Genomic DNA, 253,430 nt, shown 5'->3' on the forward strand with positions numbered 1-253,430 from the left:
TCCCATAACTCTATAGCTAGGAACCCAAAACTCAAAATGTGAGCCCATGGAAAACATTTCAAGTTTAAACCATAACGGATAGTGAGTGAGTCTTCAGATTTCTATTAAGCAGAGTGGTTAGGGAAAGATTCTCTAAGGATGTGGCATTTATGTGTAAAGGCCCCAAGGGATGATGTATCACATGGACTGAAGAACCCAAAAGAAGGCACGAGTGCCTGAAACACTGGGAAATGTAGAGAGAAGAGACTTAGAGAAGGACAGAGGCTGGAGACATGAGCAACAACAAGGCAACCTAAAAAGTAGATTTGAAAATAACACGAAGTTTAGATGATCCTTATCACTATCTCTTTATGTCTCTGTCTCTGTCTCTCTGTCTCTCTGTGTCTCTCTGTCTCTCTGTCTCTCTCTGTCTCTCTCTGTCTCTCTCTCTCTCTCTCTCTCTCTCTCTCTGTGTGTGAGAGAGAGAGAGAGAGAGAGAAAGAGAGAGAGAGAGAGAGCAAAATGTGTCAACATTGGCAGAACAGTTAGACTCCTTTGCAAGAAATAACAATTTTCATGACGTTTTAAATTTCGCCATATTCACACTTAACACAAAATTCACATTTTAAACTAGGAAAACCTAAAACACAAACAGATATTTGCAAACTACACAAGAACTTTAAGCCTCATCACCAGTACCTCTGGGCAGAGCACAGGGAATCCTATGAACCCCCCACAGCATGGCCTGCTAAGAAGCCCGTGAGAGAGGTTCGACGAGCTTGAGAAGAAGCCCGGTGGTGCATGAAACAATCCCAGCTAGGGCGGGCGACGAGGGGTATTGGGTTTGGCTGCTGCTGAGGCTGGAGGCACTTTTGCTACTTTCTCATCATTGGGTCTGGATGACGCCCCGCTATTTCACATCACTGCTGTTACGGAACTTCACCTGCACAGGTCTCTTTTCCAATATGTTCAGCAGCCGTCCTTAGACAGCGTTGTATTTGAGGACTACGTGGGTTATCTCCATGACTGTGATTTTAATTGTCTGGTGTGGCATTGATCGGTTCCTCCATTATTCAACCAAGGCTATGCATTTGTTTGTGAGACTCACTATGTAGCCAACCCAACTTATGATTCGTGATCTCCGTGCCTCAGCCTTCTGAGTGCTGGGGGTAGCCAGCATGCACCACTATGTCTGACTAAGGCTGTCTTAAGCGGTCGCTCATATTGTTCTTATGTCTCTAACCCATCACACCCAGCTGCTGAAGAGTATTTTGTGATAAAGACAAGTCACATTGGACTGGGGGGATAGCTCAGTCAGAGACATGCTCGCTGTGCATAAGAGTGGATGCTTTGCATCCATGTGAAGAAGTCAGGCGTGCTCAAGCCTACACAAAGGACCGAGGGAAGCTGGGAGCAGAAGAGGTGCTCTTCCCCAGGGAAGAGCACATCAATGTGTTGTCCAGTGCCAGGCAGTTAGCCATGGAAACATACATGCAAGTAACACTGTATGGACTCAACAGGTTACATTTAGGAGCATATGCATGCGATAATAAGTGGGGGAGAAGGGAGCCGTGCACTTGAATGAAAGTGGGAAAGAATATCTAAGAGGGTTTGGAGGGGAGAGGGAAGGGAGAGATGTGATTAAACTATAATCTCGAAAATTAAGGGAAAAAATAATTCAAATTTAATGGCTTATAAAATGAAAAACAAACAAACAAACAAACAAACAAACCGAGGCCCGTGTGATCCCAGCGCTTGCTAGACTGTCGAGCTCAATCAACAACAATCTGCAGGATCGTTGAGAGGCCCTGACTGGAAAAATATGGAGAGACAGAGCAAGACACCCTGGCCTCCATACACATGTGTGTGTGCATGACTCAAATAAAATTCAACTACCCTTCATATTTCAGGTACCAGTTCTCACAAGGATGCAAACTGTCTCTTCACAGAGCTGGTCTGTAGGCCCGTGATGAGCTGCTGCTTGAGCCCGTTGCTCTTTGGACAGGCTGGTTTGTTCTCCTAAATGCATGCACCGGTCCACAGGCCTGTCGGGCTTCCATAGATGACTGACTCAAAACGCACGGAGCCTAAGAGACATATGGCGACATATTCAACGTCAAACAGAAGTCTGAAAATCGAGAATCCAGGTCTTCCCATTCCGTTCGAAGTTTTTCTCCACTGGGGGAAAATCATTTTCCGAGGAAGCTGACATTTAAGCAAATGGGTGTGTGCAAAGCACAGATGCAAAGTGAAACTGAATTACTCTTTTAAGGGCCATTCGGTAATTATTTATTGAATGAAAACCACAGGGGACGATAGTTTTTTTTTTCCCCCTCCGTGTTGTCAAGTTTTAATCCCCCTTTTAACGTCATAACACCTATACCAGACAAGTAGCACGGAGACTCGGCTACTTCCACTCCTGAAGAAATTTAATCTACCTTCTTTCTATAAACACATTGACACAGGTGGCAGATTTCCCAAAACTTTTCTATAGTTCTGTTTTCTTGCAGCTGTATATCATGCCTCCCAAGTCCCTCAAAATTGACATTTATCGAGTTCCTCTTTTCCGTTTCCAAAAGACTGAAAACTCACACTGCAAGTTGCACCCACCAGAGTCATCCCGGAAGACACATGTATGGTTGGTGGCCAGCGTGTAGCACGGTGGGTTTGTTGGGAGTACAGTGCTTTATTAACCATACACAGAGCCATAAACTGGATCCGTGTCAGCTAGAGTAGGTCATCCCTCTAGGTTTGCAATAATTACTTCCCTAGGCATGTGGCTCACAGATGAAACACATGCTATGATTTGATTTTTCAACTACAAAAAAAAAAAATTGGAGCAGAAATTCATCACCGACATGTTAAGAATTTGATGACTATAAATACTCTCTCCACAGAGCACATTAATGTGGTGTGCACATTTGGGAAAAGGACAAGCACACCAGGGGATCCGAATAAGAGTTTGACAGCAGAAATCAACCGGGGCCTACCTTTTGGTTTGACTAACATCAAACAGCTGTCCCACATGTGCAAAAATATATTCGACACTATTAAATTGTAAATGATTTAAGATACTGCGAGTGCTAGCCTTTGATCCTCCTCTCAACTGTCTAACTCAGCAATGTTCAATGGAAATTCAATATATTTCACGTATGAAATTTTTACCTTCTCTGATAGCACATTAAGAGGTAAAAATGTAACAGGTGGAATTAATTTCAATGATACATTTCATTTAACCGAACATATTAAAAATACTGTCATTTCAATATGTGCCACTAGCCGTATTTCAAGAACCCATGTGACCACAGTTTACCATACTGTGCAGTGCAACCTGGCATTTCAGAACCGTCTTCCCCACCCTACCCCCTCAGCCTCCCAGCACCCTCTTCTGTGGCTTCTGACATGAGCCTGGGTTCTTCTATCATAAATGTCTAGCTCGCCTAGGCAGGCAACAATCTAAGTTGCTTTCTCATCTGCTATTTTTTTAGATGTGTGTGTGTGTGTGTGTGTGTGTGTGTGTGTGTGTACATGAGTGAAGTTGTCCAGAGGCCAGAAGGCCACACTGCATCACCTAGAACTGAAGTTACAGGAGGTTGTGAGCCACCAGACATGGGCGTTAGGAGCCATACCTAGGACCCCTGCCAAACAATGCTCGCTCTTAACCACTGAGCATCTCTCCAGCTTCTCACTTGCGTTTTCTTTTTCTTTTCCTTTTTTAAAAATCTTGTTATCTCTGCAGCCCCAGATCAATATCTGACAGCAATCTGCTCACTTCTGAGAGACACACTTTTTCATCCCTCCCTGTTTATCTTTGTGTCCCTTCCCCTTAGCACACTATCTGGTTCACTGACCTCCTTCGTGTGTGAGGTGGTTTGGAGAGGACCTGGACAGGGGAGCGACTGCTAGAGAAGCTGTGCCGGTGAAATCATGGATGCTGTACCAGCTGCCTCTGTGAGTCTTCAGCTTTTGGACAAGCTCTTACCATTCACGGTTTTGACCATTTCAAGTTGGCTTTGTGTGTCCAAAGGACAAAGGGGTTGGCTGACCGGGACACAGAGCCTCCCACGTGGGACCTAACAATGTCTGAGAAGCCCAACTCAGCAGGCAGACGGAAGCACCCAACAGGAGGTGCTGGCTGGAGGCCAAGGCAGGGATACCAGCTAGGAGTTAGACTAAAGAGAGAACTGGCAACGGTGTGGGAGCAGAGCAGCCTGGGCAGACGTATCTGCAGTGGGAGGTGGCACCTCCTAGCTTAGAGGAAACTACTCGCCGGGCCAGTTCCACGGTGTGGGTCTGGGAGTTGTTACCAGAAGCTCAGCCTGGAGCCTGTTCCTCCAGCTCCTGTGCTTCCATGAGCTATTAAATGAACTCCCTCAGTCCCTGAGAACGCATTATGGGGGAGTTAGTATAGATTTTACTGTGGAGACCAAGAACCCAGCCCCATTTTGGGGGTTACACCAGTCAGTTTTCTCTAGTACTACCAAGTGCATTATACCTCTGCTATCGGATTTATTTCCTTTAAATAAAATTTGTTGAACCTCTGGCCATGAAGGAGTAAGATTTGCACACATATTATCTTCTTCAGTTTTGATTATGCAACTTCTTTCTGGTACCAAAGTCCCCCAAATTCTGAGTGGCTGACGTTCCTTGACAATTCCTGTAAATAGTTATAATCATAAAAGCCACACGGAGACTTCGTGGTACAGGTAGTTTGATTATCCTCCCACGGATTGTTTTATAGCCGTGCTGTAAAAAAAAAGAAGAGAATGGGGAGAAGAGAGGACTCACCCACTAAGCCCACACCCACCCCATACCCAGCCGTCTGCCTGCGTCCTGGTATGAGCCTGTGTGGGATGAGAAAATGAGACTACTCCCCTTTCTCTTCCTACCTGACCCAAGCTGGTAGGCTTTTCCAATACAAGCTGGTCTTTATGCTGTGCTGAAGATGTTGAGGAATTCATTCTGTTCCCAATTTTGCCATGAACAACGACCATAACGACCTCTTTGCAATATACAGATCTTTTCCTCATAAAAACAGAGAAACCACAACAGAACAGTAACCATTCTGAGCAAAGTCAAAAGGCCAATGACAAAATATTTGCCAATTCATATCACAAATGGCTGATGTCCTGATATAAAAAGATCCTGCAAATCAATAAGGTAATAATGACCAAAATGATCCCATAGAGAAATAGGCCAATGGAGAAACGGTTTATGGAAAGGAAACAGAAGGAAAATACTAAGACAAGCAACTCTTTAACATATGCAAAGGAAAAAATGTGGTTTTTCAAATACTATGCTGACATTCCATTTTTTAACATCTTAGAATGCTACAGACCAAAATGTAGGCCAAACCATGGTGCTGGCAAGAGCTGGGGAGATGGGTATGCTTACTGGTGAAAGTATAACTTGGAACTTGTAAAAGACAAGTTACAATTACACAGACTCTCAACTGGCATCCCAGCACCGGGAATTCAGTCTACAGATACACTTACACATACATGAATTGAACTGTGGACAACTGCAGTACGTATGCGAGAGCAAAATAAGTACTCACATGTCATCTGAACGGACGGAGAAGAGGAAGCCATATCTTGACCAAATGGCTAAGCTGCCTTCATCCTGAGCCTCCCTGTGTATGAAGGAAGGCTGTCTTCTGAAGGGGTGATCCTTATTAGAATAAGAAAGAAGTTCAGACAGAGTGTTGGAGATTACATAAAGCATGCATAGCTCAGAGTCAACACACACACACACACACACACACACACACACACACACACACACACACCCCAAATATAATTTTAGAAAATTAAAGGTTTTGTACAGTTCAACTATCTGAGCTCTCTTGGGCTCCTTTGCAAGTTAAAGAGAGGCAGGAGTAATAGAGAAAGGGAAGACCCTCCTAGACCCGCTCTCTGCCTTGCTACTGGGCCATGGGTATTGGAAGAGCTGTCATTGATGAGCAGTGTAGACCTTCTTCTCTGCAGAGAAGGAAAGACTGAACCAGCACACATAAGCACACGTAGGAACCCCTGTAGGGGTGGGGGGTGGGGTTCGGGAAGAGGTGGGGCTCACTACTCCGAGGCCTTCCCCACAAGTATTCCAGCCAACCATTGTCTAGGCAGCACGTCCCCAGGACACACTATTCAGGATGCCATTCTGTGCGAATGGCGCCTCTTGAAGAGAGTATAATTCAGACGCTGTCCACTGGAAACGAGAGTGTGTCAGCCCTGCAGGAAAAGGTGTCCTCATTCAAAGCTGAGAGAGAACTGAAAAGAAAACTGCAAGGATCCTTGCAAAAAGGACTCGAGTCGATGGGGCAGGAGTGAGTAGCAGACAGCACACAGAAGGGTCTTACTACAAAATGGGTGAAAATCATGACCACGATTGATCTCTGGGAGCTCTGGTCACTAAAGAAAACCCATCCCTATCTAAATGCTCTCAAAGCAGAGATGAAAAGTTTCACGGAGAAAAGACTGTCAAGGCAACAGAAGGCACGCAGTGAACTGGCATTCCCCGCCCCACCCCCTTTGGGGAAGAGTGGTGTACAAGAAAGCCTTAAATTTATACTGTGGTGGTTTCTTGAAGTAACCACACCCATGTAACCAGCCCTCAGACACAGATATGGGACAGTATCCACACCCAAGAAAGTTCCTCCATGCTCCCACATAGTCAGGTTATCTTTTGGTAGATGTACGAATTCATTTCTGCTGGAAATGTATGGAGGAGTAGTTTTATTTGTTTGGGTTAGCATGCAACGTAATGGGTTTCATCACAGCACCTTCATGCATACATCTTTATAATTTGTTCTTGGTTGTCCCCTTCCCCCACTGCCTTCTCCTCTAGCTGGTTCTCTTCCTTCCCAACTTCTGCTTTTTAAAGAATTTATTTCATTACTATTTCCCTCCTCCACTAAGATCTCTTCCTCCCTTCTCAAGATTCCCTGTCTAATTTAATGATCTGTGTATACCTATGTAAATAGACACACACATAATTTTAAATCTAAATTCTGCATATGAGAAAATATGTGATACCATGTTTGGGTCTGGTTTATTTCACCTAACGTAAGAGATTTGAAGTTGCATCTGGTATGGGCTGGTTTTGTGTGTCAACTTGACACAAGCTGGAGTTATGGAGAAAGGAGCCTCCCTTGAGAAAATGCCTCCATGAGATCCAGCTGTAAGGTATTTTCTCAATTAGTGATCAAAGGGACAGGGACCAACCTATTGTGGGTGGTGCCATCCCTGGGTTGGTGGTCCTGGGTTCTACAAGAGAGCAAACTGAGCAAGCCAAGGGGAGCAAGCCAGTAAGCAGCATTCCTCCATGGCCTCTGCATCAGCTCCTGCTTCCTGCCCTGTGTGGAGTTCCTGTCCTGACTTCCTTTGGTGATGAACAGCAATGTGGAAATGTAAGCTGAATAAACCCTTTCCCCCTCAACTTGCTTCTTGCTATGATGTTTTATGCAGGAATAGAAAACCTGACTAAGACACATCCATTTTTTTATAAATGCCATGACTTCATTTTTTGTGGCTTAGTAAAATTCCACTGTACGTGTGTACCATTATTTCTTTATCCATTCATCTGTTGCTGTACAGCTCAGCTGCTCCAATTCCTGGCTGTCATAAGTAGTGCAGTTAGACACAAGGATGCGCAGATATCTCTGTGGTGCGCTCGGTTAGAGCCCTTTAGGTGTCTATCCAAGTGCTAGTAGCTAGTCGCACAGTCGTTCTATTTTCTGTTTTTAAAAGAATTTCTATAAGGGCTTCCATAGTGACTACACAAGTTAATATTCCCACCTGTGGTAATTAAGGGCTCATCTTCCTCCACATCCTCCCTGGCATTTGTTGGCATTTTGTTTTATTGGAGAACAGCCATTCTGACGGGGATCAAATAGAATCTCCAAGTAGTTTTCATTTGCATTTCCCTGCTGGTTAAGGTTGTTGAACACTTTTTAAAGTATCTCTCTGTCTCTGTCTCTGTCTCTGTCTCTGTCTCTCTCTCTCTCTCTCTCTCTCACACACACACACACACACACACACACACACACACATTCTTTTACTGTCTATTTAGTTCATAAGCCCATGCACCAAGTGAGTTGATTTGTTTTTGTGCTGTTTAATTTTTACAGTTCTTTATATACCTCAAACCTTAGATGTGTAGTTGGCAAATATATATATACATATATATATATGTAATTTGTTTGTTTATATATATATATTTGTTTCATGAGCTATCTCTTCACTTTGGGATCTGCTTACTTTGCTATGCAGAAGTGTTTTGATTTCTTTGATTTTTATTTTTTGTGGTATGAGTACTCTTATAGTGCATGTTTTTATAGTGTATTGTGTGGTGTATATGCACATAACTGTGCAGGTGGACAAGTTCATCCCTGTACATGTGAAGGATGAAGAAGGTGTCTACTGTTTATTTACTTATTTATTTATTCATTTGTATTTGGTTTTTCCAGACAGTGATCCTCTGTGTAGCCCTGGCTGTCCTGGAACTCACTCTGTAGAGCAGGCTGGTCTCAAACTCACAGAGATCTGCCTGCTTCTGCTTCTAGATTGCTAAGATTAAAGGCATGCACCACCACACCCACAAGTGTTCTACTCTTAAGACTGGTCTACTCTTAAACATCTCTCACTAGGGTGGCAACCCACTAACCTCCCCACCCCCAAAGCCTTTTGTCTTCACCTCCTTGGTAGCTCTGGCAATACAGGCACACACATAGCCTCACACAGGTTTGACCAGTGCTGAGGATTCAAACTCAGGTCCTCAAGCCTGTACAGAGAGCACTTTAAAAAAAATAGATTTATTTTTATTTTATATGTGTGGATGCGTTGCCTGAACATATGTCTGTTTACCACATGTTTGAAGAGGGTGTCAGATCACCAGGAAATGGAGTTACAGATGATTATGGGTCACCATACGGGTGACGGGAATCAACCCAGATCCTGTGGAAGAACAGCTGTTGATCTTAACCACTCTCCAATAGATATTAGCCATCTCTCCAATTAAAAAGTGGGAACTTTTTAATTCCATGTAATCCCATTTGTTAACTCTTGGAATTATTTCCTGCATTGTCAGTGTACTGTTCAGAAAACCCTTGCATATACTTAGATCTTGGAGTGTTTTCTTTGTATTTTCCTACAGCGTTTTCAGACTGTTGGTGTATGTGATCTAGTTTCATAGCTCATTCTCCAACGTGTGGAAATCCAGTTGTCCTAGCACCATTTGTCAGAGAGACTGTTTCTTCTCTGGTGCCTGTTTGACAATAAGGTATAACTTGTTTCTGAGTGCTCTGCTCTACTCAGTCTACACAGCTGCTTTAGGACAGTGCCATGCTGTTTTGTTACTGTAGCTCTGCAGTGTGGTTTGAGACCAGGTGTTCCTCCAGCAACATTCTTTCTTCCCGATTGCTTGGTCTGTTGGGCCTTGGTGCTTCCATATGAATTCTAGGGTTGTTTTTGCTACTTCTGTGAAGAATGCCATTGAGATTTTAGGATCAGCTCTTTAGGTCATATAGTATGTGTCTTTAGCTTTGACACCATTGAGATGTTTTCAAGCATAACAGGACAGAGTTTCACATACCTGTAATCTGACCTCTGGGGAGTCTGAGGCCAGATAGGCATGGGTTTTGAGGCTATCCTGGGCTCCATGTTGAAATCTTGGAGGAGGGGGTAGGGTTGTAGAGTCTAGACTAGAAATTACTCCTCACAGTTTGTGCCTGCTTGGTATTCCTAATCCTTCTAATTTTCCCTGTTCTGAGGGGCTCAGCTCACTGTGGCCTTGCTGTAATTTATGCTTGCAGTTCCCCAATATTTAGACATCATCCAGGGTTGCCCTCACTCAGCCTTTGTGTGTGAATCATGTTACTGTTTATTTGTGTGTGTGTGTGTGTGTGTGTGTGTGATGTGCAAAGCTTACAGTATTTTAATTGGATTGTCTATCTTTTCCTTTCTGAAATGGTCTTTCTATATTCTGAAGAGAAACCCTTTCCCATACATATATATGAATATTCCATAACTTCTGCAGCCTGTTTAAGAAACTACTGCTACCTCCCATTGTAAAAATTCTCTCATTGTAAAAAACATGCTATCCATTTAACCTTCGCATTTAGTTCTGTAATGTCGGATTAGCATCAGTGTATAGAGTAGTGCAGGAAGCCATGGTTATTTTTCTCCTAGATGTCCAGCCTGTTAGCTCAGCCCCATTGCTATCTGGACCGCCTTGGTACCTTTGTAAACAAGGCAGCTTACACCTGCAGGTCTGCATCCTGAGTCCGGAGTGGGAAGCCACCCGAGACCAGTCGAATACCTGCCCCTTATGTGTCCTCTTCTCCTGTCCTTCCGGCTGCAGACTTCTGTCCTGGCTCCTGACAGAACTCCTCCTGCAGAGAAACTGCCTGAAAGGAGCTGTCCTGCTTTACTGTCTGTTGCTGTGATAAAACACTGGCCCAAAAGCAACTTGTGAGAGGGATAGGTTTATTTTAGCTTATACTTCCGGGTAAGAGCCCATCACTAGGGAAGTCAGGTCAGGAGTTCAAGTCAGGAATCTGAAACAGAAACCATCAAGGAAGGAGGGGTGGATCTCTGGTTGTCTCACTAACTCATGCCCAACTAGTTTTTTGTCACACACCCCAGACAGCTGCCTAAGGATGGTACTGTGCACGGTGGGCTGGCTGGTTCCTCTGATGTCCGTGTAGCAATCAAGAAGATGGTCCAGGGGCATGCCGAAGGCCAGTCTGATGGCGGCGGCTGTTCAGTTGATGCTCCCTCTTTTCAGGTGATTCCAGGTTGTGTTGAGAATAAAAATTAAACTGCATAGAGGATGAGAGTTAGGGAAAATCAGGCAAAGAGAGAAAAAGAGGGAGGGGAGGAGGGAGGTGGCAGGGGGGAATTGATAGGGATTACTACTCCTACCTTCCCTAGACCACAGACCCTTACCTGCATAGACCCTGACCTGCATAGACCCTGACCTGCATAGACCCTGACCTACATAGACCCTTACCTGCATAGATCCTGACCTACATAGACCCTGACCTACATAGACCCTGACCTGCAGAGACCCTGACCTGCAGAGACCCTGACCTGCAGAGACCCTGACCTGCAGAGACCCTGACCTGCAGAGACCCTGACCTGTAGCAGGCTTCAGCTGCAGGCAAGTGGCTGCCTTAAACATCAGTGTTAGGCTGCGCTGGTGATGTCCAACCAAGATAAGGATTTTTATTCCTCAAAGTGGCCAGAAATGTGATGGAGGTGCTTGAATTCTCATCCAGAGGGGCCAGCAAAGGCTCCTTCCATTGACAAGCTTTAAAGGGATAACTGGAGATAAAAATAAAGTTGTCTCCATGATTGCAAACAAGACCTGCTTGCTCAAGGAGCCAGCTCCACAAGAGAATCCTTTGAGAGTAAAGGAAAAGATTTAAATCTTAGCACACGAACTTTCCACTCTAACCACCGTTCGTGCTTAGGAAGCACTGGCCATATGCGTTAAGGAAGGAGGTTGGTGATGTGTGTAGAGATCAAAGGGGAATAAGAAGGCTGCAGGCATGCGTGGTTTCTGTCAATTACCCATCTCTCAGAAGCTATGTATGACCACAGAGTGCCTGTGTTTAATGTCAAGAATAAACAAATGAAAATCAAAGCCAATGGTCACTGCTCACCTGGCTCACGCTCATAACAGGCAACTTAATTATTGCCTTGCATCCATTATTCCATCCACCATGCCACATGTAAGAGCAGGGTCGCTGCTTTCTCCACGCCCCCCATCAGTGACGATGTCTCTTAAATAGTCCGTAACTACTGAACTAAGCCAAGTGCAGTTTTCAGGGTCTCATCCTCAGTTCCCGAGCTCTTTCCCTTCTTTCAGGAGCTGGGGATGGAATAACACAGCTTAATGTCTTCAGATGTCTGCACATAAGCATCTTACGTTCTTAAATCTGGACCCTTCTCTTTCGTAACCCTGAGTTATAAATGTCTTTGTTAAACATCAGGTTTTCAGGCTAGAGATCGCACACCAAAACGGTGAACCTATGTTTTGCTTTAGAGTAACATTGTGACCTTGGGACGATGGAGCAGGAAGCACGGAGGGGTGACTTTTCATCTTTCCCCCTGACTAGGACAAATTCAGATGTTCTCATTTGAAACTTACTTGTTACATTGTATATAAAACATTAACTTTAAGCTAGGTATAGCAACTCATGCCTTTAATCCCAGCACTTGGGAGGCAGAGGCTGACAGATGTATGTCTGTGAAATTGAGGCCAGCCTGGTCTGCAGAGGGAGTTCCAGAACAGTCAGAGCTAGAGTGAGACTCTGCCTTGAAAAACAAAACCAAGCAATATGCTCTAACTATCTCTTACAGCATCGAATCATTGCTGGCTTAGTATTCAGTAGTAATACTGAATACTAATTCAGTACTAGTACCAGGCTGACCTCAAACTCACAGAGAGCTGCCTGCCTCTACCTCCTGAGTGCAGGGATTAAAGGTGTGTGGCACCATGCCTAGCTAAGGGGTACAGTTCTTACACGATATTTCTACGCACATTAAGTTTCCCAACATTTTCTAATTCTCATCACAGACAAGGGCAGATTTTCTAAACTATTAAATGTCCCTCTCAATAAATGAGAAAACTGGAGTCTTGTGTTGGCTCCACAGGAAAAGGCCCCTACCGGATAGACTGAGTGACCCCAGACGCCAGGAGAGGGTGAAAGTAGAAAATCAGCTCCTCCCCTCTTCTCTAACCTCCACAGGAGCACCACGGCGTAGCCGCCCACACATGTCATGCACAATCATAATCAATACAGTTTTTCAAAAGAGGAAACAAATCAATGATAGAAACGAATTGCCCCAAAGTATGACTAGCAGCAGAGATATAAATGGGTCATCTCCAAATGAAAACACGTTCAGTTTCATCCTGAGTACAACGGGCTGGGTGCAATGGCACATGCTCGTAACTCCCACGCTCCCGAATACTGATGAGAGGAGCAAGTGCAAGGCCAGTCTGAGCTACAGTAGCAAGGCCCTGCCTCACACAAAAACACAGAGAACTGGTGTTTTAAATGAGAATGCATTATTAGTTTACCTATAGATCGGAGCGATCTGAAAGCTGGATGACGTTGCATTTGGCAAGGCTGCGGGAAGAAGTCTCATACACTGCTGGTGCAAGTGTGGACTGGTGTAACCCTTGAGGGGATAATTAGAAAAACACTCATTAAAATGACAGTCGTGGCTGGAGGTGCAGCTCAGTGGTGAAATGCTTGCCTAGCATGGGCGAAGCCCTGAGTTCGAGTTCCAGCAATTACAGCAGGGTGTACTGGTTTTTAAATGCACGCCAAAGAATTATATTTTATGTAAATTATACCTTGATTTTTAAAACAAAAAAGTCAGTGCTGGTGTCCTTGAGATAAATGTCATATGCACTATAAAGAGAATAAGTTCGATCTACTAATATTACGCTATGTGACGAATGTTGATATACTAAATTGAAAACTGGGGGGGGGGAAGGGGGTAAAGATCTGGATATAGTGACTCATATCTGGAATCCCAGTATTTGGGAAGCTAAGGCACAAGGATCGTAAGTTCAAAGACAGCCTGAGCCACCTAGCAAGTTCCAGGCCAGCTTGGTTTTATAGTGAGATCCTGTCACAAAACTACTAACTAAATAGGCTAATAAGCACTCGAGGGCACGGAGCGGCATATGAGCAAACCTAAAAGCTGTCATATATGTAGGCGTATGCACATGCCTACGTATATACGTGTGTTGTGTGTAGAACTATACACACACTGATGATCTGTGGGGAGGAAGACTAGGACATACGGGGTCAGGGAATGGGCTTTCCCGGTACGTGTTTATATTCTGTACTTAATTACAGTATGCAATATTTTCCAAATATAATAACGCTTTAAGTCTTGGGGAGAGGCCAGAAATGGTGGCTCACACCTTTAATCCCAGCATTCAGGAAGCGAAGGCAAGTTAGATCTCTTGAGAGCTTGAGGCCAGCCTGGTCTACATAACAAGTTCTACAGCAACCAGGGCTACATAGTAAGACCCCATCTCAACAAAACAAACAAAAACCTTGGAAATAAATTTTAAGCACATATAAACTCTTCGTACAAGGAAAGATACTCCACTTCTACAGATTTATTTCAAATCTACACTCAAGGTCTAGGATGTATCTCGGTGGTACAGCACTTGCCTTGTGTGCAGGAAGTCTGAGGCTCTGTCCTGAAAGAAAAATAAATAAATAAAAAAGACAACACATCCAAGGTTAGGTTGACATATGTACAAATTCGTTTATGATAGCGTTGTTTATAATTGCCACAGTTTGGAGTCAGTCAAAATACCCACAGTAGAACACTGTCGAAACCATGTGTTACGAAACGGTGACATCCTGAGAGGCGGCCAAAAGGAAGGAGGAAGCTCTGTAGGCAAGAAGATGGAAGTGAGGCCAAGTCTCCTTCAGTGGACCTGGGGAGATGACTCAGTAGGGAAACCACGTGCTGTGCAAATGTGAGGGCCAGAGTTTGGATCCCCAGAACCTACAGAAGAGATGGGCAGGTGTGGCAGCTACCTAGAATCCTAGGGTTTAAGAGGCAGACACGGGATCCTTTGGGTAAACTGGCAAGAAACCATCTCAAAAAATAAGTGGCAAGCAAGTGAAGAAAATGCCCCACATTAACTTCTGGCCTCCACATGTATGTGCATGCACAACCACACACATGAGCACGCCCATTCATACATGCTTACATACATACATACATACAAAAAACAGAGAGGGAATCTTCAGTGAAGAGTAAGGAGCCCCATTGCTGAGGTAAGGAGGAGGGTAACGTTTACTCATATTTGATTAAATATGAAAGCTTATTCTGGGAGGGCGCATCAAAAGATAAAAACAAGGTGGATGTGATGGCACACACCTCTACTCCTAGTACTAGGGAGGCAGAGGTAGGCAGATCTTCGAGAGTTCAAGGCCAGCCTGATCTACAAAGTGAGACCCTGTGTCTTAGTTACTTATCTATTACAATTATGATGAAACACCATGGCCAAGGCATTCGATCTGGGGTTCATGAGTCCAGAGGGTTACAGTCCGTGGCCATCATGTAAGGGAGCATGGCAGCAGGCAGGCAGCCACGGCAACACCTGAGAGCTCACATTTTAATCCACAAAGCATGAGGCCGAGAGAGAGAGGTGAAGGGGCTAACTGGAAATAACATGGGGTTTTGAAACCTCAAAGTCCCCCCCACACACACACACACACCGTCCAAATGACACACCTGCTTTGACAATGCCACACTAATCCTTCCCAAACAGTTCCACCAACTGTGGAAACAAGTGGACAGATATATAAGCTCATGGGAGCCATCTCATTCAAACCACCACACCAGGCTCAAAAAAAGATGAAAAGAAAAACAAAGAGAGTCCTGTGTTGGCCATTGTTATGTCAACTTGACACAAGCTAGAGTAATCTGAAAAGAACCTTATGACCTGACTGTAGGATACTCTCTTAATCAGTGATTGACGGAGGAGGACCCAGCCCATCGTGGGTGGGGCTACCCTCCTCCTGATGGTAGTCCCTGGGCTCTATAAAACAGACTGACCAAGCCATGAGGAGCAAGCCAGTAAGCAGCACCCCTCCATGGCCTCTGCATCAGCTCCTGCCTCCAGGATTGCCAGGTTCCTGTCCGGTTTGAATTCCTGCCCTGATTTCCTTTCAGTAATGGACGATAAATGACAATGTAAGCCAAATAGACCCTTCCCTTCCCACCTTGCTTTTGGTCATGGTGTTTCATCACAGCCACAGAACGAAGACAAATCCCCTCCGGGGAGACAAAGTTCAATGATAGACGATGGAAATGAGAAGGAAAGTTTGTACCTTTGACTTTAGAGGCCCGTGGACAATTATCTATTAAAAGTAAAACTCCAGCTGGACATGTGGTGCACGCCTTTAATCCCACTGCTTGGGAGGCAGAAGCAGGCAGATCTCTGTGAGTTCAAGGCTAACATGGTCTAGGAAGCAATTCTAGAACAGCAAGGGCTATTACACAGAGAAAGCCTGTCTTGGGGGGGGGGAACCCAATACATAAGTAAATAAATAAATAAATCTGATACAATAGTATGATATTCAACAGAGGAGTTGCTTATGAAGATAACCCTAAGTGTCTTTTAGTGTCATAAAGAGACAGAAATCATTGTCTGTTTTCCATCGTGCAAGGCTGGAGGTGGGGCTCAACATCTGAGAGCACTGGCTCTTCTAGAAGGCCCAAGTTCAATTCCCAGCTCCCACATCATGGCTCACAACTACACATAACTCTAGTTCCAGACCTTCTGATGCCTCTTCTGACCTCTGTGGGCACTGCATGCCTGTGGGACACGGACTAGACAAACACACAGGCAAACCACACATACATATAACAAATAAAAATAAATAAACAAACCGGGCCTGACTCTGGGTATCAGTCCAAGTGGATAAATTGTTTATAGTCTGTAGCCTTATCCTATATCATCAGAGCCCATTACAAAGGTTTTCTTACAGGATGGGGACACCTAAGGTAGAGAGTGGTAAAGTCACCAAACGGAAGAGTTGGAGATTAGCTCAGAGGGAGAGCGCTTTCTTAGCAAGCAAAAGGTCCGGGGATCTGTCCTCAGATCCTGGTGTGGGGGATGGGATGAGGGAAGGCCTGGGTGGGAGAGGAGTCACCAAGGCGAAAGCTGGCATTTATTGACTTGGGAACTTCTCTGCAGAGAAAAATTCCCCCACAATGCTTTGCTCCTCCAGATGCAGACTCGAATGGCCCCCAGCCAGACACAGACAGTGTGGTCACAGCAGCTGTGTCAGCCTGCTGTGCCTGGTTCCCACGCAGGGGCTGTTGGATTCAAATGCCCAGAGAAACTGGAGACTCACATTCTAAGATAACTTCAGAACGAGAGGCTTATGTATACCAATAACTCGTCAGTACTTCTAGATATGGACAATACGATCTTATTCTGTGGTATTGAGAAATTGTTGTGATTTAAAAAGGAAACAAATATGTGTGGCCTGTCTTGAAGAAACTGCTTCTAGGGCACATTGTTGTGGCAAAGATTAGATTGCAGTGTTCAATATGATACAGAGATTGCTAACTTAAACTCTTCCGTGACAAGTGGGAATTATTATTAGTGAGGCTGACTAAAACTTTTGGATGTTAGTTATAAATGTGTATTGTGCTGGGAGGTGGTGCCCGCCTTTTATCCCAGCACTCAGGAAGCAGAGGCAGGTAGATCTCTGAGTTTGAGGCTAGCCTGGTCTACAGAGGGAGTTCAGGTCAGCCGCCGGTGGGGGGGGGGGACGGGGGCGTGAGGGAGGAAGGAGGGAGGAGAGAAAGAGAGAAAGGATTTCTTTCCAACATGTTTCCTACATGTTTTCTACATTAACTTATGAAATATTCAGTATCTGAGAATTTTCTTGTATAAATTAGAACTTTTTTTGGTCACGTGAAAGAAAATACACGATCCAAACAGAGGCTTAAGCAAAACAAGTTTTTTTTCTGGATTATGTAACAAACACAATTCCAGGGCTTCCTCTCCTGCTTCCTCCTCCCAAGCGTTGTTCACAGGCTGGTTCCCACTCAGGCTATCAGTATCGCAATAGCAATTCCCCCCCGGCTCACATCCCCTCAGAAAAACTCTAGCAGGCCCTGCACGGTGTGGTGCAAGATCCCAGCTCCACCCCCACTTCTGGTGGGCTCCAGGTGAAACTCTTTATCGGAGCAGAGGCATTGCTCCTGGCGGAAGTTCTGTGCCCAAGCCAGGGGCAAAGCCGGGGCGAAGTAGCCATACTGGGGAAGCAAGGGTTACCTCAGAAGGAGGGGGGCTTTGTGGAGGGCAGTGAGAACAGCTGTCTGTGGGCAGCTGGAGCTTGGGGTAATTGGTGTGCAATGGAAATCTAGTAGGAGTGAGGGTCTGCCAAAACAAACAAGGGACACGGAAGGAGAGTGGAAAGGATACAAAAGAGAAATACCCCAACCACTCCATGTTAACATTTTAAAGAAATTGATGTTTCTGGACTTGAGATGTAATTTCAAAAGGAAAGAATAATTGCTTTATTCTTCAGAACTTAAAAAAAAAAAACCTCCACAAAATGAACTTTGAGAAGAAAATTTTATCCTGAGAGTCACTGGGAATATGATTACTCTTCTAAAAGCATGTCAGACATAAAAGACGTGCTGGGAACCAACTACTGTCAGTTCTGGATGGAATGTCTAGTTTGAAAATGATTTATTCTCCATGTAAGGCTCTCTCTCTTCTCTAATATGTAAATTGGAGGTGGTTCGTACAACCCAGTGAGAGCTAGAGTAAGAAGTTTGGCTTAAAAGCAGTGACTTTTAAAAATAGTTTTATTGTTAATCTCAGTATTCATCAAGTCTCTGATGGCAAGAAATTTAGTTCAATCATTTTTCTAAGTCACTGCAGAGAATAAGTAATGATCAAAGAAAAACTGTTTCTGACTCGGCCGCGGTTCACATGTGGTCGTGAGACCAGGTATCCAACGTGTGAGATTTCTCCTGAGCCCCTCTGGCAGGCACTAGCCATGGCCTAATCCAACAGCTCTTTCTCACGTCTTTCTTGATTAAAACAACAACAAACAAAAACGTTAAATATGTAAATAAAAGCCCTGCTTGTTCCGAAGTGCAAACCACTAGCTCAGTTGCACGGTCTTGGTAAACCACGGCGCTCCTTTTTCTCTGTGTCCCAAAAGAAGGACGTTTAATGAAGTTGTCCACGAATTCTGCTGGGAGCCTCCATTTTTCTTTCTACTTAGGGAGACTTAGAACGAAGAGAAAGCCCCTTTGCTCGCCTTTCTTCCTTCCTCTTGGCTCTCTGAAGCGCTATTTTGAGCATTGGCGCCATCTTGTGGCAACAACAGGAAAGGTATGAGAAGAGTCAGCCACCCCCGGTGCTTCTAGACATCTGAAATGGCACATTATGGGTGGGGCCGAGCCATCTTTAGCAGCCCAAATAGTCCTGAGATGACATCTTTTCATTTTTTTTAAATTTGAGGTCGACATACTAAAAAATCACATAGTTAAAAGTTGAAGTTATATACTTGCCTTGTAAAAGCTAAAACAAAGGATCGACTCATTCTTAAACGGCATTTCTTTTAAAAAAGAGTTATTTTTCCTAATTCCATAAATGCATAAAATGTATTTTGACCTCGTTGTCTCCTCTTGTCCAGTCCCCACTTTCTTCTTTTCTAGGTCCCCTTTGAGTTCGATGTTTCCCACTGTTTAACCAGGGTTGCTTGAATGAGCATCAGTAAGGGGTTATTATCCAGAGTACCAGCAACTTAGCAGTGGCTGCTCTAGAGAAGAAAACTATGCCATAAACTATGACTAGCTCTCCAAGGAGTGGTGGATCCAATAAGTCCCTCACCTACCCATCCATTTTGGAACGTTGTGGTCATTTGCAGGCACCGATCTTGGGAATTTCAAATTTGGAAGATCTTTCCACTCCCCCCTCGCTGGTGTTCTCTGAGCCACGGAAGCGGTGCTGTCTCATTTGGGGCTGAGCACTCTGCCGTCTGACTCTCAGCTCTTTGACCAGTTATGAGTCTCTGAAAGTAACCTTCACCCACTACAAAAATAAGCTTCTCTGACCAAGGCTGACAGTAGCACTACTCTATGGCCAAAAACATATTTAAAAGGTAGTTTGGGGGCTGGAGAGATGGCTCAGTGGTTAAGAGCACCGACTGCTCTTCCTGGTCCTGAGTTCAAATCCCAGCAACCACATGGTGGCTCACAACCATCTGTAATGAGATCTGATGCCCTCTTCTGGTGTGTCTGAAGATAGCTACAGTGTACTCATATATAATAAATAAATAAAATATTTTTTAAAAAAAGGTAGTTTGATGGGGCTGGAGAGATGGCTCAGTGGTTAAGAGTACTGGCTGCTCTTCCAGAGGGTCCTGAGTTCAAATCCCAGCAACCACATGGTGGCTCACAACCGTCTGTAGTGAGATCTGATGCCCTCTTCTGGTGTGTCTGAAGACAGCTACAGTGTATTTATGTATAATAAATAAATAAATCTCTTTTTAAAAAAGGTAGTTTGGGTTGGGGATTTAGCTCAGTGGTAGGTCACTTGCCTAGCAAGTGCAAGGCTCTGGGTTCGGTCCCCAGCTCCGGGAAAAAAAAAAAAAAAAAAAAAAAAAAAAAAAAAGGTAGTTTGATGGACACAATTGGCCCAGTTAGTAAATTAACAGTCATAATTTCCTTGCTTAGGGCCTATGGTCTCCCCAGCCATATTATCTTATTGATCAGTTTTATAACACCATGCACGAAATCCCTCCAGAAGACCAGCAGAAAGCGGTTGGTTACCTGCAAGCAGTCATTCCATTGTTACACTGATGGGCACGTCTTGCCTGGTGAGCTATATCTTGCATGCTCTACAGCTGTGTTAGACTGCTTATGGTTTTTCTTTCCCTGTCACCCAAAGTGCATCTACAAGGACTTGGAAAGCTAGCTAGCAGGGAGGAAACTTCCAGCTTAGTTCCAGCTTGACTTCTCTCCATCCTGCAGGCAAACTACGTGGGCTTTAGCAATAGGGTGTTACTATCTAGTTCTCACGGGCAACCAAGAGTAGTGTCAGTAGCTGGATTGTTTTGGGAGCCAGAGGTCTCCTTGACCAACTGCCCATCCCTGGCCCTGGCATTTTCATTTAAAGCCCATGGCTTTCTGGGAGCTACATTACCTACCCATGTGGGGCACCTCCATTCAACGCCTTGTAAATTAGTTTTGAAAGCAATGGATTCCATAAGGCTTCTTCACACAATCTGAATTGTGGCTAACCATCTCCCAGCTCCCATTTCTCTCCCAGTCTCCTGTCCTCTCCCCAGCAGCTGTTTTACCAACTCTCCTATTCATTTGAATTTGATCTCAGGGTCTAAAAAAGTTAGAGCCTTTTTACCATTTCCTTTGGAATGCTACTAAATAAGTTTGTTAGTAAGATAGCACTCTCACAGCTGACACCTGTCCCTGTGTCTCAATTATGGCAGTCAGTAAAATCTCGGGGGCTTGTGGTAAAAAGAGATTTTCACTAAAATGTAATCTAATTTTTAAAATTTACTTTTGACAGGTCTGTGAAAGCAGTGCACATTCGCTGTTTGATACATTTTGTGCACTAAGTAACTTTTCAGCCAGAATTGATGTACTCATCCCACTAAATACTCAGCTTTTCTTCATGGCGAATTCTTTTATAAATGCTTCTAGCTTTGTGGAATGTGGAATGCATTGTTAGCTACTAGGCAGGAAAGAAAAGTTAACTATCAGATGGAATTCAGACAGTCTCTGTGTGTTCCTTAGACTTTAAATTTTAAAGGTTGAGAATTTATATGCTCGCAAATCTTAAAAATTAAAGAAACGATTTTTTGATTAAGCAAAAGTTGAGTTTTGTGTTTTAAGACAGGGTTTCTCTGTGTAGCCCTGACTGTCCTGGGTCTGTAGACCACACTGGTCTGGAACACAGAGATCCACAGGCCTCTGGAGTGCTGGGACTAAAGGTGTGCACCACCACTGCCTGGCAAACAAAATTACGTTCATTACTCTCTGTTCTCTTTAAATGCTTCGCGTTTCCCCCTTTTCCCTACTCCTCATTCTTCACGTTATACTCCCAGATTCTATCTCCACCATATCCTCACCTCTGTGGGAGAGCATTCTTAATTTACTACTTTAGATTCAAGCCAAACCCAACACATTTTTCTAACTCTGTGTCCTCCTTGGACTCTGTTCCAGAATGTGTTTCCAAATAGGAACGTCTCCTTACTTCTACGACATCGTGTGTGTGTGTGTGTGTGTGTGTGTGTGTGTGTGTGTGTGTGTGTGTGTGTTTCCCCTTTGCTTTGCAATCTAAGTATAATGAATACTTGTGGGAGTAGGAGACTTTTAAAAATTCTGCACATCCAAGCTCCATTACAGTGGATCAAGTGTGGGATATCTTTGGACAAACGACCTAGGATCTTAGGATTCATGGTTTTCTTAATAACTTCTCTCATCGATTTTGTTTTATAATTATGAAAGAAGGGGGAAATGGATGCCTAGACCAGCAACATCCCTTCGAGAGTATACAGTTACACTTGGATCTATTTTTTATTTACTGTGGTGATGGGGGAAGGGTGCCCACATGTATCCCAGAGTATATACATAGAGAGCCAGAGTCGGTTCTCTCCGTCCATCACATGGGTCCTGGGGATCTAATTAGGGTTGTCAGGCTTGCCTTTATCCACTGAGCTACCTCAATGGACCCTAATCTGGATTTTAAAATAATGAGAAATATGTGCAACACACACACACACACACACACACACACACACACACACACACACGCAGAGTAAAAGGATTGGCATGTTATTAAAATGTTACCAAGGAAGGAAGAACCTCTTGAAGGGAGGGGTATTTAAAGGAAAAGAACGATAAATCCTATTCTAACTGTGTTAAAATTAGTAACATGGGCTGGAGAGATGGCTCAGCGGTTAAGAGCACTGACTGCTCTTCCAGAGATCCTGAGTTCAAATCCCAGCAACCATATGGTGGCTCACAACCATCTGTAATGGGATCTGATGCCCTCTTCTAGGGTGTATGAAGACAGCTACAGTTATAATAAATAAATATTAAAAAGTTAGTAACATACTTATCAAGACCCCATTTAGAAAGAAAAAGCAAGTTGGAGAGTGGAAATCATAATTACAAATCAAACACTAATGTATCTAGAATGAGATTTTAAAAACATACTACCAGCCAGGCATGGTGGTGCACACCTTTAATTCCAGAACTCTAGAGGCAGAAGCAGGTGAATCTCTGAGTTTAAGGCCAGACTGGTCTACAGAGTGAGGTCCAGGCCAGCCAACAGCTACATAGAAACCCTGTCTCAAAAACAAACAAACAAACAAACAAACTCCCAAACCACCAAAACACAGAAACAAACCCTAAACCCTCTTACCAATAAATAAAATGTATAGATATTCATGAATTACGGAAACTCCCTATCACAGGGCCATTTTCAAAAACCTGTTAGCTTTAAAGAACATGTCAGCCAACTGAGAACTTTAAGACCTCCTCGAGTTGGCTTCTCACTTCTATCCTGTCTTGATGAAGTTGCTAACAAAGAACATGAAGTTGTCCCAGAGGCCTACTGCTTCCGCCTGCTAACCTAGGCCTAGTCCTGGAAGCTTCCAGCCTCCGTACAGTCTTATCTAGGCCTAGACTGTTTTCAGCCTCTGACACTTATTGCTGAATTAAGCTTACCCTTCCTAGTTCTTTCTGATCTCTGGCTGGCTGGTTCAACTCAGAACTTGAGTTCTGGCGGAAACTCCTCTCCAGACTGACTGATTTAATCTGGCTTCTTTCCCTTGGCCTCTTCTGAATTGCTCTGCTTGACCTTAAACTAACTCTCACAATCTGTTCTAATCTTCTAGCTCCTGCTCATCCTGTCTTGTTCTGTCTTCACCTGTGTCTAGTTTGTTCTCTCCTCACTCTGTCTCTGTAAAACTCTCCCAGTAAAACTACTTCTCTTCTTTTTCTTTCTCTGCACTGCTTTCTTAAGTAGCTTCCCCTTCCTCTCTCTTCTCGTGTTGGGCATATCCTATTCTGTTAAATCTTTCTGTGATTTGTCACCTTGTGTGCCACTCTAATTAGACATCACTTTCAAACATCCTTGCTTCCTTCTACAAACTACTTTCATTGTTTGGAATTAAAGGTGTGTACTAAGGGTGCATCTGTAGTCCAGCCTGAGAGATTGAAACTGTGTGCTAAGGGCTAAGCCACACTACAACTAGACACAGGTTTTTTTCAGTAAATAACACAATCTCGACTTCACCATGTGATCAAACATTCTGCAACAATTTCCCCTTTTTGTCTAAGCTAAAAATTGTATACAATTTAACTTTTACAACGGAGGCAATTATCAATTCCACAAACTTCACAGCCCCAACGTCCTTACGAGGATCTGTTGGTGAGATGGTCCTTCCTACCTGCAGTCCCGATCACCTGTCTTCAGTGACAGTCCATTTCAGCATCCAGATCTTTGGCCCGCCGGTCTGATGAATGAATGACGATCTGTCCTTCCTCAGTTGACTTGTTGAGCTGCCGTCATGCAGAGGAGATCTGCTTTCTGTGTCTTCCTTGAGTTGTGCCTTTCCTGTGGAAAAGCTTCTCTTACTCCAGTCGGATCTGTATCAATTTTGATAGAACCCATGGTGTTTCACAGGCAAAACTTTTTCCCCAGTGTAACACATTCCCCGAGCTCCATTCTGATGTTAAAACATCTCTAAAGTATGCAGTTTGGTTTAATTCAGCCGTCTTTTCTACAATTCACTGTCCTTTGGCCAATCTTACCCCCCCCCCGCCCTTTCTGTTAAAAAAGAATAAAACATACTTTTACAACAAAGCTCAGAACCCAGTGGGCAAGCAAAACAAAAGTTCTGTAGGATTTCCAGAGTCCTGCCCACAGCGCAGAGTCCAAGAGAGGGCATACATGCCCATCACTGTGGTGCATGGCGGTGACGACAGAAGACTCATATTCGGGCTCTTTAAAAATACAAGATGAGCAATGCATAAATTTGTCCCTGTGGCACATCCCACAGGGAAAACATTTAATTACTGAAATGAGGCTGGTTCCAGTGTTTGAGTGGATTTCCTCTGGATATAGGATTCTAAGCTGACCGATATTCGCATCGACACACAGGATTTTGGCTTCCACAGTTGCTGCTCAGAAGTTGGCAACCAAACTATTCCTCTGTGAAGGTAAACGTTTTGCCTCTGGTTTGCTTCCCAGCAGTGTTCCTGTGTGGCCTCCTTCTTGACTGTTCCCAGGACCCACTTGTCCCCTTGCATCTGTGAGCTGAGGCCTACAACTGAAGAGCTTTCCAGGGTATCTCATTAAACACTGCTTCTGCCTCTGTCTCTGGGTCTTTTGGGAAGACAGCTCAGCCTGTTAGATGCACCCCCGTCCCTGCCCCATCCCTTGTCTTTGTCCGTTTGTTCTTCTCTGCCATACTAAATGGCGTCCTGAGCTATATATGATTTGTTCATAAATCCTACATTTAAAAGTGCTTAGTTCTGGGCTATAGAGATGGCTCAGTGGTTAAGAGCACTGACTGCTCTTCCAGAGGTCCTGAGTTCAATTCCCAGCAACCACATGGTGGCTCACAACCATCTGTAATGGGATCTGATGCCCTCTTCTGGTGTCTGAAGACAGCTATAGTGTACCCACATACAGAAAATGAAGAGTTTCTTCCTGTTTGTGCCTGTGAGTGTGAGAACACTCTGGTGTCCTGTTTTATCCGGCTCTACCGTATTCCTCCGAGATAGGATCTTTCACAGAACCTGATGCTCTGGCCACCAGCCTCAAGCCTCAGAGATCCTCTTGCCTCACCCTTCACAGCATTGGCGTTAAAGGCACCACGCAGTCACTTCCCGTTTTTTTCATGGATGTTGGGATCTGAACTCTTCTTCGTCTTTTTTTATTTTTTCGGAGCGGGGGACTGAACTCAGGGCCTTGCGCTTGCTAGGCAAGCGCTCTACCACTGAGCTAAATCCCCAACCCCCCCCCTTTTTTTTTTTAAGATTTATCTATTTTATGTACATGGGTACATTGTCGCTGTCTTCAGACACACCAGAAGAGAGCATCAGATCCCACTACAGATGGTTGTGAGCCACCCTGTGGAATTGAACTCAGGACCTCTGGAAGAGCAGTCAGTGCTCTTAACCTCTGAGCCATCTCTCCAGCCCCTGAACTCTTGTTAAGATTGCACAGCAAGCTCTCTTACCCATCATCAGTTTCCTGCTCTCTTTAAAGTTTCTTCTATGCTCATGTGTGTGCGCCCCAGTGTATGTATGTGCCCCTCATGCATGCAGAAGCCTATGGAATTCAGAAGAGTAGCTTGATCCGCTGGAACTAAAGGTCCAGTTGTCTGTGGGTCATCGTGCTGGTTCCTCAGATGCAAAACCAGGCCCTTTGGAAGATCAACCCGTGCTTTTAACCACTGAGCAATTTCTCCAGACCCACTGGCTGTTTCTTTTGTTTTTGTTTTTTGTTCTGTTTTGTTTTTTAATTTAGGGCACTCATTTCTATGATTAGATTTTTTAAATTGATTCTTTCTAACTCTGTTTTGCATTCATTTATTTATCTATGAGGGTGGGTGCTGGAGGTCAAATCCAGGTCTTCGTGGTATGAAGGGTGAGAACGCTAGCACTGACTATATTCCTCGTCCCTGTGGGTGTGAGACTATGTGGGGTTCATACTTTAACCTTAGTCCACTACTGAAATAGCCAAGCTTAGCTGCCCATAGTGTGCTTGCCTTTGATCCCAGCCCTGGAAGAGAGGCAGAGGGTAGAGACCATGATCTACATAGAGAGTTTCAGGACTTCCAGAGCTATGCAGAGAAATCCTGTCCTAAACAAACAAACAAACAAACAAACAAACACAATAGAACAAAGGAAAATAGCCAAATTTCACCTTAGCCTACTCGATCTTGACAGAAACAGTTGCTTTAGAGCAATTTCTGAAATTGCTGAAGGCTCGTTTCTATAGCCTGTTTTATCCCCCTCCCCCCTTGCTTAGGGTGTTTAATTATTTTGTATGCTTGGTTAGTGTTTCCTACATTCTGGCAGTTGTATTTTTAATTATTTGTAAAAGTAACTTGGGAAGTCTACAATGATAGTCTCTGTAGTGGGAGTCTGCTCTCTGTAAAAGCCCAGTTATATTATGTGACTATGTTTTTGTTTTAATCCTGGGCGTGTTTTAATCCTGAGGCTGCTGCACAGCAGGTGAAGTGCGCTAGCAGCGCTGTGATCATTGCCAGCCGCAGATAGTTTAATTCTGGGGACTCTGGAGAGGGTATAAATGGGAGAGCCCCAAGGGGACCTATGGCGGCCGCTCCCCCTGCTGCCGCTGCTGTTCGCTGTGGCATTCGTTGTTGCTGGGCCGCTGGACATTCTGATGGCGAAGATTGGACGCACCCCATGAACCCACCCTAATCAGCAGGAAGTAACCTATAGAGGTCTATGTCCCTCTTTGCCTCAAACTTTGTTTCTCCCCTAACTAGTGTTGGGGTCTTGAAAGGGATAAGGGTTGGAAGGGAGGTAGAGGCGTAAGAACCCAATAAAATAGTAAAAACCAAACCAACCAGCCAACCAAAAACCAAACCAGCAACAACAACAAAACACCAACAAGTCCCTTTCTCGAAAGACAGCTTTTCTTCTGCCGGGCGCTTGGGACACTCACTACAATCTGCCGCATGCCTGGTCTCTTCACTTTGCCCTTGCGTGTTATGCATGCCCCAACTCCAGGTGCACGGTAACTTACCCCGGCTGGCGTGGGCTCTGGATGCTAACTTAGATCCCTGCATCCCAAAGCACTGATGAGGATGACTGTCTCAAGACAAAAATGGTACCAGTCCGTGCTGATGCCCACGTGGTACCGGCCCGTGCTGATGCCCACGTGGTACCGGCCCGTGCTGATGCCCACGTGGTACCGGCCCGTGCTGATGCCCACGTAGTACCAGTCCGAGCTGACGGCCACGTGGCCGCTGTGCACTCTTTCCTGAAAGACAGCTTCATATGTCCTCTTCTAGCTCTGTCTTCAGGGGGAACATTTATCTTAACTACTTACGTCACCCTTGGAAATGGAAGTCTAATTTCAACTTTCTCATCTCCTCTGATCCATCCTCTAACCCTGACACACACTAAAGACACAGGTGAAAAAGGTGTAAGTTGAGTTTTGGTGTGGATTTCTTTTTTTTTTTTTTTTTTTTTTTTTGGTTCTTTTTTTCGAGCTGGGGACCGAACCCAGGGCCTTGCACTTCCTAGGCAAGTTCTCTACCACTGAGCTAAATCCCCAACCCTTGGTGTGGATTTCTACAGAATTTTTTTGTTGTATATTTTAAAGCAAATTACTTAACTTTTTGTTTTCAATTCTGTGGAACAAATTAAAATTAAATTCCTTGCCTTTAAGAAAATTAAGAGAGGATTAACTAAAGGAAATTAATGGAAAATATAAGATAAACCACTTGGTCCTGAGGTTGGGGGGAACTGTCCCCGCCAGCGGGGACCCAGTTATTCAGGGTTCCGAAGGGGCGCTACCCTTGGGCCTAATGAGGGGCGAGAGAAGAAGGAGACCAAGCAAGATTCTGTTGTCAAGGTCTCGTTTATTGGGGTGAACGTTACAGCTTTTAAGGCTTTCAGGTAGGGGGAGTGTCCTTTGTGAAACACAGAGGAGGGGGAGATGAGGATATAGGTAGTGATAGCAGGAGGCAAAGAGGTCAGGCGGTAGACGATGAGGTCAGGCAGTAGACACCGGGTGTTGATTCAGGAGATAACTGGTATCTGCTCGAGCTGAGGCATCCCTTGAATGTTATCTTCCTGTGCCGTAAATTCATGGGAGAGGCCTCTGTCCAACAATCTTAAGACTTATGGCAGTCATCTGTGGCCAAACAGCCCAGAGTCACCTAGCCACTTTGAGCCATGCAGTCAAAAAGCGGCTAGGCCCAAATCCAATATGGCTCCCTACAGGGAACCATTGTGGTATCCTCTATACTGATTTGGTCTGAGTGATAAAGAAAATGGATTTATACCTTTAAAACTAGACAAAAATAATTTCGGCCTCCCAGTCATTCGGACTATGTTCTGTGTTAATCATGGCTGACATGCTTTTCTTTGGACTCTTTTCTCACCAATGATAGGGAAAATTCCTTGGCTGTAAAAGAAAAAAAAAATTCAACAAGAGATATTTTACTCATAGAAATGCTAAATGCTCGACCTGTGTGACCATCAAAGGTTACAGGCATGATGGCTGTAACGAATGGTGCTCTCAGATAGTAGCTGGAATAGACTGGGTTGTAAACAGCCCCAGACCTGCTGGCTCTCTCTCTCTCTCTCTCTCTCTTTTTTTTTTTTTTTTTGAAAACGAGTCTTTATTGTCCCCACTACTTTAGGGGGATAAATTGGGAGGAGTGGGTGGCGTCAATGCCGGGACGGCCGTGTTTCACAGGATTGTAGGTGATGGAGAACTTGCCCAGGTAGTGGCCGATCATCTCGGGTTTGATCTCCACCTGTTTGAAGGTCTTGCCGTTGTACACACCCACCATGCTGCCGACCATCTCGGGCAGAATGATCATGTCCCTAAGGTGGGTCTTCACCACCTCCGGCTTCTCCATGGGTGGCGCCTCCTTCTTGGCCTTCCTCAAGCGCTTGAGCAGTGAGTGCTGCTTCCTCCGCAGGCCTCGGTTCAGGCGCCGTCTCTGCCGGGCGCTGTATAGGACATGTCCAGCAGCTGGTCGAGGTCCACGCCACGGTAGGTGAACTTGCGGAAGGTTCGCTTCTTCTTTTGCTCCACTTCGGCCATCTTGGCGGCTGCTCGGAAAAAAAGCTGGCTCTCTCATTACAGCATATTTCCACTCAGAGTTAGCTGCAGGTGCCCTGCGTCCTCCTCCGGACACAGCTCTTCCAAGCCAGCAACCTCCATCTCTGCGAGGCATCACCTCAGCATCTGGTTACCAAAAAAGAAAGGCTTCAAGGAACTAACGAGGGCGTCACCCCAGAAGTGACACATGTCACTTTCACTGTTGGCTCATGTGTCATAACTGCTCACACAGACCCACCTAACAGCAAGGGAGCTGGGAGATGTGGAGGAGTGCGTGGATAGTCATCGATTAATAAATTACAATAAATTATTTTGCTTCAGATGTGATTGAACTCACAATGAACCCCTTGAAGTTTTTCCGACTAAAAGTTATTTCCAAAACACACAACAACCTTGGTGTGCACTCCTTCCGATATTTGGAGAAGCAGACATTATGCTGCCTGCCTCCCACAGTGGCTAATTTTTAAAGAGGCTCTTACAGCCTCAAAACATAAAACTCAGCATGGAGGTTCTTTCTTGGATAGTTGCCTTACATTCAGAGTGAAGGAACTGGGCTGAATGGTTTTAATGCCACTTAAGAACCCTTGAAATTAACCACCCAAACTAGTTATTTTTTCTTTTAACGCAAAATTTGCACACACACACACACAAATTTGGAGTTTTTATCCAAAACTGAAAATATGCACTATAAATTCCAGCCTTTAGAGCAAACTGTTGAGGGCTGGGGAGCTGGCTCAGTGAGTAGAATGCTTGCTGGAAATGTGTGAGCTTCTGAGTTCAGATCCTCAGTGTGCACATAAAAGTCTGAAGATAGACAGGGCCTCAAGTGGAAGGTCTGGGTTCCCAATCCACAGTCCAAATTTCTGACCCAGAATTGTTCCTGTCTAAAAGAACTGCAGGGACAAAAATGGAGAAGAGACTGAGGGAAAGTCAGTCCAATGACGGGCTCAACTTGAGATCTATCTCATGGGATGGGGGGGAACACCCAGGCCTGACACTATTCCTGATGCTATGCTGTGCTTACAGACAGGAACTGGCTGTCCTCTGAGAGGCCCTACCAGCAGCTGACTGAGACAGAAGCAGATACTTACACCCATTGGACTGAAGTCAGGAACCCCTATGGTTGAATTAGGGGAAGGATTGAAGAAGCTGAAGGGGAGGGTGATCCCATAGGAAGACCAGCCGTCTCAACTAACCTAGGCCTCATGTAGCTCCCAGAGACAGAACCAGCCCAGGAGCATGGTCTAGTCCCGGACCCCTGGCACATATATAGCAGAGGTCTGTCCTGTTTTGCCTCAGTGAGAGAAGATGCGCTTAATCCTTGAGAGACTTGAAGCCCCAGGGAAGGGGGAGGCCTAGTAGCGGGAGCATCCTCTCCAGGCAAGGAGGAGGAGGAATGGAATGAGGAACTGTGGGAGGGGGGACCAAGGGGGCGGCAATGACTGGAATGTAAATGTAAAAAGGCACAGCAGTACACACCTTGTGATCTCAGCACTAAGAAGGCACAGAATCCCAGAGCTCACTGGCCAGCAAACAGTCAAATCTCTGAACTCCTGGTTCAGTGAAAGATCCTCTTTCAAAATAAAGAGTGGAGAAGAAATTAAATGCATGTGGTGTCAACATCTTGCCTCTAGAGGTGTGTTTCCACACGCGCACACACACAAAACAATACATGACATAAAAATTTTAATTTATTTTCAATAAATGTTAAATATAAACGAATATAATAATGGGGAACTATAAAATAAAAGGTAAATAAAGGGGAGAGCTGTATCTATAGTTCTAAAGATCCATAGTTTTTTTGTTTTTGTTTTTGTTTTTTTGTTTTTTTTGGTGGTTTAATTTCACTTAGAAGAGATCTTCTTATTGGATAGAAAAATACTGTAAAAGTATGTATGATTCAGAGCATACCCATACATGTACAAGTAATTTCCTCAATTAAAAAATAAGGACTACTAAAATCACACAAAAGATTTTCTCTGGTCCCACTCACTAACTCACAAGCTTATTCCTTTCTCTCTTCCTTTCTCCCTTCCTTTTTTCTTCTTCCTTCCTCTCTCTCTCTCTCTCTCCCTCTCTCTCTGTCTGTCTCTCTCTCTCAGTCTCTCTCTCTTTCTGTCTCTGTCTCTCCCTCCCTCCCTCCTTCCCTCCCTCCCTCCCTTCCTCCCTTCCTTTCTTCCTTCCTTCCTTCCTTCCTTCCTTCCTTCCTTCCTTCCTTCCTTCCTTCAAGAAATGACTACCATGGGCTTCAGAGATGGCTCAGCAATTAAGAGTGCTGAATCTGGCAGGGCCTTGGTAGGGACAGAATGACTCCGTTCCTACCCCTGGGACAGGGCCAGCAGGTGTGGGCCTCTAAGAGTGTCAGTGGGTGCTGTGGGCATAAGGCTTGTTTGTATAATAAAGTACACATCTACGTTCCTCCTTTAAGGAATGCATTCCCAGTTAATGTTAACGACTCCATGGTAATCAGAGACACCTTGAGTCCAGGAGACAGGTGTAGGTAATGTCTCAGCAGAATGGTAAATGCTGGAACCTTCAGGACAGCCCTCAAGGCTGTGAAAAAGAACTCTAAGAACATGAGTTCAAAAATACGTAATTTCTCAACTGCAGAAAATAAGGATGCAATATGAATTATATGAAGGGCTTCACAAAGCTAAAGGAGCAGAGGCAGCTGCACCATGAGCCAGCTTGTCAGAAAGATTCTAAGGAATGAGATAAGAAATGTAGGGAGTGGTGGTTGCAGGAGATCCAAGATCTCGTGCAACTCAGCTGAGTTTTATTGTTTATGCAGACAAATTCCTAAGTTCAGGATCAGCCCGATGCAGAGCAAGGGCAGCCCTAGGTGTGGTAGAGATGGTAACTTCTACTGATCTAGTTTACCCTGTGTGCTAACAAAGGCACGAAGACATCCGAATTCTTTTCTTTTTATTGGATTTTTTAAAATTTACATTTCAAATGTTATCCTCTTTCCCAGTTTCCCATCCATAAATCCTCTATCCCATCCTGCCCCACTTCTTCTATAAGGGTGTTCTCCCTCTCCAACTACCCACCGCTTCCCCCCTCCCCACCCTGACATTCCCCTACACTGGAGGGTTCAGCCTTGGCAGGACCAAGGGCTTCTCCGCCCATTGGTGCCCAATAAGGCCATTCTCTGCTACATATGCAGCTGGAGCCAGGAGTCTGTCCATGTGTACTCTTTGGGTAGTGGTTTAGTCCCTGGGAGCTCTGGTTGTTGGCATTGTTGTTCTTATGGGGTTGCAAGTCCCTTCAGCTCCTTCAATCTTTTCTCTAACTCCTCCACTGGGGACCCCATTCTCAGTTCAATGGTTGGCTGCTAGCATTCACTTCTGTGTTTGTCATGCTCTGGAAGAGCCTCTCAGGAGACAGCTACATCAGGCTCCTGTCAGCATGCACTTCTTGGCATTAGCAATATTGTCTGGGTTTGGTGGCTGTATGTATATGGGTTGGATCCCCAGGTGGGGCAGGCTCTGAATGGCCGTTCCTTCAGTCTCTGCTCCAGACTTTGTCTCCATATCCCCTCCTATGAATATTTTTGTTCCCCCTTTAAAGAAGGACTGGAGCATCCGCACTTGGGTCGTCCTTCTTCTTGAGCTTCATGTGGTCTGTGGATAGTATCTTGGGTAATTCAAGTTTTTTGGGCTAATATCCAATTATCAATGAGTGCACCATATGTGTTTTTCTGTGCTTGGGTTACCTCACTCAGGGTGATATTTTCTAGTTCCATCCATTTGTCTATGAATTTCATAAAGTCATTGTTTTTGATAGCTGAATAATATTGCAGTGTAGATATCCCACATTTTCTGTATCCATTCCCCTGTTGAAGGACATCTGAGTTCTTTCCAGCTTTTGACTATTATAGATAAGGCTGCTATGAACATAGTGGAGCATGTGTCCTTGTTATATGCTGGAGGATCTTTTGGGTATATGCCCAGGAGTGGTATATAACTGGATCCTCAGGTAGTTCAATGTCCAATTTTCTGAGGAACCTCCAGACTGATTTCCAGAGTGGTTGTACCAGTCTGCAATCCCACCAACAATGGAGGAGTGTTCCTCTTTCTCCATATCCTCGCCAGCATCTGCTGTCACCTGAGTTTTTGATCTGAGCCATTCTGACTGGTGTGAGGTGGAATCTCAGTGTTGTTTTAATTCGCATTTCCCTGATGACTAAGGATGTTGAACATTTCTTTAGGTACTTCTCAGCCATTCGATATTCCTCAGCTAAGAATTCTTTGTTTAGCTCTGTACCCCATTTTTCTTTTTTTTTCGGAGCTGGGGACCGAACCCAGGGCCTTGTGCTTGCTAGGCAAGCGCTCTACCACTGAGCTAAATCCCCAACCCCCTGTACCCCATTTTTAATAGGGTTACTTGACTCTCTGGAGTATAACTTCTTAAGTTTTTTTGTATACATTGGAGAATAGTCCTCTATCAGATGTAGGATTGATAAAGATCTTTTCCCAATCTTGTCATTTTGTCCTAATGACAGTGTCCTTTGCCTTACAGAAGCTTTGCAGCTTTATGAGGTCCCATTTGTCGATTCTTGATCTTAGAGCATAAGCCATTGGTGTTCTGTTCAGGAAAATTTCCCCAGTGCCCATGTGTTCGAGATGCTTCCCCACTTTTTCTTCTATTAGTTTGAGTGTATCTGGTTTGATGTGGAGGTCCTTGATCCACTTGAACTTGAGCTTTGTACAGGGTGATAAGCATGGATCGATTTGCATTCTTCTACATGCTGACCTCCAGTTGAACCAGCACCATTCGTTGAAAATGCTATCTTTCTTCCTTTGGCTGGTTTTAGTTCCTTTGTCAAAGATCAAGTGATCATAGGTGTGTGGGTTCATTCCTGGGTCTTCAATTCTATTTCACTGGTCTATCTGCCCATCTCTGTACCGATACCATGCAGTTTTTATCACTATTGCTCTGTAATACAGCTGGAGGACAGGGATGGTGATTCCCTCAGAAGTGCTATTACTGTTGAAGGTAGTATTTGCTATCCTGGGTTTTTTGTTATTCCAGATGAATTTGCAAATTGCTCTTTCTAACTCTATGAAGAATTGCGTTGGAATTTTGATGGGGATTGCATTGAATCTGTAGATTGCTTTTGGTAAAATGGCCATTTTTACAATATTAATCATGCCAATCGATGAGTATAGGAGGTCTTTTCATCTTCTGAGAGCTTCTTCAATTTCTTTCTTCAGAGACTTGAAGTTCTTGTCATACAGATCTTTCACTTGCTTGGTTAGAGTCACACTGTAGTGGCTATTCCTGGTTGTTAACTTGACTGTATCTGGAATGAACTATAATCCAGAATTGGAAGGCTCACCTTTGATACTGATCTTGAGGCTGGGAGATACAAGTTTCTAACCCGGATCTTGGTATAGAGATCTTGAGGCAAAGTGGCTATGAATCCCAGGAGCTTAAGGCAAGGAGATCTCTGAGTTCAAGGTCACCTGGGACAAAGCAAGTCCCAGACCCAGGTACACACCAAGAATCTGGGACACACCTTCTGCTGGAGATTTACCTAAGGACATTGGGAGAAGGAAGAGTCTCTCTTTTTTGCCTACCTGCCTCCTGGGACTGAGTCACTGCTAGATCCTTGGACTTCCATTCAGAGCTTCTGCTGATCATTGTTGGAGAGTTGGACTACAGACTGTAAGTCATCAACCAATTCTCTTACTATATAGAGAGACTACCCATAAGTTCTATGACTAACCCTGACTAAGACACGCACCAAAGTATTTTACATTGCTTGTGAGAATTGTGAAGAGTGTCCTCTCCCTAATTTCTTTCTCAGCCTGTTTGTTCTTTGAATAGAGGATGGCTACTGAATTGTTTGAGTAAATTTTATACCCAGCCACTTTGCTAAAGTTGTTTATCAGGCTTAGTACTTCTTTGGTGGAACTTTTGGGGTCACTTAAGTATACTATCATGTCATCTGCAAATAGTGATATTTTGACTTTTTCCTTTCCAATTTGTATCTCTTTGACCTCCTTTTGTTGTCTGATTGCTCTGGCTAGGACTTCGAGTACTCTATTGAATAAGTAGGGAGAGAGTGGGCAGCCTTGTCTGTCCCTGATTTTGGTGGGATTGCTTCAAGTTTCTCTCCATTTAGTTTGATGTTGGTTACTGGTTGGTTATATATTGCTTTTACTATGTTTAGGTAGGGGCCTTTCCCTGATCTTTCCAAGACTTTTAACATGAAGAAGTGTTGAATTCTGTCAAATGCTTTCTCAGAATCTAATGAGATGATCATGTGGGTTTTTTTTTCCTTTGAGTTTGTTTATATAGTGCATTACATTGATGGATTTCTGTATACTAAACCATCCCTGTATCCCTGGGATGAAGCCTACTTGATCATGATGGATGATTGTTTCGATGCGTTCTTGCATTCGGTTTTTGAGAATTTTATTGAGTACTGTGCATCGATATTCATAAGGGAAATTGGTCTGAAGTTCTCTTTCTTTGTTGGGTCTTTGTGTGGTTTCGGTATAAGAGTAATTGTGGCTTCATAGAAGGAATTCGGTAGTGCTATGTCTGTTTCTATTTTGTGGAATAGTTTGGACAGTATTAGTATTAGGTTTTCTATGAAGTTCTGGTAGAATTCTGCACTAAACCCATCTGGTCCTGGGTTTTTTTTGGTTGGGAGACTTTTAATAACTGCTTCTATTTCTTTAGGAGTTATGGGACTGTTAAGATGGTTTGTCTGATCCTGATTTAACTTTGGTACTTGGAATTAGTCTAGAAAATTGTCCATTTCATCCAGATATTCCAGTTTTGTTGAATATAGGCTTTTGTAGTAGGATCTGATGTTTTTTTTAATTTCCTCAGATTCTTTTGTTATGTCTCCCTTTTCATTTCTGATTTTGTTAATTTGGATTCTCTCTGTGTGCCCTATGGTTAGTCTGGCTAAGGGTTTATCTATTTTGTTGATTTTCTCAAAGAACCAACTCCTGGTTTTGTTGATTCTTTCTATAGTCCTTTTTGTTTCTACTTGGTTGATTTCAGTCCTGAGTTTGAATATTTCCTGCCTTCTACTCCTCTTGGGTGTATTTGCTTCTTTTTTATTCTAGAGTTTTTAGGTGTGCTGTCAAGCTGCTAGTGTAAGCTCTCTCCAGTTTCTTTTTAGAGGTACCCAGAACTATGAGTTTTCCTCATTGTGTCCCGTAAGTTTGGGTATGTTGTGCCTTCATTTTCATTAAATTCTAAAAAGTCTTTAATTTCTTTTTTTACTTCTTCCTTGATCAAGTTATCATTGAGAAGAGCATTTGTTGTTCAACTTCCATGTTTATGAGGGCTTTCTGTCATTTTTGTTGTTATTGAAGATTAGCCTTAGTATGTGGTGATCTGATAGGACGCATGTGATTATTTCTATATTTCTGTATCTGTTGAGGCCTGTTTTGTTACCGATTTTGTGGTCATTTTTGAACAAGGTACCATGAGGTGCTGAGAAGAAGGTATATCCTTTTGTTTTTGGATGAAATGTTCTGGGGCTGGAGAGGTTAAGAGCACTGGCTGCTCTTCCAGAGGTCCTGAGTTCAATTCCCAGCAACCACATGGTGGCTCACAGCCATCTGTAATGAGATCTGGTTGCCCTCTTCTCATGTGTCTGAAGATAGCTACAGCTACTTATATACATAAAAATGAATAAAAAATTAAAAAATGTTCTAAAGATATTTGTTAAATCATTTGGTTCATAACTTCTGTTAATCTGTCTATGTCTCTGTTTAATTTCTGTTTCCATGATCTGTCCATTGATGAGAGTGGGGTGTTGAAGTCTCTCACTATTATTGTGTGAGGTGCAATGTGTGCTTTGAGCTTTAGTAAGGTTTCTTTTATGAATGTAGATGCCCTTGCATTTGGAACACATATATTCAGGATTGAGAGTTCATCTTGGTGGATTTTTCCTTTGAATATGAAATATCCTTCCTTTTTTGATAATTCTTGGATAAAATTCGATTTTATTTGATATTAGAATGGCTACTCCAGCTTGTTTCCTGGGACCATTTTCTGTATTTCTTTAAGGGAGTTATTTATGTCCTTCTTAAAGTTCTCTATCATCATCATGAGATTGATTTTTAAATTCAAATCTTGCTTTTCTGGTGTGTTTGGATACCCAGTATTTGCTTTGGTGGGAGAACTGGTCTCTGATGATGCCAAGCAGTCTTGGTTTCTGTTGCTTAGGTTCCTGTGCTTGCCTCTCACCATCAGGTTGTCTCTGGTGTTAGCTTGTCTTGCTGTCTCTGACAGTGGCTTGACCCTCCTGTAAGCCTGTGTGTCAGCACTCCTGTAGACCTGTTTTCTCCCAGCTGGATCTGGGTACAGAGAGCTGTGGAGACTGGTTCAGCTCCAGGCACAGGCAGAAACTGGAAGAGTCCTGTCCCAGACTGCTCCTGGGTTTGTGTGTCCTGAGGGCTCCAGGCAGGTCCCTCGGAGCAGAAGTGGGGTGGTCTTACCTCTGCTCTCAGGTGCATCGGTGCTCCTTGCAACTGGCTTTCAGCTCTGGGCGCAGGCAGAGACCGGAAGGATCCTCTCCCTGACTGCTCCTAGGTTCCTGCATCCAGAGGGCTCTAGGCTGGTTCCTCTTTGGCCAGGAATGTAAGCAGAAGTAGTGGTCTCTCCCGAGCTCTCAGGATTGTCTGCACAGGATTTGGGTACAGAGAGGTGTTGGACCGAGTCAGCTCCGGGCGCAGGCGGATCTCTGAATTCTTTTGCAAAGTTAAAAGAGAATGTGTGCTTGCTGTTTCTTAGGAATGTGGGGGCTGGGGTGCTGGGATGCTGATTCATAGGATAATCAAAAGGAAACCTACAGTAAAAGACTAAATTGATTTGTAAGATAAAAGACTGGACTTCGGATCTGTGGGAGAAGAGCTATCCAGAGAACTTTTTAGAATAACAAGAGAGAACTGCTTCGAGAACTGTCTCAAGCAGAACATAGAGAGAACTGTCTGGAGATCTCCAGAGAAATCAGATCAGAGAGAAAGAAAGCAGGACAGAGAGAAAGCAGGCTATAGAAAGCCGTCTCCAGCAGAGTATCAGCCGCCAGCTTGGATGCACAATTTGACTTTGAGTCATTTGTTTTCACTGCTCCCAGACACCCCTTCCTCAGAACCCCTCTCCAAGCCAAGGCTGATCTTGCACAGAGCATGGGGTTCAGTTCTTGACATCCACATTAATGGTTCACAACCATTTATAACCTCAGTTCCAGGGGATCCAAAGTCTTCTTCCAACCTCCTGGAGCACCAACCACACATGCGGTCAGCTAGATACATGCAGGCAACATATACATAATGTAAGTAAATAAGCACTATTGTAAACCTTATGTTATCTTTGAATTCTTAGGGCTTAAGCATCTTTGATATGTTTTTAGTTTTACATCCTTTACATTTTCACTTGGATGAAATAATATACTGTGTACTCTGTGACCTTCTTCCTCTCCTCACTCAGCATCACATCCCTGAGATTGGCCGGTGCTGCTGTAGCTTCACTGTGAAATAGAATTCCATTCTATAAACGATGCTGTAGTCTGTCATCCCCCTGCTGCTGGACAGTGGTGCTGCTTCTAATATCATGCCGTTACAATTCGTGCCACCGTCACTGGGGACATAGCTTAGTGGTAAAGTACTTGCTTAACGTTCACAAAGGCTCAGGGTCGATCCTGGGCACCACGAAAATAAAAACAAAGCCGTTCTACTGTGAATTAGCTTGTTCTGATGCACACTTCTGCAGGATGCTAGCTTAACAATGGAAATGTGGTAATTTCATCACCTTCAAGGTGCTGTCTCATCTTACACTCCCACTGGCAGAGTATCAGGAGTTTTTATTTCTCCACATAATTGACAAAATTCAGTATTACTGATAGCTTGGCTAATGTAAAATTATACCTCTTCTTTCACTTTTTTTCTTAGATAGGATCTCACTGTGGCACCCAAGCTAGCCTGAACCTGGCTAGCTTCAAGCCTCAGTCTTCCAAGTAGCTAGAATTAGGAACACCTGTACCCAGTTACAATTATGTCTTAATGTGTCATTTCTCTGTGGTTAAATATAGATGAGCACCTTGTTGTATTCATTCCTTTTTTTCTGTGTGTCAGTCAGCATTCAGGAGTGTGATAAACTTGGAAAGAAAGGGTTACTTTGTTTCAGTGTTGAGGTTTCAATTCTCTGCTGATTGGCCCAGCTATTCTGGGCCTGTGCTAACACACAATGGTATGAACTATAGAAGAAGCACCTTCACTTCCTGGCAAAAAAAAAAAGCAAAGCCGGAAGGAGATCTGCAGCCCACAAAGTCTGAGCTGCTGGGAGACAATCTATGTCTACACCACAGCTCTGAGTTTCCGTTCTAGGCTTTGCTTCTTTTCTACTGTTGCGATTTCCTAATTCTTATTTTAATTTTTACATTAATTTAGTGTGCGTGTGTGTGTGTGTGTGTGTGTGTGTTTGTGTGTGTGTGTGTGTGTGTGTGTGTGGTACCACTGTGCAGTGGTGGTCAGAGGACAACTTGCAGGAACCATTTCTCCCTTCCATTGTGTAGGTTCCAGAACTTTGTCAGGTTCGATGGCAAGCACTTTTACCTACTGAATGATCTCCCTGGCCCTAGAATACTACTTTAAACATACTGAACTTGTAAGTTTAAAGCAGAATATAGAAATGTATGGAAACAACTTGTATGAATTACCATTCACCTGTGAGCTCCACTGTTCTGGGAAGATACCACCGTGTGATCACGGCACGGCTTGTGTTCACAGTGGGGCAGAAGAAGCCTGGAGGAAAAAAGCTTCTGACAAAACAGAAGCCCGTGGATGGAAACAGGTGAGACTGAATAGACAGCAGCCTGCCAAGAGGGCTGCTCTTTATGTGCCTGCCTTCCTGCCAGCCAGAGGGTAAAGGTCAGGGGTAGACAAATGAACAAAGAAACAAAACCGGAAGGTATCAGAATGTACTTAACACTGCCTGAGTCCTGGTACAAATATAATTTTATGAATATGGACAGCTGGTTCTGAGATGTATGGAAAGGGCATAGCACCAAAATAACTAAAGTAGGGGGATGCCTCATCAGTTAAAAGCACTGGCTGCTCTTGCAAAGGTTTGGTTCCCGGCAGCCTCATGGTGGCTCACAACCATCTGTAGCTTCAGTTCTAGGAGACCTGATGCCCCCTTGTGGCCTCTGTGGGCACTACATGTATGTGATGCACAGATGCATACATGCAAAGCATTCAGACACATAAATTTTAAAAATTAAAAAGTAATTAAACCTAAGCTAAACTTAAGCTAAGTTTTAAAATAAAGGAGTATATAAACGACACATGTCTGTAATTCTAACACTCAGGAGATACAGGAGGGGAGATCAGGATCTCAGGTCTATCCTTGACTACGTAACAAGTTTGAGGTCAGCCTGGAATACGTGAGGCCTGCTGCCAATCAAAACAAAACAAAAGCATCACTGCCCCACAAAAAGAAGAAAAATAACGAACCGCATTATCTAGTTTTGTTTGGTTTTTGTGCCCAGGCTGCACATAGAACTCTGTGTGTAGACCCCAGTACCTCTGCCCACTGAGTGTGGCGTTAAAGGAATGCACTGCCACCCTCGGCTCCAAGCTCCTTAATTTCAGACTCACCGTAAAGCCACAGTAACCAATACAGCTACCATAAACTCAGTCTGAGTCCTGAAAGGTAAAGCCTTTTAAAGGTAAAGTTGTGACATTCGTTTATTCAGTCGTGTGCACAATGCCCTACCTTAGGTCTAAACACAAAAGAAGTCGCCTTACCAAAAGAAGTACGGCATTGAGGGAACACAAATCAGGAGTGAAACAAGTTAAGTTTGCAGCTAATATGCAAGCATACAAACCACGAGACCCTCACCCTTTAGAAATACAAATTTAGCTAATTGTGCCATGGCATCTTTGACCTAAGTCCCATGGACCTGGGGTTCTGACAGTAGTTACACTCACAGTTGTTTTAAGTGGTGTTGCAGCCTGACTAACTTCTGTGGGCTCCAGCTCTAACCTAGCATCCTCGGAAGCCATCCTTACCGCCCCCTCCCACTGCTCTGGATCTGCTGATATCAAACAGGTTTCCCCAGTCTCGTGTGCCTAAAGATCGGTTCCTTTGCTTTTTATTTATTTGCATCCAGGCTTGCGGAGCCTGGCTGGTCTTTTCCCTGGGCTCATCTCCCCACACACAGGCCTCGTAGTCCATTGAGAGGATCAGTCTCCTTTTTGCCCCCTAATTTTGTGGTTGTGGGTGGACAGCCTGCACCAAAGCACCAAGAGCTGCATCAGGACTAGGAACGCCACCCTTCCCTGCAGCACTGAGGTCTTTATGGGCATCTGCTGGTACCGAGCTTCTTCTCAGAGGTGCTTGAAGGGCCTTCTCTATTTCTTTTTTTTTTTTAAAGATTTATTTTATGTATGAGTACAGTGTTGCTGTCTCAGACACACCAGAAGAGGGCATCAGATCCCACTACAGACGGTTGTGAGCCACCATGTGGGTGCTGGGATTTGAACTCAAGACCTCTGGAAGAGCAGTCAGTGCTCTTAACCGCTGAGCCATCTCCCCAGCCCACCTTCTCTATTTCTTGACCAGTACGTTCTGACACGGTTCTTGATTGGTGCAATGATTACAGAATGCTTTCCATAACTTTCTCTACCCTGTGGCAACTTAATGAAGAGCTGGGAAGTTTCTAGACGCCAGCTCACAGCCAGCAAGCCTTAGTACTTTCACACGTGTCCCCCTGCGTCTTCAGCTGCCTTACGGTTTGTTTGAAAGAGCATCGCCTACACTCAGCAACATGGCTCCAAGAGACAGTCCACTCAACGAGTGATTCAAAGGCTGTGAAGTAAGTCACCGCAGCATGTATAGCAACCATTTAGAACTAGACTATAAAAGCACAAGCAGTTGGGTCCAATGTATCATCTTGCCCATAGGCTGAGACTGTGTATCAAGAAAGACTGTATCAAGTCCCTCGTGAGTCAACCACTGAGCAGCAGCAGATCTGAACACCTCATTGGTCACTGGATCATGATTAGTAAGTGGAGGTTGAACTCCTAGCCTTCCAGTGGATTATGTGTTGAACTGGCAAGAGATCTGCTCCAGTACATTCTGTTGTGGCCGTCCAATTGTGTGATACATCATCCTAAAGTCATCTTAATTACAAGACTCCAGTGTCTAGATGAGGCCTCATTTTCCTGGGCTCCAGGGTGCGAGGGTTTTCAGTCTCTGGAATACAAAGCCTCCGTTTGGAGACATGATGCAGCCTAGGACTGCCCTTGCTTTGTCACAGCATTGAAGAAACCAATTCGAAGTTATACAGCAAGATGCTGTCTCTCCCCACGTTGGCTCAGCAGTAGTGGGTGGATGTTTGACACGGTGAGGCACGCCTCCTTTGAGTGTTTGATCTCATGGTGGAATGGCTATTCTAATAAGTGGTAGTGTCTCATCATCCATATTTTGACCACTCAAGAATTTAGGAATGAGGTTCTCAGGAACTCTTTCACTACCAGAGCTTCGGGTGGGCAAACTAGGAATGGAACCAATGAGCACTGTAGCCATCAAGCCACAGCCAGAAGGCAGGGGGTTGGGAGGAAGGGCGTCACTCGAGTAACACTAATACTTTGGCTACCCAAGTTGTATTGGGATGGAATTGTTACTTTGGTGTGTGGTACATCATGTTTTCTCCAGGAAAAGACACACAGCAGGCATGACCAAAGCGGAATTGGTGTCCTATAAGGATGTGCCAGGGGCAACTAGGAAAAGTTCCTTCACTCTTAAGAATGCCTTAGGAGAGACTGGCAAGATGGCTCAGAGGGTAAAGACCCAAAGCCTGATGATGTGAGTTCAACCCCCAGGACCCACAGGATGGAAGAAGAGGACAGAGAACTGATTCCTACAAATTATCCTTTGATCTGTGCTTACATGCACACACACCACACACACACACACACACACACACACACACACACACACACACGTGTGCATGTGCATATACACATGCACAAACAACACACACATACACATGTGCACACACATACACACACATGTGCATGTACACATGCACACACAACATACACATACACATGTGCATACACATACACACCATCACATACATATGTGCATACACATACACACACATGTGCATGTACACATGCACACACAACATACACATGTGCACACACACACACACACACACACACACACACACACACGTAAATGGAGGAAGAGAGCAATGAGCACCCCAGGAAGTGCTAGCTTCCCCTACGGATGCTGTGTAGAGTGATGAGGTGAGACCTAGCTGCAGTCTGGGATTGACTGAACACAGAGGAAGACGACAGTGAGACCAATAAGGAGAAAATAGAACCAGAGTCCCTGAACTAAGTTAATCTCAAATCCTAATTTTTTAACTTGTTTTTCTTGTTCTCTACACTAATACTATGTTGCTTAAGTCGGAGTTTGGTAGCTTATTTGAAGGAAAGAAGTCTAAAATAATAGACGGCCTCCTTCAAATCGATTATGCCAGTTACCAGAGTCCTTGGCAGAGACATGGTTGTAGGGGTCCCAAGAGTTTGGTCTGGTCACTCAGTCCCTGCAGTGTTGAAAGCAGGATAGGGCTTATTTTCAGTGTAGATGTACCAGGGAGAATAAAGTCTAGTGACCTAAAATCTGTCTTTGAGGTGTAAGCAACAGCTTTGTGGCTATATATAGGGAGGTGCCAGAGTCGGGGAGATTTACACAGCTAGTAATCCTGGTGAGACTGTGGTCTGGGTGGTTATTAGCTTGGGACCAGCCAATGCCACAGCAGTGACTGCTGCTCGGGAGGCAGTTTCCATTTCTGTCATGTCTGCGATCCTAGCATTTAAGATAAACCAGGGGAAGAGAGTAACTCAGAGAACGGATCAGAGAGGGAGACACACAGAATCAGGCTGGGTCTCCTTCACCTGTACCCCTAGCAGAATGTCTCTGAGTTTGTTACATATGAAGAATATCCTCATTGGTGTGGTTTTAGTATTTTATTTTAAAAGCATGATTTAACTGTGGGAGTTATCAGCTCAGATGTTATAATCTTGTTTTTTATTGTGGTTCTGGAGACTGAATCCAGGGCTCCACACATGACAGACAAGCCCTCTTCCAAAGAGTTACACCTGTGGGGTTGTCATACGCAAGTTTTCAATGTTTATATGTTCAATTCCTTTGTGATTTCTCCTTTCTATCATTTACTGTATAGTCTGTATACTGTATTTTGGTTGGGGTCTAAAAGGGGAGGGTCCCAGGTACTCCAGGATGGCCTTGAACTCTCTGACCCTCCAGCTTCTGTCTCTAAAGTGTTGTAACCTGTCTTAGGTTGAGTTTCATTGCTGTGAAGAAACAGCACGAACACAGCAACTCCTATAAAGAAAACATTTAATCGGGGCTGGCTTATAGGTTCAGAGGTTCAGTCCATTATCATCATGGAGGGAAGCATGGTAGCATCCAGGCAGACATGGTGCTGGAGGAGCCAAGAGTTCTACATCCTGATCTGCAGGCGTCAGCAGCAGACTGTGTGACACACTGGGTGTAACTCAAGCACATAAAACCTCAAAGCCTGACCCACAATGACACACGTCCTCCAACACGGCCACACCTACTCCAATAAGGCTATGCCTCCTAAGAGTGCCACTCCCTATGGCCAAGCATTCAAACACTTGTGTCCATGGGGGCCACACTTATTCCTACCACCACAGTATTGTATGTTTGCTTCCGTACCTGGCTCCTTGTAATAGTTTTTTATGTCTTTTTCTCAGAATCTAAAAAGCAGTTGCACCTGCAGGTGATTTACTGATTATTCTTGTATCTTAAATTATTTATGAGTGTACAAATTTTAAACACACACACTCCTCACACATGTTCATATATATATATATATGTGTGTGTGTGTGTGTATATATATATATATGTGTGTGTGTGTATATATATATATATATATATATATATATATATATATATATATGCATGTAGAGCCCAGAGGTCAACACCAGATGTCTTCCTCAGATGCTCTTCATCTTTGGTCTTTTTTAAAAATGATTTATTTGTCCCATGTGCATTGGCGTTTTGCCTGTATGTATGTCTGTACAAGGCTGTTGGATCCCCTGGAACTGGAGTTGTGAGCTGCCGTGTGGGCGCTAGAGAGCAGGCAGTCCTCCTAACTGCTGAGCCACCGCTCCAGTCCCCCACCCGACCCCTTTGAGACGGGTCTCTCACTGAACCTAGAGCTTCACAATTCAGCTAGACCAGGTAGCCATGCATCCCAAGGATCCTCCTGCTTCTTTCCGTGTGGGATTACACTGTACTCGGCTTACAGGCATTAAACTGTACTTGGCTTTTCATGGGGGTTCTAGGCCATCACACTTTGGTCTTCATGGCAAGCGCCTTACCAAATGAACCATTCCTCCAGCCCCTGTGAGCGCTGAAGGTGTAATTAAAACTACTAATACATAAATAGTTCCCACAAGAAAGTTTAATTATTTCTCTGCAACACTTAGCCAGTTGTTACAGCAATGTCGCTGGTGTTCTGCAGTTACAGTGGTGAGCATTAGGTAATCAGCTGGTGAAGCTGAAGTACCAACCTTATTTTCTTCTACTCAAGAACATACAGTGTGTTCCTTCTCACATATCAGTCCCAAACGGTCAAACAACCGAGAGTGGCTATTTTAAATTGCTTTGGGACATATCTGAAGGTCCAGGTGTATAAGATGTAAGGAGCAGTTGTCCCCTTTGAACAATAGCAAGAGAGCTGGAGAGCTGGAGAGCTGGTTTGGAGCTCTGTCAGGAACGCATAGCTACTTGCATACCTTGACAGAAGACCAGTCTTCCTCTCTTGGGGAAGGTCGTCCTCTTCCACCAAGCCAGTCGCTCTGGGAAGGATGCCCATGGAGTGGTGAGGGAGAAAGGGGACCCCTGCCTAGCCAACCAAAACAACTGAATCAGCCCTGACAACCAATGGGGTGACAGATATTGCTGCCAGATTGCCCTCATGCTCATGGATGGTACTATTAACATAGTGAAAATGGCCACCTTACCAAAAACAATCTACAAATTCAATGAAATCCCCATCAAAATTCCAACACAATTCTTTATAGTCAGTCTTGAAAGGTCAGTATTCAACTTCACATAGAAAAAAGAAAAGCTCGAGATAGACAAAACAAACCTGCAATAAAAGAACTTCTAGGGGCACCACCATCCTAGATTGAAGCTATAGAGCTATAGTAATAAAATCCACATGCCATTGGTGCAAAAACAGTTGGTTAATAGGTGGGATTGAATTAAAGACTCAGAGGTAAATCTACACACCTATGGACACATAGTTTTTTTTTTTTTTATAAAGAAGGCAGAAATATACAATAAAAAAAAGCCTCTTCAACAAATGGCACTGGTCTTACTGGAAGTCAGCATATAGAAGAATGCAAATAGATCCATATTTATCGCACTGCACAAAAGTCGAATCCAAGTGGATCAAAGACCTCAACATAAAACTAGATACACCAAACCTGATGGAAGAGAAATAGCCTTGAACACATTGGCACGGGAGACGACTTTCTGAATAGAACACCAATCTCGAAGGCACTAAAATTAACAGTTAATAAATGGGATCTCATGAAACTGAAAAGCTTCTGTAAGGATAAGGACACCACCAACAGGAGAAAACAGCAGCCTACAGAATGGGAAAATATTTTCACCAGATCCACATCTGACAGAGGGCTGATGTCACAAATATATATAAAGAACTCAAGAAACTAGGCATCAACAAACCAAATAACCCAATTAAAAAATGGGGTACAGAGCTAAACAGAAGAATCTCAGCAGAGGAATCTCAAATGGTGAAGAACCTAAAGAAATGTTCAACATCATTAGCCATCAGGGAAATGCAAATCAAAACGACTGTGAGATTCCATTTTATACTTGTCAGAATGACCAAGATCAAAAACACAAGTGACAGCTCATGCTGATGAGGATGTGGAGGAAGAGAACATCCCTCCATTGCTGGCAGAAGCTCAAACTTGTACTTTGGAAATCGATATGGCAGTTTCTCAGAAAACTGGGAATCGATCTACCTCAAGATCCTGCTGTACCACTCTGAGCATATGACGCTCCATCCTACCACAGGACAGTTGCTCAACTATGATCATAACAGCTTTATAACAGCCAGAAACTGGAAACAACCTAGATGTCCCTCAACTGAAGAATGGATAAAGAAAATGTGGAACACTTACACAATGGAGTATTACTCAGCTGTTAAAAAATGGCATCATGAAAGTTGCAGGCAAATAAATGGAACTAGAGAAAAATCATCCTGGGTGAGGCAAACCAGACCCAGAAAGACAAGTATGGTATGAACTTACTTATAAATGTGTATTAATTATAAAAGATAATCATACTACAATTACAGACACAGAGAGGCTAAGTAACAAGGAGGGCTCAAGGGAGGATACAAGGATCTCCATGGGAAGGGTAAATATATTTTGTGGGTGAACTTGGGAACAGGGGATCAGGTGTTTGAGGAGAATGGAGAGAGAGAGTACTGGGAGAAACAACTGGAATTGGGGGACATTGGGGGCTTGCGGTAGAAACCTAGTGCAATGGGAACTCCCTGGAATCTAAGAAGGTAAACCTTGCCAAGATTACTAGTAATGAGGATACAAAGTCTGAACCAGCCATCTTCTGTAACCAGGCAAGGATTCCAATGGAGGGATTGGATACCAACTGTCTTAGGGTTTTACTGCTGTGAGCAGACACCATGACCAAGACAAGTCAAGGACAACATTTAACTGGGGCTGGCTTACAGGTTCAGAGTTCAGTTCATTATCATCAAGGTGGGAACTTGGCAGCATCCAGGCAGGCATGGCGCAGGAGGAGCTGAGTTCTACATCTTCATCTGAAGGCTGCTAGTGGAAGACTGACTTCCAGGCAGTTAGGATAAGAGTCTTAAGCCCATGCTCAAAGTGACACACCTACTCCAACAAGGCTACACCTCCTAATAGTGCCACACCCTGGGCCAAGCATTAACAAACCATCACACCAACTCAGTCACAAAACATTGAACCTACAATTTGTCCTGCCTGCAAAATGTGAGGTAAAGGTATTGTAGAATTTGTGGGAGTGGCCAACTAATGTAGGTGGAGGTTTCCTAATTGTTTGGTTGGCTAAATAAAGAAGGCAGAGGCTAATTGCTGGGTGAAGATATGGAGGCGGTTTTCCAGGTTCCAGAGAGGAAGAGGAGGACATGATATAGTGAAAGGGCTTTCTTGGCCAGGCTGTAGGCAGAGACGAAGGACACCGTGTAGGCCTGGGGGCTATTAGACCTGGTGGCAGTCTCTGCTGCCAGCACAGAATTATTCCAGCAAAGCTATTCCAACATAGAATAGCTGATGAGTTTAGGAAAATAGATTCTGAGGCCAGCGGTTGTGACATCTGGCCGATTTTAAATATTAAGATTGTCTGGTGTTTTCCATTCACAATGATTCAGGTGGGCAAGAGAGAGGGCACAGCTGTGGGGCAGTCATTGGTGGTCATAGAAGTGGATGGTTTGTGTAGATTGTGGGAAAAGTGTTAACTAGAGGAGGTGGCTGAATATAAGGCAGGTGGTCGGCTCTTAGTCCCAGAGCCTGGCTGGAACAAGTGTGGATTTAAAATTACACGCACAAACTAATGACTGGTCCAACTAGAGATCCACACCAAGAGAGGGAGCCCATGCCAGACACTGCCTGGAGGCCTAGAAACCAGAGTGTGGAGAGACAGACCTAGAATAGAACCAAACGTTGACTGACAAAATGAAATAAAATAAAATAAAATAAAATAAAATGTCAATGAAATGATCCTAATGATCTTCTACTACACTGGCAGACCAGAGTCTAGCATAATCGTCATCAGAGAGGCTTCATCCAGCAACTGATAAAAGCATACATAAAGACCCACAGCCAAACATTCGGCAGAGCTCAGTAATCCCTCAGAAGAGAGTGAGGAAGACCTGTAGGAGCCAGAGGGGTCAAGAAGCCCACATAATCAATTAACCAGGGCTCAGAGGGGCTCGCAGAGATTGAACTGGCAATCAGGGAGTCTGTACAGATCTTACCTAGGTCCTCTGCATAGATGCTATGGTTGTGTAGCTTAGTGTTTTGTGGGACTCTTAACAGTGAGAGTCTCTGACTCCTTTGCTTGTTTTAGGGATCTTCCTACTGAATTGCCTCGTCTAGCCTTCATATAAGGGTATGGGCACATACAATAGTCATATTGTAACTTGTAATGGCATGTTTGATTGATATCCCTGGGAGGTCTGCTCTTTTCTGAAGGGAACAGGAATGGATCTGTGGGAGACAGGAGGTAGTGAGAGTAGGTGGGAGGTGGAGGGAGGTGGGAGGAGGTGGACTGAGAGGAGATTAGGGAGGGGAAATTGTGGTCAGGATGTCATATAAGAAAGAAGAATAAATGATAAAACAACAAGAGAAAGAATGTGAAATTATGGCCACCGTGTCACTTATATACCAGTCTAAATCTATTGTCTTTCTTCATATTAACGTCAAAGACTTAAAATTTCTAAATTCTGCATAGACTCGGTTTACAGCATTCTATAAGCATTGTTCTTGTCGGGATAGTCTGGCATATAAGACATTATTTATTAAGATGCCATCGAAGAGATTTGGAATGGAACTTACTTGGTAGAGCATTTGCCTGGTGTGTACCAAGCCCTGGGTTCCCTCCTCACCCCATAAACCTGGTGTGGTGGCACAGCCTTGTAATTGCAGGAGAAGGAGAAGTGGGAGAATGAGAATTCAAGGTCATCCTTGTGCTCGAAGCCAAAGGGACCCTAATTAAAAAAAAAAAAAAAAAAAAAAAAAAACCAGCAAAAACCAATCAGAATCAAGTTGAAATGTTTGGTAAAATATTAGGTTTCTCATGCCAATCAAAATCTACCAAACCAGAAGGTTTGGGGATGAGTTCTTTGAATGGGCAGTTTAAACATAATTCCAAAGAGAATTTACACTGAAGATATTTATGTGATGGTATTTGTGTACAGCTGGTTCAACTTTGCATACTTTTAAAGAAGGGATCACTAGGGTGGGAGAAATGGCTCAATAGTTAAGAGCAGATGACCTGGTTTCTACTTCTAGCACCCACATGGCAGCTAAACACCATTTGCAACTCCAGTTCCAGGGGACCTGACAACTCTCTGACCTCTGTGGGCACTGCACACACGTGGTGCACAGACACACACACAGGCAAAACACCTATACATACAAAATAAAATATAAATATTTTAAATATTTATTTTTTATTTACTTACTTGTTTGTTTTGTTTTGTTTCGTTTTGGTTTGTCAGAGACAAGGTTTCTCTGTGCAGTACTGGCTGTCCTGGAACTTGCTCTGTAAACCAGGCCGGCCTTGAACTCTGAGATCTGCCTGCCTCTGCCTCCTGAGTACTGGAAACAAAGGAGTGCGACACCGTGCTCAGCATGAACCTCTTTTAAGAAAAAAAAAAAAAAAAAAAAAAAAAGGAACTATTTTCATTGGCTTCCCGGAATCAGTAAGAGACTGAAATTAGTTCAATCAACCCATTTGAGAGTAATATCTGACAGAATAAAATAAGGCAGATAAAGGAGGCCCGTTATTCAAAACCTTACTCAGGGTTCTAGGTTGGACAGAGAAGGGTGTTAGGTTTACGGTCAGGGTGAAAGATCTGTGTTTAGGGATAAAGACTGGCAGGTGTACTGGGCTTTATTGTGGATAAAATCCTAATAGGTTTGATTACAGCATGACCTGCACAGTTTTAAATGAGATATGGTTTGGAATAATGTCTTTAAGTGGTTCTCATGCCTTAATATGTATCACTCCCAAGGTTCTTGGGCAGAAATCTTCAATTCAAATAAACACAGCAGGATATTTTCTGCAGGTGGTACGCCGAACACATTAGGAGAAACACTTGTTTTTTTGTTTTTTGGGTTTGTTGTTTTGTTGTTTTTCTTTTTTACTTGACAGAATATTCTGTCGGAGTTCACTGGCTCCCTGGGTATAACATCAAAGGCTAGTTCAAAACAGCTTGACTGCCCATGTAAGCAAGAACGGAGAAAACAGCTGCTGAAAGACCGGCCATTTCTAATTCTCTGCTAAGTTTCCTGGAGACAGAAAATGGAAACCCCAGTTTTTTTGTTTTTTGCTTTATGGTTTGTTTTTAACTGCAAAACAGCAACAAGAAGCCACGCTTCTGTGCACTCTGACCTCTAGGGGGAGTAAAAGGATTGGCTTACACAAGCTCCCCTGCTGTGCGGGGGGGGGGGAAGGGGGGTGGACAACGGAAAGGGAGGTGTCTTGTACAGGTCAAGGACGCCCTGAAGGTTTTATTGCTAAGGGTGGAGCTAAGAATGGAAGGTGCTAAGCAGTAAAAAGCATTTGCCTAGCTGTGTAATGTCCTTTCTGGCGGGCCCTTACTTAAGTTGGTCTTTTGTGGTAACCTGGATTGGATTTGTTAAGGATTCTTAAAATTAAATCTTCCAACGCTTGTTTTAAAAAATGGTAAATTTTATTCTGAAGGACTACTACAAAGTCGTCTTGCAGTGGGTAAAGTAATCCACCTTAATTTTGAGCATGGTAAAGACAGGTAGGCATTGGCAACCTCCGAGAAGGAAGGGATAGAAAATTTGAAGAATTACTAAGAAAAGACAGGGAGTTATTTTGGCGGTGGGTTAGAGATGGGGTCTACCTACAATTAGCCCTGGCTGTCCTGTAACTCATTATATGGAGCAAGGTGGCCTCAAGCTCACAGAGCTCCGCCTCTGTCAGCCTCTGGTGTCAGTCTCTGGTGTGTACCACCATGCCCAGATTTTGGTTATTTTACTAAATGGATTTGATAGGGCTGAAGGTAGGGACTTAAACACAGGGCTGGAGGATAAAGAACTGGATCAGATAAAACTGACTTAGCAAGACTCCTGCTGTCGTGGGGTAGTCAGGCCTAGCAAGGACAGCAGAGGTCAAGACCTATGTAGAAGGGGCCAAGAGACAGTCCTGCTAGGGCTGAAGGAGAAAGTGTTCTTTTCTCTGGTTTGATTGACTGTTCTTCCTCAGAATATAATTGAAGCTCAGCCCAGAGGGCTAAGGCCCTGGGGGACAATCTCTATACAGACCTTAGTCTTGAAATCCTGTGAAACTTGAAATAAATATTCAGGGATCCAGGATCCAAACTCTCTTTCACGGGCGACAACCTAGATGATACAAACAGTCCTGGGTTTACAATGCGGCTATGTCATGCCAAAAATGTATTTAATGTGATTGAGCTCCCAGACGTCACAGCACACTCTGAACGATAGCTGCTTGTCCTTGGGATTGGGTGGCCGGCTCCTTACTGCTGCCCATATTGTGAGGTGGCACCACACTGCACACACCTAGCCAGAGAAAACTTGAATGGTTTCTGTTGAATGTTTATGGCTATTATACCATTTTAAAGCAGAGAAAACCCATATCAACCACTGTAAATTTGGAGCTAGCTATAAAGCGTAACACATATGGAAATCCACATATATTCTGACTTAGAAAGTCTGTTTAAATACTGACTGTTTGGTTTATTATTATAGACCTAGGAAATAAATTTAATTACATGTTCAAATTTAGTAAGACTCCCTAGAATGGTCACAAACAAATTAACCCTGAAATACCTTACAAGACTGTCCTGTGGGTACACCCCCTCAGTGTATGATTAGAACAGGCCCAGGACACCCACGTGGGTCTTCCCATATGTCTTTATCCCAAGTGACAAGATCCCCTTCTTTACTAACTAATTCTCTGCGTTTCACTGCCATCACCCTCTGAGGTTGGGTCTTGAATTTTTGTTATAATTCCACCCCATCTTACAATACGGGCTTCGGTTTGATTTTCTGCCACCTGAGCTCTGTGGCTGCAAGAGAGGAACCTCTCTTCCAGAGGACAATTAGACGCCTTTAGGCTGTTGTCATGCATCTGGAACCTCTTGGTTTAGACATTGGTTAATTTTATCAGAGATCTAATTAGTTCCCTTGGCATAGCCAACTAGCACCATTCTTTTCCTGCAAATTCTCAAAAGTTTTATGTATAGAGAACTAAATTTCTTGCATCACAATAGGCAAACCAGGATAACCAAATGCATTTGTCTCAATAAGTTTGTGAAATAGTCCACATGTGGGTTTTTAGTGCTCTCCAAGTTTCTAGGAAAGGCTTCAATAACTATACGTGCTGGCAAATTGGAAAGCGTGTTCCAAATACTTAAAAAAAAAAAAATCCATTCTTATACTTCTGTTGCTCTAGAATCACTCACGGTACCAAAACTGGATTAGTCAGGGTTCTTTAGAGGAACAAGAGGCCAACGCTTTTAATAGCTGCACTATCTTTCCAGCCCCTATTCATGTTTTTAAAAGGCTGGCTCCAGGCCAGGCATGGCAGCACATGTCTGTGATCCTAGCACCCAGGAGGCTGAGGATCAGTCACTCTGGGGCTACAAAGCCAGGACTAAGCCAGCTAGGGCTACATAGAAAGATACTGTCTCAACCCCTCCTCTACCACTAAAAACACGAAAAAGAAGGCAGGGCACAAAACTGCATTATTGTAAAACTCCATTTTTGTAAGAATATATGTATAAGGGGTTGGGGATTTAGCTCAGTGGTAGAGCGCTTGCCTAGCAAACGCAAGGCCCTGGGTTTGGTCCCCAGCTCCAGAAAAAAGAAAAGAAAAAAAAAAGAATATATGTATAAATAAATATATTTATGTATTTACACACATATACTAAAATTACCCAGAGAAATCATGTATGTGTATGTATAATGTCTGTATGTATATATAAGTATATGATCGCAAACATATTTTCCTGTTTCTAGGATTGAACCCAGGCTTTTGCACATGCTAATCCTGTATTCTACCACTGGGCTATAGCCTTAGCTTACCCTGAATTATCATATAAAACAATAGGTTAATGTCGGTACATTTTTAAAAGCTAAAAAAGAAACCTTGGATTGTGTGGGGTTTTTATTAATTATAAAATGAGGTTACAATTATAGAATGGGCTTTAATAGTAAAGATATTTAGCATAGATAAATCAACCACTACTGGGGCTAGGCCCTGGGCTGCATACTGGGGATGGAGAGGAACTAGATACAGTCTGCCTCTAGTAGAGTAAAAGGCACATTCCTTCCTATAGCCTTCTTGTCTCTGAAACCCCATTCATCAGCCCACATGGTTAATCAAACTCACGGAGGTTGATGAACAAACGGGGAAGTACATTTGTTTGTACTCAAGAGTCACAGTCATCCTAGGGCAGCCTAGTGCCTGGTGCTTCATCAGCATTTCCCCTGTGAGGTGACCTACATAAAGAACCAATTTACGGAGCTGGAGGGATGGCTCAGTGGCTAAGAGCATGGCTACCCTGCAGAGGACACAGGTTCAGGTTCCAGTACCCGCACCGTGGTTCACACACATCTGTAACTCAAGTTCTAGGGAGTCTGATGCCCTTATCTGAAGTTCACAGGCACCAGGCATGCATGGACTACTTATATATACATGCATGCAAAATACTTGTGCACATAAGATAAATCTAAAATAGAAAATTTTAAAAAGAAGAACCAAGTTAAGATTAGAACATGCCTGGACCAATACCAGGACCGGCAGTATCTTGAAGAGTAAAGGATAAAAGTGTAAAGGGTAAAATACAGGTAGTACCCTTCATAAATACTGCCTTGCCAAGTGTAAGACAGTGACTAAAAGGTATAAGGATATAGGCAAAACGAAATTCGGTTTCTCTGCCTATATTGTGCCACCCTGCACACCCCCTAACCAATGAGTCATGAATCATAGTGGGACTTCCAGGGAACCTCAGCAGGGAATCAGCCTCTGATTCCACTCAGTTCTGGCCTGGTCTACCTGGAAATAGTAGTGTTGGGTTCCACAGGGCAAGGCTCAGTCCGTGAGAATGTTTCCTAGTTTAGATGCCAGTTTGCAACTTCTGATTAGCTGTGTTTATAAATTGAGATTCCAAAGACTCCTTCCTCCAGAGTGGCGCTCAGACTCAAGGGAACACTTTATTCATAGGTACCCATTTTATTTGTTTGTCTCTTTGTTTTGTTTTTGAGACAGAGTTTCTCTGTGTAGCCCTAGCTGTCCTGGAACTAGCTCTGTAGACCATGTTGGCCTCAAACTCTTAGAAATCCACCTGCCTCTGCCTCCCTAGTGCTGGGATTAAAGGTGTGCACCATCTCCTTCACCTCCTTTAATTCCAGTATTTGGGAGGCAGAGGCAGGTAGATCTCTAAGAGTTTGAACCCAGCATGGTCTACATAGTGAGTTCCAGGTCAGCTGGAATTGCATAGTGAGACCCCGTCTCAGAGGTGAGGATGGGGGAACCACAGGCTAGTTTCAAACTCATAGAAATCTGCCTGCTTCTGCTTCCCAAGGGATTAAAGGCATACTACTCCTAGCTTAGAGATTCCAAACGTTTTTAGAAACTATATGCCGGGAAAGGAGAAGACCAAATATATATTTCATAATCTTATAAACACACTGCTGAACCATTTCATTGAGATCATGCTTTTAGAAAAGGCACCCAAACTAATAAACTTCTATTTACTTAGATTAAACCCTAAATATTTACACCAGCTTACTTTGGTTTGAAGCTGTTGGATATTTTTTTTACATTGTTTTTGTCAATTTTTATTCCCCAACTTTGTATTTGGATAGTTTAGAGATGATCTTATTTTCTTACTCGTATATTTTCAAAAAGCTGAGTGCAAGGATGCACATCTTTAATTTTAGCATTTGAGAGGTAATGGCAGGAGGAGCTCGGTGAGTTCAAGGCCAGCCTGGTCTATCTAATTAGGTCTAGGACATCCAGAACTACACAGTGAGACCCCGACTCATAGAGTTCAAGCACAGCTGTCACTCTACAGTGAGTTCATAGTGGCCTACATGAGGCCGTGTCTTAGAAAAGCCAGACACCTTCCGTTCTCAAACGGCCTCTTATTCATACACTCACACGTTTAGACAAGCGGTGCAATGTTCAAAAATTAGAAAAAGGGCATCTCTCAGTATGGGTAAAAAATTAAATCGAGGACAGAGAAGAATAAGTTAGGAACGCCACACAAGACCTCCTGCAACTCCTCGCTTACTTAGTCAGCATCCCACGTGGGCAAAATGCTCATGCTTAGTTTTAACACGAGCCCCAGTCTACAAGGCAGAAGACACTGTGTGCAGCTCTCCCTGGAGGCGCCTGGACTGCCTCTCCTGCTGCTACCTTTCCTAGCCAGAGTGTTCCCACTTGGAGTCAAAGTTCACACTTTCCTCAGCATTCCAAAGTTCTGAAGAATGTGGAACAGGTTTGCAGGAGACAAACTAAAGACCTAAAGATGCTCCTATGACAGTAGCAAAGCAAGGTGTGCCTGCACTGTAAGTGTGTTCGCATGTGTACATACATAATTAAGACGTTATTTGGAAGTTATTCAACACTTGAGCATTAAAAAAAACTGCTGTTGAAATAACTCATGAGGTAAAGTTATAAAACAAATAATTTACAGAACTTACTGGGTTTACTGATATTAATTTTAAGATCTAATGTGTTTCATGATTTTGCTTTTCAAAATTACAAACATGGGTGCTTTAAGTGTTTAGAAACTCTATAAACTTTTAATCTGACTTTTGTGAGATTAATTCTAGAATTTCTACTGCTCTTCCATTAAAACCACTCAAGAGTTCATGTTCATCAGGCAATTCTACTCATGCATTATATATCTTAACATGTCTCAAGCACAGGATAAATTTCTGACTCCTTCTACGAAGCCATAAAGTGCTTCACATCTCACTTTCAACAGATACCAAAATAGCTCTTAAAGTTAATTATACTTAGAGTCAGGGTTTTGTGCCAAACACCCAATGCCTAACCATTAATTATTATTTTCCAAGAATTGAAAGTACAGTAGAAGCTGTTAAGTACATGTTAAAACCTGGTCTCTGCCCCAAGGCTTACCTTATAAAACCAAATCAATTTAGATCAAACAGAACCTCAAATTAAAAACAAGGCTAAACTTGAAAGGCACAAAGTTCACGGACCTTTCCGTAGATCTCTGAGGAGTTACAAGTCTCACCAGGGCTTGTTGGTATGAAAGTAGAATTTTGTGTTCCTGTTTAAATCTTCTAACACTCCCATTGCTCCTGTTCTAGGATAGAGCACTGACTTCAAGAGAATGCCACAGAAAACAGCTGTCCCACTCCAGGTACGGGACACCGGAAATGAAGTCAGTGCACAGAGCCTGTGTGTCCAAGTATATCACAGTACCGTTCTATTCACAACACCTAAGATGCAGGCTCAACCTCTATACCCATCAGCAGGTGAGTAGACGAAAAAAAAAAAGAGCAGTGTATGTGCATAGTGGAGGATCATTCATTCATCCATAAAGAAGGAAAGTTTGTCGTTTGCAGCAAAATGGATAGATGGATCTGGAGGACATGATGTTGAGCAAAATAAACTAGTCACAGAGTGACAAGTATCACACATTCTCATTTGTGGAAACTTTAAAAAAATAAAAGTTGGGCCTGCAAGATGCCCACGTGGGTAAAAGCACTTGCTGCTCAAGCCTGATGACCTAGAACCCACAATGCAAAAAAGGAACCAACTCCCTAAACTTGTTCCCTGACCGCGCCACCCCCCACGAGCACAGTAATAGTAATACTTAAAATACTTTTAAACATACTTAAACGTATTTAAGATAACCTGAAAGTTTAACATTTTGAGGAACTACAGAGAATACTAGGGAGAGGAGGGGGAAGGGCAGAAGGGTGCTGGGTATAGTCAGTGAATGTTATCTCCATAGTCTATCCCATTAAATTTTACAATTAATATGTTTTAATAACGACAGAGCCGAGGGTTGTGGTATGCGCCTATAGTCCCAGACTCAAAGTAATGTTATTACTATTTATAGAAACAGAACTTGTTACAAACAAGCAAACACCTAACAACACCACCTAGCTGTTACTTGGATCAGAGAAGAGAATTGTAGAAACTTCCTTAGGGCCTCCAGTCAATTATTAACCTTGTTGAATTGCAGATAAAATTATTTTCTGTCACAATGTTTATTTTTCCAGTGTTCAGTAACATTTACTGAACATCTAATGGAGTCATGATTATTGTCGATTATTGCCATAGACTCTTCACTGAACATATTGACAGAACATAAAAGTCTATCACCAACTGGATTATTGTAGATAAGCAAATGGATTTCAAAAGGAAATCAATCCTTGTTTCTTATAAGTAGATAATAATAATAATCTATAAATTGAGAGACAATAGGCAAGCATCACGTAATGATTGTTAAAACACCTTTGTGCAGGCTGGAGAGCTTGTTCAGTGATTAGGAGCCCAATCTGCTCTTCCAAAGCCTGGAGTTCAGTTCCCAGCACTTTACAATTGCATGCAACTCCAGCTCTTACGTTTTTGAAAGCTCTCTTCTGGCCTCTGTGGACCACCCTTCACACACACACACACACACACACACACACACACAGAAAGAAAGAAAGAAAGAAAGAAAGAAAGAAAGAAAGAAAGAAAGAAAGAAAGAAAGAGAGAAAGAAAGCTAGCACAAAACAACCTTTCTTTGAGTGTATTATGTAAAGAGCTCATGTGAATTGATAAAATAGAAATATTAAAATAGGGGATGGAGAGATGACTTCGTAGTTAAGAGGATATGCTAGTTTTCCAGAAGACTTGAGTTTGATTTTGGCCATTCACAACTACCTGTAACACCAGCTCCAGGAGCATCCAATAATACTTCTGACTTCCATGAGTGCCTTCATTCACAGGTACCACATATACTCAAAATTAACAATAATAGTAAAAATTTTTAAAGATTTATTTACTATATATAAGTACACTGTAGCTCAGACACACCAGAAGAAGCTATCAGATCTCATTACAGATAGTTGTAAGCCACCATGTGGTTGCTGGGATTTGAACTCAGGACCTCTGGAAGAGCAGTCAGTGCTCTTAACCACTGAGCCATCTCTCCAGCCCAATAGTAATTTTTTTTTAAAAAGAAATATTATAATGTATATCTGGACAGTGCTTTAATCTGTTTTGAGCTATCATAATAAAATACCACAAACTAGATAGTATAAAAAGCACAATTATCAGTTCTGGGTTGGGAAATCCAATATCAAGGTGCTTGCAGATTAAGTATGTGGTAACTTTGCTTAACAGTGTCCTCTGACATCAAAACATTCCATCCTGGAGGGAAGATCCTTAAATGTGAAGGTAAGCAACTCGAGTAAAAAGAGCTTCAGGAAGTTCCTGAAACCAATCAGATTTACTAGGTCCTTCCCTGTCAGAGAAAACAATAGAATTTGAGAGTCCCTTTCTGATTGAACAGAGCTAAGCTGTAAAGAAGACTCTAAGACAGTACCAGCTTGCCTGGAAGAATTGGAAACCACCTGAGCTGCCTGGAAGAGGTTTAGAGCAACTGCAATAACTGGGAGGGACAATCTTCAACCTGTGTTTGCTGCCAGGTGTGTGCTTCAGGTTTCTAACTTTGGGAGCTGTCACCCATGCTGGGGTGGGTTTTGGTAATGCAGCTGTCTTTAAGTCTGCTCCTGCAAGTAACCCATTACTTTTTGTGTATTCTTCTTTTTCCTACCCTATATCCCTCTCTGACACTAGCTAGGAGAGGAACAAGGATAAAGGAGAAAGAGAAATCAGGAATATCCCTGAATCTATTTTCTTTTCTTTTGTTTCTTCTTTGACCACTGCTACTAGCAAATCGCAACCAACCTCCCTAAACCACCACCAACCACAGACACCTCCTCTCACATTTATGTACCATCTGTTAAGTTCCCAGAATCCCAAATGTCACGCAATTGCAGAAATTATCTAGTACATGAGGCAAACCGTGGTCAGTTACTGCAGACAGTCTGAAACAGCCCCATATCCCTACACCTGGGGTTAAAAAATGAAAGCACATTCTACACCTCTCTCTCTCTCTCTCTCTCTCTCTCTCTCTCTCTCTCTCTCTCTGTGTATGTGTGTGTGTGTGTGTGTGTGTGTGTGTGTGTGTGTGTGTGTGTGTGCATGCGTGTTAATGAAATCAAAATTCCAGAATTTTTAAAACTGTCACTATACCCTTGGTGGTGTTCATACTTTGCTCTCTGTCTGGGATGAGTAGACATGTATGTCCCCCAGAAAATGTTTCACCATAAAACAAGTGAGGATTCACTTTCTGGTACACAGGTACTATGGTCCAGCTGAATCATTCCACATGGGTAAAGGCACGAGGGCTTCCCCTGAGGTCCCCTGATAAAGGCACTAATCTCATTGTGGTTAGATTACTCTAACCATCCCAGAAACGTCACCTCCTTAGATACCGTTTAGGGCTTAGGGGCTCAGCAGGCAAGTTTTGAAGGACTACAGCATCCAGATCACAGAAGAGAGCACACACGAATAGTTCATTGAGTTACATTATCACCAAAACGTGATTTTGTTATTTAACAAAAGTAGTAAAAATGCAGATCATCTGTGGATAGAAGAAAAAGTGGAAATTTAAAATAATTTTAAATAGTAAAAGTTTAAATGCATATAAAATATAACTGAGGAGGGCACAGTGGAAGTAGTATATTCTAATACTGCTATGGCAGATTAATATATATTATAGAAACTATCAATAATTATTTTCATTCAATGATTAAGGCTTTGAAAATTAACCCTAAGAATAGACACCAAAAGATGGAAATCGATCAGTTTTCCACCTCTGTGATAGTAGGAATAATAAGCTTTTATTGCTCCTTTTTAGATAAGATACAAAGTAATGGGTTTTATGATGGCAGTTTCACGTGTATGGAAAGGTTTACTTCAGCTCATAGCTGTATAGGTTTCAGCTTATGGTCACTGGGCCTAATGGCACCAGACGTCCATGTGACAAAGGAGATCTGCTCACCTTGTGGTGACAGGGAAGCAAAGGGAAGACCAGATAAGACTCCAATACCCCCTCTGAGGGTGGGCCCCAATGACCTAACTTTCTTCCACCATTTTCCACTTCTTTTCAAATTGTTTTATTTAGTTATTTCTGTTGTTTTTTGAGACAAGCTATCATAGTTCTGACTAGCCTCAACCTTACTGTGCGGTCATGAAAAACCTTGAACTCCTGATTCTCTTGTCTCCACAGCACTCCCTCCCAAAGTACTGGGGTCACGTGGTTGGGCCAACCATGCCAAGCTTCTGCTTCTTACAAGTTCCTGCACCTTGCAGTAGCCCCACAAACTAAAGTCCAAGCCTTTAAAAATAAGTGCTTTCAGGGGACATTGTATAGCTAACTGTTCATAGTCTATATGAGCACATTTAGAAATGAAATGCTCATTATTTATAATAAAAAGTTAGAATCAGCTACGAACAAGACGCTCATTAAGTGAATCACAGAGCTCCATTCAAAAGACTGTAAGACAATGTACAGCCTTGTAAGAATTTAGAAAATACACTATGACTAAAAACAATCCAGTTATGTGTTTTAAGAGAGAAAAATAGAGGGAAGCAGAAGTAAGTGCCTTAGTTTAGTGAAACTAAGTGTGAAGTATAAACAAATGCTCCCCTAAAATTAACAAAAGCTAAAACAAAGCTACAATGGACTATGAATACAGTACTCATGGATGAGTGGGCTGTTCAAATGATGGGATTTCTCTGACACTCAAGATTTCCCTTTATGAGAAGAACAAATGTTCACCCATTGAGGGATGCTTTTGAGGCTGAATCAATTTCAAGTAGCCCATTGCCGCTCTTTCTTGTTTTCCTCCATCGAATCAGGCAGTTCTAAACTGTAAGGACTAAAAACGACCCACCAGTTGGATGCACTAAACACAGTAGGAAGAAATCAGAATGGCAAAATGCACATCATAGTCAAAGAACCACATCATAGTCACCACCAGTCTCCTGAGCAGAAATCCCCTGATCCAGCCCCTCCTCCCCAGGCAGGGTGAGGATGTTGACCAGCTTTACATTGTTGATTCTACTTCAGGACGCAATTTCATTGCTTGGATTTTGTTTTTGTAAGTGAAGTCAATAAAGGCCTATCTTTTTATATACATATATCAAAATGTATCCTCACATTTACCTGTGGATCCCCCTGGTGTTGGTGCTGGGGCTACTTCGTGTCTACTCACCACCACTCCTCACTTCCTCTCCTTCCTTCCTGATAATGTTTTGCAGTGTAGCCAAGGCTAGCCCCAAACTTATGAACTTCTTGTCTCAATCATTAAAGAGCTAGTAATAACCAGACACGTATCATCCTTCTTCCCTTTCCTCCCCTGAACTCTTCTTCCCCTGCTTTTCCTTGTCTTCCCTCCTCTCTCACTTCTTCCCTTTTGTCCCCATTTCCTTCTGAGGCAGTCTGGTGGTTTGAATTTGCTTGGCCCAGGGAGTGGCACCATTAGGAGGTGTGGCCTTGTTGAAGTAGGTGTGGCCTTGTTGAAGGAAGTGTGTCACTTTGGGTGGCTTTGAGACCCTTTTCCTAACTTCCTGGAAGCCAGTCTTCTCCTGTTTGCCTTCAGATGAAGAAGTAGAGCTCTCAGCTCTTCTAGCACCATGCCTGCCTGGATGCTGCCACGTTCCTGCTTTGATGATAATGAACTGAACCTCTGAACCTGTAAGCCAGCCCCAATGAAATGTTGTCCTTATAAGAGTTGCCTTGGTCATGGTGTCTCTTCTCAGTAATGGAAACCCTAACTCAGACACAGTCTTGCTGCCTTACTCAGGCTGGCCTTGAATCTACTGTGTAGCCCAAAGAAACCTTAAACCTGTGAACCTGCCTCAGCGTCCCAAATAGCTGGGATTGTAGGCATGTACCCTAGGTTCAGCGATTATCTTTCTTAAGATCATTTCAAGACATTGTCTTATGCTAACATTAGAAACAAAGTTTGTTTGGCCACTCTGAGTCTAGCAGTGCCAAGGATTTACTCTGCTGCTTTGCTTTAAAGTAAAACATTACTGCTATCTGGATGCATAACAGCAAGGTTTGTTTACTTATTGATTTTTTTTTTTTTTTTAGATAAAGGAGCAAAAGAAAATCAAAACTGGGCTTCAGAAAATTCTCAAATATAAGGTGAATCCTGATTTTTACCTTTCCTTTTTACAAGCCAATCAAGGTTAGATGATGGGAAATTCAATTCTCAAGTTCGATGCAAGAATTAAGTAAAAGTTTTCAAAATCAGGAGCAGAGAGTACTGCTCTGTGATATAACATGCTTAGTAAGCGTAAGGTCCTGGGTTCCATTTTCAGCACCATGAAAATGAAAAACTAAAAAAGTAAAATAAAATAAAATAAAAGCCCTGTCTAGGGGCTGGAGAGATGGCTCAGTGGTTAAGAGCACTGACTGCTCTTCCAGAGGTCCTGAGGTCAATTCCCAGCAACCACATGGTGGCTCACAACCATCTATAATGGGAATCCCATGCATTCTTCTGGTGTGTCTAAAGACAGCTGCAGTGTATTCATATAAATAAAATAAATAAATCTTTAAAAATAGAAGCCCTGCCCAGCACAAAAGGCTGTATTATTAGTTAGGTTATTACAAGAAGTCAACTGGTATCTAGTTTGTCTGCAGGCAGTAACAGTGACATAAGTAGACAGCTGGGGATACACACCAGACTGGAAGAAGCATGTCTGACTCTTGAATACACACTGGATTCCCATTCTCTGAGCTACACCTGCCAAACTGGAAGCCCCTGGTGCTTCAGTCATGAACGAGCACATCCTGTTCAGGGTTTCCAGGCCTTTGGAAGCAGGCCTTTGGTTCCACCCTGCAGTGCTGGCACTGAACCAAGTCTGGGCCGACTTCCCTCCCCAGCTTGCCTGGCACTGCCTTTCCAGTCCCATCCGGCTCTAAGCCAGAGTCTCAAGTTATATACATACAACTCCAGGGGCCTGAGAGTGGCAATACTCTGCCAATGCTACAGCTGGAGATTCCCCTTCCCACTGCTTTCTCCAAGTCACTCCACCTCGCTGTCTCTACTCTATACTCTAAAGAGGGTTTGTAAGGTTTAGTAGAGAAGTGAACCAAAGATCAGTTTGCCCTGCTGACTATGGTTATGAACTAGGAACATGTCAGGTTCTTTATAACTTTTAATTTTATAAAAAACAAACAACTCAACTGGTGACTGGACAAACACGTCTCATGGACCTTTTCTTAGACCTTGAACCCCTACCCTGACCTAATTTTAATCATGTGTATAGCCGTGTTATAGTAGGTCAACCTCAATGTGGTTTCCTAGATTGACTTTAAATCTTCAAGCCTTAATCACTACTGTCAGTAGTTCCTTCTAAGTTTTGAAAGGACAAAGGAACAGAGAAAGGGAAAACATCACCTTTCACCCATTTCTTGGGAGAGAATATAGGAGTGAGGAATCCCAAGGTCCCACCTTTTTTTTTTTTTTATAATACACTAAAACAGATGCCCTGGCTGACAGTAGACATGAGCAAGCTCCTCCCAAAGGTCAAAGGAGCACAGCTTTAAACAGGTCCACTTTCCAGTACTCATCTCCGCGGACGCCCTGGGCATAGGGAGGGTGGAGCAGGGCTTTTGGTGCTCCGCAGGGAAGCACTGTTACACTGTTGGGACACATCTAATGAGGATACCAAACAGTTAAAGATACCTGTCGGAAGGAGGACAGTGGTAGCTTCTAATTTTATATTTGCTTATTATCATGTACGGGTACGCACACGCCACGGTGCATGTTAGAGGTGGAAGTCAGAGGACAACTTGTGGGTGTTGATTTTCTCCTTCCATCCTTGGGACACAGAGAGCAAACTCAAGTCATCAGGTGTGGCAGCAGATGTGTCTATCCACTGAGCTACCTCACTTGTTTTAACTCACACCCACAGATCGCATATTTTACATATGAATATGAGAGCAAGTAACTTCTAAATTTTCATATAAAATGTAAAATTTTGTGGCAAATAGACCTGCACTACAGCTTTAAACACTAAATAAAGTTATTTAAAGGAATTTATAAATGGAAACTCGGGAAAGAATGAAGACCATCAGAAGTAACAAATACCCGGGTAAATCAGTACGGTTTCTGTTGGCCAGAGCCTCTTAATTTTCTTATGAATTATTTGTTTAAAACTAAGGTTATACTTGCTCTTGCTTTCCTGCTTCTGCTCTGCCCTCTTGGGTCTTCCCCCTCTCTCCTCATTCCCTTCCTTCCACCTCTCTCCAGGTGCTCATGGCCAGCTTCTACTCCTCTGCTCTGTGCTCTCTCTCTCTCTCTCTCTCTCTCTCTCTCTCTCTCTCTCTCTCTCTCTCTCTCTCTGCTTGCTCTTTCTGCCTTTCTCTGTCTCTACTACCCTCTCAACTCCCCTCCCCATGCTCTGAATAAACTCCATTCTATACAAAGAAAAAAAAAAAAACCCTAAGGTTATACATAGCACTTCCATAGGCAGTCTACAAGCTCTAGGTTCACGCAAGCGTCCTATATGATATTTATCTCATGGTATGATTGAAATCTGGACACTTTCCTTCTGTCTCTTCTAGCCTCTTCTTACCATGATAGTCTTCTTTTAAGATAAGCTGCGTAGGTTTTTGGACAAAGAATGGGATCTTTGGAGACTACGAAACGGGAAATTGAGAGAAAATAGGACCTATGGCTGGGAGGAGCAAGAAGGAAAACAAGCTTGTGAATGGGTTCCTCACGGCCTAAGAACCTATCCTAGATTTGGCAGAAGGAGAAAAATACGATGTATACTGTCTACTTCACGGCTTCCTAAGCCTTTCACTCTACACCAATTACCAATCTTTTAGGGAATCGACAAGAACGTCTCTGACTTAGGTAGGACTTGTTTCATCTCCAGTCCATGCTAGAGGTGAACAGATGACAGTCGAATTTGGGAAATTCTTAGGGAATTCACAGGTAGTTTCAAGACCAGCCCATGAGTGGAGGAATGAACTGGGAGGGTGGATGCAACACCTACCTGAATCATGCATTCCTACAGACTGAGTGTGATGAGTTCTAGGACGGAGTGACTGTTTCAGATGCTGAAGTTCTTGCTAGACACTGAGTGCCCTGGAATTTGGCTAAAGAAGACAGAGAGAAGGGTATTGAAAAGAAAAAGACTTTTTTTTGCATATGAGTAAAAGATCTAAAAGCAACAAGAACATTTCTTGGGTTGCTTCTGTGTTTGCCTGCCTCTAAAATTCTATTCTTTAGCTTGTTAAACAGAACTGTCAGTCAGCAAGGCCTGCCCAGGAATCTGAGAATCCTTCCTTTCTTTTCTTCCCTCATTAGTTATCCCTATCCACCACATAGTAAACGTCCAGATTTATTCCAGAATCACATATGTATATATAAAAGAAGCTAGGCTACGGGAGGTCCTCATACTCTTACATTGTGACAGGATAGATAGATTGGTCTAAAGGTATGAATAGAGACCTTAACTATCAGCACTTGGGAGGCAAAGGTAGGCAGATCCCTGTGACTTTGAGGCCAGCCTGATCTACAAAGAGAGTTCCAGGACAGCCAAGGCTACACAGACAGACCCTAGGTCACTGCCCCCCCCCCACACCAAAAAAGGGGGAAAACTGAGTTGCTGGTTTACTGTTTGGGATACTGCAGGCAGACATATATACCTCCAATTTCTGATAGCTTTGCAGTTTCTTCAAGGGAGGCCTTAAAATGCACTCCACCCCCATCCTCCTCCTCCCAAGGATCTGGCAAGTTTTTCATTTCTTATTCTAGAAATAAGACAAGGTGAATGTTACCAGGTCCGGAATATCAAAATGCAAGCAGCACTCACCAGTGATGGGAGGGAAATGGAGATTAACTATCTGCCCATGAGGAATCAAACTCAGTTTCTTAACAGACCAACTCCCTGTGGGACTGTGAGAAGGATTCTCATCATGCTCAGACCCTTGGAGATGGGCATGGGAAGGGACCACTGGGATGAAATGCTGACAGGTGCTTAAGAGTTGCTTCTCTTAACTTGAGTAGCTTGTTGGTAGGCAGAGAAGTATTAACTGGTCTCCAGGAAGTCAGGGACCTCCTCGACTGATACCAAGGAGCCAGGTGTCTCTGTGTCACCAAAGCTCAGGACCTGTCTGTCAGGTCTTGGTCAAGTCCTAATCGAAGAGTTAAGAAACACAGAGAGCAAGAAAAGCCTGTTTATCACCATCAATGTTTGCTAAATTCTTCCTAAGAGTTGGTTGTCCATTTGGGCCTGAGCATTTCAGCCATCCCTTTCAAGTCAGAATTGCTATCTTCATCTGCCCCAACAGGTAAGAAATGAAGCCTGGGGTCATCTGATCTGCACAGATCTCTCACATTTCAACAGAAACCATAGGGATACTAATGTCTGAAAAACATCCACTTATTTATGGGATATTTGAAACAATTTATATAGCCTAGATTGACCTCAAATTCACAGTCCTTCTCATCAGTCAGACTGATGTGACTCTTTCTCTTGAGTGTAGGGATTACAGACATGCACCAGTTTAGGTAATGAGTTTTTGCATCTCAATACAGCCCTTTCCACGGAAATCTTGAATCTTTAGACTCCCATCTTGCTCATTAGGAACCCTCATTTCCTCACCCAATCTAAAGGAAGCCTTTTGTGTCGATGGGGTGTTGTTGCCTCTGTCAAACAGCTATCTCTAGATAAAGTGGTGACTCGAGTGAGGAGACCACAAAATAGAAGTTCCGAGTATGAGTTTCTTCTATTAGATGGATAAGAATGTCTAGCTTCTGCAAGTAGAAAAGACTGGGGCATCGTCCTGTGATGGGCTCGCTCTTCTGTGTGAACAGGGGATGTTCTTTCTGAGGCTGTATGTGTGTGTGTGTGTGTGTGTGTGTGTGTGTGTGTGTGTGTGTGTGTGTGCCCACGCGCGAGTGTGATGGTGTAATGGATAGCTGACTCTTGGGTGTGGTAAATCCTTTAAGGGGAGTCCTTGAAAAGGGTCTGCAGCAAAGGTGGAGGCAATTCCTCTGCACCTCTAACCATTCATTCCCCATTCTCAGGAAATGCTTGCTCATATATTAACGAAGAGACCGTCAGTGAGTAAGAACGTCCCAGCATGAGAGAGAGCAAGCTCCATGTGTGATCCAACAGGGATGTCCTGGATATCTCTTGGCCTTTTCCAAAACCTTAGGGTCCAGTGTGGCAGGAAATGTCCCACCCAGTCTCCGCAAGTCACCTCGAAGAGGAGGAGCCAGGTGGGTCTTGGCAGCTCCTGGAAGGGCTGTCAGCTGCGGAGCTTCGGAACCTCGCGGGAGGAGAAGCACTTTGGCCCACGCCCTCCACGGTTCCGGGGGTGAGGAGGGGCACCACGGAGTGTCACGCTCCCCACGGTGAGGAGTCGGTGCCCCGCGGCTAGGCGGGCGGGCCGTCACTGCCCGCCCGTCGCTCGCCTCCCCGCCCCCCGGCTTCCTGCGGAGGCAGCGGCCGCCATGTTGTTGTGGGGCTGAGGCGGCGCCGGCGGAGAGCCCAGCGGCCGTGACAGGCTGCGCAACAGGTTCGCTGCGGCCCGCCTGACGACTGACCCGGCAGAGGCGGCCACGGCCCAGCAGGGTCTTCCAGGAGCCTGGCCGCGCCCGCGCGCCGGTGCTGAGGAGCGCGCGGGGTCGCGCCGTGACGTGCGCGAGGCGCCAGGTAGGTGAAGCCGCCCGTCAGCGCGGCTGCGGGGCGCGGGGCAGGTGCGGCCGCCGCCGCCCCTGGGGTTCCATGGGCCGGGCGGAGGGGGCTGCGCGCCGCACACCGCCGGGTACGGTCCTCGGAAGCGCGTGTGGCCCCCGCCCTAGGCCCTGGCCGAGCACGGCCGCGCGGGGCGGAAACCTCCGGCCCCAGGTTCCTGCCTCCGCCGCGGGGCCGGGGGGCCGCTCCTCTCAGAGGCCGGGAAGCCGGGGCCCCTCGCTGCGGCCTCGCTTGGCAGGTGACAGCCTTCCCCTATCGCTGGTGGCAACCGGGTCCCCGGCTTTCCTTAGGGGCATCTGGGCTGGGTGCGCGTTGCCTTGGGGACCCATTTTATTCTGGCTCAGTTGATTTTTCTTTTCCTTTTTACCCTTCTTGGCCAGGGTTGCTGCAGAGTGTCAGGTGAACCGCATCCCGGTGCGTCAAAGTAGAGTCACGAGAGGACAGTGGGCGGATGCTTGGCGTCCACTGCTCGCGTTATTACAGCTAAAGTTGAGAAATGTTAAGCGCCGACTTCTGCATTATGCACTTCCAGGGTATATAGGAAGCAGCACGGCGAGAAAGAATCTCTGTAGCTAGAGTAAAGTTCATTGCTTTTTTAAGGGAGAAGAGGCGCCTGCAAGTGCATAGTGAATGGGTAAACTGAGGCTGCAAGTTTCATTCTGCAGAAAGACACTGTTTGCATGTATTGATCACGCGCTGTATTATTCAGTGATTGCCCATGACAAATACGCTCATTTGAAACTTGGATTCATACTGAATAGAAACATTTTGAATAGAGCCAGCCACCACTTTATAATAGGACTTCAAGTTAACACAGAAATTACTCCTTTACTACATGCTTTTTTTTTTTTTTTTTTTTTTTTTTTTGGTCTGGTTCACGGAGGCAAGGTGTAGCTTGGAATTTTGTGTTGTTAGCTTAATTTAGGTAGTACAGACTGGAGGCCACGCTAGCTGCTTAAGCCTCTGAGAAATTGCTAACTTCCCTTTAAGGTTTGCTATATTGTCTGTCAGTGCTAAAACCTAAAAGCAATCTAGAAACTTCGCCTACTACCTTTATATAAATTGATGGGAGGCCTGCAAAATTCAAAGTTATGTGCTTGCCTCTAGGTTGGTGATTATTCCTATGACTGCCTTGTAATTAAGCAAGCAAAATGGAAGGTTTTTTTTTTTTTAAAGAATGAAGAAAAAACGAGTATTGCTGCTGTTCGATGTAATGTTGATAACTATTTAACGCGTTGTCTTTATTCATCTCTACGATGAAAGGTGAAATAGTGAAAACTGGTCCGGTGTTGAATTATTGAGTAAAAAAAAAAGCCCTTATTCAACACATCTGAAGGCTCAAATCCAGATTTCTCCTGAGTGTGAAGAGATATGTTATGTACATTCAGGGGATTGGATTTGTACTTTAAAAATGGGTTTTTACAAAAATAGAGTAGCACACACCCTTTGCCCAAACTTAGAGAAGTTTTCAAGATTTTCTTTATCTTGGTCGTCATTTTATCCTATAGTTATTGTATCTCTTATTACAAGGTGGACATTTTCTTATATAATCTTAGAATTTTTAGAGGGTGTGTATGTGCGTGTGTATGTGCGTGTGCATGCATGCGTGTGTGTGTGTGTGTGTGTGTATGTGTATGTATGTGTGTGTATGTGTATATTAAGGAGTAAACCGACCATTTTACATATTCTCAGCAAGCTGTCTGCCACCAGAGGCATTCAGTCACAAGATAATTTAGTTTTGATTCTACTTCAATATGGAGTTTCACAGAGTTCCATTTTTCTGATAAAAAGTATGTATTGTGCATCGTCCACTAAACTTCCTTTAGTATTACAGCATATCTTCCATGGTGGTATTTATAGAGCACTTACTAATATTAGAGTCTATGCCCAGTGTTTTGTATACTTCTTTAAAGCACATGGAGGCCTTGTAAGTCATGTCCTCCCATCAGATAAAGAAGTAAAATGTTAGCATTTAACTAATTGTGTCTTGTTTCAGTTCAGCCTAAGCTCTTTCTGCCGTTGCATAGACCTGAAGCTGAGCATACATCTGAATTGTATTTATACTTGACTCTTTTTTGTTAAGTCTGTATAATGGTTGCACATGAACAAATCCTCTGGGGTAAAGTGTGCATGTAGGTATTCTTGAGAAAGAGGAACTGAACGGGGCTTAAAGGATATGAGGCACAGAGGAAATGGGGGAGGAAGGGAGGAAACTGAGCAGAAATAGGACAGTGAATAGACCGAGAAATGATGTATTTTCAGAACTCTAAGAGTGCAATGTACTTTATTTGCAGTGTTTTCAGAAACTCAAAGAGCGGCTTCACAGCCAATAATCAAGACACTGAATAACTTTGCTATTTGCTGTACAGATATACAACAGGCTTGTGGCAGACAGTCAGGGGTCTACTATCAGAATTTAATTTGTTATATGTTTTATGTTTTATGGACCCTTTTCGTTGTTGATTCATGTTCATTTGAGGAAAGGCCAGTCTAATAAAAATTGCATACGTATTTACAACTTCATTGGATAAAAGTATAGGCTCTCTAGTTAAAGCTCCTACCTCAGATCCAGCTCCAAATAGCTGTATCAAGCAAGTGTCTGTAATTCCCTAATTTCTGTTTCTTCTTCATGTGTAAAAGGGGGATAATAATTGTACCCACTTCATATTGTTGTATATAATATAAAGTGCTTAGTGACTGTGCTTAGCATAAGTGCCCAATAAATGTTACCTGTTTTCATTCCAGCCAGCTTGCTTCAACGAGAAATCTCAAGCTAACTAGTCTGTCCCCCCCCCCCTCTCTGGTTTGTAATTTATTCTAATGACTGTAGAAAATAGCTTTTTCTTTTGCTGCTCAGTTTTTAATCAGCATCAAAATGAGCCGTATGAGAGGCTAAAAATGGATTACAAGGTCTGACCTTCAGTTCAAACTAAGAGTCTTCCTCCTTAGTTTCCTTCGTTTCTGGTACTGTGGATCATCAGTTCAGGGCCTTCAGATTCAGACAGTTAAATTCTTTGCCACGTGAAGTGGAGTTAACTTGGAAGAGGCTGGTGTTGAGAAAGAACAGAGACTAGTGAGAGATCTAAATCGACAGGCTTTGTATTGGTCGTTAGGACAGGAGCAGCCTGTGCCATTTTCTTTCTGCTGTTCTCTGTTCCCCTTTCTCAGTCTCCCATCTAATATGTTCGTGCATTTGTCAAATGGCTGCTTTAATATAAGAACCGGGTAGGACAGGTTAATGAATCTCATAATTTATGTAACATTTGGTGGCATTGCCTTTTGGTATTCATGACATAATCCTTAGGGATTATAAGTGATTACTTCAAAGATTAGTGACAATTTTCCATTAGTTACTTTTCCTGTTGCTGTGACAAAATATTTGACAAGAAGCATCTTGAGGGAGGTTTTGACACACGGTTTGAGGGTATAGTCCATTACAGCAGGAGAATGAGACAGGTAGTCAGTCACAGCACATCTCCAGTCAGGAAGCAGAGATGGATCCCGTGCTCTCCTGGCTGTTTACCTTGTGTGCAGTTCCTGAAATAGCGGTCCACATTCAGGGTGGGTCTTCCCACTTCAGTTAACCCAACCGAGATAACCCTGCGTAGGTATGTCCAAAACTTCCTCCTGGGTTGTTGTAGATTTTGTCAGTTTAACACCATATTTGCCAAGAATGGTGTGGGTCACTTAGGAATACAAAGTAGTATTACTTCTCTAAACCATTTTTATTAAGATCTGAAAACCCAAGTGGTAGAAGAGAACATTTTTCTCATTTTAGGTTTTCCACTGCATATAAATAAATTAGTAAATGCATATAAATTGTTTTTGTCTTGCTGCGGGGACAACCTGTATTGGAGTTTTCCTTGCTCTCCTCTCTTCCTCCCACTGATTCTGACTTAGGATTTACTTTCTCCTTCCAACTGACTGATTCCTTCAGGGTTGCACGGGTTCAGAGAACTGAGTAATGTGGGTGACCGAGGGGTAGAGAACCTCCGGATTAGGTTTGGGTCTTTCTGACGGTACTCCCCAGGCCCTGGGCTTTCTAGTTTGTGTAGCATGGTGAGGACCTGATATTGCAGCTCACCTTCGCAGCACTCTCAGATCTTCTCTCACTGCTGTAACTCTTCTTCATCTTTGTCTTTTCCTCATTCTGTATCAGCTTGCTTTTCTTTACTCCCAGCCTCTGTCTCCTGTCTTTGAAAGTTAAGGACAAAAGTTACTCATAACACATAGGATAGACTTCATTCTTTCATTTCATTTCATAAGTATTGCATGATTTCTTGGGAGAAATGTCTGATATATTATATAACCAGTGAATAAAGTGTACAACCCCGTTGTGCCATGGTGGCACTTAAATTCAGGAAAAGAGAATACAGACAATAAAACATCTTGGATTTAGAAATTGCCAAGTACTATGGAGAAAATTAAGACAGAAAATATGTGTCTGGGTTGTGTGTGTGTGTGTGGAGTAATTGGGAGAAGTAAATTTGCTATCTTTAAAATTATCAAGAAACTCTGCCCCCCAAATCCATAGTGTACATTTACAAGTAAATACATAGTAGCCCTAATGTAAATAAGTTATTCATATTTTAGGATACCGTATTTAAGATGGTTTTGTTATTATTGTTATTGTTATTATTATTATTACATATTTGGTTGGTACCTAGCAGACCTCTTGATATTTCTTATTGATGAAATTAGTAAAAACTTCCCCTGACATAGTGTATGCTTAAAGCAGAGATTTGCCAAATTGTTTAGAATGGGCACTTAATTTGATTTTTCCTAAAAGTACTGTTTGTTTCCTAAAAGTATTGTTTGGTTTAAAATTTTATTGACTTTTTATGTGTACTATTTTTATTATGATGAATAATAAATGTTCTGTATAGGAAATTGGTACACTGTAGGGAAATACAAAGACCATGATCCTTTCTTGATAGATCCACTGCTCATGTTTTGGTAGATCTCCTCCTAGAACTTGTCTTTACAGATAATGCACCTGTTCTGTTGTTATAATTTAATGTCTTCTCTTTCTGCTATGCTCCCTGGAGCATGTTAGGCAATTGCTTTTCCATTGAACTACATCTTCAGTTCCTATTCTGTAATTTTTCTTCTTAGCTTACTAATATTTATTAAAACATGGTTCTGTTTTTACCATGTGCTTTTTCACAGTTCACTTTTATTGGTGAATATGTTCCAACTACTGAATATTGGTAATAATGTCTAACCTTTATAAAGCAGTAGTCGTAACTTAGTTATTGGGGACACTTCACATACATTCATGTAGTCTTTAGCCTGTCTATCATAGTTGAGGGACTTGAGCAGTATAATAACACACAGTCAGTAAGTGAGAGAGACCTAGGGTGTGGATTTGATCATCTGCTTATAATCCCTATCTTCTGTCGCTTCTGTGGAAGGTATATAGTCTATAATCTTTCTTTAATATCATGTTGTAGCTCTCATCCCTGTAGCTGTATTCACAATGATAAGCATTTCCCAGGATAAATTTCAAGTAGTAGACATTGGATCAAAAGGTTTGAACACTTTTATTTTAGATTATGTTAAAGGCAGGTTTATTGGGAAGCTTCTCTCTGGTGGGCCAGTTCACTGGCCCGAAGGACCAAGGCCAGGGAAGTTGCCTGAGGAGGGGGGCGGCTTAAGCGAGGGAGAGAGAAAGAAAGAAAGAAAGAAAAGGGATCAGGCACAGAGAGAGGAGGAGAGGAGCATATGGACACTTCTTAATGCCCATGTAAACATAGTATCAGATTACCTCACAGGGAAATTCATTAGCATCAATGTGGGAATGAAACCTGTCTTATTTCCTGACATCCTGCCTTTTAAACATATGCTAACTTATTAAAACTACTTTTTCTACCTCTACTGATCTGATACTACTAAGTGTTATTATCAGATCATTCTTTTTCCATTTTTCTTGGAAGATGTTCATTTCTGTTTCTTTCCTATCTCACTGGCTTGTTCACTTTGTTTTGCTTTGTTGTTGTTTTGTTTTTGTTTTTTGTTCTTTTGTCCCCCCTTCCTTTCCTGTCCTCTCTTCCCTTCCTCTCCCTTTTTTCTTAATTTCTTTTGACAGAGTCCCATATAGCCCAGACTAGCCTTAAATGTACTGTGTAGCCAAGGATAACGGAGACTTCTGATCCGTGCCTCCACCCCCTGAGCACCGGGATGACAGACATACGCACTGCCGCTGCTTTATGGGTGTTAGGGGACAAGCTGGAGGCTCCGTGCATGCCATTCTACCACTGAACCACACCGCCAGCCTCTCGCTTGTTCCTAAGAACTCTCTGTATGTTAAGAATAGTATAGCTTCCTATATTTTTCTAAGTTTGCTTTTTAGCTTTGTTTATGGATTTAAGAAAAATTGTAATGGTAATTAATATTTCTGTAGCTCTTCTCAAGTGTGTGTGTGTGTGTGTGTGTGTGTATGTGTGTGTGTATATATATGTTGTATATACTAAATGTTCTTCATTTAATAACTCATTTACTTTTTGTACCATTCCCTAGGAGGGAGTGCTGTTATTAGCTCCTTGGACATAGTCTTTTTTTTTTCCTTTGAGGCAGAATCTCATGTGTAGCCTGCTAGCCTTGAACTTGCAGAGATCCGCCTGCCTCCCAAGTGCTGGGCTTAAAGGCTTGTGCCTTGACATCATCTTTTAAAGTCTAGATTTTTCCTCTGTGCCTTTGTCTATTTCTGTTCTCAGTTCTAAAATTTACCCTGTACCCAGTGACCTGCTGTCTGAAACCTATTGTTTAGTACTCGTTACTCAATTTAGAAGTCATTTCCTCTGAGATTACTCATCTAATAACATTCTAGTTTCTCAAGGCAGAGTGAGGTATGCATCTGCTTTTCACTCCACAGCACTTACATGGAATTCTAAGTTTTGGTACATTTTTCGGTTTCATTCCCTTTTCTTATACATTTAATGACTGGGCAAAAACACTGACTTGAACTAGAGGTGCGGATGGTGACTCTGGTGGTGTCAAGAGGTGAAAGGCCGGGAGATGGCCTGGTTGATAACGAGCTGGCTGCATAAGCCTGGGACCTGAGCTTGAATCCCCAGCACCCGCATAAAAGCTAAGTACTGTGCGTACATGTACACACACTTATATGCCTCCCCACGCCCAGTCAAACACAAAAGGAGCCCAGCACTTGGGAAGCAGGTGGATCTCTGCAAGTTCAAGGCTAGCAGGCTACATGAGAGCCTGCCTCAAAAAAAAAAAAAAAAAAAAAAAAAAAGACAATGTCAAAAGAGCTAATAACAGCACTCCCTCTTAGGGAATGCTGTAAACATTAACTTACAAGTATAGGAAATAGAAACCTGGACTGAGAAAGTAACATTAAACTTGTCTGAAAGCTAGTGGGGAAAACAGCAGAACACCGGAGACTAAACCTGAGCGAAAACACAAGTGGTGATTTCCCATTATGTGTGCAGTGAGTTGTTGAGAATGATCTTGGGTATTACAAACCTTGTTTTTGGGAGAGCTTAACAAGTAAGGCCCTGTTTGCCCCAATATGTGTTTGTGGGTGTGGTTGTAGGTTTTTCTCGTCTTTTTTGTGGTAATTTTTGTTGTTCATTTTTATTTTATTCTGTTTGCTTTTAGAAAGGGTCTTATTGTGTTGCTTAGGTTTTCAAACTCCTGGGCACAAGTGAGTTCCCCAAGTCCCACCCCTCTTGACCCCTTCCTAGTAGTTGGGATCACAGGCACACACTGCTCCAGGCAACTGGCCCCGTGTGCTTTTCTGTATTGAGTCTTACAGAGCAGGCCTTCTGACTTAGACCTTTACTAACACAGTGAAGAACCTGGAGAGTCCTGACATTACCTTGCTAAGACTCTGAAGGGAGTCTGGTGAACTAGCAGCCTTTGTCAAAAGCCCCAGAGAAAATCCCTGTGCTCCAGTCAGTGTCCTAGGTCAGGGCTTTTGCACAGACCTCAGCTCTTTTTCACCAGCCTTGATGAAGCTTCTGATTTCTGTTTTGCTATCTGGGGTAAGAGACATCATTCTACTCTTAACTTACTAGTTTAAATTTGAGCTATACCAATGGCTGGCCTTGAAAGAGGGTAAGTACTATTATCTGTAGTAACAATGTAGCTTATATCACTTGATAGAAATACTTTTCCAAGTTTTTAAACTTCTTAAATTTGACTTTGCTTCTTAGTAGGTAACTTAATTTTTTTTTTTTTTTGATTTTGATTTTCATTTTTGGTTTTTTGAGACAGGCCTTGTGGTATAGACCAGGCTAACCTTGATTTTTCCAGGATCCTCCTGCTCCTGCCTCTTAAATGCTTGGATTACAGGCCTGCACCACACACAGCACCTGACCAATATTCTTTTCTTTATGAAATTAGCCAATTGCTGAAACTTAGTAAGATAAAAATATATTCCAAGTCCATCTCCCAGTGACACTCATTTTTAGAGTTCACTCCATGGGCATGTGTGCATGCCTGTATGTATGTGCTTGTATGTCTGCTCAGCAGTTGAAAATGAGAACACAGATTTTGTTGTTTAAGATTTAGGCTGTTAGCTTTGTAACAGTCTCATTAAGCCTGCATTTTCTTTTCTTTAAAAAGTAGAGATTTGCTGGGAATGGTGGTACATACCTTTAATCTCATACTCAGGAAGCAGAGGCAGGCAGATCTTTATAGGTTCAGGGCCAGCCTGATCTACACAGCAAATTCCTGGACAGGCAGACAGTCAAGGCTAAATAGAAAAACTTGTATCCCATCCCCACCCCAAGACATTGTTTCTCTGCGTGTAACCTTGGCTATCCTCGAACTCTGTATACCAGGCTGGTCTTGAACTCACAGAGATCCATTTGCCTCTCCCTCCCTGGCTAAAAGGTAGATATTTTATATATTATTTATGCTTAGGGCTATGAAGACAAAGAGGTAATATATAGTTAATATCACAGTCATAGTCAGTCTTATCTTTGGATAAGTTTAGTGAGGGTCTGCTGCTCTGAACTGCTTAGAATGAGGGAGCAGACTGGAGCAATTGCATATTCTCTTTTATGAAATAATTATAATTTAATTTAAATTTTTGTTTTTAACATTTACAAGCGACTTATGAAACTGTTTAGGGAACTCTCCTTTAAAATGTAATTAAAAAAATCAAAACAAGCCCTAAAAGTTTATTTATCTTAGATTAGTTTCAAGGTTGGTGAGTATATGTGAGCCTGAGACTCCAAGTATCTTGAAATGGTGATAACAAGGTAACCATGGTAACATGTAAAAACGTGTAGTATAGGGTTTGGCACCTTCATCATATTCCCCAAATTAATTTTTAGTTAAGTACAAAGTAATGTGTTTCATCATGAGATCTTCATGCACGTCATCATATAGCTTGTCTTTGTTTCCCCCCACTGTCCTCTTCTATACCCTCCTCCCTCCCTCTAGCTGATTCCCTTTCTTCCCCCACTTAGTTCCCTCTTCTGCTTTTCTATTGCCTGTGTTCCTTCCCTGTTTCCAGAAGTGAGTTTTTGCTACCGCATGTAGTATTAAATTATTTAAAACCCTGGCCCGGGTTTTCTCCTCCACCTGTGGTTATTGAGTTCCCTTATATTTTCCATAAGCCTTAATTAGCAAGATAATCCTCCATAGCCATGCTCAGTGGCTGGTGTCTCAGATGATCTAGACTCTGTCAAGCTGACAACTTATGTAACTTGCTGGGACAGAAATAAAGAAAAGGATCTCATTTTGTTCCCTTTAATGCCCAAATAGTCTTTTATTACATGTGTAGACTACATTTGCTTATCCATTTTTTGATTGACATTTAGGGTGTTTGTACCTTCTTGGCTACTGTGAATAGAGGTACTATAAGAAGTTATGTACAAGTTTTTGTGTTTGTTTCATTTCTTTTAAGCTCATCCTCAGAGTTGAAGGCTGATTTGTATGACAGCCTATGTTTAACCTTTTAAGGAGCTTCCACATTGTTTTCTGAAGCAATGGAAATGAACTCCCACAAGTGTTGTATGAAGGAAGGTTCTACTTTAGCAGAGTATATTTTGTACTGCTGGTGAGCCACTGAATCATAGTGAAAATTATTGGGTTATATATTGGTCTCCATTATGGTCCAAGATACCAAGTCATGAGCCTTTTCCTGATGGATAATCAACCAAATATGCAATTCATCTTGATTGTTCTCAGGGCTACTCTTCTTCCACCCCCTCCCAAATATCTTTGATATTTGTGTATTACTACTTATTAAGGATCTAGTTTACCAAGGATTATTGAAACTCAGAGTTCATAAACTAAAATTATTTAGGTCTTACTGAAGACTAATTTCTTAAAAGAATCTCATCTGTACAATGTTTGCCAGCACTGAAAAATTCCTACCATGCATGCCCACATGTGGATAGACACTGCATCATTGGCATTACCTGAGTTGGCTGTGTTCCCACTACCCTTGGACTAATATAATTAAAGAATAATGTGTACTGGAATGTGAAGAAGATCAAAAATATAAAAGGTCTTGCACATTTTATACTGATTATATACTGAAGTTATCGTTGTTGAGATGAATTAAAATATTAACACCAGTTTCTGATGTTTCTTTTAAGAAAAGAATAGTAAAATGAAAAGATATTTAAACCTTTTTCTATAAGCTAATACAAGATGAACATATGAAAGATGCACAGTTTAGGGCACAGGGGAGCAGACCTATAATCTTAGCTCTCAGGAGGAATATCATAAACCAGAGCAAACTTTTTCTTAAGGTGCCTTTGTCAGTATTTTATCACAACCACAGTAAAATAAACTGTGACAAAGGTCTTCAGGTTATCCCATTGTCTGCTTAATACATTTTCATGTTTTAGATTAGGAGCACAGAATAGTATCTTCTGTGTCCACCTTAGTTTTGAGACAGGCTCTCCCATTGAACCTGGAGACTGTGGTTTCAGACACCTGGGATGCATTTCCTTCTCTCTGGCCCTGCCCCAGCACTGCGGGGAGTTACAGGCTACACTGCCATGCCTGGCAAGTGCGTGGGTGCTGGATGTTTAAACACAGGCCCTCATGCTTGTGCAGCAAGCATTTCACCCACTGAGTCTTCTCCTCAGCCCGATGCGGCATGCTTTTGTCATTACATTTGTTAGGTGAGAAAGTTTAATTAAGAGACACGAGTTTGAGATTCCAAATGTCTTTCTGCGTTAAACCAGCATTAGGGGTTTGTATTTAAGCCCCATCTTACTGGAATTACACCATTAGGCTACAGTGAGAAGCTATAGATGAAGTCCAATAAGGTATTGGTGATACGTATTAAAATTGCAATGTCCATACACTCTAAACCACTTCCCATGTATCTTTGGAAAAACACATAAGTGTACACATTTTTATTTAGTACGTGCATTAAGAATGCTTATTGTTGGAGAGGTAAGTTCAGCATTTAAGTGCACACTGCTCTTCCAGAGGTGTTTGTTTTGCTTCTAGCACCCATGTCAGGCAGCTCACAATCACTTCTCACTCTGGCTTTAGGGGGATCAATGCCTCTGATCTCCAAGGGCATCTACATCATGTGCACATATAGGTACAGACACATACACATAATTGAAAATAAAAGTGAAAAAAGTGTTCATTGTGGTGGTAAAAAGTTGGTAGCATGAAAAAACAGGGTGCAAAGCAGTGAAGTGTGATCCTTTAAGTCCCCCTCGCCCCCCGCAAGGGTTTGAGACATGGTCAAGTTACACACACAAGCTAGTCTTGAACTCACTCTGTATTCCAGACTGTCTTTAAATTCTAGCTAGGATATTAGTTGTGGGCCACTATGCCCAGCTTGCCTGCTTGCTTGTTTTTTCTTTTTTCTTTTTTCTTTCTTTTTTTTTGGAGCTGGGGACCGAACCCAGGGCCACTGAGCTAAATCCCCAACCCCTTGTTTTTTTGTTTTTATCTAAAAAAAAATTTAAAAAAATTTATTTTTTGGTAAAACTAGTTTCCTACTATATAAAGAAAATATCTGGAAAAATATGGTCAAACTTATTAATGGTTGTTATCTTGATAATAGGCTTTCATTTTAAATCTCTGTGTGAGGAGATGTATGGTTTTTAAGCTTATTTAAAAACAGTGTTTACATTTGTCTCACTGGGGCTTTGGTTTCCGTGTTACTGTCAGGGGTGAATTAAGTCATCATTGATTTCCCAGACTGCAGGCATCGTCTGTATTGCTCACCTTCCTTTATGTTATCTTCCCCATGTCCCTTCACTTAACAAATGCCTGACACTGTAGGGCCAAGGCTGGTTTGAATGTATTCATGTTTGCCTGATTCTTGAAACTTATTTGTATGTGACCTCCTTTCTCTCTCTCAGAGAAGAAGTTTGCACTTAGGCTCCAGAGAGGGCAAGAAATTAGTCTTCAACCCTCCTCTTTGAAGAGAGGGAGAGAATAAAAGAGTGGCAGAAGTCTGTTTTTTCTCTGATCCTGTTTTCCTGCCTGTGAATTTCCAGTCTTGTGAATATCTGTATTTATCTCTGTTGCCATATCTGAACTGTATGAGCCAAAAAACGTCTGTCCCATGGTGTGACTTTATGCCCAGGAGCTATCTAATTCCACTCTCATAGATAATGTCTCTTTTCACTCCCTTCGGAGATTTTTTTTTTCTAGAAAAGTAGTTTTGTTTCCCTGTCTAAATGTAAATACAGTAATCTTCCTTCCCTTTCTTCAAGACTCATGCCTCTTCTCCCACCAGCTCGTTTTCCTTTAGCAACATATTTCTTTTGATTGATGTTTTGTTTTTTAAATAGGATCTCTTTTGTCCTCAAACCCACAGAGGTCCTCCTGCCTCTGCCTCATGAATGGTGGGATTAAAAGGCATGCGTCACTGCTCCGAGCAACCACAGTTTCTTGAGTCACAAACGTTACTTCCCCTTTCTGCATAATACACATCAGCTTGGTTCTTGAGCTGTGCTTGCATCACACCTGAACTTGACTAATAACCTAGCCTTTATTTGTGTATCATTTGACAGTGGTGTTCCTCCTTGGTACTCTTTTTCTCTTTGCTTTTGAAACTCACTATGGGTCTACTATATAGACCGGCTGGCCCCTAATTCACAGTGATCCATCTCTGCCTTCTGAGTGCTGGAATTAAAGGCATGTGCGAACATGCTTGTATTCTTTTGTTTCTGATACATTCTTTTCCTGACGGGATTGCAAGTATACCCAGTCTCCACAGAGTCTCAAACAGAGCTCCTTCTGTAGGTTGATGCCATTATGCAGGTGAAGGCAGGTACAGAATAGAATAAGGCCTGTCATTGGACAAGAAGGATGGATGGGAGAAAAGTTTTAGAGAGGCAGAAGAGGCCGGAGCGAGGTGGGAGGCAGCTGAGAGAATGTGGTGGTGGATGTTAAGATTCCTCTCTGCACATATTACAGGTTGTTATGACTATTCTTTTTTTTTCTTCCATATTTATTAAATTGGGTATTTCTTATTTACATTTCAATTGTTATTCCCTTTCCCAGTTTCCAGGCCAACATCCCCCTAACTCCCCCCTCCCCTTCTATATGGGTGTTCCCCTCCCCATCCTCCCCCCATTACCTCCCTCCTCCCAACAATCCGAATATGGCAAATACATAGGCGAATGCCAGCAGCAAACCACTGAACTGAGAATGGGACCCCCCCGTTGAAGGATTCAGAAAAAGGACTGAAAGAGCTGAATGGGCTTGAGACCCCATATGAACAACAATGCCAACCAACCAGAGTTCCCAGGGACTAAGCCACTACCCAAAGACTATACACGGACTGACCCTGGGCTTCAACTGCATAGGTAGCAATGAACAGCCTAGTAAGGGCACCAGTGGAAGGGGAAGCCCTTGGTCCTGCCAAGACTGAAGGGATGGCTGTGTACAGGATTTTAGTGTTGTCTAGATGGGCAAGTTATATCTTAGCAATTGGATCGGAGGATATTGTGTAATGTGTTCTTTCATGTGGCGACTTGAGTTCAAGAGAGTGTATGGTGGCCAGATCACCAGACTGTCATGGAATTGGGATGTGTATGTCTAGCGTGGTGGAAACCAGCAAAGAGAGCTGTGAGTGAGGGCGGGGCAGCCTGACAGGGTGCCTTGTTGGAATGGCTCTCAGACAGCAGGTCAGAATGTAGATGGAGGCAGTGAGGAGCTACTGAGATAAATTAGCGCTATTTCCAATGGCCCTCCGGAGCCAGAGCTAGTGAGAGCGTGACCACCAGTGTACTCGCAGGAACCATTCTGTGCCTTCTGTTTCCTGATCACTCTCACCAATATGTCTTTTAAAGATGTCAAGTGAGCTGTGCTCACAATTGAAGTTTGTTGTTGTTTTAAGTTGTCTCCCAGCTCCACATCTGTTTTTCCTAGAGCTTCTATCTTGGCTAAAGTCACTGCTCCAGGTGGTATCTTACTCACTTAGAGGCTAAGTTTAAAGCAGTGGTTCTCAACCTCTGTGTTGCAACCCTTTTGGCAAACCTCTGTCTCCAAAAATATTTATATATGATTCATAACAACAGCAAAATTAGAGTTGTGAAGTATGGGGTCACCACACATAAAGAGCTGTATTAAAGGGCCGCAGCATTAGGAAGGCTGAGAACCACTGCTCTAAAGAGTCATGAGTTCTAGTCCTACCTGAGTTACATATCAAAACCTTGCCTCAAAAACTGAAACCACCTGGACAGGCAAGTTGGCTTAGTGGGTAAGGAATGTACTTCCAATCCTGACAGCCCGAGTTTGTTCCCCTGGACCCACATCGTGGAAGAAAGAACTGACTCCACTTGTCTGCACTGTGTATGCACCCATGTCCACATACAAACATGTGCACAAGCTAAATGATAATGAAGTATAATCCTTCAGGCACTGGACTGTTGTCCTCACCAGGCCTTTAGTCAAATTTATTTAAACTATTTAGCTGATATGATCCAAAGTAAAGCTGAAAAATCCAAGCTTTCTTCTGTACTCAAAACTTAGAAAGCCTTGTAGTTGAGGAAGAGATAAATAAACTTTTATCTCTAAAAGTATACCTAAAAGAAGAGAATCCCCAACAAGTTATAGAAGACCCATGCTGCAGGGGACAATATGGTTGATATCCCTATTTCTGATGCTGGAGGATTTCATTCAAAGCCTTTATTTGTGTATCATTTGACAATGGTACTCCTCCTTGGTACTCTTTACCTTTGCCTGTTCTCCTTACCTAACGGATCTCTATAGACTCAATCTTCAAAAATTCTATTTTATTTTTTTATTTAAAAAAACAACATTATTACAGATTTATTTTTAATTACATTTTCTATTTACATTTTAAATGTTATCCCATTTCCCAGTTTCCCCTCCAGAAACCCACTATCTCCCCCTGCTTCTCTGAGGGTGCTCCCTCACCTACCCACCCACTCTCTCCCACCTCCTGCCCTGACATTCCCCTACACTGGGGCATCAAGCCTTGACAGGACCAAGGGCTTCTCCTCCCACTGATGCCCAACAAGGCCATCCTCTGCTACATATGTGGATGGAGCCACAGGCCCATCCCCATGTTCTCTTGGGATGGTGGCTTAGTCCCTGGGAGCTCGAGGAGGGTGGGGGAGCGTTGCAGGGGGCATCTGGTTGGTTTAATACTGTGTTCTTATGGGGTTGCAAACCCCTTCAGCTATTTCAGTCCTTTCTCTAACTCCTCCATTGAGGGCCCTGTTCTCAGTTCAGTAGTTGGCTGTGAGCATCTGCCTCTGTATTTATATATTTGTAAGGCTCTGGCAGACCCTCTCAGCAGATATATCAGGCTCCTGTCAGCAAGCACTTCTTGTCATCCGCAATATTGTCTGGGTTTGGTGACTGTATATGGGATGCATTCCTATGGGAGGCAGTCTCTGGATGGCCTTTCAGTCTCTGCTCCTAGTGTGTATGCATGTATGCACATGTGTTTTATGATGTTTGCACGTGTGTGGGTGTGGGTGCACGGCACACTTATCGATGTCAGATGACAGTGTTTTGAGAGTTGATTGTCTTCCATGATGCATTCTGGGAATTGAGCATACATGTCTTCTGGCTTACATGGCAAATGCTTTCCCCCCTCTAAGACCCCTCTCCAGTCTGATAAGTCAAGGTGACATTGCCTCCTCTGCTTCCCTTTTTTTTTTTTTTTTTTCTTTTTTCTCTTTTTCGGAGCTGGGGACCGAACCCAGGGCCTTGCACTTGCTAGGCAAGCGCTCTACCACTGAGCTAAATCCCCAACCACCTCTGCTTCCCTTTGTTTCTTTTTTGTTGTTACTGTTCATTTGTTTCTATGTGAGCCATATTATTTATTTATCAAATTAACTTGCTCAGCAAATATTTAAAAATATTTTCTATGAGACATTTGGTTTAAGAATTAGGAGTACCAAACTAAATGAACTGTACCCAAGGCACGTGGCCCAGGCAAACAAGGCTAATGTGAAATAGAAGTACAATGTGATAAAGATTATTGTGATTGAGCAATATTATAGACATACGTAAGAGATAGTAGCCAATGCCAGGGAGGTAGAGTTCTTTTAAAGAAAAGATGCCATTTGAATTGGGAATTAAAGGGTGAGTAGCCTCACGATGACTGTGACAGAGACAATAATACTTCTTTGTGAAAACAGTAAGGCAGAGAAAAAAGTGTCCCGGTTTTAAGAAAGGTTGCTGTACACACCCATCAAGGAGAAGTGATAGGTAAAGTAGGTTGGAGTGAATTTTGAGTGCATTTTATCCAAGAACTTCAGACTGACTGTAAGTACTCGGGAAGTTTAAGCAGGAGTGGCACACTAGTGAGGTTGGGGGAGAAAAGGAAATCTGGGTGGAAACATTTTAGGGGAGGAAAACTAGAAGGTTCTGCTAATGCACATAATGACTTGCTGCTGACACAGTCTCTAGTGATGATCCTGGATATCTGTTAAAGTTCCCAGTGATTGGCCAGTTTGGGGAACTATTTGATAACAGAGGTGTGTGATTTCTAGGTCCATTTTTTGCTTTTTTTAGTTTACCTATCTTGAAAATTGTGACCTTTGGACTAAATTGCTATAATTTTTCTATAATTGTGTGCTTCTCCGCAAACAAAGCCCTCAAACTTTACTGAGCCACTTTTAATTTTAAATGGCTGTAATTTTTCCTGGGTCTTAAAGACCCATTTATAGAAGAGTCTCTGACTGTAAGTCTGGCAGTTCTACTTTTCTCTCTCTTCGGGTCATATATTCCAATCCCAAATTCATATTTGGTGATGTTTCCAGATTACATTTAGAATAAATTCAACCAAGTAAGTCTTTGCCTTTACCTGTGCCCACCAGTAGGGTTTCTTCAAAGGTAGCTTGCCAGTTTTCCACAGGAGTAATTAATAGTTCACATCATGACTGCAAACTGCCCATCATTATACATTATCCTCTTCACACATAGAACACAGTGTTTGTAGGACACCCAGGAACCATGTAACAGGAGGTACCGGTACCTGCCCTTCCCTTCAGAGTTTTATGCCAGGAGGCCGTAAACAGCTAGCATCCTAATTTATTTGATGCATCCTTGGGTGTTGTGCAGCCGGGCAGGCTTTTCTTCTCCACTAAATGTATCAACATTAAGGTCACCCACTGCTTTTATGAACATATGACCTTTCATCATTACATTCACCTAGGAGAGGAAAAGGTCCAGAAAGGCAAAGAGAAGTTCGCAGGCAGGCTTTCGAGTGAGAGAGGCTTGGGATCTCCTCACTGTCCCATGACACTGAATATGGGCAAGTTATTTAAGCTCTCCACTTCCTCCTTGTGAGATGAGTATGATATCTGCCCTGTGAGGATTTTGCAGAGTTATCACAGGGTAGCTAGACATCTGAAGCTCTGTGTGCAGAACTGGAATATTGGAATCTTAATGAATACTGATTGAACATGAGACATGGTAAGTGATTAATAGAAGTGTATTGAATTAATACAAAAAATTAAGCAAATGTTAGCAATTATTTAAAAATGTAAAGCAGACTTATGTGATCTATAATATTTTTCAAAATTTCAGTTATAATTATTTCTTATGCAACACTGGTGATTGAACTAAGGCCTTGAACATTCTCAGCAAGTACTTCATCCCTGAGCGCCATCTCCAGTCCCAATTATTAGCTTTTCTCTCCAAGTCTGCTGGTAAACTAGGAAAACATAAGCATGGTGCAATTAGTGATTTTTAAATGGGACAGAAAGTTAATGTAACTAACACAGATGGAGTGGAAAGCTGTAAGAGCCTACTGAGTCTAGCAAATTGTGTGACATAATCAGATGCTACCAGAATCCACCAAATGCTAGATGTATGTATCAGTGCTGCAGCATGGTGCTTGCATGCATGGGTAGGTAAATTCTACATAGTACTCTCAGCTTAGCCCAGGAGGCTTGCCCTCACTGTCCATTGTATTAATTGGTTATTTCCTAATTTTATTTCAGGATTATAACTGTGATCATTGAGTGTCTACCACCTGTTATTTTGTTATCCTCACAGAATACATGATACCCAGCCAAAAGTTCTAGACAGATGGTTTGTAAGTTAGACCTTAACTGATTAAAGGCTTTCTGTTCTGGTCCTTCTGTTATCTCAGTCATCATTGACATTATTGCTTTAGAGATTACATAGTATGATATATATATATATATGTATATATATATATATTTCTTGGACAAGCTTTCCCCCATGTTTAAAAATTGTCCATGACAGGTAGCTAGGAATGTAGGTAAGTAGATAGGTTGCTTTCGGGCATACATCTTATTTTTCTTTTGTATTGCTATGATCATTTACGTGGAGGAAGTAGAATGTGTTTGTAGAACTGTTCTGTGTTTAAAGAAATTATTGTTGTAAGTAGTTGATGAGACTTCCTTTGTGTTAACTTTCTATCTGGTTATATCACTATTTTTCCAGCTCACATTCTACAATTCTGAGAGCCATTTTTTTGTTTTCTTTTATTGCATAGTCACTCATTTCAAGAGGATCAGTGAGTTCTGCTTCTTTTGAACCCTTCAGCTGCCTCTGTTCTAGAGCTGGGGCCAGGTTTTGTTTGCAGCTTGCCCTGCTTGGTCTCCTTGCTTTTGTCTTTTCTTCATAATTGGTTGTCTATCTTAAATGAAATGTATGTTCTTCTCTCTAAAATCCTTTAAACCACTAGTCCGCTATGGTTAAATTCAAGATTTTTAGACTTATAACTTACTCATATTACTCAACACCATACCTTCTATAAGAGCTCAAATCATCCTACCAGAGTTTGGGCATTAATTTTCTGTCATCAACTCCAGTACTCGAGGCTTATCTTTTTAAGAAAGGAACAAAGAACACCTACATGTTGATAGTAAACGTTTCCCTACCCAGAAAGTAAAAGCACCAGAGGTACCAGGTTTTTAGCCTGCTGCCATAAAGCTTATTGTCAGCTAAGGAAGAGCATGCATTTTGACAGCGGTAGTATTATAGAGTAAAATTACCACTGCCACCGTAAGCCTTTGTGAGGTTCACCGTTCCACTGGCTATCCTGGTTTTTCTGGTTTTGTAGATGGATGTTTTTTACGACTAACCATTTTAATCAGTGGTCCTTTTGCTTATCACAGGATGTGGCTAACATGTAATAGATTTCTTATCTGCTCTGTGAGAGGAAAGTCCCCTCTTGTTTTCTTGTAAATAAGTTAATTAGATTTATGTACCATTTTTTTTCATTTTTTGTTACTGAAAATCACTAAATAAATACGAAATGTAAACATTTTTCTAAATTGTTAGAGGACTGAATCCTTGGTAGCATAGGATGCTAGTATACTGAATTCACTAATATAATGGTACCTTGTAAGACTACTTTTTTAGGGGTTGGGGATTTGGCTCAGTGGTAGAGCGCTTGCTTAGCAAGCGCAAGGCCCTGGGTTCGATCCCCAGCTCCGAAAAAAAAAAGAAAAAAAAAAAAAGAATACTTTTTTAAACAGCTAGTCAGCCCCCCCCCCACCGGTGCTAGCTAGGTTCAAGAGAACCTTTCCTGACTGCTTTGTTTAAAATGACCTATTCAAATATTTTTTCTGGGGCTGGGGATTTAGCTCAGTGGTAGAGTGCTTACCTAGGAAGCGCAAGGCCCTGGGTTGGTCCCCAGCTCCGGAAAAAAAAAAAAAAAGAACCAAATATTTTTTCTGAGATTTCTAAAACTATTAATAAATAAATGATAGAGGAGATACTGAGTGGTCTTTTTAACTTCCTGACTAATCCTATCTTTAAGACTCGTGGAACAAATTTTGAATTTTGCACTTACATATAGTTAAATAATGCATGGGGAGGGGTCAAAATAATACTTTACTTTCTCTGAATGTTTGCAAAAAGCACTCATTTATGGGATACAGGCTATATGTCAGGCGGTATATTGTGTTTCATGATACTGACTGGAAGTATTGTAGACAGGGAACCTAAGACTTGAAAAAAGGGAAATAACTTTTCTGTAGTCACAGTTAGGAATAGAACCAACCAGTCTGTGATCTTACTAGTGCACTTATTTAATAATTATGCTGTGTTTGATAATTACTTTTAAACTCTGTGTGTCTCTCTGCTTTGCTCTATACTCTATTCTTTTAAACCTATAGAGCTTGCTTAAAAGGTGGTATGACATTTATTTTGGATATATTTATTGCTGGGAACCAAGAAATGTTATGGATTTTCATATTTTTTTATATACTTACTTTATGCAGTTGATTTACTTAAATCAATTCTTGCCTAGTCATGACAGCGTTCTCGCTCCTGAATTTATTTCTACAGAAATGTTGGTTAATGCCAAGGGTTTCTTCATTCCGCATTTGCTGTTACATACACGGTTTCTCTTAAATGGCCTTGCACTGAAGGCAGCACTGTTGCCAGCAGAGTCCCCTCCTCGTCCCCAACTACAAATTCTGCTTGTCCAGCAGCAGCAGCAGCAGCAGCAGCTCTGTGCTGTTTTTCTTTGTTGGATGTGTATGCTAAAGGGGACAGACAGCCCTACAGCTTAGTGCGTGCGCTAAACCGCGATCTGCCTTTGTTGTATTAATGGCACCGTGTTCTCATGTTGCAGATGGCTGAGAGCTGCAAGAAGTCAGGACCATGATGGCTCAGTTTCCCACAGCTATGAATGGTGAGTAACTTTGTGCATGGTAGGGTGGGCTTTTGTTGTGGTGGTAAGCCTATCGTTGTTTGAAATATTTGTGTAAATAAATTTGACGTTAAATATAAAACTTGAAGTATTCTGATGAAAAACACAGCACTTTAGAGCATTACGAATCTTCTTACTACTATTATGCAGTGAAGTCCACATTCTGTTGAAGTGTTTTGGTAGTGCCTGGTACATGAGCTTCCCAGTAAAGAGGTGAGAGTAACAATAACTTCTATTCTGCTTCACATATGACACTGAAGGACAAATGTTGCGTGCCCTTATTTGAATAGTAAGGGTGGCTTTAGTCGCACAGGTGATTGCAAGTAGGCGAGGTCAACAAGATTCATTTAGTAATATAAATGTAAGATTAAATTTCTCTTTATGAATATTTATATCATTTAATGTTTATAATGTCTAATTATTTAACCTGGAAACCTGTGTATGATCTCAGCGAGCCATATGGTAGAAGGAGAGAAGTGACTCCTACCAGTCATCTTCTGGCTTGTGCTTCTCCTAGTAAATAAATAAATGTAATTTAAGACTTTGTAAGATTAAAATGAATATTGTTTTCATTGTGGAAATGGTATAGAATTCTAGGGATTTATGCTACAGACACTTTTTAAATTAAATGATATGTAAGTTTAAGATTAAGACAGCAATGCTCTATCCAGGTTTCCGGATTTCTGTGCCCCATGAAAAAGTTTTCACTAAGCTCAGTTTACTTACAAACTTCACCACGCATATTAATGAGCTGTACAGCATGCATGTAGTATGTGTGACCTCCTGTCTTTCATGCCATGGATACTTATGTCTGTTGAGCTCATTGCATTACATGGAGAAAGGATTTGAAACAAACAACATGCTCAGTGACAAGCATGCTTATGTGCGTGAGGTACAAATTATTAATTAGATCGTGGTAAAGATACTCATCTTTTTAAAAATCTTCTGAAAATTGATAGCAGAGAGACTATTATCTTTGTACTTAGCCTATTAAAAATGTTAAGTAACGTGTAATTTATGTCCAATTCAGCATTTAAAGTCACATCCATGTATAACATAAAACTTCAAAAGCAGTTTCTGCACCTCTAGTAAATCATGTGCAAGTTGTTGGTGCCTAAGAGCTACCTGTAGCAACCTGGATGCAGTAGTGTGTGTTAATGCTGTGAACTTCCGTCTAATTTTGCCATGTATATTTTATCATTCTGAGGCTAACTATAGACTTTGTAAGCTACTGTCGTTCTCAGGGTGACTGCTGTCTAACACAGATAGCCACATCGTCTATTTCAGTTTCAATTTTAACTAATAAAAATTATGTAAATCATACTGCTGCGTTTCGTGTTCTTAAAACCATTGTGTAGCTGAGGCTGCTTTATTGGACAGTGCAGATAGAAAACATTTATATCATGTCACACGCTTCTAGTAAACAAGATTCTTTTACTTGTCTTTGGTACTTTACTTTGGTTTTTTTCTTTTAACAGGACTAGAGCGGTTGTCAGTGCCTCATGTTCTCACAACTGTAGCTCTGGTCCTAATCTTTTGGACTGCAGAACTGTCCTTCCCCAAGCCGCCTTGATCACACTGCCTTGCATTCTGCTTCTCAAAGCCTGGGTACATTTGCAGATTGAGAGAACGTGATAGACAAGGAGTGCATCTTTCGAGTGCTAGGCAAGGGGTTATCAGATAAGTGTTGCTACTGGCTGATATTGCAATGTGATATAGCTTCTTTCAGCCTCAAAATTATGGTATGCTGAGGACTAAGGAAGAGTTCTGAAATCCATTGTTATGACTTAATCTTTAATCTAGTAAAGAGAGAAAGTGATAAAGAATAAAAAAAAAAACAAAAACAAAAAAAAACCAAAAAACGAAACAAAGCAAATCAAGAACCATGGCTTTAAGAATGATACCTCCCTCTGATTTTTTTGGAGCTTCATTATCGTTTTGGAGCTCAGTAGTGCTGCAGCCATACGGTTAGGAAACTGCTGAGCTAGATGTTTGCGTGTGCAGGTACAGCATTGTACTATACTTAAACCCAGGTTTTATAAGTGCAGTTCCTACAAGTTAGGCTACAGGTCTGTTTAGAACAGTATAACTATTGTAGTTTAGAGATTTAAATTAGTGTTAGACCAGTATTTATTATTTATCTTAAATGTTATTTGTTTAAATCTTTTAAATATCATTTTAAATGAGAGACAAGTATCAATGTAGACTATTCCCAATATTTAGTTTTTATTGTATATAAATATAGCATGTTTGGATTATTTATATTTAGAATTGTAATATTGATATGGTATCTAGCTGTGTTCTTTATGTGTATTTGAATATTTATAGATATGTATGTATAGCTACACATGTGGAAACAGGGATGATTGATATTACTGACTAGTTGATTCTCTGAGAACTTTCCTTCTTCACTGGTTCTGTGAGTGTGCTTAAACAGAGCCAGTAGCAAGAAGAGAACGAGGAACAGAGATTCTGCTGAAAATCCATTCTCACTTTAGTGATGAGTTGGGAGGAAATGTGTAGTGAGAAATTTGGTTTCTTTAAAATGCAGAAGTAGGAAGTACGTTAACTTTAATCCCAGGAGTGGGGACATGGGGCTGCTTTGGACTGTCCACAGCAGCTGACTATGATTTGCCCCGTGCTCAAGCAGAGGTGTGATTTTTGCCAGGTGCAGATAGTTTCTGTGATTGTGTGACATTTGGAATCCTGGGAACTTCTCAGAGAATATATAAATGCTAGGGCCCGGGGTTGGGGCTTTAGCTCAGTGGTAGAGCGCTTGCCTAGGAAGCGCAAGGCCCTGGGTTCGGTCCCCAGCTCCAAAAAATAAATAAATAAATAAATAAATAAATAAATAAATAAATAAATAAATAAATAAATAAATAAATGCATGCTAGGGCCCTAGAGAAGTGCTGGGTTTTGGTTGGTTGCTGTTTGTGGCAGTTTATTAAGTAGTCATGTACAAAGAAGAAATTAGATATTCTCACAGCAAAGATCAAACTTGCCTCAACGAACTTGATGTCTCTAATCAACAAGAAGTATTCTAACGATAACATCACCCCCTTTCCTACCATTGACTTTACTCAAGGATCTCTTTCCTCTCTGTCCTTTCTTCTCTCCTTCCTAGTGTTAGGAGGTTGAAAAGGTGGAAGAAAAGGGGTGAAAGAAAGAAGAGGTAGGAAAAGACAGTTCCAGAAATGGGTAGAATTTGATTATTAGACAATGGAGAGGTCATTGTATTTTAATGGAAGTATTGGACACCAATCCCCCACCTTGTTATACTGTCTTTCCGTAAAGCTTACAAAACCAGACTAAGGTAGGGACGTTTTTCTCCCCTTCAGGTGTAGAATACCAAATAGCACTCTAGAAAAATTCTTTTAGTGCTACATTATAAGTAGGAAAGCTAGAATTGTATCAGCTATTTAAAAATTGGCTTTGAATCACACATATTTCTGTTTTTTTTATTTTGAAGTTATCTCATTTCCAGAAAATTCTTAGTATACTAATTAGATTTTAAAGTGGTCCTTTGTTTTGAAAGTTATTTGAACATATTTAAGTTATTTTGTGTCCTAACTAACTTACTGAGCATTTCTATTTACATATAATGTTAATAATAATAAAATGACTGTTGTTTGATTTTCTAGTTGGTGGAGTCTTAAATGTTAAGACTGTGAATGCCTTTAAAAGGGCTTCATGGATTCATGTTTGTTTCCCTTGCTTGTTTATTGAATGAGTGAATATGCAGGAGTCATGATCTCGACCCAGAGTCATGAAGAGTTAAACAAATATTAACAGGCTGGTTGAGTTTGCTACTCTGAAGACAAGCGTCCAAGAAGAGTTGAAAAGATAGCTGTATGTAAAAGAGCACCATAACCAGGCATGATGGTGCACTTCTTTAGCCTCAGGCAGAGACATGTGAATCTCTGTGGAGTTTGACTCTGTTTATATAGGAAGTTCCAGGTCAACCAGGGCTACACAGTGAGACCATTTTTTGGTCCACTTTTTAATTTTTAATTAGTTTCTTAGGTTAGCAAAGTAGTGAGTTTTTAAATGGAATTTTCATGCATGTATGTCATTATCCTTTGTTTTGTCCTCCTCAAGCTATTATTTTATTGTAGGCATATTGTTTATTCCACGTGGTCTCTGAGGAGCCCTTTGAGTTAGGTGGCATTCCTAGGCTACAGAGTTGACATCTACAGTGCAGGGAGTTTGAACATCTTGTCCACGTATGCTGGATATAGTTCAGGGAGTTCAGGTTACCCCAGTTCTAACCTCACTTCCCGAGTGTTCCAAGTTTTATTTTGTTTTTCCTCATGCCAGGGACCACACCCATGGCTTTTGCTTGCTAAGCCACACAGCACCGCTGAACTAATCCTCAGCTGCCCAAGTTCTGATGTCAGCTCTGCCACTCACTGTATTATCTTAAGCCAGTTACTTTTCCACATTGCTTTTAGGTTCCTTCTCCATAGTAATCCCCTAATCTATCGTGTGGCCCTGGGGTTAATGAGACTGCACAGAAGTACCTGACATCATTGGGCTCACTGCTGTTTTTATCACTTTTCCCAAAGTCATACATGGTAAATAAGTTCTAATCACACAGTTGTCCTGCTCATCACAGGACTTCTGACATATTTTTTATGGAATTTCCAAATGAATTATCATTATACTTTGTTCTTAGTCATTCTTCTCCACACACTGGTCTCCACTGTGTACCTGGTTTATTTCTCTAATCTTAATAGATGAAAGGTAAAATAACTTGTGTTATTTTATTGTAGGTATGTTTGCATGGACAATATGCTCAGTCTCTGATAATCAGCTGAGAAGACAAGGAAAGTTTTACAGCACATGTCTTTATAGCAGAAGTGGATGGTTTTGCGATTTTAGATCATTAGTTCTTCAATATATCTTTATTTTGAGCTCTAACTCTTAAAACTTTTTATAGTTTTTCTTTTTTAGTCACTTGGGATAAGGAAACTGTGTCACCAAATCAGTTTTAACATCTAAGATTAGAGCAGGGCCTTTACTCTTCAGTCATAAATGTCTCTTGAAAATTGCCTTTCTAGTACACTTTTTTACTCAGTGTGGACAGCAGATATATAAGAGTTTATGTGTCTAAATATATATGGTTCCTTGTTGAGAGATGTTGAGTAAACCAAGAGAGTAGCCAGAAGTGCTCATACCCAAGGTGATTATAAAGCTTTACAAGGACTCCTTCAGAGCTGCGAATGATGAATGTGGTCCAGGCAGCAAAGGAGTCTGAGGTTGTGTTCCCTGCATCCCTGATGTATGTAGTAGGGCACTCCCCCTGCCTTCTTTTATTGATTTAGACATCTTTAGCAATCATTTTTAAATGTTTGTTCTTTCTGGGTCCTCACCTGGTTCCTGGAAGAAAAGCGTAAACACACAGAGCCCCTGTTGCCACGGCTCGTAGTCTGGTAGAGCAGAGGGACATGAAGCAGCATCTTCTCGGTGCTCTGCAGAAGTGTGACCTTTATCTTGAGACTCTAGAAGAGGATCCATTGTTGTCACTTAGAGATATCAGGGTCCTTCTTATGGAAGTGACATCTGCCCTGACCTTGAGAGAAGTCTGAAATGGAGGGTTAGGATTATAGCTTGATGGTAGACATCTTACCTAGTACAGAGAGGCCTTATCAAGCCCCAGTGGTGAAGGAAGAAGAAAAATGACCTTTGCAGCAAATTCAGACTGGTTATTTCCTGCTGCTTTCTGCATTCACATGGTACCTTAGCTGATAGCAGCCTCTGGTTCACTTAGCATCTTGCAGCTCCCAACCCCTCAGACCTCAGCTTTCGCGTGAGAGAAGTGCTCTTCTGCCACCGTGGCACAGGGCAGATGCTGAAGCTTCCAGCTTGCTTAGGTCTTAACCTTTGCTTTGTCTCCCTTCTGAGGTTTCAAACTTAGAATTAATTCCACAGCTTATCCACACTTTTGCTTACAGTTCTTCACAGTTAACACATAAATGGTGGTACTTTCTAGTATTTCTTTGAGAATGAAAATAATACTCTGATCTTCTCATTGCCTGACAGTTACTGTTCAATAGCTGTTAACCGACTGGGTGACTGGAAAGCCTTAGGGTTGCTGTATATACTTGACAGAATTCTACCTTTTATGTCCTTTAGACATTAAATAGTCTCATCATGTTTGCATGTAAAATTTTGTGTTCTTGTAGATGACACACTTTTTAGCAGACTCATGTATATCCTATAATATCTTGGCCTTTCTTATATGTTTTAGGAGGGCCAAATATGTGGGCTATCACATCTGAAGAACGTACTAAGCATGATAAACAGTTTGATAACCTCAAGCCTTCAGGAGGTTATATAACAGGTTTGTATTTAATCTTTGTTATTTTATTTATTGTAAAGTATGTTCCTGTTTATATATCTTATAGTTAATTTTAATAACTGCTATCAAAATTGTATTAATAAAATTCATATCTATCAAAACTTTAGAGTTTAAAAATACTTTATTTTTCCTGAAACTGTCTTAAGTTGTTGATTCATTTTGTCAAAATAGAGCTTTTCTTGAATTCTAAATGGTGGTCAGGAATCTGTTTTATTACATATTAATACTATTTCAAGTTATTTATTTATTATACCAGATATTTTTCCCAGAGATTTTCCCCCCCAAAAAAACTTTTTATATTTTTGATTTATTTAGGATTTGTTTGTTTGTTGTTTTGAGCGAGGGTCTTGCTGCAAATATAGCTCAGACTAGCCTCTAACTTGTTACATCCTCCTGCCTCAGCTTCTTGTAAGTGTTTAGATTACAGGCATGTGGCATCCCAAAGTCTGTTTCCATGGCACCATCTATCCTTTGAGCCTGTGTTAAGTATTAATTATTGGTGTTAACAACTTGTTTTGTAGAAAGACCACCAATATAAAAGAAGTGATTGGCTTGGGTGTGTCTTTCCTTTCTTTTTCAAGAAATGAAACTTCCCATTTGTGCCACTGTGTCCTAATGCATTTGTGTATGACAGTCGTCACAGAAACGACACCTATGCCACTTGTGGGCTTTGTAGTGTGGGTTTCACCTTCACAGCACCTCTGTGAGGCAGATGCTGTGTTCGTCTGTATTCACACTGGGTAAAGCCTAGACTGAGATCTGAGGTGCGATTTGCCTAAGGTTATCTTGATGATTACTGATAGCTTCAGGTGACTTCAGAATCCACCTCCGTGTTTATTATAGTCTGATGTCCTTCATATTCCTGCTGTACCATGCCTGCTGTCAGAGCTTGACGACTGTCCTGACGAGCTAATAGTTATCGTCCATGGCTCCTAGAAGATCTGTGGTTCCTGAATCAGGACTTTATCTCTAGTAACACAGCTGTTGGTGTGCACATGGTCATATTCTGTTGGTTTCCTTTGTTCCCTGAGTCTGACCAGGATGGCAACAGAGTGTCAGAAAGATACTCTGCATGCTGGGAGTGCTGCAGGAGAACACTGAGATCAGAAAAGCCGACATTCTGTTCCTTCATTGTTCCAGTGGGAGGCTTCAGTCTTTAAGCCCCATTCTGAAAACCCAAGCAGAGAGCAATCGGGTTTTGTGTTCTTGGTGTGTTCAGCAAGCATACATACAAGTATGGGGAAACCATGGGGGATATTTCCCTAGCCCTTGGTAGTTATAATTATAGAACTTGTTCAGGGTGAAAAATCAAAGATGAATACACACTCTTTCTTCACTGATATATACAGACTGTTAATGCTGACTGATTTCTCTAGAATGTAAATAACGTCATATATAAACTGATAACTTTACTGATTAGAGGTAAGTCAGCATCATGTGGCAACTTATTACTTGTAAGTATTGAAATGATTCTGTTTACTAATTCTGTTTACTAATTTTGCTTTTGTGTTTATTACTTTCAGGTGATCAAGCCCGTACTTTTTTCTTACAGTCAGGTCTGCCAGCCCCGGTTTTAGCTGAAATATGGTAAAATACTTTCTTTTATAAATGCACTTAAATTTCTAATTTCTAAATGCTGTTGTTGTTTTTTAAGGTAAAGGTTTTTTTTTCCGTTTTTTTCTTTATTAACTTGAGTATTTCTTATTTACATTTCAAATGTTATTCCCTTTCCCGGTTTCCGGGCCAACATCCCCCTAACCCCTCCCACTCCCCTTCTATATGGGTGTTCCCCTCCCCATCCTCCCCCCAACAATCATTTTTTTTTATTAATAAAAGGTAAAGTTTTTTTTGTTTTTTAAATTGTATGATATTAATATCAAATTATTTTCACTTGTACTCTGATGTTAAATAAGAACATTTTGTTAGCTTTTTGAGAAATAAATTATACTTAATAAATGATTGAAAATAATTTGAAGTGTTCTATAGAAAAAATTCTAATTTAATTAGAATTCAAGACAGAAAGTAAAGGTTAACATTGAAAAATATTTCTGTATAACTTGACAAAAGCTTTAAATTCTTTCTATTATTTTTTTGTGGTTGTATTGGTTTCTATCGTTTGTAAACCCCAAAGCGCCATCCCTATCCTTCCTCTTACTTAAACAATATTCTGAAGGGATAGCAGAGATGCTCAGAGGCTAAAAGACCGGCTACTCTTGCAGAGGACCTGGGTTCAGTTCCCAGCACCCACATGGCGGCTTACAACCATCTATAATATAACTGTAGTTAAAAGGTATCTGGCACCGTGTTCTGACCTCCTTGGGTACCAGGCATTCATGTACATAGACATACATACATGTAGACAAAACACTTATAAAACATTAAGCAGTAACCAACCTCTTTAAGTGTTCTAGAGTAGTATCTGGGGTTGTGTCTTTAAAATGTATTTACAATAAATAAGAACTTCTACCTCATTCTTTTCCCTTATAGAACATTTGTATGCTTGACAGAATGCTAGTAGCAAACATATTTTCAATTATTTAAACAAGTGAATAAATCAAATTGATAAATTATGTACCTATATAAAAATATAAGGCTAGGGGTTGGGGATTTGTCTCGGTGGTAAGGCGCTTGCCAAGGAAACACAAGGCCCTGGGTTCGGTCCCCCGCCCAAAAAAAAAAAAACCAAAAAAAAAAAAAAAAAAAAAATATAAGGCTAATATGTAAACTTAGATGCTCTAAAACTCACTGTAGACCAGGCTGGCCTCAAACTTGGAACAATCCTTTTCTTTCTGCCTCCATAATGACTGAGATTTTAGAGGTGTGCTATTGTTCCTGGCTTATGATTATAATATTCTTGAATGATTATTTTCTATCTTCATTGTTGGAAATCCTCTCTGAACTATCTAGATTCTGTAGACTCTATGAATGTTTTGTTAGATACTATCCTGGCTAGTATTTCTGACTGTGCAGGTTGTCTGTTATACACACACACACACACACACACACACACACACACACACACACACACACACACATAAAATTAAGTGGCCGTCTCCATGTGCATGCTCTGTCACTGTTCTCTTTTTCTCACCTCAGCAGTAGTTTTTATTTCCTCATTACCACCCCACATGATCCACTCACCTCATTCTCCTCCTAGGGCCTTATCCGATCTGAACAAGGATGGGAAGATGGACCAGCAAGAGTTCTCCATAGCTATGAAACTCATCAAATTAAAGCTGCAGGGCCAACAGCTGCCGGTAGTTCTCCCTCCTATCATGAAGCAACCCCCAATGTTCTCACCCCTAATCTCTGCTCGCTTTGGTATGTATTCATTAATGTGGCAGCCCTGTTTGAGTGTCAAGCTTGATTCCTTGTGGATCAGGAAAGGATTTATTAGCACAACATGACAATCCCTAGATTTCCAAGTTAAGTTTCATGCCTTTAAGAGAAGAACTCTAAAATGCACTGTCATAGCTAAGTGTCTGGTCTTACCCGAATCTCCTTTCACAGTTCCTAGTTGTGAAATGAATTATCTGCCTCTTCAGTTACAACTGACTCTAAATAGGCTTCCTTATCAGTCTCTTCTGTGTCTCAGGGAAGGAGAAAGCAGGATGCTAATTACTAGTAGATACAGAAGGGAGGTGATGTGGTTAGGGGTCAAGGACAAATGGTCACTTGGTACAAAATTACTATTAGAGAGGAGAAATCAATTCTGGTTTCTGTTGTATGGCAGGGTGACTATGGTTAACAATTTTGAATTGTATATTGCAAAGCAACGAAGAGAGAAGATTTTGAATGTTTTTAGCACAGAGAAATGATAAATACTTGAGATGACAGATGTGCTAAATATCCTGGTTTGGTTATCATATATGTTACATGTATTAGAACACTACACTGTAACTCTTAAATAGATACAGTATTAATATTAAGTAAATAAAACAAGAAGATTGAATAAATTTAAACACACCTAAAGGGTTTAATCTACATGGTAATTTAAAATCATAGATGAGTAAGAATTTCTTTAAAGGTTAATTAGCCAGCTAAATCAAGGCCTAAAAATTGTACACTTTGTCCTAATTAATTTACATACTCATCAAAGATTACCAATTGGTATGTTTTCCATATAATTTTGATTAGTCAGTTTCTTATTAATTATATGTGAAAAGCAGTAAGTTTGAATGGGACATTCAATTAGATGTCTCTGTGTTGAAAAATGCATTTATTTATACCAGATGTCAGGTTTTGAACACCTTACTCTTCCACTGTTCTCAATTGTAGAGATAAACACCAGATCCCCTGGTGGCCGTATTCTTATGTTGTAGTTATGTTCTGCAGTTATGAGAATAAAAGTTATCACTAATTTTAAAGTGAAGTAAGTGTGTACTTGGCAGTAATACATGGACATAAGCAAGTCCACCGCAGTGCCTCCTAGTCAGAGCCTGTTTGTTTGAAGAACGAGAATGCATGTTAATGTAGTAACGTAGAGGCCCCGATCAGTTTTCCTTACTCTGAAAACCATATTATATGGAGTTGACAAAGATTACTTAGTCTTAGCAGCCATAAAAGAAGAAAAAGGAAAGACCTGCTTATACTTCATACATGACAGACATTAATATTCAAGCAGTAGCTTATCTCCCTCACTTCAGACTCAAATCTGCTTTATGGGATATTTTAAGGATAATTTACCATACTAATTCTGCAAAATTGAGGGTGCTTTTTGTGCTGTAATTTTTGGGGGTGTATTTTATTGTTGAAAATACCATTGGAAAATGTGTTCTCTTTTATCTTCAGGGATGGGAAGCATGCCCAATCTGTCCATTCATCAGCCATTGCCTCCAGTTGCACCTATAACAGCACCCTTGTCTTCTGCTACTTCAGGGACCAGTATTCCTCCCCTAATGATGCCTGCTCCCCTAGTGCCTTCTGTTAGTACATCTTCATTACCAAATGGAACTGCCAGTCTCATTCAGCCTTTATCCATTCCTTATTCTTCTTCAAGTAAGTGTCCAGTAAGTCAGCGATGTGAAGAAGAAACCGCTGTTTGTTGTTCAGAGATGTCCTCCTTTGTGGAACTGCCTGGTACAAACCGTTTCCCTCTTCTCTCTGCCCCAGCATTGCCTCATGCATCATCTTACAGCCTGATGATGGGAGGATTTGGTGGTGCTAGTATCCAGAAGGCCCAGTCTCTGATTGATCTAGGATCTAGTAGGTATGAAGACTTAACACACAGCTGTCTGCTTTCAGTGTGGATATTAATCTCATAAGCCCTGGGCTATCTAGGTTGTTCTTTGTAATGAACAAGTACAAATATTTAACACAAGCTTTCTTTGTTGTTGCTGCTGCCTTCTTTGTTGTTGTTGCTGTTGGAGGGGTTTCTTTGTATAGCCCTGGCTGTCCTAGAACTTGCTTTGTACACTAGGCTGGCTTTGCATCTGCCTCCCCAAGTGCTGGGATTAAAGGTATGCACCACCACATCTGGATAAAGTGGTATATTTTAATTTTATAGAACACAAAAGTATTTATTACCTACCATAGAAATCATCATAGTTCTTCAAAAATTGTTTAAAAAGAGTTACCTTTTCCTTAGAAAAATATTGTACTATAGCTTAAATAACCATTGATTTTTGTGACTTTTTTCTTAACATCACTGAACCACAGTTTGACCAATTAAGAAATGTAGACAATGTCTTTTAAGTGTATGTGGAAGATAAGAAATGCCATCTATAAATGCCCTGGCCAGTAAAATGCCTGGAGTTGTAGGTTCTTAATAGGTGGAATTGTATGTGTCTATTGCCGTTATATTGTATATTGATTCCTAACGTCTTTGGCTTATAAAGTTTCATTGTATTTTATTATTTAGTATTATTTAGTAACAAAGTTTTAAATACATTTCATTATAGCTCAACTTCCTCAACTGCTTCCCTCTCAGGGAACTCACCTAAGACTGGGACCTCAGAGTGGGCAGTTCCTCAGCCTTCAAGATTAAAGTATCGGCAAAAATTTAATAGTCTAGACAAAAGCATGAGTGGATATCTCTCAGGTAACTGGCAGATAGTGGTTATGACAGAACATTGGTCGTTTATGTGAACTTCCTTTGAAAACTGTTACTTGAATTTGTACTTTGTGCCTTATCTAAAGTTCTAATATTGAAGGCATTACATACATAAGAATATTGTGAGTATATAATTATTGAAAGATATATTTGACTTGATTGCTTTCTTCAAATCTTATGCCAAGTTAAATGCAAGGGGTATACACCCCACTTTTCAGAAAAGCATCTCTCAGAAATCTTATAAGCTTTGAAGTGAATGAAAACCCCAAACCACACGTGTGGTAGTGGTAGCAATTAGCCTTGGTTCTCTTTGAGAGAAAGCACATTTTCTCTGCTTGCCTTTTTCATGACGCACTCTTTACGCTTTAACTTGAGTGTCTGTAGAACATTTCAGTTCAGTTTAGAATATTATATAAACTTACAGAGGATGATAAAATGTTATATGGTTATATACGAGATATATGTTTGTAATAGGCAAGTATGTTCCCCCTCCTAACTTTCACATTCCCACAAAAAATAACTCTCACATAGGGCAAAGTGCATGCTGGATAAAGGAAAAGGGGTCAGGAAAGACTTGGTGATTGCTGTCTGGTCGTGCTGTGGACAGTAACGCAAGTCATAAAGAAGAGAGCAATTGGAGGGACATTGGAGAGAGGGACATGATAGAGACAGGATTTTTTTGAGACGCCTGTGAAGCATCTATGTAGGTGTTTGGTTAGACATAGGAGTCTGAATATGGAGGTGAGGTCTGGACTGCAGATGCAGGCCACTAGGCTTTAGGTGCTTTTGAAAACAGAGAGAAAAGTGTGCTCAGGGGTCCCAGGAGGAATGGCAGCCTCTGAGGATCATGTAGGAAGAGAGACAGTGAGGACAAAAGAACCAATGGAGAGCCTGAAGGAAGGGGGAGTGTAGGAGGCCACTGGCCTGAGGCTTGCCCTTGCTCTCAGAGCTGAGTGGTGCTTTCCTGCTGGGAGATCATGTAGGAACTCTCCCACTCTGCACTCTGGAGCAGGACTGTGTTTGATTACTGTGGAATACCCCCTACTTGGCCCCGGCACAAACATTTTGATGGTAAATGTTCCAAGGAAGCAGCAACATTATCTGCAAGACTTAACAGACTAAAGTTGTTTCTTTTTATGCTTTTCTCAATCAGGTTTTCAAGCTAGAAATGCCCTTCTTCAATCAAATCTTTCTCAAACTCAGCTAGCCACTATTTGGTGAGTGTACCCATCAGTGATTTCAAATTATATACAGTCTATCATAAGAAGCCGCTCTGGAAGATGGCTTCTGAAAGAACAAACATAAAATCATTGTTTCTATAAAAATTTGTTACGCCAGAATGTTCCATAAAAGTGAGCATTTGGAAGTTACATTCAGCAGGAAAGTGTACATGCTTGGGACGTAACCTTGATTTTATAAGCACCAGTGTAGCTTTCTTTATTGACTTACGTTGCAGTCCAGAGATTGCAACATGAAGTGTCCTAACCCACCCTCCCAGAGGAGCATTTGCTACGATGCTTCACTGTCTTCTCTTTCTTTTGGGCTATGAAAATTAAGAGTAAAAGTTGACTTTTTTTGGTATGTATTTACATTTTCCTAAAATATATTAATCTAGAATTTATCCTGTTGTTCTTCATAAAAATAAAAGTCAGTAAAAACTCTGAGTAGACTTTGTAACTTGTGATTGGTCGTGTTGCCTTTAGGACTCTGGCTGACATCGATGGTGACGGACAGTTGAAGGCTGAAGAGTTCATTCTGGCGATGCACCTCACTGACATGGCCAAAGCTGGGCAGCCGCTACCACTGACGTTGCCGCCCGAGCTCGTCCCTCCGTCTTTCAGGTGCGTGTCTGCCGAGCCGTGGTTTGCTTCGGTCAGTCAGGTGTTGCTTTTACCTCTCTGGAGCCTGTGCTTCAGTTAGAGGAGAGTCACAGGTCTGCTCTGCCCTTCGGTCTTTATACTGAGTGAGTCACGCTGGGAAGTAGATAACAGAGGGGTTGTTGTCCCTGTGCTATAAAAGAGAAAAGTTTAACTGAAAGGATTAAGAAAACTTGCCCACACTGGATCTCTCTGATTAATACCCGAGTCCTTTGTATATTGTGACTAAAGGCCATGCTGTGGTGTAAATGTCCTTGCTACTGTATCTTGGATATGGACTTGTTTTAATTGTTGGTGATCTGCATTTTTTATCTGAAAATTCTCAGGCTTTATGATGCTCTTTGTTGTGTGTCCTTCTTAGAGGAGGGAAGCAGATTGACTCCATTAATGGAACTCTGCCTTCATATCAGAAAACACAGGAAGAGGAACCGCAGAAGAAATTGCCAGGTGATAATTTTATACTTTTAATTAATTTATTTTAAAATCACAATCGTAATTTCTTCAAATTTTACTTTTGAAGTACAAACAAATATTTAGAGTATTTATAGACTTAAAAATTATATGCTACCTGAGAATAGTGAATGGGTGACATTTGTGTCTATGTCCATGTGTGTGCGCGCGCGTGTGTGCACCTGTATTACTGGGGATTGAACACATACCCTTACGTAACATCAGCAGCTCATTGGCATGTTTTAAATTACTTATATATCTCAATGAAGAATAAAACTGAGAATGATGAAGGAAGAGAGGGAGCATGTATATATTTAAAGTTAGTGTTTGTTCCACATTGGGTAGAATCAGATCAAGGTTTGTAAAATTTTTAATGAAAAGTTTTAATGAAAAAGTTTTAAATATTCATTGAAAGAATGCACATATGATTATTTTAAATTATTTAAAAGGTAGTAAAAAGACTGGAATTATAGCTCAATAGTAGAATGTTTAGCTCATACTAAGTTTAATCTCCAGCACTGTAAACCAAACCAAACCAAAAACCACCTTCTTCAGAAAGTTAATGTGTGTGTGTGTGTGTGTGTGTGTGTGTGTATGCATGCAGAGGAAACACAACCATGGTTACTTGAAGAAAGCACTGAGAAAAGGCAAACCAGTATTTTATTGGTGTTTGAATAGAGTTAGATGTGACTATTTTACAGGAAGTACTTTCCTATTTCCATGTGAGTTAGAAGGATCTGTAGAGAGCAAGAGCAAAAGGCCTCCTAGGCGACTACTAAGCAGATGCGTTGAACTAGATGAGAGGCTGTAGGCTTGAGACAAAGCATAGTCCCCCCCCCTCCTTTTTAGTTACTTTTGAGGACAAACGGAAAGCCAACTATGAACGAGGAAACATGGAGCTGGAGAAGCGACGCCAAGTGTTGATGGAGCAGCAGCAAAGGGAGGCTGAGCGCAAAGCCCAGAAAGAAAAGGAAGAGTGGGAGCGAAAACAGAGAGAACTACAAGAGCAAGAATGGAAAAAGCAGCTGGAGTTGGAGAAACGCTTGGAGAAACAAAGGGAACTGGAGCGACAGAGGGAGGAAGAGAGGAGAAAAGAGATAGAAAGACGAGAGGTAATTTTCTGACTGAGTACGCAGCGTTTAGTAAGAATATGCTGACGTGGTGCTGTGCTTTCCCATCTAAATCATGTCACTGTTCTTTACCCTGAACAGAGCTGCATCTCCTTTCCCTTGATGAGGGAAAGAGGATGGATCTCTGTGTGTAAGGACAGGAAGGGCTTCATGGCAGAGCTGTGGAAACATGGATCATGTGTAAGTGAGGCCCCAGTCAGAGGACTGTTTGCACAGCTGAGCTAAGCCAAGAGCTACAGTTAGTGGACATCAGAAAGTCAGGCAGACGAGGTCACTGGGTGAAGGCAGTCTTAGAATTCACAATCAAACTGTGAAGAATCGAAGGACCAGACTCAAACTTTAGGGAGGTGAAGACACAAAGGTGAGTCAAGAAGTCAGCCTAGGGTTCCAAGAAACACTGTTGTTAAGGGCCAGGAATGGAAGTCAGTAAATTACAGCGTTCTGAAAAGTTATGAATGAAATCGTTTCTCCTCTGATACCAGAGTAAAGGTATAATTATTTCTCTTGTTTTTTATACTTATGAAGCCTTCCTTTGACTTTTTAAAAGAGGAATGACTATCTAACAAAAAGATGGTTCTGTGAAGCAATTAGAAGTGATGAATAAAAGCTACCTGTGTGGCTATGCTTAGGTGCATTGGGAAACTACCTCTACCTACTTTAGGCAGGGTGGCCATCCACTCCGAAATGCTGTCATCCCATGAGACTTTGAATAACGCAGAGTTTCATAAATTTAAATGTTAACAGTAATTTGTTAATTTTATTTAGGCAGCAAAACAGGAGCTTGAAAGACAACGGCGTTTAGAATGGGAAAGAATCCGTCGACAGGAGCTTCTCAATCAAAAGAATAGAGAACAAGAAGAAGTTGTCAGGCTGAATTCTAAAAAGAAAAGTCTCCACCTTGAACTGGAAGCAGTGGTACGCCTAGAGTTTTTGTGAACCTGATCTCACAATGCTGGCATTTCCTGTCCAGGGTGTGCTTGGATCCCAAGGGTTTGATTGCTAAGCAGGAAAACAGAAACCACCAAGCTGCTTACCTAGATGTTTTCAGTCGGAAACACTAATTAGTCACTCTACTTAACTGATTCTTAGACATCAAATGTGAGCGGGTCCAGTTCTTTGAAATGTAAGAGGAGAGGATAAAACAGTCTAGACTCTCTAAGCCTAGCCTTGCTAGAATGGCAGGATTCTGCATGGTGGACGTTTCCCTATGCACTATCCCAGATGTAGATTCTGTGCAGTGGAAGCCTATTGTTTTGTTTTGGGGTTTTTGTTTGTTTGTTTGTTTGTTTTTTTTGGTTGTCTTGAATTGCATTGAAATTATTTTTAAAAATAAAGCATCATAATAACTTTAGTCAGAAAGATGCTGTTTTATGGCTTTAAATAAATTTGTATACATACCATGATTATTAATCACGTCACAGTGCTACAACTTTAGCTTCTGTGTGCTATAGGGGTGTCTCAAACCATAATTTTGATGGGGTTTTTTTTGTAAATGGGAGAAGGTGGACTGATTGGTGGCTCAACAGGTGAATGCCACACCTGGCAAGCTGAGGTCAGTCTTGAGGACCCGTAGTGCAAGGAGAAGACTGATTCCCACAGATTGTTCTTTGATCTTCTCCTCAGACTGACTTTGAATTATAAATGTAAAATGAAACTTAACTAAATAAGATACTTTTCTCCTGAGGGGGACCTGTCCTATAGGTGTTCACACCTATATACTGTATGTATGTATATTATCTTCTGGTAGAATGGAAAACATCAGCAGATCTCAGGCAGACTACAAGATGTCCGAATCAGAAAGCAAACACAAAAGACTGAGCTAGAAGTTTTGGATAAACAGTGTGACCTGGAAATTATGGAAATCAAACAACTTCAACAAGAACTTCAGGTAGGTCTTTTGCTGCTGCATGGTCCATAACCACATGCAGTCATCGGCAGTTCTTCCGATAGATACTGTGCTTTTGGAATCATGAGCCCCTGAGTTTCTGGCAGACTATGATAACAAAAGATTAGAAAGTCCATAGGCCTCTTAAACCCGGGCTAGGCCTGAGCTGGGTTCTGCGTGAACACGCACCACTTTGAACTTAAATAAAAATGACTTTTCTTACTGGTTTGGTCCATTGCAGGTGAAGGCACTGATACGGGTCTACCCCCACCACAGAAGCAGTGTCACTTCTGTATGCTCTCGAATGCCAAGTGAGCAAGGCTGGAACTAATCCCTGTAGTGAGGGAAAGTCCTCATGGCTTAATCACTTCCTATAGCCTTACCCCTTAACACTATAGCTGGGAGTCCTGTATCAGTGCTGGAATTGGGCAGGACACACAGATTCTTACCATATCTTATATTGCAATAAAGCTTATGCTATTAATTTTAAGAAATTTTGATTAGAAATTACTCTTTTTGGAGCTGTGGTGAGGAAACATTAAATATTTCTCTCAAAACCCTGGTACTTATTTACTTGTAGAGTCTGGTTCAATTATTGCTGTTTGAAAAGAAGGATATTAGAAGTATTGTCCACCTGGAGGGTTGTCTCACATAACTTCTTTTACCACAAAGATGGACATCACTTTTCCTCGTGTCACAGCAAAGCCATTACTTTTTTTTTTTTTTTTTTCCGGAGCTGGGGACCGAACCCAGGGCCTTGCGCTTGCTAAGCAAGCACTCTACCACTGAGCTAAATCCCCAACCCCTAAAGCCATTTCTTATATGCTTGAAATGCTTCCCTATTTCTCCCTAGGAGTTCTGTCCCTCTTTGATGTGTACATAATTGTGATGGAGTGCCATGGCCTCCTTGCACATGCTGTCAGTACACAGATGCCCTTCTCATTCTTTCCAACTGTCATCCAGTACAGTATAGAAAGTTTAGGTCTCTAGACCCTCATGAAGGCATTCTTGATTATCTTTAAATTTCAGCCAGCCATTCCTAAGTATTTGAAGAAATATTTTCTTTTTATATCCTATTTAATTCTATACTATAAACATGTAAGAGATTAAATCATGTTTTAAAGTTTTCAAAAAATTCTTGGAAATTATATTGCTTTAAATAAGATTCTAACTTTCTTTTTAAAAGGAATATCAAAATAAGCTTATCTATCTGGTACCTGAGAAGCAACTATTGAATGAAAGAATTAAAAACATGCAGCTCAGTAACACACCTGGTAAGACTCTGTTTTATTTCTTTTCTAAATCATTTTAATATATTATTATTATTATTTTTAAAATGACATTATTAAAATAATATTTTGCCCATAAATTAAAAAAATTTAAATGTTAAAAATATTATCATAAATTGTATTAGCTATGTATCTCATTGCTGTGACCAGATATTGGATAAGAAATAATTAAAGAAAGGGCAGATTTATTATTAATTCACAGTTTAGATAGAGGTACTAATCAGGGGAAGCATGCCCTCATGTATGAAGAATGTAGGAAAAGTGGGACCACCATATGCAAAAGAGTGAAGTTAGCCCCTATCTTATCCTGAAAATCAGCTGAAAATGAGTTCAAGACAGAAGCGTGGGCAGCATGATACTTGCAGCAGCACTTGGTAGACTGAGGCAGAGGGTAGCTAGGGATCTGAGGTCAGTCTGGGCTGCCTAGCAAACTCCGTGTAAGCCTAGGCTAAAGAATAGGACCCTTTCAACACCCGCAACAACAGTGATAGATTAAAACCTAACATAAGATGCAAGGTTTAAACTCTCCCCGAAAAGAACAGACAAAAGTACCGTGACATCTTCTGCAAACATTTTAATAAAAATTTTTATGAAATAATTTATTTTAATAAAATGAATTCTTTGAGAATTTCATACAATGTATTTTGCTCATATTTCTTCCACTCTGCCCTCTAACTCCTCTCAGATTCATCCCTGCCACTCTATCTCACCTCCAACTCATGTCCTCTTGTTTGTTTTAGCTTTTTAACATTTATTTTATGTGTTTGGGTGTTTTGTCTGCATATATGTTTGGGCACTACATGTATGCAGTGAGTGAGGTGGCCAGAAGAGGCGTTGGATCTGCTACAATTGGGGTTACATAGAGCTGTGAGCCACTATGGGGGTACTAGGAATCAAATCCTAGATGTCTGGAACAGTAGCCAGAACTCTTAACCACTGAACCATCTCTTCAGCCCCATTACAGTTTTTAAAACTCACAAAACATAAAAGTAGAAATAGTAAGTTGTCATAGAAACAAGAGAAGAAATATGAAACAAATCATTTTATATCAAACTAAAAGGTTTCTGCACAACCAAGATGAAAGATGACCCATAGATTGAGAGAAAACATATAGCTGTTAGGGGTTTAATATTCAAAATATATAAGGAATATACCCTACTCCTCTACCCCCCAAATCTCCAAAACAAACAGGAAAACCCCATGTAGTCCAATTTAAAAATGAACAGAAAGGGGTTGGGGATTTAGCTCAGTGGTAGAGCGCTTGCCTAGGAAGCGCAAGGCCCTGGGTTCGGTCCCCAGCTCCGAAAAAAAGAACCAAAAAAAAAAAAAATGAACAGAAGACTTAAATTGACATTTATTTCCCCCTAAAAGGATAAAATTACTAGTATTTGAAAGGTGATCACTATTGCTTATCACTGAGTTGTCCCTCATACCAGTTAGGATAGATGTTGTCAGAAAGAGTAAAGGAAAATCTGGCACACCATGGTGGGAAGGTACATCAGAATAGCTATTATAGAAAATAGTAAGGCAGATCCTTACATAATGAAAAATTGAACTATCATATGACCCACATCTGAGTGTGGATCTGAAAGAAGTAAACCACTGTTTAAAGGCATGTGCACATGCGTGTCCCTTGTAACCTCTGCACAACAGACAGGGTGGAGACAGATGTTCAATAGGAAAGCAGGTAGAGAAAATAAATGTGTGTGCAGTTAAGCTCCAAAGAACAGAGTAGAATGCTGCTTACCATAAAAAGGGTTACTTTTAAATGAAACAGGCATACCATAGGCTACTATGGAAATGGAACTAGACCTTCATGTCCTAATTGATAAAATATATTATTAAACTTAAGACTGGGTTTGTGGCTCTGTGGTAAAGTGCTCACTGTGTGTGTGTGCGCGCGCGTGTGCGTGCGCGTGCCCACGAAGCCTGTTTCAATCTCTACTATCACCAAAGCTTAACTAAGTAAATAAATATATGAATGTTACAGAACACAGAAGATACTATGAGACTATTAAGTAAAAGATGAATGAATGTTCACATATCTTAATGTGTATTCATTCATTCATTCATTACAAATGCTTAAAAGGAGAAGTTGGGGCTTCAGATGCAGGAGGCCTTAGCATTTTACTCCATATGTTTAATTTTATTCAAACTTATACTTGATTTCTATACCCTCAAAATACAAAATTTTAAGTTATGAATTTAGATAGAAATTTTACTATTTCATTTTAATACAAAACACTCTTTTTATACCTAATTTCTCTATCTTCTATGCTTGTATAATCTTTTAAAAAAATCATGTACAGTGAAACCCTCTCTCTTTACCTCTTAAAATGTGTTATTATATAATCCTGTCATTAATACTTACTGGGTTTTTGCTGTGGGTAGTTCTCTGTCCTTGAGCTCATTATAAGTAAGTAAGAAGGTACTTTAAGAGCATATTCTGTTAACTGAGCATTTACTGTGAGTCACACTTTAGGCCATGGCTTTAGACTCACATCACTTAATGAGGTAGATGATAGCATGCCCCTTGTGTTTGGTGAAACACTGTTTCTTTCTTTTCTTGTCTTTTTTTAAAGATTTATTTATTATATATAAGTACACTGTAGCTGTCTTCAGACACACCAGAAGAGGGCATTAGGCATCAGATCTCATTACAGATGGTTGTGAGCCACCATGTGGTTGCTGGGATTTGAACTCAGGACCCCTGGAAGAGCAGTCAGTGCTCTTAACCACTGAGCCATCTCTCCAGCCCTCAAACACCTTTTCTGACGTGGAGTTTTTCAAGTACTGGTCTTTCAGTACAGAACCAATATTTATATCCACTTCCTTTGAGGACATTTGCAAGGTATTATTTGGGAATAAAAGTCTTGTCTCAGTGTTGTATACTTTTTGTATCTCTTTAGTTGTATCATTTGACCAGACAGGAAATGACATGAGCATCTGCCAGATGTGACCTGACTTGATATTTTTGTACTTTAGATTCAGGGATCAGCTTACTTCATAAAAAGTCATCAGAAAAGGAAGAATTATGCCAAAGACTTAAAGAACAATTAGATGCTCTTGAAAAGGAAACTGCATCTAAGCTCTCAGAAATGGACTCATTCAACAATCAACTGAAGGTATATGTCTCCTATTATCTTCATGCTCCACAGCTGCTTCTTGCTAAACACATGTGTTACCTTTCCATAATTGCTTATCTCAGCCCCTGGAATCATAGTATTGGTTTTGATGATGTGATGTTCTCTGAAGTTTAGTAAACATTGTGTCAGGAGACGAAATATTTTCCTCAGAGTCTCCAGGGTTTGCTGACTATGCTCCTTTTATTGGCATCTGTGCATTTCAGACAGCTGCCGTTGCCAGCACTTGAGCGGTAATGTTAGCAACACTCTAAAGTAGAAAACAGACTGGCCATGGTGGTGCTCACCTGTAAATCCCAGGAGTTGGAAGCTGACACAAAAGGGTCAGAATTCAAGGCCATTCCTCAGCAGCCTAGAGAGTTTAAGACCACCTTGGGCCACTTGAGAGCCTTTCTCAAAATGGGGAGGAGGGGTGAAGATGGAAATTTCCAAATTGCTCTGATGGTAGGTCTTCTAACACACCAGATTCTTCTTTTCTTTGCTTGTTTGTGTCTTTGTTCTAATATAAATAACCTTTAAGAAATGATACAATGCTTAATGAAACCTAAAGTGAATCTGAGACCATAAATTTTATCTGAAAAGTTCACGATTTACTGTTTGCCCCCACGGCAGAGCAGATGCCCAAGCACGCTGCACGTTTCCTTGTGGGACAATGGTGATTGGACACTGAAGCCATACCGATAGAGATAATAAAATGTTAGTTGGATACTCAAGCTATGAATGGAGGTAGTGAAAGCCAAAACTAGACTAATGGAACTTCATTCAAATTTGGGAATGGTCTCAGTTCATCCTTTGCTAACTATTCGTGAAGTTATCAGAGCATACAGTTTTGTATAGTAATTCTCTAATGACTTACTGGAGAAACATTAGCAACAACTATGAAATAAGCAGTATGATCAAGAAAAAGCCATGGTGGCTTCAGTTAAGGACAGAAGACAGGTGAATAGTGCTGACAGTGGACTTCACACAAAGATGTATTCTTTAGAAAAGTTTAAAATGAGTACTGGTCAAACAAGCCAGTCCAGTTTTCTTCCTTAAATTCCTTTTTAAATCTGTGCATAGTTTAATTGGCCTTTTGTCTGCCTTATCTTACAGTGTGGGAATATGGATGACTCTGTTCTTCAGTGCCTTTTGTCTCTGCTAAGCTGTCTCAACAACCTCTTCCTCTTACTTAAGGTTATTTTCTAATATCTAGCTTCCTTTTTTTAAGTTGTTTTACTGTTTTCTTTTTTTAAACTGGACTATTCTTTGCCTTTATCTGATTATCTTTGTTTGGAATAACGTATACAATAAACCCTTTTTCCTTCTGTTTGCTCTAATATGCTTCTGCTGCCTAAATGCCTGTTTGAGTCTAATGCCAGAAATCAGGAAGGCTGTCCAGGGCCTCCGTCCTGACACCATCCCTGTGGATTGGGTTACCTAGGGGTGCTTCAGGAGAGAACTAAGGGAATCTGAAGAGTGAATCACCCATGTCCCTTGAAGCATTACTTAAGTTTCTACTTCCTTCAGTCTAGGGTAGGAGCATGTCTTGTGTGCACCAGGCTGCTTCCTAATTCGAATGTAAGGGGAAAATGCAAAGAATCAGTAATTACTTGCCAGGTCTTGTACTCTGACATACTTACCCTTGAGATAAAAATTAATATGTGCAAATCATATGTTTGCTGTGTCCTTAAATACAGACTATTCAATATAGTCAGTGAAGTCCTCCTTTAATGGAGTTTAAAGACAGGTGACTTACACTTGCCTACCCAAGTATTCAGTGCTAAAATGAATGCAATAGGCAGTTCCTTACATATTCCACAGTAATTAATTACATCTCCACTCTTTCAAAAGGTAAGGCAGATTGCAAAAGGTAGTAGCAGCAGGGTCCCAAATGTTAGAAATGACTGACCAGGTTATCTGGTCTTAGAATTTTGCTACGGATCATATAGACTAAAGTGTGAGTTTCTTCACTGTAAAATGTGTCTAGTGTAGATTTGTGACTATACTCACTCATTGAATAGTCTGATCCTTCCAGTTAGCACTGATTCTCCACAGGCCAGCAGACCACTCTGTCCTGCTTTACTTTCTTCCTTCTGCTTCCTGCCTTCTAGTTTTTCACTGCTTATTGATACTTTCATCAGAGGCAATTTAGGACACTGAAGGGGTGTGAAATCTGTTAGTCAGTAGCTAGGAAACTTTCTGTGGTTACAGAAAGCAGGAAAAGAAGCCTTCTTAGTCGTTGCTGTAAGGGGATACAGAGGGATCACTTAACACAGTGCTGAAATCTTCCACTGACTCCTGCAGCAGGGTCCTCTGAGGACTCCCCTGAAAAAAGTACCATCTGAGTTGCAGAGTAAGCAGAAGCTGGGTGCAGTGGGTCAGCAGTGGCTGGGAATGAAGACTGTTAACTGCTTCTGAGGCACCCCGACAAGAATGGAAGGCATGAGGCTGAGAGATGTTAAATGAAGGGACAAAGAGCACCAGGAGATGTGAGAGGGGATGAGAGCTGATTGTGTGAAGTATGGTAATCATAGGTCCCAGTCCCTGCTTGCATGGTCACCATGCAAAGGGCCTATGTAAAAAGGCCAGATGTGGCACAGCCACCTGTAATCCCAGTGCTAGGGAGACTAGAAGGTAAGGGACCTTGTCTCAAGTAAAGTGGATGCCATGTCAACCGTACTCCAGGCACAGGCCAGCCCCACACCTAGCAGTGGTCAGCCAACACAAGCCAGACTCCATGGGGTTTGTTTGTTTGCTTTATTTTTAAAAGAGAAAGAGAATATGAACTTGGGCTGGTAGAGAGTTAGGGGAGGAGTTGGGGAAGGAGTGTGAATATGATCACAACACATTATATGAAATTAAAAAGAATAAATTGAAAAGTAAGCTGAAAGATATCTGATGTTGAACTCTGGTTTACACATATATACACATGTGAACACACACACACACAAAAGAAGAAAAAAATGGATGAAAGAATGAGAAGAAAAGAGAAAAAACCGTATCATAGATAAAAGAATTTCTTTAAAACAAATATTTCCACAGGCTGGAGGAATAGATCAGTGAGAGTTCTAACCCTGGTTGAGGTGTTTAGGAAAAAGAGTGTATGGGGGAATTAGGAAATTTCACCAGAGGGAGGGGCAGGAGAGAGAGAGAGAGAGAGAGAGAGAGAGAGAGAGAGAGAGAGAGAGAGAGAGAGAGAGAGAGAGAGATCAGCCTTGGTGGATGGGGTGGGTGAGCACAAGCATGAGAGAAGAAGACAGTGTGTTGAGCAGAGTTAACTGTCTCTTTTATTCCAGGTCATGAGTTTACATTGAAGACTACATGCCTAATGATAGGATTTTCCTTCACTAATTTATAGCTTCTTAGATACAAGCACAGACATGGCGAGTGAGGTTGGTTCACGGCTTCATCTAGGTTTGGGATTTTAGCAGCTAAGATGCTGAAGATGGAAGGGCAGGGGAGTTACAGATTGTAACATGAGAATCGTGACAAAGACAACTCTGAAATAGTGTCTGGATCATAGAGAAAGGATCATAGAGGAAGAGGAGCTGAGGAAGAAAGTGAATGCCAAAGCCAACCGAGTTGGGGAGGCTCAGTGAAGCTGAGAAACCCTTGAAATGGCAACAGTTCAGAAGCCAAGAACTTAATGTACGAAGAATAGGCTATGTCCCCAGTGGTTGTTCTGGTTTGATGTTAACAGAACTCAAGGCATGCTAGTAGGAACGTTCCGTTAAGAGGCACTTAAAAGGTCTGATCTCAGAGGTAGGTTTTGATTGGATCATCAATATAGAGGTCAAAGACACAGGGACAGGCACATGGTGGGGTGTTTTGTGAACCCACATGTGCTATACAAGTACTTTTGCTGTTCTTATCAAAGAGTTGCACAAAATCTCTAAAATATCTAGTGTGATTAAAAAAAAAAAAACCTACCGCTATTGACCAGTTATTGAGTAACTGAGGAAGTGCTTTTCCATAGAAGGAAAGCAATCTGCCAACACCAGCATTGTTAGTGGTAGCCTCCAGCTGGTAAGGGGTAATTCGTGTGTCAGGTACATCTTCTCTCCAAGATGAGGTACAATAGCAGGAAGTGTGGACCTGAAGAATGGCTTTGAGGCATGGGGGAGGAACTTTGGTTTAAGTAATCTACAACTACAAGACCATATTTAGTTTCTAGTTTTGAAAATAACAGAAGTATGAGTAATTTCATGGCAGTTTGTTGGCTTACATTTGATATTGATGGAAATGCTGGATTTCAGATAGAAGTTAGTGAAAATAAAAATCAATTTTGTTCTTAGCCACATTCATGGCCTTCTGAATTCTCCTAAAAATAATTTTAAACCCTCAGCAGTGCATTGGCCCTTGGATTACAACCTGTTGCCCTGTAGTGAAGGCAGTGCTGTGGTTTGCTCATTTTCCTTACCTGCTGTTTTCTCTCAGTAATAGAAATTGGGATGAGGATTTCCCACTTTGCTTATGTGTTTGTCTCTTTTAATTTTGCTTTCTTACAGATTTTAAGGCTATGCCGCTAGTGTGAGTAGATTTTAAATTGCTGTAGTTTACTGGTGGATAGGTCCATCTGTCATGACATCTCTTCTAGAGATGCTTCTTGCCTTAAGGACTAGTTTTTCTGCCTGTTATCCCAACACTGGGAGACTAAGGCAGGAGGTCTGCAATTTCTAGGCCACCCTGAGCTACAAGTGACTTTGAATCCAGTTTGGCTATATAGTAAGAACCTGTCCAAAAGCAAACAAACAAACAAACAAGTGGAATAGGAAACCTGGGGAGATAGCTCACTTGGCAAGGAGCTGGCTGTGGAGGTATGCAAGCATGAAAACCTGAGTTTAATCCCAGTTTATCCACAGAGAATTCCTCACATGATGTATGCGTATAAGCCCAGTGTAGGAAGTAATGGATACAGCATGGAAGGGGAGGCAGAGACAGTGTAATCCCCAGGGCTTTCTGGCTAGCCAGCCTATCCTAATTTGTGAGCCTGAGGTCCCAGTGTGAGGTCCAGTCTCAAAAACAAGGTAGAGAGCCTGAGGAGAGACACTCAAGGTTGACTTCTGGCCTACAATCATGTGTTAATGCATATGCACAGAAGCATACACAACACACACACACACACACACACACACACACACACACGATTTTTTCAAGGATGTTTCCTGATATATTAGTCTAACTGTCCCGCCTTTCTTTTGCCCTGTTGGCATGGAATACCTTTTTCTACCTTATTTATATTTATATTTATACAATATTCATTTATTATATTATTATATTATATTATTATATTATATATAATTATATATTATATATTATATTTATACAATATTTCATTTGTATTTTATCTTTCAAGTATCATAGTTATAGTTTATAATTTCAGTTAGATATTTAATTGGAGTAGTAGTCTGTTTAATAAACTTACTGACAGATTTGGACTGTAAATTTTTTTCTTTTATTTATTTTGTCTCATCTATTTTATGTTTCTTTTTCTTACTTTGCTCTTTTTTTAGTGCATTATTTATTTGTGTTTACCATTTCCTGCACATATATTAAACACTTTGAGCATAGTCCCTGCACCTACCTGCCTGTCTATTCAGTTTCCTGCACATACATGATTGACTTTGAGCATAGTCCACCACCATTATCCTTCCTATACTTTCTAAAAAGTCTTTCTCCTCCTTGCATTTTCTTTTTTCTTTTTTTTTTTTTTTTTTGGTTTTTTTTTTTGGGGTTGGGGACCAAACCCAGGGCCTTGCGCTTCCTAGGCAAGCGCTCTACCACTGAGCTAAATCCCCAATCCTTTCCTTGCATTTTTTAAAAGCCTACTTCATTTAATTGGGATTATGCCTGAGCATGGGTGGAGAGTTATTTACTTAAGCTATGGCAGTTTAACAAAGGTTACACCCACCTCTTCCCCAGCAACCATTAACTGTCTGTCTATAGTTCCTTCTGGGAGGGATAGGAACTGAGTGGTTTTTTTGCATTCACTCTACCTCTTCCTTCTCTGACCTAGCTATACCTTCCTTTATTTTTCTGGTAGTAGGTATCCTAGAGACTACAGTTTGCATCCTTGTTTTATTTAATATCAATATTAATCTGCTGGCTTGTATGTCTGTATACCATGTGCATGCCCAGTGCCTGCAGAGGCCAGAAGAGGATGTCAAGTCCTCTGAAAGTGGAGTTGCAGATGGTTGTGAGCTGCAGAGTGGGTGCTGGGAATCCAACCCGAGTCTTCTGAAACAGCAGCCTTAACTCCTGAGTCATCTCTCTAGCCCTTTTTCATTGACTTCTAGTATACATATTTTTTGTTGTTGTTGTTGAATTCCAGCCAAGCTTTTTATATGAAAAAAAATTCACAGAAATAGTTTGGATATTCATTTGTGATTTGATAAGCATGGTTAACTTCTTTCCAAAAGTGATTTTCTTTTGCTTTTGGCAAAAGAATGGAACAAATCACTTTAGTTTAATTACTGACTGAGCTGATTCAAAGCAGGACTGGCATACTTCTGTGGTGGTTTGAATGAGAATGGCCCTCACAGATTCATATGTTTAAAAGTTTGACATTGGTTGGTAGAACTGCCTGGGAAGGATCAGGAGGTGTGGCCATGTTGGAGGAGGTATGTCTCTGGGAGTGGAGGTTGAAACCCCTGGGAGGTTTCAAAAGCCTAGACCATTCCCAGTAGCTAACTCGTTCTCATCTCTCTCTTTCCCTCCCTCCCTCTCTCCCTCCCTACCTGCCTGCATGCCTGCCTCACATTTGTAGATCAGACACATGTATATTCTTGGCCACTGCTCCAAAATGTGTCTGCTTGCCTGATCCATGTTCCATACCACGATGGGAACAGAGTGCAGCTCTGGAACCCAGAGCCCCTCACTTACTCCTTACTTCTGAGGGGCCCATGATAGACACTCAAAATGTGCACTTCTAGGGGAATTCTGTAGCATGAGTTATTTTGGATGCACCACTTTGAACTCCTGAGGAGCCCCAGGTATGCACCCGCCCAGAAGGTATCCTGGACCCTCAAATGGAAAACACACACACCAGTTAATCATAAAATGCCTTTGCTAACTCAAGACTGCATTTTAAACCTTCCCTTTCTACCCCAGGCCTGGAAACTCACATGGCTGGTTGGCTTTATCTCCTGCTATTACTGCGTGCCCTTCTTCTTCTCTAGTCCTTCTGATTCTCCCTGCATCATACCTGGGCAACTCTCAGTGTCCTGCCCTGTGCTCAACCACTGGCCACTGGCATCTTTATTGATAGATCAAAAACCAATTGGGGACAGGACCTTCAACCTCTGGGCCTGCAGATTCAAGGCATTAGCACTCTTGTCCAACAGAATTCCAGTGCGTTTATTCCAGCCTTTCTCAGAGATGGATGCCACTACTTTCTCTCAGCTTCTCAGATGGCTGTATGCCTAGAAGGAGGAAGCACTGGGTGTTAGGTACCCGTCACCTTTCTCTCATTTCCTCTCTCCAGGATCGCACTGTCTCTGGTGCCTTGACAGTGTCCCAATGTCTGTAAATGAGTATCTTCTATATCTTATTCAACTTCCTAGATTTTGGTAAAACTTGAAACTATAAGAATTACTCAATCTTTGCTGGGAGAGATCCCAATTATTAGACATTTTGCCTAAGTCAGCTATTGGAAGAAAGCCTATTTCAAGGACTCAAGGCTTAAAATAAAACCTTGGAAAGTTACTGCCACTCAATCTCAGGGATAAGTTGGAGACTAATATTAGACAGGTCCTGGCTTCCACCACTAATAGCTAATATTTATCGAAAATCTATGTATGAAGCATGCAATACTATAAGTACTTTACGTGGATTAATTCATTTTATGTGAACAGTAGCTCTTGAGATGCATTCGGGTTCGGAAACTAAAACTTTCAGGAGATGATACAAGTGTAATTGACAGAACCTGACTCAAAGTTTTGTGAACTTCTCCTAGAGACATACTTCTTAACATTAAACCAGCCTACATCTCCACATAACCATCATGCTGTTTTGTTTTTCAGTAGAATTTAGAGACAAAAATAACAAATAAAATTATGGAAGCTAAGAGCTGTGTGAAACTTAACCTGAACACAGCATTTGTGTAAGTCCCAGACGCTTGGGCAGTCTCAGTCAACACGCTACCCCTTAGGCCACACAGCTCAGTTGGTTGACCTCTGGCTTAGCTCGGCTCTGGAAGCACACAGGTTTTCCTGTTTTGGGTTTAGAGTTTTGTCACTAGGAGAGTAAGGGGACACTGTAGATTTAAAAACAACAACCACAATATATTCAAATATTGTCTCGCTCTCTCTCACTTACCGTTATGTTTCATTTGATTATTTTAGGGTTTTCCCCTTCTTCTTTGTTTTCTTTTCTTTTGTTTTTGTTTTGTTGATTATTGTTAGTTTTCTTTCCTTCAGCCTCTTTTTTTCGTTTCTTTTTTTTCTTTCTTTTTTTTTTTTTCTACTCTTGTTAAGAATTCTATAGATTCAAAATAGTGGCTATTCAAAGATAGCCAGGATGAGAGTGAGTGGGAGGCTAGCCTCTGGGAAAGGCCATTCCCCACGCTGAGCGATAGAATTGGAGACGGGGTTCCTGGGTCCTCAGCTCTGCCTCACTCTCTAGTCTTTTCCTCTGTGTTTTATGTTGACCTCATTCCTGTCAGTCCTGTCCTCCCTGGGTAGTAAGGGAGTCAGATTTAGTTTATCTCAGTTTAATGAGCCAGACAGACAAGTTTCTCTTTACAATTCTTAATCAAGGTGTCTGGATCCCGGAAAAAAATCTGACCCAGCTTGGATCATATTCATGTCCTTTTGAGAAGTCATTCTGAGCAGGGAAATGAGTGCTGTGATCTTTTAGACCAAGTGTAGTGGTTGCTTCTGAATGGAAATACAAGGAACACTGAGACCTGCCAAAACCACATCTCAGAAGTCACCGTGTGTACTTGTGGTCTTAGCACGGAGAAGGTGGAGACGGGTCCCTGAGGCTTGTTAGCCAGCCAGCCCAAAGCACTAGGCAAGTGTCAGACAAAGGACAGCTTCTGTGACACCCAAGTCTGACCTTGATCTTTGGCCTACACCCCCCAACACACACACACACTTCACACACCTACATATATACAGTTCACAAAATTTTTCTTTAAATGTTATTATAAGCAAATTTTCCACATTTTAATGAATTGCATTTTCTATCAAAAGTAATACTTCAAACAATTGGTTTATTAAATATTTTATGTTCTTTATACATGAACTGATGTGGAAATAAATATTTGTCTTAGTAGATGCATGAAGTACTTACTGTATTTAAAACTTTTATATCATGTGGATAGGTTTTTTTTAACCTTTAAATCTTTTAAATTCAATTATACTTGTCTTAGTAATTTGTTTTTAATGCAAATGCTATATTATTAAATGATTAAAATACCTAAGTATTGACTTAACTTGTATTTTATCCTTAGGAACTCAGAGAAAGCTATAATACACAGCAATTAGCCCTTGAACAACTTCATAAAATCAAACGTGACAAATTGAAGGAACTCGAAAGGAAAAGATTAGAGCAAATTCAAAAAAAGAAACTAGAAGATGAGGCTGCAAGGTAATTAACATAACCTTGTTCTGTACTATACTACTATTATATGAATGCGTTGTGAATGTCTTGTATATTACTATTAAAATTCTGCTGAGCAGTGGTGGTGTGCACCTTTAATCCCAGCACTCAGGGGCGGAGGCAGGCAGATTACTGTGAGTTCCAGCATAACCTGGTCTACTGAGTGAGTTCCAGAACAGCCAGGGCTACACAGAGAAACCCTGTCTCAAACAAAATAAAATTCTAGCTTTTGTTGCACATTGCTTTTGTTTGTGAAAATGGAAAGGGAATTAAAGTATTATTTTTAAATACTATTCAGATTCCAGTTTTATAAGTTCAATTCTCCTTTTAGGCATTAAATTTCCATTAAATAATTATATGGTCTACTAGTGAAAGATAAGGACGTGGGAGTCAGACCTGGGTTAGAATTCTTCGTCTTCCCTTTACTATTTGAGGGATCCCAGAAAACAGACCATTTATCTTTCTAAAGCCTAGTTTCTCTATTTGAGAAACAGAATACGGTTTACCTCATAGATAAATGTAGGCTTTAAATAAATAATGTAGCTGGAATCACTTACATCTTGCACATTGCACATAATGAACCCTCATTAGTTCTCCTCTCTCCAGTAAATCTGTCTGTTCTCTGGAAGGTCATTAAAGAAAAAACCCATGAACTAATTTCTCGGTGCCACTAAGATATATCGATCATCTCCATTTAGAGCAGAGGGATGGGCGGGGACATCTGAAGCATAAACCTTTTCTTTAGCATCTGTATGGGGCTTGTGTGGGGCTTTGGTCTTTTGTCAGTAAAATCCTTTATTTCTCCAGTGCTAGAAGTTAGAATGGTTGGTAAACAAATATTAGTGCGCCAGTAATTCTCCTCCTTAGTAAGAAGCAGATGAGTAACAACCGTGAAGAGCTGACAGACACTGGGAGAGAAGCACATTCCCGCCTAGCAAGCCTCTGTCCTTAGTAGCCTTAATGGCCAGTGCCAACACTCCTGGAGTGACAGCTTTGCATGTGATGTGGATCTACTCTGTATTCTTCCTCCTCCTGGATTCCTCATTTATGTAGTTGTGGCTTCAGACAGTTAAAGGGCTTTACTGTCATTCCAGGTACACTCTGTCCATGGCCTCCTAGCCAGAGATACTGGAACAACACAGAAGGGAGGGGTTCAGTCAGTAAAGGGCTTGCGTTGCAAGTATGATGACCCAAGTTTAATCCCATAATCCAGGTAAAAATGCGGTTGCACATAGTTCCAATTCACTGGCCAGCCCGTCTAGCATAATTGGTGAATTCCAAGCCAATGAAAGACGCTTACCTAAGGAGGTGGACAGGGCTTTTAAGGATGGTACCTTAAGTTGTGTTCTGACTCCTACCACATACACACGTACACATACAGGCATGAGCATGAGCACCTGTACACATAAATGCATTAGCACATGTGTAGCCATGAGAGCACACACACACACACACACACACACACACACACACACACACACACAGAGAGAGAGAGAGAGAGAGAGAGAGAGAGAGAGAGAGAGAGAGAGAGAGAGGCATGAACACACATATATATCATTTTTTAAAAGAATCATACAGACAGTGAAGTTCTTCACTTGGCACTTACCTTGTGCTGTTTACCACTGCACAGAGGATCTGTGCAGCGATCATACAGTCCATGAGATAAGAACTTTCTGTGAATACCTGCATCCCACAGTTTTTCTCAGGCTTAGAATTATCAGTAATCCATATTTTCATTTTATTCAACTTCCTACATTTTGTCTTTTGTAGTAAACCAGAGATGTTAAAGAGAATACAAGTAGTGTAGACCTCAGTTCAGAGCTTCATGTTAGCACTGTAGCTTGGTTTCTTGGCTGTTTGCCCAGGTGCATTCCTTTTCTTCTCCTAGGCTTTGGTAATAGTTAGGTCATCATATTTTAGATGAGGCATCACCTGCTTCTGGACTAGTTTTTACTCACTAGCATGGCTAAGAAGATTACAGAAGAACTAACTAATTTTCTGGAGTTGCTTATGCTGCTGTAATAGTCAGATCCAGGCCACCAGCTCATCCCTTGCTTTGTATTCACTCTCCTATCCAATCCCCCATCTAGGGCAGCTAGATATTTCATAGTGCACAGCTATGGACAGGAGAAGGTGCTTTTTGAAAGACAATTTTTTTTTATTGCTACCTTAAAAAAGTGTTTATATTCACTTAGACAATAGCACTTTTCTTCTTCTAGGCGTATTTCTGTGACATGACAGCTGAGTATTAGAACTAATGTGTATTACAGCTCTCTCTCGTTCATTCTTATGACCTCATTCAGAGAGAGCTGCCACTTCTACATTTAGTACCTTCCCTAAGCCTCAGCTCTAACAGAGTAGCAGAGATTGTGGCTGGGCACATCTCTGGGATTGGACAGCACTTATTTATTATACCCCATCATCAAAGTGGGAACCTTGATTGATTTTTGAGGTCTCTATTCCTTAGTTGCTAAAGAAATTTGGAAATTCTAGATAATTAAAAAAAAGTGGAAGCCTCCTGATTGCTTTAAACTTGGTGGTCCTGGTTTGTTATTCTGATATGTAGATTTTTTTCGTCTCCAAGTTTATTTGTAAAAACAGCATAGGACACTGGTCATCGGCAAATAGTGTGTAGGTGGTTGTGTCACAGCCGTCCGTCTGTCTTCACACTGGCAGGAGCCTGTTCTATGGGGCCTTCACAGGGGCCTGGGCACCCTTGGGAGCCTGGGCTGGAGCTGAAACCTGGGCCTTAGCTGGAGCTGTGGCCTCTGCCTTGGTTTGAACCTTGGGCTTTGGTTGGCAGAGCCTCCGACCCTTGGCCATGTAGCTTTGAGTCCTCTTCCCAAGCGTGGGGTGAGCGATGAAAGCCAGACGGCTGAGTCTGCGGCTCGAGCCCTTTGGCATCTTGGGCTTGACGGCCTGAGGCTTCACAAGGGCCTTGATGGCCTCTGCTCGTGCACTCACGGCCTTGGCATTGCTGGCCTGCGTCTTCTTCAGGCCTTTCTCGTTGCATTTCTTGGCAAAGTGTGTGTTCCTCAGAAACTTGGGGTCGACCCCCTTAAGAGATTCATATCTTTGTGACCGGGGTTTCTTGATGCCATTTCTATGCCATTTTCGGGACTGGTTGTGTGTGGTGTGGTTCTTGGACTTGGCCATGTCTGCATGGTAAGCCGTGGCTCCTGCAGCACCTGGGACCAGAAGAGAAAGAGCGATATGTAGATCCCACTCAAAGTAGTGCACAGCTTCTTGAGGAAGCATGCTGTAGTGGGATAGAGGCTGAAGGCTGTCCCAGGATCCATCTGGCCAGTCTCCACTACTCTGATAAAGCTGAAGCTTAGGGAACCAAAGCCACAGGCAGGCAGGGCTTGTGAGGAGTCCAGGCAGAAAGTAGCCTCACACTTGCCCCGTGCCTCCTTCCTACTTAATCTTGGATTCCCAGGGAACCTGAAGTCTGCAGCATTCTCATTTGTACACCCCAACTCTCCTTAGTCTGTGTCTGTCTTTGGCTGACTGGTTTCCCTTCCCCTCCCTCAGTATTCCTTGCTGGTTCTCCAGCCAATGGGAACCAGATCTTCCAGTATGCCTGTCAGTTTGTTTTGGTTTTGTGTCCCACATATTAGGATATTATGTAAACTCTTCATTTCTCTTATTTAAAAGGAAAGCAAAGCAAGGAAAAGAAAACTTGTGGAAAGAAAGTATTAGAAAAGAGGAAGAGGAAAAACAAAAGCGACTCCAGGAAGAAAAGTCACAGGACAGAACTCAAGAAGAGGAACGAAAAACTGAGGCAAAACAAAGTAAGGATAAGGTAGACCTGCTAAGAACAAACAAAATAAAAATAATAAACCAAAAGATGCTCACCTTTAAGTTTCATTTTAAATTGAATGTGTGTGAAAAGTGTATCCACATGTGGGAACTAAGGGTAGAAATCACAACATAGCACAACAGACAGGGTGGCGTTATTGACTCACATAGAAGATCACCTACAATTTTCAGAATGGATGCAATCGTAAATATTTACTCTGCTTACCAATGTAGCCGAGCCCCTTATTTGACCAAAACAATAATACAATTTTAAGTCTTTTTTAACATCAACCTTTTTTTAGAAGTCATAATTCCTCATACAGTTTGGAGCCCATTCTAACATACTTCAATAGTACACCTACTTTTAGATAGGTAAACGTCTGGATCCGTGATAGTGATGTAGTGTGTTCGTATTTTTTAACATAACATTTTTAAACGTATCAAGTCCAGGATGTTTGTGAGTCCTTCAATTTTCCCTTTAGAACAAACTAGTAAACCTACAGATGTTTCTTTGCCCAGTCCTGTTTACTCAGTGGTCTCTCGTGGCTTCCCTTGTGTACATTCTTTCTCTGTCGTAGTCTCACTTCCACTGATGTGACCGTGTCTCTCCCCTGCTTAGATACTGCACTGTGCACAGCTGCTGTGCTCCCACCTTCCCTCCCTCAGATCCATGCGCATGCCTCAGTCTGTGAGGCATCACTGTTTAGCTGCCTCCCACGTCACTTAGGACGAGCGTGTGTCTTTGCTTTGTATTGACTCCCTGAGTAGTCACACATCTGGATCCTAACAAGTCTGACTTGAGCAGAACTCTGTTATCCTGCTTGATGCTCACTTCTGTTTTAGATGTTAAGCTCTTTACTGAATCATGATACAGATGTGTATAATCTCAAATAACAAACGATGGTAATTATCTTTTTTTCAGGTGAGACAGCCCGTGCTTTGGTGAATTATAGAGCATTGTACCCCTTTGAAGCAAGGAACCATGATGAGATGAGTTTTAATTCTGGGGATATAATTCAGGTAAGAAATGAAAGCCTTTCTGCTCATGAGTAAGCTAATTACAAAACATTGTGCTATGTTTTCTATATTTGAATTTTATATATTTCTAAAAATATTTTACATATAGGAGGCAAACAGAACAAGAAAATATTACAAAATTTTATTATATAAAATGCAAACTAATCTATAGTAACATAAAGTAGGCCAGTGTTTCCTAGAAGGTATGGTGAGGGACAGGAGAGAGAACTCAGAGTGAAACAAGAGGAAACTGTGGGTAATGAGTGCCTTATTATCTTATCAAAGGCATATAAATATACAAAATATATTATCACTATGAAATATATGTTAATTACATCTCAAAAAGTCGCTTTTAAAAACTGTGGAGGAAAGGGATCAGTAGATTTGGGAGCAGTGCAGAGTGTAGAGGATGGAGAGAAATTAAAACCCAATAAAGGACATGCATGCATGACAACACAGTGACAAGACCCACTACTTAGTATGTTAACTTGAAAAGTGAGTTTTAAAGTTTTAATGGAATCTGTATAGTTTGAGAATGTAACACTGTTGCTAGGACGGTTAGGTGGGAGTGGGTGAGTGGGTAGGGAAGCACCCTCTTAGAAGCAGGGGGAGGGGGCATGAGATGGGGGCTTGTGGAGGGGAAACTGGGAAGGGGGATAACATTTGAAATGTAATAAATTAAATATCCAATAGAAAAGAGAAAATAGAGATGAGAAACCGTCGACAGGTTCATTTATTCATTGAGGTAAGCAGACGTGTGCTGTGCTAGATGGAGTAAATAAAGGCTCACAGACAACTGAAAGATAGACATGGATACACAAGAGCTGACTGTGCCAGTATCAAAGGAATGTGTAGACATGAATAATCAGCACATTCTCCTCAGTTATAGCAGTTTCATGGGAGAACACCACCTTGGTTGAAGCAGTTTAACCAAATCTGAGTGTGAGTAAAGATTGTAATAATTTATGTTACACAGAAAAAGATGCTATTACTTACTGGGATTTTTAAAAAAGAACTGTTTTTAGGATGACGAGACCAGTTTCGCTGTAGATATAAGTTAGAGATAAGAACCACAGACTTTTTGTATGTAAGAGCTGCAGTTTTGATGGTGAGAGTAATAGCAATCAAAGATGAACGCAAAGGAGGAAGCGCCTGACCTTCCCAAAACCCAAGCCAAAGCGAACGCCTGGAAAACCAGGCAGACAGTGCCAAAAGGAGTCCACAGCCACAAGCAGAAGATCCTCATGTCACCCTTCTTCCAGTCCCCAAGACTCTGTGGCCCTGGAGGCAGCCCCTATACCTTCAAGAGTGCACCCAGAAGAAACAAGCTCACCACGGTGCCAGCATCAACTCTCCCCGACCACGGAGTCAGCCGTGAAGACAGAAGACAATGGCACACTTGTGCTCACTGTGGGTGTCAAGGCCAACCAGCATCCGATTAAACAAGCTGTAAAACTCCACGACATCAATGTGACCAAAGCCAGATATCCTGATAAGGCCTGACTGAGTGAAGAAGGAGTGTTCTTCGCTGGCACCTGACTCTGGACATTGCCAACAAAACCGAATCATCTAAGCTGAGTCTATCCAGCTAATTCTAAATATGCACCTTTCCCCACCATTACGAAAGAGGAAAATGAATAACAATCTGAGAGCTTAGGCCCAGGACCAGGGAGGTAGGCTCAGCCTTAGACTCGAGATGGGACTAAGCTGCTGTCTAGATGAAGACATTGTGCAGGAGTTAGAAGTTGGAGATTGCCCTCTGGGAAATTAGTCCATCCTGAGATTAGAGCTTTAGGATTCAGTATCCCGTGAGAGCACTGACCAAATCCTAGGAGCAGATGGGCCTGTTCAGGAAGTGTATAGCACAAGCAAAGTGACCAACCATAAACTTTGAGGTGAGGTCCTGTTTAAGGCAGCTACCAGGAAGAGCAGGAGACACAGTTAGCTTGAGGCTGTTATACTGTAGGAAAAAGAAAAGTATTTAAGGGGAAAAAAAAGAAATTGGTTTTTTACTACTTGGAAAATAGTACCCAGAGGTTTTCCAGTTCAGCTAAGTCCCACAAAAGTGACTAATTGTAGGATATTGAAAGTTTACAAGAAAGGAAATCAGCAAAATACTGTATAAGTCAGATGTGAGGGGTTTATAAAGCTGTAACATAGATGTTAATTATACCTGAGTAAAAATTATGTAACAATATGGATAGAGTAAGAAGTACAATGAAAGAGAGGTGAATCTTTTTGTAAGCAACAGCCAACAGATATTTTTTAAGGACTGAAATAAATCCAAGAAGTAACACTATAGTTAATATTTGAAGCTGGGCATGATAATTGTCATAGGCAGATTGTCACAAGTTTAAGATCAACCAGTGCTTTGTGAGTTCTGTTAAATATATAGATATATATTCACACACACATATACATATACATGGAGTAGGGAACTAATTTTTTGGTTGTGAACTGTCTATAATGCTACTTTTTTATAACTTATTTTCATATATTAACTTTGGGGGGGGGGTTTGTTTTGAGACAGTGTCTCACTATGTAACTCTGGCTACCCTGGAGCTGATTGTGTAGACCAGGCTGGCCTCAAACTCACAAAGATTCCTGCCTCTGCCTCCTGAGTGTTGGGATTAAAGGCACACACCACCATGCCTGCCCACGTATATTAACTTTGATAAAATTTAAAAAGATAATCTGTTCACGATGAGAAATGGAAACCTAATAATTTGTAGGAAATGCCTTTTATTTCAACTGGGATTAATTCTGAATCTGAGAATGCCGTGCAGTAGTCCACACTTCTGTATATGTGTAGATTTCTAAACCCTCAACTTTCTTTTTCCTCCTCCTTCTTCTTCCACAGGTTGATGAGAAAACTGTAGGAGAGCCTGGTTGGCTTTATGGTAGTTTTCAGGGGAAGTTTGGCTGGTTCCCGTGCAACTATGTAGAAAAAATGCTGTCAAGTGACAAGGCTCCATCTCCTAAGAAGGCCTTACTTCCTCCTGCAGTGTCTCTTTCTGCTACCTCAGCTGCTCCCCAGTGAGTCGGGGCTGACAGTGGGTACACATAGCTTGTGTGTGAATACGAATGCATAACTGCGTAAACCTGATTCTTGATTTTTTTCTGATTCTGGTTTTATCTGGGCTGGCACTTCCAACATTTCAGTACTAAGATTTAGTACTTATACTGCACAAGAGTCTTTATCTATAAATCATATTTAAACAGCATGTAATAGATAAGTGGGTAAGCTGGTAGTACTCGGTTAGTTTCTGGATAACTGAGTATACTTACAGTAAAATTTTACACTTGCAGACCACTCTGTTCAAATCAACCAGCACCAGTGACTGATTATCAAAATGTATCCTTCTCAAACCTTAATGTAAACACAACGTGGCAGCAGAAGTCCGCTTTCACCCGCACTGTCTCCCCGGGGTCTGTGTCCCCCATCCACGGACAGGTACGTTTTCTGTGTCTCTGTGTGCTTCAGTGTTCGCTTTGCTCTGGATTCCATACGGAGGCATCCATCTTTCCCCCATTGTGCAGAGCCTACAGCATCCAGTCTCTGTTCTTGTTTGTAAGTATGTGCAACTGAAGTATGATTTCTAAGTATCTGCTCAATAATTCAGCCGTACAGATTGGGCTGGGGAGGGGCATTGTTTTTACCTGGCTTGGAACCTTAGTACTTGCAATATGTGGTTACATACACTAACGCTTCTAAAAAGTAGCAGACTTCACCACAGTCAAGCCAGAAGTGTATTTTCCAGCGTTTTATTATGTGCTAAAAGTTCAAGAAAAACATTTGTTGAAACACTGTATCACTAAGTGGTTTATAACCTACTGGAGGAATCATACTTGCATGTGGCTGTGAAGTATGAGAATATGACAAATACACCTACAAAGTTCTGAGGGCATGTGGAGGGAAGGGCAGATATCTTAGCCCATCTGAGATTAGAGAATGCTCTAGGAGGAGCCATGTTTGCATTGGGCCCTCAACAGAAGTCAAGGCTTCTCCACACCCAAGTCCCCTAGTGAAAGAGTAACGGGAGGAGGGTCACTGGGGCACCCGAGTTAGAGGCGTCTGCAGACAGACACCTTGTTTGTATAAAGCTAGGTTATACAATGTTGAGGAAAGGGTGAAGTCAGGTTGGTCCAGCAATGGTATGGGTGAATTCCACCAGCACTTGGGAAGCTCTGGTAGAAGAACTGGGATTTTGAAGGCAGCTTTGGCTACATAAAGCATTTAAGGCTAGCCTGAGCAACGTAAACAAGGCACTGTCTCAATCAGTAAACTATCAACCAACAAATAACATTGTAAGGTAAACATTTAGAGAGAGGTTAGGGGTCATTAGTGGGGTAGTTACTACAGTACTAGGCGTCTGGCAGTAAGAAACCAAAAGAGGTTGTTGAGAGACCCTGACTCTTATAAACCCTGTGGCTGGGTTGACAGCTCAGTGAATAAAGCCCAACAACCTGTGTCTCTGTCTCTGGAACCCACATGAAAACTTAAAGCAATAGTGGGCACATGCGGCTGTGGAAAGATGGGAGGTAGAGACAGGAGTCAGCCAGGACCTCGTGGGTTGGCTGGGTCTACAGAGTATACAGCATAGCAACAAAAGCAAGAGAGACCTTGTCCCAAAGAAGATGGAAAGACAAGGACTGACTGCCAGAGTTGTCTTCTGAGCTTCATACTCATGCTGTGGCATGTAGGTACACACACACACACACACACACACACACACACACACACACACACACACACTCATACACACACATACACAAATAAATATGTTAAGATATTTTTAAAACAATAGCTTCAGTTAATAACTTGAACAACTGAAAGAACAGTAACAATTCATTCCCTGGTAACACAGGGAAAAGGCTTGGGTTTTAGAAATGATTACATTTCAGGGACACTAAGACAACCCAGTGAGAACAGCTAGTATGCATTTTAATGTGCACATCTTGAATGCAGAAGATAAAGTTACCCTGACGTTGTAGATTTTAAAATCCACAGGCATAAATTAGATTATTTAGGAAAGTTATACTAGAAACATAAAGAGGGAGACTTGACAAGAGGTGAGCTCAACTCAGAGCTTCAGAAACTAAAGTGATGTCTCCACTGGCCAGTGAAGGAGTAAGATGGTTTGGAAATCTTTGGCTTGATATGATTGTCAATAACCTCATCTGGAAGATGTTCAGCAGAATGACAGGACAGCACCTAAGTGAGGGTGACATCAGAAAGCAAATTGATGGCTCTCTAAAGAACTGGGATATGAAGAAAGTGGTGAAGGCTAGTGTGGGGAGACGTGCCGGGGAAGCAGGAGGGCGCAGGAGAGCTCAGCGTCACTGCTGCATGGGGTGAGGATCAGTGAGTGCAGTGTGAGTGAACAGCTGACCTGCCAAGGGGTGAGAGTCCTGGTTATTAGAGGAAACAGCAGGGGGGATGCTGGATGTGATCATTCCTACTGAGGTAACCAACAGCGGGTAGAAGCCATTGGGAGCTGGAGGAGAGGAAATTGCAGTAACAATTCATCTCATTTGACGGATTCTTTATCCCTGAGTATGCATTTAATTAGTATCGGTGATGAAGTGGCCTTGAAGGGTGGGTTGCTGAAGAAGGCTACTCACGTGGCTGGGTGTCATTTTAAGTTCATAGGTTGGCCAAGTTCATATGCTCTCTGTTATCTACTAGAAATTAGAAATCATGGTCTCCGTGGTCTGTTTTTAAGTGTTGGTGGCTTTGTATCCTAGGGGCAGGCTGTAGAAAACCTGAAAGCTCAGGCCCTTTGTTCCTGGACGGCAAAGAAAGAGAACCACCTGAACTTCTCAAAGCACGACGTCATCACCGTCCTGGAGCAGCAGGAAAACTGGTGGTTTGGGGAGGTGCACGGAGGAAGAGGATGGTTCCCCAAGTCTTACGTCAAGATCATTCCTGGGAGTGAAGTAAAGCGAGGAGAGTAAGCACCTCCATGTACTTACGGGAGCTGGATGTTGGTATCCTCACCACATGAGCCAGAGGGTGATTCCTGTTGGGAAAAATTACTTCACGTTTGTATTGTGTTAGATCTTTCATTCTACATCATTTGTGATGTTTTCAAAATACTCAGTCCTTAGGTCTTTGTTTTCTTTTTCCCACAAGACCAAGGAGAGTCCTTACTTTTCATTTCACTTGAAGCATTCTCCTTTGTTCACTGAAGTCTTTCACTATTTAATGGATTCTTTACTGAGGTCTTGCCCTTTCTAATTGAAGGGAATATCCCATGCCTGGGCTTCCAGGCTCTTTAAATATAGCCTCCCTATGTTCATAGCGCTTCTTTATAGTGACTAACCTTTTTGACCCATATTTCCTTTTAAGTCATGAGTCCCATGAAACTACTCTGTCTTCTTTGATCCATTTTTTTTCCATGTCTACTATAAAACTACTGCATGGTTACTTCTGTCATCTTAAGGAATGAGGTCAGGCAAGAATGAGTGAACAGGCGAATGAAATGCAAATACACAAAACTCAAAAATCTACTTAGACCAAGATCTTAAGTCAGCAAGAGTGCCAGGTTGCCAGATGGCTTTAACACAGGCAAGTAAGTCCCACTGTCAGCTGTAGTAACTGCCCCTGGTGGAAGGGGGCCCGAAACAGCGCAGTCCAATATGAGGACCCCGGTCTTGGAAATGGAGATGCTCATGTCCTAGTTCCACTGTCCTCACCACCCTATTTCATCTTCAGGTTTCTCATTAGATGATAAGTTAAGCTAAGCCTACTGTAGGACTCTGTAGTGCTGCATGGCCACTGACTCGTCTTTAATTCAGATGCAGAAACTTCTCAATTGACCTGGAATTTGGAGATGAAGTAGTAAAAGTCGCATACCTAGCATCTTCAGACTACAACACTTATAGTGATTATTTTATTATTCAGATTATTACGAAGAAAGATTAAGCAAACTATTTGCCTATTATGGGGTTTTAGGTAAAGGATCATTTTTATATTTTAAGATATAGTTAAACTAATCAAATAATAACATTCGTATATATATTCTCCTGTAAGCCAAGCCAGTCTCTGAATGTGCTTTAAATGTTTTACAGGCCCCCCATTCACCCCCAAAAAAATTTCTGTTCAATTTCTGCTCTTTTCTGAGAGATGAATCATGTCACTTAAAAGCCTGAATTAACATGGAAATTATTAGTTACCTATTATAAAATATTAGGAAAAGAATTGTTTTTATATTTTAAGATGTAATAAACTAACCAAGTAATAATACTCATATATACATACATATATGTATGTGTGTGGTAACTATAAGCCAAGCCAGTTTCCAAATATGCTTTAAAATCTGGTGGTTTATAATTAGACAGTTCTTAATGTAGGAGAGTTTGTGTCTAAGAATATTGCTAGAGTGTGCATGGACAGTAGTTTAGTTGAGAGAGCACTAGATGCTGCTAGCCCTGTTGTAGTCTTCAGCTCACCTTTGTTGAGCTTTGGTTCTTGTGTGTTTGTGTATATCTTATTTTTCCTTTTGACTTGGTAGGCCAGAAGCTTTGTATGCAGCTGTAAATAAGAAACCTACCTCCACAGCCTATCCAGTTGGAGAAGGTAAGTTTCTGGCAGTTTGCTTTAAAATGGGAGTTTATTATTACTTGCTTATTTGAACATTTGTTCTAATTTTTTGAGATTATGAAAAAACCCTGTTCTTTACTTCAGAGAACACAGGCTGAAAACCCTCGACATATTTAGAGTTGATACTACAGAAATTCAGCACAGGAGCTGGGATGATGGCTCAGTGGTTAAGAACACTTACTGATCTTGCAGAAGACCTGAGTTCCATTCCCAGCGCTCATATTAGACTACTCATGGCTGCCTGTACCTGCAGCTCTGGTGCCCTTTCTGGTCTCTGCAGACACCCCCCCCCCACATAAGTTGCATACATGTCCCGATTCCCTACACACAGAGAGAGAGAGAGAGAGAGAGAGAGAGAGAGAGAGAGAGGATCAGGTGTGATGGTGCATGCCTTTAATTCAGCACTGACAAAGGATGGAGAAGGGCTTCTCACAGAAAAGATAATGAGCCAAGGCATGAGAGGAAACAGCTGGCCAGAGAGGCTGACACCATGTCTGCACTGGGACAAGTGTGAGGAGAAGAGTAGGAGAGCAGGAAGGAGAGCCGGGGGAGACCTCACTTACTGCTGTTTACCTAGACCCTGTAATTACTTTTAGTTGTGTTAAGTCAGCTGGGTGGAGAGACTCTGGGAGTGTGAATAAATGGGTTTTTGAGTATGTTCTGATCTCTCCACTTATGAGAAAAGATCAATTCTGTGTTAACAAAGAATACATAAAAATGGGAAAAAACAAAACAAAAAGACTTCAAAAAATCAGTTGCTCTTTCTTCAAAGTAGTAGTAACCATAGGAATAGAAAGAGAGTCTAAAACTGGAGAACTATCACATGAGGTCATTCAGTAACAAAGACTCACTTAGCATCTGTGTGGAGACAAGCACTTGGCTAGGAGCTGGGGCCTCGTGCCAGAACCTGATGTTTCCATAACTGTGTACAAAACAAAGAACAAAGATGTTAGCACACTGGGGTGTCTTGTACAAAAAGGTTTAAAGATTGTTTTGATTCCTTTATCATTCCCATGCAGTATCATTCCATTATTTTTAGAAATACTGTATGTCTGTAGTTTAGCATAATTTTTGCTACCAAAAAATGTTTGCTAAAGCTGGTACACTTTTAATCTCAGCACAGAAAGCAGTGAGTTCTAGGCCAGCCAAAGCTAGCTGCATAGTGGAACTCATCTCAAATAAAAGGAAAAGATTGGCTTTGCTACTCTTGTTGCCACAGAGCCCTCTGACCCTGCAGCAATACTCTTTCCTTTCTTCCACAAAATAACAGCAGCTGAAAACAATGGGAAGCCCTTGGTAAATCTGTTAGCCTGCACCTAGACAAGTGTTAACTAGTGACTTCTATTCCATTTCCTACCTGAAGACCATGTTTAAAGTTCTGTAAGCTACAAGATCTTTTACAGTAAACCTCTATGTCTTAGAGATTAACCATTTTCTTTTTTGAGTCTTTGGTCTTAAAGTCTAAACCATTTGTTCCCTCATTCCCTCAGAGTACATTGCACTTTATTCATACTCAAGTGTGGAGCCTGGAGACTTGACTTTCACTGAAGGTGAAGAACTACTGGTGACCCAAAAAGATGGAGAGTGGTGGACAGGAAGTATTGGAGAGAGAACTGGGATCTTCCCATCCAACTATGTCAGACCAAAGGATCAAGAGGTGATGCTCTCTGCATTAAAGCAGCATTCTGTTGTTACCAATCTAACAATTGCTAATTCAGAAACCTGTGGTTTAGGTGATGCTGCCCTCATTAAAAGGAAACTGTTCAGTCACCCTGATCTCATAGGTTTATTTAGGGTCCCAGTCAAAAGACAGGATTTCATAGACTGGATAGAGCGGAAGCCATAGATAGGACTGAGTATGAATCTTAACATGGGTAATAAATCCTGTCAGCTGTTTTCCTTGAAGTGACAAGCATACATTTTCGAGAGAATGTTTACTAAACCCAAGTCTAAGTATTTGTCTGTCAGTTCTTTAAAGTAAAAGTATTCTATAAAGGCATTTAATCATGGAAATACTTTTCCTTTAGACAACTAACTGCCTATGGTATATAATAGAAATGTTACAGGGACACTTCTGTTTAGTCATGTGAGATTACAAGGAAAAGTACATTCAGTTGAAGGTGGTAGTACAGGTAGAAAGATTAAGAGTTCAGGGTCTTCCTCATCTATAGTAAGTTCAAGGCTAGCCTGGGCTTCGTGAGACCCTGTCTCACTGAAGAACATGTGTATAATCAAGATTAAGAGTTGGGATTGGAAGGATGGCTCTGTGGTTAAGAGCACTTGCTACTTTTACAGAGGATCCAGGTTTGGTTCACAGCAACCATATCGTGATTCACAATCACCTCTAACTGCAGTCCCGGGGCCTCTTCTGACCCCCGTTGACACCAGTCATGCACTTGATGGTACATACATGCAGGCAAAACCCTCATGTAAAGTAAAGGGGCTGAGAGATGGCTCAGTGGTTGAGAGCATTGACTGCTCTTCCAGAGGTCCTGAGTTCAAATCCCAGCAACCACATGGTGGCTCACAACCATCTGTAAAGGGATCTGATGCCCTCTTCTGATGTGTGTGAAGACAGCTACAGTGTACTCATATACATAAAATAAGTAATTCTTTTAAATAAATAAATATAAAAATAAAGCTTTTTAAAAAATGTTAAGAGTTCCTGTCCATGGACATTCTCAAGTGAATCTGGCTTTGTTTACGATGAGTGCCAAATTATAATATGTTTTTATGCTGCTAAGTCATTGGCACTTTACCTACCATAGTGACTGTCTACACAGTGAAAATGCATTGTTTTCTTCCCACAGACTCCTGAGTTCTCCAAGAACTGCAGGAACCTGTGAACCTATGGTTTAGTACAACCAGGCAATTGGACTTAAACCTACCTCTGCCACTTAGAGGCTAGATGACCTTGAACAATTGCTTTGCTTGTCAGTGCCTCAGTTTCATTCTCTGTAAAATGGGGACAGCTTTAATTATGTAATGAGGTTATTATAAAACCAAATAGTGGAGTGTCCATAACCATTTAGAACACATCTGTTCCATTTACTCACAAATGTTAGTTTTGACTTTAGACCTTCACTGTAGCTGTATTTACTAATAAAAAGGAAAAATCTTCTTAATTCCTCCTTTTTATTTAAATTCCTAAAAATAATAAATATAGCCAGTTCAATTTATTCTTTGTTATTCTGCAGTACTGGGGATTGAACATAGGGCCTCACAATTAGCAGGCAAACACTCAATCATTGAGCTACATTCTATCTATAGTTTATCCTTTAAAGTCAAAGTCATAGTTGTTACCCATGATATGAATTTCCTATTAAATCGAAATCAGTCGTAGGGAACATATAATAATAAATAGATAAGCATTGCCTCCTATTCAGCAATGTCTACAGATGAGACAAGATCCCTTATACTCATAGAAAACAAGAGCAAAATTCATATATGCCTTTATATATCCCAAACATACGTGTTTTTATATACTTAGCATTAATGCTAACCCCATTCATAAATATGGTAGCCTGTGAGCGAGCCAGTCAGTCATCTGAGAGGAGGGGGCCTGAGAGCATGCCCAGTCAGATCAGCCTGTGGCAAGTCTGTTGGCCAGTTTCTTGATTAATGATTATTGGGAGGGCAGCCCATGGAGGGAGGTGTCACCCCTAGGACAGGTGGTCCTAGTATAGGAAAGCAGGTTGAGAAAGCCAGGAGAAACAAGCCAGGAAGCAGTGCCCTCATGGCCTCATGGACTCTTCACATGCCTGCCTGCTTGAATTTCTGCCCCAACTTCCCTCAGTGATGGTCTCTTATCTAGAAGCCCAAGAAGATACTAACCCTTTCCTCCCCAAGTTTCTTTTGGTCACAGTGTTGTATCATAGCACAGAAACCAAACTAAGATAACCTGGATGGCCATGTTTCACTCCAGTCAAACTTCAAAGCATGAGCTCTTTCTGTTATGTAAGTGCATGCCAACTTCAGCTGTTTGCATATAAAATTAGCAGACCAGATCTCTTTGCCACCTCTGGATTCTTCAGTTATTTGATTAATACAGAGTTCATTGTCATTTTGGTCTTTATTTAAAGAAACAAGAATCCCAAGCATTAGAAATCTTTAATTCCTAATAAACCTGGACTGACATTCTGGTTTGCTGAAAATGACTAAAAAACAGCCTGTCTTTTCCTTGTAGAATGTTGGGAATGCTAGCAAATCTGGAGCATCAAACAAAAAGCCCGGTATGTATGACAGTAACCTTGGGGTCTGACGAGCATTTGCTCTATTGTAGTCTTGGATTTACAGTTCTGTTTTCTTCTTTTCAGAGATTGCTCAAGTAACTTCAGCATATGCTGCTTCAGGGGCTGAGCAGCTCAGCCTTGCACCAGGACAGTTAATATTAATCCTCAAGAAAAACTCTAGTGGGTGGTGGCAAGGAGAGCTACAGGTACTGTTCTTTTCCAGGTAAAAAAAATCAGGCTCATTAAAAAGGTGAAGAGTCAGGGGGAAAAAAGCCACCCCCAGTGGGAATCATATTGGAGGTGATCAGTCAGAACTTAAATAGATTGTGTTTCCTTCAGTCTTCTGCTTTTAACATAGTTTTATTGACCTATCAGCATTTTCCAGTTTATCACTTACTAGGCCACAGGTCATTTTCTTAAAGAAACAGAGAATAATGCCGTCTCTGTCATCTCTGCCTGGGATACCCAGCTCGCCGTACCCTCTAAAGGGACACAGGCAGGCCATGTGCTAAGAAGGTACTCCCCAGGGGACTGCCACCGCCCCACCCCTAGGCCTCAGCTCAAAGGAGACAGTACAGATGTAAATCTTCTTCCTGCAGGTGTTAACATAGTTCTCATGTGTACTTTTACAGAGAAAAAGCTTTCTTTTCTCATATCTAATGTTTTCTTCCTCACTGAAATAGACGTTAGGGTTTAAAGATGAGGAGAAAAGTGATAGCTGTGTTTTATGTTTGCATGTGGTGGGAATGCATGTAGTTCTGGCACTGTAGTCTTAGAAATCTTAAAGCACAGGTATACAGATTGGCTATGTTCTTGACTGAGCCCCTGTTTCCACCTTCTGATTCACTTTGAACTAACACCATGACCCTCCAAAAATGCTTTTATGACTTCCTGACGACCGACAGGCTCCAAAGTGTGCTTTCGTTGAACCATACTCTTAAGAGTAATCTTGAGCTTGCAAGGAGCTCCCAAAATGGAGCTCCTGGTTCCCTCTCCAGCAGCATTACCTCTCCTCTCCCTAGCAAGGATATATGACAGCACAGTTATTGCCACCCAGAGGACTGTGGGAGCCCTGGTGTCTGGAGTTGTTAATGGGGGCCTTTCTCACATGGATATGGTTGATTGTTCATATGGTGAAGTCACTCTAGCCCTGTCACCAGAGTGAGCTGATACCGCATGACACAGAGCACCAACCATGAGTCACAGTGGTAGATTTAGTGTTGCCTAAGCCTTGCCGGTAGACTAAGACACTTGCCAATAATGCCATACAAGGATTTAGGCTCCACCCATGGAGCCAAGGGCAAAGGCCAGCAGATGTTGTCAGTGGGAAGCTAGGTGTTTAAGTTGTAACTTGGCGGTTATTTTTCATTGTTTCTTTTGCTGTTGTTCTAGGCCAGAGGGAAGAAGCGACAGAAGGGATGGTTTCCTGCCAGCCACGTGAAGCTGCTGGGTCCGAGTGCTGAGAGAACCACGCCTGCTTTTCACGCCGGTAAGGAAGTATTTTGTATTTTGTCTTAGGAGACTGTGTTAAAGCACAAGATGTCTTAGAGTAGCTGGCCCTTTGGAAGGCCTGGAAAACTTGCCTTTCCTTCCCTCTGCTTTAGAGCAGCGTACCACTGGGAGCGTCTTCCCGCAGAGTTCTTCAAATGTGGAATTGCTGCTTGGTATTGAAGTGAAGGGCTTCACTCGGATTTTTATCTAGAGTTGCCAAGGCTTGGGGGTTGTTTTGTTTTGTGAGACAGACTGGGGAAGAATATCAGGGAGAGAGAGTGTAAAGAAAGTTTAGCCTGATTTTAGAATTTAATACTAATTTAAGTTTCAGGCCGGGGTTGATCCTTGTGAGAATACTTAATTTATTCTTTTGCTGTTCTTTTGATAGTTTGTCAAGTGATCGCTATGTATGACTACATAGCGAATAACGAAGATGAGCTCAACTTCTCCAAAGGACAGCTTATTAACGTTATGAACAAGGATGACCCTGACTGGTGGCAAGGAGAAATCAATGGGGTGACTGGTCTCTTTCCTTCAAACTATGTTAAGATGACAACAGACTCAGATCCAAGTCAACAGTGTGAGTAACATCAAATTACTTATCTCTCATCTGATACGAAACCTTTAATATTACTTGCATTTCTATTCTGGGTCAGATCTTAAACTCATTACTCACAGTAGATGCAAGTAATATTTCAAATAAGAAAAATCAAAAGATAAGAGTTTACAAGCTCAAACGTTGTACTGCTTTATCATGAATGTTTTCTGCTAGCTTCAGCCGTTAGTGTTAGTTTTTATCTTTATAAAAACGTGTGATTTCTTGTGTGGGTGGGTTCTTTGGTGTGATGGCGTCTACACTGCAGCTTCCCTTCACCACCAGCACTGCTTTACGCTACCCAGAACTCTGTCAGCTCATAGGAGGTAGCTGGTCCTGTAATTTCCCTGTACTGCAGAGTATCCTTTTGTGTATACAGGCCCTTGACTTTGGAATCTCATTTATCTTCTGTGTGTTTACATAGCATCCAGATTGGGAATTAAATAACCCATCTAAATGTTTTAAAACTCCTACTAGGTGATTCCTTAGATACTATCTCATGCCACAAAACATTTGTGAGTCAAGATCACTTTCACAGTGGCACCTGATACACACAAGAGAGGGAGGAAAGGGGAGAGAAAAAGGAAGGAAACCATTACTCTAGAGAAATCTACCTCAAGTATAAAAGGCTCCTAGAAAAGTAACCTAACTAGAGGGACAGCCTTTTTAAACAATATATTGGTCTTATGTAGCCCAGGGTGGCCTCACACTGGTTGTAGGCCTAAGAATACCTTGAATTCCTGATCCTCCTGGTTCCAGTTTCTGGTTCTGAATACGTAGATTATAGCCTGCACTACCATGCTCAAGTAAAATTATCTATGCGTGTCTGTCTCCCTCTTCCTCCTCCTCTTCTTCCTTTTCCTCCTCCTCCTCCTCTCCTTGCCCCTTCTCTTCTTCCTCTTCTCCCTCTTCCTCCTCTCCCTTGTCCCCCGCTTCTCTTTCCTCCAGTAGTAGCAGTATTGGTGTGGTACTAGAGGAGGATTGAAACTAGGGCCTCATGCATGGTAGGCAGCTACTCCACAGCTAAGCTGCATCCCCAGCTGCTGCTTCTTAAGAGAAGCAGAACCTGAGGGGGTTTGGTATACAAATTATACAGAAAGTATAAATTAGTTAGCCAAAACACACAGCAGGTTAACTTTTGGGAGGCCAGACATGACCTGGATAGAGTCCCACCATTCAGGGGATCATAAACTGGAGCCTCGTTTAACCTAGAGCCAGCCATTGTAGTTAGTGGCCGCTGTGTTAATACAACTATAGTTTCATGCCTTCACTGAAATAATACGAGGAAATTATAGTGTTTGCACAAACAAGAAGAGGTAAGTCCTTCGTTTATTATTGTTCTATACAATTTTAAAGAAATGAAGCTCTCGTTTGCTTCAGTCAAGACATTTATTCATTTCATAAATATCCTTTAAGTGGCCACCACATACTTACAGGCATTAGAATCCAAATATTGAGAGGCATGCCCTGCTCTAAAGTAGCTTTGGACTTCATTTGTAAACAGTGAATATTTATTTATACAAATGGAAAGCTCCCTAAATCTTTGTGGGAGAGAAGTCATGCTTTTGCAGAAGGCTTCTCAGAGTGCATTTCAGTGGGACCAAGAGGAGAAGTTACAGTGTGCTAGAAAGGTAAATGGGGGCGAACGGAGGCATTCATTACCTCCATGATCAGTTAGCAGTTAGAGATGAGGAAGTAGGACGGCCGAGGGGCTGGGCCAGACTCAGTAGTTTCAAGGTGCTCTTTGTAACACCGTTATTCTCTGTGGCTCATGCCTTGGTTGGGCCTAAGGTATATTGGGTTTAGTGGTTTGAATATATCTAAAACTAATAGTACTTTCCTAAATGGATGACAAAGGTACGTCACCCAACCTGGAATAAAAGAGCGCTCAGGACACTTTCCAAAGAGATCTCTGAGAAGTTTGTTTTCCATAAAACAACTGTTTAAATCACCTAGGAGACAGCACAGTACCTGTTATACTTACTCAAAATAACTACTCTGGGCCACTAGAGAGCCACAATTCTTTTCAGCAGTGACCAGAGTTCATTGTATCAGAAGCTGTGAAATTGAGTAAACATAAGTTCACATAAGCCTACATCTTCCATAGGGTATGCTCTAGAAAGTGCTTATGCTTAGAGCCAGGAATTCATTTGCAAACATATTTGGCTCCTCAGGTATTTAGAAGTGAATCACTTACTAATAATAATCTTTGTGTGAGGCACTATGCTGGTTAAACACAGATCACCATTTGTGTTTCTCCAGCCCTTGTGAACACTGTGTTCACTTTAATATACAGTTGGGACTTTTAAGGTTGAGAATTTTAGTGGTTCAAATGTATTCAGTTGATGTTGCGTGTGACTATTAGTCACGTATTTTCTCACCCACCTGATTTGCCTTATGTTCATTTTATTCCTCATTTTTCTTTTTTTAGGACCCAATGTTGTCTTCCAGTTGAGAAAGCACCCCAGAGACCCACTATCCACTGACTCTAGCGTGGAGGGAGGGCAGGCAGCCCTGATCAGATATCTCACAATTCGTTTACTTCGTTGAATGTTAGAGCCACTTGTGATTATTTCTATGTGTTTCTAATTGACAGTTAAAATTTATTTGTAACAATTTCAAGGATAGTGGGTCTTTGTGTGGCTTTCCCTGCTGTTCTCTCTGGCATCGTTAGCATTTTTCTTCTTTTTTAAGTTGGCACTTGTAGGTCATGAGCATGCATATTCAGTTTGCCCTTACATGGTGGGAGTGCAAACACACAAAGACCCACTATTTGCACAAGCTGTTCTCTCTGGTTTGGAATGGTCTGCCATGCTTCTCCAATGCTCTTGCGAATTGTATACTCACTGCAGAATTCAGGAGATGTTCGCTTATGTTCTGCTATTATATCTGATCTAATCCTAATCACAAGGGTCCATAATTGGCTCCGCCTGTGATTTGCCCTCAAATAAACCCCGTCTGTTCTTTCTAATATGCCACTATGAGTACAGTAGTTAGGTCCATTTGAAGCCAAAAACTGGAAATAGCTTTCTCTCTATTTTCTCTGTAATCCGAGCAGGAGCAATAACGTTGGGGGACCTTGCCTTGTCTCACAGAAGAGGAAAGCTCTGACCAGTGAGTGCAGAGCAGCAAATGTTCAGTCTGCCTCAGCTACCCAAGAATTCAGGAGCGCAGGCCTAGGGCAGTTTCTTGGTGGTCTTAGGTGCTCTGGGCTGCAGAGCTCCTAAGCCGCTCTAGTGCTTTATTGATGACATAACATAATCAAGAATGGAAAGAGGCCATTACTGACTGTGAGGTGAGAAACTATCCCTATCTTGGAGCACTTATATCGACAATATATTCTAAAGTAGAATTTACGTTATCTCTGTAGTCAGGTGACTACTTACCCTAGTATACAAGGTAACACTTGTTGGCATTCATAAAGCACTTAGTAAAATCCATAAGGAAGCCTTAAAGAGTTCGTAGCAAGCCTGAAGTGACATGTAGGCTTTAACCAAGGACCCCGTAGTACAGGGAGAGCACGTGAGAGCTGGCATTCACTCCTCTGTGCCCATGGGGCTTCTTTGAGATTAGAATATTGATGTTACTTTCCTGGTTAATGTTCATCTCCCACACTGGCTACTTTGGCATAGAATTTTACTCCTTCCTTTGAGTGGAAAGCACCCTAAGCATAATAGACATTGTTATAAACTAATGTATGTGATAGCACTTAAGCCAATCTGAGTTTTAATACAGTATTAAACATATTTGAATATCAATGAGCAGTTTATGCAATTTAAAACGTTTACAAATTGCCGTGCAATCTACTGTCTGTGAAATGTCAGATAAGTGTATATACAGTCAGAGTCTTATTCCTCAGAGTTCTCTGAGAAAGCAAAACATGCTTTATACTTCTCACTTTAATTAAAGGCATATTTTGTGCAATATTTATGTTAATGTGCCTATATATGATGAATGCATTGTTACAATCATACATTGCCTAAATCATGACTTGAGAAAGAAAAAAAACAACAGTTTAGTTACAGTTTTACAAAACCCAAGTATCTGTACTGGAAATGTTGACATTGAGGTATTAGGAGATGTGTGTGCTCCCTGGGGTGTGGATTTCTGTTAAGAGGGCTTAGACCACCTCCATTTTAGCATTCGCCATCATGACGGTATTTTATATAACATTCACGGGAAAGCAATAATTTCAGTTTACAGATGGGTAAGAGAATTGCCTGCAGTCACTCAGTGGCAGTGCAGAGACGGATTCCAAACTGACTTCCCCACAGTACACCTGATCTCTCTTTGTGTCTCGTCAGCACTCTGCCTTTACATCCTTAAATCCCATGTGTGGCAGCTGCCTCCTGTACATGGCCAGCCCCACTCATTAATTACATTGTTTCATAACCTGCATCTTTCTTATCATTTTTATTTGGGGCTTCTCTACTATTCTGATAAATTATTCCCAAAGTATTTTTATAGGTCAGCTTTACTTCTCCATCATGAAAAGTAGATTACTAGCCAAATGTGGTGGTGCACGCCTTTAATCCCAGTACTGGGGAGGCAGAGGTAGGCAGATCTCTGTGAGTTCAAGGCCAGCCTGGTCTACAATGTGAGTTCAGGATAGCCAGGGCTCTGTTACACAGAGAAACCCTGTGTCAAAACAACAACAATAACGAAAGTGGATTATTGGAGCTGACGCTCGGGTTGAGCAGCATCTGCAGTCAATCTGGAACTGTGTTCAACAGGTACCTGTGGGTTAACTCTCACTGGCCCAACAGTCAGTGAGTCAGCATCAGTGCTAACCGAGGGCTGCTCTGTACGCTTTGTATGCTCTGTATGTATGTATGGTATGTATGTCACATACCTGAGAGAAAGCTCTAAGAAGGAAATCGGTGACATGTAATCATTTAAATTGTTCTTGTAAGTGCAGTACTTCATCCAGCCATGCATTTGCTCTCTTCCTGACTTAAAAGAAGGGCAGCTTTCTGTTGCTAAGAGGGAGTGTACTGGAGACATGATTTAAACATCAGAACAGTGGAGGGACTGACTTGTAGGAAACACCAGCTTAAGAGCACACCGTGCGGCAGGCATTTCTACAGCTGTGCTTGAACTTGATGGGGCTTCTCGCAGCGAAGAAAAGGCTACAGCCAAAGCTGTTATTTTAGAAAACTAAAAACTAAAAATTAACCTTACTGTGTGGTTTCTCTGATTCTTTGAGTCCTTTTGAAATAATGCAATATTTAAACAGTAACTGTTTTACAATACAATTGACGCTGAGTTCAAAGGGGGATTAGTGCGGGCGAAGGCAGAGAGACAAAGGCCAAGTGCAGTCCAGGGCTTTACTTGCCAAGTTTCCCTAGGTGAAGTTCCCCGAGTTATGAGTTCTTGTAAATAAGTAACAGAGTCCTGAGAAGCCCGTGCCTGGGTGGCATTATTAGATGCTGCTGCTGTGATGCTACTGTAATGTAATAAACTCAAATTGTTGCAAAGTGATGTATTTGCCTTAAATTTTATTTTGTGTGTCTTGAAAACTATAGTATTCTAGGTCTTGAGACTGTGCAGACGCTGGGCACGCTTGGCATGAGATAATCTGGTTTATTTTTACACAGCTGTAATATGACTATGCAAGTGTGTTTATTAAAGGAACACAAACTCCACTGCTTGTACTGTGTGTTTCTTTTGAAGCATCCTTTTAAAACTTACTTTAATTATTTAGATAGTAAGTGTGATTAGTGTCTGTGGGACTTTGCTTTTCTCTCAATGTAACCTCAGGGTACGGACCAGTAGTCAAGATTTATATCATTTGAGATAATTAAACATATCTCAAAAGCAAAAGAGATTTTTATTTTGCTGTTGTCATGCTGTTGCATAGAGAAGATAACTCTAACGAAAGATAATAGGAGTATTTCATTTGCAGCTTTTTTCCACAATTTTCTTAAAATATCGAAAGAAACAGAGGACATTTCAATACAAAGTAGGAGGCTGCTGGAAGAGCCCGCAGCCGCCCTTCCATAGGGGCCTCAGAGTTGAGCCTTCACATTTGATAATCAGGTCAGGGGCTTAATAGGTTGGCAAAAATAAAAATACAGATCCAAATGCACAAACACCGTCTTTCCCAGATCCTTCTGCAGAGCAATCCAGCTAGTATGTGCTGAGGATATGTTTGCGTGAGGCCAAGCAGAATACTGCAGTAGTGTTTAGATTCCTAAATGAGAGTGAGGACTGCCTAGCACGGCATTGCCATGGAATGGGGGCAGGAACACACAGTTTAAGTCCAAGCACTGTGGCAGATTTGTTTTCCTACACATCAGGGAGAGCAGAGGAGGAGTGCCTAGTTGCACCCTACACTGGTGAGGCAGAGAAGACTTGGGGCAGCAGCTGACAAACCCTAAGACAATCAGGGACTACTCTACACACACTAAAGTGCTGGGGTGGGCAGAGGCGGGTCAAGCATTCAGTACTGTGAGGGAGGAACTGTGGAGCCGCAGGAAAGCAGGGGCTCAGACAGAAGTGGGCAGCAGTTCTAGCTTGGCTGTGCTGGAATGACCTGGAAGCTCTAATAATGATACTAATACTAATGAGTCCTAGCCAGCATGGTCTGAGGTTTAGCCTGCACACAGGGACTTTTCCCAAGCTTCCCAGATGCTTCTGGTCTGGTATCCATCAGAGGTCAAAGCTCTGAGGGAAATTTGGTATACCTTAGGCACTGATGCGATGGGAGGGAAGGTAGAAGGGTCAGATTCCAAAATTTTATCTTGAATGGCAAAGTGGGATAATAGAGTACCTGTGCCATGTACGGAGCCAGAAGTGGGGGAAGAAGGTGAGTTTGGTTTGGTTTGGTTTGGTTTGGTTTGGTTTGGTTTGGTTCGGTTTTTACTACAAAGGACCCATGGGCTGTCCAGTACGATTGCCTAGCTAGTTAGAAAGATATAATCCAGGTGCACAGCATTAAATACACACCAACTGGAAATGGGCACTGCCGTGCACACTCATAGCTTTTGGGTAGTTGAGGCTCCTTAGGGAAAGGACCAGACCTGTGAGATCCTCAGCAAGGGTTGAGAAGCAGGAGGACCCAGGATTTGTGAGAGTAGAGAGTGCTGGGAACTATTTAGAGGATAACGAGATCCTGCCTGTGTCACAAACAGACTCCTTAGGTACTCTTCTAAGATCCATGAACAAAATAACTCACTTCATTTTTACAGATGGGAAAATTAAAATGGGCTAAAGCCCCATAAGGGACGCGTTTGCTTAGTGAGCTGGCTTCTGAGCTCATGCTAAGAACCTCATAGACTTGTGCTAATGCTACCGCCATCTTTATAATCATGAGGTCTGGCAGGGCACATCACTCATACCAGTAAAAAGAAACATACAGAGAAGAGGCCAGGATGAATATATCATCAAGAGCCTGTGGTGCTAGCATTCAGAAGGGAGAAGGCCCATAATCACTGTCTGACTGAGTGACAGTGATTCAACCCCTTTCAAATGTACAACTCAGTGGATTTACTGTATCTACAGTCAGGCAGCCATTGCTATAATCAATTATAGAATCTTTTCATTACTTCAAACTTAAAACTGTCAGTCTCTTATCTCCTTGTTACCACATACACACAGAGAACATGCTGACCTACTTTATGTCTTGATGTTTGCCTGTTCTGGACATTCCTCTTGTTATATGATGGGGGGGGGTTGTGATTTGCTTATTTCTCATAACATGTATGTTGTAGGATATATCAAAGCATTATTCCACTTTATGGGCAGGTTAAAATTTTATTGTTTGACTATGCCATGTTTTGGATTCCTTTGGAAAACACCAAAACATGGTTTCCAGATCTCATAGTATGTTCTTCTGTAACAGCTCCCTGTGCCAAAGTGCACCGATCCAGCTAGCAGTGAGGCGTCCCTGTTGCTTCCGTCCGCTCAGCATTTGCTGTTCTGGTGTGGTCTGGCCAAGCCAATGTGTGTGCTGGTGTCTTGTTTTAATATACATTTCCCTGAAGACAGCTGGCATACAGAATCCTTCCTAAGTAGCCCTGGCTGGCCTTGAATTCAGAGACTCACTTGTCTCTGCTTCCCGATTGCCAGGGTTAAAGGTGAGCATCACCCAGCAACGTTCATACACTCACTTGCCCCTCACGTCCTCGTTGGCGAGATGTTAAGGTCTATGGCCGGTTCTTAAGAGGAAGATGTTTTTATTTTTGTTAAGTTAGTTGTATATGTTGGGTAACAATCCCATGTCAGATGTAGGGGTTGGAACTATTTTCTCACAGTCTGTGACTTGTCTCTTTCTTTCTCTTGACCCTGTCTTTCACAAGACAAAAATTTAAATCTCAGTGAGGTCCAGCCTGTGACTTTCCTGTGGGTTATGCCTTTGTGTCATCACGTAGCCTGAAGCCACATAGACTTTGTCCTCTTCTGACAGCTCTTACATTGTGTGGCTCATATTTGAGACGTGAGTATGGTGCTGAATTTTAATGAAGAATCCATCTAGCTAGAGCAGCAGTTCTCAACCTGTGGGTTGAGATCCCTTTGTGGGCTGAATCCCCTTCCACAGGGGATGCCTCTCAGACGTCCTGCATATCAGACATTACATTAAGATTCCTAACAGTGGCAAAGTTACAGTTATGAAGTAGCAACAAAAATAACTTTATGGTTGGGGGTCACCACAGCATGAGGAACTGTATTGAAGAGTTGTAGCATTGGGAAGGATGAGAAGCAATGGTCTCAAGTCTCACGTTTGCCGCAGTCACATGTCCCAGAGCCATCTACTGAGACTTTTCTGTTATTGCCTGTGCTCCTATATCAAACAGCAGTCGGATATTGTCTGAGTCAATTTCTATGTTTCCTTGGGTCGCATTGGCCAGTCCATCTGTCTGTCCTCTTGCTCAGACCTCGCTGTCTTTGTTCCTTCAGTCTAGGCTGGGTCTTTTTCCTTTTTTATACTGTGGTAGCTATTCTGGGTCTCTGCCTCTCCATGTAAACTTCATAATTAATTCTGAATCACTTTTCTTTGTCTTAAACAAGAACAAAAATTATGAAATGTTCTTACGAGACTTCAATTTGCGCTGTTGTCAAAAGGCAGCAGTCACTCAGTGTCTCAAAGCAAATGAGGAAACAGAACAGTCCTGGGCGGCCTTGTCTGTCACTGAGAATGAGACCACACCACACATTTGGCACTAGGAAGCACTAGCTCACTGCACAGCCATAGTAAGTTCTAGAGATAACAGCTAACATGTTGTGAATGTTTTCTGTGCAGCACACAGCGAACCAGGCACTTGGGGTGGACAGATTGGAGCTCCAGTCCGTCCTGATTCTGGAATTCATGTTCCTAGCCACCCCATATTCTCCTTAACCACAACCTGCTTTTCCTGCAAACTAGAAAAGTAGAACTATCAACATCGAGGTGAGGTGAGGTGAGGATGAGGTGAGGTGAGGTGAAGTGAGGTGAGGTGAGGTGAGGTGAGGTGAGGTGAGGTGAGGTGAGGTGAGGAGGGTGAGGTGAGGATGAGGTGAGGTGAGGTGATGGAAGCCAGCTTTGGGCGAATCCAGGTTGGCCAAGTTACATTCAGAGCCCTGGAAGAGCCTGCCGCCGGACCTGATCTGATTGTTGCCATCCATCAGCCACTGAAACCAGAGTCAGGAGGTGCTAAATCATAGCTGTGTCCTGAACTCACGGTGTAGCGTGCTCTCCAGTTATAGAATCATGGACACTGGAAATACGAACTGTATGAATATTCCATGGGGTAATGAGAGGCATGCAGGCGAGTCAGTGACACCAAGGACGAAGAGATTTATGAAGTCCTTCCGCCCTTGCACAGCGCTGTCTGAGTGCTGAAGCAGAGTGCTGCAGCGAGTAACTAAGGCTCTAACCGTGTGATGGGTAGAGGGTGTGTAAGGGATCAGTCATCTAAGACACACAAGGAAAGCAGAGGTCATGTTGGTTTTGTTTGCATTGCCTGGGAATGCTTGGCCTTCTGGATATTTATTCTGAATCTTTCTTCCTCCAGAAATCAGCTCAGGGCCAACCAAATCAGGTGTGTAGTTTACACCCGGCATTCAGGGACTGTGGCATAGGCCCCACTGCGTGTTGTCTTTCTTTCCAATGTAAGAAACCTGGTAGCGCTGAAGTCCTGCTCAGCCACACAGCCTCTATTCGAGAGGTTTCAGAGTAACCTTAGTCAAAGAAGGTCACATGGTGTTAAGTCAGAAATTCTGGATTAGGAGCAGGGAAGGAACTGGCCCCTCTTGTTCCATCCCTAGCATACAGTCTGAATTCTGAAGAGCAAGTCAGTTAAGTCTGTGTGAAACAGGTGGCGTAGGAAACACAGGGGCCTAGCCTGAAGTTGCTGAAGCGCTCAGGAGGCAGACACAGGGATTCCACCAGAGCCATCTGACTGACTAGACTACCGCAGGCCTCAGGTTCAGCAAAGACCCCACCTCAGTAAATCGAGTGGAGAGTAATCAAAGAGGACATCAGCCTCTGGCCTCCACATTTCTCACATATGCACATACACACACACACACACACACACACACACACACACACACACACACACACAGTGTACACATACATGTGAGCATGCATTCACATACCACACATATGCACACAAAGAGAAAGAGTTCTCTGTTGATCTTTATGATCTATGCACACAAAGAACTCATGATCTTTCACAGCAGATTAGAAAATAAAAGTAACTCCAATAAAAGTATCAACAGGGTTGCTTTGGGGACATTCTAGAATACTACTATTATGTGGTAGCTTTCTAATGTTCTAAAGTATTTCGATACCGTTGTATCTAAATAAGCAACCTAAGGCTTGACGTACAGTCTAGTAGACATCAGAAAGATACCGGAGCCCAAGTGGATGGAGCACAGGGCACATGGATGTAATCCCAGCACTTGGGAGGTAAGGCAGAAGGATCAGAGTTCAAGGTCAGCCTGAACAGTACAACTGACCTATGTCTAAGAAAGAAGAAGAAACTTTTAAATCTGTTTTAAAGGGTTTGGGGTGTATAGCTCAGCAGCAGAGCAGTAGCCCAGCACACATGAAGGTGCGGGTTTGATCCCCGGCAACACCAGTAAATCAATAAAACTTTGTTAAAGAATTATTTAACTTTTTAGACATAGATAATGCCCCATCACTTTATGATAAAAACATACTACTTGATATGCTGTTTGTCCTTAATAAACTATTTACCAAGTAGATTAAAAATGCATTGTTTTATATAATAGCCAGGTTAGTCTTCTACATTTACTGTGGGAGGCTGCCTCTTCACAGGGTTTCCACACTGTGCAGCCAACAGCCAGTATGCAATCAGGGTGTCCAGCAGGGCAGAGCACAGAGAACCGCATTGTTCCGTGGCCCTGCTCTCCTCGGCACGGGCAAGGCCTCTCTGGTACTTAGGACCTAATCTGAGCAAACAGCCAGCACACACCGCCCTTTGTCCTCCGGCTTTGGGACCTTCCCAGGTCTTCGTCTCCCTCCTAAGCATCTCTCTTTCGATCCTTGTTTGCCCAGGGATTTAGAACAATGGCTCACAGCCATCGCAGAGGGACAGTTTTCATTAACTATGATCCATACTTTGTTTCCACAGCGAGGGGCTTGTAGTTCAGCTCCCTCCCACTATCTGTCCAGGAACTTTGATCTGACAGTTCTCCTCTGTCCGTTCTTCTGTCCATCAGTACTTACAAGGACATTTTCATCAGTCTTTTGTGAGCAGTATTGAAAGCCAGGGTCCATCTGATCATATTTTATCAATCCTTGAAGAAAACCTATGAGGGCACCAGGCACTTCGGATATAGCAGGTTATAGAACATACAAAAATTCAGCCCTCTGCCAGGGGAGGGTGGAAAATGAACCAATGAGGTTAGCCAAGTGTGCTGCACCTCAGGAAGATAAAGCAGCGAGGGAAGTGCTGGGTGGGGCACTGACAGAGGCTCAAAAAGGTCTCCAAATTAGTAATATGGGAAGCAAAGACTCGAAGGGTATAGTCATTGGGGAAAGGACCATTCTAAGAGGGGGGGGCAGCTTACCCTGGGAGCCTCCTCAGTGGTCCAAGCAGAGAATGGATAGTAGTGGCTTGGATCCCGACGGTACGATGGTGTGGTGCAAACGAGTCAGATTATGGGCGTGTTCTGACGAGATAGCCAGTGAGTGGATTAGATATGGAGAGTAAGATCCTAAGATCTTAGCATGAGCTGGGGGAAATGGTGCTGGCACTGAGAGAGAAGGTCATGGAGCCAGTTAGGTAGTGACAGGAAGCAGGTGGCTTTCAGTGTTCAGTCTGTGAGGGAGGCCCTGCATAGGCAAGAGATCATACGTTCACACACACAGCATAGATGTGGGAGGGGGCCAACACATCCTGAAGTGGATCACAGTCCAGTCCACAGAGGAGAGACCCGAGGTCTGAAACACCATGAGGAGTCTGGATGGCTATGGGGAAATAAGGAGGAGAGACCTGGGGGCTGGGCAAGGATTTAGGACGATTTGAGAAGAGAGGCTGACCCAGAGGAAGGAGGGGAGAGGGTGTGGTTGGGGAGGGACTCTTGCCTGCGTAGATCCCCAGGTGGATCTCCAGAAAGGGAATAGCACAGGAGTCAGTGGTGGGTCAGGTAAAGTGAGTTCCTGTTACTAATGGAATAACCCACAGGAACATCAGGAAGCTACCTTTCTTCTTTTTCCTTTTTTTAAATTTCTTATTCACTTTACATCTTGATTCTTCTCTCCCTCTCCCCTCTCTCCTTCTCCTCTGAAAGAGTGGAGGACCCCCTGTTTCCTGGATACCCCCCAACCCTGGTACATCAAGTCTTTGCAGGGCTAGGCACTTCTCCCGCTGAAGCCAGACAAGACAGCTGAGTTAGGGGGACAGATTCCACAGACAGGAGCAGCTTTAGGTATAGCCTCGCTCCAGTTGTTCATGGGATCCACATGAAGACCAAGCTGCACATGTGCTACATATGTGTTGGAAAGCCTAGGTCCAGCCTGGCCATGCTCTTTGGTTGGTGGTTCAGTCGCTGAGGTCCAGATTAGTTAACTCTGTTGGTCTTCCTGTCTCCCTATCTCCTTGGGGCCCACAATCCTTCCCACAACTCTTCCTTTAAAGTCCCCAAGCTCCATCCACTGTTTGGCTATGGGGGTGTTTATCAGTCTGAGTCAGCTGCTGTGTGGGGCCTGTCAGAGGACGGCTGTGCTAGACTCCTGTCTGCAAGCATGTCAGTATCCTTAGCCTCAGGGATTGATGCTTGCCCGTGGACGGTTATTGCTTGGCCATCCCCTCAGTCTCTGCTCCATCGCTCCACCCCTCCAACCTCCACCCCTCCTCCCCCGCCCCTGCCATTCTTTCATTTCTTGTAGGCAGAATAAATTTTGGGTCAAAAGTTTTATGGATAGATTAGTTTCCCTATTGTTCCACTGGGGTTCCTGCCTGGCCTCCTCAGGTTCCATTTCCCCACTGCTATGAGTCAGTCAGTCGCTCTCTCTCTCTCTCTCTCTCTCTCTCTCTCTCTCTCTCTCTCTCTCAAGATTTATTTATTTACTATGTATATAATATTCTGCCTACATGTATTCCTGCACAGCAGAAAAGGGCACCAGATCCTATTATACGTGGTTTGAGCCACCATGTGGCTTCTAGGAATTAAACTCAGCAACCGGTGCTCTTCACCTCTGAGCCTTCTCTCCAGCCCAGGAAGCTGCCTTTCTTTAAGCAAGAAACATTTGGGGCCAGTAGGGTGGCTCTGCTGGTAAAGGCAGAGCATAATCCTGACATGAGTCCAAAGTAAGGAGAAAGCCAAACCCACAAAGTTATCCTCTGTCCTCCACACATGCACCATGGCACGTGTGTCCATGCACAAACATCATGCATATACATAAACACAACTACAGTAAAAACATCTGAAGAGCTGGTGTAGTGGTTTGTATGTGTTTGGCCCAGGAAGTAGTACTATTAGGAGTTGTGGCCTTGCTGGAGGAAGTTGTCACAGTAGGCGTGGGCTTTAAGACTTTCATCCTAGCTGCTTGGAAGCCAGTCTTCCAGCAGCCTTCAGATGAAGATGTAGAACTCTCAGCTCCTCCTGCACCGTGCCTGCCTGGACACTGCCTGCTCCCACCTTGATGATGACGGACTGAAACTCTGAACCTCTAAGTCAGCCCCAATTAAATGCTGTCCTTATAAGAGTTGCCTTGGTCATGGTGTCTGCTCACAGCGGTACAACCCTAACCGGGACAGCTAGTGAGACGGCTCAGTGATGAAGCACTTGCCACACAAGCTAGACAAGCTGAATCTGATCCCCGGAGCCCACAAAAAGGTGGAAGGAGAGAACAGCCTCCCCAGAGCTGTCCTCTGTCCACAGACCCGCCCTGGTACACACATGCTACACAGAATGGAACAAGTCAAAGGTTCTCACTCATTTTGACTGTGTAGGTGTGGAGGAATGTGTGCATGTGGATGTAGGTGCCTGTGGGGACCAGAGGAGAGCATTAGGTCCCCTGAGGTCACAGGCAGCTGTGAACAGCTCAGGTCCTTTGCAAGTGCCCTTGGTCCCTGAGCCATCTCCAGCCTCTTAACTAATTTTAAAAAGAAACAGTAGAAACTAGTGTTAAACATATACATTTCCTGCTGTGTTCAGTAAACATTTTCCTATAGATAGCAATATTTGTTGAAATGTGTCTTTTCTTATATGTGTTCATATGTCAAGCTTGCTCATATTGGTAATTTCCATTGAAGAGTGTCAGCTTCACTACTGATAATAGTTGTCCTTTTCTTTTTTCTTCCTTTTTTTCAGAGAGGCACATTTATTTTCAGAAATATTCCAACTGTTTAGGTTACACTTTGAAGCTTTTCTGTTGGTTTCCGATAAGCTCAGTATCGTCGTCTCTCCCAGGTGATGGCCGCAACATCTCATGCAGATCCTTTGGCATTTGTTTTATTTTATTTTATTGGTTTATTTCATTGACTCTAGTTTTTCAGGATATAGTTTTATAGTTTCACACTAGCCTAAAACTCACTATGTAGACCAGGTTGTCCCCCAGTTCATCTCAGCGTCCCTGCCCAAGTCTTCTGAATGCTGGATCACAGTCATGAGCTGCCACACCCAGCCTGGTGAGGACCCTGTAGACATTAATGATGCTGCCCATGAGAGAAACCTTGTCATCTCAACACTGCCTGCCAACTCTTGTTCTCCCTGCCTCACCACTACAGTGTGTGTGTCCTGGTCCCTCTGTGTCCCCTGCAGTGTGTGTGTCCTTGTCCCTCTGTGTCCCCTGCAGTGTGTGTGTCCTTGTCCCTCTGTGTCCCCTGCAGTGTGTGTGTCCTTGTCCCTCTGTGTCCCCTGCAGTGTGTGTGTCCTTGTCCCTCTGTGTCCCCTGCAGTGTGTGCTGGTTTTGACATAAGTTTATGTTTTCTGTTTTTCTTTCTGAGCTACTTTCTAAACACTCTGTTTACATCTTACATTTAATAATTCTTAAATGTGTTTAATTTGATATTTTATTCATTAATGTGGTCCCCATGACAACATCTACTATTTGCATCTTTTTTTCAAACATAGGTAATCTTTGTGTATGTGTGGGTTAATATGTGTATACATGTGGGTCCACATGCACCTGAGTGCAGAGCCAGCGGTCAAAGGTCGTCTTCTACTGCTCTCCACCTCATTTTTTGAGATGTCTTCTTTCATTATGTATGGTGTCTGTGTATATGTGTGTGTGCATCTGTGTGTGTGCGTGCGTGTGTGTGTGTGCGTGTGTGTGTGTGTGCGCGTGTGTGTGTGTGTGTGTGCGTGCGTGCGTGTGCGTGCGTGTGTGTGTGTGTGTGTGTGTGTGTGTGTGTGTTGGTGTGAACTAGCTCCTCTTTAGTGGACTTGGCTTCCTGGTGGTGAGAATGCTCCTCCTCACAGGTTAGACACTTTCTTTGGCTGAGCATCCCCTCAAGTTTTTACCAGACAGGGGCCAATTTTTGTGTTAAATACTCAGTTCTATAATTCTTAAAATACAAGTTTTGCTGATGCTCCATCCCAATGTTCCCACTCTTTCCCCAGTAGGACAAAGAGGTTTCTTAGTCACTCTTTCCGGTAGAAAGAATTATACCCTGTCACCTTTAGTCCCCTGCCAGACCCAGGCAGGAGCCAGCTACAGGGAGAGCACAGAAAGAGCAGCCTACAGGCTCTACCTCTGAACAACCCAGCTCGAAGCCAGGAAGGTGTCTCTGTCAAACTCTCCTGGTAGAAGTGCCCCCTCGCCCCTTTCTCTTTCTCTCTCTGCACTGCTCTTTTAAGTAGCTTCCCTTTCCCCTCTCTTCTCAAGAGAGTTGGGTGTATCCTATTCTGTCAAATCTTTCTCTGATTCATCACTTTGTCCGTTACTCAATTAGACATCATTTTCAAACATGGTGCTTCCTTCTACAAATTTTACCTTCATTGGTTGGGATTAAAGGTGTGTCCTAAGAATGTGTCTATACTCCAGCCAGATGATTAACAGTGTGTTCTAAGGCTGAGCCACAACACAACTAGAAACAGCTTTTTTTTTTTCCTTCAGCAAATAACACGATCTCAGGGTCCACAGTGTGATCAAATATCCTGTAACAAGAGCTGATTTATACAACATTAAAATACAGACTCAGGGACTAACCCTGTAACTCCATGGCAGAGCATATGCTACCACCCACAGCTACCACTCATTACAGACGCAAACCAGTAACAAAAGCCACAGAAAAGCAAGGCTGGTCTCAGTGGGCCAAGGATGGGAAAGGCTTTTGTCCTCAAGCATCACCACGAAGGAGTCTCTGTGTGGGAGCCAGATTGTGAATGAGGAAGGAAGGCGACCTCAGTAGAGCTGTGGGAAGAGTGCGTGCTATGTTTAAGAACTGAGCCTTGTGCCAGGGATTGAGGTATAGGTTGGAGAAATGGGCAGAGCAGTCAATGCAGAAGCTGGGAAGCGGAGGCTGGGAGGCAGAGGCTGGGAGGCGGAGGCTGGGAGGCAGGGGCTGGGAGGCGGAGGCTGGGAGGCAGAGGCTGGGAAGGCGGGGCTGGAGACTGGAGGCAGAGGCTGGGAAGCGGAGGCTGGAGACTGGAGGCAGAGGCTGGGAGGTAGAAGCTGGGAGGTGGAGGCTGGGAAGCGGAGGCTGGAGGCAGAGGCTGGGAGGCGGAGGCTGGGAGGCAGAGGCTGGGAGGCAGAGGCTGGGAAGCAGGCTGGAGCTGCACCATGGAGACCCTGGAGCCATGCTGCTGAGTTAGACCTTCATTCTGAAATCAATGGAAGCCATTTAACATGTTGTGAGAAAAGGAACATAAGTAATACAGGGCTGGCTAGAACTGTGGAGCAGGAATAAGTGAGTAGTTAGCAAAGCTTCATATGAAATTTAAAAATGCCGGAGTCACGTTGTTAAGTAAAAATAATACGTAAAATTCCAATAGTGTTTAATCCAGTGTATCCAAAATATCATTCCAGTTTACAACAAGTTTGTTGGTCAGTAGGCTGGACGTTTGGCTAGGTTGCTTAGAGTCTTACCGTGTAGCCCAGGCTGTCCTCTAACTCCAGACCCTCCTGCCTCAGTCCCCAGAGTGTTGGAATCAGAGTTAAATTCTACGGCATCTGGCCAATATTGATAGAATAGTTTACATTTTATATTTAAATATCTCTCCAAAACCCAGTCTGCCGTGTACATCTGCAGCCCATCTTTATTGGACAGGTTACATTGGAAGACAAAGTGTGTATATTCACCCTTGAAAACCCAAGTCCTCAGTTCATCCAAAGATCTCTCTTCTTCCCTCTCTGGTCGGGTACATTTTGGCAACTCTGGGTGCCTCGCATTGCACATCTCTGCAGGGCAGGGCTTCTCAGAGTCAAGCAGCCTAGTGTGCACTGTGCCCATGAAGAGCAGGAATAAAGCCACCCCCACGGTGTGGCCGGATTCCTGTGACCTTACAGGGCAGGAATGCCGTATCCTATTTTGGCATTGCTGGTTTGGGAGAAGCAGAGAGCTTGGCAGCAGGCAGAGGGACACGCTCAGAAGGAGGCCCAGGAAGGGGAGCAGGAGCAGCGGAAGCTGAGGAGGGACACATGAAGACTGAAGGGGCGGCACTTCCCAGGTATCAGTGAGGGGCCCAGAGAGGAGGCTGTGAACTAGAAGAGGGCTCTGAGCCCAGCAGTGCTGGGCCCCTCTCACCCTCCTGAGAGTGGTGTCAGCAGAGTGCTGTAGAGTCACAAGGGTAGACCTGTGACTTTTGCAATGACACGAAAAAGAGGGATAGTGGAGCAGAAATGGGGCTGGAGGATACGTGCTGCTGTGCTTGTCTTGACTAATGAATAGGAAGGACATCTAACTCTGCTTATGACCCAAAAGTGACTCTGATAAACTGAATATGGGGGGTTGAAAGGGGCACCATGGAAGAGAAGACCAGTTAAGGGTGCTGGCTGTGGAAAGAAACAGGAGTCTAGAGCCCCGACCAGGAAGGAAATGAGTGGTAAAGGGCGGAAGGTCTAAGGGACATTGCCTTATATTCCCCCTGACGTCATCGGTAAGAACACCTGAAGGGAAGGTTTGGACCCTGAACCAAGGATAGACATTTAAGGGCCATCGGAATGAGATGCAAAGGGTCATGTGGCACAGCGACAAGTTGACCCCACACGCATGCTGACGAAGCAGATGTCATGTGCGTCTCAGCTGTGTGTGGACATTACTTGAGGCTCTAAGCTGTCCTTCCAATAGGCCGGTGGGAATATCATAAGGAAACTCATGGAGAGTGCAATATGAGCGCAGTGGTGTGGTAGAGAATGAGGTGCTCCGCTCTGGCTCTTAGGGAGTTACACATGCACTGCACCCACCCAGGAGCTTTCTGGATTCTCAAAGAAAGATGCAGACAGGCAGGCACACACACATACCAGCTAATTTTTCTATGCCTAGACTAGCTCAGTGACTGGATACTTTTAAACCTCCCTGGGCTAATCCAGGATTCTTGAATTAATATTTACTAAATCCATATTTCATCTCTGCTACCCCTGACCCAGTCAGGGGCCACTTTCCTGGAACCTTACACGTCACAGGTCTTTAAGTCTGTTCTCTTTGCTCCCCTGTCAGGGATTCCTTCCTCTTCCTCTTTTCTCCCCCATCCCTTGCCCCTGTCTCCCTGCCCAGCCATTGGCTGTACAGAAATTCTTTATTACCAATCAGAGCCAGCCGGGGCAGGGGTCCTCGGGTCTGGAAGCTCAGCTTTTGGAAGCCAAAATAAGACAAGGCATTAGAACCAATTCCCAACACCGTGAGGCACAGCCCTACGCTGCAGAAAACACGTCGAGGTTCGGGTGTGGCTCAGGGGTGGGGCACTATTCTAGTGTGTACGTTCTGCATCAGAGGCCTAGCACCACAAATCATGCAGACTCATTTTAATGACTATATATTCACTTGAATGACATAAAAACAGCCATGAGTACATCTGCCTCTAAACATAAATGAATATAAAGAAAAATACTAAGGGCTGGTGAGGTGGCTCAGCTGGTCAAGGTGCCTGCCACCAAACCAAGCCTGAGCTCAGTCCCCACCACCCATATGGCGGAAGGAAGAACTGACTCCTCCACTTTCATGCCACAACACATGCATACACACACACACACACACACACACACACACACACACACACACACACACACACACACTAAGTTTACGGTGTGATTGAACATTGCTTAAGGCTGGAGGTGGTAGCACTTGCCTCTAATCCCAGCACGCTGGAGGCAGAGGCAGAAGGATCTCTGAGTTCAAGGCCAGCCTGGTCTACTGAGCAAATTCCAGGACAACCAGAGACACTATACACAGAGAAACCCTGCATCAGAAACAAAACAGAGAGAGAGAAAGAAAGATTTTTAAAGAAAAGAACTAAACAACAATAGAGACGGATGTTTCAAAAGTCCCAAACAAAGGACATGAACACTGAGGTTATGAACATGGGGTGAGGAGCTGGAGGTGGCTGGGTTGTTAAGATCACTGGCCGCTCTTCCAGAACACTTACGGCCAACTGTAATGCAGCTCCAGGGGAACCGATGCCGGCTTCCGGTTTTGTGAGTGCCAGGCGCTCACCTGGTGCACAGACACATGCAGGCAAAGCACCGGGGTGCACATAAAATTAGATTTCTTTTTTTAAGAGGTGCTGTAATCTCAGCGAAGGTTCTGATCACTTCCAGAGGCACATGGCCATGTCTCTCACGCTGCTGTAAGTAGCACGGTTCACTAGCTGTCAGCTGAGCAGGGTGTGCGAGCTCTGGCTGCCTAGCACCCGTGTCACATACTGAATTCAGTATCTTTAACAGACCTTCATCCATGCCTGCTGAATTACAAAAACTCTCCTCATTAAACTGCACGTTAGCCCAAATGTATACCCACACACACACACACACACACACAGAGAGAGAGAGAGAGAGAGAGAGAGAGAGAGAGAGAGAGAGTTGTCTTTGTTAAGACAGTGACTGTGTAGCCCTGGCTATTCTGAAACTCACTGTGAAGACCAGGTTGACTGAAAACTCAGAGATCTGACTGCCTTTGCCTCCTAAATGCTGGGGTTAAAAGCATGCACCACCATACCAGCCTACAAATGCATGTTTTTTAATTCATAAGAGGGTGAGAACACAGCTCAGTGGTAGAGTACTAGCCTAGAATACACAGGGCCTTGAGTTCAGGTCCTAAGGTGTTTGCCTCTTGCACACCAAGGGCAGCTCTGTCCTTGTGAGGAGCTCCTGCACCCTTCCTGCTGTCTTCCTTCCTGAGACCTGTGCTAGGGGCAGCTCCTGTTACCTCAGGGTAGTGACCATCCACACTCCACTGTCTTCCTCTAGCTTAGCTTTTGAAAAAACAAACCAAACAAAGGATGTATTTGTGCATGTGTCTGTGGGTGTGTGTGTCTGTGTGTGTCTATGTGTCTGTGTGTGTGTCTATGTATGTCTGTGTGTCTGTGTGTGTGTCTGTGTGTGTGTGTGTGTATGTGTGTGTCTGTGTGTGTCTGTGTATGTGTGTGGTGTGTGTATGTGTGTGTGCGGGTGTGTGTGTCTGTGTATTTGTCTATGTGTGTGTGTCTGTGTGTTTGTGTGTGTGTCTATGTGTGTGTGTGTGTCTGTGTGTGTGTGTGTGTCTGTGTGTGTGTGTGTCTGTGTGTGTCTGTGTGTTTCTGTGTGTGTGTGTCTGTGTCTGTGTGTGTCTGTGTGTGTCTGTGTGTGGGTCAGAGGACAACTTGTGGCTTTCTCTTTCTACCATGGGAATCCAAGAGATCAGACTCTGGGGCACTGAGCTCGTCATCAGCAAGCACCTTTACCTGCTGAGCTATCTCACTAACCCCAGTTTTTTTCCCCCTGTGATTTTTTTTTTTTTTCTTTTTTTCGGGGCTGGGGACCGAACCCAGGGCCTTGCGCTTGCTAGGCAAGTGCTCTACCACTGAGCTAAATCCCCAACCCCTCCCCCTGTGATTTTTAAAATTGTACTTATTTGTTATTAGTGTACAATAATTACTTTTCATTATGGAAACACTCTGCCTGCTGCCTCCTGTGGCAGCTTCCTTCTTACCATCTAGTGGGAAATCCCTTAGACCGATTCAAGTGAGTGTCGTTTATTTGAGCATATAAGCACAAACTGAAAGTTATCCCCGAATAGTAGTCACCAGAACGACTGAGAAGTTAGCCTCAGTGCTACCCAACAGCAGTCATCAGAACCCGGAATGATGGCTAAGAATGAGCTTCAGCTGTCACTGGTGCGGCTTAGCTGCCGGTCAGGCTGGGAAGGTGGCTCAGTGGCTAAGACAGTGGATTCTGACAGCAGGCCTCAGTGTGAACCCCAGCATCCACGTTAGGCAGCTCACAGCTACCTGTGATTCAAGTTCCAGGGACCAAATTATACCTCTCTGACCTCACTGGGTACATACACATAAATAATTAGAAGATTAAAATAATAATCATCGTAAGTTGATTGAACACAGGGCCTCCTGGAAACAGCCAGAATCAATTAGTGTGAGTAAGTTCTACGTTGGTTTGAACTGTTAACTGCCCCCATCCAATCACACAGCCTCCTGCAAATTTGGGTTTGCAGTACCTGCCTGCTGCTTTTTGCCTGAAGAGGGGCTTCCCAGGGTGGTTCCCAGGACTGCTGTTACCAGGCAAACCTTGAGCTGTGATGTCAGACTGACGTGCCTGTGAAGGGCTACACCGTGAAGACCTTCCATCCTGCTGTGAGCTGTGAGCCTCCTCCGAGTGGCTGTGTCTGGATCCTGTGGGGTGTCCAATCCCGCAGGCTTTCTTTGAGTGGGCTTGTTGGGAGTTGCTGGGTCCTGGGAACTTTAGATTTTCTATCCTCAGAACTCTCCTAGGAAAACTTGGAGACATGTTCTCAGACCTTTCTATCGCTGTCATTTTCTTAACAGTAATTCAAAGCGAGTGTCAGTCCTTCGTGTAACTAAGTAAATACACAGCTACAGCACTTCACAGTACCCACAGCACTGTGAGCACCGTAGACCGTATTTCTTGTGTATGTGCCGGGCCTAATCTGACAGTGACCCAGCGATGACTCGTGACCTGTAGTTTAGAAAACATTAGTCTCAAGTACTGATTTAATGAACCATTTCAATCATGTTCAAAAGCTGTGAGATGCTGGAACTCCGGTCTCTGTGAAGCCGTTTCTAGAATGTTCAATTCCTTGTTGCTCAGAAGACAGGACCGTGCTGTACCTTCAGAGATGTGCGAAATTCACCTGTAAGAGCACCGAGCCTAGAGTTCCTACAGCCGGAGCTGTCCCTCCAGCCTGACACTCTTGGAAACGTCCTTTGAGAGCAGCATCTGTCGACCCAGCACACCTACTGAGAAATGTGCACTTTCTATGAGGTGACTGGTGTCGTTTTAAGTTCCACAACCATCTCTCTTCAGGGTGTGCCGATCTCCAGGCCCTGGACACAATGCAGCCCGTGGAGAGGAAGCGACAGGGCTACATTCACGAGCTGATTCAGACGGAGGAGCGGTACATGGATGACCTGCAGTTGGTCATTGAGGTGAGAGCTGTTGCTGACTGTCTCCTACGGGAGAAGGAGAGCGGCCATCTCTGCCCCTCTCACTTGGGAGCAATGGAAGCCAACTTCTTTTGTTTTGTGGTGCTGGGTATGAAACCACACCCTGTTTTACCGTTGAGCCTTATCCTCCGTCCATGTGCCTCACAGACATGACAAGAGCTTTTGTAGCCTAAAAGCTGCCTCTCTAAGGCAGGAAACTAAAGGTTCCTGGTCACAGCATTGGCTCTTCTCCAGCTGAGCCCACTCAGTGTTGAGATGGGAACGTTTGACCAGGGCATAGGGAGGGTGCGAAGCCTCTAAGTGGGCTTGACTCCAAGTCCTGCCTAGGTATTTACCGCCATTCGGAAACCTGACGTTTCCATTGGCTTTGATACCTCCAGGTAATGTTTGTGTCAGCTTAGGAAACCAAACAAGGGAAAATTATAAAAGTCTCCCAAATTGTATATTTACTGCCTGTACCTGTCCATGTGGCCAGTGGTGTCTAAGCTGATGACAGTGCCTCTCGAGAGGAACATTTTATAATGGCTTGTGTCTGAAAGCACAGAAGACTCTATGATTCTACACTTCTGTCCCCGTGACCTGGAGAACAGAGTGGAGCAGGGACTGCTGCTATCTGCATCTGCCCTGCGAAGCCTGCCCTCAGCCAGCAGCAATGTCTGTTCCTCCACACATCCACTTCCCTCACTCCTCTGCTGGGAATGCCAGTCCTCCTCATCCCTGTGTGCTCAGATATACTTGGGGGATGGGGGGGTTGTTTTGTTTGTTTTTGAGACAAGGTTTCATGTAGTCTAAGATGGCCTTGAACTTGCTGCGTAACTAAAGATGACCTTTTGCTGACCCCTTGCTTCTGTCTCCAGGCATTGGGCTTACAGGCACGTGCTCTCAGACCTAGTCCATGTGGTGCTAGGGACTAAACCGCAGACTCCAGGTCTGCTAGGCACGAATGCTACCAACTGAGTTAAGCCCCTCACCCTGTCTGTCTGTCCATCTTCCTCTTCAAACTTAGCCTGGCCCTGGTCAACCTTTGAATAAGCATTGAATGGGTCAGACGCATTTGTCTGCACTTCCCTCTACCCGGACAGATGACTTAGAAGAAAGGTCCAGGATCCTGACCAACCTCCTAGGAAGGTCAGCACTGCTGCCAGTTGCGCCCAGCCCAAGGGGGCTGTGAATGGCTGTGGAGTCTCAGCCACAATATGAGCAGAAATGGGGTGCTTGCCTACTCCAGCTTGCCACCTCAGGAATGCCCATTCTGCCCTCCTCACCCATGCTGTAAGGAGCAAAGAGCTGTCAGGGACTCGGGTGAAAGCGCTGTGCTAAGATGACTTTCTCATGGAACTTTCTAAAGACCCAGCCATCTTTCCCCTCTGCTTCCCTCCCCCGGCCTGCTCACATGGCTTCTGCAGTGAATTAAGAACAGGGTTGCAGCCTAGGAGCAGGAAGACCGTGTTTGCGGGGTCACTGTAGGCACATCCTGGCATCCTCCAACCCCTGTGGAGCTGAGACATTGCCACAGTTCACAGCATTTCTGGTTGACACTGCAGCCCACATTAACTCAGCAAACTTCAGCTGATGTTCTATGGCAGAATAGCCAAGGAGTCCCTGTGTTTGTGAGCACACACAGTCCTGTTGAAGGACACCGAGAGAGGAACACTAAGGATTAAAGCCCAAAGAATAAGTCCATCCCCAACAAGGAAGGGCTTCCCAGGTATGTCAGACCACCATGAAACTGCTTTGCCAGGGAGAGGAAGTGAAAGTGTGGGCGTATGGAGCGGTTGGGTACCTAGGGGTAGGTCATGCTGGAATGTCCGGGACCTCGGTGGTGAGGTGGCAGGGATGGGTCTCAAGGCCTGTAAACCCCAGGGTTTGCACTTCATCACTTGGCCAGTATGAGGCCTTCACAAGCTGAGTCATATGACTCTGTAAGTCATGCTTTCTTCACAAGCCAGTAAGGAATACCAGTAGCTGAGTTGCCTCACCTGTGTCACCCATGAAGTTACATGAGAACCCTGTATACACGTGTGTGCGTCACACACATGTGCGTGTGGAATCCAGGTGGAAAGTACCTCTGCCGCTGGCTTCTGCGGGGCTCATCTGCTGGGCCTCACCGGGGAGGCAGAGGGCGCCACTGCCTTCTTGCTCACACGGGGGGGGGGGGGGGGGGGGCCCAAGGACTCTGAGATGATCAGTTCAGCAGCAGTTGCGCTCTCTGCTCCTTTTTCTGCGGGCTCCACTGTGCAGGGCTATTACACCCAGCTCTGCTTGGTCCCCAGAGCAGCCTAGGAGGGAGGTAGGACAACCTCCCTAGCCAAGAGATTCAGCCCTTAAAAATCAGCCTCAATTGGATTTTAACTGGTGAAAGTAGGGAAACTGTGCAGCTTAAAATCTAAAGTGAACCAGCTCAGCCCATGGAAGCATCTGTCCTTGAGTTCGATCCCTGACGTCCATGTGACAGAGCCACATGTGGTGGCACACATCTGTCATCTCCTTTGGCAAGATGGGTGGCAAGACAGGAGATCGCCCCGGAGCTTGTAAGCCAGCTATTGCTTAGACACTGCACTGCTCGGTGAGGCCATGTACCTCACAAAGTTGGAAGAGAGAGTTCCCCAAAAGCTGTCCTCTACACCGCGGCTTGCATTGTGCTCTCTGTCTTTATCTGCCTTTGCTTCTGACTCCTCTCACTCCTGGCACACATATGCACAATAATAATAATAACCTTTAAGAACCTAGCCCCATAACTGTGCTTACTTAGAAGTGCCACTGCCTTGCTGTTTGAGTGCGGGAAGGCACGCACGCACGGCTGTGTACCCACACTCAAGTTAGATCTATGTTTTCAACTTAGGTTTTCCAGAAACGGATGGCTGAGTCGGGCTTCCTCACTGAGGCAGAAATGGCCTTGATCTTCGTGAACTGGAAGGAGCTCATCATGTCCAACACGAAGCTGTTGAAGTGAGTTGTGGGCACCACGTGACATGGCCACTGTCGCCCCTCAGGGCTGCTCAGCTGGAGACTTTCAACTCTGTTCCTCTCTTAGGCTTTGTACTCCAGTAGCTTTGGTGAATTGCCCTGTAACTTATATACAGGATGCTTGGGGAAGTAAAGAAATACAATGCAGAGCTACTTTGATTAATCAAGAGGAGCTGTGTCAGCGTCTGCTCTCCAAGCAGGTAGAGCAGGCTGCTCAGCAGGGGAGTAACTGACAGGGAGGACCGCGCCACAGCCAGGTGACTGCATGGTGCTCAGTCGCAGTTCCTGTCCTACAGCAGGATTCCAGGCCGCATCGCTGGCCTGCCCGGAACACCCTGAACACCCCAGTCCTCCTCTCCAACCCCTGGCCACTATAGCTCCCCAGCCCATCTTTGGAATTTCTTTCTCTTTGATTCAAATGAGAAAAAAACAATTTGTCAAGAAACCGAGGTGGATCAAGTACTCTTCTAAAGGCCTAGAAGGCGCCCAAATGTGTAGACTTCATTTCCTTCCCCTCTCTTCTTTGCTAGTGTTTCCCCTGGGTTAGTTCAGCCAGTAGAGCTTTAAGCCATGCCTCTGGCCCCTCCAAGCAGCCCTTCATTCCTGGCATCCACGGTCCCTAGATCACAAACTGGATGTCACTGCTGGTGCTCTCTGTAGCTCTCACCCTTTGGTTGCCAAGGAAGGACATCTGTGGAGAACGGAGTGACCGTCAGTTCCTTGCAGGGCCTTGCGGGTGCGGAAGAAGACAGGGGGTGAGAAGATGCCAGTCGAGATGATGGGGGACATCCTGGCAGCAGAGCTGTCCCACATGCAGGCCTACATCCGGTTCTGCAGCTGTCAGCTCAATGGAGCAGCCCTGCTACAGCAGAAGACAGATGAGGACGCAGACTTCAAGGAGTTTTTAAAGGTACGCACAGCCTGGGACACTTGGACTCTGTGCTGCTATGGCAAGCACTCTGGCCTCCTCAGCCTGGACGCAGCAGCACGGCTCCTGATGGGGTCTGAGCAGCTGACAGGAGAGTCCCTTCAGTTCCCAAGACAGCACAAACATGGTGCACAGCTTCCTGACTGTGTGGTACTGTCCCAGGTACAGCTCATTTCCCTTGGCATGAGAACTGTGGTTTTACATCCTGGTTAAGTAATAGTATTGTGTCGTTTTGTTTTTCCAAAGAAACATCTTCTTTTAAATTATTTATGCATCTGGGTGTTTGCCTGTGCTGCATGTTTGTCTGTGAACCACACACATGCCTGGCACCTGCAGAGGTCGGAAGAGGACAGTGGAGGCCCTGGAACTGGAGTTACAGATGGCTGGGAGCTGCCTCATGGGTGCTGAGAGCCAAGCGCAGGTCCTCTGCAAGAGCACTCAGTGCTCTCCTCTTAACTGCCGAGCCCCCTCTCCAGCTGCACTGTAGCCCCACCCCTTAATTTTGCAAGTTATAGTTAGTGATCATCTTAGTCCAGATAGAAAACAAAAAAAGCTTAGTTAAAAGCACATAATCCAACAAAGTAAAACTGTAAATAATTAGGTGACCACTTTGTGATTGAAGGAAATGAAAGAATGGGGCGAAAGGTAATGGGGTACTCTTTTTTGTGCTGTGTCACGTCATTGTGCACCATGAGAAAGGGGAGGGAAACACCGGCAAGCTTGAGGAACAGCAAAATCTCTATTAGTCCCACCACATAAGCATAGCCACGGACCATGTAGTCAGGGCTACCAGACAAGGACTCAGGGCCTTGTTTCTTCCACCATCCTGAGCAGGGGCTGAGGCAGGGCTTATAAACCCACAGGCCTCTGGGCCAAGTTACAGTTACAATGTTTAACAATCAGGACTCTGGGATTAGGGGCCCTCCCCAGTGTTCCGTCATTGTCAGCTGAAATCGAATATGTTTTTGCTCAACCAATCAAATTAATTTGTTTTTTCCATTGTTAAGAATAGACATTATGTTGTGGGGAACTATTGTTGCTTACATTGGGGTTTGACAACAGGTATGATTTGGGGAACTAGAAAGGGACTTAGGTAAAATAGAATCTGAAGTCAAAATGACATTTTCTTTTATCTTTTAACTTCCAGAGGACCCAAGTTCAGTTCCCAGTGCCCACGTGGCAGCTCATAACCGCTGTGCATATTGTACACAAGCAGGGTGTACAGATGCCAGCGAAGCTTCTAGAAGCCAGTGAGGAAGGAGTACTGGCCCTTCAGCTGTTGTGCCAAGAGGCCACTCACCCCATATGACAGAGAGGAGGGGAGGTGTCCCAGGGGAAAGTGTCCCACAGAGAATCATGCCTTGGGCCTTGAGAAATGAATGTGTTCTGGGCACACGAAAGGGAGGGAGTAGAGTAGTGCGGGAGTTTTCGGTTGTTTCCGATGGAGCAGGAGTGGCAGGCGCACTGTAGAGCCAGGGATCAAGAGCTGTGCACCAGACAGAAGGGAGTGAGGGCTCCTGGGCGTGAGTGTGAGTGGAACGGATATGGAATGGAGGTAGAAAATGTGGCTCCTGTGAGGGACCGGCCTCAGGGGGCACATGTGAGACTGAGGAACCTTGGAACGCCGACTAAGAAGTGTAATGCAGTCCTGGTAGAACTCCAGAGAATGGCCGCTTACTGGTGCTGGCCTCTGTTTTCTTAACCTGGGCAGCAGCTACATTGAAAGAAGATGGTGGGAGGATGTGATGAAGGCCAAAGCCAGTGGGCCGGGGGAGAGGAGTGGCGGCCATGGGAGAGCAGTACCAGAAGCCAAGGAAGAATGAGTTCAGAGCCACGAGAAAGCTAAGCCGAGCTGGGCTGGCCTCATGAGCTGAGAGATTCCTGCTGCTAACCTGATGTGTCGTCACTTCAGATCCTGCCTCAAAAGAGGTCTAGGCAGTGTTTTGGCAGGGTCTCCATGATTTCCTCACAGGCCTCTCTGTTTTGCAGAAGCTGGCGTCAGACCCACGCTGCAAAGGGATGCCCCTGTCCAGCTTCCTGCTGAAGCCCATGCAGAGGATCACTCGCTACCCCCTGCTCATCAGAAGTGTGAGTCCTTGGGACAGCTCAGCCAGCAGGCCACCCACAGGCTGCTCTGAGCCAGACAGCCAGGGAGCAGTGATCCCCCTGCCCCAGGCTCCCGCGTGCCTAGTCTAAAGGCTGATGTCTTTATGTGGGCGGATAAAAGTGGGATCTAATGCCATCCCCTCCATAGGAACTGCCCTAGCATCCCACAGTCACTGCGCTTGTGAGGGTTAAGGCCTTCTTCACACTCTGAAGCCATCATCGACCCAGAGAGAACATGAAGTCACCAGGAACAGAACCATGGGCTCCATCCTTTCTTCTTGAGGCAAAATGCTTTCTAGGGAGATTAGGGGTTTTATAAAGCAATATAGTGGATTTCCTGCCAGCTTGTACTTGAGACACTATGGATCAGACAGTCAGAACCACCCAAACAAAAACCACATGACTTAAGTCATCGGGGAGCTCTGAGAAAGCACCTGCTAGCCCATGGCCTATTGCCAAGACTGTCAGATCCACAGTGTTCCCGCCCCCCAGTCTTAGTTACCAGTCCCTGTGCCCACAAGGACTGTGGGACTCTGCTCCCAGGTAACACAGTTACCTTTCCCCTCGCTGGGGGTTTCACCGGAGGCGGCCCTCATTTAAGCATCAGCCATGGTGGACAGGACTTAGTGGACACGGTGTGACCTACAGGACACTGCCCACTGTCTTCCAGATCCTGGAGAACACTCCACAGAGTCATGTCGACCACTCCTCCCTGAAACTGGCCCTGGAGCGAGCTGAGGAGCTGTGCTCTCAGGTGAATGAGGGGGTCCGGGAGAAGGAGAATTCAGATCGGCTGGAGTGGATCCAGGCGCACGTGCAGTGTGAAGGCTTAGCCGAGGTGAGGCTGGGAGAGGGTAGGGAATGTCCACCACACCCCAGCATGGACAGACCACACTTCACCTTGGGGCTCACCATCCGGCCCAGCAGGACACCTTCCTGCCTTGGGAAGAGGCAAATTGGGTGGTTTGTAGAGAGTTCTTTGACTTTTACTGGTAGAAATCAGTAGAATCAACTATTGATTTTTTTCACGGGGTCAGTAGGAATTCTAAACAGTGATAGATGGGAAAGTGCTTGTGTGTTCTGGAAAAGTGGGTAATCCTAACTGTATTGCTACCTAGGAAATTACTACCTAGGTCACCACAGCAACCTCAGGTTCTGGGCACTGGCCTTTCACACTCAGTGGGGTTTGTTGTACGCAGACTTACAAAGTGCTGTTTTCTCTGTTTAAGCAACTTATCTTCAACTCCCTCACCAACTGCCTGGGCCCCCGGAAGCTTTTGTACAGCGGGAAGTTATACAAGACCAAGAGCAATAAGGAGCTGCACGGGTTCCTCTTCAATGACTTCCTGCTGCTCACCTACCTGGTCAGGCAGTTCGCCGCTTCCTCTGGCTCCGAGAAGCTCTTCAGCTCCAAGTCCAGTGCTCAGTTCAAAATGTATAAAACGGTGAGTGCCAACCCCCGCAGATGGGACCTATCAGGCTCCACCTTGACTTGCGCATCCCCTCCCACCTGCCCCGCCCTGCCCTGGGGCCCCTCCCCTGCCTCGGGGCCCCTCCCCTGCCTCAGGTGCCTGCTGTGTCCTCTGCAGTTCTCAAGGGAAGGAGCCCTGCAGCGACACGAGCCGGCTTTGGCTTCCTCCTGGCAAACACAACATTGTGCCACAGCCATCTGTGTCTCTGTGACTGGAATCACCCAGCCAGGTGTCAGTGTGCAGAAAGCCGGTCACAGCAGCAGCACAGGCGCTCTGAGCTTGTCCCCAGCTCAGTGACACTGACTTGGGCCTGGGTGTTTACTTCGCCATCCAGGCTTGCTTTTCTTCTTGGGCACAGACCTTGGGCACCAGGCCCATCTCGCGTCTCCACCACAAGGCTCTTCTGAACTTTTAGAAGCTCTCTGGTGCTGGAGCATTGTGGCTTATCTCACAGCCAGTAACTTGGCCCTAATTCTTTCAGCCCATTTTCCTGAATGAAGTGTTGGTGAAACTCCCCACAGACCCTTCCAGCGATGAGCCCGTCTTCCACATTTCCCACATCGACCGTGTGTACACCCTCCGAACAGACAACATCAACGAGAGGTCAGTCCTGAGCACGTGCCTGCTTGAACTCTAGGAGGCAGCACGGGCATGTCCCAGTGCCATAAGTCCAACTCCGCTCATGATCAATCCTCCTAAGTCTAACCCCAGCCTCCCAGCCCCACAGTAGGCTCCAGCTTAGATACACGCTAGTCACACAACTGCCATGTGCCCACCAGCCATGCTTCCCTCCAGTGGAGCTCCCAGGGTAAGCACCTCTGATGGCAACCCCAGAGGACACTGCTGTCCCTCTGCGCAGTTCTCCCGTCATGCTGTAACCACCGGTCATGCTGAGCTGCCATCAGGGTGGTGGTCTCTTCTAGCTCTGGCCTCCCAGTCCTTCACAAGGCCCTGTGTTGTTGAAAGCTGTCTTTGGAAAGCCTCAGCTCAGCTTTAATTAGCAGTTCAGTCTATCACTTGGCCTTAGATTAGGTTTGTGTCTGGGAACCTGTTAAATGAGCTTAAACCTGAGGTCAGCCGGGGAGGAGGTGTGGCGCCTCCTGGCAGTCATCATGAGCACCCTTCCGCTTCCCCTCCAGGACAGCCTGGGTCCAGAAAATCAAGGCCGCCTCAGAGCAGTACATCGACACTGAGAAGAAGAAGCGGGAAAAGGCTTATCAAGGTACCTACCTACTATTGCCCCGTGGTGGGAATCAGCTGCCAATGGTATAGGCCAACTGGAGTCTGATCCTAGAGACACCAGCTGCTGCCCCAGCAGTAAGGCCTAGGAGATGGATTCAGATCACACGGCAGAAGAGCCCGGGTACCTCCCCCACCCTACCCCCAGGGCAGCTGTTCCTAGCTGCCCTGAGCTCTCACCTATGGGAACCAGATGCAGGTCCTGCCTTCTCTCTGTAGCCAGCTGCCCCTGCCCCTGCCCCTGCCCCTGCCCCTGCCCTCCCCTACCAACCTCACCCTGCTAGGGCATGTCTTGTCCCACCTAACTTGCTGGGAGTGGCACTCTGGCCCTGTCCTCTCAGCCTGTGCCTCCCGCTCCTGGCCTCCAGGACTAGTATAGTACCCTGGGCCCAGTCAGCCCCAGCCCCTCAGCCCCACCACTCTGGGGCTCACTAGGTTCACTCTCCGTCTTTTCCCTGCTGCTGTGTGGATGGCACTTTCATGGACACTAGTAACCCACCCAGCTTCCTCTGCTTATACACATACACCCTCTCCCCACCCCCACCACCCCCACCTCCTCATATCCTGAGGCTTCATTTGACTCTCCCTCCATCTTCCTGGGAGGCTCCCCTCCCCTGAGCATTGTTGTCTGTCTGACATCCGCCCCATGGGACGCATCAGCTCAATGGAGGGTCATGGCTGCTCTCTGCAATCCCAGCATTTCAGACAGGTCCTCTCCAGCAGCTCCGTGTCCTTCCCAAAGCCTGAGTCCTTTGCAGAGGCTGTCAGCCTCCTCTCTTGGCAGTGACAACTCTCTTTACGTGCCAACCCCTTGCCTGAGAATCTTCCTTTTAGCCTCTCAAAGTAAGGAGGGTTTTTACCCCAATCTTGGACCCATCCCCACCACTGCCTATGGCCTAGCCCCATCCCCACTGTGTCCCCCAGCGCTCAGTCACAGCAGCTGCCAGGGCTTCCCCTTAGGACTCTTCCCATTCTTCAAGGCCGAGTGGAGCTGTGTTAGGACTGCACTGCCCCCAGACTCCACTCATCCATTTTCTGAAATCACCACTGACTCCTGCAGAGCAGGGGATCCATATGTCCCACTGTGTCGTCTGTTCGTAGGCCAGGTCATCCACCAGCTCAGTCCTACAGGATCCTTGGCCCCGTGTCAGTGCCAAGCCCAGCTTCCCAGTGCAGGCCCAGCCTCCCCCACTTAGGCTCCCCCTGCTGAAGCCGAAGCTCTCTGTGCTCTCACTCAGGTCCCCTACTCTGTTCTGTGCTCCTGAAGGTATGTGAGAATTGCCTCTCCTAATCGAATACTATTTTAAAAGCTTGCTATTGAAAAATCAATGATTGAATCATTTCATAAAACATATAATCATCTCCTAATTTGTCAAAAGTACAAATCAAGGTTTTCCTGAGTTTCTCACTGTGTGTTCTGCGTTCTCCAGGGTACAGTCCTTCAGATACGGTTATGTGCTGTGTGCAGACCCTGTGATGGGCGAGGTGGGGCCTACAGAGAGAGTAAGGCCAGGCTCTGCCTTCAGGGACAAGGGCGTGCCCCATGGTAGAGACATGAGGACACTGGGGAGCAGGCCACTGCTTGTAGACCAGGCTACACACCACTGCAGCTGGGACAAGAGTCCTTCAAGGTTGAGGCTAGGCAGCCTGAGATACCTAATAATACCTTGCCTCAAAATATAAAAAGTCCTTGAAAGAAGAAGGGTGAGAAGACACCAAGCATCCCTTCTCCTTGCAGATTTTTTTGTCTGCTTGTCTGGACCTCATGGCTGCCAGCCGTATGAGCACAGGACTCACTCTGTCTGCAGGAAAACATCTCAAGAGCCTTTCTAAATAGATGAAACATGAAATAAAAATGCTCACCAAGACAAAATGCCTACATATAATTAGAATTTTGAGTGGTTCACACTTTGTTATCTGATGTTAAAAACTCTGGCCTAGGTGTGATGGAACCCACCTTTAGTCCCGCACACTGGAGGCAGAGGCAGGCAGACCTCTGTAAGTTCAAAGCTAACCTGGCCTCTAGAGCAAGATCCAGGCCAGTCAGGGTACTCAGTCTCTGTCTCAAAATGAAAAACAGAAAGGGTCCCTGAGACAGGAGGATTCTAAGTTCAAGGACAACAGCTCAGACTAGGATGAGACCCTGTCTTTAAAAAGCCTGTGAGTGAAACACGTGGTCCTTCCTAAGACCCAGTTTTCCTCATCTGTAAAAGGGGAACTACCTGGTAAGGCAATTTTGGAATTAAATCTGTATGAAGATCTAGCACATGCCTAACACAAAGTAACCAGCAAATGTAATCTACAGGAAGTACGGGACCAACTGCATGCATTGTAAAGTAACATAACCATCCCGACGCATTTGTAGGATTACTGCCCTAGATAAAGCAGCTCAGGAAACACAATGGCTCCTCCCTGCCAGAGGAGCCAGACAGGGTGCAGAATGTCAGGCCTAGCAGGCTGTGGGCTTTCTCAGTGGAGGCCGAGGTGACGGAGACTAGCCTGGATCTTGAAGGCTGAGCTGGGTACTGATGGGCAAAGGATGGGCATCCCTGGCAGGCAGCACAGCCTGGGGAGGAACCAAGCACTAGCTCTAATGCAGAGCAGTAGCAGGCCATAGTGGTTAGGCCAGGGCTCACGTTGTAGCTCATTAGAGTGGCACAGCGGGAGCTGGAAGCATAGCCAATGGCAGAGTGTGACTAAGGGGCATGGAGTTCGGTCTCCAGCAGCAGCAGCAGCAGCAGAGAGAGAGAGAGAGAGAGAGAGAGAGAGAGAGAGAGAGAGAGAGAGAGAGAGAGAGAGAGAGAGAATAGACAGAGGCCCTACAGCATTGATTCTTCGCTGTGTCTACATTCTCAGAGGAAAAGTTAACACGACTCACTTTCTCTTTTGTAGCCCGTTCTCAAAAGACTTCAGGTATTGGGCGTCTGATGGTACATGTCATTGAAGCTACAGAGTTAAAAGCCTGCAAACCAAATGGTAAGTGCTGCTGTTACTCAACAGATGTGGTAGCGCCCTGTTCCTTATCTCTAGAACGGGGAATAATGTGTAGTTTTTAAAAGGCAGTGTTTCAGCTGTTGCTAGAACCCTAAGCTACCTACTGGGCCAGTATCATTCACTGTTTCCCAATAAGAACCAGCACCCACCATTTTGACTGCTACTGCACAAAAATACACAAAGCATGCCACACAGGTTCCTGGCCAGGCTTGTGGGGAGCAATCCTGCTGTTAGGACATACACTCGTTCCCCAGGATTGTCACATCATTGGGAACATGGGGCCATACAGCTGCTACTCTGGTGTAAATGTCCCGCCAGACAGCGGTGCCTGCCCTGGTCTCTGGTGCAGCAGCCTGCAGACGCTGCCAGGATCATCCCATTCACTCAGCACACTGCACGTGTTCTTGGGTTGTTTCTGTGCAGGGAAAAGCAATCCGTACTGTGAAATCAGCATGGGCTCCCAAAGCTATACCACCAGGACCCTCCAAGACACGCTGAATCCCAAGTGGAACTTCAACTGCCAGTTCTTCATCAAGGATCTTTACCAGGACGTCCTGTGTCTCACTATGTTTGACAGAGACCAGTTTTCTCCAGATGGTAAGGATAACTTGGCATGAAGGCCTAAAGGTATTCCTGGTTTTCTGGGGTCTGGAGTGTGCACCCAGGGTCCTAAACTGTGCTTATACCCCATGGCACCTACAGGAGATGACCCAGGCCCGTGTCAGCAGGAGGTGGGTATTTGGGGGAGAGCATGCCCTCTGAAGACAGGCACTACCTGTATACATAAGGGAAACACTGGTGCATCCTGGGTGGGTAGAGCACTCCAAATAGGCCGCTGTCACCGTATGTCTGACTACTGCCAGTATCAGAGACCCATGAGCAAATGAGCTACTCATTCAGTGTTTGAAAGTTTTCTAAACATCATTTCAGACTCTCCTACTTTGGAGTTTTTAAATCTTAATAGGAACAAAGATATCTGATCCTCCCATGATGTTTATTTATTCCCAAGACTTCCTGGGTCGTACTGAAGTTCCAGTGGCAAAAATCCGAACAGAACAGGAGAGCAAAGGCCCTACCACCCGCCGACTACTACTGCACGAAGTCCCCACTGGAGAAGTCTGGGTCCGCTTTGACCTGCAACTTTTTGAACAAAAAACTCTCCTTTGAGGGCCTGGAGAAGCCAGCACCAAGGAAGCTGCCCACAGATGGGCTGGGCCTAAAGAGACATTTTGCTCTCCTTGGGCAGAGGAGCATCACATGGCTTCATCCATCAAAAAGCCACACTCGCTGGGCCTGTATTTTCTTGCACACTAAATTGCTAGCAATCTATGCAAACATGATCTTTTAAACAAACGCCACAGCACAGTGCCTTGTACTAGTGTTAACATGTTCAGCTGCGTTCGATGCCAGGGTTTCCATTTTCAGGGCTATAAAAGTATTATGTGGAAATGAGGCATCAGACCACCGGACGTTACCACTTGGCGAATGTGTCCACTGTGGCGTTGGTGACGTTGGAACCATTCCACACTATGTGACCTCTGCTGGGTCACAGCACTCAGGAGGTGAAGGGCTGAGATTAAATGCTGCAGCCGTGGGGCATGTGCAGCCTGATATGAAATAGCACCCACTTGTGCACTGAATAAACAGAAACTTGATCGTTTTATTCTGATTAGATTTTATCATTTTCTGCTAAGACAATATAGTTTGAAGTATAAGGAGGAAAGCTTGATGTACTTTAAATATACTGTGAACTCTAATGATGTGGGAATATTTTTCACCTTTAATTTTCTGAGATATAAATTATTTATGTGAATTCTTTGTTTTGCATATTTCGTAGAACATGCGTCTTTAAGCTTTATCATTGCCAACATGTACAGAAGGAGAAAATAAAGGTATACGTTTATGAGTGTAACTCCTTTCAGAGCTTGACTCTCTATATGAAAGGCTTGTAGTAATACTTTCAGAAGTTGTTTACAATGAAGCTGGCGGGATGTAAGGTGTAAGGTGGGGCCAAGAGATCTGCTTGACCCTCCTGTGAGCTTGCCCAGGGCTTGGTGGGCGTTTCTGTCGGTTTTCTGGGACTTGGTTTCACTGGTGGCTTTTGCGGGTGGGTGAAGTGCACAGGAGCTGTGCTTGACCCACCTGAACCAAAGGGGTGACCCACCAGGAAGGGCAAAGGGCAAAGGTCAGGACTATCTGTATCTGTTGCTCTTAGTATCCAGATCACATCCTGTCCTGTCAGAGCCATAGCCTCACTGCTAGCTTGGCTTTTGAATACTGAAAGATGATTTTTAAAAATATTTAACTAGTTTTTGAACACAAACTCCTCACGCTTTGAGAGGATCACGTGGACTGCTGAGGCAACAGACCTTTTCCAAGCAGCTCAGAGAGTAACCCAGACTCTTCCATTCGCCCCACTTTTATTTAACTATAATCATGGCTGAATCAACTGAGGATACAATTCAGTGTATTGAGATCGCTTTTAAAGACCCATCCCTTACTGATCCAGATACTGACCCCAGCACCCCAGAAAAGAGCCTTTACTTGGTACACAAAACCGAAACAACCAGCATCCTGCTTATCTCCAGGAGCTCTGAAGAAGCAGGCACAGCCTGTTGGGCGAGCCAGCGCCAGCCTTCCTGGGTTCGGGGAGCGTGTCTGTTGGTTCTGAAGATGCAGCCGACATCAGGGCGAGTTGCTGTAGACAGCCCTGTGTGGAGTAGGACACGACAACCCGGCCAGGTTAGTGCTCTGAGGTCACTCACACAGCTACACAGCCTCACTCCTACGCTTCCCAGAACTGTGGGGACTTTAGTCCTCACTAGGAGTAAGTGTGAGTAGTACTGAGTCCCTATCGCCCAACAATCAGGATACCTTAGATTTAGGACTCAGGAGCGCTCAGAATCTGAGTCCTATGACTTTGATGACTAGAGAGGGTACAGCGAGCAACTCCAGTTGTCTTCTTCACCCAGTGACCCAGATCTGCCTCTGAGGAGGTCAAGTTCTCTTCCCAATGAAATGTAAGCCCAGCTTTCTAGAGGACATGAGGAGACTCCTCCTGTCACCAGGAAGCAGATAGCCCTCACACAACTACAAGTCTCCCCTTGGTGAGGAGTTCCTGTCAAACCCCTTCAGTGCCCACAGAGGCAACATGCAGATTTGACTCCCACTGCCATTCCTGAGTATCTGTGAGGAGAGTGCGCCCTCACACTCCTGCTGGAGTGGACTGAACTTGAATAAACCCCTCATACCTTTGAGCTGGGGACTGCCCCGAAGCCAGCACAGAGCCCTTTTGAGCAGCAAATACTGGGAGATGATACAGTTGTCTTGCTGTTGAGTGTTTCAATGAAACAAAAACACCACACAGACCTCCTAGATGACAGCCAGAACCTAAACTCTAGCTGCTATTGTTTGGATACTCCCTGCCATAGCTTCCTACCTAGAGAGAAGCTACGCCAGCAGTGTTTTCAGTTGCATGTAAGAGGTGAAGGGGTGGAGCTCTGTGACCACTGGAGGCCTGACCTGGATGCCTGCTGCAAGGAGGCCAGATGCTTCCCCAGGATCTCGGCTGTCATCACTCTTCTTCCCACAAGTGGCGTCCCCTGCGGACTGTCTGCTGCCGCCCAGGAGTGTGGTCTCTGTGCTCGGGTCCCTAAAGCCTGTTCACAGAAGAAAGGGGCTGTGTGTCAGTTAAGCAGACCCCATGAGAGGAAGGACCCTGCAGACCTATCCTCACACCTAGCCCTCCTTCCCTTTCAGACAGGTTCCTGGCCAGTCTGCTTGCCTCACCTCTGTGAGGTGATAAGCCTTCCATTTCTTCATCTCCACACGCCTTTATGGTATGCAGAAGTAACTAGCTGTCCCCAGGGCAATCCCCTCAATGCGTTCAGTCCCTCCAGGGACTGCCTTCCTCAGCACCTTTGCACCCTACAGTTAGAGACAGCCATGTGACTGGGTCCTGAGAAAAGAACTTACTGCCTTCTGTCCTGTCCCACATAAAAACGTTTGCAGGATGAGTACTCAGAAGCCAGGTACTGAAGATGGCAAAGACCCCAAGGTGCTAAAGGGGGACAGCCTGCTGGCCTGCAAATCTACTGACTACTGGCATCTGGACAGAAATGAGACCTGCATCTAAAACACTCTCGGGCTGGAGAGATGGCTCAGCGGAATGATTAAAAGAGAAAACACTCTCTCCAGTTTTCTTATCTTACAGTGACAGCAGGGAGCCTCCTCTACCATGATGTAGAATCCACATTGGGGCCTAAGACACATGAACTGTATCAAAGGAAAAAGCATCTACACAGCAAAGAGGAGAGTGGAGAGTGAAGACAGATGGGGACAGACAGACACACAGACAGTAGGATGTATACATAAACTCCCATCCCAGCAGCCATGTCCAGCTTGTAGAGAGAGGACCACAATGACTGAGGATCACAGGCCAAGGCCCAATGCAAAAAACTAAAGCATAAGCATCAGGAGGGCTTTTGCTATTTCTGTGTAACTTGGTAACACAGTTGTTGAGTGTGAGCTCTGTAGATAACAATGTCCTGTCTCAATATCTCAAGATTGGATCTGCCTGAAGGGAGACTTTGTTTCTAAAGAGACCTAAGAATATCACAGCTGAGTATAGGTTGAGTCACAAAACATCTGATTACCTGCTGAGACTAGAGATTTGTATGCCCAGCCCTACACGGGGCACCATTCTCAATGCCCCACCAACCACCATCAAGGCTTGGGACACTGAGGAAGAGGAAGGGTAGAATCTGAGAGCAAGGAATAGTGTCACAGCACCAGAGAGGCAGAGGCAGGTGAATTGCTATGAGTTTGAGGCCAGTCTACATAAGGAGTTCCAGGATAGCCAGGGCTTCATAGACTATATATAGATCTAGATATAAATACACAAAAGAGTACGTGCGTGCGTGTGTGCGTGTGTGTGTGTGTGCATGCGTGTGTGTATATGTGTGTGTGTGTGCATGCGTGTGTGTGCATGCGTGTGTGTATGTGTGTGTATCATAGTGGAGAGCAATGCTACAACTTAGCAAGGCTATGGCCGTCATGAAGTCACAACAGTGAATTAGTCCAGCAAGAACTCTGGCAGAGCTGGTGGGATGGTGGTGATCACAAGACCCCATGCCTCACTGAGGGGCTATTGGCAGTTTATAGCTGCTGAGGAAGGGAGAGTCTTCTTTGCTCTAATGTGCTGCAGTAGTAGGTTCCCCACAGTGTGGGTGGCCCCACAGCCTTAGGTATATGGGCAGCGCTAACCGAAGTTAGCAGGTTATCCAAGGAGAAGTAGACCATAATGACATGAATTTGGGAAGGGGCTATGTTGAGAGTGGTTTGGGAGGGGGAGTTGGGAAAACTATGGGGTAGATATGATGTTTCATTGTATATGTGTATGAAATACTCAAAAATAAAGTTAATGTAACAATTTCTGAGGTTCAAGCTGGAGAGGGACCCGTTCTGGCTTTCAGCATGAGGCAGAGGAGACAGGAGCAGCCTGTAGAAGAGACATCCGCTGTGTGCTGTGTGCTGCAGTCCCAGGGCTCTAAACTGCAGGCTTCAGGGAGGAGAAGGGGGAGAGAAAGAGGCCAGGAGCCTGTGCAATTGTTAGCCCTGTATGCAAAATCTGTGCTGAGAACATTCCTTTTTAAGAATTCTTAAGAGCTCACTGTGTCTCCATCCCTTCCCATAAGCTTCCTTATTAAATTTCCTATTATAACTTAATTAAGAACAGTTTTTGTTGCTGCTTGGGTAGTGTTTTAAGATAAGAGTCTTGCTATGTATCCAGGCTGACCTCAAATTCTTTTCCATTTTTAAAAATGTTATTTTATGTGTATGGGTGTTATTTTATGTGTATGGGTGTTATCTTATGTGTATGGGTGTTATTTTATGTGTATGGGTGTTATCTTATGTGTATGGGTGTTATCTTGTATGTATGGGTGTTTTGCCTGTGTGTGTGTTCGTGCACTATGCACATGCAGTATGCACGGAGGCCAGAAGAGGGCGTCAGATCTCCTGGAACTGGAAAGTTGTTAGTCCCTATGTGGGTGCTGGGAATCATCCTGGGTCGTCAGAAAGAGCAGCCAGTGTTCTTAACGGCTAATTCATCTCTCCAGATGCTGGTGTAGGAGTTTTCTTTCTCCTCCTGCCAGAATCGCAGGTGTGCACCATCGTGCCCGGCTACTATGAGCAAAACAACGTTTGATCTGTTTTCAGTGTACTGAGTAGGGAATGGCAGGAAACTGTCAGAGGACAAAGGGTGGGAAAGAGGAGAGTGAAGTTACTGGTGAACCAGCTCTGGCCAGTCTTCTTGGCCCTCACCTTGTAAAGAGAGATCAGCACTTGCGGGGGCTCAGGGACCCACCTAGGCTGTTTCCGGTCTCCTCCCTGCTTAGACAAAGGAGTTGAACTCCAGGCGTCCCACCACCTCACTGCAGGAAGTGAGCGCTCCCTGTGCCTCCGCCCTTCCACTCCTCACTTTGGCTACCGTCTCCTCTGAGAGGGAGGGCTTTGCCAGGCTGGCACTGGTGCTCCCTGCTTAGTGGGTATTGCGGCCCCACTCCCAGGCCTCAGCTTACCAGGCTCTTCTTTTCAGCCCCTTTGTTCTGCTGGCTGAGCTTTGAGGCACGGAACTGCCTTTCAAAACCAAGCTGGCTTCGATTAACAGTCTTCTTCTCCTCCTTAGGCAGATGGGGCTTTAACGCATAGATGACCTTTTCAGAACTGAGGAAAAAGAGAAGAAAAATCATCTCAACTGGGCACAAACAACTCCACCATCAAACGTTATTGAATGAACATGATGTTCATTTTGTAAAAAGAAAGGGCTGGCTAGACATCACTGGTGCCTGTCCATCTGCTCTGCTTGGGATAATGTTCCCTAACGGTTTATATAGGGATGCTGTGGACCTTTAAAGGACGAGGTTAGAGTAGGAGGTGTCTGGGGGTGAGAGGGGCTGTGGAACCCTGGTCTCTTCCTTTCTCTCTCTCCCTGTTTCCTGAGCAGCCTAATCCTACGATGCTACCCTATCAGAGACCCAAAACAATTGAGGCTCCTTGATTGCAAACTTTATCCTTCCAAACTATGGGCTAAATAAACCTTTGGTCAGCCGAGTGCCACAGGGGAACCAGCTGAGTCGTGAGAACTTTCTCCAGCTGGGGCTGAGGCTGCAGTCAGTCCTGAGACCAGGCTTGGAAGGGAGCCATCAGGCAGCCTGTGGCTATTCAGACCAGGAAGCCAGGGAGAGCTGCACATCTGTCTCCTTGGCAGCACAGGCACAAGGCAGAGAGAACAGGAATGAAGCAGCTCATCAAGGAGAAGCGATGGTGAGCAGCACAGCCTCAAGGAGGAGAGGACAGGGGCCGTGGTCCTCAATTAGCCTGGCTTCTTGCTGATTACATAAGGGGGCTCTCTACTGTGCCCTGCCTTCTCCACTGTTTTACTTGACAAAGATTCTGCTTTTTGCAATCAACTGTCCCTGGTTAGGCTAGTGTTTCACTCTAAGTTCTTTCTTTCACTAAATAAGGCTCCCTCTGGACATGTCCTCTCAGAATTTGCCTATCCCTACTAAGGAGATAAACCTGCTCTTTCCTTGTTCCTTATCTGTCTCATAAGAATTTGTTCCTTGCCTATCCACTGGAAATAGGACACAGCCCAGCTGTTGTGGGTTGCCCTACTGCTGTCTGTATTTGATGTTAATTAGGAGGGGCTGCTCCTAATGAGGAGTGGGTCACATCCTCAGATGACCTCACTGAACCTTCTCCCCATTCTGACTGGTCAAATAAAGGCTAGAGCCTGTGGCTGGGCAGTGGAGGGGAAAGATGGGACAGGAAGTCTCAGAGAATGGAGGAAGAGGAGGGGGAAGGAAGATAGAACAGAACCACATGGCCTGGAGAAGCCACAAGTAACAAGAGGTCTCATAGTTGGGGAGTAAATCAATATAATGATAGATCTGCTCAACAGAAACATTTAACTTATGAATATAGTAGCTATATTACATGCTCTTTATATGGGCTTATTGGAGCAAGAAATTACCACAGCATCCAGCACTCAAGGTCTGCTTGATGAGGGGTCATTACATTTGCCTGTGTTAACATAGCAGGCGACCAGCTATGTTACTGGTCCAAGAAACCCAGACAATATTACTGATGCCAAGAAGTGCATGCTGACAGGAGCCTGATGTAGCTGTTTCCTGAGAGGCTCTGCCAGAGCATGACAAATACAGAGGCAGATGCTCACAGCCGACCATTGAATGGAGAACAGGGTCCCTAATGGAGGAGTTACCCCATAAGAACAACAATATCAACCAACCAGAGCTCCCAGGAACTAAACCACCATCCAAAGACTATACATGGACTGACCCATGGCTCCAGCTGCATATGCAGCAGAGGATGGCCTTGTTGGGCACCAATGGGAAGAGAAGCCCTTGGTCCTGCCAAGGATGGACCACCCAATGTAGGGGAGTGTCAGGGTGGGGAGGCGGGAAAGGATGGGTGGTTGGGTGGGGGAGCACCCTCAGAGAAGAAGGGGGAGAGGGGATGGGATAGGGGTTTATGGATGGGAAACTGGGAAAGGGGATAACATTTGAAACATAAATAAAAAACTATCCAATTTAAAAAAAAAAAACATAGCAGGCAATGAAGGAACAAAACACATGATAGCCTGGCATACAAGAGAATTGTAACCAGTTGATTTAACCCAGAGTTGTGTGACTAATACGTATTTCTGTACTTTAAGGAAAAGGGATCTGTCTAGGCTTCTTTGGCTGTAAGGTCCAAACTCCACTCTGAGGGTTATAGGAAGCCACTGATGAGTTTTCCTTTGGGAAGTGGTCCTTCAACCTTTTAAGTGGAAAAGGCCAGAATAAAGGTAGGCTAGCAGAGTGTGACCTCGAAGACTGAGGAGCTGAGAGGGAGCATGGAGAGAGGACAGTAAGAGAAAGCCTCCTCGCAGAGAAATTCTGTAATTGTTAGTGTTTAAATAAAAATGGTCTTAACGGTGAAAGAAACTGAGCGCAAGGGCAGGGGATGGAATGAAGCAGCGCTGCTCTTTCTAGGGATGCAGGATAGAGAAGTAAAGGGTGGCCACCTGTAACCCAGCACTCGAGAAGCAGAGCTGGGGTGGAGAGCGTAAGGCCAGGCTATGCTATAATGCAAAACCCTGCCTCAGCACAAAGGGGGAAAGTGAATGTGTGCTTCCATGCAGGGGGTAAGCTTTGCCGAGTGTGTCTACTGCAACAACCAGAAAGAACCAGACATCTCCTTGGACTGCTCCTGACTGTGAAGTCACTGGACAGCTATGGAGCAGTGCCAGAGAGGGAGAGACTTGCAGGAGGGAGTGCTTGTTTGTTTGTTTGTCTTTGAGATCCACTCACTTCTATGTGTTGCCTCTATGTGTATCACATGTATGCAGTACCCATGGAGGTCAGACGAGAGCGGTAGTTATGGACAGATGTGAACTACCATGTGGGTGCTGGGATTTGAACTTGGGTCCTTTGGAAGAGCACCTTTCCACACAGCCTTACTTCCCTAACAGTGAGAATTGTCTCCAAATACTAGTCTGTGGGCAAAGCCAGTCCTAACAAAGTCCTCAGTACAAAGCATTTTCAGGTCCCACATACCAGTAAGTGCCATGTATGCTTCATGTATGTGGTGCTGGGAATAGTCAAAGGTATTCTTACTTTGTTACTATTACACATACTTTAATTTTCTGGCTAGATATAGAGAAATAAAAATGATTTGTAAATTGACTTTGTACTTGATAATCATTTCTAAACTTTATTAGTTTTAATACTTTAATTAATTGAGAATCTCATACATGTATCTATACAATGCACTTTGATCACGTCACCCCTTACTCCTCCCTGTGGGATGATGTCACAGGTGAGGCAGGTACAAGACAGAAGGAGGCCTGTCATTGGATGAGAAGGAAGGATGGGCGGGAGAGAAGTTTGAAGGAAGAGGAGGAGACTGGAATGGAAAGGAGGAAGAGACAGGAGGGAGAGGGAGAGAAGCCGTGGCAGGACAATATGGCGGGTGATGTTAAGATTCCACACTGTATGTTACAAATGTTTTTAAGGGATGAATGTATATTGGGCTTTGTATGTTTAGGTGGGCAATTATATCTTATCAACTGGGCCAAAGGTTCTTGTGTTGCGTGTTCTTTCATGTAGCGATTTAAGTGTAAGAAAGTGTGCAGTGGCTGGTCTGGGCCGCCAGAGTTGGGATGTGCGTTTCTGGCATGGAAACCTGCCTTGGGAACTAGATAGGTAGAGAGATTGCTGCCGGGTTCAGAGAGAGGCTTTTGGCGGTGTGATATGGGATGGAGCAGAGGGGGTGAGACACTTTGCTGACTGAGAATTAAGATATCCAGCAGATATCTTGGGGCACTGAGATGCTGGACCTAAGTGGGGTAAGAGACAACCATATTTTGTTATCTTTTATATTTTTACTACAACACCTCCCTTAGCTCCTCCCAGATTCATTCTTCATCCCTCACCCACTCCCAACTTAATGTCCTTTTTTTCCTTAAATAACCCACTAAGTCTGATGTGTGCTGCCCATATACTCGTGAGGGGTGGGGTTATCCAGTGGAGCATGGTCAACCTACCAAGGGCCACGCCCTCAGGAAGAACTTACTCTCCTTCCCTAAAATCATCAACCGGGCTGGAGAGGTGGCTCAGTGGTTAGAGCACTGACTGCTCTTCCAGAGGTCCTGAGTTCAAATCCCAGCAACCACATGGTGGCTCACAACCATCTGTAATGGGATCTGATGCCCTCTTCTAGTGTGTCTGAGGACAGCTACAGTGTACTCATATACATTAAATAAATAGTAAGAAAAAGTCATCAACTGTCAATACTCCTCTAGGATTCTTTTACTTTTAATATTTTATTTATATTTCAGAATAGCCAGGGCTGCACAGAGAAATCGTGTCTCAAAAAAAAAAAAACAATTATTTATAGACTTCTGAGTTTTTCTATGTAGAGTATTATCTGTTAAATACAAGGGGATTTATTTACTGTTTTCCATTTTTTTAACCTTTTATTTCTTTCCCTTGTCTTATTAATGAAGATCTCTGGCTCCAAGCTGAACTAGCAAGAGTGAGTTTCTTTGGTTCATAAGCTCATAGGGAAAACTTTGTTTTGCCATGATCTCTACAATTTATAGAACTCTACTGAAAATTAAGTAAGTTCATTTCTATCTCCTTAAACTGTGCTAATTTGGGGATTGTGACTAGATTTTTAATTATATTAATTTTTTACATTTAGTGAAACCATTATGACTCTTCCTATGTTAATGTGAAAAATCACAGTGGTTTCCAAAAACTACTTTGCTATACACACTTAAAAATACATTGACTCTACCACCGGAGCCTAGTGGCCACCAGCAGTTTACCATGCCCCTTCCCTCCTCTGGGCTCCCTTTTATTCTCTTTCTGGATCCTTCTGGAGCTCCCCTTCCACCCACCCCACAGCTCACCCCTACCCCTCCCTGCTAGCTGGCTTACCCAGCTCCCTTGTACTTGTTTCTGCCACAAGGCTTATTCTGCATGAATCGTGCATGAAGTCTCTGCCTGTCTCTGGGAACGGTGCAATGGGACCTGAGCGGGAACTGGGGTGATCTGGTGAAGAGGAGACCCTTCTCAGTTTCTTTGGCTTCTTTTTGTGTGCCAGGCTGTTTTCCTATAGGAAGACAGGAGCAAAATCAAACTCTTTAAAAACTAGTCCGGTGCTCTTGGGGGGGACTGTTTGACACTTAGCTGTGTCTGCAATGCAGCCTCTGGTTGGTCGCAAAGCACCTCTGCCACGGTGGTAACTGGGTCCCTTTGCTTCTCTGAGCTCTTGCTGTTTTTGAAACAGACATTCACACAATGGAGATGGTTTGGTCTACAGAAAGAAAAGAGAGAGAGAGACTCTTTGAGGTCCCCACTATAGTTTCTGGTGAGAGTTTAAATCTGGACCTAAGTGCAGGAGTGTGACCTTACAACACCAAAGCCAAGACTTAGGAATGATGTCAGCCCACAGCACCATGATGAGCCTGCCTCCGGTGGTGGGGATGTTCCACTGAGGGTAAATGCTAATCAGAGACAGGCCTACCCACACGGAAGACACCGCCCTCTGCAGTGAATCACTACATCGGTCAATATTTGCTCAGCCAGTCCGTGCTACACCAAGGCCAAGCTCTGCCCTCATGGTTTCTCAGTGCAGAACAGACCAGTGCCACCAATGGTAGCTTGGTTATGAGAGGCTCCACTCATCCCTCTAGGAGCACAGACAGTGTCCTAACCAGTCCTGGGAGGGAGAAGTCCTCCTTGGAACACCACCCACCACTCTTAACGTGGCGAGAAGAGCAGGGTAAGGAGCATAAGAGTATTGGGGTATGGGAGGCTCAGAGGCCATTAAAAGAGGTGGGTGTCCTCCCATAAGATAAGCCTCAGGAAGAAGGCTCATTCGATCTTCTCCACTCCTAAAAGATCCCATGCTTTCATTTCAAGACACTTGGATTACTTCCGCAGTTCCAGCTCTTAAGACATTTAGGAATTAATATCCGATGCATATTTTCTGAAGTTATGTCTCTAACACTCTACCTACACTCTTCCATGTTTCTTGTAAATACCAAGGAGCAAAGGTCCTGTGGGACACACTTGGAGCCAGCAGAGTTAAATTTGTTACTGCAAACAGGGACATAAATTCCTGACCTCAAAGTGGAAAACAATTTTAAAGCCAGACGCTGGGATGCTGTACTTCTATAAAGTCACAACAAAGAAAGAACTGTCTGTCCCTAAGCTTAGTGGTCACCTGACTGCATGGCCGTGCCATCCCCCTCTCCCACACACTCTCCGGGCCCTGCTCAGAACTGGGACTTGCCGTTGACCCCAGCCTGGTAAGCAGAGCTGAAAGGTCAGCCTGGGCAGTGCGGAGACTCTGTGCTTCTGGACCAAAGCAGCAGGATACAGTCTCAGGCACCATCACCTTCCTCTTCTACCTCCACTGTGGACCTAATGCCTGGAGCTGTGAGCAGCATCGGGCACACGTGAGGACAGCAGAAGAGAACAACGGAGAGAAGGGAAAACAGGAACATCATAGTTAAGTAAAGGAAATGATAAAACCCAGTACCGGCTCATTTGTGTGCTTTGAGCAGTATTCGTATTTCACTTGACTTTTTCCAGGTCTTCTATATGAAAATAACTTTTCTATGATTCTCTGCTGAAGAGGTTGTGCCACATTTTCAACCCATTTCTTATGCAGCATCTCTTTCCTTCTTTCCTTAAAGACAGCCTCGTGCTGTAAATATGTATCCAACCTCTAACAATGTAATAGAAAAAGACAAATTACAAACATTTTCACTTATTACCATTTTCTTAGTGAGGGAGGAAACACCCGCTCCTAAGTTCTACGATCCCTTCTGCCTACTCCTTCCATCAAGTGACTGAACTGCAGAACAAACTTCAGAAAGAACACAGGACAGGAAGAAAATATGGAAAATTCTAAATCTCTCTGCACCTTCGGCTTGAACTGTTATCCAACTCATAAACCAAATTAGATTTTCCTAACTCACCAAATTCTTATTTCTTTCTACAATTTTCAAAATGTTACCCAGTCACACATTCCATATCTAAGATTCGCTGCCACAAGGTCTGTGCCTGGATGGGAAGAGCAGCTTCAAGTCAGCAACCGAGCAAGTCACTACACTTGCCCGTACCACTCTGCCTCTGCTGCTCTGACATGCAGGTGAGAAGTTAGGGCAAGAGACTAGTTACTGCCTAGCCCAGCACTCTCTCTCAGTGTAATCAATAAACTATTGAGAGAGAATGTAATTTATGACACAATAAAATGCCAAGGAATTATTATAATAGTAAATTTCAACCTTTTAGATGAAAATTAACTCCTTTAAAGCTTGTTAATCCCATAGAGATTATTAATCACTTAACTGGTCATTACCCTTAAATACTAATTAATTGCTGGTGGTTTTATATAGTCCAATACAAAATGGGAAAGTAAGGAAAAGAGGCAAGTTTTGGTAGAAAAAAATGCTCTGTTTAGTACAAGACCAAAACGGGGAGCAGCTAAAACAGTCACTCAGACTTCTCAAGGGCATCAGGGACATTTCAGTGACCCCACAAGGAGATTCTCAGTGCTCCATGGCTTCAAGCTGTGAACTGAGGTGCGTCATTTGCCTGCAGGTGAGTCTCCGGCAGACCATCACAACTAAGTGTTACCGTGTCCGAGTCTCACGTGCGGGCTGGGTTTCCGGGTGGTGAGGCTATGGGGTGATGGACACTTTAGGGGCGGGGCTGGCAGATTGAGACTCTGGCCCCTGCATCCCTTCCTTCCGCTTTGCTTCCTGGACACCCAGAGGTGAGCACTGCCTGCCACCATGCACAGCTCTAGCACAGACCCTCAGTATGGACGGCCCCTGTGAGAGAGCCCCTGAGTCTCTGAGCAAACACATGTTCCCACTTGGAAGCTTTTCATCTTCCCAGCAGAGCATGGCAGCCGCAGCTCTCGGCCAGGCCGCTTGGCGTCGCAGCAGCCCCTCAGGACAGAGTGAAGCCAGAGCTTACCTTCACAATGTAGTTCTCCCTAAACAAGATTGCATGCACGGCTTCGTCGATGTCTTCTCTAGCTAATTCCTAAAATCAAAATTGAAGGGTAGGTCAAAAGTTCTGAAGGAACCATCAGAATGACAAATCCCAGGGCGATATTCCAATATCGCTAGTACAAATCTAATGCCTGTATCTAAAAACATAGTTTTAACTTGTTACTGTGGAAAGATTTAAATCCTATTCTCCATGAACCCACAACCTAGTACTCACTCTCACTTCATATAAACCCCTACTCATTTTTCTGTCCTCCACCTAGACTAATTATATCATTAAATTGTACTTTATTAATGTTCCGAGAAGCTGGGGCTGGAGAGATAGCTCAGTTGTAAGCACAAACTGCTCAGGCACCAGATCTGAATCCCTGCACCTGCGTCCGGCAGCTCAGCTCACAGCTGCTGGAACTCTAGCTCCATGGAATCCAACACCTCTGGCCGCTGGCCTCTGTAGGCACCTGCACTAACGCACACTTTTACATAAAATGAGCTCTCTCTCTCTCAGACATTCTTATAAGTATCTCTTAGGAGCCCCTTGAAGCGTTGCCTTCTGCCAGGTCTCTTCGTACATCAAAACCTCAAGGGCTGAGGGTGTGGTTCAGTTGGTGGGATGTTTGCCTGGCAGACATGAAGCCTTCTAAGCTCTCAGTTCAAGCCCTAAAATGGCACAAAATAGGTGTGGTAGTGTTAAAGGCCAGCCTGGGTTACACGAGGCTCTGTCTCAGAAAACAAACAGCAGAACTCAGAAAGTTCAATTTAGAGCTCAACTCAGAAAAGTAGAAAACTCAACTCAGGGAAATTGGCCCAGAGCCTCAGAGCTGTGCAGAAGCTCGACGTTTGCATTACAAGTCTGAGAACATCAATGTACCAAACGCTCACTACGGTGTTTTGTGTTTTGTCATCACCGTGAGCAGCTCAGCAGTTTTCCTACTGAAATGCTAAAAGAGGAACAACTGGAAAGGCCATGCAAATCCGGAGTCTAGAGGACAGACACTGTTACCTAAAATAACAGCCCCTTGTGAAAACTCTTAGAAATTCTTAAAATGTTGTTATTCAACTGTGACTCCTCCTTCAGTCCTGCCTCGCTGAACGCACCAAGACCAACTAAATCCTAACTCAGGCACAACCTCTGTAAAGAAAAGAAGTCTCAGAAGGAGAGTCGCATTTCTACACCCATAATTTGTGCTCATATGAAATCCAAAGTGCTATCTGATCGACTCATTGGACATTCCCCAATGTAAGTTCTAGAATATGTACAACTTTACTTTAAAGCCTAGTCAGAATTATCTTAAGATGGCAAAGGAGAAAACGAATGTAAAACAAAACCCCCGATACTATACTATAAACACACAATAATCACTATTAGAGAAGCACAAACACATATGCTGGTAAGTGTCAGTGCTATTCTTATCACGTGGTTTAGCCTTCTTAGTAAGATTATAGGAAATGAACACATGTAATATACAATCTTGGCCAACAACTCTCTCTATGAAAACAGTTAGCTGGAAGGATAGCACATAGCTTCACTCCTACCACTCTGGGGGCAGAGCCCGGATCTCCAAAAGTTCTACGTTAGCCTAGGTTAGCCTAGTCTGCATAGCAAATTCCAGACCAGCCAGGTCCACTATAAAGCAGTAATAGCGACGGTGGTGGTGGTGGTGGTGGTGGTGAGAAGCTGTCGAGATGGGTCAGCCAGTAAAGGTGCTTGCCACCATGCCTGACCCCCTGGGTTCAATCTCTGGGACCCACTTGGTCTAAGAGAAGCGACTCCTGAAAACTGTCTTCTAGCCTCCTGTCCCCATGTGTTTGCCTTTTGCATATACACACATTCAGATAAATATAGTTTAATTTTTAAAAAGAGATCTAGATAATCTGTTATTGATAAGTCATTCTTTGAACTTTTTTCAGAAAATATAGACATGTTAATGATTCATAGCAGCTTCAATGAAATCCACTGCTCACAAATGCAAAAATATTAAACTCGTATTTCACAATTCTTATTGTCACCATGGCAAAAGGGGCAAGAAAAATTCTCAAGAGTTTTCTTTACAATGAGGCAAACTGTAGAATCCTGTAAAACTAAAGCAAAAGGGCAAGTTCTGGGCTGTCACACTTACCTACCTAGGCTACCTACCTGGCAGCCATCCTGTAGTTCAGGATGGCTTTTGGTCAAATTTGTACCCAGGCATTTCCTGGGTCCTTCAACATACCTAATCTGAGCCATGAAATATTAGAAATATACATGTGGTTGAGGCCAAATTGGTCCTAAATTCAAGGGATTTTGTGTCCCATTGAAAGATGCCTCAAAAAGAAAATCAAGAGGCCTTGAAGTACTTTCACTCTAGTGAGCCCCATGTCAATCTTGACAGTGGACCCACAAAAGGAGTTATCACTTGGCCTCAGATAAAATTAGCTTGCTTCTCATGAAAAGGAAGGAAGGAAGGAAGGAAAAGGACCCCCCCCCAAAAAAAAAAAAGCTGTGCTATGTTACCTGCATTAGAGAAACAGACTCTGGCTCTGGCCATTCCTTTAGTTTCTCCACACTGAAATGTTCATTACAGATGGAAGATTTTGTGTCAGCCATAAGTAGTAGAATCCCTGAACAAGAAAAACTGAGGAGACTTAGTTAGTCAATGTGGGAAAAGCATGGCCTTAGGGACTCGGAACTAGGTTTGGATGCCCTTCTTTCTTGTGTCCTAGAGACCCTCCCTCGCTATCCTGGGACAGAAGCAGACATTACTGGTTGCATAGCCCGACGCTGAGGGTGAGGCTCAAGGCAGGGAGGGATGGCTGCCTCAGGCTGCAGGCTTCCCCTCCAAAGGATGTTCCTGGACTGGTGAGTGGGTAAGGAAGTCAGTCTACCTTAGGCCTCAGACGGAAGCTCTTGCGCTGGTGGCTCCACCTTAGGTCCCACAAGCCTCCCCCGATGGTTACTCCTGCGCTGCTGACTGGTTACTTCAGGCCCGCAGGCCTCCTCTCAGACGGATGCTCCCAGCGCTGTTCGCTGGTCACAGCAGGACACAGGCTTCCCCTCCCAACAGTTGGACGCTCATGTGAGGGTCACTGATCACCTCAGGCCTACAGGCCTCCCAGGTTGCCTCAGGGCTGACCTACTCTCCCGCTGGTTGCTGCCCTGTTCACATTGCGTGAACAGCCAGTTCCGGTGGGTGGTGTCTCAGCCTCAGTCGGTGAGTGTACAAAGCAAGGCCACGCGGTCTAGTTGCCCTGCGACACCAACGTCCCTGGAAAGGAGAAAGAATGGCGAATCCACAGAAAACTAGAACACTCTTTAAACTTAGCCTCTCTCCTCGCCTTTCGGAGGCATTTCCCCTCAGCTTATAGGTATGTGGGATGTCAGAGTCACTGGTTGAAGTTTATTAGTAGTTACTGTTATAAAATAATTTCAAAATTGTAAGTACAAATGTAGTATTTAATGAGTCCTGACAGCAAATCGTAACACCTGACAGATATTAAATATGGTAAAATATACAATGTAACAGTATCGCGTTCTGTGTGGTAGTTGTCCACAACCTTTCATACTTCATTTTAAGCCTATGTACCCAGAGGCTGACCTGGAACTTGGAATTCTCCTGCATCAGCCTCCAGAGGGGTAGGGGGATTACAGTCATGTACAACCAGGAAGAGATTCTTTCAAAGGAAATATCTGAGAAGTATTTGGAATTGCTATTCCCATCCAAGGACAGGGAAAGGAAAAGGAGTCTACTCTCCACCATCTGGAAAGCCCATCTTTGGAAACATGGAAGAACTACTTCTACATTCTGTTGTGTCTGAGAACTGTGTAGCAATAGGTAAAGCAAGACAGATTGTGTTTTCATTATTGAAATTGGATGAGGGTTTCTCCTATAATTACCTCTATTTGTATGCATTTTTCTGAAATGTCTCACAATATTTTAAGTTTTTTTTATTGAGTTTTCACCTGGAACCATGTGTAGATTGAAAGATTTTTAAGAGACTGGATAACTGTTGGGGAATAAGGCAGATAATGAATATGGAGTGAGACAGTACAATCACTATCTTTTTTTAATTTATTTTTATTAGATATTTTATGTATTTACATTTTAAGTGTTATCCCCTTTCCCCCTCTTCCAACACCCCTCCCCCTGCTTCTATGAAGATGCTCCAACTCCCACCTCAACCCCTGGCATTCCCCTAAACTGGGGAAACGAGCCTTCACAGGACCAAGGGCTTCTCCTCCTATTGATGCCAGACAAGGTCATCCTCTGCTACATATGCAGCTGGAGCCATGGTTCCCTCTATGTGTACTCTTTGGTTGGCAGTTTAGTCCCTGGGAGCTCTGGGAAGTCTGGTTGGTTAATATTATTGTTCTTCCTATAAGGTTGCAAACCCCTTCAACTCCTTTTTCTAATTACTCCATTGCAGTGCCTGTGCTCAGTCCAATGGTTAGCTGCAAGCATCTTAATCTGTATCAGGAGACATCCATATCCAGCTCCTGTCAACAAGCACCTCTTGGCATCAGCAATAGTGACTGAGGTTGGTGGCTGCATATGGGATGGACCCCCAGGTGAGGCAGTCTCTGGATGACCTTTCCTTCAGTTCCTGCCTCATTCTGTGTCCCTGTATTTCCTCCTGTGAGTATTTTGTTCCTTCTTCTAATGACTGAATTATCCACATTTTGATCTTCCTTCTTCTTGAGCTTCATATGGTCTGTGAATTGTTTCTTGAATATTCTGAGCTTTTGAGCTAATATCCACTCATCAGTGAGTGCATACCATGTATGTTCTTTTGTGACTGGGTTACCTCACTCAGGATGATATTTTCTAGTTTCAGCATTTGCCTAAGAAATTTCATGTAGTCATTGTTTTTAATAGCTGAGTGGTTGCTCCATTGTGGAGATGTACCACATTTTCTGTATCCATCCCTCTGTTGAAGGACATCTGTGTACTTTCTAGCTTCTTGCTATTATAAATAAGTCTGCTATGAACATAGTGGAGCATGTGTCCTTGTTACACATTGGAGCATCTTTTGGGTATATGCCCAGGAGTGGTATAGCTGGGTCCTCAGGTAGTACTATGTCCAATTTTCTGAGGTACCACCAGGCTGATTTCCAGAATTATTGTACCAACTTGCAATCCCATCAACAATGGAGTAGTATTCCTCTTTCTCTACATCCTCACCAGCATCTGCTGTCACCTGGCTTTTGATCTTAGCCATTCTGACTGGTGTAAGGTAGAATCTCAGGGTTGTTTTGATTTGCATTTCCCTGATGACTAAGGATGTTCAACATTTCTTTAGGTGCTTCTCAGCCATTTGATATTCCTCAGCTGATAATTGTTTAGCTCTATACCCCATTTTTAATAGGGTTATTTGTCTCTCTAGAGTCTAACTTGAGTTCTTTGAATATATTGGATATTAGCTCTCTATTCGATGTAGGATTGATAAAGATCTTTTCCCAATCTGTTGTTGCCATTTTGTCTATTGACAGTGTCCTTTGCTTTACAGAAGCTTTGCAATTTTATGAAGTCCCATTTGTCAATTCTTGATCTTAGAGCATAAGCCATTGGTGTTCTGTTTAGGAAATTTTCCCCTGTGCCCATGTGTTCAAGGCTCTTCCCCACGTTCTCTTCTATTAGATTCAGTATATCTGGTTTTATGTAGAGGTCCTTGATCCACATAAAACCTTGGACTTGAGCTTTGTACAAGGGGATAAGAATGGGCCAATTTGCATTCTTCTACAGGCTGATCACCAGGTGAACCAACACCATTTGTTGAAAATGCTGTCTTTTTTTCCCACTGGTTTTAGCTCCTTTGTCAAAGATCAAGTGACCATAGGCATGTGAGTTCATTTCTGAGTCTTCAATTCTATTCCATTGATCTACCTGTGTGCCTCTGTACCAATATCATGCAGTTTTTATCACAATTGCTCTATATACAGCTTGAGGTAAGGGGTGGTGATTCCCCCAAATTTTATTGTTGAGGATAGTTTTCACTATGCTGGGTTTTTGTTATTTCAAATGAATTTGCAAATTGCTCTTTCTAACTCTATGAAGAATTAAGTTGGAATTTTGATGGGGATTGCACTGAATCTGTAGATTGCTTTCAACAAGATGGCCATTTTTACTATATTAATCCTGTCAATCCATGAGCGTTGGAGATCTTTTCATTTTCTGAGATCTTCGATTTCTTTCTTCAGAGACTTGAAGTTCTTGTCATACAGATCTTTCACTTGCTTGGTTAGAATCACACCAAGGTATTTTATATTATTTGTGACTATGCATTTGTGTTCTCTTATGGTCTGTATGAGATCTGTCCAGGATCTTCTAGCTTTTGTAGTCTCTGTTAAGAAGTCTGGTGTAATTCTGATAGGTCTGCCTTTATATGTTACTTGACCTTTTCTTCTTACTGCTTTTAATATTTGTTTTGTGCATTCGGTGTTTTGACTATTACGTGACGGGAGGAATATCTTTTCTGATCCAAGATATTTGGAGTTATGTAGGCTTCTTGAATGTTCATGGGCATTTCTTTCTTAGGGTTAGGGAAATTTTCTTCTATAATTTTGTTAAAGATATTTACTGGCCCTTTAAAGTTGGGAATCTTAGCTCTCTTCTATACCTATTATCTTTAGGTTTGATCTTCTCATTGTGTCCTGGATTTCCTGGATGTTTTGCTTTTTGCATTTTGCATTTTCTTTGACTATTGTGTCAATGTTTTCTTTGGTATCTTCTGTCCCTGAGATTTTCTCTCCAGTATCTTATATTCTGTCAGTGATGCTTGCATCTATGACTCCTAATCTCTTTCCTAGGTTTTCTATCTCCAGGGTTGTCTCTCTTTGTGATTTCTTTATTGTTTCTATTTCCATTTTTAGATCCTGGATGGTTGTGTTTTCCTGTAATTCTTTAAGGGATTTTATGTTTCCTTGTTAAGGGCTTCTACTTGTTTACCTGTGCTGTCCTGTATTTCTTTAAGGAAGTTATTTATGTCCTTCTTAAAGTCCTCTATCATCATCATGAGATGTGATTTTAAATCCAAATCTTGCTTTTCCGGTGTATTGGGATATTCAGTATTTGCTGTGGTAGGAGTTCTGGGTTCTGATGATGCCAAGTAGTATTGCTTTCTGTCGCTTAGGTTCTTTTGCTTGCCTCTAGCCATCTGGTTATCTCTGATGTCAGTTGGTCTTGCTATCTCTGACTGGAACTTGTCCCTTCTGTGGGCCTGTGAGTTTAGGAGTGAGAGCACTCCTGGGAGACCAGCTCTCTCTGGGCAGGCTTTGGGTCTGGAGAGCTGTGGGACAGCCTTAGCTCTGGGAGCAGATGGAGACTGAAAGGATCCTGTCCCAGGCTGCTCCATAGTTCCTGTGCCCTGTGCGCTCCTGGAGGGTCTGGTCTCTCTTTAGACAGTGGAGCAGAAGTAGAGTCTCGCTTGTGGGCTTAGGAATGAGAGTACTCCTGGGAGACCAGCTCTCCCTAGGCAGACTTTGGGTCTGGAGGGTCTGTGGGATAAACCTCTGGGCACAGATGGAGACAGAAAGGCTACAATTACTATCTTGAGGCTCAGTTTCAGTGGGGCCTGGGCAGAAAGAATAACTTAGTCACAATGAATTGAGACAGGCATCCAGTAAAAGTACCGTTTTTATTGGATCCTTCGATGATACTTAACTTCAGAAGAAAATATACCTTGGGTGCTATCATTTCTTAATCATCAGGGACAATGAACTAAAAATTGAGAGTTTGTTGCAGATAAGAACTGAATGGTTCTGAAGTGTCTTCCTTGGTCCTTCTCGGAAGGATGCCTGCTGGCTGGTAACTTCCTCTAAAGCAGCTGTCTTCAGTGGGCCCTTGCACGGATCAAGAATCAGGATATGTGACTGTCATAACCTTTGGAAAGTGACAAAAGAAAGGAGTTGAGTGTGCCATAGGGGTAAAGTGCTTACAGGACCAGAGAGTCCATTGGCTAAGGGGAGCCAGTCCTTGAAGCCACTCTGGCCAGAGCTGATTCCTCTCACAGAATCTAGCCCTCAGCCCTTCTTGACACTCAAACTCAGATTATCCTATGGCTTCAAATAACATGATATCAGGATGACTCAAGTACAACACCCAACCTAGCAAACTCCTCTACCTCTAGACTAATCCATCTTCCCACTTCATTGCTCCTCTGGGACATTAAATTAAAAGCTAAATGTTGCTAACTATAGCTGAATATTACAATATACTTGATTTTAGTCTTTTTGGAACTGTTATACTTTAAATGTGTGAAGATAAGTCTTACATGATTTACAAAAAAGATCAAGAAGTTGTGTGTATGTGGTGGTGGGGTCTTCCTTTAATCCTAGCACTCCAGATGCAGAAGCAGTCAGAGCTCTGTGAACCTGAGGCCAATCTGGTCTATACAGCAAGTTCCAAGCTAGGAAGAATAACATAATAAGATCCTGTCTCAGGAGATTGAACAGATGGCCATGAGAATGACTGGAAATCTGCAACTGACAAAATTGGGGAGATGGGGGGCATCCCTAGAACCAGATAGAAACTTGGGATAAGGGAAGCGCCTAAGAATCAATGGGGGTGGCCCTAGCTGTGACTTAGCATTGGAGATATGGAACCTGAAGAAGACACCTCCTATAGCCAGACAGGAACTCCAGTGGAGAATAAGGACACCAACTCACCCACAAAACTTTCAACCCAAAATTTATCCTGTCTACAAGAAATGCAGGAATAGGGTAAGGGTGGGGCTGGGTGGAGCAGAGACTGAAGAAATGGTCAACCAATAACTGGCCTAACTTAAGACCCATTCCATGGGCCAGCACCAATCCCTGACACCATTAATGATACTGTAATGCTGCAGACAGGAGTCTAGCACTGCCTCTCAGAGGACAGCTGACTCAGACAGATGCAGAGACCTACAGACAAACAATGGCTGGAGCTTGAGAAACAGGAGGAAAGAATGTGGGCCCTGAGGAGATAGGAACTCCACAAGAAGACCAACAGAGTAAGCTAAGCTGGACCCTTGGGAGCTCTTAGAAGACTGAATCACCATCCAAAGAACATACACGGGCTAGACCTAGGCCTCCCTGCACACATGTAGCAGATGTGCAGTTTGGTCTTTATGTGGGTCTCGAACAACTGGAGCAGGGCTATCCCAAAACCTGTTGCCTGTACATAGGATATGTTCTTGTAGCTGGGCTGCCTTGTCTGGCCTCAGTGGGAGAAAATATGCCTAGCCTCTCAGAGACTTGATATACCAGGTTGTGGGGAGGGGAAATTCCCTGGGGGCCCACACTTGCTCAGATGTCGCCTCAACATTGGAGCTCCAGTAAGCAGGATACAGAGAAGGACGCGGAGGGAACTGGAAGCAGGCGCAAAGAAAAGTAAAAGATGATTTGGGCCAGCAGTGATAAACCTTGTAAAAAGGGACAAGGTAATGGTAAAATATTTTTTTGTGTATGTGTTTAGTGTATGCTAAAATCTAAAGACATGAAGATAATCCTCATAGATACTTTTAGTCTTTGGACCCTGACTAGAGATAGTTTACACCCTAGACATGAGAGAGATTGGGTTCGAGAAAAGCAGTCCTCCCGGACTCTCCGGGGGATGCTTTGGCCAAAGAGAAGGAAATGAATGTAAGCTGTTCCAGAGCGCTCTTAGGGACTGGAGGAGGTCAGGAGACGTCCTCCTTCCTCTCTGGCTCCCACTGGGGGATGCTCAGTTCTGGTCCTGGGTCCCTTAGGTAGGATATCTGGGTCCCTTTGGCACATCTAGTTCTCCCTGTGTATCCTTGGTACACCAATCTGTCCATGTCTGTGTTTTTGCTTCATTGTTTGAATATTGCTCTGTTTCATGTTTAAAAGGAAAAAGAATTGGTCAAAACTTTATCTGCTGGACATTCACCCTTGATTTAGTTTCAGCTCTTCAAAAAGAAATAAAAAGCAGTCGCGATTGGCCTTTGCAGCCCTGCCCCTGTAACTAGGAGTCTAGCACAGTTGGAGAAGCCTTGCTGCAAGCCGATTGTCTGCACAAGCTGCTCTTAAAGGGGCCAGCAGCTTCTCAGCTTCTATGGAAAGGGAGCTGATGGCTGTTTTTCCTAGAAAAATCTCTGTGACTGTGATTATTGGGTGGGTGCTGCTCTCTTGAAATTACAGCTAGAAAAAGTAAAGTTTGTCTGGTCTAAATATATAAGATGTGTGTATCCACTTCATTTTTGTTTCTGACTGGTTTTAAAAGTTATGCTGTATATGTCTTGGTTATAGATTATTGGTTTATAAGTTGTTGGATATGATGAAAATTTTGTAACACTGGTAACAGAAAGTTAGCATAAAGCCGGTGGCTCAGGGTTGGAGCCTACACAGGGAAACGGGTCTCTAAAGACACCTTTAAATTGGTAATGTTTTATGTAATTCTTATCCAAGAAACCAGACTTATAAAAGGCAGGATTTATCTTTTACAGTAACTTGGCAGCATCTCTTTGGTGAGGTATTGGAGGCTGCACCATTGTGCATTCGTGTGTAGTTACTGGCGGCCAAACTTTGGCGCATGGGGGTGATGTACTTGGTGTTGATTTTGGAGAGACTGGATTGTTTGTTGGAGGTTGAGTTTTACTTTCCAAAGTTGTAGTTGTCCTCTGGTGTTGCAAGAGAAAGTTGAAGATTGTGGTTAAACTGCCACTGTTCCATTGGCTACAGTTCGAAATTGGATCCCAGGCTCAGGATTCTAACTCACACATTGTACTTAGGAGGAGTTGGGCAAGTGGAGAGTGTTGCAGGGTTTGCAAAGGGTTGATGAGGTTATTGGACTTTGGGGCATTGCAGCCTGGCTTGCCTACTCCAGCTGCCATTCCAGGAAATGCATAGAGAATTATTATGGATTTGGAGGATTTCTTTTATACTGTTCCTTTGCACCCTGTGACTATTGGAAGTTTTCATTTAGTGAGCATGTGTGTAATTTTAAAGAACCCATTAAGCAATATCATTGGAAAGTTTTGCCTCAAGGAATGGCTAATAGCCCTATATTATGTAAAAAGAAATAATTCTCTGCTTCAATATAAGAAGTTAGGACTTTGAATCCTTCAAAGAGTACATTATTCACAATATGGATGTTATTTTATTAGCTGATCCTCTGAAGGAGTTTTACTACAGCCTTTGCTCTTATACAATGAGCTTTAAAATTTTGGGGAGTAGTTGTTGCTCCAGAAAACATTGAAAGACAATATCCATTTCAATATTTGGAACATCAGTTATATCCTAAACAAATTGGCACAGAAAATTCAATTAAGAGAAGATAATTTACTCACTTTAAATGATTTTCAAAAAGCTGTTAGGAGATGTTAATTGACTAACACTTCATCTTAAGCTTGCCACAGGAGAACGTAAACCTCTGGTTGATATTCTCAAAAAGGATGCAAATCCCAGTTCCCCTCGACAATGAACTGATAAGGGACAGATGGCTTTGCAGAAAGTAGAGGAAGTTATTAGTCAACAGCAGATACATCATGTAGACTATGATCAGTTGTTGGCTGTTTGCATCCTTGCTACTTCTCATCTGCCCACAGAAGTTCTTTGTCAAAAGGGACCATTAATGTGGATTCATCTTTTTTCATTTCCAAGTTTTAACACCCTATTATGAAGCTGTTGTTGTGTTAATACAGAATTGTAGGATAGAATCATGAAAGTATTTTGGGAAAGAACCTGATGAAATATTTGTCCCTTATTTCAAACAGCAATTAAACTGGCTACTGCAGAATACTGATATTTGGCCTACTGCATGTGCAAACTTTTCAGGAAAAATTGATAATCATTATCCAAAAGATAAGTTGTTACAATTTGCTTCTATACATGCTATTGCATTCCCTATAAATTTATGGATGCAGCCCATAGAGAATGTGCTTACTGTATTTACAGACAGCTCATCTAATGGGAAGGCAGCATATGTCACTGGCTCATATGTTCATTCTCTTGAGTTTCCCCCTGCTTCAGCACAAATAATTGTTTTTGAAATGCTAAAAAATCAAGCTTTTAATTTGTATATTGATAGCCAATATATACCTTATGGTCTATAATTGCTTGAAACTGTTCCTTTTTTTAGATACTGCTAATTCTCAAAATTTGCAATTATTTATGCAAATACAACTCAATTTAAGAGAATGTACTGTTCCTAACTTTATAGGATATTTAAAAGCTCACACTGGATTGCCTGGACCCCTGAGTGAGGGCAATGCCACAGCAGATTTGTATACGAGGCAGATTATAGGGCCTACACAGGAACAATTAGCCAAACAATCTCATTCTTTACATCATCAGAACAGTAATAGCTGGAGACAGTAACTTGGTATTGCTAGAGAATGTGCAAGTCAAATTGTAAAGACTTGTCCTGAATGTCCTCGGCTTCTTCCTGTACCACATAATGGTGTTAATCCTCAAGGACTCATACCTAATCAATTATGGCAAATGGATGTTACCCATATTTCTGACTTTGGAAAATTAAAATATGTACATATGACTATTGACACTTTTCAGGCTTTCTAGTAGCAACAGCAGAAGCAACTAAAATTGTAATTACTCATTGCCTACGTTGTTTTTCCATGCTGGGTTTTCCAAATCAGATTAAAACAGATAAATCAGACTGGCTATTGCAGTCAAGCATTTGAGATGTTCTGTAGATAATTTAATATTTCCCATATTAGTGGGATGCCTTATAATCCTCTAGGACAAGGTATTATGGAACAGGCCCAAGGAACTTTAAAACAATATCTTCATAAAATAAAAAAGGGGGAATTATATCCCCATACACCATAAATTTATGTAAATCATGCTCTTTTTATTTTAAAATTTGGATGCCAAGAAAGTCTCTGCGAGTGTCTATGGCACCCTACAACTGGGCACACTTATGCCTAGGTGAAGTGGAAGGATCCACTTACTGGCATATGGCATGATCCCGATCAGATATTAACATGGAGATGAAAGTATGTTTGTGTTTATTCTGCAGGATGCTGAAGGAGCATGCTAGCTGCCAGACTGACTAGTGAGACATGCTAATGCTGAAGCAAAAAACAATGCTATGATGGTTTGTATATGCTGGGTCCAGGGAGTGGCACTAGTAGGATGTGTAGCCTTATTGGAGTGGGTGTGTCACTTTGAGCATGGGCTTAAGACCTTCACCCTGGCTTCCTGGAAGTAAGTCTACCACCAGCAGCCTTCAGATGAAGATGTAGAACTCCAGCACCATGCCTACCTGGACTTTCCCATGCTCCCGCCTTGATGATAACCTCTGAACCTGTAACCCAGACCTTTATAAGACTTGCCTTGGTCATGGTATCTGTTCACAGCAGTACAACCCTAAGACAAATGCTGACTGCGAGCTTGCTGAGTGCCCTGACAATGGTGACTAGGAACCTGTTTTGGACATATGTTTCTGACCCACCTTTGCTTGTCCCAGATTGGACAAGCTGCCTTGCCTCAAGCTTTTAGACCTTGTGGAACAGAGAACCTGGAGACTGCAGAAACTGCCCTTAAAAAATTAATCAAATAGAGAAATTATAATGACCCTTCTTTTTCCTTTAATGTAACCAACTATTCTGATTTGTCATGAACTGGTCTAGAAATCAATCCAATATTGGAAAAAAGGAAATGACAGTCTTCATTTGGAAAGCTGGTTCTAGACATTTTCAGACATATTTGAAAACTGACAACTACCTTATATGAAGTTACATTTGCAGCAGATAAAATTGGGACAGGATCTGGATTTCAAACAAGTGTTAGTGCATGTGTTAAAGCTCCTAATATTTTATTAATTGGTCATGTTAAAATTACTTTTGTTTCTTCGACAGTTTTTAATGTAAGTTGTATTGATTGTACACTTTCTTTTTTTTTTTTTTCTTTTTTTTTTTTTTTTCGGGGCTGGGGACCGAACCCAGGATCTTGCGCTTCCTAGGCAAGCGCTCTACCACTGAGCCAAATCCCCAACCCCGATTGTACACTTTCTAATTGTGTTAGTGCATTGAAACCTGGCATGTCAGTTATGGTGGATTACCAACCAGCTCCTATTTTATTGCCTATGAGTATTACACCTTGGTATTCTGAAAGAAAAAAAAAGTGCTTGCAGGTATCAGAAGTGTGTCGGGCTTTAAGCAGAAGCAAGAGGGTTGCGGGTCTGATCATTGCTGGTACAGTGACTTTGATTACATTAATAGCCAGCATCACTGCTTCTGCAATTGCTTTGACACAAGAAGTTAAGACAACTACTTTTGTTGATCAGTTAGCAAAAGATGTTACTAGTGTTCTGAGTATTCAAGAGGATTTAGATAGGCGTTTGGAACAACGGATTGATGCTCTTTACGATACTATTCAAATTATTGGAGAGGAGGTTCAGAGTTTAAGAGTAAGGAGCCATCTTGAGTGTCATGCCAAATACCAATGGATTTGTGTTACTTCTAAAATTTATAATGACAGTCACTGTAATTGGGAAAAAGTTCAAAGACACTTGCAGGGTGTTTGGCACAATTCTAACAGCTCTCCGGATGTTTTAACTTTGTATAGTGAGAATGTGAATTTAAAGAATGCTACTCTGCTGAGCTTTGATTCTGCAGATAATGCTGATAAAATTATTTGTGGCCTGAGGTCAGTATTCCATTGTGGTCAAGCTTCAACAATGGCATATATAGCTTGATCATGCTAGCCCTTCTTGTCCTGGGAATACTTTTATTCCTGCCCATTGTGATAAAACTTGCCTTTAACAACATCAACATGTTGTTAAATACATGGCTTGAAACTAAAACTGGACCCCAGAAAGCCTGTTAATTTAACAGGCTGGCAGTCAGAGACAGGTAAGTTCTGTACAGAGCCTTACCAACCTAGGAAGAAGTGCATTGCTTTTGATAATGCATACTCCAGGATGGGTAAGGAAGCCATTCTTGTCAGAACAACCTAAGACAGACACAGCAGTCTTGTTTATAAAATAAAAATTGGGGAGATGTGGAGAGCTTTTAGAGATACTTCTAGAAATTTGGCAGGAATTTAACAATGGGTCAGGACACAGAAGTAAGCTCAGGCAGGAATATGATTTTGGACTAGAACAAAGAAGTAGGCTTCAGGCAAGAATTTGACTTTGGGCTAGGACACGGAAGTAGGCTCAGGTATCTTGGTCATCCTGCTAAGCCCCTAGACATGGTGATCACCGGACTTTGTTTATTGCCTTGCTTGTTCCTTAATGTAGAACTGACCTTATTACTTACATGTAATTAAAATGGTACAAAAGCAGACTGGGAAAAAATAAACCCACCTCAGCCTCAGAACTGCTACAGTGTTGTCATCAGAAGCACCATTTGAGAATACAGAGAGTGGGAAAACTGCCTTCACAGAGCATGCTTATTGCTTAGTTTCTTTTTTGAGATGCAGGAGACTGAACTTTGTACGTGCCAGGTAAGTGCTCACACTGGGCTACTTCCCTAGCCCCAGAACATGTTTAAATGAACAGCTTAAGAAAACTAAATTGCTTAATAATTGTACTCTATAAATGTATATTGTAATGGTGAAAGGCATCTTTAATTTAGCCCTTAGAAAGCATTATCTTTACTTTTGTAATTCTTCCTTAAGCTTGTGCTGAGTTCCATTCAAACTTCTGAGTCATGAATAGGACCATCAGCCATCCAGACCCCTCAGGACATAGTTGTCCTTGGTGTCTTACTTTCATTCATCTCTCTTATCACGCACTAATATCCTCTGTTAGTGTGCTCACTCTGCAGGTCCCCATGACCACACAACCATCACTAGGCCTCCGGTTATTATGCTCCTGACCCAGAACCCTGACCTGCCAGCTAGACTCCCAGCTTCTGTTCTGGCTTGTGTCTAGTGGGGTACAATTGTGTCAGGTGTAGTGGTGCACACCTGTAATCCTAGTACTTGGAAGGTGGAGGTAGAAAGAGTAAGAATTCTTTCCTAGGCTACATAGACTTCAAGGACAGCCATGAAGCCACGATACCCTGTCTCTAAGAAACTAGTCAACCATCAACTGGGGGGGGGAAGGAAAATGAAATAAAAACTACCCCAAAAGGTATTTTGATATGTCTCCTCCCTGGATCTTTAGGATGGCTTCTACATGAGTGGGCATCTCCCTCCTCTCCAGTCCCCTCTTGTCAATGTTCACCCCACTCAATGTGCTTTCTACACCAGTCTCTCTTCCTGGAAACTCTTCCCCTAAAATTCTTCATGGCCCATCCTCAGTATCTAAGACCATGGTTCAATATCACCTCCTCCAAGAAGCCTTTCCTGATTTCTCCATTTAAAACACTGCCCCCCTCAATCCATTTCTTGTCACCCTTACCCATTTCCTTCTTCTCACTCTGTTAACTCACCTGTTGTGTGTTTATTTTGGCTGCTTTCCATCTTTGCCACAAGAGCAGAGGTTTGCCTGTTTTGTTCACACTATGGCTCCAGCCCTTACGTGCAGCCTGACTCAGAGCAACCATTTCTTAAATGTAGGCCAAAGCAAGCAAGCACATGGTAAATACGAAAGCACACCAGGAAAAGAAGGTAAAACAGTGGTGACAGTGTGAACATGCTTTCGTGAGTGCAGGAAAAATCCTCTCGGGGTCAAGCCACCCTGAGGGTGTCCCCTCTATACCTGTGGTCTGTCAAAGACCCCACAATACTGCAGTTACTTTGGGATGAGAGGTCTCTCTAGACACAGCTATTCTTTAGTTCTGAAAGTTTACTACTTTTAGTATTAGTCCTTTTCAAAACTAACTCTTGTTTATATTAAAAAAAAAAAAATTCTGGGGGCCTGGCTTGACTGTAGGTAAATGGGAGAGGCGCTAGAGTTAACCTAAAGATCGGGTGTCAAATCAGGAGCCAAGGAAATTCAAGGAGCCTTGGACCTCCAGCACTGGGCATGTCCGCTATGGCTCTACCAAGCTGCCACTGAGTAAGGACACCTGACTTAGTGTCGTCTACTCTAGCACCCACTGGAGGGTGATCCATTGCCTCCTTTCTTCTAAAAAGGTTGCCGTATCCAGCAGCATAGCTTGGATGTCTGTGACTCACAAACAGGACCGACTGTCCCAGCTCTCACCGCATCCTGGTTAGCTCTCATCCCTTTCTACCTCCTGGCATAGGTTTACAGAATCGTGACCTCCAGAGTGGACCCCTTTGGAAGTTGGGTTCTTTCTCTCCTGGAGACATGGAGCGTTATTGACCAGAGAGGAGAGTCCATTGTTTCTGCAGAGAAGGACCAGGAGAAATCTTTTTAACATTTAACTCAGGAGAAGATCTTAATATTTTTACTTAAATATCAAAGTTGTATGTGGTCTGTTTAAATCCACATTTTTATGAAAAGAAAACTAAAAAGAACCGCCTTGCTCCAGCATTATTTTTGTCTGAAACCTCTGTGCTATGTAATAAAAAGCTGATGGTCCTCCGTCCTGAACGACCCCTCAGAGTTGTGCAATTGCTGTCCCTGGGAACCTGATCCTGGTCAGAGTGACTGTCCTGCAGCAAGCTGCTATTTAGCTGTTCTCTGTGGCAGACAGCAGTTAAACAAGTCATGCCTCCTTGTCTTCTCAGTGTTTGCAGGGACCAGCAGAGACCTTGATAAGGACACAAATGGGACACACATAAACATGTCTTTCTCAGGATCTTCTTTCTGTGCCTCATACTGGCCAGGCCTGTTGTTATCTATGCTGCTTTAACACTATGTTGCACTCTACACCCAGGTTTATATGAGTTCTGCGTAATACTTAAAGTCCTGCATAGAACACAGCCAGTAAAGGGGTACAGTTAGTGACTGGGAGGAGAAAGGACAGAATGGATCTGTCCATACTTACTCACTGCTCCATAAGTAACCTCTAATAAATTCATTTTACTCATTAAGATGAACTTGAACAAGCCATTTTGGGGTTGTTGACACCAGTCCAGTTTGGGGCAGATATCAATTTTTTATGTTCCCCCCCAAACTACTCAGTACCAGCCTTCTCCATACCTGTGCCGTCACTGTGCTACTTCTCTCACACACAGAAGCTGTCTTACTCCTTTTCTAGGGGAACTGGCTGACTTAAGCCTCTAGTCTAAAAATGGAAGTTCCCATGTACTCAAAAATGCAATATTCTGCAGGCTGCAGAGATGCCTCACAGGTTGAAAACACTGACTGCTCTTCCAGAGGTCCTGAGTTCAATTCTCAGCAACCACATATTGGCTAGCAACCATCTATAAGGAAGTCTGGCTCCCTCACCTGGCCTGCGGGCATATATACAAACAGAACATGCACATAATAAATAAATAAATAAATAAATAAATAAATAAATAAATAAATAAATAAATCTTTTTAAAAAATGCAATATTCTTATCTGGGTCATACTCTGAGAAGTTTATGAAGACAAATCCCCCCTTTTGTACCATTGATAGAAATTACAGCTCAGATATCCATTTTGTGGTAAACCAGATGTCTCAACATGTAAGAATACTTGCTGCCAAGTCTGATGACTTGAGTTTGATCCACAGGACACATACAGTAGAAAAAGAGAACTAACTTAGGCAAGTTGTCCTTTGAGCTCTACCTGTGTACTGTGATACATACCTGCATGTTCACGACCCCCACTCTCCTTCCCTCCCTCCCTCTCCTCTCTCACAATAGATATAGATAAATATAATTTAAATAGACTATTATTTTCACTTGTCTGTTTTTTGAGACAAGATTTCTCTAGGTACTCTTGGCTGTCCTGGAACTTGTTCTGTAGACCAAGATGGCCTTGAACTCAAAACTCAGAGATCCTCCCACTTCTGTCCCACTGCTGGGATTATAGGCACGCACCACCACTGACTGGGTTGGAATATTACTTTTAAGATGCTAGTTATCTAAAATCTCACTCAGACACATTTACTATCCTGGAAAGCATGGCACTTAGAGATTATGGTGGAGTTGGCTCCTTTGGACCCTAATACACAAATAAATAAGGTCGACATCAACATTTTTTATTCCTCATTTCCAGCCCCTATCCAATGAACAATAATCATATTATCAAGCTGCACAGCCAGAACACTGACAAGTCACAACAGCCAACTCTCTGCCAAGCATCATCTGTCTCTACTTAGGGTTTTTTCTTTTTTTTTCCGAGACAAAGAGGCTGGTCTCAAACTCTAGGATTCAGCCTCCAATGTGGTTGGATCACAGGTGCATACATGAATCCAGTCAAATCTCTTTTTGCTTTAAATCATGCTAATGCCTGTGAGACAATTGCTCGTGACAACACCAAGCATCTCCAATATCTCACCAGCTTGGGCCACACTCTATTTAATTAGCTACATTCTTGGCTTATTCAGGGAAAGCAAAATAAAACTATCACAGCTAACTTGAACACATTAAGTAACAGAATCACAGGCCAGCTTCCTATAAAAAAGAAGGTAAGCTCTATTCTGCTCTCCTTGCTAGGTTTTGAACTTTAATTCTGGTCAGCAGTTAAAGCAATGTCTTTTAGGATACTCAGAGTTGTGCAGTCGTCTGTACTGTCTAACTGTAGAACATTGCTACCCCTCAGAACTTTGTGCTCAGTCACAGACACTCCCATTCTCACTCCAGCGCCAGGTAAGCTTTGTCCCCATAGAGCATTTTCCTTCCCTTATCATTCACATGAAATAATCACAGGATGTGGGCTTTAGTGACTGGCTTCCTCTACTGAGTGTGATGGGTCTGAATCCATCCATGGTGTAATCAGTCCTTGTTTTTAACTACCAAGTACTGTATCCTGTGAGTTCACAACACCGAGTTTATCTATTCATTAACTGATGACCATCCTGCTTCTAGTTTTTGTGAATAATTCTGCTATGAATACACTTAAAGTGGTTATAGTAACCTGTAGGTAGATCTATGTTCTTATTTCTTCTGAATATAAACCTAGTAGTAGGTTGGCCAGAGTGGTGTATGCCTTTAATCCCAGCACTGGAGGGGCAGAGGCAGCCTGAGAGAGTTCCAAACCAACCAGGGCTACATGTGAGAACTCTGTCACACACACATACACACACACACACACACACACACACACACACAATCCAAATAAAATCTGCAATAGAGTTTGTAGCTCACATGGGAACTTTGTGTTTGCCACTTTGGAAAACTAACAAGCTGTTTCGCAAAGACTCTGCACTACCTCACAGTCTCTGTAGCAATGACGGGGATCGTATTATAAGAAGTTATCTTTCTCTACAATTCTGAGGAGAAATCTCTATCCCCACACAATCTTCCCCCAAGGGATCTTGCTATGTATCCCAGGCTATACCCCAGATCTTCCTGCTTTAGTAGTACATGGTGTGTAACTTTAATTTTTCCAAATCCTATTTTTAATGATGGTTCTTAAACACTTTAACCTCCCTTTTAGCCCACCACCCACCAGAGGTAGTGGAAAGAAAGGATACAGGGAAGTGGACCTGTTTAGAAAGGTTCTTTGGAGCAACTCCCATCTGTGTTGTCTGGAAATCAGTTCAGTCCACAGGTCAGCAGCGGCAGTTCAATCTACTCGCAAACACTTCATGGATACACCAGCAGTTCAGTAGAGTCTGAACAGCAAACACGAATCAGCAGTGGTGGCACGACCTAGCAGAGACAGCCAGGTCTCAGCCTTGGCACGAGTCAGCAGGAAGAATGCCAGGAGAAGTTCTTGGCTGTGCCTCTCAGGGAAGCGAAGATCGCCGAAGAGACCCACAATCGTTGCACAGCTAGCTCTATATGCAAGCCTAGCTCAGCCCTCATCACTGTGTCACTGTCCGCCGAGTCCTAGTTATACTCCCTTCAAACATCTCGTGTCCTCCTCGGGTCTCGCCTCAGCATCTGCGTCTGTCTCAGCTGACTTCACTCTGCCAATCAGCCTGAGTCCGCAGAAGCCGCAAGAAACGGCAGCACACCACAAGAAGGTTTTTGGTGCATTTCTCTCTATGGAGTCCCAACAAATGCAGCTCAACTATGCAATGTAAGGCGGACCAATACATGTGTGTTGTTAGCAAAGAATCCTTCATCACGTGTCCTTTCACATGCTTGCTTTAGCAGAACATCCTTTCTCCTGTGTCTGCTTCAGTGAAATGTTCCTTCACGAGTCTGACTTAGTCTTTCACCTGTGTCCACTTCAGGAAAACACTCCTTCACGCGTTTGCCCCAGCAAAACACCATCCAACACAACTGACTTTCCAGAGAACCCTTAAGTTTCCGCTTCATGGGTGCGCACTACCATACACAGTTCTTTTGTATGTGTTGACTGTCTGACTGTAAGTTAGGGCCTAGTTAACAGATCTCCCATGGTAGTACACAGTTCTATGAGCCACTTGCCTGCTGCCCCTTCCGCTCTAACCACTGCCTACAAGAACTAGTCTCACACTAAGATTCTCACAGCTTTAGTACACACTGTCAGCCATTTCCCAGCCCCATTTTCATACGTTTTGCTTCTGTGCTCTTTATTCCACAAACCCATAAAAACAAAGAAAAGTTGCCTTACCCTGAACAGTGTTGAGGCGTTGGCCTTAACGCAAGTGATCTGCAATGGTGGTAGGGAGGACAACACAGCTAAACATCTTAAATGAAAGGACAGTGAATTTATAGAATAACAGGCTTACTTGTAAATGATCATCATTTCTTCCTCCCGGTATTCCAGAAAATTAGGCACCCTTTTCAATGGCCTCAAATCAAAACTACTAGCATTAAAATTCATCTTCACTTTGAACCTTTAACAAGAGAACGTGTGTCAGGATATTGCAAAACAATATTCATTTACTTTAAGCATTAATTATTATTAGAAACCAACTGCCAGAAATATGGTTCAGAATACCATTACTTGACACTGCTATGCCTTTTCCAAGATACTAGTTGTTTAAGAGTTTTAGAAACCATAATGGAGACTGATGTGCTGTTGTTCTCTGAGAACCAAGGTTAGGCAGCAGAGTTGAACTCCTCCATCCTCTGGGAGCTTATGTTCTACATAAAAAGAAGTCATAAAGCCAGGTGTGGTAGAGCAAGCCTATATCCCCAACCCTTAGAAGGCAGAGGCAGGACTACCACCACACGTATGGCAGCCATAGGTGATAAACACATCTGGTAGTAACTCCTAGAACAATGGACTGGAAACCTTGTTCAGTATTAGTGCCCAATAAGCATGATTTCCCCACTCAGTATACATGTTCCAACTTCCAATTTTCTGACTTTCTTTTTGGCCATCCAAGTACTGAAACTATATAAATATTATATCACGTCAAACTTTTTATTTTATTCTTCCACCATTATCCTAAGGCCCTCACACAACATCCCTACTGAAAAACAAACAAAACCAAAATCTTGGGGCTGGAGAAATAGTTAAACTGCTAAATCTTTTTGAGAGGATTTGCATCTGTCTCCCAGCAGCCACTCTGATGACTCACTATCACCTTGTAGCCTCAGCTCCGGGATGGCCAATATTTTCTTCTAGACTCTGCAAGAACCTGCACTCATGCTCACATATCCACAGGCAGACCCACACATACACACGTAAATTAAAAGTAAAAACATCTTTCTAAAAAATATTGTTCAGGGGTCTTAAGAGATGGATCAGCCATAAAGAGCAGTGGCTGCTCTTCCAGAGGACCCAGGTTCAATTCCCAGCTCCAACATAGGCGGTTCACAACTGCCTGAAACCAGCTTCAGGGTATCGGACACCCTCTTCTGGCTTCTGTGGTCAGCACACACATTGCATACTTTCACACACATACACATATATAAAGTTAAATCTTTGTTTTTTCAATGTCAATAGAGTACTAAGGATAACAACTATAGGAATATCCAAATATAGATCAACTTCTGACCAATAAAACAAGTCTCCTAATACTAGTGTGTGACAGAAGAGGTAGGTTTCTAAAGAAAAATACCAAGTCTGCACTATTTTTCCATCCTAAATTACTAATATTCAATTTTTAAAATCTAAAATTAAGGTCAGGTGTAATGGTGCATGCCTTTAAACACAGCACTTAGAAAACAGGCAGGAAGATCTGTAGAGGTGAGTGTGAGGCTTATCTGATGCACACAGGGAGTTCCAGGCCAGCCCAGGGAACAGTGGGAAACTCTCAAAAAGCAAACAGACAGACAAACAAACAAACAAACAAAAACCGCTGGGATGGAGAGTTAAGCGCAGTGGCTATTCTCCCAGAGGACCTAGGTTCAATGCCCAGTATACCAGGCATACACCAGATATATAAACAGACGTGCAGGCAAAATGTCCATATAAATACAAATTTTAAATTATAAAATCATTGGCCATGCAAAGTAAGTAAAATAAAATGCCTAGTGAAGACATAAAGCAATCAACAGAACCAGACTGAACCAAATTCAGAAATAATCCTAATGTTGATTAGAAATTTAAAGTTACTATGATTAGTATGGCTTTTGAAAAAAATCTGAATAATCTGAAAAAAAGTGAACAGTGTGCACCAATGTTTGAAGAATTTCAGAAAAGGTAAAAACTATGAAAAATCTAATGGAAATGCCAAACATCGTGATGCTACGGACGGTATGTTTGCCGGTTCACCAGTAGACAGCACACAAGGACACTCAGTGGACTTGCAGACAGCTCAGTAGAAATCATCTAACCAAAACATGAAGAGAAAAGGCAAAGTCAACCAATATCACAAGACTTACAGAACTGAGGACATTATCCACAGCCACAAACATAAGACTTGTGGGAGTTAAAAGCAGACAGAATGGTACCTAAGAAACCTTTAAAGTGATAGTGGTCTAGGTCCCCCCACAAATTAATGAACTATATATAATGACAAAAACGAAAATGTCAGAGGACTCTAAGAGGAAAAGTAACAAGCTTAGATACCTCAGAGTCTGTCTGATAAAAACCAAAGCTGGAGACTCTCGAGAGTACCAAGAAAAATACTATATACAGAGGAGCGATGAATCACAACAGACTTTATTTAAAAAAGAACCGTTACTGAAATATAGCACTATCTCAAGAAAGAGTTTTGAATGTCTAAGAAGATCACACTTTCTATTAGGTCAATTATTACCTGCTCCTTTTACAAAATTCACTCTCTATATAACTCATGGGCACTTTAAGCCATTTGTTTGGAGTCATACTTTGCCTTGAATTACAAATACTTGGGAATCTGGAATGCAACTGGGCCTTCTCGATCTCTTTAAATTCTTTCATTGTATAGATTTTGCCTGCAAGAAAATTAGTGACCTAATCAGTGTGCGTAAGTGCAATGCCGCTGCCTGTGGGCAAGGGACCGCGTAAGGATTCAGTACCAGTCTCACACTGCAGAAGGGTTCTCTTTTCGTCATCCTTGTCACACTGGGCTTTTTTCAAAGGGTCACGAAATGGTGGCAAGACAACCTACAAAAGAAGGATTTTTTGAGGATGGGGCTGAGTCTGAGTACTAACATCTGATCCAACATAAGCACCCATGTGTGCTTAGAAGCTATGAATACAGGACCTATAAACTATACACCATTTATATGTATTTAATACATTAAAAGAGATGAGGGCACTCTGACACTTCTCTAATGAGGTCATATAGCCAAAGAGGAAGGTTAGCTGTGTGTGTGTCCTGAGGTAGGGGAGTATTATACATGTATTTATGTTAATGTGGATTATGTATTATGCATGTATGTATGTATGTATGTGTATGCAGATACACATGCACACATGTGTATGGTTTACACCATCCAGAGGTGGATGTCAGATGTTGTCCTCTGTCACTCCCTGCATTACTTCTTGTGACAGAGCTTCTCACTGAACCTGAAGACCACTGTTAGACTGGCTGGCCAGTGAGCTCCAGGGTCCATCTGGCTGCTTCACCAGTAATGGGTTACAGGTTTATGCTGTGGCGTCAGTCCTTCACAGGGTGTTAGGAGACCACACCTAGCTCCGATGCTTGTGTAGGCAGGCACTTTACCAACTAAACTATCCACTCCACCCAAGGCAGGATTAGCTTTTATTTCAAAGTTTGAGTTTAGTCTTCAAACACTCTGTTGTCATTATCATATATCCCTAAATTTAAATATTTGCTTTCCTTTAATACATGGAAATATATATCTACATGGTCATCTACATCCTAATACACAACCAGAAACATAATAATTATATAAAACTTAACATGATATTCAAAATCCAGATTATCTGTAAATCATTAAAGGACAAAATGTCTTTTGCTGGCCATCATTACTAAAATAAAAACTCAACAGGAGACAACAGCGTTCGGAACCTGTCATAGTCATGGACTAGCCTGCTCCTGTGAAAGGTTACCTGTCTGCCCTTCCAGTAATGATTAGACTCGTTTTCTTGAGTAACTGTAACACAGACCATGACTGCTCAGACTTACTCAGTGTGCATGAGTGCACTGCCTTCTACAGTAACTCGCTGTGCAGGGACAAAAGCAGTGCTAGTGTCCTTATTATCTGCATCTGACTTTTGACGAATGAAGACATGTTTTTAAACTTTAAATAAAGTAACAACAATCATAAGTTTAACCAGCAACTATGTCACATGTCCCTATTTCTACTGAAGCTTTACACTTTGGAATACATAATAATGACTAAGTTTTTAACTTGTGGATCACAGAACCCAGTTAAAAATACTGAAACCTTATAATTCTTGAACAACTTTTAAGACTTACAATGCTGACTTTATCAGAAGACATATTACTACTGGAACAATATTAGCATGGCCCCTGTGTAAGGAGGGCACACAAAATCATGTAGCATTTCACTTGTCTGTTTGGTCTAGTTGGAACAGGGACTCACGTAGCCCAGGTTGACCTGGAATTCAAGTGTGTGACACCATGCCAAACCTCTGCATTCCATATGTAAGAAACAAACCAAAAAGAGTTGTTGACAGCTCCAACGAACTTGTGTTTGTATCACTTAGGTATGTTGATGTTGGATATACATACGTATATATACATACATACATATAATATATGAAAACTAAAAATCTCTTAATTAAAAATAATTTTATCATATTTGAAATATCTTTTATTTAAAATTTGTATTTTCCAAAACAAAAACTTAAGTAGTACTGTTTTATATTTTTGTAACTTTAATATCTTGCTTAAAATAAAAGTTAGTTTTTAGCTTGTTTCTGCATCTAATCTGCCTTGATTTGTTGTAGGTGAAGAAGGTGAAAAATGCACATAGCATGCATATTAGGAAAACAGCATAAACAGCCTTCTCACGTCACTGCAGATACTCTTTTTAAAAACTGTGTGTTTGTATTTTGTGAGTACACATATGGAGGTCAGAAGTCAACTTTAAGGAATGGTGTGGTGATCTTCCATTGTGACTTATGGGGAAGGAAAGAAGGTGGTAAGCAGTTTTATCTGCAGATCCACCTTAGGACCCAGTGTGAATTTTTTTATTTGACACTTTATTCAAAGTTACCAAATGATTGTTTCCTTTTTGCTTGTTTTTATTTTATTTTATGTGTATGGGTGTTCTGCCTGCATATGTGTCCATATGTACTTACCTGGTGCCTACAAAGGGTGAAAGAGGGCATCAGATCCCCTGGAACTGGAGTTATAGACAATTGTGAGCTGCCAGGTATATGCTAAGGAGAGTTCTCTGAGAGCATACTTGCAACCAGTGCTCTTAACCACTGAGCCCTCTCTCCATCCCCAGTTTCCGATATGTTAGCCATGATATGGAATCTAAAGCCACACCAGAAAACATTTAGAATGAATCTTTTCTCTGTGTACCACTTTAAAGCAGAATGAATCAGTTATCTGGGAGGAATGTGGTCTGGGACATATGAGGTCTTCCAAGAGCTTACAGATCTCATTGTATAACACCAAGGCTCACACTCACTAATAGCACTGCCTGACTAGCCAGCCCAGTCTAGGTAGTCAGCGCTATTTAGATGCATGGTAGCAACTGTGAGTCTTTCAAAAGTCAAATGTCTGTTGGAAAGTCACATCTTGTCACTAGTAGTAAACGCTATTAACATCACTTCATTCCTTTTCCAGAAAATGTCTATCAACCAGCTGAAATTTAATAACCATGGTTTGTAAACCATTCTTTCAGATAAAAATGCTGTCTCAGAAAAAGAACAAAGCTAGCCTGTTCTGCTCTCAATTTAGCAGCCATACTTCATTTCACCACACAGCAGAAGTCTCTTCTATGTGCTTTCATTTATCAAATATTACAATGGATTGCTATGCTAAAGGAGATGATTTAATAAGATATTCTTCTCTGATTTATTTTTATTTATGCATATGGGTGTCTGTGTACATGTGTCGTGTGTGTGAGTCCCTACAAGAAAGCATTCAATCCCCTGGAGTTGGAGTTATAGGCAGTTATAAACCACCTGGTGTGGGAATCAAACCTGGGTCCTCTGAAAGTACAAGTGCTCTTAAACACCTAGGCATCCCTCCAGCCCCATTTTGTTGTTGTTTTGTTTTGTTTTTTGAGATGTAGCCCAGGGCAGTTTTGGACTTGAAATCGTCCTGCCTCAGCTTTCTGACTGCTGGGATTACAGGAATATGGCTACATGCCCATCCCTAAGTTGAACAATTCTTGAGCACAGTGGGGTGGGGATATCCTTGTATTTATTAGATACGAGGTGTGAAAGGAGGAAGCAATCCTCTGCACTCCTAAAGTCAGGTCCTTCCCAAGCCAGGAAAGAAGACAAATTCTTTCTGATTGGCGTGGGCTGACTCTGGGCCATCAGCAACCCTACTACTAGGAGTAAGAGAAGCCATTTTCTGTACAAGGGTGCCAAGGTGGGAAGATGGGTAACAATGGAGAGCTCTACTTAACAAGCCAGAACTGAGAATAAGAACATTGATCTCATGTACTGAGCAACTCCAGTGCAGGTCTTGAAGGAGATCGTTCATGCATAAAGAGCACAGAGGAGGACAGCAGAAACCCAGTCCCAGGGGAGTTTTCCCTGAGTTCTCTCATTTGAGGCTTTGGGAGAACCTGAGCAAGGGCCTGGGCTTGAAGGCAGGGGTAACAATGCTAAGCCCACAAACATGGCCAGAATTGGAGCATCACAGGGTTACAAGGATGACAAACGTGATCTTAAATCTGCCCCCTCTGGTTGGATTAGGGGAGAGATGGGGGAAGCTGAGGAGGAGGGCAACCCTGAAGAGGACCAGCGTCTCAACCTGGACCCCCGAGGTCCCTCAGACGCTGGATCATCCAACCAGGCGCTACCCCAGCTGAGATGAGTCCCCCAACATATATATGGCAGAGGACTGGGTTCAGTCACAGAAGATGCACCTAGCTCTCAAGAGACTGGAGGCCCCAGGAAGTTTAAAGGTCTGGTGGTGGGTGGGGTGGGGACATCCTTGTGGAAACAAGGGGTTGGGGGATGTAGAACAGTTGGGGGTAGACCAGGAGGGGAATAAAATCTGGATGTAAAAATAAATTTAAAAAAATTTAAAAAAAAATCTGTCCCTATCAAGAGTTAGAAGGCTTTGAGGCTCTTCTTAGGATCTACTACAAAAGACAGGCAAGAGACTTATGCATATTGAATTTCTATATATTGGACTGAATTAATATTAGATTTCTCCCTGATTTGGATGTATGGAGATTCACATTAGTTCTAATAAAATGCCTCTCAAAATGAAAAACATCCTTGTCAGCATGAAGAAAAGGCATCTGTGTAACGGTGGGTATTCGACCTGGGGCCTTACACATGCTCAGCAAATGTTCTACCACTGAACTACATCCCTTTTGTTTATAATTTTTAAAAATTGTATGGGTGGGTGTAGAGATGCACACAAATGCACGTGGAAGCCAGAGGTCACCCTTGGGTGTCATTCCTCAGGAGCCATCCACCTTGCTTTTGGATACCAGGTCTCTCTTAGGGACTTGAGGCTCACTGATTAAACTAGACTGACTGACCAGTGAACCCCAAAGATCTGTCTTGACTCCTGGGAGTGCACATCTTCATGTCCAGCTTTTTATATGAATGCTACAAACTGGACTTGGGTATCAAATGTTTGAGCAGCACACATTTTTACCAGCGGAGTCAGCCTAGTCCTCTTTTTCTTTCAAGGTGTCTGTATGCTGCCCAGGTCAGGCTTTAACTTGGGGATCATTCTCATGGTTAGCCCAAGGAGTTACAATTATAGGAAAGCACAACCACACCCATATAAAAACTGCATCAATAAATTACTTAAATGCAACCATAAATTTTTTTTCAGACAGTCCTGAACATGATACTGCAGACAGAGACAGATAGATCTTTGTGAATCCAAGGTCAGCCTGGTCTACATAGTGACCTTCAGGACAGCCAATCAAAGTATACAGTGAGGCCCTGTCTCAAAAAGGGGGGACAGAGGTAGAACATTGGTTTAGCAGTAGTTAAGAGCACATATTGATTGCCCTTCCAGAAGTTCTAAGTTCAGATCCCAGTTCTCATGTTAGGCAGATAACAGCCTGTAACTTCAGTTTCAAAGGATCCAATACATTTTTCTGACTTCTGTGGGCACTCACATGCAGATATAGCCCTAATACCGAACATGTACACACAGAGAAATAAACTTTAAAAGACATGAAAAAATAAAAATTGATTGTGAAATATGGTGAGTACAGTTAATATTAATGGTCTATATTATTTAAAATTGCTGAAAGTGGATTTTAAGTGTTCCCTTTAAACAGTGGTGAGGCCAGCAAAACAGCTCAGGAGTAATACTGCTTGCCACACAAAACTGATGGTCCTGAGTCTGCTCCCTAGAGTCCTCCCATGGAAGGAGAAAATTCATTGCCAAACTTGTCCTCTTAGCTCCCCACACACCATGATATATGCTTGTCAGACCTACCCATATACACACAATAATAATAACATAACCTTCAGAAAGTGATAAGTGTGTGAGCTAATGCACGTTAATGAATTCCAATTAGCCACTTCATTAAGGATTTCCAAATAACATGACAAACTACAATACCTACTTTTGTCTATTTTTAAATGCAAGAGAGTAATGATTCAGCTGACCATATACTACAGTTGCTTCAAAATGTAAAAAAAGGAAACAAAACTGTAATTTGCACATATGAAAAATTTAGCTGCCCTTCCAAGGATGTTAAGTGAAACGACATACATGTTTACTACCTATGACAACATACTTCTTATAAGCAGAATTTGGTAATGCGACACATCCTGTGTGGGAAGTTTCCTGCCATGGCTTTGGATCCCATGAGTACACATTCATCACAATGGAAAGGCAAACACTTAGCACTCATGGAAACAGCTGATCCCCGTGTCCACAGAGCTCAATCTAAGAACAGCTGCTAAAATCCCAAGGATTCAGATTACTTTACAAAGGAAACGTGGAATTCAGTTTAAACGAGAGTGTGAATGTCTGTGTCCCTCCCTTAATTTACATGTTGATGACTAATCACCAATGCAACATCATAAAGAGGAGGACTCTCAGGACATGATTAGGTCAAATGGGTGGAACCCTCCTGAAAGAGGGTTCGTTTGTTCTTACACCACTTAAAGACATAAAGAAATCGCCATCCTTAAACACTGGTCTCCACGAGACAGTGAGTGTGTTGACGTCCTCATCTTATACTTCTTTGCTTTCTTGGTTACTTTTCTACTGATGTGTTAAACCCCATGACCAAAGCAAGTTACAAAAGAATTTAACTAGGCATACAGTTCCAGAGGGTTAAGACCTTATGATGGCAGGTTAAAGGCACAGAGGTACATGGTGAGAGCAGCCACTGAGAGCTCACATCTTAATCCACAGCCACAAAGCAGAGAGCACACGGAGAACAGTACTGAATTTTTTTTTTTTTGAAACTTCCAGCCCACCCAGTGACACAGCTCCTCCAACAAGGCCACACCTCCTAATCCTTCCCAAATAGTTCCATCAACTGAGGACCAAGTACTCAAATATATGTCTGTGGAGTCCACTCTTGTCTAAGCTACCACAGCAGCACTCAGAATTATGGGCAATAACTGTTTTTGTTTATAAATTATCTAGTCCAAAGTATTTTGTTATATCAGGCAAAATGGACTAGTAGAGTATCAACTCCATTTTCAAATCACAGTTCCACCTTTATGTTAGTTACTAGTTGGTATGTTTAAGACTCTAAACTCTAATTTTCACCTATGTAAATAGAGTTTATAGCACAAACACACACACACACACACACACACACACACACACAAATTCAGAGGAAAATGGGGGGGGGAACATTGTAAAAATACCAGAAGATTAAAAGTGTCTTATGACCCAAGATAGTTTCATTGGGAGGTTTCTTTTTTTATAATATCCACTATTAGTAAAATATAAAAAATGGACAATAGTTTCAGTATATGCACCCTATCGTGTAGACAGTTTGGTAATATGAACTTAATTCTACTTCTAGAAACTTGCATGAAGGAAAAATAAAACCTAGCTACAGAGATAAGTATCATAAAATCATTTGTAAGAGCAATACTTACATTTATAAGAGCATAGCAAGGGTGGTAAATGACTAGAGACTCATGTAAGCTCTGCTATTCACAGATGGATGACTTTCACAAATGACCTATCTGTGCTGTACTGCCTCATCTTGAATTACCTTACCCAGCAGCAGTAGAGATGAATTTAAGAAACCGTAGGGCTAGGGGTATAGCTCAGTGCTATACCCCTAACATATGCTTAATATACAGAAAGAAAAGCAAACATTTGGTTAACATCAAATAAATAAACAAACAAACAAACCCAGAAAGGTTTATAAAAATACAACGAATTAGTTTAGGGTAATACAAATTTTAGTATTTTTTTAAAATCAGTTTTCTCATTTGTTATAAGAATGTAGTAGTACATGCTTTTAATCCAAACACGAGGGAGTCAGAGGCTGGTGGACCTCTATGAGGCCAGCCTAGTCTACGTAATGAGTTCCAGGACAGCCAACACTACATAGAGTGACCCTCTCTCAAAACACAAATAAACAAAAGAATGTATTACTGTTGTAACAAGGTTTAAAGTTTTTGAAAATGTTTAAACGTTTGCTATTATTCAGTTATTATACAGAATTTTCCTATTTTCTGGAGACTAACTCATTTTGGCTTTTGAGTTATTTATTCCTCTGTAATATATGAAGATAGGAAAGCACTCTCACAATGCTACTAAACTTTCGTAAGTCACTACAAGGCAGTGCATATGTTAAGGCTGCTCAGAATAACCAGACACATACTGTCACAGTTAAGAAACCTGCCTACCTTTGCCCAACAGCAATGGGAGGCCCTTGGTCCCAGGGAGGCTTGATGCCCCAGCATAGTGGGATGCTGGAGGGGTGGGTGGGAGAGTGCGGAAGGGTTGGGGAGCACTCGCATACAGGCAAAGGGGAGGGGGGAGGGCAGATGTGGGATTGGGGGCTGGTGGAGGGGTAACTGGGAAGTGGGATATCATTTGAGATGTAAACAAATGGAATGATTAATAGAAAGTAAGAAAAAAGAAACCTGCCTACCTTCAGATAATTGGGGTCCTCTTTGCTCATATAAAAAGGGTCATATTCTTTTGGATCATAATGCTCTATAAATGTATTTCCCTACGAAGAGGAAATAAAGCCACACATAAGAAAGAGGTACACAATTAATACTGAGGATATCAGAACTCAGAAGTTAACCAGTTTGAACCTGTTGCCCCTCAGTTATCAGGGACAAAGCTGAGTCATTGAGCTCCAGCCCCTGTCCCTCACTGCTCCAGACCTAGGTACAAATACCAAACAGCACCACTATCATCCCTTCATGAAGAAGATGGCTCAGTGGGCAAAGTCCTTCACCACCACACTGAAGAACTCAGTTCAATTCCAAAACTAACACAACAGAAAGAGACTCTTACTTCCTTGCGAGCTCATGAACATATGCACGCACGCATGGAGGTACATGAATAAATAAATACAATTTAATTTTTAAAAGAATGTACTATCTACATCAGAGTATAGATCGCATATAAATAGAAGAGAAAGAAGCAGACTATTTGGATAACTAAAGAGGAAGTGAACAAAGATAACCTTGACTTTTAAGCCAGTATAAAAAGTATAAAATGATCTCTTAGTACCTTCTTATTTGAATGTTTCAAAAAATTGTCCAATTCTTGACGTCTCCTCTTTTTAATGTTCTTATGTGAACCAACTTTTTCTATAATTTTCTTCTGGAGAGGATCTGCCACACGTTCAACCCATTTTTTATACAACATCTCTTTTCTTCTTGTGTTTAAGAAGTCATAATGATGTAAATACTTATCTAGCTCCTGGTGAACAGTAACAGAAAGACAAACATATCTTCCTGAAGCTTTTATATCCTAAAGTTGTGTAAGATTCAAACTTTATAAGCCTAAATGATTCCCAAGGATAGCCCGTTCATTCAACCCTTTAACCTTCACCATTTGGCACATGGACAATGGAGGCAACATGCTCACCCTTCCTGGCAATCAAATACCAGGGCTTCAGCAGGTAAGGACACTTGTCACTCAATCCTGGCAACCTGAATGTGAACCCCAGAACCCATGAAAGGTGAAGAAGAGAACAAATTCTACAAAGTTGTCCTCTGACTTCTACATGTGTGCTGTGGCATGTGTGTCTGCACAAACACATCATACATATATACACATCTATAATCATAAAAAAATAAAAGTTTTATTTAAATGCAATAAATTAAATATACCATATATTGGGAAGAGAGATAAAATAAGCAATAAAGTATACACTGCAAGTGAAGTTATCCTGGAAAAATTATTTTATGTGCGTGCATGTGTGATGTGCATGTATGTATGTGTGCAGTTCTGCCTGCCTGTGAAGTGCTGAAGGATGTCCCCACAGGAGACTGGCAATCACTAGCAACCCTCAGAGATGCCCTCCACTTAATCCCAGCTGCTAACGAATGCTTTTAGTTCTGTTTTCTATATTATCTAGGACTTTGAACTTTACTCAAATTTCTTTGGTAAATACTACATTGAAAACAGCAAAAATAGCTAAGATGCATTTTGTAGCCAATTCTTACCTTCATTATGTAATTTTCTCTATATAAAATTGATTGTACAGCTGCATCAGTATCTTCTTTAGCTAAAGCCTACAAGAAAAGAATTAGTCCAAAAGTCAAATCTTGAAAGATCATTAGCATTATCTGTGCACATTATATCTTTATGTGACAGGCATATCGCTGAAGTATTCTCTGTAAATCCAATTTTCTGTATCACTAAGCACTTTTTCAAATACTACTTTGATCTTTCCACTCTTGGCTACAGCTCATTCAAAGGTCAGAAATAATTCATCTCACAGATATTTTCAGTCCAAGAACAGTCAAATGACTTTCCCAGAGCCGTGTCATAGTTAGAACTGCCTTTCCCCATACCTGATGAAATGTTTTCACCTTCCTGGGCTAGGACAGGTATGCACAGGCATCTTAATCAAAGAATCAGACTAATCTCGATGCACATTTAATATAAGGCTATGCCAGCTTAATACCACCTTAGGCAAAGCTATACCTAGAAAAAACACCGAGATATAACAGCACAAGGTCTTAGGACAGTGAGTGCATTCCATTTCATGCTCCCCTTCTTACTTTTTCATGATAAATTTGCCTGTTAATTTGGTTTTGAAATTACTTTTTAAGAGCTGAAATGTAAGGATTATGGATAAAATAAACCATGAATTAATTTTTATCTGCAAAATTATATGAAATGTGAAAGTATTATAAAAATATTGCTAGATCTTTATAAAAATTTAAGAACAGTGTATTGAAATACAAAGTCTTCTTACATTGTTTTGAGCCAGGATCTTATAATGTAGCCCAGGCTGGCCAGGACTTGGTAAATAGCCCAGCTGACCTCAAACTAGTGTCAATCCATTCCTTGTCTTAGTCTCCCAAGTGCTGGGAGTACAGTCCTGTGCCACCAACCCAGTCCATCTTATTATGTTCCTGTAACTAATTTTCCATAACAATTGACCAGTTGCTTAGTAGACTGAAACATTTTTTTCTCAAAGGCAGTAGGGACATAAATATAATAAATAAATAAACACACTTATCATTCATGAAGACCTTATAATCACCTAGTAAATGTATGTATTTTTGTGTGGGTCTAATGGAGTTTTGTTGTTTGATTTTTGAGACAGGATCTCAATATATAACCCTGCCTGGAACTCACTGTGTACCGAAGGCTGTCCTCAAATTCACAGAGATCCACCTGCCTTTGCCTCCTGAGAGCTGGGATTAAAGAAGTGACCCCAACACCCACTGGACCACGATTCAAACTCAAATGTGTGTCAGTATTTTTGAGAGAACGGGATCTGGCTATGTATTCTAACATGTCCTAAGACTTGCTCAGGAGTCTCAGACTTGTCATCCTCCTGCCGCATCTCCTAAGTGAAGGATTACAGGTGTGAACCACTGCCCTTGACTTCACAATGTATTTTCTTTCCTTCTTTTGCACAGAGAATTGCTGATTTTGACAAGACTGCTGTCCTCAAGTAAGACTGGTAGTGGATTACTGTTCTAGCTCCAGACCAAAATAGTAATAATGTATATGTGTATATGTATACATATATGTGTGTGTGTACACATATATATTCAGCAATCTGAAAATAGAAAATGACTGAAAGGCTCCATCTCCAGACTAGTTTCAACCAGAGCTAATGTAAGAAGCTAAAACATGTGATCTCACTGGTTGAGGAATTAGAAAGCAAAGTTCATGGCAAGTATGGAAAACTTTTTTCCCTAACAGTGGTGGAGATTAAGTCTTATTTATGCTAAGCAAATGCTCTCCCACTGAAGTACTTGAACTGTCTGTGGACAGGGCTTTATGCAGTCCAACCAAAACTTAAGAAAAGTAGTTTCACCTGCTGCTAACTGACAGACAAACTTTAGAGCCTGAACTCAGCAAAGTCAACTACGTGGTAAATTCAATATTTTATATGACATAAAAGAAGCCAGGTCCTCTATACTGCATCATTCATAATGTCTAAAATTGAATCTAAAATTACTAGACATAGAGGAAAAGGTAAATTCATACTTGAGGGAAAAAATCAGCAGAATCTGGGATGGTCCATGTATTGTAACCAAAGATAAAGACTTTGGGAGTACAGCCTCGTACACAAGCCCTAATTCCAGTTATTCCAGGTACTCAGAAGGCTGCTACAGGAAAACAAAGAATTGAGGACCAGGCTATGGAATACAGTGAGGTCCTAGCCAAAGGAAAAAGGTCCTAGCCAAAATATGCTAACAATGAATGGACAGACTCAGCAAACAAACAGAAGCAAGAAAAGAACCGGTGGGAAAATTCAGTTCTTAAGTCTTAAAAAGAAACAAATTTCAGTGAGTTTATCAGAAGTTTGGAGATGACTTAACAAGAATTAGTAGATGTGAAAGAATAGCATGAGGAATAATTCACTTCAGACCCAGGCTTAGTGACATGGGCCTGGAAACCAAGCACATGCCCCAAGAAGGCTAAGGCAGGGGGCCTAGAATTTGAGGACATCAGAGACACACAGACATTTTCAGAGAGACAAAAGTGAGGGTGCTAAGGGAGGGAAGGAAATAATACCTGAGAGAGGAAGGGCATTTTGGAAATTGTAAGCCAACAGATACAAGAAATTCAATAAATTCCAAGTAGTGGAGAAATTAGGTCTATCGTATATTGCTGGGAATATATAATGAAATGGTAGTTGCTGTGGGGAATGTCTTTGCTGGTTTCCCAAAAAGTTATGTATTTGACCCAGCGAGTCCAAGCCTATGTTACGAGAGAACTAACTGGAAACATGTTCAAACAGAAAGTTAAACACAAATGTTCCTGGGAACAATGTTCATAACAAAACACTAGGAGACAATCCAAACGTGAAGCTACTGATGAAATAGCATGTGGTAGCCAAGCACTGTGCAGGATTTCATCATAAACAGGCTGGAGCAGGGACTAGACTGCTGCTCTTCCAGGAGGAAGTTCAGTTCCCAGCATACACATCAGGTAGCTTAAAACCACCCCAGCTCCAGGGAACCTGACACCTCCTTCTGGCCTGCACAAACACCTGTGCACATGTAATGTATAATTTAGAAGACCAGGAAGTAATACATGGTAAAACATGGATGAAACTTGAAAGTATTATTCCACATAAAAGAAGCCAGTCACAAAAGGTCATATATTACATATGACTCATCCATATAAATGCCCAGAATATGGGAATCCACAGAGTTAGAAATAGATTACTGTTACCAATAACTAGGAGGCAAAGAAAGAAGAGTGACTGTCAATGAATATAGTTGCTTTTCAGGAACGATGAAAACACAATAGAATTAAGAAAGTGGTAGAAGTTATATATCCTTATGAACAGGCTGAAAAGGCTAATGAATCATAGACTTTAAAGAAGCGACTGGTATGGTGTATAAATTATATCTCAATATTAAAATCTCAATAATAAAGAACCTAATTTTAAAAAGAAATATTTGAACAAACATCACCAAAGAGATATATAAATTGCAAAGAAGGCTTGAAAAAATGCCCAACAATTGAAAACAAAATAAAAAAAAAATCTTCATTATTAATTGGCAGCTTCATAAAAAGTTAACTTAATTTACTATATAACCAGTCATTCCACAACTAAATGTTACCCAAGGAAAATGAAAACATGTCTACACAATGACACAAATGTAATAGGTACAAAATGGAAACAACCAAATTGTTCATCAATACAATGGACAGATTGGGTTAGAAACATTGAATAGAATAGCAGTTGTTTAAAAAGAAAAAAAAAACAAGACTAGAATATATTGATACATATAACAGCATGGATGAACTTCAAAAAAATAATTTTAAGTGAAAGAAACCAAATTATAAAAGAATACATTGGAGCCAGGCATAGTGGCACAGGATTCTAATCCCAGCACTCTGGAGGCAGAGGCAGGCAGATCTCTGATTTTCAGACCAGCCTGGTCTACAGATTAGGTTCCAGGACTACAAGGATTACTCAAGGAAACTCTGTCTCAAACAAACAAATCAAAACAAACAAAAAACAAAACGAAACAAAAAAGAATGCCTGAGTTTTCATTGCATATAGATAAGCAAAACCATGACAACAGAATGGTTACAGGAAATAAGGGAATTGTGAGGGGGTACCCCAATAGAACTCGATGAGAAAACTAGAAATACTTAATATATTGGTTATCTTGATGCATAAAAATGGCTTCAGGAGCATATAAATGTTAAAACTTATCAAATCATGATTTTCAAGTGTATGTATTTATTTCGTACTAATTATATCTGAATAAAACTCGTTTAAGTAGGTTTTGAACAGCTTTGCTAATATTGTTAAAATTTATAATCAATGGTTTATGATCCTATTTCTAGCTCTTAAATAAAGAGCAAAGTCGCTAAATAACAAAGTTAGTAGAGCGAAAGGGATAGGCTCTATCCAATATGGTAAAATAGAAGACGCCGAAACTTTGTACAAGGACCTCTGTAAACAAGAAACTCGGCAGCCATACCTCCATAAAAGAAAGCGACTGTGGTTCCAACCATTCTTTGGAGCTCTTGAGCTTGGGAAACGTGTCAGTTACCATATCATCTGGGTTCCTGTTTTTCATTATGGACAGCAAGTCACAGAGTCCCTAAAGAAAGCTAAAACAGCATTTATTTTGTAATTAAAAATCACAATGATTGTCTCTTCTGTTTAATAGTCAACAACACATGACCTTGGGAATGCATGGGACGAGTCTTCGAAAACTGGCCATCCATGTTTCCCTTCCAGTTGGCTTCAAACAGGCCTCTCTTGAAACCCTCCTGACTAGGACTCTAGCTGCCAGCAGTTGTGTAGGTTTGATATGACATGGCTGTTGAGAGTTTCAAGCTACTGACAAATGAACTCTTGCAAGAAGGGAAGCTGGGACAAAATCCAGGCCTTCAAGCTCCGAGAGATCCAAAAGCCCTCCCGAGGCCCTGCATGTGAGGGAGAGGGGGTCTTGTGGGTCTGCGCCCAAGATGCATCTAGGGCACGAGGCCCGCTCACCAGGAGTACCCAGTCCTGATTCGCAGGCCTCTGACACAGACCGCGTGCGCGGGCTTCCACAGGCCCTTCAGCCCCCTCTGGCGGCCGGCAGACCCTTCGGCTCTCCTCACCGCAGTGAGCCCGCGGCTGGCCTCAGCTCGAGACCGTGGCTTCGGAACGCGCGGACGTTCGGGACTCTGTCTCCTGGACGCGGCCCCGACGCGGCCCTCCGCTACAGGGGAAGCCAAGAACGCGTGCACACCTCGTAGAACAGCACGGAGGAGGGCGGCCCTCAAGCCCTGGCCGGCCGCAGATCGAGAAAGAGGCTGTGTAACCTGCCTCGCGCTAACAGGCAGCTGTCACAGCCAATCAGCTTTCCAGATCTGTGCTTCGCCTGCCCCTGGCGGAGCCTCGCCTTCTCTGTAGCCCTGGTACCCGGTGTTTAGTTCCCGGCTTCCCGGACTTTAGATTCAGTTAGGCTACCGGCCTCCCGTCAATCAGTTCTCAGAAGGGAGCGGCAGGAGAGTCGTTCGCCTTACTAGGTACCTGCGGTGAACGAGTGTTTGTGGCAGTTGACCCTATGAGGGCCGTCCAAGATGGCAGCCCATGAGCAGGAAATGTAGCTCCAAAGAGCTTCCAAGGCGGTCTTAGAGCTCAGGTTTGCTGACCAGTGTCTTGTCTACAGCGTTGATGCTGGCCAAGGAGGAGGAATGAAAAAATTACCTTTTTTAAGTCAATGGTGCACCTTAAGTGGTTTTGAAATTTTGTGGATAACTGGTTGCTTTTTTTTGTTTTTACTTTATTTTACTTTTATTTATTTGTTTGTTCATTTTTGCGGGGCTGAGAATTGAGTGGAGGATTTTACATACCCAGCTCTACCGCCAAAAATTATTCTCAGATCTTTATTTTTTTAAGACAGGGTCTCTCTGGCCTTGAACTTGTGACCTTCCTGTCCTTAGAGTACCCAAAATAATAGGCATGGACTTTTTGTTTTTAAATCTCAGATAAATCACTATTAAATAGCTAAAAATATTGAGGCTCTGATTTTTTTTTCAAACTCTATAAGCCACTCTGTGAATTCTGATTTTTCTATAATAGTTTTTCTTTCCCTCTGAGTATTGTTGAACACTGGATGATGGACCACCATTTTCACTCGTCCAACGTTTTAAAGGACACACACTGAAAATAAAACTGAAGCGTCAGAAGCACTTGAATTCTCACTCGTGGACTCTTCAACTACTGTTTCCGGTTCAGAGCTGAGGAAGCATGAGTCATTTGCAAAACTTACTGTTAGATACCCTACTGGGGACGAAGCATGTGGACGGTGCAGCCCTCATCAAACTCCAAGAAAAGACCCTGTGTGTGACATCACCAGGATTTAGTGTAAGAGGGGGAAAGCTTTTTTTTTTTTAAATATTTTTTAGGTTAGCATACAAAGTGTTGATTTTTTCATATGCCATCTTCATGTGTGTGTTGTAAGCTATGTAAAAAATCCAAACGTGTTCCAACAATGTCAGAATTTATTGAGTAATGATAAATTCACAAGGTACAATAGTTTCTGTGGCATCAGTTTCATATGTATGCCTCCTTTCCTGTGTGGGGTAAACACAGACTCTTTTATTCCTCTATCTTAATTACTAATAGCAATTCTTGGATCACACACACACACACACACACACACACGCACACACACATACACACACATACACAATTACAGAATGGCAATAAAGTGTTATGAAGCCACAGCAGAGGTCAAGAGTTTTCAGAAGTCCTGAAAAACAGGTCAGTTGGTAGAAATATCAGTAGATATTTTGATTATATTTACTGGTAAATTATCAGAACCAGAGCTTCAGGAAAGAATCTGGAGAAGCTGCAGTGATGACTTAGGCTCCTTCAGATCACAAGTTTGAGAGTGAGGTTGCAGAGTTGAAACCAACTCCAGGAACAAAGGGGCCAAGATGGTTCCAGACAGATTGATAGACAGACGAGAGAAGTCCAGGTCAGTAGGAACCAAAACCATCTCAGTGGTTTATGGAGTCAGGTGAGGGAGACACTCCCATTCTTTGCTCTGTTGTATATGGTAATTTCTTGGACCTGGTTTTTCTGATATAATTTTAATATGTCCATATGCCTCTACTGTTTCAGCATTCTCTCTAGTCCCAGAAGTAAGTTATTTTTCAGTCTGTGTTGAGTGAATGGTTCTGGATAGACCTGCTCTTGTTCATGTGTCCATCCAGGTGGGAAGTCATCCTCCATCTTCAAAATGGAGTCTCTCAGAGCAAGGCACACTGAAAAAAACCACTGTTTTACAAAATATAGAGTAACTTGGGGTAAAGCGCAGCCTGCTGCTGTATGACATTATACCTTGTTTTGATTCATTCCCATCCCCAAGGCCCTTCTATTTATCTGCTCCTGCTTCAGCTGGTTCTCCTCCTCCCTTAATTCCTCTGTCTTCTTATGTGTATTCCATTATCCTGTTTCCTTAAGAGATCTTCCTCCCTTCTTATGATAGTTTGCCGTAAGTAAATGTATACATACACATAACTGTAAAGATTTGTTTGATGCATATGGGTATTTTGTCTGCATGTACGTTCAGGCACCATGTGCATGCAGTGCCCACAGAGGACAAAAGAGGGCTTCAGATCGCTAGAACTAGACAGTGGGTGGGCAGTGGGAACTGAACCTGGGCTTTCTGCAAGAGCAACAAGTGATCTTACATGCTGAAAACCATCTCTCCAGCCTCATCCACACAATTTTAAATCTAGGTTTCATATACAAAAGAAAATGTGGTAATTTTCTTTCCGAGTCTGGATTATTAACCCTTAACACAATGATTTTTTTTTCCTACAAATGTCATGACTTTCTTTTTCTTTTCTTTTTCCCCCTGAGACAGGGTCTCATTATGTAGACCAGGCTGGCCTCAAACTCTCAGAGATCTGCCTAACTCTACTTCCCAAGTGCTAGGATTAAAGGCATGTTGCACCATTTCCAGCCACTTCAATTTCTTTATGGCTATATAAAATTGCATTGTGTATGTGTACTCAATTTCTTCATCCATTGATCTAGTGACGGGCATCTACGTAGGTTCCATTTCCCAGCTGTTGTGGGAACTACAGCAGTCAACGCCTACGTGTGCCTGCCTCTGCTAACAGGTTGATTTTGTTGATTCAGAGTCCTTCAGTTATATGTACCCAAGAGTGGTATAGCTAGGTCACATAGTAGTTCTAGGTGCAGCTTTGGGAACTTCTGTGCAGATTACCATAGTGACCGCATAAGTTTGCCTCCATGGCAGCAGTGAATTGAGTTCCTCCTCTCTTTCCTCATGGCCTTGCCAGCTCTTGTTGTCATTTGTCTTCTGCTTTATTTTCTATTTTTATTTTCTATTTTCATATATTTGAGGACAGTCTGCAACTTGTTAGGTATCCAAGATACCTCCTACCTCCACCTCCCAAGTGCTAAAACTATACTCATGGAGAACCTGGTTTATGCAGTGCTGAGGACCAAGCCCAGAGCTTCGGCATGCTAAACAAATACTCCATCTGTTAGCTACACCCCTGCCCTCATTTTTTTTTTTTGTTATTTTCTTGATATTTATTCTGACTGGTATATGATGGTCTCAAAGCAGGAGATTTTTTCTAATTCCTATTTTGTGTATGAATGTTTTAACTATACTTATCTATGCATGCCACATGCCTGCCTTGTGTCTTCAGAATTCAGAAGGCTTGTATCCCCTAGAACTGTAAGCCAACAAAGAGGTACTGGGAACTGAATCTAGATCCTCCCCTGTGAGCAACAAGTATTCTTTTTTTTTTTTTTTTTTTTTTATTAACTTGAGTATTTCTTATATACATTTAAAGTGTTATTCCCTTTCCGGTTTCCAGGCAAACATCCCCTCCCCCCCCTTCTTTAGGGTGTTCCCCTCCCCATCCTCCCCCATTGCCACCCTCCCCAACAATCTAGTTCACTGGGGTTCAGTCTTAGCAGGACCCAGGGCTTCCCCTTCCACTGGTGCTCTTACTAGGATATTCATTGCTACCTATGAGGTCAGAGTCCAGGGTCAGTCCATGTATAGTCTTTAGGTAGTGACTTAGTCCCTGGAAGCTCTGGTTGCTTGGCATTGTTGTTCATAAGGGGTCTCGAGCCCCTTCAAGCTCTTCCAGTTCTTTCTCTGATTCCTTCAACGGGGGTCCTATTCTCAGTTCAGTGGTTTGCTGCTGGCATTCGCCTCTGTGTTTGCTGTATTCTGGCTGTGTCTCTCAGGAGCGATCTACATCCGGCTCCTGTCGGCCTGCACTTCTTTGCTTCATCCATCTTGTCTAATTGCATGGCTGTATATGTATGGGCCACATGTGGGGCAGGCTCTGAATGGGTGTTCCTTCTGTGTCTGTTTTAATCTTTGCCTCTCTATTCCCTACCAAGGGTATTCTTGTTCCCCTTTTAAAGAAGGAGTGAAGCATTCACATTTTGATCATCTGTCTTGAGTTTCATTTGTTCTAGGCATCTAGGGTAATTCAAGCATTTGGGCTAATAGCCACTTATCAATGAGTGCATACCATGTGTGTTTTTCTGTGATTGGGTTACCTCACTCAGGATGATGTTTTCCAGTTCCAACCATTTGCCTATGAATTTCATAAAGTCATTGTTTTTGATAGCTGAGTAATATTCCATTGTGTAGATGTACCACATTTTCTGTATCCATTCCTCTGTTGAAGGGCATCTGGGTTCTTTCCAGCTTCTGGCTATTATAAATAAGGCTGCGATGAACATAGTGGAGCACGTGTCTTTTTTATATGTTGGGGCATCTTTTGGGTGTATGCCCAAGAGAGGTATAGCTGGATCCTCAGGCAGTTCAATGTCCAATTTTCTGAGGAACCTCCAGACTGATTTCCAGAATGGTTATACCAGTCGCAACAAGTATTCTTAACCACTGAGCCGTCTCTCCAGAACTATTATTTTCATTTATGTGTATGTGTGTATAGTATGTGTGTATATAAAGGGCTTCAAAACCTCTGGAGCTGGAGTCCTAGGCAGTTAATGAACCACCTGACATGGACATTGGGAACTGAACTCCTGACCTTTGGAAGAGTACAAGTGCTCTTAAGTACTGAGCCATCTTTTTAGCCCCTCAGAGTTCTCATTTCAGATTTGTTTTGGGGGGATGGGGTTGGAGGGGGTGGTATCAAGATGGTTTCTCTGTGTATTCCTAGCTGTCCTAGAACTCACTTTATAAACCAGGCTGGCCTCGAACTCATAAAGATCCATCTGCCTCTGCCTCCTAAATGCTGAAATTAAAGACATTAAGCACCACTGCCAGGCTCAAAGCAGTTTTTAACTTGCATCTCTCTGATAGCTAAATCTTATGTTTTCAAGTATTTTGTCCTTCTGTATCTCTCTCAGGAATCACTTATTCAGTTGAATGGTTGGTTGGGTGACTGGGTGATTTGGGGGCATTGGTGTTCTGAGATTTGAAGTTCTTTATGTACCTTTGCTGTGTCAATCACTGTCCCATGTGTGGCTGGTGGTTATTTTGTTTCCTAGTCCATCACTTTGCTCAGCGAAGGTTTCCTCTGCTGTACATAACTTTTCAGTTTCATGCCACCCCACTTGTGGGTCCCCGAGGTGGTTCCATGTGCTGCTACTGGAATCCTTTTCTGACAGCCTCTTCCTGAAGGTATGACTTTTCAATGAAAGGGACTGTTCTGATAAAAGCCCATGGCAGTGCCTTAGGATTCTGGACCACACAGCCATACCCATCAGTGGTTCTGTAACCGTCACGGAAGAGCGCCGTAGAGAATGCATGATAGGTTAGGTATGGCTGTTGGCTAACACAGTCTTATGCAAGTCATGTCATGGCAGCACGTCACAAAGTGCGAACCAAGCTGGGCCGTGGTGGCAAGCACCTTTAATCACTCTGGAGGCAGAGAAAGGAGGATCTCCTGGGAGTTTGAAGCCAGCCTGTGTAAAAGTAACTTATTCTCCCATTGTGATTGAAGTCTTGGAGGCTTACTTCCTCCATTGGCTAACCTGGGCCTAGTCCTGGAAGTTTCTAGCTTCCCTATAATCTAATCTAGGCCTGAAATGTTTCCAGCCTCTCAGACGTTCTGCTGAATAAGTCTCTCTTGTTCTTTCTTAGCTCTGACTGGCTAAACTCAACTGTTCTGGCACAAACTCCTCTCCGTGCTGACTGATTCAATCTGGCTTTTCTCTCAACCTCTGAATTGCTTTGCCAGCCAGAGGTATTAAAGGTCTGTGCTAAAGGCTGGGCCACACCACAACTAGAAACAGGTTCAAATATCCCGTACCAAGCCTGTTCTACAGAGTGAGTTCCAGGACAGCCAGGGCTTCACAGAAAAAACGCTGCCTCGAAAACATAACAACAAAACAAACACTAAGCAAACAAACGAAAAAGTGAAAACCATTCCCAGCCCTTGGGGGGAAATGTCCAGTGTCCTGCTCTTCTGACTTGGCCTATTTCAACCTCTACAGGTAATGCCATGTGATGTTCGAACACTTTTGAATGGATTTGCCAAAAATCCATTATTAACCCGAAGGGAAGGGTTGTATTTCAGGGAAAAGGATTACAAATGTGTCCGGGCAGATGACTGTTCTCTCTATGCTAAGAAGGTAAGTATCCAAGGTTTGAAGACAGATGGGTAAAAAAAATTAATAATTTTACTTCAATATTCTTTACCCCTCCTGATGCTCTCTGCAAAACGGAATAAGATCATTACTCCCTTGAGTCATTTAGATAGCAACCCAGTGACAGGAAGACGTATCTGAAAATAGAGTGGATGAGGATGGACCTCAAGGGTAGAGAGCTTGCCTAGCATGTGCAAAGCTCTGGATCTGATGTCCTGCACTGAAATTAGGTAAAGAAAAAGAAAACATTCCCAGCAAGGTATGTTGGCTGTTGTAAATATTTATTCTGGAATCTGTGAACTGAACTATCTCTTTCTGAACCTTCGTGGACCACAACCTGCTTAGCTTGGGTCCCAAAACCCTGACGAGGGCAGTGAGAGAAGGAAGACAGACACAGAAGGAAGACAGACACAGAGAGGCATACTGTAAAGCTGGGGTCATGTGGGAGTGTTTAAACACATTGCAAAAGTGTGTGCCTCTGTTAGACACCAGGCTGCTATATCAGACAGAGGTGGGCAAAGGATACTTGTTAGAGGCCTAAATCAGCCCAGAATACATAGTTATTGGGTTCTGAACCTATAACACTCCAACCTCTGCATGGACCGAGGAGTTCTAATCTGTCAGTGTACAGTTCTTTCCAGAAACTTTTCTTCACAATACACCTGATGTTAGCACAAAAAAACTGAAACTTTTTTCAGAAAACAGTACTAAATTTCTAAAAAGGAGTGGGAGATTAAAACAAAAATACATGAATACAAAGAAGTCAAAAAGTAGGGTTTTTGTTTGTTGTTTTTTAAGTGTCTGGGGGTAACCGCTGATCTTGCAGTTAGGACCACAAGCAGAGTGTTCTGTTTTCTTCTTTAGGAGAACACTGGTGTGGTGGTGGTGAAGACCCACATGTATCTTCTGGTGGCAACTTACGCTGCAGGCATGTATCCCAGTGTCTGCGTGGAAGCTACAGAAAAGCTGGGTAAGTTTGCTTCACATTAAGCTTTGAGACCCTACTCAAACTAGCCTGAGGAGAAAGGAAGATTTTCCTGGGGAATTCAGAGGTAGCCTATATAACCACGGAAAGTTCTGAGCACTGGGGAGCCGTGGAAAATGCAGCTGCCACGGGTCAGGGCACTGTGAGAGTCTGTCTTGTCTCTGCTTCTAAGTGAGTCAGCTTTGATCTATCCCTTTGCAATGCAGCTGCTTCCTTCCCTGGCATGGTATCATGGTGAAGTCTCCCTGACTTCCTCTGAGGACCCTGGTTTGTGTTATCTAGTTTATCCCTACTCCTACCCCCATATCAATAAGCTATGCAAGAGAGATGGGCAGGCGTGCAGAGAGGAAGCAAGTTAAAAAGCGAATAAGTATGTGTTAGGGACCCGCTGTGTAGGAAGAAGCTGCTAGTAGAGAAGCAGCCATCTTGTTAGTGTCCCCTTCCCTGGTTTAAATTTGTCTAAATTAAGTAGCAAATCATTTTATGTTTTATTTTACATCTATTTTGAGTTTCTAATGACAGTAGAATTGCTCAAAACAGTCATTTGAAATAGGAGGGGCTTCTAGCAAGAAAAGTAGCTATCCACTCATTCATTCATTCATTCATTTTTGCAGCAAATAACTATGGTGTCCAATCATGTACCCATCTCAGACCAAAGCTGCATAAGACATACCCTCTACCTCCCATGCCTCTGTAAATGTCATCATACCTGCCAAATATACATTCCTGTTCTGTCCATGCTCCTCACATCTGGTTAGCACATCATGGAAAGTCCAAGTCAGACCCCGACTTCCACTGTGCTGTATTTTATCCACACTGCCATTGCTATTCCTGTCAGAGATCTCTGTGAATCTGGATTATGAACCAAGAAGGCAACATGCCTTCTTAATCATCCTCCCATCTGGTACCTAACACAGCACCTGATTTTGATGAACACAAGTGGATGACTTCTACCTAACAGAATCTAGTGAGCTAACCCCAAATGCATCTGTGAGAAATTAAGTACCAGAAAAGAGGCCCAGTTTCAGCAGAGTAGGAGTAGAAACCAGCAGAGGCCTATAATTTGAGCTACTGTATCTCATTAAAGCATTCATAATGAAAGTAGGAAGACAGGCCATTAGGTTGCGGTCAATAAGCCTATGGGCTCAGACTCAAGGCTAATTCCATAGAGAAGATCAGAAAGTTCCGACTTGGTTATAATGAAGATTCTATGACTTCCTTTTCCTTTTCCATGGCTACAAAAGACTCCAAAGAATAATACAACTGACACTGCCAGTTAGAGCCCACTGTTGTAGGAAAGTACCTGGAATTTTAGAAGGGTTTGGATCCTAAGGGATGGGCCAAGCTGCCACCCAACTGCTTGTATCTCTACTAAACTATGCTTCCTTCATCACTCCTCTCTCTCTCTCTCTCTCTCTATATATATATATATATATATATATATATATATATATATATATATATATATATCTCTCTTCCCTCCCTTTTGTTCTAGGATGGGTTTTGCTATGTACTCCACACTGGGCTCAAGTCTGCAGTCCTCCTGCCCACTAAATTCTGGGAAGACAGGCACACGCTGTGCCAAACAACTATGTTTGTTTCTATCAAAAATTATGTGACTATTAGAGAAATTTTGAGAGACAAAGAATCATGGTGGTTAATTTATTTTTTATTCTCTGGGTGTACTAGCATACACCTTTATTCCCAGCACTCAGCAAGAGAGACGAGCAAATCCCAGTGAGTTCAAGGCCAGACTGATCTACATAGCTAGTTTCAAGGCAGCCAGAGTTATATGGTGAGACCCCGTCTCAAAATTGTTTGTATTACAGAAGATTCTAAGAGCATGCCTCAGTGACAGCTTTAAGAGGTTAAGGGGTGAATAACGCTTCACTTCTTCACACAAGCCAGGCAGGCTTACTTTTCAACAACAACTTGGGTGGGGGGGTCAGATGCATTGGTAAAATGTTATCTGCTAATTCTAGGACTTCAGTTTTCAAAAATTAGTATGAAATTATTAAACATCCTATGACTCAATCTAGACAACTAAATGTCCTAGTTCCTTTATGGGAAAGTTGCCAAGATCTTAACTGAATCCACATGTAAGGAGGAATCAGGCTCTGTGTTTTGACATCTACATGGAAAGAAGCAGATATTTCATGGTTGGGTATTTTGTTTATTTTCATAAGAACATCATCTAAGGTTGGGGATTTAGCTCAGTGGTAGAGCGCTTGCCTAGGAAGCGCAAGGCCCTGGGTTCGATCCCCAGCTCCGGAAAAAAAAAAAGAACATCATCTAAGACCCTACTGCCAGATTTATAACATAGATGAATAGAAATATATAATTCATTTTACTGAATTTGCCTAGCAGTAATTCTTATCATAAGTTAAGTTTTTAAAGGTCTTTTGTATTTGTTTTTGCTTTTTGAAACAAAGCCAGCCTTGCTATGTAGCCCTGACTGGCCGAGCACACTATGTAGATTAGACTGGCCTTGAACTTGATGTGATGTCTCTGCTTCTAACTCCCAAGTGCTGGGCTTACAGGAGTGTGCCACCACACCTGACTAAGTCTCCTGACTCTCGCCTGCTCTCCCACCATTTGCATGTGTCATGACTGCAGCAGAGGAAGCCAATGGAGTAATGTCCAGCAGTTGGCTTAAGAAAACAAATAGAATTTTTGATGAATGAAGCACAGCTTTTGATTTTTTCTTATTAACATGTTTTTAATGGAGTGCTATTGACCAAGTTTAAATGTAGGTATAACCCAGTCATAGGGACCAGGCAGTAGGTTCTACTGTTCCTTCAGCCCTCCCCATCCACTCCGGGGATAGCTATGTGCACCTTCATTCTCCACATGGAGAACCAGCATTCTCTAGAGATGATCAATATCTGTACAACTATGAAATAGAATTGAGGAATGCTTATGTCTGTCTCTCCTAGTAGACACAGACCTGTGTTTTAACTCTCCCATTATCCGTGTAGTGTCACTGCATAGCATGGAGCCAACACATCGTAGTCACCTAACATGGTTCATTGGAAAATGAATGAACTGTATTGCAATGGTAGTTCACTGCTCATAAATTATTAACGTGCTGTTTTCTCTTTCAGGAGAGTATCTAAGAAAAAAAGGAAACTAAGACATCAGATAACTAGTGAAGACGACTTCGTTGTTTTAGAAAAAAGTATAGATCCTTAAGAAAAATATTTTGTGGTTGAAAATAGTGTGGAAGATTAAAACAAAGACTGAGTTAAGGGAACAAGTTTTCTGATCTCAGGAGATCATCCTCTCTGACTGGAAGGACCTAACCAGCTTGTTCCTTTTCTTTAAGCATTGGTCACGGACATGAAACCTGAGTGCATTTATGGTTTTTCATAGGGCAAGTCCACTGAGAGTCTTACCTCCGAGTCCCCATACATCTTGCCAGATATGCCAAGAACATAGGCCCTGGCCATTCATGTGTGAACCGCGTGCACGTCGAAGTTAGAGGGCAGCCATGGGAGTCGCTTCTCTTCTTCTGGGTGATGGGAGTGGAACTCGGGCCATAAGGCTTGGTGGCAAGTAAACCCACTGAGCCATCTCATGAGTTCCCAGAACCACTCTGCACTAGGCCATGTCAGTCTCGTGCCTCCTTAAGTTAAAGTAATGCCTGTAGAAAAAACCTGCTAAGTGCTTTCTGTCAAAGAAGGGGAGTTCCTGATTCAGTGCCCCTTTATTAAAACATAGACCACAGTGCATGTGTGGTGGCCCTCTTGTTCTTAGCAGGCATGTGGGACTGTGGGGAAGCATGCACTATAAAGACACCCGATAATGAACTACTAATCAGTACTGGATGGGCACTCTCTGCCTTAACCTCAGGCATCTGATACTCTTCATCACTATAACAACCTTCCCAAACTCTGGGGGCTTCTGACTTCACCTCCCTCACTGCTTCTGAGTCCAAGTCTTAGTAAGGCAGAATGGCTACCGAGAAACCTTTCTGAGCAGGTAGTTCTGTTGACCACCTACTACATGATGATCAGGAAAATAAGAGAGAGAGAGCCTGTCTTCATAATTAGGGTTCTGTTCTGCTATAGACACTGAAAGGGAAGCATCTCTCTTTCCCTGACAGCAGACCCAGGCAAGGCTGCTCAGTGCACCCTTCCTCAATGAACCCTTCCTCACAGGACCCTTCCTCACAGGACCCTTCCTCACAGCACCCTTCCTCACAGGACCCTTCCTCACAGGACCCTTCCTCACAGCACCCTTCCTCACAGCACCCTTCCTCACAGCACCCTTCCTCACAGCACCCTTCCTCACAGCACCCTTCCTCACAGCACCCTTCCTCAAAGCACCTTTAGGCATTGCTTCTAGGAAGGCAGTGGTCTGGTGCTTTGACAAGAGAGGGCTTAGGAAGCACAAATTTAACTCTCTTTGGCCAGATTGAATTGTCATGATTCTTAAGGATAATGACCATTTAGGTAACTACATTGTTCTCAGGTCCATCTACCGTGTACTTTAAATGAGCCCAAAGGGACATGTGATGGCTCTCTAAATATGTAAGAAACCTGATTCCACATATGACTCTTGTAAACAAAATGTCTAGATGCACACAGACTAGTTGGGACTCAGTCAGAGGGTGAATCATTATGACGGATACCCCAGTTACACAGGGAGTACACACAGAGGCTCTGGCACCCGGGGAGGTACCCTTAGACTTCAAGGGTTGGGGAAGTGGGAGCTTTTTAAATTATTTTGTCTCCTAGATTTAGTGACACAGTCTTTCAAGATAATTGGTGTAACTTTCTAGCTTTGATAGAGTAAAATCACTCTTAACCCCTTCGCAGTTTTGACACTGTCAGGCAGAAAGATAGATTGAGTGTTTTGAGTACCAAATATATTCTATTCTGAGAAAAAAATATTTGATGACAAGAATATAGGCCCTGGCCATTCACGTACATCGAAGTAGGGGGGCAGCCATGGGAGTCACTTCTCTTCTGGGTGATGGAAGTGGAACGCAGACCATAAGGCCATAAGAAAAAATCATTTTCAAATTTATTTTTTTTTTTTTTTTTTTTCGAGCTGGGGACCAACTCCAGGGCCTTGGCGCTTGCTAGGCAAGCGCCCACTGAGCTTTCAAATCCCCAACCCCTCAAATTTATTTTCTATTATCACCACCACCACCACCATCATCATCACCACCACCACCACCACCACCACCACCACCACCACCACCACCCATCATCATCATCATCACCACCACCATTGTGAGTGCCAGTGATACTGTCCGGTGAGGGACCGGAAGTCCCCTTTGAGTTCCCATATAATTCTTAGATTAAGAGGGATGTGAGGGCAAAAGACAAGCAGAACTTCATAATGATGTCCTCAGGACACATAGTCCTCGGGTGTCGTGCCTGTCCATGAATTATAAAGGTATTTGTAATTCCTCCTGCAAGGGCACAGACCACAGACATTTGCATGAGCTTCCTGTTAACTCAGACCACGGGCATGCCCTGGCTGCTGTTAGGACCTCACTTCAGGCTTCAATATGGTCTGGGGCAGAGGACCACAAACACCGAAGTGGCCTCTAGGGGCAGCATGGACCATAGAGGTCTTTTGAGGAGGTCCAGTCCAGAAAAAATGAACTGTTTTCATCTTGACACCTGTTGTCACTCAGAACCCACAGAATCTTGCTGCACAGACAGCGTGTTCGAGTCTGTACACGCTCCAGGCTGCTTTTAGGCCCTGCTCAGCAATGACAGTACCCATTTCTCCATCAACATTCTCTCATACCTGCCACATCGCTAGGTCCACCTCTCTCCACTGTGCACTCACTGCTTGGTTCCTCCACTCTCCCAGCGTTATTTGTTCATCACTGTAGGGAGTGGTCTTGTTCCAAAAGCAACCAATAAGCTGAGAGGAATAGGCTGGATTTCCGGTCCCAAAGGCAAGCCTGCAGACAGAGGAGAGAGAGGAGGATTTTTCGCCATGCTTCAGAGGGGGAAAAAGAGACCAGCCATGTGAGCTCTTAGGCGAAGCAGCCATAGGCCACTTCCCCAGACAGGAGATTAGCAACGCCCAGCAACTGAGCTATAAGGCAGGTTGAAAACTAAATGAGTGTGTGTGTTTCATCCACGGATCCTGGTGAACCTGGGTGGTGAATGGTAGAATGGCTAGTTCCCCGGCTTAAGGTGGGGTAGCAAAAAACACACTACATATCACAGTCACATTGGAAACTGCAGTGTGTCACATACACACACACACACACACACACACACACACACACCAGCTTTACATGTGAATATTCACTGCAACGAGTCGTTTGTCTGGTTCAAGGTTTCTGAAGCATCATAAATACTGAACCATTATTAAGACTCTTCTCGGGTGTCCTATTAACCATAATCATGGTGATTCTGCTGCTAGGCAAGGTGTTCTGACTACCACACACCTCCCTGCCAGATGTCTATGACACCCAGGTGCTTGCTAGGTTCCATCTTTGTGTTTGTGAGCAGGGACAGCACTGCTGCTCCAGCATGCTCTCCGCCTCCTGGAGGGCAAGCATCGCACGATGCAACTGCAGTGGCTCCATGTTGTGGGTCAGCGGGCCTCGGGCTGGCCTTATTCAGTAATCACAGGCATCTCCCTGTCCTCCGTACTGGCAGTCCATGGCTTATTGGGTACAATCTCTGTGACTGCAGCCTGCTGGCTGAGATGCAGCAGTTGGGAGTATAGATTCTTCATTGTCTTCCGTGTTCATGAGTTCATGTTGTTAAAAGCATAAGATTTGCCCCCCTTTTTTTTGATCCTTAGTTGTTCTGAAGCTGTAGTGGGCTCTGCAGACTCCATTTCTGCTGCTGTGTCACCCTGCAGATTCTCCATGGATCTTGGGGTCCAGGAGTCAATCCACAAACCACACGAACACTGATCTCAGTCAGACAGGGATAGTTTATTGAGCACTCACCCCAGGATTGATCGATCAGGAGCAGACTGGGGAGCTGAAACTTAAGTCAAGATCCTATACGACTTTTTAAAGTCTGAAATCTATAAGCATCTGTGCCAAATTATTCACCAATCATGATTTAGGGATAGAGGATATCCTTAGGAGCATGTCTTTGTTGTGCACTTATCCTGTTCTCACTGGCCGGGGTATTCAACTGTGGCAGGAGTCTTGTCTTGCCTAACATTCATGTCTTAACTTGCCTACAAGGATGGGACATGTCTAACATTCACGTCTTAACTTGCCAACCAGGATATCAGTTACCCACATACATGTCTCTTTCTGCCTAGTAGGATGTCAGTTCCCAGGAAGGTCTTGGGAACTTAAACTTTATTCAACTCCTACTCAAAATGGAAGTCTTAATCTAAACAGGTACAGGTGTCTGTCTCTCTTATGCTGGGGCATCCCGGGGGCAGCTTATGAAAGCAATTACCATAAAGGCTCACACATGGGGTTGGGGATTTTAGCTCAGTGGTAGAGCTTGCCTAGGGAAGGCTTAAGGCCCTGGGTTGGTCCCCAGCTCGAAAAAAAGAAAAAAAAAAAAAAAAAAAAAAAGGTTTCACACACAGGTGCAGGAGTGCTGCTAGGTTGGTTCAGGTCCAAGCTTATTATGACTACTTATACAAAGCAGTTCTGATTCCTACCGTCACTGGTTTCTAAGAACACAAAACATAACAGAATATGTAATCAAGTCGTGTGTGAGAAAGTTTCCTAGTAACAGCAGAAACAGCAAATGAGAAAGTTTCCCTACAATAGTAACAGCACAAAATGGAAGGTTAGACAGGTAACAGTTACCTAGGCCTTAATTATACCAAGGCCTCAACAGGTCTCACAAACTTTTGTTTTTTCAAGACAGGATGTAAATGTATGCAGTTCTGGCTATCCTAGAACTTGCTCTATAGACCAGGTTGGTCTGGAACTCAGAAATCTGGCTGCCTCTGCCTCTCCAGTGCTGGGATTAAAGGGGTGTCCCGCCATTCGAAGCTCATTTTCAAGTTTCATCTCACAACCTTTCTGAGAGTTGCTTTTCAACTTCAGACATTTTCTGAGTGTAGGTATTAAGGTATATGTTGGAGATTGGTTCTAAGGCTTTGATTCAATCGGGAATCTGTGTGTCCAAATGTTAAAGGCCCTTGTCCCCAGTTCGTTTTTGATCAATCAATAAAGATACCAGTGGCCAATGGCTGGGGCAAAGGGAGACAGACGAGGATGCAGAGAGGAATGAGAGGATCACCATGACTCAGGGAAGAAGGATGGGATGCAATGAGGACCCAGCATTCTGCTGCCTACAGGAAATACACCTCAGAGACAAAGACAGACACTACCTCAGAGTGAAAGGCTGGAAAACAACTTTCCAAGCAAATGGTCAGAAGAAGAAAGCTGGAGTAGCCATTCTAATATCGAATAAAATCAATTTTGAACAAAAAGTCATCAAAAAAGATAAGGAAGGACACTGCATATTCATCACAGGAAAAATCCACCAAGATGAACTCTCAATCCTAAATATCTATGCTCCAAATACAAGGGCACCTACATACATAAAAGAAACCTTACTAAAGCTCAAAGCACACATTGCACCTCACACAATAATAGTAGGAGATTTCAACACCCCACTCTCATCAATGGACAGGTCATGGAAACAGAAATTAAACAGAGACATAGACAGACTAACAGAAGTCATGAACCAAATGGACTTAACATATTTATAGAACATTCTATCCTAAAACAAAAGGATATACCTTCTTCTCAGCTCCTCATGGTACTGTCTCCAAAATTGACCATATAGTCGGGCACAAAACAGGCCTCAACAGATACAGAAAGATAGAAATAATCCCATGCGTCCTATCAGACCAGCATGGCCTAAAGCTGGTCTTCAATAACAATAAGGAAAGAACGCCCACATATACATGGAAGTTGAACAATGATCTACTCAATGATAACCTGGTCAAGGAAGAAATAAGGAAAGAAATTAAAGACTTCTTAGAATTTAATGAAAATGAAGGTACAACATAGCCAAACTTATGGGACACAATGAAAGCTGTGCTTAGAGGAAAACTCATAGCTCTGAGTGCCTGCAGAAAGAAACAGAAGAGAGCATATATCAGCAGCTTGACAGCACACCTAAAAGCTCTAGAACAAAAAGAAGCAAATACACCCAGGAGTAGAAGAAGGCAGGAAATAATCAAACTCAGAGCTGAAATCAACCAAGTAGAAACAAAAAGGACTATACAAAGAATCAACAGAACCAAAAGCTGGTTCTTTGAGGAAATCAACAAGATAGATCAACCCTTAGCCAGACTAACCAGAGGACACAGAGAGTGTGTCCAAATCAACAAAATCAGAAATGAAAAGGGAGACATAACTACAGAATCAGAAGAAATTAAAAAAATTCGTCAGATCCTACTACAAAGTCTATATTCAACAAAACAAGAAAATCTGGAGGAAATGGACAATTTCCTGGACAGATACCAGGTACCAAAGTTAAATCAGGAAGAGATAAACCATTTAAACAACCCCATAACTCCTAAAGATATAGAAGCAGTTATTAAAAGTCTCCCAACCAAAAAGAACCCAGGTCCAAATGAGTTCAGTGCAGAATTCTATCAGAACTTCATAGAAGACCTCATACCAATACTATCCAAACTATTCCACGAAATTGAAACAGATGGAGCGCTACCGAATTCCTTCTATGAAGCCACAATTACTCTTATACCTAAACCACACAAAGACCCAACAAAGAAAGAGAACTTCAGACCAATTTCCCTTATGAATATCGACGCAAAAGTACACAATAAAATTCTGGCAAACCGAATCCAAGAGTACATCAAAACAATCATCCACCATGATCAAGTAGGCTTCATCCCAGGTATGCAGGGATGGTTTAATATATGGAAAACCACCAACATAATCCACTATAAAAACAAACTGAAAGATTAAAAACCACATGATCATTTCATTAGATGCTGAGAAAGCATTTGACAAAATTCAACACTCGTTCATGATAAAAGTCCTGGAAAGAACAGAAATTCAAGGCCCAGACCTAAACATAGTAAAAGCCATATACAGCAAACCAGTAGCTAACATTAAACTAAATGGAGAGAAACTTGAAGCAATCCCACTAAAATTAGGGACTAGACAAGGCTGCCCACTCTCTCCCTACTTATTCAATATAGTTCTCGAAGTCCTAGCCAGAGCAATCAGACAACAAAAGGAGATCAACGGGATACAGATTGGAAAGGAAGAAGTCAAAATATCACTATTGGCAGATGATATGATAGTATATTTAAGTGACCCCAAAAGTTCCACCAGAGAACTACTAAACCTGATAAACACCTTCAGCAAAGTGGCTGGGTATAAAAGTAACTCAAATAAACCAGTAGCCTTCCTCTACACAAAAGAGAAACAAGCCGAGAGAGAAATTAGGGAAACGACACCCTTCATAATAGTCCCAAATAATATAAAGTACTTCGGTGTAACTTTAACCAAGCAAGTGAAAGATCTGTACAATAAGAACTTCAAGCCTCTGAAGAAAGAAATTGAAGAAGACCTCAGAAGATGGAAAGATCTCCCATGCTCATGGATTGACAAGATTAATGTAGTAAAAATGGCCATTTTACCAAAAGCGATCTACAGATTCAATGCAATCAAAATACCAATCCACTTCTTCAAAGAGTTAGGCAGAACAATTTGCAAATTCACCTGGAATAACAAAAAACCCAGGATAGCTAAAACTATCCTCAACAATAAAAGGAGTTCCGGGGGAATCACTATCCCTGTACTCAAGCAGTATTACAGAGCAATAGTGATAAAAACTGCATGGTATTGGTACAGAGACAGGCAGATAGACCAGTGGAATAGAATTGAAGACCCAGAAATGAACCCACACACCTATGGTCACTTGATTTTTGACAAAGGAGCCAAAACCATCCAATGGAAAAAAAGATAGCATTTTCAGCAAATGGTGCTGGTTCAATTGGAGGTCAGCATGTAGAAGAATGCAGATTGATCCATTCTTATCACCCTGTACAAAGCTTAAGTCCAAGTGGATCAAGGACCTCCACATCAAACCAGATACACTCAAACTAATAGAAGAAAAAGTGGGGAAGAATCTCAAACAGGGACTGGAAAAAATTTCCTGAACAAAACACCAATCAATGGCTTATGCTCTAAGATCAAGAATCGACAAATGGGATCTCATAAAACTGCAAAGCTTCTGCAAGGCAAAGGACACTGTGGTTAGGACAAAACGGCAACCAACAGATTGGGAAAAGATTTTTACCAATCCTACAACTGATAGAGGCCTTATATCCAAAATATGCAAAGAACTCAAGAAGTTAGACCGCAGGGAGACAAATAACCCTATTAAAAAATGGGGTTCAGAGCTAAACAAAGAATTTCCAATTGAAGAATATAGAATGTCTGAGAAGCACCTAAAGAAATGTTCAACATCCTTAGTCCTCAGGGAAATGCAAATCAAAACAACCCTGAGATTCCACCTCATACCAGTCAGAATGGCTAAGATCAAAAACTCCGGCAACAGCAGATGCTGGCGAGAATGTGGAGAAAGAGGAACACTCCTCTATTGTTGGTGGGATTGCAGACTGGCACAACCATTCTGGAAATCAGTCTGGAGGTTCCTCAGAAAATTGGATATTGCACTACCTGAGGACCCAGCTATACCTCTCTTGGGCATATACCCAAAAGATGCTCCAACAAATAACAAAGACACGTGCTCCACTATGTTCATAGCAGCCTTATTTATAATATCCAGAAGCTGGAACGAACTCAGATGCACTTCAACAGAGGAATGGATTCAGAAAGTGTGGTACATCTATACAATGGAATATTACTCAGCTATCAAAAACAATGACTATGAAATTCATAGGCAAATGGATGGAACTGGAAAATATCATCCTGAGTGAGATAACCCAATCACAGAAAAACACACATGGTATGCACTCATTGATAAGTGGCTATTAGCCCAAATGCTTGAATTACCCTAGATGCCAGAACACATGAAACTCAAGAGGATGACCAAAATGTGAAGGCTTCACTCCTTCTTTAAAAGAGGAACAAGAATACCCTTGGCAGGGAATAGGGAGGCAAAGTTTAGAACAGACTGAAGGAACGCCCATTCAGAGCCTGCCCCACATGTGGCCCATACATATACAGCCACCCAATTAGATAAGATGGATGAAGCAAAGAAGTGCAGGCCGACAGGAACCGGATGTAGATGTCTCCTGAGAGACACAGCCAGAATACAGCAAATACAGAGGCGAATGCCAGCAGCAAACCACTGAACTGAGAACGGGACCCCTGTTGAAGGAATCAGAGAAAGGACTGGAAGAGCTTGAAGGGGCTCGAGACCCCATATGTACAACAATGCCAAGCAACCAGAGCTTCCAGGGACTAAGCCACTACCCAAAGACTATACATGGACTGATTCTGGGCTCCAACTGCATATGTAGCAATGAATATCCTAGTAAGTGCACCAGAGGAAGGGGAAGCCCTTGGTCCTGCCAAGGCTGGACCCCCAGTGAATGTGATTGTTGGGGGAAGGGCGGTAATGGGGGGAGGATGGGAAGGGGAACACCCATATAGAAGGGGAGGTGGAGGGGTTAGGGGGATGTTGGCCTGGAAACCGGGAAAGGGAATAACAATCAAAATGTAAGTAAGAAATACCCAATTTAATAAAGATGGAGAAAAAAAATGAAAGAACAAAAAAGAAGTTCTCTGGTGCATTTCTCTCTACAAAGTGAAGACCATCGAGGCATTGCAGGGCCAGTGAGGACCAGAAAGTGTTGCAAGGTGCGTCCTTTCACTGCCTGTCAGGTTTTACTCACGCTCTTCCCTCTCAAGCATCTATCTGCTTCAGCAAAGCATCCTCCCACAGCGTCCAGACAAACATCGGGTGACACAACTGAGTCTCCAAAGAAGCCAGAAATTTCTACTTCTCCAAGGGTCACAGATTTGTTCTTAACAGTCAACCTCCCCACTGAAGCCATTTATCCATTCTATTGTTTGCATTTTGGAGGACATAAGTTTAAAGTTCACTTCTCTTAAACTGAATAGTTTACCAAATTCTAAGAAGCAGGGAACCGAAAGAAAACAAATACCTCATCCACTCCACCTCTGATAGGTTCACAATTCAGCAGGGTAAGCAGGTTTGTGAGTCATACGGTCATGTGAGGCATTCTGCATACATCCAGATATGAAGCAATTCCAGAGCACAGAGCTCAGAACAACTAACTGCCCCTGAGGCTCCCTCGAGGCACTTTGAGAATCTGAAACTGGTGTTAGAAGTGAGTTTGAAAGAGTAAACGTAGAAGAGAGCAAAGAGCGTGCCAGGGTAAAGGACAGCTTATGAGAGTCACAGAGTCATGAACCTTCCTGACGTGGGAAGAATGGTGAAGATTCAAGACAGGTGGAAACACTATGTGTGGAAATACCACAGAGATCAGAAACTATGGACAATGCTTTTATAACACTTAAGCTTAAACTGGGGGGCATAGCTCAGGGATAGAACACTTAGCTAGCATGACAGAAGACCTGAGATCTAACCTAGGTGCTTCTGAAATAAAAAATAAATACATAAATAAATACCCTATATTTAGTCTTAATCTATTAAGAATACAGAAAATAGACATTTAAAAACTTGGGAAAGTAAGACACTTATAATTTCACAATAAATAAAACATAAATAGAAACTATGGATGACTTCATTTTTATCTAGTTTTTTCTATGTAAACATGTTTTAACCTTATATAGTTCCTCAGTGTATATGATTGACATTTACTGTGTTCATTTAGAACTTCTTAAATGTCACTAAAATTCCTTCAAAAAACACTCAAATAGCTATATATAGCTTAATTTAAATATATGTTCTTCTGATAGAAGCTTTAGTTATTTCTAGTTTTTTACAAAATCAATAATACTCAATAATACTCAAAAATCATGGCTTCCTACTTGACTGTTTACATCAATCTACCTCTAGGTTTAGGATTCGGTCTTTACACCAATGATTTCCCCCTCCAAATTAAACTCACTAACATCTGGAATGTATAAGTCAGAATGACAGTGTATCCACCCGTAGGCTGATAAACAGAGGGGCTGACCCTAAACTACAATAACACAAGAGTAACCCTGAAACTGTTGAGGCCTGCTCCTCCTAACATAACTGTAGCCATTTTGTATCTAGACTCCATTTTTCTCACAAGGTAAAATTAAGTTCATAGTTATTTATTATTTTAACTGACTCTGAAAATGCTCCTAATAAGCCAAAATAATTATGGTTGAATCACTTGTACCCTGTTATCTCAATGTTCTGAAGCTCCTCTGTGCACTGCCTGTCCTCCACCTGCCCTTACCTCACTCAGGAACAACCTTAAAGGTTGGCTGATAACACTTTGTCTAGTTAGTCAACAGTGTCGTACCACTCCACTGCTTGCCTTCAAACTTTTGAATCTGATTTTTAAAAAGCCTCCCCTGGGGACAAAATGGTGCCACAATTAGGTTTTTCCTTCTTTTGGACCTGGATGTCCAGTATTATGGTATGCGTTCAATAAACTATTCTTGCTTAACTGAGATTGGTATAGGGATGGTTTGTGTGGTAACTCCAAGACCCCAATACAAACATCCTGGGGTTCAGCAAATACCCAAATGGACAGTCTTTTCTTGGTACTTGACTACTGCACTGCCTAGGAAGGACTCTTCAGTTGCTTTTTATTATTCTCTTTACAAAGTTGCAACTGTTCGCAGCTGAATAAAGAAAAAAGGGAGTGGCCCTGTGGTGGTAGTTACACCGCCCTGCTAAAATTGCCTGGAGACCAAGTAATCTTGTGAAACAAGAGACTCCAAACTAAGGAAATTCCTATCCTGGAACTTCAGGACTGGGTCTTTTCAGAAGACCCACAATGGCTAGATTAAAGGGTTCCCCCACCCCAGATGTTTTGGTTTAGGGGGATGGGGCTTCGAGACAGGGTTTCTCTTTGCATCCCTGGCTGTCCTAGAACTCCCTTTGTAGTCAAGGCTAGTCTTGAGCTCAGAGATCTGCCTGCTCTGCCCCCCTAGTTCTGGGATTAAAGGCCATGCGCCGCCACACGCAGCTCTGCGCCAGATTTTTACCTCCTGCGTGTCCTTGCCTAAAACTGTACTGCTGAGACCGAGAAGTCATGTCCAGTTGATTTTCTTTCCTTCCTCCTATCCTGCCTCCCATTTCCAAGATACAGTTTTGTTTCCCCGGCCCTACTTTGGTGCATAGCAAGAACTATACGGTGCTAAAGGAAAGGAAAAAAATTAGATTATAGATGCAAAAATCCCCTCATCCTGTATGGTGCAAAAAACTGTGTGGACTGGAGGCGGCTCAGAGCTTAGAGCACTGGCTGCTCTTCTGGAGGATTTGGGTTCAGTTCCCAGCACTCACAACAAGGTGACTCCAATGTCATGAGATCACATGAACTCAGGTTAGTTAAAATACGTAAGTGTATCTTAAAAATTAAAATCACAATTCATCTAGGAAAGGAAGGCTTCATACCTTTACTATCAATTATTTCTTAAATTTCAGAGAAAAGATGATTGTCCCAAGCAGGTATGAATATTATTACTTGAATTGACAAATGTGAAATCCTTTCTGAGAGGAGATTTTTATTTTATTAACAATGAAGAACAGCTTTGCCGATAAGAGTATCACAAATGTTTTTCATAAATTAATTAAATCTGCAGCAGCTGGATGTTACTGAAAATATATTTAATCATATTTAGTAAACAAATCTTATCAAATGTGTTCAAAATTAACACTTTTAGTTCTTTTTTTTTTTCTTTTTTTTTTTTCCGGAGCTGGGGACCGAACCCAGGGCCTTGCGCTTCCTAGGTAAGCGCTCTACCACTGAGCTAAATCCCCAGCCCCGCACTTTTAGTACTGGAATCCCTCCTGAGTATACAACTATACACAAGGTGTCTCTAAGTAACAAGATAGCAGCTACAATTAGCGATCATTTGGTAAGTCTTCAAAAAGCTTTGTCTGTTGAGGTCTAATCTCTGCCTTTGAATAGCTGTAGCCATTTTGTTCCATGTCTGCCAGTTATTTCATATTGTTCTTATAACATGTCTGCCAGTCATTGACAGGATAAGTGACTTGACTCAGAGCAAGGACATGCTGACCACACACCCTGTTTTGTTCTGTATGTTCCGAATGTTCTGTATGAGGTTTGCTATTCTTAAGAAATTCCACAAAGCTTTACATAGGACCCGCCAAGTTAAAGGTCAATATGAACTGTTATGTCTAAAATATCTTGAGTCAGAGATGACCACTGAGAAGCACTTCCTGCACCTTCATATGAGGTTTTATGGTTTTTTTTTTCTTTATAAGCCTGCCCTGAGAAAAGTTTGCCATACCTCGGATAATCATGAGCTACGTCCCTGATCTGATCAGTCTTAGGGTGTGCATTCAACAAACCCTCCCTGTCTGACCGAGATCAGCGGTGTTCATGTGGTTTGTGGAGCAACTCCTAGACCACAGCACAGTCTAGTTCTAAAACTGAGACTCTGAATGGCAATTCTGAGAACAAGTCCTTTATGTAATGGGCGGTCTCCAAGTCTTTGCCATCAGCAGAACTGAAGGATGGCTGTCAGCAGTAGAGCATTAAAGACCATTTTCAATGACGGATCTGTGAGTTTCCCATCATGCACCCCAATCCCATTCATCTCCCTGTCCCCTCATATCTGCTCTCTGCCCTTGTAACCTCCCCACCAAAAAAAAAAAAAAATGAAATAAACAAAACAAAGCACGGGAAACATCTCACGGTAGAAGCTGTATTTATGTCACTGTGTGTCCCACAGTGTACCTCTCTGTCCACACATCTTCATTTGAGAATGTTCACTGCAATGAGTCATTGGTCTTGTTCCAGGCCTCTAGTTTCTGTCACAACATCAATATTGGATCCACACCAAGACTCCTCCCAGACATCCTGTTGTTGCCGTGTGTCATGGAG

General features: G+C 42.9%; 5 protein-coding genes and 2 pseudogenes across 9 annotated transcripts; 3 read left to right on the plus strand and 4 right to left on the minus strand.

The window, feature by feature from the left end:
• Positions 1 to 28,933: 28,933 nt before the first annotated feature.
• LOC116905593 lies at positions 28,934 to 29,352 on the minus strand (annotated as a pseudogene).
• Positions 29,353 to 68,589: 39,237 nt separating this feature from the next.
• On the plus strand, positions 68,590 to 177,281 carry Itsn2 (intersectin 2). Its single transcript, XM_032909166.1, has 40 exons — positions 68,590 to 69,018; positions 90,062 to 90,121; positions 96,390 to 96,482; positions 98,024 to 98,087; positions 99,658 to 99,821; positions 101,292 to 101,498; positions 101,613 to 101,709; positions 102,401 to 102,540; positions 103,706 to 103,769; positions 104,256 to 104,393; positions 104,791 to 104,876; positions 105,729 to 105,991; positions 106,775 to 106,924; positions 107,757 to 107,897; positions 109,081 to 109,168; positions 112,169 to 112,308; positions 113,422 to 113,502; positions 121,763 to 121,899; positions 125,569 to 125,705; positions 126,635 to 126,732; positions 129,590 to 129,765; positions 130,039 to 130,183; positions 132,478 to 132,683; positions 134,247 to 134,311; positions 135,826 to 135,992; positions 138,522 to 138,567; positions 138,652 to 138,773; positions 139,960 to 140,056; positions 140,447 to 140,638; positions 163,524 to 163,645; positions 166,506 to 166,612; positions 167,357 to 167,540; positions 169,548 to 169,646; positions 170,335 to 170,502; positions 170,894 to 171,109; positions 171,618 to 171,739; positions 172,276 to 172,358; positions 175,268 to 175,351; positions 175,793 to 175,966; positions 176,379 to 177,281. The coding sequence occupies exons 2-40, from the start codon at positions 90,091 to 90,093 to the stop codon at positions 176,534 to 176,536; spliced, it is 5,052 nt and encodes a 1,683-aa protein (XP_032765057.1). The 5' UTR covers positions 68,590 to 69,018; positions 90,062 to 90,090; the 3' UTR covers positions 176,537 to 177,281.
• On the minus strand, positions 124,498 to 125,067 carry LOC116906280 (60S ribosomal protein L29-like). The gene has a single exon (XM_032909164.1). It carries the CDS (start codon positions 125,065 to 125,067, stop codon positions 124,597 to 124,599), a length of 471 nt encoding a protein of 156 aa, XP_032765055.1. The 3' UTR covers positions 124,498 to 124,596.
• A 491-nt stretch (positions 177,282 to 177,772) lies between the features above and the next one.
• On the minus strand, positions 177,773 to 193,082 carry Fam228a (family with sequence similarity 228 member A). Its single transcript, XM_032909172.1, has 9 exons — positions 192,831 to 193,082; positions 192,460 to 192,566; positions 189,934 to 190,002; positions 188,486 to 188,674; positions 187,168 to 187,255; positions 186,877 to 187,051; positions 181,951 to 182,095; positions 178,892 to 179,028; positions 177,773 to 178,079 (listed from the first exon to the last, which is right to left on the minus strand). Exons 2-9 carry the CDS (start codon positions 192,550 to 192,552, stop codon positions 178,055 to 178,057), a joined length of 921 nt encoding a protein of 306 aa, XP_032765063.1. The 5' UTR covers positions 192,553 to 192,566; positions 192,831 to 193,082; the 3' UTR covers positions 177,773 to 178,054.
• Positions 193,083 to 197,629: 4,547 nt separating this feature from the next.
• On the minus strand, positions 197,630 to 229,281 carry Fam228b (family with sequence similarity 228 member B). Of its 5 annotated transcripts, none has more exons than XM_032909169.1 (9): positions 228,348 to 229,281; positions 223,878 to 223,946; positions 222,937 to 223,128; positions 222,344 to 222,424; positions 214,184 to 214,271; positions 213,943 to 214,099; positions 211,519 to 211,626; positions 206,999 to 207,144; positions 197,630 to 197,821 (listed from the first exon to the last, which is right to left on the minus strand). In XM_032909169.1, exons 1-8 carry the CDS (start codon positions 228,444 to 228,446, stop codon positions 207,009 to 207,011), a joined length of 930 nt encoding a protein of 309 aa, XP_032765060.1. In that variant the 5' UTR covers positions 228,447 to 229,281; the 3' UTR covers positions 197,630 to 197,821; positions 206,999 to 207,008. The 5 variants fall into 5 exon arrangements, with proteins under 5 accessions (XP_032765060.1, XP_032765059.1, XP_032765061.1 ...); XM_032909168.1 differs by having other exon boundaries at positions 206,971 to 207,144; XM_032909170.1 differs by lacking the exon at positions 206,999 to 207,144.
• LOC116906341 lies at positions 215,560 to 215,652 on the plus strand (annotated as a pseudogene).
• Pfn4 (profilin family member 4) lies at positions 229,026 to 239,724 on the plus strand. The gene is made up of 4 exons (XM_032909173.1): positions 229,026 to 230,230; positions 235,334 to 235,471; positions 236,351 to 236,456; positions 239,576 to 239,724. Exons 1-4 carry the CDS (start codon positions 230,114 to 230,116, stop codon positions 239,602 to 239,604), a joined length of 390 nt encoding a protein of 129 aa, XP_032765064.1. The 5' UTR covers positions 229,026 to 230,113; the 3' UTR covers positions 239,605 to 239,724.
• The last annotated feature ends 13,706 nt before the right edge of the window (positions 239,725 to 253,430 follow it).

Source organism: Rattus rattus, chromosome 7 (assembly GCF_011064425.1).
Source record: "Rattus rattus isolate New Zealand chromosome 7, Rrattus_CSIRO_v1, whole genome shotgun sequence".
NCBI classification, from domain to species: domain Eukaryota; kingdom Metazoa; phylum Chordata; class Mammalia; order Rodentia; family Muridae; genus Rattus; species Rattus rattus.

Excerpts from the sequence above, each read along its gene's own strand:
- Itsn2 (XM_032909166.1), top strand. The coding sequence starts at position 90,091 with ATGATGGCTCAGTTTCCCACAGCTATGAATG. Across the intron at positions 104,877-105,728 it reads ACCGCAGAAGAAATTGCCAG|TTACTTTTGAGGACAAACGG; the intron begins GTGATAATTTTA and ends CCTCCTTTTTAG. Across the intron at positions 112,309-113,421 it reads CATTCAACAATCAACTGAAG|TGTGGGAATATGGATGACTC; the intron begins GTATATGTCTCC and ends CTTATCTTACAG.
- LOC116906280 (XM_032909164.1), bottom strand. The coding sequence starts at position 125,067 with ATGGCCAAGTCCAAGAACCACACCACACACAACCAGTCCCGAAAATGG.
- Fam228a (XM_032909172.1), bottom strand. The coding sequence starts at position 192,552 with ATGGCTGACACAAAATCTTCCATCTGTAATGAACATTTCAGTGTGGAG. Across the intron at positions 190,003-192,459 it reads AGTCTGTTTCTCTAATGCAG|GAATTAGCTAGAGAAGACAT; the intron begins GTAACATAGCAC and ends TTTTGATTTTAG. Across the intron at positions 187,052-187,167 it reads CAGTTACCACCGTGGCAGAG|GAAAACAGCCTGGCACACAA; the intron begins GTGCTTTGCGAC and ends GTCTTCCTATAG.
- Fam228b (XM_032909169.1), bottom strand. The coding sequence starts at position 228,446 with ATGAAAAACAGGAACCCAGATGATATGGTAACTGACACGTTTCCCAAG. Across the intron at positions 214,272-222,343 it reads AGGACCCCAATTATCTGAAG|GTTGTCTTGCCACCATTTCG; the intron begins GTAGGCAGGTTT and ends CTTCTTTTGTAG. Across the intron at positions 207,145-211,518 it reads GAAATGATGATCATTTACAA|AAACAATGGACTCTCCTCTC; the intron begins GTAAGCCTGTTA and ends CCTTCTCTGCAG.
- Pfn4 (XM_032909173.1), top strand. The coding sequence starts at position 230,114 with ATGAGTCATTTGCAAAACTTACTGTTAGATACCCTACTGGGGACGAAG. Across the intron at positions 235,472-236,350 it reads GTTCTCTCTATGCTAAGAAG|GAGAACACTGGTGTGGTGGT; the intron begins GTAAGTATCCAA and ends TTTCTTCTTTAG. Across the intron at positions 236,457-239,575 it reads GGAAGCTACAGAAAAGCTGG|GAGAGTATCTAAGAAAAAAA; the intron begins GTAAGTTTGCTT and ends TTTCTCTTTCAG.